This window comes from Cydia splendana, chromosome 6, assembly GCF_910591565.1.
Source record: "Cydia splendana chromosome 6, ilCydSple1.2, whole genome shotgun sequence".
NCBI classification, from domain to species: domain Eukaryota; kingdom Metazoa; phylum Arthropoda; class Insecta; order Lepidoptera; family Tortricidae; genus Cydia; species Cydia splendana.
In genome coordinates, this window is record NC_085965.1 from 10,441,545 (window position 1) to 10,671,594 (window position 230,050).

Here is a 230,050-nt window from a genome sequence, read left to right on the forward strand (position 1 = left end):
ATCATTAGGAATGTGTAAAAAGTCGACGCTAATTTTACCTTGGTTCCCTTCTCACTACAATAGGTATCCTAAGCATTTGTATTTTAATAAAATGTCATTCAAGCGCCTGTGAATTCTGACGTTGAAACATAGAACATTGCGGCAACAGTAACCACAGGTGTCTGCTATAAATATGGAGGCATCCATTAATTGCGTAAAAGGTGTTTTTTTTTGGCTCTAGTAAAATGTGAGATTTGCCTCGTCCCCCTCACCCTTAATTTCAAGTCAGACTTTCAAAATTTGAATTTTATGTATATACACCCTACATTATTAACGTTTTATTTATTTAAAATATAAGCATATTTATTTAAACGAAAGGTTAATGGTATATAAACAATCATACAAAAATAACTTAAATATATCTAAATATTATAATATTTTAATAACCCTACATTAGATTTATTTAAAATACACAATTTGCATTATTTTATTAGGTATTTTCGTTAAGAGTAGTATTTTAGTATTTCGAGGGTTGTGCCAATTTCCTCATTCTAGAAACATATTTTAATTTAATGAAATGCAATTTTCTTGCGTTTCTAAATTGATTTTTGCCAGAAAACGTGATATTTGGTGATATTCGGCGTGACTATTTCGTTTTGGGTGGTATTGCAAAATACTGCTATTTATAATATAAGTAGTATATTTTCTTATATCCTGTGGATTATAGTCAAATTTTACTAGAGATCTCATAGGCCTAACTAAACCAAAATATAAGGTACGTAACTAGGTTTGAAAACCGTTGTTCCGCCGCCGGCAGCACAGCGAGCGAAGTGCGACGTTCAAAAACAATCCCGCGCTTCAATACACATTAATAATTTGGCTCCGATCTCTCCGGGTCACTTCACGGGCAGATTACCTAGGTTACCTGGACTTTCATAGGTACACGAGACATGTACTTAATCCAGGTATCCCTACATTACCTATCAATCGAGGAAATAGTAGGATATTAATTTTCCGCTTTCTTAATTTTGATTTGATATGTAAATTTTGCACACATTCAGAATCTGTTCACATAAGTATTTTTTCTCATTTCGATGAGAAAGCGGCCACATTAGGTTTTAGACGCTTCCAACTCCAGCGATGTCAGAAAGCGCGTATAATTATTAGTAGAAGCTAGATGTTGACAGGTCAGGCAGGATCATACTGGCAACGCATCCGGAAACCGCATAATTGGCCATCAGGCCCAATGTGTGATAACCGCCATAAGGGACAGAGTTAAAATGTCCTAGCGCTCAACATGTCCAATAGATAACACCGTGCTGTCACCCCTATTGGCAATAACGTAATACGTAACGTAATCATCCTTTATTTCAGACAGTAAACTTCATTTTTTTTTCTACAGTTCTTGCGTATTTATTTTTTTCCCTGTCTGTGTGCCATTTATTGGCAAAAGGCCTCCTCCAACCTTCTCCTTCCTCTCTATCCTTGGCAACTCTCGTCCATGTGCTTCCTGCTGTGGCTTTGATGTCGTCCACCCATCTTCTAAATGGTCTACCTCTTTTCCTTTTCTTATGGCCTGTGAATTGGCAATAACTGAAGTTTAAATATGGCAGTAACAAACACTAGATTGTAACTTAATTAAAATTAAAACGCTTATCAAAAACCCTGAAATTCGTGTGACGTAATTAATGGATGACCCCTAACACCGTACTGCTGTCACCCGTATTGGCAATAACTTAAGTTTAAATATGACAGTAACAAACACAAGATTGTAATTTAATTAAAATTAAAACTCTTATAGCCGGAAGCATTGCTCTAAATGGCTGTAATCATAAAGCATTATATATAGTAAAAGTATTGCTCTGGAGCTATAGCCCTATTGTTGCACTATGAAAGCATATTTCATCTGGTTTTGCAGCGTTTTGTACAAAGGCCAATTATGGTTAGGATTTAAGGCACGACTCGTGCAGTTATATTTGCACCGACTGCGATACAGCCAACTAATGGCTCGAGTCCAGCCCAGTCGAGCACAGAGAAGTATTTTAGTAGATTGGCAAGCACTCGCTTGTGGCGAGCCAATGTGACTGATCTACCTTACCATTTCGCTCTGGAGACAAAAACCGCCTAGAAAACCTAATGTTGCTTGTATGAAGTACCTACCTAGCATAAATAAAGGCTCTGACAGTTAATGAAAAACTTACGCTGTGATATTTAGTAGATTGGAAAATTTCGTAGGTAACATTCATTAATCTAAATCAGGCCCATGTTCTTTCGGGTTTTATTGATGATTTAACTATGTATCTACATACCTACAAGTATGTATGAGATTACAATAGATGGCGTAGCGTGAACTAATCTAGACATAGGCGAAGATACATCTGCGAGGCCCTTTTCTTTAATTGTGTATTCCCAAGGTAGTAAATAGGGTTGTTGGCTCCCACGGGGCCCCCTTAAGTGCGAGGCCGTGAGTGAGGGGCCACTTCGCCCACGCCTAGCTACGCCACTGGTTACAATGATTACTTTCATATTAACCCTTTTCCAGGCATAGTACGATTTATCGACCACATACGCGCCACTAAAATTTCAACTTTAGCATTCCGATTTAAGATTCAAATTTGATTGCACTTTCGGGAAATTTTAGTTGTGTTCAAATGAACCATCAAAGCTGGATTAATTTGAATATATTTGGATTTTTCGGGAAAACCTTGTAGATTGGTGCGGCCTGGAAAAGGGTTAAGTAAGACATAAGAAAATAATTTAAAGAATTTTTTTAATTACGTAGATATTTACTAAAAACGTATTATTTAAAAAGCTATACGCCATCTGTACGCTTAAATTAGAAGCATAGTTGGTGTAAATCTATGTCTAATCTTATCTTATACCGGTACGTTTGAGGCCATCCCTCGCCTACGTTCAGTTAAGTATAGCAATAACAGCCCTGAGCTTGGCACTTATCGCTTACTTCAATGGAATTTAGTAGAGATAATTATACATCAGCTCATTGTGCTTTAGCATCTGCATAAGGCACGTAAGTACTCGTATTCCAAATAAAACGTAAGTATGTTAATTAAGGATAAAATTGTTGTAGAATATTACTATTATTAGATTTATTAGAATATAAAGCTTAAAATTATAGACCGACAAGAAATTGTAGAAATTAAAAAGTGGCAACATCGTAGTGTCGTCCCGTTTTCTTAGATTGATTTGAAAGAGCCGACACTACGATGTTACCACTTTTTAATTTCTACAATTTCTTGTCGGTCTATTTTTTTAGGTTTTACTACGATCAAATTTTAATTATAAAAAAAAAACATAAAATTTCCAAGATGTAAAAAGTGAAAAGTGTATTTTAACTATCTGTTTCTATATGCGATGTGTTTTTCAAAATAATACGTTGTCAATATGATGGAGGTATAGAAAAAAATTGTAAATTCGTATGCGCCGTTGCGGAAACGAATATATTCCTAATGATATTATATTATATTTTCACAAATAACGAGATTTTATGATGGATAGGTACATTCAACCCTCAAAAGTCATGCTTTATTCATACTGACGTAATAAATCACATTCGGGCGTCCCCGCTGGGTTTGTGATTATCCGCTGAAAACCTGAAACCAGGTCGTGTATTCCCATTGTTTTTCGATACCAGTGTAACGAGACCCGAGATACGTAACAAATAAAAGCGTTACCTAAAGGCGTTCTTATACTGGCTATCTCTAGCGATCAGCTCGCACACCCCATAGCAGAAAGTTCAGAGGAAAACGAAATCACGTTACTGATGGATAGTAATTTCGAAATAACAGATAGCTTCTGTATCAATCCGCTGTCTAATTTATTAGGTACGTATTTATTTGAAGACAAAAGTGGGTAATAGTACATTACGATACAAGTGCGAAAAATAGGAAATTCGCAACAAGTAGCCATCTAGCCATAAATTAAATCGAGACGAGTTGCGAATTACCTATTCACACTTGTGTCGTACCCGCGGTAAAGTAGCACAATCAGTACCGTCTTTACCGTAAGGGCACACGGGGCCCGTGCCCAGGCCCCATCAGGGCCCCCATCCTCAGGGGGGCCCCATGGACAGACAGTAGCAGTATATTTGATTACCCATAATAAATAGAAGATCATAGTAGAAAAATGTTAGTTTAATTAGCTTTCTTTACTTTCCAAAAGGGCCCCAAATTCTTATGTGCCCAGGGGCCCCAACATAGTTTAAGACGGCCCTGAGCACAATATGTACTGTAAAATACATTTTGTTTAAAAAGTTAGGAAACTAGGTCTGGCCCCTATTCCACCAATTTTGTACCAAATTGTAGTTATTTATCAACCCAGCAATGTACGGAAACCCAGTGCCAGTGCCAGTGCCAGATGATAAATGTTATTTAGTAACTTAAAACCGAGAATACCTTATGTACTTATTGAAAGGAAACTACGAACGAATATTTTTGAATAACAACTTGCATTTGGCAACTATTTCATAACATGCACGGTTCCCTGGACGCGAGTCATTTTAATGCGAATCGTTTATGTTCAAAAGATAGGTTCGCTACAGCTACGCTAATAAAGCCACGTGAGATAAATTAGATTTTTATCTCTATGCGCGCCACCCGCGCTATCACTACATATGAAAAAGATCAAATGTAACCATTAGCTAGTTTTCTCTCTAAAACAAAGAGTGTAAGTAATATCTGATCGGGGTTACAATGTCTCACCAGCTACTTTGAAACTGCGACTTTCAAGATAAATGCCCGCCCGATCGCTAAGTTCGTTCAAGCGGTCGCGTGAACACACAAGTTTGTAGAACCACAGGAGGGGAAACAATAAAATTCACAGATCTCTACACCGTAGCACGTCGTGTAGCATTAGATGTGCGAGTGCGGGCACGTCGTCGAGTTCTTGCATGAACCAGTATATTGAGAGCTCAAGACTTGTAATAAGTGTATACAGGTGACCTTATAGCCATTGGACAAACCCTGAAATCCCACGTTCTCAGAAATGCTTTAACGGTTATATTTTTTTAAGTAGAACAAAAGATAAAAAAATAAATTATCAAACAAAAGTTATTTCCAATAATCGACAACAAAAAGAAACATACTGTATTAATCATTGGCAGTGCTTTTGACAATGTGTTTGAAAATGTCCGGCAATGATGACATTTGTCAAAAGTCAGAATCTTATTAATGTCATAAATAAAAAAGATCGGTCGAAGAAGGTTTCATACTATTTATTACCTCAGGAGTCAGGAGCTACTAACACATACAGGCTGCTCCAAAGTAAAAAAATCGTAATTTGTTAATTTCTTCGTAACCGCTACACCGATTGTTATGATACTTTGTATACTGGTTCTAAATACCCTAATGCATATCTACAAATCGGCTTTGTCCTATGTCTAGGGACACCCTGTATAATAACTGAGTACCTAGTTTAGAAACAAACTGGATATTTCGTGAATAACATTAATCGTGAATAATTTGAGGAGAGAAAATATATTATCTTGAATCACGACATGCATTGGTCTGTAACTTTCTTCAGGGTCCCTTGCCTCAGGGTTTCCTGGACCCTTCAACAAGCCCATGCTCCGATTAGGTCAAAGAGAATATCATTCAAATCTCCAGTAGCGGGCGAGATAATCGCTAGGGAGAACCATTATAGATAGTTTTTATGTTGTGTAATGTATTACACATGGTTTTTACAAATCTTGAAGCCATGTTAACCGAGAACTCGACTCGCGAAGCCAGGAAGATATTATCACGAAATGTTCAGAGCCCAGCTACGCCGATAAATCTGATCGCGAGCCAAGCAATCCCAATACCTCTGAAATTGCACCGCTGGTTACATTGTTTTTGAGTTGTGGCTGGTACTGTGAAATGCTCGTTTTTGAGAGCATCCTAGTACTCGAAAGTATTATAAAAATCAATTAATACAACCAAAATTGTCTGATATAGGTACATATTATGTAGGTATGCGCGTTTCGTCGTATAAGATATAAGAAAAACTTTCAGTTGGCCATCTCTCCATCATCTCAACTTTTACTCGTAGCAAAATGCTTATAATGTTTTTGAATGTGAGCGTACGTTTTACACCCTGGCGTAATCCCTAGAGCAACTCTAGTCGTTTAGTACTTTATTTATTACCTGCAATAACTTCTATCCCTCTAAGGTGTATTTTGTATTTTTCAGCCACGACGCAAGGAAATAGTAGATGGAAACCGTACCTGCAAATTTAAAGATCACACTTTGAAATATAAAACGTGCACTTTGCGATGGCTACGTCAAGCGAATGTAGGTAAGTACAAAAACTATTTGTAGGAACGTTCCACCTAAAGTTAGACCAAGACAAGTCTGCAACGATTTTGATAGCACACGCAGTGCCAGTGTTATTTATACGTCATAATTTCATAGAAGTTTGACGTTTAAAATAACACTTCCACTGCGCGTGCTATCAAAATCTCTGCAGACTTGTCTTGGTCTAACTCTACAAGTCTAGACAAATAACGATCACATAGGATAGGAAGCTACATGCCATTTTAGTTTGGAAATTGAAACTACTGCACTATCAAAACAGCTTCAAAACATTCATTTTTGATTTTGTGTAACTGCAATTTATCGAATTTATTTACTTAATAAAGTTCCTGAATATTTTAGCCCACATTTACCGTGTTTGAAGTTGAATACGTAGCCACATTAGCATTGCGAAATTGCCTGGACATCCGAGCATACTCCGAAACTAGCGTATACTCTCGGGCAATGCATTTAAATTTTCCATTTTCATTGTTTCCGTTCCCGTTAATAATTAAATTAAATTCATAACAAAATAATATATCTAGGCCTCTATAGTTTGTAGTATAAACGAATAGATATTTACTAAAGATTTTAAATAATAAAGTAAGTAAAGTTTTCAGATAAAACCATAAATTTAACTTTATGTAGAACGCCATCTACTAGTAAAAAAAAAGTATTTACCTTTTTTTGGACGAATTGACCTTTATCAATTTTATCACTTAAGGACTGTGAGCTAGCCTCGGAAAATGCTACACGATAAAGATAGCAACGAAACTTGATCCACGCATCTGGCAGCTGTTCTTCGGTGGTAGCCAGAATGACAGACCAGCAATAAACTTTAAAATTTAAAAGAAGGAACGCTAGAGTATGAGAACAATATACCTAGTTATATCATTTAGAGACGGTCAGTTCTATATTTTATCATTACCTACAATAAGACATAACCTGGCACTTATTTCCATCAACAGAAACGTCTGGCAGTGTTATATTTTAATTAATACTACACCACTCCTAAAATGGCTAGAACTCTAAAAATTTGCATTCTTCAAGTAATTCCGGAAATTGAGCAATCCCGAAAACCATTTAAAAATTACTCTATATAATTCGTTTGTAATAAGAGTCCCTTTTACGAACTATAGGTATCTACTCCACTTTTTAGTGTTTTTTTTTCATTCGGGATTACCCAAACCTATATAAGTAGGTATATACCTACTATATATTCGATTCGTTTATCATCAGAAGCACTTACCTTGGTTTGGAAAATGTACAATCATCATATTTAAGTGAACCACAAGAATCAGCCAATCTCGGCGTTCGCTAAAACGGGTCGCTTTCCATCCGACATTTGATGATAAATGATTTTCATTACCTACTTGATTTACTGGGCCCCATTTCTCGAACGGTATTAGTCTAATAATATTAGCGTGTTGCCATGGTAACCCATAAGATTTGACAGTTCGTGGCCTAAATAATATATTATTAGTCTAATACCGTTTGTGAAATAGGCCCCTGGAGGCTGATTCGGATTGTAATAACCGGTTATGAATTTGATCTGCACGGATATGATGGTCGTGTTTGTCTACGTGATATGACATGATAATGAAAGTGTCTGCCTCTTTCAATCATGTGATGTTAAAAAGTGACACTTATTTCATTACGTGGATAAAGACATCCATAATATGAGAAGAGCGGGGTCTCCTGTCACAAGTATTGATATACTCACTAGGAGGTCCCACCCTTTCTCAATTTGTAACACAATGATTGTGACCAATAAATAATTTTTCATTCATTATATGCCTGCTGGATTTGTTATGGATATGATCCGTCAGTGTTAAAAGTGACGATCCTGGTTGAAGAAATGTCACTAACTTGTAGTCTGTAATTATTACTATTTATTCTTACTTTGTCTAAACGAGGACGCTCCTAGCTTATGTAGTTTAATTTGAGTTTACCTTAACATCAATATCAGGTCCTATCGCGAACCACTTCGTCCGTTCCTCTATTTGCCTCATATGCAAGAGTTAGAGAGGCAAATAACAAAAAAATCGATTATTGTTTTTTACAGTAGGATCTCTCTGATAACCAAATAACTGTATCGCACTCTCACATAGGTAATTAACCATGCGCAAAAACGATTAATCGTGTGAAATCAATTATGTCTTATATTATATCCAATGAATATATATATCTATATCGTGTTAGAGAATAGACCCACTGGAATAAAACGCTCTTGCGATGCTTATTGAATTGATTCAGGCTACAAAGACCCAATTACGGACACGAATTACAAGGTCAATTGGCAGGACGTTCTCTTGAATGGATGTAGCACTTAACACATAGGACTGCCTTTTCGAAAATTACCCAAGTAGCATGGAAGTGTCGGCAACATCAATATAGCAGCCAATTAAGAACTTAGAGTGATTTAAGGGGTGTATAAGAGTGTCAGAAAAGATTTAAGCTGTATAAAAGGTACTTTACAGACATTATACAGCTCAAGCTGTATAAAATCATTATAAAGGATTCTGCGGAAGCATGGGGTGCTTTATCAGAATATAAAAAATCTACTATAAAACTAAAAGTGTTGTGAGAGACTACAAGCTAATTCTATCGTAAAAGCTGTATACAGGCTGTATTGTAGTAACACTTGGCACTTTTAGCTGTACAAAAGTATCTGTCAACTCCGTTTTAAAACATTAAGTGTTGTGACACTACAAGCTAATTTTATCGTAAAAGCTGTATACAGGCTGTATTGTAGTATCACTTTGCACTTGTAGCTGTACAAATGTATCTGTCAACCCCGTTTTAAAGCTATTTCTTATGGCGTAGTCTTACTCTCCTATAAGAATAGTAGTTGTATAACTTCTGTCTGTAAGGGTATTATAAAACCAAATGAATAAATGGCAGCTATAGTACAGCTTTTTTCTGTATTACTGACAGAGTCGCTTATAACAATCTTTTGGCGTAATTTTACACTCGTATAAGTATAGTAGTGTAATGATTTCTGAAAATAAGTGTATTATAAATCTAAAGGAATATATGACAGTTACAGTACAGGTTTTTTTAATTTTTTATACGGATATCTAAAGAGAATTATAACTTATGTACGGAGAACCGAAATACAGCCAAACGAATACAAATATTCTATTAAAAAGCTGTAAAAGACACTCCATTTATTACACAGCACAGCTACTAAGATTATAATGCTCTCCAACTATCCTGTAGGTTGTTTAAAAATTGTCGCCATTTTACAATAAAAAAAAACGTATTTGTAAATATAATTAAAGAAATACTTGCAAATATTTAGCAGACTAACGCCGTGTTATGATTACCAGCTAAAATAAATTGTTTAGCCTTAGAATTAATATTTATAAATATTTTTGATACTCTAACCTTAAAAACAAACAGTAACTTTACCGATTTTTGATATTTTCCTTATGGTTTCTCTTTGTTATTTTGCAGGCGCGTAAATATTTTGCCAGAAAAGATACACAGGTTCACAATAAATAATAATCCGCACTTACCAATAATGTAATGTTTCTTAAATGATTATTATTCTCTTGTAATTCTTTCTTATAACTCATTTAAAACTTATATTCTTATATCGTACTTATTAGAGATTATCTGTAGTGTTAAGGTTTCCTGTTACACCGAAATATAGCTGTAATGCAGCTATTATGCAGCTTATGTATTGCTTATACAGCTACTCTACACCTCTAATAACGCCAAAGGCTGTATAATTTGGGCCCTTTTTTTACTTATAAGGGCTGTATAAGCGCTTATACAGCCTTTGTACAGCCTAACTGTACAGCTTATAGTATACAAATATACTTTAATACAGCTTATTTACAGCTTGCAATGCTACTTGGGTATGCATGGGTGACTATAAATTTATGTTAGGTTAGATTGATTGGGTCAGTGGCTTTATGCCAAGAGGTGCATGTATTCGTAACATCAACGACTCTTCAGCTCTTCATTCATCGACACATCTGACAGTGTTAAAAACACAGTAACGAGACATCGGGGTTTAGGGGGCAAAATTGAAGTCAGGAGTTCCTATATCGATTAACTGAACATTAATAACATTATCGATACTTTTCCCGTGTACTACCGAGTGATAGAATCTAATATCTGCACATAACTGAGAGCTTGTGACATAGCGGTTAATATGGGGAAAACAGGTAATATCCATAGAAACGTGAACAAGGTAATATTTGAGTTGTGGAAACTTTCATAATAACTATACATGTATATTATCTCCATGAAAATCTGCATACTTACATGGTCCTACCTACAAAGCTACACCACAAAATACGGCTTTGTTACGGCAGGTTACTTCGTTGTTACGCTCTTATATGATAACGTTTTTTACACTTGCTTAGTGCTAAATTAAATTTAAAATATACTGAGGTTTTATCATATTTTTGCATCGCTGACTTTTAGCGAAAAGAAAATGCACAAGCATTTTTTACAAAACTTTAAAGGTGATGTAAAATCTTATGAGAAGAAAGGTGGTTGAACCACAATGTTTACGACTAAACAATTTTTCATTAGGTTGTCTGGGTAGCTCAGAAATGCTCATGAAAATGTTTTACTTTGTTTACTCTAACCTCAACTAACCTTTTCGGTATTTCTGGCGATGGTCGCGAGGAAAGCACTGAGGTAAGGAGCAAAAATGTTTTTTCTCGTAACGTTATTTGGCTTCGTTCGTTGAACTGTACGGTTACCATCAGTTTGTCACTGACATAAACGCCGTCGAGAACGTAATTTACTTTCTATGCATCTCGCTCGCACTCGCATATTAGTGCAAACGGGATGTATAGAAAATAAATTACGTTCTCGACGGCGTTTATGTCAGTGACAAACTGATGGTAACCGTACTGAAGGTGGCTTACTTACTCGTACCGTACCGTACATACCGTGTATCGTGTTTCATAATAGAAAAAGATATACGCCACATACATTGCCAAAGAATATTTACTGCTGCATGTAAGTATTGTTAAAATAGTTGCAGACTTTTGTGTATCAAAGCTAAAGGAGGACAATTTGAAATTAATTGGCTTTTTTATTTATTTAATATAATTTTATAGCAGTTTAAAATTTTAATGCCATTTTGTAAAAGACATTTAAACCCGACAAAAATCATAAAAATTCTTCATTTGTCAACGTTTTTTTGGGCCATTCTGAATACAAACTTCAATTACTTTATTTATCCTATACTAGGAGTTAGCCTGTATCAGAATGACAGATTCAAACCACATAAGTAACCCAACATGCGCCTAAAGTGATTAAATGAGCAATATTGTCGGAATCAATTTATGCTGCAAATTCACTTCGTGCCTTGTTATTGGGATTTGTCCATACGGCCCAAACATTGATGTTGCACTTTGTATGGCAAACGAAATAATGCAACTGTCGGCACCGCACTAGGTAATGTACTCAAACCACGAGATAAATCGCTTCTAATCCACATTAGCTACCTATAGAGGTTAAAAGCGAAACATTAATTTAATTATTTAATTAATTACGTCTTGTTTTGGGAAATATTATGTTTAGTTTAGTAATATTCTTATTATTAGCGTCTAGTCCTCCCTATTACCTACCTATTACCTATCAATTACCTGTTACCTATTAATTACCTATTCCCTAAAGTCTGTTATTGTTTGTAGCTGTGTTTATACATATTTTCCACGTGGCTGATTGGCTATATCATAATAATAATAAAACCTAAACAACCCCGATACAATAATTCTCACAATCAATATCAACAAAGAAAACGCAATAATTTAACCAACACTACTGAGTAAAAATAAACCTGTGATAATTTGTGCTTCACAATCGGAGGTAAAAATAAAAATACAATAACTTGGCTTATTTCATTTCATGTTGGCTTCAGATCGTTATATTAGATATAGATGGTCAAGCAAATCTTGTCAGTAGAAAAAGGCGCGAAATTCAAATTTTCTATGAGACGATATCCCTTCGCACCTACATTTTTCAAATTTGCCGCCTTTTTCTACTTACAAGATCTGCTTGACCATCTATATAAATAACTTTAGCTAGGTAGTTACTGTAACGTAGTTTGTGAACGTCAAACTAGTATGTAGTTAGTCGGTATTTAAAGCTGAGTGGGTAAATCTAATTTGTGTTAATTGTGTACAATGTTAAATGATACAAACAAAATAACAGTCCAATCGCCTCTTTTAATGACGTACTAATCCAATTGCACTTAATTAATCTAGTGATTGGATTCGCAATGATTTCGGATCAAGTGCTATCGCTTGCAAAATTAGACAACAATAATTTGTAATTATTGTTCGTTAATCCAGCTTTAGTAAATAGATGTATGAAACTCTAGTAATGAGTTGAGTACCGGGACTTTAGTTCTACGGTGTTAAAATGGTGTATCTCCGACCTCCGTTGATCTTAAATGTGATGAGAATTAAAACTAGAGGAAGTCGTCAAAAATAAGGTAAACGTACTAGTGCTCGACATGCTAATGCCCAATAGATGACACCTTGCTGTCACCTCTATTGACAATTACTTAAGTTTCAAGATGACCTGTACTGGGACCGCGTCGAGCATCAGTACGTTTACCTTACCGTCTGGCTACTTGGAGTAACACACGTAACACAAAAAATACCACGCAATAGGTACTAATAACCGACAGATAATGAAATTATTTATTACCAATACCCTTCCCAATCCCTTATTAGGTTCCACAGAGCACAGAGTAGAGGTACCGGTCAACAGAACTGACTTTTCCGCGCCTCAGATAAGTGATATTCATAACAAATAGCATAATTCTCTGCAAGTAGACACGGCCGCAGTCGCAAGGCCAGCCGGGTCAATTGGTAATCAACTCAAGGAACGATCTTTCCGACCGTTTAACGATAATGACCAATTAAGCCGGTTGATTCTTAACCACAATTATACGCTTGCCTGCGTTTGGTCAACCCTTTAATGTTTGCTAATTGTTCTTAATTTATATTGCACGCGATTTAGACACACTTGTTCTAAGTATAAATTCCAACGGAGTGTTAGGTGCTTTTTTTAAATAAGTTTATTGTAGAAAAACTGGCTTCTGCCAAATGAAAACGGACTAACCGTTTGTAAACGCCGGGCTGTAGTTTATGAAACAAGTAGGTAAATACCTACATGAAAATTTTAAAATGTTTTTTTCTTGCGGCTATAGGCGAACCCTACACGCAAGATCCATATTGTGACCCGTCAATTATATTGACGGATTACGATATTTATTGACCGGTAGGGTAGTGTATTGACGGATAACAAGATTTCTGTAAATGCTTGAGATCTGATCCTAGATCCTGGATCGTGATATTTATCTTGCGTATAGTGTCGCGTTTGATATTTATCGCGTCAGTACGCAGCGTAATTTTTCTCTGTCTAGAGTCCATCACGTCTGCCTCGTACAATGAACGCTTCGTACTGACGCGATCCGTATTGATGATGTAGGGTGTGCTGTGATCCCGCCCAAGATACATATACTTAATAAATATCATGATAATTATCACAATATTTATTGACGTGTAGGGTTCGCCATACAACTAAAGCTATAAAATTCCTCATATTACCAGAAAAGTGATTCCAGTGCCGAAATACTAATTATGTAAATGTTCACTTACAATCACAGGAAATAATGATTTTGCTAACATTTGCACACGTCACGTTACGAGTACGACTTCAATCTGGATAAGGAAAAGAAGAGGATTATATCTCTTTCCGTGTTGAATATTTTTGCACTTTTCAAAACAGTTATATGTAATTGTTTCAACAGAAGTTGTCGCCGAACTTAAGTCTCAGGTAGACGGAATAGCGGTGCATAGTGTCGTCAAGCGGCATGTCTTTGAAAAATTAAGGGTTATTGACTACAAATGATTAGATAAAGATAAATATACCTGTGTAATACCTGTGACATCACTGATAGGAATTATTAGAGTTAATTTAATTTGGCCTTTACCTATACTTTAAGTATTACAAGCACGGGTTATTAAATGCAATACTTAACATCCAATGCCATTGACATTATTTTTTCATGCCTGCGATGAAAATGTATCTACTTATTTAGGACCCACATTACATACGAACCTTGAAAAGATCCCTTGGTTTGATATTGCATTGAGATTAATTATAAGACCAGTATTAAAGTCGGCGTACAATATAACTAAAGGTAATACATATATATAAATTAGGGGAACCTTAAACAAACCCGTGGGTTGCACTGTACAGTACCTTACTTACAACCTGCTGCATTCCATTCATAAGAATAGCGGATTAAAAGATACATTTAACCTAGTGCATTATGCTGTGAAATTAGCTAGGTATTTAATAATTAGCCTCACGTCCTGTGGCCTCGGTTTATGTGGAATGGAAGTAAGTCACCCAGGAACTTCATTCCCATTGCTAGCCAAGTTTATATGTGTTATTGAAACTAGGATAACAGTGTTCCCAGTGACGCAAAGTTTTGCCGTATTCCGAAATTTTTATTTATTGTATTGTAGTACTATTTTAGCCCATACACTCAATTGTTGCGACTCGGTATTGCTTCCCTCCATAAGTCCATAGTGATAAAATCGCAAATCTTTATTCCGTGATCGCAAACCACTTCGTCCGTTCGTCTATTTGCCTCGCTATCGCTAGAATATGCAAGAGCGGCAGAAAGGCAGATAATGAAATTTCTATTTGCGATTTTAAAGCCCTCGGATACGTGCGGATGTTCCAATCACCTCAAGTAAAAGTAAATCGGTAGCATCTCTTGTGATTGTTAACCGAAAGTTAAGGCGAAGGGAATAACAGCATATCTGATTCCGCCTCGTCGTGACTGCGACATTACTACTGTCCCACATAGTAAGTAGAGACAGGTAATGATGAAGACTGTTCATCGTCACACAAAGGCGCGTTCAGGATATCATCGTTGAGAATGTCACGCACGTGTACACAGCTGAGATATCAGATCAGACTCATGACCATGGTTAGGCTGGTTTACCTTTATGAACACGCTTAGGAACCTTTAATTACATTACATTTATTTTTAGTTACATTGGAAAACCAGATCGAAATTTCACTTTTATTTCCCGAATAGGTTAATACTGAGAATATAACTAAACAACGAGTTTTCGAATACTGTAACGTCATTTATGGGTGTAAAATGTCCTTTTTGTCATCTATCTGCTGAAAGAAACAGCGAAAAACATATAGGTACTTCTCTCTGTTCGTCCCTCTCAGCAGAATGTGTCCGACAAAAGGTATAGTAAACTGTCGAGAAAAGTCTTAAAAGTTAAGTAAAAAGAGGTCATGACGCATTTCAGGGTGTTTCAAGTTTCAATACATTCACGTGATCATCAACAACAGACCAGTCTATAATATTTTCTTGTCTTTGTTACTGCCCCACATAGTAAGTAAGCTTTTCCCTCTGCAAAACATTCACAATTGCACTTAAACGCGTAGTTTTACCGGCTTTAATGATACGGCTACATTTGTTCACTCGTTAAGGTGGTAAAAATAAAGTAAATGTTAACTTTAATGGTAATGGTGACACCGTTTTAGTTTTATAGGTGCCTAACTTAGTTTCTCATTCCGCCAACAAACTGTCTCACAGTTTGGCGAAACATTAGATTAAGGTAGTAAATGTTGTAGTTTTTTTTAAAAACAATTAAAAAAAAAAAGGGTGATTGTTGTCGCAAATAAATTAATTATAGTCTCTACTCCAATACTCCATAAAAAAACGCCAAGTGTTAAGTCACGTTCATAATCAAATTCTTAGTAATGTTTTACATTTGTTTTACAGATCTTACAGGTAATTTTGGTAAAAAATAGTAAGTTTTTAATAAAATGGATCGCAAATCGCAATGCGTGCGCGACGCCATTAAAGAAAAAATAGAAAAATGAAGTAGTTATCCGTTTGCTAGTGATATTTTGTTTGTAACAATATTTGAGAGAGAGTTTATCGCGACAATCTAAACAGTATTAGGTGATGGCTAACATGCATTTTTAACCGACTTCAATCTCATAGAAGGAGAAGGTTCTGTATTCGGTTGTGGCTATGTTTTTTTTTATTTTTTTTTATGTATGTTCACTGATTACTCCGAGACCCGTGGGTCGATTAGAGTAATTATTTTTTGTTCGAAAGAAGGTACTTCCAAGGTGGTCCCACATTAATCTGGTGCTGTTCTGATGATGGGATCCATGAGGAATTGAGGGAACTCCTCAAGTTTTCAAAGCACACGTATGGTGATTTGGGTGTTTTCTTAAGCAACTCGAGCATTTTCTCTCGAGTAGCACCAATTTGATGAAGTGGACCTGATGATGATGATTGTTTTGATGATAATCATGACGATTTCTTAAAGTGTAGGACGTTCAGCGATTACTCCGAGACACGTGGTCCGATTTGAGCAATTCTTTTTTTGTTCGAAAGAAGGTACTACCGAGGTGGTCCCACATTAACCTGGTGCTGTTCTGATGATGGGATCCATGAAGAATTGAGGGAACTCCTCAATTGTTAAAGGCACATGTATGGTAATTTGGGTATTGTCTTAAGCAAATCAAGCATTTCCTCTTGAAAATCACTAATTTGATAGAGTGGACCTGATGATGATGATTGTTGATGATAATGATGATGATTTTATAAATGTAGATTACTCCGAAACCCGTGGTCCGATTTGAGTAATTCTTTTTTCGTTTGAACGAAGTTACCTCTAAGGTGTTCCCATAATATTGTTGGTTCTAATCTGATGACGGAATTCATAAGGAAATGAGGCAACTCCTCAATTTTTAAAGGCACGAGTATGGCGACATCGTTGTTTTCTATAGTAAATTAAGCATTTCCCTCCGAAAATCACCAACTTGATGAAGTACAACTGTAGCCCTACCACGAGTTTGACACTACTACATATTCGCTATCGTCTTCGTAACTTACTTTCTATACATCTCGTTCGCACTAATAGGATGCCAGCACGACGCATAGAAAGTAAGTTACGCACACGCTAGCGAATATGTCAGTGTAAGACTTATGGTAAGGCTACTGAGGATGAGGAGTCGGGAAATGGCGGTTGAAAGGTTGGTGGTTCAGGGTCGAAGGGTTCCGTGATCAGGGGTTGATGTGCTGTGAGGTTGCGTGATCGGGAGGTTGAGGTATTGGGTCAGTGGCGCGGAGGATGGATTTTGTGTTTGTGTAGTGACAGGAATGATTTCGAATTTAGTGATACGCATTATTATGCTTTTCATTCATGTGTCAAACGTCACTCATAAGCTTTTAACAATGCCTTAAAACTAAAAATTGAAAAATAAAAACTTTTACAAAAAAAAAGAAAACCGACTTCAAAAAGGATGAAATAAAATATTATCCGTTTTTAAGTATATGCGTTACCAACTGATATGTTTGAAGGCGGTGCCAAGACAAATAGTAACAATACCGGTCAAAAATAATCAGGTTTATGTCTATAAATCACATTACAACTTTACTAATATTATAATGGTGAAAGTAATTCTGTCTGTCTCTTTGTCACCTTTTCGGCTAAACAACTGCCATGTAAACTGGTGAAATTTGCCATGCAGGTAAAAAGTTAAAGCCCTGTAGATGGTCCTTGGATTGTTTTATATTTTGAAATCAAGTTCTCTGGATAAGAGGCGGGAAATAACTCAGTCCCAATCCCACACCAGAGTACTATGGAGAGTTCGAAAATTTGTAAAAATTGCTCTTTAAAAAACATATCAGCAATCGCATTGGTTTTATACTTGTACCGACAAACATGGTACGGACTGCGCCAAGGTGGATTGACGGTGTGTTCTTAGGTATCTACAGAAAGAATGATCGTTGCTGTCGTGTGGTGTAAGGTAGGTAATCCAACGTTCAAATAGCCACATTCTTATCGAATCACCCTAAAATCAAATTTGGCTTGGCACCGACTTCAAACATATCAGTTGGTAACGCATATACTTAAAAACGGATAATATTTTATTTCATCCTTTTTGAAGTCGGTTTTCTTTTTTTTTGTAAAAGTTTTTATTATACTTGTTATGGTGTTATGATTCGAAAGCAGTTAGGTTAGGTTACCCACTAATTTTATTCATAGTACTACTACACATTTGTATAAAATTAGTAGGCAACACTTTTAATTAAGTAGGTACTTAACTTTACCAAATATTTGTCTTTTACTCTTATACATTTTTCATTTATTTATGGAAATTATCTATAGTATCCTCCTATTTTATTACTAGTTCTATGAGTTGTAGACCCCGCGAAGCCCCATGGTTCTCCCACTTTGATGTATTTTCTAATCCAGCCTAAAAAATATTTGACATTTTTTTTTATAAAACATGATTTTTCAAAATTATTATAGATGTTTAAGGGTCGACTAGTTTTCAAACATTAATCAAGTTATCGATTTGTTGATGTTTATGGTTTCGCGCAAACCTAACGAGTCAGAGTCACAGTTCGCGGTACTACAACCTGGTACATACTTTGCTGTTCACAACCAAAAGCTTGTCAACCATTTTATGTTTGATCTCCGCTTAACCATACTCGATACCAGTCTTGAGGTCAAGTTAAACCCAGTACCCAAGCTACTTGCCCTTTGAAAGGGATCTAGAACGATTGGCGTTTACGCTATTGTTAACGAATCCCCAATATAAATGCGACGCTGCATAGCGCAAGCGCCAAACATTCTAAGGCCCCTTTTTGTTCAGAACGACATAAATGTTTGTGAATTAAGTAACTTCTCTTTCTATCGCACGGGGCGTACAGTCCAGTCACCAACCAGTCGCTTGCGCCGTCGCGCGCGACGCATGCCCGTGCGCGCGCAACTTTCCCGATTTCTAAACATAAAACAATAGTGCCGTGTTATTTATGATTATGACAGTTTTTGTGACATGTTGCTAATCGTGTAATGAGTGTGTCATGTGAGCGTGGATTGCGGATTCGCGAATTGCTACTGTTTACCTTTTTATGGTTAGGAACAAAGTAAGTTTTCGCTATTTTATGGGTTCGATGGCATTGCAATAGTGCAATATGCAGTTCTGTGTATTTCATTGTTCCGATATTGTTGTCAAATTATATAAGGAAAGTGTTTGGTTTAATTAAAATAACAATTTACCGGTTTGAATACTCATTATTCGCAAATTAGGAAAGACCTTATCAAGTTAATTAGTAGGTAGATATTTTAGGTACCTACCTATAACTACCTACTTTTACTCGGCCACGGCTTAAGTTACTCTAGATGCCTGTCTGTCTGTTAGCTCTTCACGCTTAAACCGATGAAATTTGAAGGTAGGTAGTTTCACGGCTTTCAAGCTCTGTGAAGGAAAAAGAATAGGTTTATCAGTCATCATCATCGTTCCACTTCCACGCAGACGAAGTCGCGGGCAGAAGCTAGTTCTATACTTTATATATCAAAATACTCTATACTAATTTTATTTATCTGGATCAATGATATCTTTATGTGCTAAATTAGGTTTATTTTATCTACTACCTAATAATATTTAAATAAGCATTTATTTAATTTGCTTGATTAATAAATTAATTCGATAACTTAATCATATATCCAATCCAATAAAGCCTTTTCAGGCCTAACCAGTCAGCCATTTGAGCTAATAAAACATAGTATGTGCCTGTCTAAGCTCCAACCTTTATCAAGCAGCAGTTACCTACCTAAATAACTACACTCGTTCGTTACCGTGACCAGTGGGTCACGGTAACGATTTGAATCTCACAAAAAAAATAAGTAGATAAATAGGTATGTCGATTAAAATAATAAATAAGGTGCTAATTTCTGTTCTTTTAGGTTGCAACGTACCACATACCTAACTTACTTTTTCCCGTCCCGTCCTAATTCCTTTTCCAATACTTACCTTATAAATAAGCCGTTCTATTATGGATGGAATTCTTTATCTCTAGAAATTATGCGCGCTCAATTTCTAGTTGTTCCTTGCGCAACGAGGCTTCCATATACCACCACGTCCATCACACAATTCGCAAATTTGTTACATATAACGTTTAGATTTATTTAAGTCCGATTTCCGCTGGACCGACTTTTAATTTTGCGAGGATGCATCCACATAGTGATCCAAAAGACTCGAGCCTTTTAGCTCTTTTTTTAGGGCTCGCCTCATCTCTTGACGCCTAAAAGGCTAAAAGCCTACTATTTAATTATAAATATATAATTTTAGTTTTTAATTTTAGTTTTAATTTTAGTTTTTAATTTTAGATACTGTACAAAATAAGTACTAATCAATTAGTTTGTTCAAAAATAAAATTTTATTACATAAATAATAAAAATAAGAACTGTTATAATATAAATAATCCATTAAATATTTTAATAACAAAACTTCCGTGAGAGATATTAAATATATTAAAAACAGGTCACTCACGTATTTTAAGTCGAAAAACGCTCAACTTGTTTCACTCCGTACCGGTCCGTCACCGTAAACGCAAGCTCCTGATGAAACTACTCGGTACGGAGTGAAACATGTCGAGCGTTTTTCGACTTAAAATACGTGAGTGACCCGTTTTTAATATATTTAAAATCCATTAAATAAATTTTGTGCGCGGTTTGTTTCGATCAACGACATAAATTGCAACATTAATACGGTTATATTTAAGTAGGTACCCAGTTGAAGTACTTTATACATATAACTTAACCTTTGATAACACTCATAAAGGCCTAGTATAAAGTGTCGCACGCCGAACCATCAGGAACAAGCAATATGGAGCAACCAAATTTAGGGCTCGCCTCATCTCTTGACGCCTAAAAGGCTAAAAGCCTATTTCTATTTAATGAGTAAAATAGGCTTTTAGCCTTTTAGGCGTCAAGAGATGAAGCGAGCCCTAAAAAAAGAGCTAAAAGGCTCGAGTCTTTTGGATCACTACATTCACATCGAATTTAAGGAATTTCATTTTAGTATCCATTTGTATTCATTCCTATTGATACCATGCATAGACAGGGATTGCTATTTCGCCGGCGACTTTGTCTGCGAAGAGTGATGATGTCCGTGATAAAATCTATCCTAATAGTATCCTTTCTCGGGACTCGTAGTCTATCTCCTTACCAAATTTCATGAATGGGTTCAGCAGAAAGTAACATACTGACAGACAGGAGTTACTTTCGCATTTTTAACATTAGTATGGATATACAATACAATATATTTATCCTGACAAACTTAAGATAGGGCAAAAAAAAAAAATTTTTTTTTTAAATATCAATCTGTAGATGCACAGACGAAGTGTAACCTACAACGAATGTCAGTCCTCGCATATGTATGTGTTCTCAATGCATATTAAAAGCAGCGCGTAACAACATAATAATACCAAAGTAACCTATAATACAGGAGTAGGTGTTCTACAATACCGCCACGATTATAAACACACGTCACTAATGATGGTCTACGTTGCAATATGTGACGTCCCACGGTCAAAGGTACCTTATGGCGGGTATGGAGTTATGCATACCCCAGTAATCTACAATAAATAAGCTATCGATAACACAAAAGATCAACCTTCTAGGTTGCGTAGTTACAGAGATATGATTTTTTGAAAATAATGTTGTGAAATGAGCAACTTTACGATAGAGAAGTTTTAAGTTTAGCCGCCTAAAAAACTATGTTCCTGAAGTAAGTTACATAGTTGACTACAAATAATAATACCTTATATATCTGAGATTAAAAAAATATTGCGACTTGTTCTGTAATGCAAATAGAAACTTTTGATATCGACTGATTTATGTGTATACTAACCAATCTCTTGAAAATAAAGTTTTATTTCATTTTCACGATTGATTGCAATGAGCTCTCAAGATTTAAATTTTATCTATTAGAAAACGACACTGACAGACAGTTTAAGCAAAAAACAATACCGATTTAGAGGTGAAAATGTATTTTCTGACTTTTTCATATAAAATCACAAAATTGAATATTTTTACTTTTAATGTGACACACAATCAATTTTTCTGAGCACATATGAAAGAAATTCTGTCATTCAAATGAAATAAATCCTAAAACCCCAACTAAATACTATATTTAACCCCTTATGCCACTTTAAACTTACATAACAATAACAGTATTGGCTCCATACATTTACGAAAAGGTACCTTATGGAAATAAATCTAATAATACATCACTACAAAATATCAATCATATTACAGTTTATCTTTTATGAATAGAAAATATTAATTTACATTAAACTGCCCCAAATTTAATTAGTTCTTCGTCATAATAATCTTAAAAAAGACCAATAATTTGTATGTAATGAAAAGGTACCTTGTGATTAAGTTACATGATGAGGCATGATGATGATGATGATGGAACAGTTAGGATAAACTAATAATATTTTGGTAATGGTATAAATCGTCTATTTCTTATCAATAATATATTTCGGTTGCTATTGAAGATAAGCGGCATTGAGGTTCAATGACCTCAGATATTCCATAAGGTAATCGTCGGGTATTGGCATTTTTCAGCAAACCAATGGCTGATTTACTGCATGCGACCAAACCAAATGAAGATTATTCTAGTTAAGAAAGACTTGACGAGAGTAACTTTGGTATAATAGCAGGCTACTTGGATTTGTGATGTCGGTCGATGTACGGTTATAATATTTGCGAGGCGCCCCAACCAGAACTGAAATTATCAAATTAGTTTTGCAGAATGCTAATACAGTTCTCTACCAAACTTCTTTTCCCGTATTGACTAGTTTTTTTGGGAATTTTCAATCTTTTTTCCATAAGGTACCTTTTCTACTAAACTCTGAGACGACATTACTAGGCTTATAACTAACTTATAACAAAAATAAAAACAGGTAAACAAACGTTACGCATTAAGGTTTCAGATCACACAATAAAAAAAAATTGAGCATTTTTTCACCTCTTTACAAAACATTTCATATCTCCGAAACTAGAAACCCTCATAAGGTACCTTTTCCCGTGGAACGTCACATATTAGTACGTAGACTACGTAGACAAACCGTGGGATTCTAAAATTTTCGGTGTGCAATACCTGTTTAATTATTATAAACAAGGCATAATCACGTTCATAAACATGGCATAAAAAATCATCTTATGTCATTGCATTACATAAGTAAAAAATGTTAGGTACGTATACCTACCCGCCACCTTTGCATATAGGTACCTAGGCAATTAGGAACCTGATATGTATTTAGGCAAGTACTGGCTTGAGAACAGGAATCTAATAGAAAAGTATTTAAATGAAAAGTGCACGCACTAATTACGTTGTTTAATTGTACCTGTTGTTGAAGTTATTGTCATTGCCGCCATCCTCAACCGAGGACACATATGGCAACTATGACGTGATGGGACGTCACTGCATTCAGTGTAAGCAAACTATTTCATGGCCTTGCTGATTTTATTATTAATCAAATCGTTTGACTTATGTAAGATCCGATTAAGTGATTATAATGAAAATATTCAAGATTTAGTTCAGAATTTTCAACGCCTGCGTAAGATTTCAGTATGCCTTTCCGTTACTTCAAATCTAGTTATGAATACACGAAGAAAAGGAAGGATTTTGGACGGCAGCCACTGTTCACATCAGTTCCAGGACACTTACTAGACTCGATTAACCCTGACAGAGCCCAGCAAAAGTTATACTGCCTTCGCAATCCCGTCCATGTATCCGTTCAGGCGACACTCCCTCAATCCCACCATGATGCGAACACCCCGCAAGTTCTTTTTGACGATCAAGGCATGAATCACACTGAAGGAGGCTGGCCACGTGAGGTGCATCCAGAACACGAGGAACTAGTATTACGACATTGCCGTCGCGTACAACACGAGGAAAACTATATCCATGCAGTAAACTCCCTGTCTACACAGATGGTGCACTGCATTAACCAAAATAACGCTGTTAATTTATACGAATCATACTTTTCCGATATGCTGGCTCAAGAACCTGTGGAGACGTATCATATACGAGAGCAAAATGTTTTCAGAGACTCCTGGAAACGTCCAGTCTCTTGCATCTGCTGGACACATGAGCAAGAACCAAAATTAGCTGTCGCCTACGCTTATAAAGTATGGGCCTCAGATACAATACCAAATGTTGAAACTGTTTGCTATATATGGAATATTTCAAACCAAAGTACTCCCGAGCACGAAATAATACCAGATGTGCCCTGTTGTCAATTACTGTGCTCACCCGTTGATCCGCAGGTATTAGTAGGGGGGCTAAACAATGGAACTGTGAATGTCTTTGATATCCGCAGCGGCAAAATATCAGTTTCTAGCAGCTCCGTTTTCAATTCTCACTTTGCTCCGATTTCAGCCATGCGTTACACGACTTCAAGAACAAACACTGAATTCTTTACTGGCTCGCCAGATGGATGTTGCTATTGGTGGGATTTGCGAGATCTTTCAAAACCATTAGACAAGCTGATTATGACACTTAATTTGGCACCGGGGGAGCAACCGCAATCGATTACAGCTGAAGCCGTTAGTTCTTTAGATTTTAACGCCGGGCTCCCTACGAAGTTTCTTTGTGGAACCGATTCCGGTCTTGTCGTCAGCGTGAATCGCATGGGTAGATCACATGGAGAAATTATGGCAGCACTTTTTAAAGCTCATCTGGGAGCAGTTCGCACCGTCCAGCGAAGTCCTTGCACGGCGAGGATGTTTGTCACATGCGGGGACTACTCTGTCCAAGTGTGGAGTGAGGAAGTCCGATCAGCTCCCATAATAATAACCAAACCTTATCGCTACCAAGTTTCCGATGTTGCTTGGGCTCCTTTCAGATATTCCAGTTATATGTCCGTCTGTCAAGGAGGTTACATGTATTACTGGGACTTTCTTCGTAAATATAAAGAGCCCGTAGCTTCATTAAAATTGTCGAAATATGGACTTACAAAGGTATGTCCACATGAAAGTGGCCACCTCATAGCAGCTGGGGACACCAATGGTTCTACTTATTTAACTACAATCCCCGAAAATATGGTTGTGCCGGGTAAAGATGACAAACATCTTATGGGTATATTGTATGAGAGAGAGACTAGGCGTGAACATAACTTAGAAGCTCGTCAAAGGGAAATAAATTTGAAACTAAAAATGCATGAACAGCATGACCAGGCTACATCGTCACCGAAGCCAGAAGATCAGGAGGATGAAGAGGCGGAGACGGTTGCTGAAGAAGAATACTTCAGAATTGTTAATGCAGAGTTAATCAAGATGGAAGACGCGGCTCCTGACACTTTACTGTAATATATGTATCTAATATTGCATTACATCAATATAAATATCATGCATTTCAATTAAAATAGCCAATATAACATATTTCAAATAATATATTATTAACTACTATAGCAACTCAGAAATGCAAATCAAATCAGACAAGAGGTCCGGATGTAATAGTGCCGACCATTGATTTTATTGAATATGTATTGTATGTATGTTTAACAATTTCACATTAGTAGATTTTAAAGTACTCAAAAATTAGAAACACAGTGGGGGTATTTTTTGTGGAGTTTGCAGAAAGATATTCTATTCCTGGAATAATTAACACTCGCCAGGAGTTACCTACCGTGCTACATATGGGCCACGCGGTAAAAAAAAGATAAATAGCCCATATGGGCTAAAAATATATACCTACTTAGCTGTTTTTTAGCTGGTCAAAATGTTTGGAATTTTTTGTTGATACCAGTGCAGTATTAGCAACGAATATTTTTGAAAGGAGATCATAATTATATTAAGTCATTCTGTTTGTAATATTAGTGGTCAGGCAGGTCAGGTCTGCTAGCGATCGCCTCAAAATAAATGTCTTGAAGCGTTGAGTCACCTATAAAGTATAAAGGGACTCGAAAACGTACAGTTAAGTAAACAAGTTAAATTATGACACGTTTGTATAAAGTTACCAGTCATCGACTCCCTTCCATATCGTCTAGAAGCAACATTCGACTGGGTTTAGTTGTAGTTCGTGACATATCGGCTACACGATCACGGTGTGAAAAGTAGCGATATCACCGGCGAAATGTCAAGTTTTGTAATTCAAAAAGCAGTTAGTCACAGAAAGTTGGAGTGGAGATGCAAATTTCGTGATGTCATGTGACTTGTGATTAATAAATATGTGAAATAGCATCCCTGGATCAAGGTTAAACTTACATTGGTCCCGGATGTTTTGAGCGTCGAGAAGCCCGCATGTTTCCCGGCAGATCCGGCGAGCCGAGGCCCTTGACCGCCGATTTATGTTTCAAACGACCACTCTCACCTGACCCGTCAAACTCCATATGACGCACCATTCATAACCTAAGTATAAAAGACGCGGAAGGGACGTGGGGGGTCCGCATTGAATGGTAGCGTAAATTGCTCGTGCCCACGAGTTGCGTGAATAGTACGTCACAAATGCGTTGTGGGCAACTTTCACCGGGCCTTACCTACTCCGTCGCATCGCGCGAGCGACCGTGTTTGCAGTAGCCCCGTTTCCATATTGCTTGTTCCTGGTTCGACGTGCGACACTTTATACTAGCTAGGCCCTGAGTGTTAACAAAGGTTAAGCTTATATTATATGTACAAGTACTTCAATTAGGTACATAAATATAAACGTATTATATAATGTTGTAATAACTACTTGTAATTTATTTCGTTAATCGAAACAAACCGCGGACAGAAATTAATGGATTATTTATAGGTAGTGTAGGAAAACCGGAGATACGATAGTACTCTTGATTCGCATCATATTTTATTTAGCAAAAATACACATGGAAAAATACTCTTTCAAAACAGCTGTCGATTTAGTTAAACTTACTCTCCTATAGATTATCTCTGGTTACAAGGTTAAGACGCATGCCTATTGTATTTAAAGACTTTGTCGACATCCGACTAAGAGCAAATTCCATTGTTATTATTTGAAATGTCAGAAGACTAATCTGAACATTTAGATGCCTGGGATTTTATTATGTCTTCGACCATAATTATTTTTATATGCCTTTTCTAGAATGCTTTAACAAAGTACTGGTTTTTTTTTTATTAGATTATTTAAAGAATAGACCTATGTTGCTTAGCTTTAGCTGGAAACTTAACTTATTTTACTGCAAGCTGCGGTATGCTCGTGAAGTTGACCACCCCATATCGTTTGCCCGCAAATGGCATAGCTATATCGTTTGTTCATCGTTAGTTCACGTTTGTTCAGTAGGTAAAATCGTAAGGACCCGATTCTAACATCATTTTTTTTTAAAAACAAAAGGGGGTGGCTGTCTTCACGCTAGCCACCCCAAACCACTTTTTGTAATTTTTTTTGGTCTAGATAGCAAGATATTCGTTAGTTCACGTTTGTTCAGGCATTAAAATCGTTAGGACCCGATTCCTTCATTTTTTTTTATTTTTTCAAAGTGGGGTGGCTGTCTTCACGCTAGCCACCCCACCCCGAAATCAGCCAAACTAACCATGTGAACTCATCGAGCGACGTTAGTTCACGTTTGTTCAGGCATTAAAATCGTTAGGATCTCATTAGATTTGCCATAAAAAAATAAAATCGAAAAATTCATATATATGGGACAGCGGAGCCAAGTAATGTGGTCTAGCAAGCAATCGACGCGGATACTAACGATTCTTTAGCTTGAATAAACTTATATGGACGATATTTAAGCGATAAATTATAGTGCCTTGCGGGCGTTCAAAACATAATAAGAGATATCCGTCGTTTTATATTTTTTTATACTATGGGGGTGGCTGTCTTCACGCTCGCCACCCCAAATCACTTTTTGTAATTTTTTTTGGTCTAGATAGCAAGACATTCGTTAGTTCACGTTTGTTCAGGCATTTAAATCGTTAGGACCCGATTCCTTCATTTTTTTTTATTTTTTCAAAGTGGGGTGGCTGTCTTCACGCTAGCCACCCCAACCCGAAATCAGCCAAACTAACCATGTGAAGTCATCGAGCGACGTTAGTTCACGTTTGTTCAGGCATTAAAATCGTTAGGATCTCATTAGATTTGCCATAAAAAAATAAAATCGAAAAAATCATATATATGGGCCAGCCGAGGCAAGTAATGTGCCTAAGTCGACGGCTGAAAAAAATACTCAGAATCGGGTCCTTACAATCCCACTTGCAGGACAACGTCAGCAGACTATACTGATTCAAGATAGATAGGTCATTTGCGGGCGATCAAAACAGATTTAACGGAAAAAAATAAAACTTGAAAATCTGGATTACTCAACTTACGCTCCTAAGTCGAACGCTGAAAAAAATACTCAGAATCGGGTCCTTACGATGCCACTTTCAGCACAACGTCAGCAGACTATACTGATTCAAGATAGATAGGTCATTTGCGGGCGATCAAAACAGATTTAACGGAAAAAAATAAAACTTGAAAATCTGGATTACTCAACTTACGCTCCTAAGTCCAACGCTGAAAAAAATACTCAGATTCGGGTCCTTACGATGCCACTTGCAGGACAATGTCAGCAGACCATACCAATTCAAGATAGTTAGGTCATTTACGGGCGTTCGAAACAGATTTACCAGAAAAAAATAAAACTTGAAAATCTGAATTACTCAAATTATGCTACTAAGTCGCAGGCTGAAAAAAATATTCAGAATCGGGTCCTTACGATGCCACTTGCAGGACAATGTCAGCAGACCATACTGATTCAAGATAGATAGGTCATTTGCGGGCGTTCGAAACAGATTTACCGGAAAAAATTAAAACTTGAAAATCGGAATTACTCAAATTATGCTACTAAGTCGCTGGCTGAAAAAAATACTCAGAATCGTGTCCTTACGATGCCACTTGCAGGACAACGTCAGCAGACTATACTGATTCAAGATAGATAGGTCATTTGCGGGCGATCAAAACAGATTTACCAGAAAAAATTAAAACTTGTAAATCGGAATTACTCAAATTATGCTCCTAAGTTGACGGCCGAAAAAATACTCAGAATCGGGTCCTTACGATGCCCTTTGCAGGACGACGTCAGATGATTATGCTGATTCAAGATAGATAGGTCATTTGCGGGCGATCAAAACAGATTTACCGGAAAAAAATAAAACTTGTAAATCGGAATTACTCAAATTATGCTCCTAAGTTGACGGCCGAAAAAAATACTCAGAATCGGGTCCTTACGATGCCCTTTGCAGGACAACGTCAGCAGACTATACTGATTCAAGATAGATAGGTCATTTGAGGGCATTCGAAACAGATTTACCAGAAAAAAATAAAACTAGAAAATCTGAATTACTCAAATTATGCTCCTAAGTCGCACGCTGAAAAAAATACTCAGAATCGGGTCCTTACGATGCCACTTGCAGAACAATCTCAGCAGACCATACTGATTCAAGATAGATAGGTCATTTGCGGGCGTTCGAAACAGATTTACCGGAAAAAATTAAAACTTGAAAATCGGAATTACTCAAATTATGCTACTAAGTCGCAGGCTGAAAAAAATACTCAGAATCGGGTCCTTACGATGCCCTTTGCAGGACAACGTCAACAGACTATACTGATTCAAGATAGATAGGTCATTTGCGGGCGTTCGAAACAGATTTACCAGAAAAAAATAAAACTAGAAAATCTGAATTACTCAAATTATGCTCCTAAGTTGACGGACGAAAAAAATACTCAGAATCGGGTCCTCACGATGCCACTTGCAGGACAACGTCAGCAGACCATACTGATTCAAGATAGATAGGTCATTTGCGGGCGTTCGAAACAGATTTGCCGGAAAAAATTAAAACTTGAAAACCTGAATAACTCAACTTACGCTCCTAAGTCGAGGGCTGAAAAAAATAGTCAGAATCGGGTCCTTACGATGCCACTTGCAGGACAATCTCAGCAGACCATACTGATTCAAGATAGATAGGTCATTTGCGGGCGTTCGAAACAGATTTGCTGGAAAAAATTAAAACTTGAAAATCTGAATAACTCAACTTACGCTCCTAAGTCGACGGCTGAAAAAAATAGTCAGAATCGGGTCCTTACGATGCCACTTGCAGGACAACGTCAGTAGACCAACCTGATTGAAGATAGATAGGTCATTTGCGGGCGTTCAAAACAGATTTGCCGGAAAAAATTAAAACATGAAAATCTGAATAACTCAACTTACGCTCCTAAGTCGACGGCCGAAAAAAATAGTCATAATCGGGTCCTTACGATGCCACTTGCAGGACAATCTCAGCAGACCATACTGATTCAAGATAGATAGGTCATTTGCGGGCGTTCGAAACAGATTTGCTGGAAAAAATTAAAACTTGAAAATCTGAATAACTCAACTTACGCTCCTAAGTCGTCGGCTGAAAAAAATAGTCAGAATCGGGTCCTTACGATGCCACTTGCAGGACAATCTCACCAGACCATACTGATTCAAGATAGATAGGTCATTTGCGGGCGTTCGAAACAGATTTGCTGGAAAAAATTAAAACTTGAAAATCTGAATAACTCAACTTACGCTCCTAAGTCGACGGCTGAAAAAAATATTCAAAATCGGGTCCTTACGATGCTACTTGCAGGACAATCTCAGCAGACCATACTGATTCAAGATAGATAGGTCATTTGCAGGCGTTTGAAATAGATTTGCTGGAAAAAATTAAATCTTGAAAATCTGAATAACTCAAATTATGCTACTAAGTCGCAGGCTGAAAAAAATATTCAGAATCGGGTCCTTACGATGCCACTTGCAGGACAATGTCAGCAGACCATACTGATTCAAGATAGATAGGTCATTTGCGGGCGTTCGAAACAGATTTACCGGAAAAAATTAAAACTTGAAAATCGGAATTACTCAAATTATGCTACTAAGTCGCTGGCTGAAAAAAATACTCAGAATCGTGTCCTTACGATGCCACTTGCAGGACAACGTCAGCAGACTATACTGATTCAAGATAGATAGGTCATTTGCGGGCGATCAAAACAGATTTACCGGAAAAAATTAAAACTTGTAAATCGGAATTACTCAAATTATGCTCCTAAGTTGACGGCCGAAAAAATACTCAGAATCGGGTCCTTACGATGCCCTTTGCAGGACGACGTCAGATGATTATGCTGATTCAAGATAGATAGGTCATTTGCGGGCGATCAAAACAGATTTACCGGAAAAAAATAAAACTTGTAAATCGGAATTACTCAAATTATGCTCCTAAGTTGACGGCCGAAAAAAATACTCAGAATCGGGTCCTTACGATGCCCTTTGCAGGACAACGTCAGCAGACTATACTGATTCAAGATAGATAGGTCATTTGAGGGCATTCGAAACAGATTTACCAGAAAAAAATAAAACTAGAAAATCTGAATTACTCAAATTATGCTCCTAAGTCGCACGCTGAAAAAAATACTCAGAATCGGGTCCTTACGATGCCACTTGCAGGACAACGTCAGCAGACCATACTGATTCAAGATAGATAGGTCATTTGCGGGCGTTCGAAACAGATTTGCCGGAAAAAATTAAAACTTGAAAACCTGAATAACTCAACTTACGCTCCTAAGTCGACGGCTGAAAAAAATAGTCAGAATCGGGTCCTTACGATGCCACTTGCAGGACAATCTCAGCAGACCATACTGATTCAAGATAGATAGGTCATTTGCGGGCGTTCGAAACAGATTTGCCGGAAAAAATTAAAACTAGAAAACCTGAATAACTCAACTTACGCTCCTAAGTCGACGGCTGAAAAAAATAGTCAGAATCGGGTCCTTACGATGCCACTTGCAGGACAATCTCAGCAGACCATACTGATTCAAGATAGATAGGTCATTTGCAGGCGTTCGAAACAGATTTGCTGGAAAAAATTAAAACTTGAAAATCTGAATAACTCAACTTACGCTCCTAAGTCGACGGCTGAAAAAAATAGTCAGAATCGGGTCCTTACGATGCCACTTGCAAGGCAACGTCAGTAGACCAACCTGATTGAAGATAGATAGGTCATTTGCGGGCATTCAAAACAGATTTGACGGAAAAAATTAAAACATGAAAATCTGAATAACTCAACTTACGCTCCTAAGTCGACGGCTGAAAAAAATAGTCAGAATCGGGTCCTTACGATGCCACTTGCAGGACAACGTCAGTAGACCAACCTGATTCAAGATAGATAGGTCATTTGCGGGCGATAAAAACAGATTTACCGGAAAAAAATAAAACTTGAAATTCTGAATTACTCAAATTATGCTCCTAGGTCGACGGCTGAAAAAAATACTTACAATCGGGTCCTTCCGATGCCACTTGCAGAACAATCTCAGCAGACCATACTGATTCAAGATAGATAGGTCATTTGCGGGCGTTCGAAACAGATTTACCGGAAAAAATTAAAACTTGAAAATTGGAATTACTCAAATTATGCTACTAAGTCGCAGGCTGAAAAAAATACTCAGAATCGGGTCCTTACGATGCCCTTTGCAGGACAACGTCAGCAGACTATACTGATTCAAGATAGATAGGTCATTTGCGGGCGTTCGAAACAGATTTACCAGAAAAAAATAAAACTAGAAAATCTGAATTACTCAAATTATGCTCCTAAGTTGACGGACGAAAAAAATACTCAGAATCGGGTCCTTACGATGCCACTTGCAGGACAACGTCAGCAGACCATACTGATTCAAGATAGATAGGTCATTTGCGGGCGTTCGAAACAGATTTGCCGGAAAAAATTAAAACTTGAAAACCTGAATAACTCAACTTACGCTCCTAAGTCGACGGCTGAAAAAAATAGTCAGAATCGGGTCCTTACGATGCCACTTGCAGGACAATCTCAGCAGACCATACTGATTCAAGATAGATAGGTCATTGGCGGGCGTTCGAAACAGATTTCCCGGAAAAAATTAAAACTTGAAAACCTGAATAACTCAACTTACGCTCCTAAGTCGAGGGCTGAAAAAAATAGTCAGAATCGGGTCCTTACGATGCCACTTGCAGGACAATCTCAGCAGACCATACTGATTCAAGATAGATAGGTCATTTGCGGGCGTTCGAAACAGGTTTGCTGGAAAAAATTAAAACTTGAAAATCTGAATAACTCAACTTACGCTCCTAAGTCGACGGCTGAAAAAAATAGTCAGAATCGGGTCCTTACGATGCCACTTGCAGGACAACGTCAGTAGACCAACCTGATTGAAGATAGATAGGTCATTTGCGGGCGTTCAAAACAGATTTGCCGGAAAAAATTAAAACATGAAAATCTGAATAACTCAACTTACGCTCCTAAGTCGTCGGCTGAAAAAAATAGTCAGAATCGGGTCCTTACGATGCCACTTGCAGGACAACGTCAGCAGACCATACTGATTCAAGATAGATAGGTCATTTGCGGGCGTTCGAAACAGATTTACCGGAAAAAATTAAAACTTGAAAATCGGAATTACTCAAATTATGCTACTAAGTCGCTGGCTGAAAAAAATACTCAGAATCGTGTCCTTACGATGCCACTTGCAGGACAACGTCAGCAGACTATACTGATTCAAGATAGATAGGTCATTTGCGGGCGATCAAAACAGATTTACCGGAAAAAATTAAAACTTGTAAATCGGAATTACTCAAATTATGCTCCTAAGTTGACGGCCGAAAAAATACTCAGAATCGGGTCCTTACGATGCCCTTTGCAGGACGACGTCAGATGATTATGCTGATTCAAGATGGATAGGTCATTTGCGGGCGATCAAAACAGATTTACCGGAAAAAAATAAAACTTGTAAATCGGAATTACTCAAATTATGCTCCTAAGTTGACGGCCGAAAAAAATACTCAGAATCGGGTCCTTACGATGCCCTTTGCAGGACAACGTCAGCAGACTATACTGATTCAAGATAGATAGGTCATTTGAGGGCATTCGAAACAGATTTACCAGAAAAAAATAAAACTAGAAAATCTGAATTACTCAAATTATGCTCCTAAGTCGCACGCTGAAAAAAATACTCAGAATCGGGTCCTTACGATGCCACTTGCAGGACAACGTCAGCAGACCATACTGATTCAAGATAGATAGGTCATTTGCGGGCGTTCAAAACAGATTTGCCGGAAAAAATTAAAACTTGAAAACCTGAATAACTCAACTTACGCTCCTAAGTCGACGGCTGAAAAAAATAGTCAGAATCGGGTCCTTACGATGCCACTTGCAGGACAATCTCAGCAGACCATACTGATTCAAGATAGATAGGTCATTTGCGGGCGTTCGAAACAGATTTGCCGGAAAAAATTAAAATTTGAAAACCTGAATAACTCAACTTACGCTCCTAAGTCGACGGCTGAAAAAAATAGTCAGAATCGGGTCCTTACGATGCCACTTGCAGGACAATCTCAGCAGACCATACTGATTCAAGATAGATAGGTCATTTGCAGGCGTTCGAAACAGATTTGCTGGAAAAAATTAAAACTTGAAAATCTGAATAACTCAACTTACGCTCCTAAGTCGACGGCTGAAAAAAATAGTCAGAATCGGGTCCTTACGATGCCACTTGCAAGGCAACGTCAGTAGACCAACCTGATTGAAGATAGATAGGTCATTTGCGGGCATTCAAAACAGATTTGACGGAAAAAATTAAAACATGAAAATCTGAATAACTCAACTTACGCTCCTAAGTCGACGGCTGAAAAAAATAGTCAGAATCGGGTCCTTACGATGCCACTTGCAGGACAACGTAAGTAGACCAACCTGATTCAAGATAGATAGGTCATTTGCGGGCGATAAAAACAGATTTACCGGAAAAAAATAAAACTTGAAATTCTGAATTACTCAAATTATGCTCCTAGGTCGACGGCTGAAAAAAATACTTACAATCGGGTCCTTCCGATGCCACTTGCAGAACAATCTCAGCAGACCATACTGATTCAAGATAGATAGGTCATTTGCGGGCGTTCGAAACAGATTTACCGGAAAAAATTAAAACTTGAAAATCGGAATTACTCAAATTATGCTACTAAGTCGCAGGCTGAAAAAAATACTCAGAATCGGGTCCTTACGATGCCCTTTGCAGGACAACGTCAGCAGACTATACTGATTCAAGATAGATAGGTCATTTGCGGGCGTTCGAAACAGATTTACCAGAAAAAAATAAAACTAGAAAATCTGAATTACTCAAATTATGCTCCTAAGTTGACGGACGAAAAAAATACTCAGAAAAATTAAAACTTGAAAACCTGAATAACTCAACTTACGCTCCTAAGTCGACGGCTGAAAAAAATAGTCAGAATCGGGTCCTTACGATGCCACTTGCAGGACAATCTCAGCAGACCATACTGATTCAAGATAGATAGGTCATTTGCGGGCGTTCGAAACAGATTTCCCGGAAAAAATTAAAACTTGAAAACCTGAATAACTCAACTTACGCTCCTAAGTCGAGGGCTGAAAAAAATAGTCAGAATCGGGTCCTTACGATGCCACTTGCAGGACAATCTCAGCAGACCATACTGATTCAAGATAGATAGGTCATTTGCGGGCGTTCGAAACAGATTTGCTGGAAAAAATTAAAACTTGAAAATCTGAATAACTCAACTTACGCTCCTAAGTCGACGGCTGAAAAAAATAGTCAGAATCGGGTCCTTACGATGCCACTTGCAGGACAACGTCAGTAGACCAACCTGATTGAAGATAGATAGGTCATTTGCGGGCGTTCAAAACAGATTTACCGGAAAAAATTAAAACTTGAAAATCGGAATTACTCAAATTATGCTACTAAGTCGCAGGCTGAAAAAAATACTCAGAATCGGGTCCTTACGATGCCCTTTGCAGGACAACGTCAGCAGACTATACTGATTCAAGATAGATAGGTCATTTGCGGGCGTTCGAAACAGATTTACCAGAAAAAAATAAAACTAGAAAATCTGAATTACTCAAATTATGCTCCTAAGTTGACGGACGAAAAAAATACTCAGAATCGGGTCCTCACGATGCCACTTGCAGGACAACGTCAGCAGACCATACTGATTCAAGATAGATAGGTCATTTGCGGGCGTTCGAAACAGATTTGCCGGAAAAAATTAAAACTTGAAAACCTGAATAACTCAACTTACGCTCCTAAGTCGAGGGCTGAAAAAAATAGTCAGAATCGGGTCCTTACGATGCCACTTGCAGGACAATCTCAGCAGACCATACTGATTCAAGATAGATAGGTCATTTGCGGGCGTTCGAAACAGATTTGCTGGAAAAAATTAAAACTTGAAAATCTGAATAACTCAACTTACGCTCCTAAGTCGACGGCTGAAAAAAATACTCAGAATCGGGTCCTTACGATGCCACTTGCAGGACAACGTCAGTAGACCAACCTGATTGAAGATAGATAGGTCATTTGCGGGCGTTCAAAACAGATTTGCCGGAAAAAATTAAAACATGAAAATCTGAATAACTCAACTTACGCTCCTAAGTCGACGGCCGAAAAAAATAGTCATAATCGGGTCCTTACGATGCCACTTGCAGGACAATCTCAGCAGACCATACTGATTCAAGATAGATAGGTCATTTGCGGGCGTTCGAAACAGATTTGCTGGAAAAAATTAAAACTTGAAAATCTGAATAACTCAACTTACGCTCCTAAGTCGTCGGCTGAAAAAAATAGTCAGAATCGGGTCCTTACGATGCCACTTGCAGGACAATCTCACCAGACCATACTGATTCAAGATAGATAGGTCATTTGCGGGCGTTCGAAACAGATTTGCTGGAAAAAATTAAAACTTGAAAATCTGAATAACTCAACTTACGCTCCTAAGTCGACGGCTGAAAAAAATATTCAAAATCGGGTCCTTACGATGCTACTTGCAGGACAATCTCAGCAGACCATACTGATTCAAGATAGATAGGTCATTTGCAGGCGTTTGAAATAGATTTGCTGGAAAAAATTAAATCTTGAAAATCTGAATAACTCAAATTATGCTACTAAGTCGCAGGCTGAAAAAAATATTCAGAATCGGGTCCTTACGATGCCACTTGCAGGACAATGTCAGCAGACCATACTGATTCAAGATAGATAGGTCATTTGCGGGCGTTCGAAACAGATTTACCGGAAAAAATTAAAACTTGAAAATCGGAATTACTCAAATTATGCTACTAAGTCGCTGGCTGAAAAAAATACTCAGAATCGTGTCCTTACGATGCCACTTGCAGGACAACGTCAGCAGACTATACTGATTCAAGATAGATAGGTCATTTGCGGGCGATCAAAACAGATTTACCGGAAAAAATTAAAACTTGTAAATCGGAATTACTCAAATTATGCTCCTAAGTTGACGGCCGAAAAAATACTCAGAATCGGGTCCTTACGATGCCCTTTGCAGGACGACGTCAGATGATTATGCTGATTCAAGATAGATAGGTCATTTGCGGGCGATCAAAACAGATTTACCGGAAAAAAATAAAACTTGTAAATCGGAATTACTCAAATTATGCTCCTAAGTTGACGGCCGAAAAAAATACTCAGAATCGGGTCCTTACGATGCCCTTTGCAGGACAACGTCAGCAGACTATACTGATTCAAGATAGATAGGTCATTTGAGGGCATTCGAAACAGATTTACCAGAAAAAAATAAAACTAGAAAATCTGAATTACTCAAATTATGCTCCTAAGTCGCACGCTGAAAAAAATACTCAGAATCGGGTCCTTACGATGCCACTTGCAGGACAACGTCAGCAGACCATACTGATTCAAGATAGATAGGTCATTTGCGGGCGTTCGAAACAGATTTGCCGGAAAAAATTAAAACTTGAAAACCTGAATAACTCAACTTACGCTCCTAAGTCGACGGCTGAAAAAAATAGTCAGAATCGGGTCCTTACGATGCCACTTGCAGGACAATCTCAGCAGACCATACTGATTCAAGATAGATAGGTCATTTGCGGGCGTTCGAAACAGATTTGCCGGAAAAAATTAAAACTTGAAAACCTGAATAACTCAACTTACGCTCCTAAGTCGACGGCTGAAAAAAATAGTCAGAATCGGGTCCTTACGATGCCACTTGCAGGACAATCTCAGCAGACCATACTGATTCAAGATAGATAGGTCATTTGCAGGCGTTCGAAACAGATTTGCTGGAAAAAATTAAAACTTGAAAATCTGAATAACTCAACTTACGCTCCTAAGTCGACGGCTGAAAAAAATAGTCAGAATCGGGTCCTTACGATGCCACTTGCAAGGCAACGTCAGTAGACCAACCTGATTGAAGATAGATAGGTCATTTGCGGGCATTCAAAACAGATTTGACGGAAAAAATTAAAACATGAAAATCTGAATAACTCAACTTACGCTCCTAAGTCGACGGCTGAAAAAAATAGTCAGAATCGGGTCCTTACGATGCCACTTGCAGGACAACGTCAGTAGACCAACCTGATTCAAGATAGATAGGTCATTTGCGGGCGATAAAAACAGATTTACCGGAAAAAAATAAAACTTGAAATTCTGAATTACTCAAATTATGCTCCTAGGTCGACGGCTGAAAAAAATACTTACAATCGGGTCCTTCCGATGCCACTTGCAGAACAATCTCAGCAGACCATACTGATTCAAGATAGATAGGTCATTTGCGGGCGTTCGAAACAGATTTACCGGAAAAAATTAAAACTTGAAAATTGGAATTACTCAAATTATGCTACTAAGTCGCAGGCTGAAAAAAATACTCAGAATCGGGTCCTTACGATGCCCTTTGCAGGACAACGTCAGCAGACTATACTGATTCAAGATAGATAGGTCATTTGCGGGCGTTCGAAACAGATTTACCAGAAAAAAATAAAACTAGAAAATCTGAATTACTCAAATTATGCTCCTAAGTTGACGGACGAAAAAAATACTCAGAATCGGGTCCTTACGATGCCACTTGCAGGACAACGTCAGCAGACCATACTGATTCAAGATAGATAGGTCATTTGCGGGCGTTCGAAACAGATTTGCCGGAAAAAATTAAAACTTGAAAACCTGAATAACTCAACTTACGCTCCTAAGTCGACGGCTGAAAAAAATAGTCAGAATCGGGTCCTTACGATGCCACTTGCAGGACAATCTCAGCAGACCATACTGATTCAAGATAGATAGGTCATTGGCGGGCGTTCGAAACAGATTTCCCGGAAAAAATTAAAACTTGAAAACCTGAATAACTCAACTTACGCTCCTAAGTCGAGGGCTGAAAAAAATAGTCAGAATCGGGTCCTTACGATGCCACTTGCAGGACAATCTCAGCAGACCATACTGATTCAAGATAGATAGGTCATTTGCGGGCGTTCGAAACAGGTTTGCTGGAAAAAATTAAAACTTGAAAATCTGAATAACTCAACTTACGCTCCTAAGTCGACGGCTGAAAAAAATAGTCAGAATCGGGTCCTTACGATGCCACTTGCAGGACAACGTCAGTAGACCAACCTGATTGAAGATAGATAGGTCATTTGTGGGCGTTCAAAACAGATTTGCCGGAAAAAATTAAAACATGAAAATCTGAATAACTCAACTTACGCTCCTAAGTCGTCGGCTGAAAAAAATAGTCAGAATCGGGTCCTTACGATGCCACTTGCAGGACAACGTCAGCAGACCATACTGATTCAAGATAGATAGGTCATTTGCGGGCGTTCGAAACAGATTTACCGGAAAAAATTAAAACTTGAAAATCGGAATTACTCAAATTATGCTACTAAGTCGCTGGCTGAAAAAAATACTCAGAATCGTGTCCTTACGATGCCACTTGCAGGACAACGTCAGCAGACTATACTGATTCAAGATAGATAGGTCATTTGCGGGCGATCAAAACAGATTTACCGGAAAAAATTAAAACTTGTAAATCGGAATTACTCAAATTATGCTCCTAAGTTGACGGCCGAAAAAATACTCAGAATCGGGTCCTTACGATGCCCTTTGCAGGACGACGTCAGATGATTATGCTGATTCAAGATGGATAGGTCATTTGCGGGCGATCAAAACAGATTTACCGGAAAAAAATAAAACTTGTAAATCGGAATTACTCAAATTATGCTCCTAAGTTGACGGCCGAAAAAAATACTCAGAATCGGGTCCTTACGATGCCCTTTGCAGGACAACGTCAGCAGACTATACTGATTCAAGATAGATAGGTCATTTGAGGGCATTCGAAACAGATTTACCAGAAAAAAATAAAACTAGAAAATCTGAATTACTCAAATTATGCTCCTAAGTCGCACGCTGAAAAAAATACTCAGAATCGGGTCCTTACGATGCCACTTGCAGGACAACGTCAGCAGACCATACTGATTCAAGATAGATAGGTCATTTGCGGGCGTTCAAAACAGATTTGCCGGAAAAAATTAAAACTTGAAAACCTGAATAACTCAACTTACGCTCCTAAGTCGACGGCTGAAAAAAATAGTCAGAATCGGGTCCTTACGATGCCACTTGCAGGACAATCTCAGCAGACCATACTGATTCAAGATAGATAGGTCATTTGCGGGCGTTCGAAACAGATTTGCCGGAAAAAATTAAAATTTGAAAACCTGAATAACTCAACTTACGCTCCTAAGTCGACGGCTGAAAAAAATAGTCAGAATCGGGTCCTTACGATGCCACTTGCAGGACAATCTCAGCAGACCATACTGATTCAAGATAGATAGGTCATTTGCAGGCGTTCGAAACAGATTTGCTGGAAAAAATTAAAATTTGAAAATCTGAATAACTCAACTTACGCTCCTAAGTCGACGGCTGAAAAAAATAGTCAGAATCGGGTCCTTACGATGCCACTTGCAAGGCAACGTCAGTAGACCAACCTGATTGAAGATAGATAGGTCATTTGCGGGCATTCAAATCAGATTTGACGGAAAAAATTAAAACATGAAAATCTGAATAACTCAACTTACGCTCCTAAGTCGACGGCTGAAAAAAATAGTCAGAATCGGGTCCTTACGATGCCACTTGCAGGACAACGTAAGTAGACCAACCTGATTCAAGATAGATAGGTCATTTGCGGGCGATAAAAACAGATTTACCGGAAAAAAATAAAACTTGAAATTCTGAATTACTCAAATTATGCTCCTAGGTCGACGGCTGAAAAAAATACTTACAATCGGGTCCTTCCGATGCCACTTGCAGAACAATCTCAGCAGACCATACTGATTCAAGATAGATAGGTCATTTGCGGGCGTTCGAAACAGATTTACCGGAAAAAATTAAAACTTGAAAATCGGAATTACTCAAATTATGCTACTAAGTCGCAGGCTGAAAAAAATACTCAGAATCGGGTCCTTACGATGCCCTTTGCAGGACAACGTCAGCAGACTATACTGATTCAAGATAGATAGGTCATTTGCGGGCGTTCGAAACAGATTTACCAGAAAAAAATAAAACTAGAAAATCTGAATTACTCAAATTATGCTCCTAAGTTGACGGACGAAAAAAATACTCAGAAAAATTAAAACTTGAAAACCTGAATAACTCAACTTACGCTCCTAAGTCGACGGCTGAAAAAAATAGTCAGAATCGGGTCCTTACGATGCCACTTGCAGGACAATCTCAGCAGACCATACTGATTCAAGATAGATAGGTCATTGGCGGGCGTTCGAAACAGATTTCCCGGAAAAAATTAAAACTTGAAAACCTGAATAACTCAACTTACGCTCCTAAGTCGAGGGCTGAAAAAAATAGTCAGAATCGGGTCCTTACGATGCCACTTGCAGGACAATCTCAGCAGACCATACTGATTCAAGATAGATAGGTCATTTGCGGGCGTTCGAAACAGATTTGCTGGAAAAAATTAAAACTTGAAAATCTGAATAACTCAACTTACGCTCCTAAGTCGACGGCTGAAAAAAATAGTCAGAATCGGGTCCTTACGATGCCACTTGCAGGACAACGTCAGTAGACCAACCTGATTGAAGATAGATAGGTCATTTGCGGGCGTTCAAAACAGATTTGCCGGAAAAAATTAAAACATGAAAATCTGAATAACTCAACTTACGCTCCTAAGTCGACGGCCGAAAAAAATAGTCATAATCGGGTCCTTACGATGCCACTTCCAGGACAATCTCAGCAGACCATACTGATTCAAGATAGATAGGTCATTTGCGGGCGTTCGAAACAGATTTGCTGGAAAAAATTAAAACTTGAAAATCTGAATAACTCAACTTACGCTCCTAAGTCGTCGGCTGAAAAAAATAGTCAGAATCGGGTCCTTACGATGCCACTTGCAGGACAATCTCACCAGACCATACTGATTCAAGATAGATAGGTCATTTGCGGGCGTTCGAAACAGATTTGCTGGAAAAAATTAAAACTTGAAAATCTGAATAACTCAACTTACGCTCCTAAGTCGACGGCTGAAAAAAATATTCAAAATCGGGTCCTTACGATGCTACTTGCAGGACAATCTCAGCAGACCATACTGATTCAAGATAGATAGGTCATTTGCAGGCGTTCGAAATAGATTTGCTGGAAAAAATTAAATCTTGAAAATCTGAATAACTCAAATTATGCTACTAAGTCGCAGGCTGAAAAAAATATTCAGAATCGGGTCCTTACGATGCCACTTGCAGGACAATGTCAGCAGACCATACTGATTCAAGATAGATAGGTCATTTGCGGGCGTTCGAAACAGATTTACCGGAAAAAATTAAAACTTGAAAATCGGAATTACTCAAATTATGCTACTAAGTCGCTGGCTGAAAAAAATACTCAGAATCGTGTCCTTACGATGCCACTTGCAGGACAACGTCAGCAGACTATACTGATTCAAGATAGATAGGTCATTTGCGGGCGATCAAAACAGATTTACCGGAAAAAATTAAAACTTGTAAATCGGAATTACTCAAATTATGCTCCTAAGTTGACGGCCGAAAAAATACTCAGAATCGGGTCCTTACGATGCCCTTTGCAGGACGACGTCAGATGATTATGCTGATTCAAGATAGATAGGTCATTTGCGGGCGATCAAAACAGATTTACCGGAAAAAAATAAAACTTGTAAATCGGAATTACTCAAATTATGCTCCTAAGTTGACGGCCGAAAAAAATACTCAGAATCGGGTCCTTACGATGCCCTTTGCAGGACAACGTCAGCAGACTATACTGATTCAAGATAGATAGGTCATTTGAGGGCATTCGAAACAGATTTACCAGAAAAAAATAAAACTAGAAAATCTGAATTACTCAAATTATGCTCCTAAGTCGCACGCTGAAAAAAATACTCAGAATCGGGTCCTTACGATGCCACTTGCAGGACAACGTCAGCAGACCATACTGATTCAAGATAGATAGGTCATTTGCGGGCGTTCGAAACAGATTTGCCGGAAAAAATTAAAACTTGAAAACCTGAATAACTCAACTTACGCTCCTAAGTCGACGGCTGAAAAAAATAGTCAGAATCGGGTCCTTACGATGCCACTTGCAGGACAATCTCAGCAGACCATACTGATTCAAGATAGATAGGTCATTTGCGGGCGTTTGAAACAGATTTGCCGGAAAAAATTAAAACTTGAAAACCTGAATAACTCAACTTACGCTCCTAAGTCGACGGCTGAAAAAAATAGTCAGAATCGGGTCCTTACGATGCCACTTGCAGGACAACGTAAGTAGACCAACCTGATTCAAGATAGATAGGTCATTTGCGGGCGATAAAAACAGATTTACCGGAAAAAAATAAAACTTGAAATTCTGAATTACTCAAATTATGCTCCTAGGTCGACGGCTGAAAAAAATACTTACAATCGGGTCCTTCCGATGCCACTTGCAGAACAATCTCAGCAGACCATACTGATTCAAGATAGATAGGTCATTTGCGGGCGTTCGAAACAGATTTACCGGAAAAAATTAAAACTTGAAAATCGGAATTACTCAAATTATGCTACTAAGTCGCAGGCTGAAAAAAATACTCAGAATCGGGTCCTTACGATGCCCTTTGCAGGACAACGTCAGCAGACTATACTGATTCAAGATAGATAGGTCATTTGCGGGCGTTCGAAACAGATTTACCAGAAAAAAATAAAACTAGAAAATCTGAATTACTCAAATTATGCTCCTAAGTTGACGGACGAAAAAAATACTCAGAAAAATTAAAACTTGAAAACCTGAATAACTCAACTTACGCTCCTAAGTCGACGGCTGAAAAATATAGTCAGAATCGGGTCCTTACGATGCCACTTGCAGGACAATCTCAGCAGACCATACTGATTCAAGATAGATAGGTCATTGGCGGGCGTTCGAAACAGATTTCCCGGAAAAAATTAAAACTTGAAAACCTGAATAACTCAACTTACGCTCCTAAGTCGAGGGCTGAAAAAAATAGTCAGAATCGGGTCCTTACGATGCCACTTGCAGGACAATCTCAGCAGACCATACTGATTCAAGATAGATAGGTCATTTGCGGGCGTTCGAAACAGATTTGCTGGAAAAAATTAAAACTTGAAAATCTGAATAACTCAACTTACGCTCCTAAGTCGACGGCTGAAAAAAATAGTCAGAATCGGGTCCTTACGATGCCACTTGCAGGACAACGTCAGTAGACCAACCTGATTGAAGATAGATAGGTCATTTGCGGGCGTTCAAAACAGATTTGCCGGAAAAAATTAAAACATGAAAATCTGAATAACTCAACTTACGCTCCTAAGTCGACGGCCGAAAAAAATAGTCATAATCGGGTCCTTACGATGCCACTTCCAGGACAATCTCAGCAGACCATACTGATTCAAGATAGATAGGTCATTTGCGGGCGTTCGAAACAGATTTGCTGGAAAAAATTAAAACTTGAAAATCTGAATAACTCAACTTACGCTCCTAAGTCGTCGGCTGAAAAAAATAGTCAGAATCGGGTCCTTACGATGCCACTTGCAGGACAATCTCACCAGACCATTCTGATTCAAGATAGATAGGTCATTTGCGGGCGTTCGAAACAGATTTGCTGGAAAAAATTAAAACTTGAAAATCTGAATAACTCAACTTACGCTCCTAAGTCGACGGCTGAAAAAAATATTCAAAATCGGGTCCTTACGATGCTACTTGCAGGACAATCTCAGCAGACCATACTGATTCAAGATAGATAGGTCATTTGCAGGCGTTCGAAATAGATTTGCTGGAAAAAATTAAATCTTGAAAATCTGAATAACTCAAATTATGCTACTAAGTCGCAGGCTGAAAAAAATATTCAGAATCGGGTCCTTACGATGCCACTTGCAGGACAATCTCACCAGACCATACTGATTCAAGATAGATAGGTCATTTGCGGGCGTTCGAAACAGATTTACCGGAAAAAATTAAAACTTGAAAATCGGAATTACTCAAATTATGCTACTAAGTCGCTGGCTGAAAAAAATACTCAGAATCGTGTCCTTACGATGCCACTTGCAGGACAACGTCAGCAGACTATACTGATTCAAGATAGATAGGTCATTTGCGGGCGATCAAAACAGATTTACCGGAAAAAATTAAAACTTGTAAATCGGAATTACTCAAATTATGCTCCTAAGTTGACGGCCGAAAAAATACTCAGAATCGGGTCCTTACGATGCCCTTTGCAGGACGACGTCAGATGATTATGCTGATTCAAGATAGATAGGTCATTTGCGGGCGATCAAAACAGATTTACCGGAAAAAAATAAAACTTGTAAATCGGAATTACTCAAATTATGCTCCTAAGTTGACGGCCGAAAAAAATACTCAGAATCGGGTCCTTACGATGCCCTTTGCAGGACAACGTCAGCAGACTATACTGATTCAAGATAGATAGGTCATTTGAGGGCATTCGAAACAGATTTACCAGAAAAAAATAAAACTAGAAAATCTGAATTACTCAAATTATGCTCCTAAGTCGCACGCTGAAAAAAATACTCAGAATCGGGTCCTTACGATGCCACTTGCAGGACAACGTCAGCAGACCATACTGATTCAAGATAGATAGGTCATTTGCGGGCGTTCGAAACAGATTTGCCGGAAAAAATTAAAACTTGAAAACCTGAATAACTCAACTTACGCTCCTAAGTCGACGGCTGAAAAAAATAGTCAGAATCGGGTCCTTACGATGCCACTTGCAGGACAATCTCAGCAGACCATACTGATTCAAGATAGATAGGTCATTTGCGGGCGTTCGAAACAGATTTGCCGGAAAAAATTAAAACTTGAAAACCTGAATAACTCAACTTACGCTCCTAAGTCGACGGCTGAAAAAAATAGTCAGAATCGGGTCCTTACGATGCCACTTGCAAGGCAACGTCAGTAGACCAACCTGATTGAAGATAGATAGGTCATTTGCGGGCATTCAAAACAGATTTGACGGAAAAAATTAAAACATGAAAATCTGAATAACTCAACTTACGCTCCTAAGTCGACGGCTGAAAAAAATAGTCAGAATCGGGTCCTTACGATGCCACTTGCAGGACAACGTCAGTAGACCAACGTGATTCAAGATAGATAGGTCATTTGCGGGCGATAAAAACAGATTTACCGGAAAAAAATAAAACTTGAAATTCTGAATTACTCAAATTATGCTCCTAGGTCGACGGCTGAAAAAAATACTTACAATCGGGTCCTTCCGATGCCACTTGCAGAACAATCTCAGCAGACCATACTGATTCAAGATAGATAGGTCATTTGCGGGCGTTCGAAACAGATTTACCGGAAAAAATTAAAACTTGAAAATCGGAATTACTCAAATTATGCTACTAAGTCGCAGGCTGAAAAAAATACTCAGAATCGGGTCCTTACGATGCCCTTTGCAGGACAACGTCAGCAGACTATACTGATTCAAGATAGATAGGTCATTTGCGGGCGTTCGAAACAGATTTACCAGAAAAAAATAAAACTAGAAAATCTGAATTACTCAAATTATGCTCCTAAGTTGACGGACGAAAAAAATACTCAGAAAAATTAAAACTTGAAAACCTGAATAACTCAACTTACGCTCCTAAGTCGACGGCTGAAAAAAATAGTCAGAATCGGGTCCTTACGATGCCACTTGCAGGACAATCTCAGCAGACCATACTGATTCAAGATAGATAGGTCATTGGCGGGCGTTCGAAACAGATTTCCCGGAAAAAATTAAAACTTGAAAACCTGAATAACTCAACTTACGCTCCTAAGTCGAGGGCTGAAAAAAATAGTCAGAATCGGGTCCTTACGATGCCACTTGCAGGACAATCTCAGCAGACCATACTGATTCAAGATAGATAGGTCATTTGCGGGCGTTCGAAACAGATTTGCTGGAAAAAATTAAAACTTGAAAATCTGAATAACTCAACTTACGCTCCTAAGTCGACGGCTGAAAAAAATAGTCAGAATCGGGTCCTTACGATGCCACTTGCAGGACAACGTCAGTAGACCAACCTGATTGAAGATAGATAGGTCATTTGCGGGCGTTCAAAACAGATTTGCCGGAAAAAATTAAAACATGAAAATCTGAATAACTCAACTTACGCTCCTAAGTCGACGGCCGAAAAAAATAGTCATAATCGGGTCCTTACGATGCCACTTGCAGGACAATCTCAGCAGACCATACTGATTCAAGATAGATAGGTCATTTGCGGGCGTTCGAAACAGATTTGCTGGAAAAAATTAAAACTTGAAAATCTGAATAACTCAACTTACGCTCCTAAGTCGTCGGCTGAAAAAAATAGTCAGAATCGGGTCCTTACGATGCCACTTGCAGGACAATCTCACCAGACCATACTGATTCAAGATAGATAGGTCATTTGCGGGCGTTCGAAACAGATTTGCTGGAAAAAATTAAAACTTGAAAATCTGAATAACTCAACTTACGCTCCTAAGTCGACGGCTGAAAAAAATATTCAAAATCGGGTCCTTACGATGCTACTTGCAGGACAATCTCAGCAGACCATACTGATTCAAGATAGATAGGTCATTTGCAGGCGTTCGAAATAGATTTGCTGGAAAAAATTAAATCTTGAAAATCTGAATAACTCAAATTATGCTACTAAGTCGCAGGCTGAAAAAAATATTCAGAATCGGGTCCTTACGATGCCACTTGCAGGACAATGTCAGCAGACCATACTGATTCAAGATAGATAGGTCATTTGCGGGCGTTCGAAACAGATTTACCGGAAAAAATTAAAACTTGAAAATCGGAATTACTCAAATTATGCTACTAAGTCGCTGGCTGAAAAAAATACTCAGAATCGTGTCCTTACGATGCCACTTGCAGGACAACGTCAGCAGACTATACTGATTCAAGATAGATAGGTCATTTGCGGGCGATCAAAACAGATTTACCGGAAAAAATTAAAACTTGTAAATCGGAATTACTCAAATTATGCTCCTAAGTTGACGGCCGAAAAAATACTCAGAATCGGGTCCTTACGATGCCCTTTGCAGGACGACGTCAGATGATTATGCTGATTCAAGATAGATAGGTCATTTGCGGGCGATCAAAACAGATTTACCGGAAAAAAATAAAACTTGTAAATCGGAATTACTCAAATTATGCTCCTAAGTTGACGGCCGAAAAAAATACTCAGAATCGGGTCCTTACGATGCCCTTTGCAGGACAACGTCAGCAGACTATACTGATTCAAGATAGATAGGTCATTTGAGGGCGTTCGAAACAGATTTGCTGGAAAAAAATAAAACTTGAAATTCTGAATTACTCAAATTATGCTCCTAGGTCGACGGCTGAAAAAAATACTTAGAATCGGGTCCTTACGATGCCACTTGCAGGACAATGTCAGCAGACCATACTGATTCAAGACAGATAGGTCATTTGCGGGCGTTCGAAACAGATTTACCAGAAAAAAATAAAACTTGAAAATCTGAATAACTCAACTTACGATCCTAAATCGACGGCTGAAAAAAATATTCACAATCGGGTCCTTACGATGCTACTTGCAAGACAACGTCAGCAGACTATACTGATTCAGGACAGATAGGTCATTTGCGGGCGTTCGAAACAGATTTACCAGAAAAAATAAAACTTGAAAATCTGAATTACTCAAATTATGCTACTAAGTCGACGGCTGAAAAAAATACACAGAATCGGGTCCTTACGATGCCACTTGCAGGACAACGTCAGCAGACTATACTGATTCAAGATAGTTAGGTCACTTGCGGGCGTTCGAAACAGATTTGCCGGAAAAAAGTAAAACTTGAAAATCTGAATAACTCAACTTACGATCCTAAGTCGACGGCTGAAAAAAATATTCACAATCGGGTCCATACGATGCTACTAGCAAGACAACGTCAGCAGACTATACTGATTCAGGACAGATAGGTCATTTGCGGGCGTTCGAAACAGATTTACCAGAAAAAATAAAACTTGAAAATCTGAATTACTCAAATTATGCTACTAAGTCGACGGCTGAAAAAAATACACAGAATCGGGTCCTTACGATGCCACTTGCAGGAAAACGTCAGCAGACTATACTGATTCAAGATAGATAGGTCATTTGCGGGCGTTCAAAACAGATTTGCCGGAAATTATTAAAACATGAAAATCTGAATAACTCAACTTACGCTCCTAAGTCGACGGCTGACAAAAATACTCAGAATCGGGTCCTTACGATGCCACTTGCAGGATAATATCAGCAAACCATACTGATTCAAGATAGATAGGCCATTTGCGGGCGTTCGAAACAGATTTGCTGGAAAAAATTAAAACTTGAAAATCTGAACAACTCAACTTACGCTCCTACGTCGACGGCTGAAAAAAATAGTCAGAATCGGGTCCTTACGATGCCACTTGCAGGACAATCTCACCAGACCATACTGATTCAAGATAGATAGGTCATTTGCGGGCGATCAAAACAAATTTATCGGAAAAAAATAAACTTGTAAATCGGAATTACATACTCAAATTATGCTCCTAAGTTGACGGCCGAAAAAAATACTCAGAATCGGGTCCTTACGATGCCCTTTGCAGGACGACGTCAGATGATTATGCTGATTCAAGATAGACAGGTCATTTGCGGGCGATCAAAACAGATTTAACGTAAAAAAATAAAACTTGAAAATCTTCCACTTGCAGGACAATCTCACCAGACCATACTGATTCAAGATAGATAGGTCATTTGCGGGCGATCAAAACAGATTTATCGGAAAAAAATAAACTTGTAAATCGGAATTACATACTCAAATTATGCTCCTAAGTCGCAGGCTGAAAAAAATACTCAGAATCGGGTCCTTACGATGCCACTTGCAGGACAATATCAGCAAACCATACTGATTCAAGATAGATAGGTCATTTGCGGGCGTTCGAAACAGATTTACCAGAAAAAATAAAACTTGAAAATCTGAATTACTCAAATTATGCTACTAAGTCGACGGCTGAAAAAAATACACAGAATCGGGTCCTTACGATGCCACTTGCAGGACAACGTCAGCAGACTATACTGATTCAAGATAGATAGGCCATTTGCGGGCGTTCGAAACAGATTTGCTGGAAAAAATTAAAACTTGAAAATCTGAATAACTCAACTTACGCTCCTAAGTCGACGGCTGAAAAAAATAGTCAGAATCGGGTCCTTACGATGCCACTTGCAGGACAATCTCAGCAGACCATACTGATTCAAGATAGATAGGTCATTTGCGGGCGTTCGAAACAGATTTGCCGGAAAAAAGTAAAACTTGAAAATCTGAATAACTCAACTTACGATCCTAAGTCGACGGCTGAAAAAAATATTCACAATCGGGTCCTTACGATGCTACTTGCAAGACAACGTCAGCAGACTATACTGATTCAGGACAGATAGGTCATTTGCGGGCGTTCGAAACAGATTTACCGGAAAAAATTAAAACTTGAAAATCGGAATTACTCAAATTATGCTACTAAGTCGCAGGCTGAAAAATATACTCAGAATCGGGTCCTTACGATGCCACTTGCAGGACAACGTCAGTAGACTATACTGATTCAAGATAGATAGGTCATTTGCGGGCGATCAAAACAGATTTACCGGAAAAAATTAAAACTTGTAAATCGGAATTACTCAAAATATGCTCCTAAGTTGACGGCCGAAAAAAATACTCAGAATCGGGTCCTTACGATGCCCTTTGCAGGACAACGTCAGATGATTATGCTGATTCAAGATAGATAGGTCATTTGCGGGCGATCAAAACAGATTTACCGGAAAAAAATAAAACTTGTAAATCGGAATTACTCAAATTATGCTCCTAAGTTGACGGCCGAAAAATATACTCAGAATCGGGTCCTTACGATGCCCTTTGCAGAACAACGTCAGCAGACCAACCTGATTGAAGATAGATAGGTCATTTGCGGGCGTTCAAAACAGATTTGCCGGAAAAAATTAAAACATGAAAATCTGAATAACTCAACTTACGCTCCTAAGTCGACGGCTGAAAAAAATACTCAGAATCGGGTCCTTACGATGCCACTTGCAGAACAATCTCAGCAGACCATACTGATTCAAGAAAGATAGGTCATTTGCGGGCGTTCTAAACAGATTTGCTGGATAAAATTAAAACTTGAAAATCTGAATAACTCAACTTACGCTCCTAAGTCGACGGCTGAAAAAAATATTCAGAATCGGGTCCTTACGATGCCACTTGCAGGACGACGTCAGTAGACCAACCTGATTCAAGATAGATAGGTCATTTGCGGGCGATCAAAACAGATTTCCTCCTCCTCCTCCTCCTCGCGTCGGTCTCCTCAATGCTGAGGGTCGTGACCATCTCGTCGAAATAGTTTTGTGTGGACCACTCAAATGAGAAAGAAAACAGATTTACCGGAAAAAAATAAAACTTGAATTTCTGAATTACTCAAATTATGCTCCTAGGTCGACGGCTGAAAAAAAAACTTAGAATCGGGTCCTTACGATGCCACTTGCAGGACAATGTCAGCAGACCATACTGATTCAAGACAGATAGGTCATTTGCGGGCGTTCGAAACAGATTTACCTGAAAAAAATAAAACTTGAAAATCTGAATTACTCAAATTATGCTTCTAAGTCGCAGGCTGAAAAAAATACTCAGAATCGGGTCCTTACGATGCCACTTGCAGGACAACGTCAACAGTCTATACTGATTTAAGTTAGATAGGTCAGTTGCGGGCGTGCATCCAGGCTGTATATGTGTGCGTAATAACGTGTATGTGTGCTCATTTAGGGATGTGAAAAGTCGATTTTTTATTCATGTTATATATGTTGAAGCTTCAATATCTTCGTTAAACATAAACATAATTGAAATGCTAATGGATAATGAATATATTAGTATATAATAAAATAAGTTGATTATTCCGGAACTCATATTTTAGTAGGTATTTATGTTTTTTCATTAAATATCTGGGGGCCTACCGCGAACCACGTTCGACGTGTTGCCTCCTTGTCAAACTTACATACCAATTTACAAGTGCGGCAGAGAGGCAACACATCGAACGTGGTTCGTGGTAAGCCCTTTGAACTTTCCCTTCGTTTCCTGCTGGGGTGTGACGATAAAATTGTCATCTGATAACCACAATAAAGAATAAAGCGTTTTAGTTCATTTTAGGTATCAATAAACATTACAAAAAAAACACAAATTTAAAATTGCAAGAAATGTCGATAGTTTATCGATATGACTTTATCGACATGGCTATAGCAAGGTGGTGTAACATTGTTAATCGTACACTACACAAAAGTGGTTACAGTGACAGCTCGCTTAGACGTAATCTTTAAGTATATTATGTCTATGAAAATTACCGTATTGGGGTATCCAGACGGGACTGACGAAATCAGTCGATTTGTTTAGGAAAATAATTAGTCAATCTCATTTAGCGTCCACACGCACACAAATTAAATCACCAATTTGCATTTTACTATGAAAATTGGCATTTTTGTGTCCGCACCTGCTGATGTGATGGGCGAATTGAATTGGTATTTGCATCCGCACGGCCCTGTGCGATCAGAGAATTTCATCAGATTGCCGAAAAATTGTCTCATCTGGATACAACTTATGCGTGGCAGAGGGGGTAAACTATGCTCAGTCTGGAGGATGTTTTGCGTGCACGATCACAGATTAAGATAATGACTTGGAATTTTCACAACCCTAAATGGCTGAAAGGAATAGTGCCATACATTAGAAAGGGACAGAAAGATTCGTCCGGTAGTGACCCTGCCTATGAAGCCGATGGTCCCGGGTTCGAATCCTGGTAAGGGCATTTATTTGTATGATTGATGATACAGATATTTGTTCCTGAGTCATGGTTGTATTCTATGTATTTAAGTATTTATACATTATATATATCGTTGTCTGAGTACTCACAACACAAGCTTTCATGAGCTTACCGTGGGGCTTAGTCAATTTTAATTTTTTCCGGTAAATCTGTTTTGATCGCCCGCAAATGACCTATCTATCTTGAATCAGTATAGTCTGCTGACGTTGTCCTGCAAGTGGCATCGTAAGGACCCGATTCTGAGTATTTTTTTCAGCCTGCGACTTAGGAGCGTAAGTTGAGTTATTCATATTTTCAAGTTTTATTTTTTTCCGTTAAATCTGTTTCGAACGCCCGCAAATGACCTATCTGTCTTGAATCAGTATGGTCTGCTGACATTGTCCTGCAAGTGGCATCGTAAGGACCCGATTCTAAGTATTTTTTTCAGCTGTCGACCGAGGAGCATAATTTGAGTAATTCAGAATTTCAAGTTTTAAATTTTTCCGGTAAATCTGTTTTGATCGCCCGCAAATGACCTATCTATCTTTAATCAGTATAGTTTGCTGACGTTGTCCTGCAAGTGGCATCGTAAGGACCCGATTCTGAGTATTTTTTTCAGCCTGCGACTTAGTAGCATAATTTGAGTAATTCTGATTTTCAAGTTTTATTTTTTTCCGGCAAATCTGTTTCGAACGCCCGCAAATGACCTATCTGTCTTGAATCAGTATGGTCTGCTGACATTGTCCTGCAAGTGGCATCGTAAGAACCCGATTCTAAGTATTTTTTTCAGCTGTCGACCTAGGAGCATAATTTGAGTAATTCAGAATTTCAATTTTTATTTTTTTCCGGCAAATCTGTTTTGATCGCCCGCAAATGACCTATCTATCTTGAATCAGTATGGTCTGCTGAGATTGTTCTGCAAGTGGCATCGTAAGGACCCGATTCTGAGTATTTTTGTCAGCAGTCGACTTAGGAGCATAATTTGAGTGATTCAGATTTTCATGTTTTATTTTTTTCCGGTAAATCTGTTTTGATCGCCCGCAAATGACCTATCTATCTTGAATCAGGTTGGTCTACTGACGTTGTCCTGCAAGTGGCATCGTAAGGACCCGATTCTGACTATTTTTTTCAGCCGTCGACTTAGGAGCGTAAGTTATTCAGATTTTCAAGTTTTAATTTTTTCCAGCAAATCTGTTTTGAACGCCCGCAAATGACCTATCTATCTTCAATCAGGTTGGTCTACTGACGTTGTCCTGCAAGTGGCATCGTAAGGACCCGATTCTGACTATTTTTTTCAGCCGTCGACTTAGGAGCGTAAGTTGAGTTATTCAGGTTTTCAAGTTTTAATTTTTTCCGGCAAATCTGTTTCGAACGCCCGCAAATGACCTATCTATCTTGAATCAGTATGGTCTGCTGAGATTGTCCTGCAAGTGGCATCGTAAGGACCCGATTCTGACTATTTTTTTCAGCCGTCGACCTAGGAGCATAATTTGAGTAATTCAGAGTTTCAAGTTTTATTTTTTTCCGGTAAATCTGTTTTGATCGCCCGCAAATGACCTATCTATCTTGAATCAGGTTGGTCTACTGACGTTGTCCTGCAAGTGGCATCGTAAGGACCCGATTCTGAGTATTTTTTTCAGCGTTCGACTTAGGAGCTTAAGTTGAGTAATCCAGATTTTCAAGTTTTAATTTTTTCCGGCAAATCTGTTTCGAACACCCGCAAATGACCTATCTATCTTGAATCAGTATAGTTTGCTGACGTTGTCCTGCAAGTGGCATCGTAAGGACCCGATTCTGAGTATTTTTTTCAGCCTGCGACTTAGTAGCATAATTTGAGTAATTCTGATTTTCAAGTTTTATTTTTTTCCGGCAAATCTGTTTCGAACGCCCGCAAAGGACCTATCTATCTTGAATCAGTATAGTCCGCTGACGTTGTCCTGCAAGTGGCATCGTAAGGACCCGATTCTGAGTATTTTTTTCAGCCGTCGACCTAGGAGCATAATTTGAGTAATTCAGAGTTTCAAGTTTTATTTTTTTCCGGTAAATCTGTTTTGATCGCCCGCAAATGACCTATCTATCTTGAAACAGGTTGGTCTACTGAACTTGTCCTGCAAGTGGCATCGTAAGGACCCGATTCTGAGTATTTTTTTCAGCGTTCGACTTAGGAGCTTAAGTTGAGTAATCCAGATTTTCAAGTTTTACTTTTTCCCGGCAAATCTGTTTAGAACGCCCGCAAATGACCTATCTGTCTTGAATCAGTATGGTCTGCTGACATTGTCCTGCAAGTGGCATCGTAAGGACCCGATTCTGAGTATTTTTTTCAGCCGTCGACCTAGGAGCATAATTTGGGTAATTCAGAATTTCAAGTTTTACTTTTTTCCGGCAAATCTGTTTTGAACGCCCGCAAATGACATATCTGTCTTGAATCAGGTTGGTCTACTGACGTTGTCCTGCAAGTGGCATCGTAAGGACCCGATTCTGAGTATTTTTTTCTGCGTTCGACTTAGGAGCTTAAGTTGAGTAATCCAGATTTTCAAGTTTTAATTTTTTCCGGCAAATCTGTTTCGAACGCCCGCAAATGACCTATCTATCTTGAATCAGTATGGTCTGCTGAGATTGTCCTGCAAGTGGCATCGTAAGGACCCGATTCTGAGTATTTTTTTCAGCCGTCGACTTAGGAGCATAATTTGAGTAATTCTGATTTTCAAGTTTTATTTTTTTCCGGCAAATCTGTTTCGAACGCCCGCAAATGACCTATCTGTCTTGAATCAGTATGGTCTGCTGACATTGTCCTGCAAGTGGCATCGTAAGGACCCGATTCTAAGTATTTTTTTCAGCTGTCGACCGAGGAGCATAATTTGAGTAATTCAGAATTTCAAGTTTTATTTTTTTCCGGTAAATCTGTTTTGATCGCCCGCAAATGACCTATCTATCTTGAATCAGTATAGTTTGCTGACGTTGTCCTGCAAGTGGCATCGTAAGGACCCGATTCTGAGTATTTTTTTCAGCCTGCGACTTAGTAGCATAATTTGAGTAATTCTGATTTTCAAGTTTTATTTTTTTCCGGCAAATCTGTTTCGAACGCCCGCAAATGACCTATCTGTCTTGAATCAGTATGGTCTGCTGACATTGTCCTGCAAGTGGCATCGTAAGAACCCGATTCTAAGTATTTTTTTCAGCTGTCGACCTAGGAGCATAATTTGAGTAATTCAGAATTTCAAGTTTTATTTTTTTCCGGCAAATCTGTTTTGATCGCCCGCAAATGACCTATCTATCTTGAATCAGTATGGTCTGCTGAGATTGTTCTGCAAGTGGCATCGTAAGGACCCGATTCTGAGTATTTTTGTCAGCAGTCGACTTAGGAGCGTAAGTTGAGTGATTCAGATTTTCATGTTTTATTTTTTTCCGGTAAATCTGTTTTGATCGCCCGCAAATGACCTATCTATCTTGAATCAGGTTGGTCTACTGATGTTGTCCTGCAAGTGGCATCGTAAGGACCCGATTCTGACTATTTTTTTCAGCCGTCGACTTAGGAGCGTAAGTTATTCAGATTTTCAAGTTTTAATTTTTTCCAGCAAATCTGTTTTGAACGCCCGCAAATGACCTATCTATCTTCAATCAGGTTGGTCTACTAACGTTGTCCTGCAAGTGGCATCGTAAGGACCCGATTCTGACTATTTTTTTCAGCCGTCGACTTAGGAGCGTAAGTTATTCAGATTTTCAAGTTTTAATTTTTTCCGGCAAATCTGTTTCGAACGCCCGCAAATGACCTATCTATCTTGAATCAGTATGGTCTGCTGAGATTGTCCTGCAAGTGGCATCGTAAGGACCCGATTCTGACTATTTTTTTCAGCCGTCGACCTAGGAGCATAATTTGAGTAATTCAGAGTTTCAAGTTTTATTTTTTTCCGGTAAATCTGTTTTGATCGCCCGCAAATGACCTATCTATCTTGAATCAGGTTGGTCTACTGACGTTGTCCTGCAAGTGGCATCGTAAGGACCCGATTCTGAGTATTTTTTTCAGCGTTCGACTTAGGAGCTTAAGTTGAGTAATCCAGATTTTCAAGTTTTAATTTTTTCCGGCAAATCTGTTTCGAACGCCCGCAAATGACCTATCTATCTTGAATCAGTATGGTCTGCTGAGATTGTCCTGCGAGTGGCATCGTAAGGACCCGATTCTGAGTATTTTTTTCAGCGTGCGACTTAGTAGCATAATTAGAGTAATTCAGATTTTCAAGTTTTATTTTATTCTGGTAAATCTGTTTCGAACGCCCGCAAAGGACCTATCTATCTTGAATCAGTATAGTCCGCTGACGTTGTCCTGCAAGTGGCATCGTAAGGACCCGATTCTGAGTATTTTTTTCAGCCGTCGACCTAGGAGCATAATTTGAGTAATTCAGAGTTTCAAGTTTTATTTTTTTCCGGTAAATCTGTTTTGATCGCCCGCAAATGACCTATCTATCTTGAAACAGGTTGGTCTACTGACGTTGTCCTGCAAGTGGCATCGTAAGGACCCGATTCTGAGTATTTTTTTCAGCGTTCGACTTAGGAGCTTAAGTTGAGTAATCCAGATTTTCAAGTTTTACTTTTTTCCGGCAAATCTGTTTAGAACGCCCGCAAATGACCTATCTGTCTTGAATCAGTATGGTCTGCTGACATTGTCCTGCAAGTGGCATCGTAAGGACACGATTCTGAGTATTTTTTTCAGCCGTCGACCTAGGAGCATAATTTGGGTAATTCAGAATTTCAAGTTTTACTTTTTTCCGGCAAATCTGTTTTGAACGCCCGCAAATGACATATCTGTCTTGAATGAGGTTGGTCTACTGACGTTGTCCTGCAAGTGGCATCGTAAGGACCCGATTCTGAGTATATTTTTCAGCGTTCGACTTAGGAGCTTAAGTTGAGTAATCCAGATTTTCAAGTTTTAATTTTTTCCGGCAAATCTGTTTCGAACGCCCGCAAATGACCTATCTATCTTGAATCAGTATGGTCTGCTGAGATTGTCCTGCAAGTGGCATCGTAAGGACCCGATTCTGAGTATTTTTTTCAGCCGTCGACTTAGGAGCGTAAGTTGAGTTATTCAGATTTTCATGTTTTAATTTTTTCCGGCAAATCTGTTTTGAACGCCCGCAAATGACCTATCTATCTTGAATTAGTAAAGTCTGCTGACATTGTTCTGCAAGTGGCATCGTAAGGACCCGATTCTGAGTATTTTTTTCAGCCGTCGACTTAGTAGCATAATTAGAGTAATTCAGATTTTCAAGTTTTATTTTTTTCTGGTAAATCTGTTTCGAACGCCCGCAAATGACCTATCTGTCTTGAATCAGTATAGTCTGGTGACGTTGTGTTTCAAGTGGCATCGTAAGGACCCGATTCTGAATATTTTTTTCAGCTGTCGACTTAGGATCGTAAGTTGAGTTATTTAGATTTTCAAGTTTTACTTTTTTCCGGCAAATCTGTTTCGAACGCCCGCAAATGACCTATCTATCTTGAATCAGGTTGGTCTACTGACGTTGTCCTGCAAGTGGCATCGTAAGGACCCGATTCTGAGTATTTTTTTTCAGCGTTCGACTTAGGAGCTTAAGTTGAGTAATCCAGATTTTCAAGTTTTAATTTTTTCCGGCAAATCTGTTTCGAACGCCCGCAAATGACCTATCTATCTTGAATCAGTATGGTCTGCTGAGATTATCCTGCGAGTGGCATCGTAAGGACCCGATTCTGAGTATTTTTTTCAGCGTGCGACTTAGTAGCATAATTAGAGTAATTCAGATTTTCAAGTTTTATTTTTTTCTGGTAAATCTGTTTCGAACGCCCGCAAAGGACCTATCTATCTTGAATCAGTATAGTCCGCTGACGTTGTCCTGCAAGTGGCATCGTAAGGACCCGATTCTGAGTATTTTTTTCAGCCGTCGACCTAGGAGCATAATTTGAGTAATTCAGAGTTTCAAGTTTTATTTTTTTCCGGTAAATCTGTTTTGATCGCCCGCAAATGACCTATCTATCTTGAAACAGGTTGGTCTACTGACCTCTTAGAGGATATAACCAACGGAGACGCCATGTCTAAAATTTTCGGTACAAAATAGTCTGTCGTTTTTTGCGGGGGAGGGGCACATCAAATGTATAGGTACGTCATGTCAGATAAACATCAGTCCATACATATGGTTGACAAGTTGTTGACCATTGGCCGCCTATTTTCGACAGAGGGGAACGCCTGTTAATGGCGGCTCCATTGTTAATTACTCCGAGACTGACGTTGTCCTGCAAGTGGCATCGTAAGGACCCGATTCTGACTATTTTTTTCAGCCGTCGACCTAGGAGCATAATTTGAGTAATTCAGAGTTTCAAGTTTTATTTTTTTCCGGTAAATCTGTTTTGATCGCCCGCAAATGACCTATCTATCTTGAATCAGGTTGGTCTACTGACGTTGTCCTGCAAGTGGCATCGTAAGGACCCGATTCTGAGTATTTTTTTCAGCGTTCGACTTAGGAGCTTAAGTTGAGTAATCCAGATTTTCAAGTTTTAATTTTTTCCGGCAAATCTGTTTCGAACGCCCGCAAATGACCTATCTATCTTGAATCAGTATGGTCTGCTGAGATTGTCCTGCGAGTGGCATCGTAAGGACCCGATTCTGAGTATTTTTTTCAGCGTGCGACTTAGTAGCATAATTAGAAAAATTCAGATTTTCAAGTTTTATTTTTTTCTGGTAAATCTGTTTCGAACGCCCGCAAAGGACCTATCTATCTTGAATCAGTATAGTCCGCTGACGTTGTCCTGCAAATGGCATCGTAAGGACCCGATTCTGAGTATTTTTTTCAGCCGTCGACCTAGGAGCATAATTTGGGTAATTCAGAATTTCAAGTTTTATTTTTTTCCGGCAAATCTGTTTCGAACGCCCGCAAATGACCTATCTATCTTGAATCAGTATAGTCTGCTGACGTTGTCCTGCAAGTGGCATCGTAAGGACTCGATTCTGAGTATTTTTTGCAGCCGTCGACTTAGTAGCATAATTAGAGTAATTCAGGTTTTCAAGTTTTAATTTTTTCCGGCAAATCTGTATCGAACGCCCGCAAATAACCTATCTGTCTGGAATCAGTATAGTCTGCTGAGATTGTCCTGCAAGTGGCATCGTAAGGACCCGATTCTGAGTATTTTTTTCAGCCGTCGACTTAGGAGCGTAAGTTGAGTTATTCAGATTTTCATGTTTTAATTTTTTCCGGTAAATCTGTTTTGATCGCCCGCAAATGACCTATGTGACTTGAATCAAAATAGTCTGCTGACGTTGTCCTGCAAGTGGTATCGTAAGGACCCGATTCTGAGTATTTTTTTCAGCGTGCGACTTAGTAGCATAATTAGAGTAATTCAGACTTTCAAGTTTTATTTTTTTCCGGCAAATCTGTTTCGAACGCCCGCAAATGACCTATCTGTCTTGAATCAGTATGGTCTGTCGATATTGTCCTGCAAGTGGCATCGTAAGGACCCGATTCTAAGTATTTTTTTCAGCCGTCGACCTAGGAGCATAATTTGGGTAATTCAGAATTTCAAGTTTAATTTTTTTCCGGTAAATCTGTTTTGATCGCCCGCAAATGACCTATCTATCTTGAATCAGTATGGTCTGCTGAGATTGTCCTGCGAGTGGCATCGTAAGGACCCGATTCTGAGTATTTTTTTCAGCCGTCGACTTAGGAGCGTAAGTTGAGTTATTCAGATTTTCAAGTTTTAATTTATTCCGGCAAATCTGTTTCGAACGCCCGCAAATGACCTATGTGTCTTGAATCAGTATGGTCTGCTGACGTTGTCCTGCAAGTGGCATCGTAAGGACCCGATTCTGAGTATTATTTTCAGCCGTCGACTTAGGAGCGTAAGTTGAGTTATTCAGATTTTCATGTTTTAATTTTTTCCGGCAAATCTGTTTTGATCGCCCGCAAATGACCTATGTGACTTGAATCAAAATGGTCTGCTGACGTTGTCCTGCAAGTGGTATCGTAAGGACCCGATTCTGAGTATTTTTTTCAGCGTGCGACTTAGTAGCATAATTAGAGTAATTCAGACTTTCAAGTTTTATTTTTTTCCGGCAAATCTGTTTCGAACGCCCGCAAATGACCTATCTGTCTTGAATCAGTATGGTCTGTCGACATTGTCCTGCAAGTGGCATCGTAAGGACCCGATTCTAAGTATTTTTTTCAGCCGTCGACCTAGGAGCATAATTTGGGTAATTCAGAATTTCAAGTTTAATTTTTTTCCGGTAAATCTGTTTTGATCGCCCGCAAATGACCTATCTATCTTGAATCAGTATGGTCTGCTGAGATTGTCCTGCGAGTGGCATCGTAAGGACCCGATTCTGAGTATTTTTTTCAGCCGTCGACTTAGGAGCGTAAGTTGAGTTATTCAGATTTTCAAGTTTTAATTTATTCCGGCAAATCTGTTTCGAACGCCCGCAAATGACCTATGTGTCTTGAATCAGTATGGTCTGCTGACGTTGTCCTGCAAGTGGCATCGTAAGGACCCGATTCTGAGTATTATTTTCAGCCGTCGACTTAGGAGCGTAAGTTGAGTTATTCAGATTTTCAAGTTTTAATTTTTTCCGGCAAATCTGTTTTGAACGCCCGCAAATGACCTATCTATCCTGAATCACGTTGGTCTACTGACGTTGTCCTGTAAGTGGCATCGTAAGGACCCGATTTTGAGTATTTTTTTCAGCGTTCGACTTAGGAGCTTAAGTTGAGTAATCCAGATTTTCAAGTTTAATTTTTTGTGTTAAATCTGTTATGATCGCCCGCAAATGACCTATCTATCTTGAATCAGCATGGTCAGCTGACATCGTCCTGCAAGTGGCATCGTAAGGACCCGATTCTGAGTATTTTTTTCAGCGTGCGTCTTAGTAGCATAATTAGAGTAATTCAGACTTTCAAGTTTTCTTTTTTTCTGGTAAATCTGTTTCGAACGCCCGCAAAGGACCCATCTATCTTGAATCAGTGTGGTCTGTTGACATTGTCCTGCAAGTGGCATCGTAAGGACCCGATTCTAAGTATTTTTTTCAGCCGTCGACCTAGGAGCATAATTTGGGTAATTCAGAATTTCAAGTTTAATTTTTTTCCGGTAAATCTGTTTTGATCGCCCGCAAATGACCTATCTATCTTGAATCAGGTTGGTCTACTGACGTTGTCCTGCAAGTGGCATCGTAAGGACCCGATTCTGAGTATTTTTTTAGCCGTCGACTTAGGAGCGTAAGTTGAGTTATTAAGATTTTCAAGTTTTAATTTTTTCCGGCAAATCTGTTTCGAACGCCCGCAAATGACCTATCTATCTTGAATCAGTATAGTCTGCTGACGTTGTTCTGCAAGTGGCATCGTAAGGACCCGATTCTGAGTATTTTTTTCAGCCGTCGACCTAGGAGCATAATTTGAGTAATTCAGAATTTCAAGTTTTATTTTTTTTCGGTAAATCTGTTTTGATCGCCCGCAAATGACCTATCTATCTTGAATCAGGTTAGTCTACTGACGTTGTCCTGCAAGTGGCATCGTAAGGACCTGATTCTGAGTATTTTTTTCAGCGTTCGACTTAGGAGCTTAAGTTGAGTAATCCAGATTTTCAAGTTTTATTTTTTCTGTTAAATCTGTTATGATCGCCCGCAAATGACCGATCTATCTTGAATCAGCATGGTCAGCTGACATCGTCCTGTAAAGGGTATCGTAAGGACCCAATTCTGGCTATTTTTTTCAGCCGTCGACTTAGGAGCGTAAAATGAGTTATTCAGGTTTTCAAGTTTAAATTTTTTCCGGCAAATCTGTATCGAACGCCCGCAAATGACCTATCTGTCTGGAATTAGTATGGTATGCTGAGATTGTCCTGCAAGTGGCATCGTAAGGACCCGATTCTGAGTATTTTTTTCAGCCGTCGACTTAGGAGCGTAAGTTGAGTTATTCAGATTTTCATGTTTTAATTTTTTCCGGCAAATCTGTGTTGATCGCCCGCAAATGACCTATCTATCTTGAATCAGTATGGTCTACTGACGTTATCCTGCAAGTGGCATCGTAAGGACCCGATTCTGAGTATTTTTTAGCCGTCGACTTAGGAGCGTAAATTGAGTTATTCAGATTTTCAAGTTTTAATTTTTTCCGGCAAATCTGTTTCGAACGCCCGCAAATGACCTATCTATCTTGAATCAGTATAGTCTGCTGACGTTGTTCTGCAAGTGGCATCGTAAGGACCCGATTCTGAGTATTTTTTTCAGCCGTCGACCTAGGAGCATAATTTGGGTAATTCAGAATTTCAAGTTTTATTTTTTTCCGGCAAATCTGTTTCGAACGCCCGCAAATGACCTATCTATCTTGAATCAGTATAGTCTGCTGACGTTGTCCTGCAAGTGGCATCGTAAGGACTCGATTCTGAGTATTTTTTGCAGCCGTCGACTTAGTAGCATAATTAGAGTAATTCAGGTTTTCAAGTTTTAATTTTTTCCGGCAAATCTGTATCGAACTCCCGCAAATAACCTATCTGTCTGGAATCAGTATAGTCTGCTGAGATTGTCCTGCAAGTGGCATCGTAAGGACCCGATTCTGAGTATTTTTTTCAGCCGTCGACTTAGGAGCGTAAGTTGAGTTATTCAGATTTTCATGTTTTAATTTTTTTCGGCAAATCTGTTTTGATCGCCCGCAAATGACCTATGTGACTTGAATCAAAATGGTCTGCTGACGTTGTCCTGCAAGTGGTATCGTAAGGACCCGATTCTGAGTATTTTTTTCAGCGTGCGACTTAGTAGCATAATTAGAGTAATTCAGACTTTCAAGTTTTATTTTTTTCCGGCAAATCTGTTTCGAACGCCCGCAAATGACCTATCTGTCTTGAATCAGTATGGTCTGTCGACATTGTCCTGCAAGATGCATCGTAAGGACCCGATTCTAAGTATTTTTTTCAGCCGTCGACCTAGGAGCATAATTTGGGTAATTCAGAATTTCAAGTTTAATTTTTTTCCGGTAAATCTGTTTTGATCGCCCGCAAATGACCTATCTATCTTGAATCAGTATGGTCTGCTGACATTGTCCTGCGAGTGGCATCGTAAGGACCCGATTCTGAGTATTTTTTTCAGCCGTCGACTTAGGAGCGTAAGTTGAGTTATTCAGATTTTCAAGTTTTAATTTATTCCGGCAAATCTGTTTCGAACGCCCGCAAATGACCTATGTGTCTTGAATCAGTATGGTCTGCTGACGTTGTCCTGCAAGTGGCATCGTAAGGACCCGATTCTGAGTATTATTTTCAGCCGTCGACTTAGGAGCGTAAGTTGAGTTATTCAGATTTTCAAGTTTTAATTTTTTCCGGCAAATCTGTTTTGAACGCCCGCAAATGACCTATCTATCTTGAATCAGGTTGGTTTACTGACGTTTTCCTGTAAGTGGCATCGTAAGGACCCGATTTTGAGTATTTTTTTCAGCGTTCGACTTAGGAGCTTAAGTTGAGTAATCCAGATTTTCAAGTTTTATTTTTTCTGTTAAATCTGTTATGATCGCCCGCAAATGACCTATCTATCTTGAATCAGCATGGTCAGCTGACATCGTCCTGCAAGTGGCATCGTAAGGACCCGATTCTGAGTATTTTTTTCAGCGTGCGTCTTAGTAGCATAATTAGAGTAATTCAGACTTTCAAGTTTTCTTTTTTTCTGGTAAATCTGTTTCGAACGCCCGCAAAGGACCTCTCTATCTTGAATCAGTGTGGTCTGTTGACATTGTCCTGCAAGTGGCATCGTAAGGACCCGATTCTAAGTATTTTTTTCAGCCGTAACCTAGGAGCATAATTTGGGTAATTCAGAATTTCAAGTTTAATTTTTTTCCGGTAAATCTGTTTTGATCGCCCGCAAATGACCTATCTATCTTGAATCAGGTTGGTCTACTGACGTTGTCCTGCAAGTGGCATCGTAAGGACCCGATTCTGAGTATTTTTTTCAGCCGTCGACTTAGGAGCGTAAGTTGAGTTATTCAGATTTTCATGTTTTAATTTTTTCCGGCAAATCTGTGTTGATCGCCCGCAAATGACCTATCTATCTTGAATCAGTATGGTCTACTGACGTTATCCTGCAAGTGGCATCGTAAGGACCCGATTCTGAGTATTTTTTAGCCGTCGACTTAGGAGCGTAAATTGAGTTATTCAGATTTTCAAGTTTTAATTTTTTCCGGCAAATCTGTTTCGAACGCCCGCAAATGACCTATGTGTCTTGAATCGTTATGGTCTCCTGACGTTGTCCTGCAAGTGGCATCGTAAGGACTCGATTCTGAGTATTTTTTGCAGCCGTCGACTTAGTAGCATAATTAGAGTAATTCAGGTTTTCAAGTTTTAATTTTTTCCGGCAAATCTGTATCGAACGCCCGCAAATAACCTATCTGTCTGGAATCAGTATAGTCTGCTGAGATTGTCCTGCAAGTGGCATCGTAAGGACCCGATTCTGAGTATTTTTTTCAGCCGTCGACTTAGGAGCGTAAGTTGAGTAATCCAGATTTTCAAGTTTTAATTTTTTCCGGCAAATCTGTTTCGAACGCCCGCAAATGACCTATCTATCTTGAATCAGTATGGTCTGCTGAGATCGTCCTGCGAGTGGCATCGTAAGGACCCGATTCTGAGTATTTTTTTCAGCGTGCGACTTAGTAGCATAATTAGAGTAATTCAGATTTTCAAGTTTTATTTTTTTCTGGTAAATCTGTTTCGAACGCCCGCAAAGGACCTATCTATCTTGAATCAGTATAGTCTGCTGACGTTGTCCTGCAAGTGGCATCGTAAGGACCCGATTCTGAGTATTTTTTTCAGCCGTCGACCTAGGAGCATAATTTGAGTAATTCAGAGTTTCAAGTTTTATTTTTTTCCGGTAAATCTGTTTTGATCGCCCGCAAATGACCTATCTATCTTGAATCAGGTTGGTCTACTGACGTTGTCCTGCAAGTGGCATCGTAACGCCCCGATTCTGAGTATTTTTTTCAGCGTTCGACTTAGGAGCTTAAGTTGAGTAATCCAGATTTTCAAGTTTTACTTTTTTCCGGCAAATCTGTTTCGAACGCCCGCAAATGACCTATCTGTCTTAAATCAGTATGGTCTGCTGACATTGTCCTGCAAGTGGTATCGTAAGGACCCGATTCTAAGTATTTTTTTCAGCCGTCGACCTAGGAGCATAATTTGGGTAATTCAGAATTTCATGTTTTAATTTTTTCCGGCAAATCTGTTTTGTTCGCCCGCAAATGACCTATCTATCTTGAATCAGTATGGTCTACTGACGTTATCCTGCAAGTGGCATCGTAAGGACCCGATTCTGAGTATTTTTTTCAGCCGTCGACTTAGGAGCGTAACTTGAGTTATTCAGATTTTCATTCTTTAATTTTTTCCGGCAAATCTGTTTTGAACGCCCGCAAATGACCTATCTATCTTGAATTGGTAAAGTCTGCTGACATTGTCCTGCAAGTGGTATCGTAAGGACCCGATTCTGATAATTTTTTTCAGCCGTCGACTTAGGAGCGTAAGTTGAGTTATTCAGATTTTCAAGTTTTACTTTTTTCCGGCAAATCTGTTTCGAACGCCCGCAAATGACATATCTGTCTTGAATCAGTATGGCCTGCTGACATTGTCCTGCAAGTGGCATCGTAAGGACCCGTTTCTAAGTATTTTTTTCAGCCGTCGACCTAGGAGCATAATTTGGGTAATTCAGAATTTCAAGTTTTATTTTTTTCCGGCAAATCTGTTTCGAACGCCCGCAAATGACCTACCTATCTTGAATCAGTATGGTCTGCTGAGATTGTCCTGCAAGTGGCATCGTAAGGACCCGATTCTGAGTATTTTTTTCAGCGTTCGACTTAGGAGCGTCAGTTGAGTAATCCAGATTTTCAAGTTTTATTTTTTTCCGTTAAATCTGTTTTGATCGCCCGCAAATGACCTATCTATCTTGAATCAGTATAGTCTGCTGACGTTGTCCTGCAAGTGGCATCGTAAGGACCCGATTCTGAGTATTTTTTTCAGCCGTCGACTTAGGCACATTACATGCCTCGGCTGGCCCATATATATGAATTTTTCGAATTTATTTTTTTATGGCAAATCTAATGAGATCCTAACGATTTTAATGCCTGAACAAACGTGAACTAACGTCGCTCGATGAGTTCACATGGTTAGTTTGGCTGATTTCGGGGTGGGGTGGCTAGCGTGAAGACAGCCACCCCACTTTGAAAAAATAAAAAAAAATGAAGGAATCGGGTCCTAACGATTTAAATGCCTGAACAAACGTGAACTAACGAATGTCTTGCTATCTAGACCAAAAAAAATTACAAAAAGTGATTTGGGGTGGCGAGCGTGAAGACAGCCACCCCCATAGTATAAAAAAATATAAAACGACGGATATCTCTTATTATGTTTTGAACGCCCGCAAGGCACTATAATTTATCGCTTAAATATCGTCCATATAAGTTTATTCAAGCTAAAGAATCGTTAGTATCCGCGTCGATTGCTTGCTAGACCACATTACTTGGCTCCGCTGTCCCATATATATGAATTTTTCGATTTTATTTTTTTATGGCAAATCTAATGAGATCCTAACGATTTTAATGCCTGAACAAACGTGAACTAACGTCGCTCGATGAGTTCACATGGTTAGTTTGGCTGATTTCGGGGTGGGGTGGCTAGCGTGAAGACAGCCACCCCACTTTGAAAAAATAAAAAAAAATGAAGGAATCGGGTCCTAACGATTTAAATGCCTGAACAAACGTGAACTAACGAATGTCTTGCTATCTAGACCAAAAAAAATTACAAAAAGTGATTTGGGGTGGCGAGCGTGAAGACAGCCACCCCCATAGTATAAAAAAATATAAAACGACGGATATCTCTTATTATGTTTTGAACGCCCGCAAGGCACTATAATTTATCGCTTAAATATCGTCCATATAAGTTTATTCAAGCTAAAGAATCGTTAGTATCCGCGTCGATTGCTTGCTAGACCACATTACTTGGCTCCGCTGTCCCATATATATGAATTTTTCGATTTTATTTTTTTATGGCAAATCTAATGAGATCCTAACGATTTTAATGCCTGAACAAACGTGAACTAACGTCGCTCGATGAGTTCACATGGTTAGTTTGGCTGATTTCGGGGTGGGGTGGCTAGCGTGAAGACAGCCACCCCACTTTGAAAAAATAAAAAAAAATGAAGGAATCGGGTCCTAACGATTTTAATGCCTGAACAAACGTGAACTAACGAATATCTTGCTATCTAGACCAAAAAAAATTACAAAAAGTGGTTTGGGGTGGCTAGCGTGAAGACAGCCACCCCCTTTTGTTTTTTAAAAAAAATGATGTTAGAATCGGGTCCTTACGATTTTACCTACTGAACAAACGTGAACTAACGATGAACAAACGATATAGCTATGCCATTTGCGGGCAAACGATATGGGGTGGTCAACTTCACGAGCATAGCTGCGGTGACTAAGTGATCGTTTATAATGTAGGTAATATGTATACTTACTTAATTTTATTGCAATTGCGGTATCATTGAGTACGCTATGCCTTTCAAATCACATCATAAATCATATAACGAATATTGCATAAGTAGTGCAAACTGCATTACTCATTCGTCATTAGAATGACTACCAACAAATGTCGTATGAGGACGTACGCAAGTAATCGCCTCGATAAAAATACAAAGCAGACATTTATGTCGACCTCCGGTACGTGTACCACTTCATGTGATGTCAATACAGTAATAAGATCCAATTAAAGATCGTCCTTATTGATAGCCTACTGAGTGGTCATTTTTGACTGATAATGTCACATTCACTTGTATATCAAGACACACGAGCGATACGCACACGATAGCGGTCACATGAGACGTTTATCGAATGCCAATGTCAACTAATTTGCAAACCCGTCCGTACTGTTATAGACAGACCGTCTGACCCACATCAATAGGTACAATAATTGGCTAAAATCTCACTAAACTGGATGTCTTTATCATAAATTCCAATATAATTGTGTCGCCAAACCTTGTTAACGGAGTCTATAAAAGTTGTAGTCGTTGTTGAGTAAAAGGCGTGGGTTAATTTGATTATGATGATGATACATTGGGCAGATTTTAGTTTGTAGTACAAACTAAAATCTGCCCAATGGTAATTGGTAGCAGAAAGCAGAGATTTCTGCTACCAAAACGACAAAGTTTGAAACGGGAACCTCTAGCATTTTGTCTTCACTTATCGAACCATGTGTATCAATTTTATCATACCTGTGTAAGATTAAGGGCCACTTGTACCATCCCACTAATGCGGTGTTAAGCTGTTAAACCTTTAACTCAGTGTCAAATTGTACTGGTAACCATGGGAACTCCAGGTTTAACCGGTTAACCGGTTCAATGGTGCAAGTGGCGCTAAGAATCACAGCTTTACGAGTGTATTAAAAGCTCTACTATAACTGTCGTAAGTAAATAAATTGTAGCTGCTTTTACAAACATTTAGTTTAGACATTCAATTACCTATTATGTATCTAGTAGTACCTATTCGGAACACAAAAGTAGTAACATTTTACGTTGGACACCTATTTGAAAATGACATTATGCTTCCGCTTTTAACGAGTAATTAATTAATCATTGTCATAAACTACCTAATTGGTACATAAATTACTGGCCTTCAAACAATTGAAACAAAAGCGCAACGCACCTTTTACAAACAATAGAATACCTGTACAGAGTGTAAAGCACTCTTATATCTTGTGAATTCCCACATGTGTCAAAATGCGAAATTCATTTGCTATGCATGTGCTATTTTTACGACCGACCCCGTCGTAAACACGGCGTGTGAATATACCTCCTATAGGTACAAGATCATTGGCATATTATGTGTGACGTGTAGCGTGTAATAACTTAATAACACTATCACGGGTAGGTTTGCATGTATGCATGTTTAATAATTGTTCTTCAAAGTTATTCTCTTAACTAAACTTCATTTTTGAGATTACTTTGCTATATGCAAATGGTAGCATGAATTTAATTGATTTTCTCACCCGTCATAATTTGAAAATTCTTGATGATATAATTTCAAATAAACAGCATAAATACTATGTTAATTTTTAACGCATGATTAATTACAATTATTCCAATATACCGTGAATATAGCCAACTTTGCCACCAGGGGAAACTTTGCGCAAAACGACAATTTCAAGCAAATTCGTTAATGTAGAAAAATTTAAAATACTTATGGCCACCCTGCTATTTTTAGCAGAAAATAGGTTAAATTTGTGACAAAACTATACACCAAACATGTGCACAACTTCACTTGGGAATTTTCAGCGAGTTGTCAAATATAGGGTAGGTATATATCGGCGGGCAAAAAATTGTTAAAAAATGAATGCATGTAGAAAAAAATTGAGAACCCTTTGACTAATATTTCCGGGTTTTAGTTATAAAACATGAAGCATAGATTATGTCCATTGAGGTTTAATCTAAAAAGGCCTAAACACACAAAAGTTTTGGCGGTGGGCAATGTAATCCGGTAATTTACAGACCTATGGATGCCAACATTGCCCACCACCAAAAACGGCTTAGGGTTGTCACTTTTGACAAATTTACCCAACTTCGCAAGTAAAAGAAGGTTATGTTTGTACACTAAAGTAAGTTTATAAATATATACTGTATTTGATTGGTCTTATTATCCTTTATTTAGATGTTTTATCCCTTTTACGCATGAAAAATACAGCAAAACTCATATTTTAGGCCATTAAACTATTGTAACAAGTTTTCTCTAAAGTGACAACCCTAGCCTTTGTAAAATGCTTAGGTTTACATACTTATCGATAAGTTATTAACAGGGAATGGTAGGATTTCCCAAAAACTTTTTGTGATTCTTAGACATCATCATCATAAGAGCTGTATTTCAGCACCAAATTGACGTGGGTAATGTTGGCCACAACCCCGGATATCTTTGCCCGCCCTCTAAAACACCAAAAAAATGGGTAAAAACAGGATTTAAAAAATTTTTCTTCAAGTAAACTGACGCGGTTGATTACAATGGATGTGCTGAGCAAAAAAAAGTCACACGATGTCATTTTTTTTTGAGAAATTCGTGTTTTTTCGAAAAAAGCGGGCAAAGTTGGCTATATTCACGTAAATGGTATTGAACACGTTGTTTAATATTCTCTGACACGGTCATCCTGACATTGTGCGCGTCCCTGTATTAATTCAATTTTCAAAAGTTTTCTAATTTGTCTTATGTACCTACCTATATTGTTCTAGTGTCGCAATGGACAGGTCGGTGCGATGAGATCGGCGCTGGCGCTGGCGCTGCTGGTGATGGCGACCGCGGCCGCTGCGCAACTGCCTCCTGCCGACGCACCCCTCAACGACACACGTGCGTGAGTCATATACATACAGAGAATAAAGTTCATAAATTAGCAGTTAAAGCCCTCATACACAGAAAGCTCTAATAAGCTAAGACGCATAACTTACACGCTTGTGTCAAAAGAGATGTGTACAGAAAAGTGGCATTATTGCGTTATGTGGGCATCACTTCGCGTGTTTTTTTTTAATGGGCGTAAGTAATTCACACGTAAACACCGCTCGGTCGCGCTTCCGTTTTACGCTTTATGTCGTTGTTTGATCTTTGCGTCAAAATCAATAAATCAGATATGATTTCTATCGTAATTTTCTCTCGTGACGTCATTGCATGTAAAAATACCATGCGTCAAGGCGTAAAAACACTATTGTATCGCAATTCAATATTAGCAAGCGTATCGTGGTCTCGTGGCATTGCATGTTTGTAATGTGCATGACGTTATCGGCTGTCGACATGTTTTAAATCGTGTGTTTCCTGCTTAAATCCAGGAATTTAGTCAAAAACAAAAAATGTGACATTTGACAATAATTTGTATTAAAGTGCATTGGGGTAATTTCGAAAGCGGGGTAATTTAGAAAATGGCAAATATTTACTACTGCAATGCTTTCCACGTCATCTTGCGTACTGTTACTACAGTAGTACCTAGTTCCTACATTGATTACTACGAGTACCATAAATAATTGCAGTTGAATGACTCTCCCTGACGATTGACGACATAGGGTCGCGTAACAAGGAAATGCCCCTGTGGGCCTGCACGGCCGCGGCCCCTCTTTTTGGCACAAGCCCACATGCAACAATTACCAACCCAATAAATCGAGCGTAAAGATAAATAATCTACCACGGATGGATTACAATTGTAAGTGATATTCAAAAACTCTTATCAGCTTTATACTAGGGCTCCCGATATCCGTGCTACACGCCAACCCGTGCGTCCGTGTTCTTAGCCCCGGCGGTGCTAATGCTAAGCGTCCGAACTACACGAACCCGTCAAAGTCCGTGTCCGTGTAGTGCGTTCGGCTCCGGATTTGTGTTCGGCTCCGGATCTAGTTGTTGTCCTGTTTTTTTTTCGTATTGATTGTTATTGGTAATGTGTTATTGTTCGTTATAAACTTTTCATTCTTCGCTCTTATAAAGAACGCGTCCGATCGTCACTATACGTCGAGAACGGGCCGGATCCTTGTATCCGTGGATCCGGACACAGGGGACCCAGGGGTACACGGATCTTAATTACATGGATCCTAATTACCCGTTCCGAACGGGCCACAAATCCGGTTTCGTGTAACACGAGAACGGGGCGCCGGAGACGGGTACACGAAACCCGGACGCTACCGCGAGCCCTACTTTATACCGTATCCTTATGCATTAAACTCTAGATTTATCATCAACCAATCCCTCTTCCATGACTAAAATACGTATAGGTGTAAAGCTTAATTTCCTCCGATTATTAATACTGGTTTAATTAACATTAATGCAATCCATCGAAATGTAATTCAAATTTGGGAGTTTCGTGGGCCGGCATAATGCGCTCAATTACAATGAACACAATAGAATTACAATCTGATCCGATCGAACCGGCTAATTACCCGCTGGCACCAATGCGTGAGCGCTTTCCTTTGGAAAGTAACTGAAACTGAGCACTGTAGATAGGTATTGTAAATTCAACATTAATTTTATTAATTAAAAAAAAGTTTTTTTTTAAATCTAATGTGGAACACCCAATGAAGCATTTTTCTCGTTGCCAAACACATTGTTATATTTCGTTAATAAAGGTTTGTACTGCTCAGTTTTATTAAATTATATATTTTGTATAAAATATCAATGATCAATCTTTTGATTCTTTTGTCTCTCTCGTCTTGCATTTACGCTTTTGGGTACTTACCTACTTTTTTAAAGATAGGGAAGTCGTAACTTAGGTCTAAAAGTTCGCTCTGCGTGCAGCAGTGCACATCGGTTATAAAATAATATTAGTTATTGCTGTGACAATGTTAACTATCGTGCTGTTCGTGCCTTGTATGATACAACCTAGTCTGAAACTAAAAAAAAATCTTAAATAATTGACTATACTAAAACTTAACAAAGGCTTTCCTTTTAAAGGGTTACCTACATTTTACATATTGTCATAGACTATATGTTTAGTGGTTCTTTAAAGGTTAAGTTTAGTAAGTATTCAAAAAAACTTGCAATGTAATTGATCACACTGATTATGCACTACGTACTCACAAATGCGTGCGCTTTCCCTTTGGAAAGTGATTGAACGACGGCACTGTTCTGCGGTTTTAACACTAATTGATTTACTAGTCATCATGCAAAGTGACGAGTCATTGGGTAAATTTCCAATTATACTTCCCCTTATTATTGGGCATTTCACAAAAATAATTATGTTACAAAACAAAACATATAAGTATGTAGTAGCTAATATAGTCAGTGCATCGCTGTCAATCATTATTGGTGCCGAGGGACGCATGAAGTTACTATTAACTTTGCCCTGACACTGACACTTTTGCACTTACAGCGCCCGCGCTGGTCAAAAGATAAGTGCATTCCCGTTGCCACGGAGGTTTTAAGATTATACTGAGCAACTTTTGCTATGTGCCCAACCCCGAAATCGCGAAAAAAAAAAATTTGGCTGTTTCATAGGTACATTTCATTGGCTGGTCCATTTTCTATGGGAGGGTAAATTTTTTTTTCGCGATTTCTGGTTGATTCCATAGTAAAAGTTGCTCAGTATAATCCCAAAACCACCCTGGCAGCGGGAATGCACTTATTAGTGCAAGCTGCATGGGGTGAAGCAGCAGTAAAGCAGCATGCAGCTGCAGTTGCCATCCGAATGTCACCTTTAAGCGTTATGGATATTTAATGGCCTCTTGTTAACTGTAACTAGGATAGGAATAGATTTCACAAAATATGTATATACTTATCTAATCTACCAATATCGTGTTTCGTTATAAAACTATCTTCCCACGAGCCATCTTCTCCAAAATCACAACAGCGGCCAGTAAAATTTAGATAACTGTCAATTTTGTTATATGGCAAAGTGTAGGTGTAGTGGAACTATGAAATTCAGAGCCGCCATTTCACCAAACACGATTGTCCGTATTGCTGGCTTGGTCTAAACACGAAGCGAAAGCTCAAAGAAAATATGCTTATTGAGTTAACAAGAAATACAATTTTGTCTAAAAGGTAACAAGTAGGTAAATAGGTATATACTTATTAAAAATAATCGCAATGAAAGTAAACAAAATCATTAAGTATAAAGAAAGATGTTGTTATTATCTTTTAAAGCAACGGAGTCAAGTTTCATGTTAAATAATCACGCATCGCATTCGCATCTCGGACTAGATACAGCAGCAAGAAAACAATGCTATTAACATATGGACTGATACAAATACAATCGAACCTGTTCATTTTCATAGTTTGTACAAGAAAATGCACACTTTTCGACTCTGTAGTTTATTAAATAAGGGTCAAATTGTAAGCCCTCCTTACAGTACCTACTACGAAATCCATAACATAGGCGCTAATAATGCCTCTTGCAAAAGGTAAATAAAAATCGGCCAAAAGTTAGGCCGCTAACTGCTCATTCTAGAGTTCCTTCGGCCACTAGGTATTATTTCAGAAAATTTGCAGTGCCCATCACCCATTTAGGACACATTATTCTTTAATATTACCTAATTTTGAAACCATGATTATTTATACTTATTTACATTTTTTAAACGTTTGACTGGGCAGTCACTTATTAGTTAGACAAGAATTTGATTCCTGAATCGAAAAATGGTTGTCAAAGGCCATTACTATATTTGAAACCCTATCCATCGTGTCGTGGGATGAAAACTAGAAAACTCATGCCCATTTTTATATGTAAAAAGGGTTTTCTTGGATATGTGAATATACCAAATTACAGCTTTGTACTTCTAATGGTCACTTAGCCTGAGCTGCGGACCAACAGAAGAACAATACGAAACTGTAAAGAGTGTAAAGGCCCCTGTACACATTGGGCCATTGCCGGCCAGTCCAAGGGACGCAGCCATGCGGTAGAATGAGATAGCAATATCACTTGCTCCCTCTAACGCATAAATGCGTCCCCCAGACTGGCCCACGATGGCCCATTGTGTACAGGGGCCTTAAGGGTTCACGTAAACTCCCATTGACGCTATGCGCTGCATACATTGTCACATGTATATCTACCATCTACCTACCTAATATAGAACGTGGCGGCATCCATCCACGGGAAACCCAGGACTTTAGGTAGGTCCAGCTAATGCATAGGTATATATACCTATTCGGCCAAAACCTTCTTTAAATTCGTAATATGTAAGTATCTTTCAACAAAAAATATTCACAACGCTACTGTCTTCCACTTACACCTACAAGAACCGAATGAGCGTCGACCGTGCATCGCCATGCATTCCATTACGCCCAAACATGCCACATTAGCATAGAAATACCGGCGCCGTACGAATGACAAATTGAAGAAATCAAATTAGTATTGAGTCCGATTCGGTTTAACCCAATATTTATTTAAGTATTGCTGCAATCCGGAGCATTGCAGACTTTTGAGCATGAAATTTGTAAAGTAATATGAGTGCATATGTAACGAGACTAACGAACAAGTAACGTGGCATGACGATTTTGAATTTTGCATGGTCAATCAATTTGTGATTTCGTGGAATGGTATTACTGACTTGAGAATGCAGTTGCCTGTCTTGCGTATACAATTTTTTTCAGCTTGTTGACTCTCAAACTTTATTAGAAATCGTTTATTTAAAAATGTGTAGTTAATAAACAACAAAGACATCTAGAAAGTGATTTGTTATTTGTTATAAAAAGATTGAATGAATAAATGGCCAAAAGAGGACTTGTATTTTTTAATGTTCATAGAGGGTTGTTAACTTGTAAAAGCCTGCCTTTTGTTAAAATATCCACCCTATTTAAGTATTTACGATAGCACTCGAATATCCTTTAGGGACGTTATTAATGAGTTTCGAAATTTGGCACAAATATTATTAACCTTCCTTTTTAAAACAAGATTAATGATTAAGGAAGTTCGCAAGAGGATATTGAGGATAATTTCACAAAAATATCTGGTTTCGAATCTGTTTTGTTGTGGTCGTAACGATAAAATAACCTAGAATTAATGGGCTTATCACGTTTTTTTATCACTTTACTTTGGTGCGTTCCTACACTAAGAAATAAGAATAGTCTTACTTGATTATTAGAGTACCTAAAGTAAGTAGGAGGACTTATTTAATAAAGGTCACAAACATTAACAAATCACAGCTGGCAAGATTAATTTACATAATTTACATTACAACCTTCGATTATAATATCGTTATCATATCAACCAGTGTATCAAAACATTGTAGTAAGAACTCAATAAAAAAAATACTTTAATATTACATACATAGACGTAGCAAGCGAGACTCTATGAATTAGGCGGCCGAGTACCAGACGCTGCCACGTAGGTACTGTTTCTGTGTAATGTCCGTCCGATTTCGAATGAGCCCATAATCCTATCTTATTTCCCACGGTTACGGCTACATAGAACTTTAAAATCATTGTTTCAGGCTGCGGCACAGAGTGTGTGAGGTGCGCAGCGGACGGTTGCATCAAATGCGCCCGGCTGCTGGTCTGGCCTGGCGGCACTTGTTCGCATACCTGTCCCGCCGGATCACGCGAGGCCTGGGCGCATGATGACCACCTCATGGGCCGCGTCTGCTACCCCGCCAATACTTATAACGAGGTATGTATCAAATGCGCCCGGCTGCTGGTCTGGCCGGGCGGCACTTGTGCGCATATCTGTCCCGCCGGCTCACGCGAGGCCTGGACGCATGATGACCACCTCATGGGCCGCGTCTGCTACCCCGCCAATACTTATAACGAGGTATGTATCAAATGCGCCCGACTGCTGGTCTGGCCGGGCGGCACTTGTGCCCATATCTGTCCCGCCGGCTCACGCGAGGCCTAGACGCATGATGACCACCTCATGGGCCGCGTCTGCTACCCCGCCGATACTTATAACGAGGTATGTATCAAATGCGCCCGGCTGCTGGTCTGGCGGGGCGGCACTTGTGCGCATATCTGTCCCGCCGGCTCACGCGAGGCCTGGGCGCATGATGAACACCTCATGGGCCGCGTCTGCTACCCCGCCAATACTTATAACGAGGTATGTATCAAATGCGCCCGGCTGCTGGTCTGGCCGGGCGGCACTTGTGCGCATATCTGTCCCGCCGGCTCACGCGAGGCCTAGACGCATGATGACCACCTCATGGGCCGCGTCTGCTACCCCGCCGATACTTATAACGAGGTATGTATCAAATGCGCCCGGCTGCTGGTCTGGCCGGGCGGCACTTGTGCGCATATCTGTCCCGCCGGCTCACGCGAGGCCTGGGCGCATGATGACCACCTCATGGGCCGCGTCTGCTACCCCGCCAATACTTATAACGAGGTATGTATCAAATGCGCCCGGCTGCTGGTCTGGCCGGGCGGCACTTGTGCGCATATCTGTCCCGCCGGCTCACGCGAGGCCTGGGCGCATGATGACCACCTCATGGGCCGCGTCTGCTACCCCGCCAATACTTATAACGAGGTATGTATCAAATGCGCCCGGCTGCTGGTCTGGCCGGGCGGCACTTGTGCGCATATCTGTCCCGCCGGCTCACGCGAGGCCTAGACGCATGATGACCACCTCATGGGCCGCGTCTGCTACCCCGCCGATACTTATAACGAGGTATGTATCAAATGCGCCCGGCTGCTGGTCTGGCCGGGCGGCACTTGTGCGCATATCTGTCCCGCCGGCTCACGCGAGGCCTAGACGCATGATGACCACCTCATGGGCCGCGTCTGCTACCCCGCCGATACTTATAACGAGGTATGTATCAAATGCGCCCGGCTGCAGAAATTAAATCGAAATTAAACTCTTGCCGTTGAACTACGCAACATTACATTGAAACCAACTCTACTCAAGTCACAATCTCACTAGTAGAAGTGGTCTGAAGAACATCTAGATCGTTGTCAAAGCCTGTTCGCACTAGGTCGTGACGCCGACATGTCCCGGTAAAAGAGTCGTGGCTTGTAACCATACTTTAATGACACTGTTAACACTACGCGCTTGGCAATGTAAGCATCGCGATTTAATTATACAAGGCACGAACCTTTCTGGGACAATGTGTCGTCACGAGCTAAGAGCTGGCTTAAGCTCAACTTTATCAGAGACACTTAAGTAATAAGACTGCCAACCTCAATATAGAGTCGCGTTCCTTATCTTGTAGACGGCATATACTTATTGGGAATTTTCCGGTTACGGATATGCCGTAGGACTCACGCTAGAATTATCAAAGCCAAAATATGAGTGATGAGTCTAACTGCATTGCCACCTGTTTTAACTCACAAAAGGAACTGTTACATTACTACATTACGGTGTTAAAGTCAAAATTATACAAACTAATTATAGGAAAATAAAAAAGCGTTAAACTTCGTTAAGTGGCGCCTAGAAGCCGCCTCTATACTATAGTAACAGAAAGGCGACTTTGTATACTTACCTAAAAATGTAGCGTTTTTATTATTTACTAGTCTCTGCCTATATGCATGACTCTCTCTTGAGAACGTGCTAGCTGAAATACCATTATGTGTTAAAGAATACGGAGCTCCTCTAGGTATAACTCTTACACATTACATTTTTTTACATTACATTATTTTAAATATACAGAGCCACCAATTTATAATTATAAAGATGATTTGTGGAATTAAATCGAGCGCAAGTGATAAGCAACAGCAGGATCTTTATACCATAATGAGGTCAAATATAGAGCACAATCGCATGCAGTGTGAAGCAACATGATGAGCGACACAGATGAAGTAACGTAAGTAATCCAAGCGTGCAATTACGTGTTTACATTACACTACACTTGTAACATCAATAAAGATTCACTCACTGTTTCGGGTAATACGACTTTCGATTTGCTTGAAGCAGCTCTCAGCCTCAGCGCGCTTGAATGGCACTTCTTTTCAGGCGCTGTGGTTATTATTGGTGTGACAACGAAGAGCTATATATGTATATTAGCATCACTTTTTAGCACCAGTCGAAAGACAAAAACAGATGCTTTTTATCCTGTCATTATCATGTCGATAACTGTGTCCATTATACGTCCGCTGGATGACACGAATGACGCGCAAACTTGACAACCGTAACTAATCTACATAAGAACACGTATTACTTAACCCTACAGAGTGAACACTATCTTTGTCATTATCACGTCGATAACCTCATCCACCATAACCCCGCTAAATAACACGTATGATATGATACGATTTGACAACCGCAGTTAAGAGGATACGCATTGTGCGGCAAAGAGTGAAAGCTACATTAGTTTTTTTAAACTTTCTGCATGTTATCTACATAATAGTTAAGTATCTATTCATGTGGGGCAAGTTGATGAGTTCCACATATGAAGTAACGAAAGTAATTCAAGCGTGCGTGTACTAACATGTGTTTCTAGACACACGCGAGCCACTTTCAACGTTTAACGCTTCCGTCTTGTTCGTGACACGGAACTGTATCATGGAAATTAGCAAATACTTACTTTGCCTACTTGCGTGTGCCAAGTGAGTACTGAACTGGTGGAACTACGATGACGACGCCCTTTATTGTTTCATAAAAGGTGAACTTTCGTGGACCTAAACTTTCAAACTATGTGCGACAATTGTGTAATAGCCATTTCACTCGGACGATACTTAAAGAACTTATCTACCTAAGAGATTCTTGAGCTTGATCAATTAATTCCACATTAGGTTACTCGAATGCACACATTGTTACAGATATTGCATGTACAGTCAGCAGCAGAAGCTGCTAAGCGGACCAGGTGTTCAAAATTATCTTGACGCGACTTTATTGTTAAGAGAATAAGAGCGTGTCAAGGTAATTTGAACACCTCGCCCGCTTAGCAACTTCTGCTGCTGGCTGTACCTATTGTGTACCTTAAATTTTTCATTTGTATTTAAGTCATCTAGCAATCGTAGGAGACAGTTGTGCTCAGACTTGAAGATATTATTTTATGCATCACTTGGCTTTATATGAATACAATTTTTATGTATGTGATCTCATATGATATGATGACTCAGATTCCCTTCTGAACTTGGTTAATTAAATACGGTGCGGGGTGCGGCGTGCCCGGGTTGTTGTTAAGTTAGCAAAGATATTAAACACCGTGCTGTCTTACAGCTATAAAAACTTAGATTACCTACCTAAGTTAGATAATCAAATATAAGTACGGTCTTGACAATATATGCTAGTCTACTTTTTGCATAAAAACATCGTCCTAACTCGTAAAACGCCTAATGCAACATAATAACAGGCGCGTTAAATACTATAGATAAGACTTCGTCTTTAAGAGCGCTATTACATTTCGGCGTTGAGCGAGTTTAGGTATTTTACGCGCTGCGGGCCGTGCGAGCTCAGTATGCCGATCCCTTCTACCACACTCGCACTACAATGATGGATTAAACATTCTTGATCCTTCGCGAAGCATATTGAAATCAACCATAACAACACTAACTGTACTTAACTTTTAAAGTTCTAAAACTGTTATTTGGTAAGTACGAAAATACTAAATGCAGTGCAAATGTACATAGGGGCTGTTCATAAATTACGTCATCTATTTTTGACGATTTTTGACCCCCCCCCCCCCTCAAATCATCCAAAAATCAAGCTTCGGATGAATCTGTTTCCTCCTACGTCATGTTACCATCATCCGATGTCCAGACCCCCCCCCCCCCCCCCCACTCCTCCCATTTGAAACGACGTAATTTATGAATAGCCCCATACTCGTACTTATGAAGGTATATTACTCGAAAGAAATTATAGGTACCTACTCGCTTATTTACATGTTTCGTCATTGCATTTGGTACCTATACGTTGTAAAGTTTGTATCAACGAGGGTTTAAAAACGAACTGGTACTGAGGATCTGATGATGATTAAGGTGGTCACGGATACCAATCAACCATGTAGTAACATGATTAGGCTCGTTTGATTCGTCTCAACAAGATCTTTGACACTGAAGATACACAGGGTCTGATGATGGAGCGCGAAGGTGGCGACGGGTACCTGTCTATCATCATCAGCTCCATCATCAGACCCTGAGTAGTATCTTGTGTCAAACATCTTATTGCGACGAATCAAACGAGCCCAAACACGAAGTGGTTCAGTTACATGGTAGACTGGTACCCGTGGCCACAGTCCAGCTCCATCATCAGACCCTGAGTACTAACTTGTGTCAAAGATCTTGTTGCGACGAATCGAACGAAGCCAAACACGAAGTGGTGTAGTTTCATGGTTGATTGGTACCGGTGACCACCTTCCGGATCCATCATCATACCCTCAGTACTACCTTGTGTCAAAGATCTTGTTGCGACAAATCAAACGAGCCCAAACACGAAGTGGTTCAGTTACATGGTAGACTGGTACCCGTGGCCACAGTCCAGCTCCATCATCAGACACTGAGTACTAACTTGTGTCAAAGATCTTGTTGCGACGAATCGAACGAAGCCAAACACGAAGTGGTTTAGTTGCATGGTTGATTGGTACCGGTCACCACCTTCCGGATCCATCATCAGACCCTCAGTACTACCTTGTGTCAAAGATCTTGTTGCGACAAATCAAACGAGCCCAAACACGAAGTGGTTCAGTTACATGGTAGACTGGTACCCGTGGCCACCTTCCAGCTCCATCATCAGATCCTGAGTACTATCTTGTGTCCAAGGTCTTGTTGAGACGAATCAAACGAGCCTAAACACGAAGTGGGTTAGTTGCATGGTTGATTGGTACCGGTGACCACCTTCCGGCTCCAATATCAGACCCTGAGTACTATCTTGTGTCAAAGATCTTATAGAAACGAATAAAACGAGCCTAAACACGAAGTGGTTTAGTGGCATGGTTGATTGGTACCGGTGACCACCTGCCGGCTCCATCATCAGACCCTGAGTACTATCTTGTGTCAAAGATCTTGTTGAGACGAATCAAACGAGCCTAAACACGAAGTGGTTTAGTTGCATGGTTGATTGGTACCGGTGACCACCTTCCGGCTCCATCATCAGACCCTGAGTAGTATCTTGTGCCAAAGATCTTGTTGAGACGAATCAAACGAGCCCAAACACGAAGTGGTTTAGTTGCATGGTTGATTGGTACCGGTGACCACCTTCCGGCTCCATCATCAGACCCTGAGTACTATCTTAAGTCAAAGATCTTGTTGAGACGAATAAAACGAGCCTAAACACGAAGTGGTTTAGTTGCATTGTTGATTGGTACTGGTGACCACCTTCCGGCTCCATCATCAGACCCTGAGTACTATCTTAAGTCAAAGATCTTGTTGAGCCGAATCAAACGAGCTCAAACACGAAGTGGTTTAGTTGCATGGTTGATTGGTACCGGTGACCACCTTCCGGCTCCATCATCAGACCCTGAGTACTATCTTGTGTCAAAGATCTTGTTGAGATGAATAAAACGAGCCTAAACACGAAGTGGTTTAGTTGCATGGTTGATTGGTACCGGTGACCACCTTCCGGCTCCATCATCAGACCCTGAGTACTATCTTGAGTCAAATAAATACATATAGAATGTCAGGTCGTTTCAAATATTTTCAATCCTGTCCGGTAGTTTATTAAACTGTACCATTATAAATTATAATACTATAAAAACAGTGCTAGGATCAAAGTCTCTCGTTGCGGTTTACACGCACACAGTATAGCGTTTTACACGGCGCCCGCCGCACACAATGATAAAAAACCTCGTCGTCGCCGTTGAAAATGTGCGGAGCCGACCGACACACGTCCTGCCTCTACAAGCTCTGCCGCGGCACTGAGCTGGCGCAGCGCGCGTCATCGGTAATATAGATAGTTTTCAAAAAATTGCCAAAAAATTATAGTAGAATTTCATAAACACTAATGTATACCAACAGTATAAGCAAACGTTGCAGATTGCTTGAGTATGAATATGACTTCGATATTAAGTAGATTTTCGTAGGAATTGACACTTCTTTCGGAGAGAAAATCAAGTTCGTTTTACTTTGATTTTCTCTTTCTCAAAGGTATGTAGGAAAAATATAGTTTGATATGCCTAAAGTACAGGGTATTAGTAATACAAAATAGCCAGGTTTAGCAGAGTAAAATTCTCAACATTTCCAAATAAGAGCTCGCCATTCAGTGCTTCACGGGGTTTTTCGGAAAGGACCATCAGAAAAAAAATCATTACTAATTTAATAAGTCCTTTTTCTAATATTTACAACGATATTTATAAAGATAAGAAGACGCTTTTACTGGAACAAGTACTCATTGTTTCTAATAATGAGCGCAAAGTCCTGAATTTCGTCGCCTAGTATCATCAATTTTGCATTATTTCGACTTTTCTTGTAAGAGCGCTCTTAAAACTTTCTCATGGATAAGCGCGAGACGAGAGTTATGGATGCAATGTGCAGCGAGCGATAAATACAAATATTTAGACTAATATACGAGTAATTAATGTGGCATGAAAGACGATAATGATTTAGGTTCAGAATAAGCGTCTGATGTGGGTAATCCCCTTATCCGCAGCAGTATTTTAAAATTAACTAAGTACATATATAATTCAATTTCAGACATTTCAGTTACCGTATGGGTCCAACCAACACGATAAGACATGTGATGGCTAGCTTGAAGTTAGTATGTATTAGGTACATGGATAAATAGGTACTACCGCCCGGCAAAGTTTCTATTCTACAAAAAAAATCACACGTTTTTTTATCTTTTTTAAAGTTTTTGTTGACATTTTAATACGTTTTTTTTGCAGGTATTAGTTGGTGGCGCGTGTGGTGTAGTTGTCTGCGTGCTGCTAGTCGTCGCCGGAGCCACGTACGCGCGTTGCCGGAGCGGCGCACGGGCGCGCTCGCAACCGCTACCACAACCTGGGCTGGACGACGACACGCGGCTTAGAGAGTTCCACAAACAGCTGGACTGCTTGCGAGTAAGTACCCTCATGAAGGCACGAGTGATTGTAGTTGCGTTTTGCTAGTAATGCTAGTCGTCGCCGGCGCGACATACGTGCGCGCACGGGCGCGCTCGTAAACGCTGACGTAGCCCGGCTTGGACGACGACACGCGACTTAGAGAGTTCTACAAACAGCTGGATTGCTTGAGAGTAAGTACCTAGCTTTTACGTTCATTCTGCTGATCTGATAACTAGAGGCAGTGGAGCGGAAAACGCTAGCATATCGTTTTTTTTTATTCGCCGGTAGTAACTACCACTAACTCCACAAGGACAGCTACGGAGCTCGTAGGCTTAAGGCTTAGGCTTTAAAAACTGCAGTTTTTTTTTATCTGAGCATTAATTTGTACACATTAATTAATTTGTTTTTGTAACCTACTTACCTGCTTCACACCTGACTGTTGGTTTCGTTAGCAGTAAATTAATGTTAATATGATTAGTCAGATTTTTTCCGGTAGTTTCTTATTTTCATTTCTCAACACTTCACGCTACCTTGTCATGGTTTACGTGTCCGTTACTTTTCTCGCCAGTCTCAAAGTTAACGACCGATTAGATTACTGGATACATAAAACCTCTTACTTAACAAGTTTAATCGTTAAATCTCGCATTTACAGTACTCGCAGTCTAGTCAACAGGAACTGCATATATGCATTAGCTAAGGTAGAGTAACTGTTCGATGTTACTTCACTAAGTGACATTGATAAAGTATCTAACAAAGAAAGGTGCGGATGTGTCTGGTTAGCAGTGGATTTGACACGTCGTCTGTTCAAGCACTTGCTATTGACAAAGAAAATGCTACAGGCACCGGGAAATGAATACTAGTCAAACATTACCTGTACTAGAACGTTTGAGTCATTGCGTAGATCTGTGTGTGATTATAGCGTACCTATTAATACCAGGTACTTAGTAAGTATAATCATGGTTTATAATATACATAAATACATGATACACATGTCATAAGTAACTGGTTACTTAGAATAAATTCTCAGTAAATTGGTCAGGAAACCTAAACAAAGCATTTTAAATACCGGTAGGTACCTACTTATGATATTTTACCTTAATTAATCGGAAGGTGTAATACAGAAGTGCTGAGCTAATAGTTTTCCTAATTGTGGGTTTACGATATACTTACACCCATAAATTTTATGTTAAGCTCAAAACAGCTTAAGTTGAGAACTGAGAACGAATCGATTTGTATAAGATTGTTCCAAGTCAACAGTTTTCGCTATACCTATGTAAGATGCCAAGCTGCAACTCTACTTATTAATTCAAATACTAGCGACCGGCCCCGGCTTCGCACGCGTTAACAAATTATACACTTAAACCTTCCTCAAGAATCACTCTATCGATAGGTAAAAATAAAAACCGCATGAAAATCCGTTCAGTAGTTTTAGAGTTTATCGCGAAAACAAACACACAAGAAGAGCAGAGCAGAGGTGTAGTGATGAGTTAATCTGGCTTTTCATTTATCTCGGTTTCTAATTATCATCAAAAATGTACTTTATCTTGGGACTAAGTAGAGATTTTGGAGACAGCTGGGCTATTCGAAATAAATAAAATAGAATAATGAGAAATACTAAGATGTAGAATTCAAGTAGGTACCTACTTAATTAAGGTATCTAAGAATAAGACAATAAGAAGTATAAGACATTTTTTCTAATATATTTTTTAACAGTGTAGGTAGGTAAATATTTCTTAACGTTTTAGTAAATGTAAATTCCATAAGATTCCATAGCATAATGTACTTGCAGTCTCGGCGTTGTTAGAAACGATTACGATGCCAGATACGGTAAAAGAATGTTGGTAAAGCGTGCATAACATTGAGCTTGTGCCTTACTTGTAGGTAATTCATTATGTAACGTTATATTATGTCTATGTTCTTTTATCTGCGCTACTGAATCAGTAGGAAACAATTTTTAAACATTTCTTATACTTGTTTAAACTTCTCATTAGTCACGATTCATAAACTTTAAAATATACCTATTATTGTACTAAGATGAAAGCAAGCACCCGCATCATCAAGCTTGAATGACAAACTTGTACAAAATGTACAAATTCCAATAATATTAATTACACTCTTTTATTTATTAATGATTTGCTTTTGCTTTGCAGCCACACGCCTACACGTTGCTAGCAATATTAAACCACACGCGGCACCAGGTCCGGGAACTGTACCAGCTGGGCAACAACGATGCCGCAATGGCTTACAGGTAAGTAATTACGTAAATAATTGCTTTGATTATTACGTCTAAATATCACATTATAAATAGTTTACGATGCCACTCTCGAACACACGCCACGGAAATACCTATTATAAAATCGCGATCTTTCACGACCAAAGCAATGTTCTGTGGGTAGGTGCCCGTCACGCATAACGGCCATTGGAAGTTTGAATTTGAATTTTATTGCACGGGGAATACGGTTGACAATTAAATGAGTTTCCAATGGCTGAGGGCTGCTATGTTTGGTGGGGCGAAGACCCTATACGGCGAATAACGAAAGTCGAATTTTCTATACAATTTGCCTCTCTATCGCTCAAATATCCCGTCGAGCGTCCACCATACAACAAATTGATTCAAAGTAATTTTACAACTAATTCACTCCTTTGAAGTCTATCTATAGTAAAGGCAGGGTTAGCGTTACGACTTTACTAGAGCTTTGTATCAAAGATTTGGACTTTTCCTTACTTCTTATCTTTCTATTTAACTATAAGCTTTATTACCACATAGTAAGGTTGCTTTCTAATTCGTGTTTGAGAAAATTACCGGATTTAAATAGTAAAAAATTTCAAAAGTAAACAATTCTTCTTTTAACGCAGTGAATTTACGCCCTAATGAGTTTTTATATGTTTACACTAGGAAGTTAACAGTTTATTACACCGGTTATATTTTGGTAGGTTAAAACAATACCTACCTACATAGATAGTAGTGGCAGGGCCCTTACGGTTTCTACAAGCGCCATGGTAAGCGAACACTGAAGCTTATGAGTGACGAGGTGACACATGCCTGATGGTGTGCAAAGTGCGAGATAGGGGTAATTTGCAACGCCCGCACGGCGAGGGGAAAAATCGTATTTGACAGATTTCAATTGTCAGATAATAAATGTGTCCAATCACTCGCCACGCCAGGTTAGGAGGAACAATTAATGTTTAGGAAACAAAACGAAGTTGTTTACGACTATGAGGATGCACCAAATTCTAGATTAAAGCTTGTTTTTTTTTTGTTGTATCTAACATAAGGATTTCTTACAGTTGCGTGATGAGCGACCTGGCGAAGCTGCTTATTTTGTTGAATAAGCAGCAAGTGCCCGTCGTGCCGGAGGAGTGGCCACGGCTCGCCAGCTGGGCTGAAAGGTACTCCTTATTTCCTATAAAATTAAGCACAATCACCATATGTACCTATTATAATAGCCTTTCTTTTAAAATTCTTCACAATATGTTATTTCAGTACAGAAATAACAGCCTACATTTAGTTCTTCTTTCAGAAATTCTAAATCGGGGATGATCAACTTTAAACATATTTTAAATCTCGTACTTAGTTTGAAAGTTTTTTGTTTTGTTTCTGTTGTTAATTGGTTAAGTTAATCAATTGATTTGAAAAGGAAACTATTAGATACTCCAATGATTAGCGGCTTCAACATTATAATTAAAGGCCAACCCTACCCTAATTTACCCTACTTTTAACGGCCAAGATTTTAATTTGACGTCTTTTAATTTTCAGAATACTAAAACGCTACAGCCGCAACCCCCTGCCGCCGCAGTCGCAAGAGCATCAACTAGTGAATTTCCTCTCACCCCCACCGAGCCAAAGCTCCGACTCCGAGATCACTCAGCAATCCTTTTCTACTTTTAAACCCCCCTCATACTCTCCAACGTCATACGACAGCACTTTGGATAAAGAATTAGAGAGCCAATGGGCGGACGTCCGGCCGCCTAGCTACTCGCAAATAGAGAAAGAGAAAGAGACAATAGTCCTCTCCGATCCCTGGGAGAGGAGACCGATTGTTAGAAGAGAGAGTGTGTGGCTCGAGGACGAGCTGTTTGAAATGACAAGAAGACCACAGGACGAACTGACCACAGAACTATAACAAAGAATAGAATAGGAATAAGTAGCATTTCTTCCAACATTCCAATGTTTTCAATAAACCTACGTGACGATTTTAGGTATAAGTGAAACATGTATACAACGTGTAACAAAAATAACTGACAGCTAACACTAAGATCTCTTTTGTTATAACCGAATTCCGAAATGTATAATGATTACCATTAGCACTGGTGTGATGATTAAACCTATTTGTCTACGATATTCATTTTATGAGTAGGTACCTATATTCAATAGAGTTTATTCCAATGGTTTCATAATTAGATGTGGGATTTGTTTGTATAAATTTTAGATGTAATGCCTAGTTATATTGTTTTTAATTAATTTGGTTTATATATATGTTTTATATATTCGTATGTTTTTCTGTCTTAATAATTCTAGTCAATACGTAACTTTACACTAATTACCTATGTAGCATTTCTTACTTTACCTTGGGAAAAAAATCCTGTATCTATTAAAGATTACATTATGCCAGATTGTCAGTTGTTACCGTTACACGTTGATGTTAATGACCGTTAAAAATGTGTTTCGAGATCCAATTTTGGATCGCAACACAAATTGAACCAACGAATTAGGTAATTAGAGTAACACTAAAGCAGACACGAAAAATAATTATTGCAGACAAATTTTGGTTTTATACCTGTTATGAACTAACCAAGTTTATCGTCGATCGAATTTCTATTATACTTATCTGCTTAGTTGGAATCTTTTGAAGACGTTGGCCCAGTCGCTACGAAAGAGTTTGTGGCATAAGATTATCTTCAGTAGGTACCTATGTTTGCTCTAGTGATAGCATTACAATTTACACTACGATTCTTCGTTTCACGCCAGTGTGCTAGTGAAAACAGGACGGCTACCGTGAAAGTTTGAAATCTAAGAAAGTATGTGTCTCTTCTCTATCGATCTTGCAAATTGTAATAATCGATTAACAGGAAAGCAGATATTTAGCAAATATTTTAATTTATATATTCACGGTAGCCCAAAAAGTTGTAACTTTCACCCAAAACCATTTTCTAAGCTTGACCCAAGTCTTTGAAGTACAAAAAAATCCAACTTTATGCAACGTTAATTTAGAAAATTTGTGTATAGTTGTATAGTATTTGTGTTATCATATTGTACAGGGTGTCCAGTGGCAGATTTCCGATTTCAAAATTTGATATAAAAAAACTAAAATATTTAAACCAAAACTGTATACTTTTATAAAAAGGTGACGAATGCGGATTTAAGTTTTTGAAACTCACATTTTCTACCGAGCTTCCAATAAGATTAGCCGACGGTGCATCACAGTACTGGCGTATATTAAAATTATTAATATGGCAACTTACGCCTAGGGGGCCGATTCTGATTTTAATTTAACGTTCTGAAATTTTTGGACCAGAAAAATGACTGTTGTCAGCTAACAGATTAAATCCGTAACAGTTTTATAAGAAAAAATTAAAATCAAAGTCAGGGTCTTGCAGTACTGAATAAAAAGCCGTTTTTTAGACAAGCCTCAATAGCACGTGCACGCTGCTCTGCTGGCCAGCGATCCATTGTCACTAATTAATCCGCAACACTCACGAAACTAAAAAAAACCCTGCGTCTCCTTGGCACTACGCGTTCGAAAATTATTTGGATTTGAAATCGGAAATTTGCCACTGGACACCCTGTAGTAACTAAATATTATTTTTATAAGTAATTAGTGCTTATTGATGCATAGTTTATTAGTTATATTACTTTAATACATTATATACCGTGTCGTACCTGTAACTTATCGAAATGAATAAAAGAATAAAGTTGACGGATAACCTTTTATTTGCATTTTATTTAAACTCGACCAATTAACATGTACCTAGATTGAACATTGAAGCAATTCACAACAAGTGCCGTACAAAATGTAGGTAGGTACAGGTACACCTACACTTTGTACGGCACTCGTTGTGAATTACTTAGTTTCTACGCTTAATAATTATGTAATTTCATACGATTTGCCTATTTTGAATGAGTGACGACACTACTATGCCACCGACTTACAATAAAACAAAGTTGTTCTTGCTTAAGTCTACTACTACAAATAGTACACTGTACAATGCTGCGGAAACTTAAAATCTGAGGGCCTACCACGAAAAATCGAAATTTCTGTATCTGCTCTGCTTCTCTATCGCTCTAATATGCATGAGCGATAGAGAGGCAGATAAAGAGATTCGTTTTTCGCGGTAGAGCCTCTGACGCCCACTCCCCACAGCGGCGCACGCCCACGTCACGCGTTTAACAACAAAGGTAGGGTGGCCAGATGGTCGGGATTTGGCGGGATTCTCCCGATTTCTAGCATGCGTTCCCGATTCCCGACAAAGTGAAAATTGTCCCGAAAAACAGCTTCACGTTATAAAACAATAATTTCATGTTCCGAACTGTCGTCGAGCGAGCGAGCGACCCGCGTCGAGCGCGTCAGCGCGCTCGTGGCGAAGAGCAGCTGACGTAGTGCCAATAATGTAAAATATCGTTATTTTTAATACAATTACTTTAATTTGAATGTTTTTTGTTTACCCGACTTAAGTCCCAAAATCCCGCTAAAAATATATTTTTTCCCGATAATAGCGCCTTTCGATCTGGCAACCCTAAACAAAGGCCGATCTTTAGCCCCCTCCAGAGGGCCTACCGCGAACCACGTGTGACGTGTTGCCTCCTTGTCACACATACGTACGAATTTACAAGTGCGAAAGAGAGGCAAGACTTCGAACGTGGTTCGCGGTAGGCACTCAGACTATGCGCGTGAATCGCGGGCGAAGCCGCGAACGCGAGTGTGGAGTCGATTTCGCTGTCTGCGAATATCGACTCCACACTCGCGTTCGCGGCTTCGCCCGCGATTCACGCGGATAGTCTGGAGGGGGCTTTTGATTTTGTGAATTTCGAGGTAAATACCACAGATTATATAATAGTTCTTACGAACAGATACTTATCTCTCAAAGAAAACGCAAATACCTACCGGTTTGATACCTACACAAAAATACAATGGAGTGACCTTCGGCGCGCCGTTCCCCGCACCGCGCGCACCGGCACAACGCTAGGGTTGCCGACGCGACGCTTAGAAAATTTTATACGTGTGGAGACCGGTCTCTAATTCGATTGATCAAACTATCAAATTGACATTAGAACTTGCCATAAAGTATACAACAGCATAGCGTTAAATAACTACATTTAAGCAAGTTAAGTTGCAATAATTTATAGTATTCCGTTTATGCGTTAGGTTAGGGTAGTGTTTGCGAAATACTAATTTTAAAAGGTTATATGTACCTGCAGTGACCGCAGTGTTTACGCCGTCTTATAAACCAGGCAATGAACCCAGAAAGAATTAGTTTTAAAACTTCGTGTAATTTAAAATCAGATATAGATTAATGTTACGCAATGAAGAAAAATAATAGAGAACCCATGATTACAGGCAATTTATTATAAGATAACCAGAGCATAATAAATGAGTACCTATTTTCCGGTGTAAAATTAAGATCTTACTGTCGATAAAATGAATATTTTACCAAGTTAGCTACTTATTTCAAATAGATATCTAACTAACTATAGGTACATTTGTCGTAATAAACACTACATGTTTAATTAAAGTAATTCAATAGTACCTACGTAGCTTGCATGGTCTAATAAAACATGGTCTTCTATTCCCAGAGTGACACGGGCCTACGTCACAATAACATTGCCACTTTATTTCAACATAACATGTTACATGGGTACATTATACCTATGGTTAATAAGTTAAAATATTTCTTTATAATTTTATAATTTTCATTTATATGTATTTTATCTTAAATTTTACAATAACACGTCATTTTTAATTATTCGTTAGCAATATCTTCCGATTCACGAAAGAAATTTCAGACGTTCGGGTAATTCTGTTTACATTACTGGCAACACAGGATAGCGCTGTCACATTGGACAATTCGGATCTAGATAACTTCATGCCCTGACCGTCATCCTTGTCGAACGCATGTTAATTGTTATTTCCTTCTCGCTCAGTGTCAGCAGTCGCAGTGTTTTCCAAACTTTTCACGTCGTAAGCTTGGTAATTAATGTGTAACTGTGAATTAGTTTTTCAAACGTTTGTCTTGTATAGATAAATAAAGTTTAATTTAATACATTAGATTTGTTTTATTTTACTATGTTTCTACATGAAGAACTTAAAATTAATGCCGTTAAAATAATTTTCACCGCTGGTTAAAATTCTCCCACATTTTCAAGTTTGAGAACCTGGAAACAGCATGATGACGTAGGCCCGTGTCAGTTAGGTCATACGCGAATCTCGGAATAGAGTAGGCGGAGTATATTATTATACCATGGTAACTATCGTAAAAATTGTCAGTGCGGCGCACGGTGACGTACGTGCGTGATCGCGTGTGGCAGGCAACCAACTGGCTTGCTTTTCTACCGTGAACGGCATGGTATAATAAGTTATTCATGTAGAAACATAGTAAATTAAAACAAATCTAATGTATTAAATTAAACTTTATTTATCTATACAAGAGAAACGTTTGAAAAACGAATTCACAGTTACACATTAATTACCAAGCTTACGACGTGAAAAGTTTGGAAATCACTGCGACTGCTGACACTGAGCGAGAAGGAAATAACAATTAACACGCGTTCGACAAGGATGACGGTCAGGGCATGAAGTTATCTAGATCCGAATTGTCAAATGTGACAGCGCTATCCTGTGTTGCCAGTAATGTAAACAGAATTACCCGAACGTCTGAAATTTCTTTCGTGAATCGGAAGATATTGCTAACGAATAATTAAAAATGACGTGTTATTGTAAAATTTAAGATAAAATACATATAAATGAAAATTATAAAATTATAAAGAAATATTTTAACTTATTAACCATAGGTATAATGTACCCATGTAACATGTTATGCTGAAATAAAGTGGCAATGTTATTGTGACGTAGGCCCGTGTCACTCTGGGAATAGAAGACCATGTTTTATTAGACCATGGTGAACGGGAGCAGAATCGTAGGTATAAATCCGAGCTCGCGCGGAGAGTTCCATAGGCCTGTAAATACTAAAATCTGCTAGTACAGCGCAATTTGTGCTAAAATTGCTAGAATTTACGACATTTCGATTATCGCGGTAGGCCCTCGCCCTCAGTATTTAAGGCCCACTTGCACCATTCAACTAACCTGGGGTTAACCGGTTAAACCTGGAGCTACCCATCAATTTGACACTAGGTTAACGGTTTAACCGCTTAACCCCGGGTTATTGGGATGGTGCAAGTGGGCCTTAGAAAATAAAATGAAAAAACATGGTCTTCTATTCCCAGAGTGACACAGGTCTACGTCACAATAACATGACCGCTATATATAGCGCTATCGCATATTATCATATAGCGCTGTCGCATGATGACGTAGCTTGTGTCAGTTAGGTGACCTAGAAAAGACGGGAATAGAGTACCAGGCGGAGTATATTATTATACCATGAGCACACCGATAGAAAATTTGAATTTCTCGCTTTTTAATTTATTTCATGACCATGGATACAAGTCCTTCAGTCGAGCTCTCGCTTTTTTCTACTGTGGGTTTGCCAGAGTAAAAAAATCTCGTCAAAAATGTGTTCGAGACACATCGAAAACCGTCGAAGGAATGGATAACAGAAAGAACTATCAACACGCCATTGACAGTTTCCTGATATGTCAGTTGTGTCAGTGTCAGATTCATTCAACTCTGTGTAGGTGTATTGTAATTTGTATTGTTAAGTTTATTGCAAGTGCAGTATTATATTTTCTGCGAAATTGCTGATAAAACTGCAATAACAATGCGGCAGAACAAAACATAATGATACGGGCAGTGCAGGTGAATAACTTTTACAATAACATATCGCTATAAAAGTGTATTAGTGATAATAAATGCTTTTCGTAAGCCTTTGATCTGCACAAGCACAATGACCGAACATAACGGTTATTTTGTTATACACATTGTAGAGCAGGCTATATATAAAACAAATTTATTTTTATGTGACCTTATGCGATATTTTGCGTATAACCTTGAACTTTTTGTAATGCCATTTAAATTTCAATGGAATACTTATACGAAACCACTTACCGCTGGCTAGGGCCAGTGAAATCATGTTATGAATTTTAAATCTTCCGGTTTCAGTTATCGCATTGAACCGGCTGCTGAGTGTGGGAAAGTTTCTCAGATAAACTGCCATCACAATAAGCCAAATGGTGAGCAATGTTCCTGTAATCATAACTATGGTTTTATTATGTTTTATTTGCCGAATAAGATTCGATCTCTTCATGCGCATTGGAAGTACATAAGTGCCTATGCTTCTTACTATATAACCCTGTGTGAATGGCCTGTGTTAAAATATTTAATTTAGTTCTTCCGTTGGAGCTGTTTAATGTAAGATAGTAACAAAAGAGGGAATTCATACTAATAAAGGGCTAGTAACTAACACACAATGGGCTCCTGAATCTGTCTGTAGGTAATGAAATTTCACAAGTGAATTGGTGAATATTTTACAGTGTTTTAGTTATCTAAAAATAACTGGAAATTATCTTTTAACAGTACATAGTAAAAGAACCAACCTTAAAATTTGTTGAATTCAATCAAGTTTATTGTGGCCAAATCCATTTGCAGAAAATTTCATATACATGGTTATTTTCAAATTTTTGTACAACCGTCAGTCACGAATGACCATATATTATTGGTACCTACCTATTGGATATAATGGTATATTATTTTATTTCAGCTTTCAAACTCAACTGAAGTTAAATTATTGGCTACAACAAACTTCATACATTCTGCTAATCATGATGCAACTGGCGGCATGGTAAGTATCAGGACAATTTGTAGAACACTTTAATACATAAGCTATTCTGTTAACACTTTAATACATAAACTATTATAGTTAATATTGGCTTAGCTATGTAAGTTCTTGACTTGTACTTCACTATTCTCCCGAAATAAAAAATACTAAAACACACTTAGTTTGAGTTACAGCAAAAAAAATTTATGCTATGTATGTACTTCTAGCCACAAACAATAAAATGGCATGAAAATTAAAAATTAAGTTCATAATTAATTACCTTCATGCCCAGCATTGCATAAAAACAAAAGCAAGACAGTGAAATTGCCTATCCACGCGTTCTTAGCCATAATACTGTACAGGTATCAGAAGAAGATCAGCTCGTACGACAAGGAAGAATGGGAGACGATGGTGGAACAGCTGCTGATGCGCGGCACGTACCGCCGCCGCATAGTCGACTTCTCCTCGCACTCGCGCTCGTACCTCATTGACGTGGACCTGGTCAGAGGTAACATCAGATTAGCTCGACAAGGAAATAAAAAAAAAATGTTTGAAAGAGTTTCTTGACTTGAATCTGGCTTCAATACGTAATAATACGTATAAACGGGGCATAGGGCGCAGGGATGGGTATATAAGGTCAAATCTATTATTGTTTAATTTCAATGTTTCTTGTAGAAAACCCAACCCACTTTAAAGCGCATAAATTATCATGATAATCATGTTAGTAAACCATTTGCGCTTTAAAAGTCATAACTTTTAAATATTCATGAATATTAGAAATATATATTTCCATATTTTGCATATAATATTGTCATTGGTTGTGTTTACCGCAGGGTCATCATTCCCCAAAGCAAAGCCGACTCTATCCATGCGCCGGGTAGTATGGTTCGCACTCGCCCGTCTTCTCTTCCTACCGGCTTTATACGCGTGGTGGGCGCAGCAGACGTCGCCGAGCTGCGCGCGTGTGCTGCTCGCGCTGTGGACCGTGCAGCTTGCCAACATAGTGCTGTACTTCATGGCGCCCACGGACACTGTCGACGTAAGACACTCTTCCTGCTCTGTACGCGTGGCGCAGCAGATGTCGCCGAGCTGTTCGCGCTATGGACTGTGCAGCTTGCCAACATAGTGCTGTACTTCATGGCGCCCACGGACACTGTCGACGTAAGACACTCTTCCTGCTCTGTACGCGTGGCGCAGCAGATGTCGCCGAGCTGTTCGCGCTGTAGACCGTGCAGCTCGCCAACATGGTGCTGTACTTCATGGCGCCCACGGACACTGTCGACGTAAGACACTCTTCCTGCTCTGTACGCGTGGCGCAGCAGATGTCGCCGAGCTGTTCGCGCTATGGACTGTGCAGCTTGCCAACATAGTGCTGTACTTCATGGCGCCCACGGACACTGTCGACGTAAGACACTCTTCCTGCTCTGTACGCGTGGCGCAGCAGATGTCGCCGAGCTGTTCGCGCTGTGGACCGTGCAGCTCGCCAACATAGTGCTGTACTTCGTGGCGCCCACGGACACTGTCGACGTAAGACACTCTTCCTGCTCTGTACGCGTGGCGCAGCAGATGTCGCCGAGCTGTTCGCGCTGTGGACCGTGCAGCTCGCCAACATAGTGGTGTACTTCATGGCACCCACGGACACTGTCGACGTAAGACTCTCTTCCTGCTCTGTACGCGTGGCGCAGCAGACGTCGCCGAGCTGTTTCCGCTGTGGACCGTGCAGCTTGCCAACATAGTGCTGTACTTCATGGCGCCCACGGACACTGTCGACGTAAGACACTCTTCCTGCTCTGTACCTGCCAAGCTGTTTCCGCTGTGGACCGTGTCGCTTGCCAACATAGTGGTGTACTTCATGGCGCCCACGGACACTGGCGACGTAAGACTCTCTTCCTGCTCTGTACAGTCTGTACGCGTGGCGCAGCAGACCGTGCAGCTCTCCAACATCGTGCTGTACCTACTTCACGGCGCCCACGGACATTGTTGGCATAATAAGACTGTCTCTTCCTGCTCTGTGTGCGTGCCTAGGTCCACTGGTCCATAAGTGGGTTTGTGGGACTAGGTCGATTTGTGTATGATATTTCTTTATTAATTTATGATAGGCAATAAAAAGAACTATGCATCCATGAATACTACATGAGCTATAAATGCTATAATTAATAATGTAAACCGATATTAATACATGGTTATCATACTATTCAATGTCATTGTTTTTTACGTGATGGCCATGTTAATGCTTGAATTATGATAGCCATAAGGATAGCATGCTTATTGATTCATTTACAACACCATATTCCATATAAAGTAACCGACTAGTATGGGTATGGGCTGATATACGATAAGCGTACTTACACCAACTCTTGTTTTGTTTAATTTTAATTATTTATTACTACATGAATATAAATTTTACTACAACGCGTACATAGCCAATTTCGGTAAAATCAATATGTAAAACTTATGTTTTTTTTTTAATTGGACTATTCAGAATTCAATAATTTATTGAAATAAAGGAAGATTTCATCCTATGTAAATAATTGCGATTCGTTTTATCACCAATAAAGATATTAACAAATTTGGGACTTCACTTGCTTGGGTTCCTATGAACACGAGAGACAGATAATAAATTTACAGCATAAGTGACTATTAATTTTGAAAATCTCCAAAAATCTGGAATATCTGTTAAAATTATTTATGCGTTAAGTTTTTTACAGCCCAACTGCTGGATGGTGCCGGCGGGCCTCATGGTCGTCCTGAGCGTCGTGCACTCGCAGATCGTGAGCACCACCGAGATGGAGCTCGCGCGCGTCCGCCCGCGCGCCACGTACCGCCGCAAGCTGCCGCGATACTTCCGGTACTAATCTAACTGAAGATGCCGTTCGGTCTCATGGTATAGAGCTTCACTCACAGATCATGAGGACCACCTAGATGGAGCTGGAGCTATAGTAAGCTACCGCGATCTTTCCGGTACTCACCTAACTGCTGGTGCCATACGGCGTCATGGTCCTGAGCAACACTCGCAGATCGTGAGCACCACCGAAATGGGATAAGCGCGCGCCCGCCCGCGCGCCACGTACCGCCGCACGCTGCGTCGATACTTTCGGTAGACTAAGGGCCAGTTGCACCAACCACATTTGACAGACTGATCAACGTCAGCCGGCGCGCCCCAGCACTTTACTATGAAACTTCCCATACATAAAAAATTTGCGAACTCTTTAACGATACGAACAGTTTGGTGCAACCGACCCTAAGTGGTCCCTAGATACGAACCCCATAAATGGGCACTAAAACTGAAAAAGACTCCTAAATATTCGAACGTTTATTTCGACGTCCGAATGCTTCAATATTTTCATTCGAGACCTAAATTGTTCGGAAAATCCATACTAACTGACCAGCAGTGGATGGTTATACGAATTAGGTTAATTAATTGTGTGGCCGATGATACTCAATACCTACTTGAATCCTATGATAAACCATGCTGAACATAACTGTCATTTTTTGTGTTTACTGTTCTTATTTCTCTGGTGACACTCGTAAAATGGCGGTTATACCTAAATACTTGTTTGACATTGAAGTATATTTACAATTGTATATTACATTGTAGGAGAGCGCGTTCGGAATGCGACGGCGGCAGCGCGGGCGGGTCAGGAGAGAGCGGCGCCACGTCCACGCAGAGCAAGCCGAGCGCCAAGCCGCCCAAGTACCGGCGCCGCCAGTCCCGCGCCGACGTCTCCAACACGGTACTCAGGTATGTAGCTCGATGTCACTGAATAGGGTATTATACTGTATTTAAAATAAATTATTTTACACCATGCATGAAATAAAGCACCAGATAATTATTAGAAGAACGCAGATAGGAGTTATTTTTAAACACAAGTTCTATTTAATAAATCGGATACCTAGAAGTATAAAAAGTAGGTGAGTTGACCGTGACGTCACGATGTAATGTTTCATATAATTTCCATATTAGCAAATCGTTTTGACAGCTCTAAAAAAGTAACTGATTTGACTAGTAGGAAAATACCCTATTGCTGTAGGAATAATAAAATTTAAACCTATAAACTGGATGTTCTCTTAGTAGTTCCAAGCTGCATCTTGGGTAATTTTTTGTCTCCAGTCAATAATATGGGACTTGTCCTGAAATAAATATTATTCATTCATTCATTCATTCATTCAATAACATCTTGCACAACAAATATCTTAACGTTACTCGTAACTTCGCTTAAAAATTATAGGTATCTATATTGCAGACAACGTAAAAACAAAGAATTGACGAAGGAAAATCTCATCAAAAACATGGAGCCTATCGTCAAAAAAGCCATGAAAGCCAAAGATTCCGACGACGAAGATTACATGGCGTGGTCAAAACCTGACGTCTCCACCCCCATAGTCACATTCACCCCACCGCCGGACGAGGTGGCACAACCCTCGTTCTCTTACAAGAATGTATTAACTAAGAAAAGGCTCGAAAGTTTCAATGTGCAGGGCCACATGAATCTAGCAAGAGCCATGTTTGCTGAGGGTGACGATGGCTTCGAAAGCCTGAACGGATATTACTCCAACGGCAGCGACGACCGACCAAAGGAAAAACTAGTCAACGAACAAAAACCAGTGATCGAACCAAGTATTAAACCAGTTCCTAATCTACTTAGAAATCTTGAAAGGCTGAAGAAGGAAGATGATGAGAAATCGGAGAAGAGTCTAGAGTCTGATGGGTCCGCGCCAGCTCCTGAGGGCAAGAGGATTGGAGTGCGGTTCAAGAAGTGGGCCGCGGACACTATACCACGGGAGACTAGCGATGAAGAGTATCCTATTAAGAAGAAAAATAAGGTAGGAATCGATGTGATGATCATTTGTACTCACAGCCAACAGATGTCTAAAGTAATCATAATCATTTATTTGTCATAATCATAATCATGGTTACATAGTTTACGACAAATGATTATGGTTACAGTACAGATGTTCTCAAAATTAAGTTCTTTATTATTTGAGCTAACGAAATTTTTACATCTATTGATTCTGAGAGTCTGTAATACGGATATGTCGATAAATTCTCTGATTACGTTTTTTATTTGTGATTTTATAAAGTTTGCTTTATATTATAAAAAAATATTAACATCCTTATTTTTATCATAATAGGCGATAGATGGCATCAATTTTCAGCCTAAGAATCCAGGTAGCTATATATACAGGTAAATTCACGAAGAGTGGCGCGAATGGAATGAACAAATAAAAAGAATTATCATCTAACATCGTGTGCCCTGTCATATCAACCTGTAATTACGTTTCGAACATTTTCATTATCACACATTCAATTTTATTTATATATATAATTTAATTTTATTTATGTAATTCTTGCCTGTATTTGTGAATCTACCTGTATTTTATTGACAGCATGATTTATTCACCACATTGGTGTATATTACCTTATATAACAGTCATTTTTCTATTCTTCACATTCAGACAAGTTTCAAAAAAAGAGCTTATCTTTGTTGCACAAATAGGTACTAATAAAATCCCACTGTGATAGGTACACTACATTACTTAGCAAGAGTTTCTTTTAAACATTAATAATTAATAATATCACCCACATCCTTTTTTTATACGTATATTTATATAAAAAATACAACCTAGTTAATGAAATTCATTATTAATGCAATCAGTATATCAATAATTTAGAACAAGTGTAAATAAACTCCGATATTAAAAAAAAATATATAAAGTTTTTGTTTAGCAGTAATCCACATTCATTTGTGTCACAACTGTCACTAGGTACATCTAAGGTACCTGCGCCAAAGAAGGCTCATCGTTATTTTTTATTTTTCTGATGTTTAATATTAACTTGCAGTTTTGTCTATTGTACTATGGAACATGGCCGCAAAATTTGAACCCATTCACACTTATAAAAGTATAACATTTTGAAAGCAGGCAAGCTTAAAAACCGGGTCTTATTTGGTGCAAGTACCTCATTAGTAATGCAATCATTCGTTTTGTATAGAAATTAGAGAATTACCAGTCATCGTCGTCCGACGGCGAATGCTCGGCGTCGGCGCCCTCCATCGCACTGCCGTCGCACCATACCATGTCGGACTGGGTTGGCCAAACTACTAACAGTAAGCATTACTACATTACATACTACATTAACATACTAAATCGGAGACGCTTACCACAAGGATTTTCGTACGGGTCTCTATTGTTTCCCAAAAAGTTTTAAGTCATAATGTATTGTGTCTCCGCATTTTCGTTAGTCATAATTTGTTTTTCTCAGAAACACGTAAGTTTTCAGGATTGCCATAAAACAATCCTAACCTAATCTATCTATAGAATAAACCTTACGAAAATCCTGAAAAGTTAACGGTTTCAGAATTATGACTAATCATAATATGACAAACAATACATTATGACGACCTGTCTGGCCTAATGGGTAGTGACCCTGCCTGTGAAGCCGATGCTCGTGAGTTAGAATCCCGGTAAGGGCATTTATTTGTGTGATTAGTACAGATATTTGTTCGTGAGTCATGGGTGTTTTCTATGTATTTAAGTATTTATAAATATGTATATATCATATATATCTTTGTCTAAGTACCCACAACACAAGCCTTATTGAGCTTACTGTGGGACTTGGTCAATTTGTGTAATAATGTGGTATAATATATATTTATGTGACTTAAAACTTTATGTCAAACAAAGGGACCCCTTTTCGTACACTGACCCTGTTGCTATCTCTATTGCACGCACATAATTATATTGCAGTCCCGCCCATGATGCCGGCTGTCAATGTTACTGTGCAAGCGTGATAGCAATAAGCGGGTCAATATACGAAAATCCTTGTGGTAAGCGTCTTCTCTTTAGTGAAAGTTCAGTTCTGTATATCTGTTTAACGATGTTGGTTTTTGTCGCAACCTCATACTTTGATTTGGCAATTGCAGTAAGTGAACGATCTAGTATGATTGCACCCTAACGGCCTGGCCACGACATTGCGCGACTGGCTTCGGCTAAGGCGACAACCATAGGTTGGAGCGACACACAGCGATCGAGATCGAGACCTTTCGTTCCCACTTATGGTTGTCGCCTTAGCCGAAGCCAGTCGTGCAATGTCGTGGGCAGGCCGTAACACTAAGTCATTCAGCACCATTACTAATTGTACTCACTGTATTGTGATTTAGTGTAAAAGTAGATTGGGGAAGCCAAAAACTGCACAAAAGTTTGTAGACATTTCATTTCTACGCTAACTTAATTTAGGTATACAAAATTATACTCCCTATTCGATATATCGATATCTCATCATGGGTCACGCACACATCAACATGTCGCTTAAAGTTGACGAATTATAAAGAGGCCGATCTCTCGAACAAGTCTGAACAAGATCGGCTCACTTTATATTTCGTCAACTTTAGGTATTGACATACTGCCAGCTCCATTTTAAGTTAAAAATGTTGTCTCCACACTAAACAACATTACGTCAACATGAACCGACGACTATCAGACTCGAGCTATATATTTTGTCAGGTGAGGAAAGCAGCTACGGATCTCAGTCGGAGGGCGCTCATTCGGACGTGGGGTTCCACTGTGCCGACAGCTCGTGGGACCCCTTCGCTCTACTTGACCCTACTAGTGATACAGGTATGACTTAAAAAACCAGAGATAGGGTTCCTAACTTCTACAGGCACAATTGAAGATTAGATTTGTGTAGCATTTCGTACCTTGTTATACTGAAAGCCGCTAGGGATCTTATTTTTATTTTATTTTTCATTATCTTGACTTTACATTCGTTGCTCGGATCTACTAGGGTTGAAACATGCAGATTTTTGCACTAAAGTTTAACAAACTGTATCTCACAAACTGTTAGAAATATTAACGTGATTAATAATTGAAAAATAAAGTACGTAGCCTAAACAATTCCCCGTTTGCATAAAAGTCCTATGTTCTGTTCCACCCGATATGGAACTTACTGATCACAAATTTCGTATTCCTCTTTTCCAGTTTCCCAATCCAAAACTTTAAACTTGAAAATAAATTATCTAAAAATTTATATCTTTATCTTTCACGTAAAAAGTAAAAGTCATAAAATGTTGGTAATTTCACAGTGAAATGCACTATGTGGGAGCGCGGCTCAACATTGCGCGCAGAGCTGTCCGCTGTAGACATCAGCTGGTACGTGGTGGCGCGGGCCGAGCGCGCCATGGCGGCCCACGGCGGGCTGTGGGCCGGCCTGCTCATGGCCGCCAGCGTGGCGCTAGTGGCGCCCGCCGCCAGGCTCATCCAGGTATCTATCACATCGCCTGAAAATTTCTAAATCCTAACTTTATTGCGACACGATATCGGGCTTGCAAAGAGAATCAAAATGCGATACTAAATTTATAACTTCAAGGTGTTTTTTGGCTGGAAAATTGGGAATGTTAGACCCCTGAAGTTGAATTCTTATGGTTGGCAGCTAAGCGAACTTCATGCGTGCTCTTACACGTTCACTGAGTTACGCGGCTGTATAGTTGGTTAACCTTTTGACCGCCACAGACAGCTTTCGATGTCATCGGAAAGTCTTGCCAAGGACGGCAACGACCAGCGCAGCCGTCAGCTTCGCCAATGCAATAGAGACTTACGCGGGACTCTGTAAAGTTCAATTTCGCATAAATAATCGCAATCGCCTGGCGTCCGGGGCATGGCATATTAATTCGCCGTCTGGCGTCCAAAGGGTTAATTGTCAGTATTGCAGGCATAGCAGCACAGGTATAATCGACAACGCGTTAAGTTGAAAACAAATATATATAAATAATATATAATAAGACGTTAAGTTAAAAACAGGCAAAGCCAACAATTTTATTTTGTTTGCAGGTTGCCATAGAACAGGACACTAGAAGTGAGGAGGAGCTGCAATCGCTGTCGCTACTCACTTACATTCCCTCGTTGATCTGCAACTATAGTCAGGGGTCTCTGATCTCGACATTAAATGGTGCTTTTGGTGATAATATATGGTAAGTGCGTCTTCCCCTAGATTGTATGTAGGATATTTAGGTTGGATTGATAATGCACTTTAATTCAAATGTTCGACGCTTTAGATGTAGATCGAAACAAGTCGGTTCGATAAAAAAACCGGACAAGTGCGAGTCGGACTCGCCCACCGATGGTTCCGTACTTTTTAGTACCTATTTGTTGTTATAGCGGCAACAGAAATACATCATGTGTGAAAATTTCAACTGTCTAGCTATCACGGTTCATGAGATACAGCCTGGTGACAGACAGGCGGACAGACGGACGGACGGACGGACAGTGGAGTCTTAGTAATACGGTCCCGTTTTTACCCTTTGGGCACGGAACCCTAAAAACTACCCATAAAATTTTAAGCTCTTAAATGACACAAAATAAGGTAGCGTTTACGTTAACGCCTTGAAATTCTCGAGTATTCAAAATAATATATGATTTTGTGCACTCAAAAGATTGTATATGTTTCATATTAGCGTGCAATTCTAAGTAATATTAACATGCATTTTATTTTAATTGAATATTTTATACCTTTTATGTAAATTATTAGTAATAGGTACTGTAGACCTTATCCTTTAAAAGGTGGCACTCACTGTTACGTTGAATTGATTTATAAAATGGTTCATTAAAATTGGACCTTATTTCCAGGGCAATAACGACGAATATAATATCATGCGCACTCCGCTTCGCGCTCAGCGGTGTCGTATTTTTCCTACTGGCCGTAGCAGAGAGGGCCTTCAAGCAGCGGTTTCTTTATGCGAAACTATTCTCCCATCTTACTTCGGCGAGACGGGCGCGGAAGAGCGAGTTGCCACATTTTAGACTGAATACCGTGAGGAATATCAAGACTTGGCTCTCCACTCGGTCATATTTACGGGTATGTTCAAACTTATGTAATGTATAGAGGTAATAGAGGTACCCATTTTATCCTTACTAACCTTAACCCTCGACTTAGACCAAGCTATGTTGGCAGAGATTTTGATAGCGTAGACTGTGCAAGTGTTATTTAAACGTCATAGAAGTTTGGTTTAACTCTAGCCAACGCCTGAATCGATAAATTGACTCGGATAGCAGGCTCACTCTCTCCTGTGCTACGAGCGCCGCGACAGAATCTCGCCCGCGAGATAGACTGCCCGTCTTTCTAGCTGTATTAATTAGAGAGGGACGGGTAGTCTATCCCGCTCCTGTGCTAAGCCTGCTGAATGGGTCGTTTTATATTTTCGTTGTGTAATCTTGAATCTATTATTCCTTGTTCGCAGCGCCGCGGGCCTCAGCGCTCAGTAGATGTGATTGTGTCGGCCGCCTTCATGCTCACAATAATATTGCTCGCCTGCGTCAGCGCTCATCTACTCAGGGTAAGGATCAAGATCTGACATCGGCACCTGAATGTGACTTGTTTGCTTGGAGATGGGCGACTGTGTGCCGTGAATGCCTAAAGTTCTGCGAGTTGATGGATGATGGACAGCCTGTCCAGCATTTATGTTTAATGTTACCTTATATATTTCCTGTGTTTGTATACTGTGTACTTTGCAATGTTTAATTTCTCGGTGTATTGGCTTGTCAGTAATGCCGTGTAAATATATTGTTAATAAATAAATAAATAAAGATAAGCGCTACTCTATGCGTACAGTTATCGAACAATCAGATTTGTGGTGGCTTGAAAATATTAACACTTAGGTAGACAAATTTTTATGAACAGCCGGCCTAGCTGTCCACTGTCCAAGATGTTCCATCCATTTATAATTGTAAAAAAAAAAACGAGTTAGAGGGATCAAATTGTATGTTCCACGAGGGCTGTTCGGGGCGAACTACTAGGTATTTTTATTTTCAGGACTCCATAACCCTCGAATCAAGCTGGCTCCTCGAAGCTCTCGTGTGGAGCAGCTGCCTCGGCATCTACCTCCTCCGCCTCCTAACCCTGGGCAGCAACGTGAACCGCAAGTACCGCGGCTGCCTGTCCGCCATACTGACGGAGCAGATCAACCTGCACCTGGCCATCGAGCAGCGCCCGGAGAGCAAGGAGCAACTCACGGTCGCCAACAACGTGCTCAAACTCGCCGCCGACTTGCTCAAGGTATTGTACTAGTCTGTACCTATCTAGGCGACAACCTGTTGAATTGATGCTAGGCAGCAACGTGTACCGCAAGTACCGCGGCTGCTTGTCCGCCATACTGACGGAGCAGATCAACCTGCACTTGGCCATCGAGCATGGCATCGAGATCAATTAGCTTCTCATACAATCAATGGATCTTAGTTAAGCCTTTATAAGTTAGAGGGAATATATTTCATACCTGATTTTGAACTTTATTTCAAAGTGTTCGGGTTATAGGGTTCAATTTTGCACAATTTATGACACCCTCATGCCTTATAAAGGGTTAATAGTAATGTTTTTGTTCCAGGAACTGGATTCGCCATTCAAGATATCCGGAATATGTGCCAATCATTACTTATACACTATAACAAAGGTAGTCATACTGTCTGCCCTCTCTGGGGTGTTATCAGAAATGCTGGGCTTCAAGTTAAAACTGCACAAAATCAAAATCAAATAATATAAATGAAATATTTTACAGTTGTGAAATGCACGTTATTCAAAGTAGGTCACAAGAAAAATATATGAACTAAGCTAGTAATTTTCTTATCAAGGTTGTTTACAATTCTAGTTGATGTTGTTAGTTACAATATCAAACCGCTACCTACTTTTTAGCAGGTTTTTAGCGAATTACAAACAACTTTCGAATACATATTATCTAGCAAGAACATAACTGAAGGCTTCTACAAACGTTGCAAGAAATGGCATGCGATTTTAGATTGCTGGTTAAATTGGTGCACCGAATTCAATCGATCAACCAAATACCGCAATGTATTGCAAATCGCATGCGATTAACGTGATGTTTGGATAGGCCAAGCCATAGATGGAGCATTTATAACGACTCACGCCACCGATCAGTTCAGAAGGCCTACCGCGAAACCCGAAAATCGAATTTTTGTTATCTGCCTCTATCGCTCGAATATGTAAGGGCGATAGTGAGGCAGATAAAGAAATTTCGATATTCGTTTTTCGCTGTAGGCACTCAGAACGTATAAATATAGGTATAAATACAAATATACGGGCGTGAAAAAGGGTATTGGTACATAAATTCAATTTCATGCCTTAAATGTTAATCAAAATGTAGAAAGAATCTGTGGAAGATTCGCTATGCTTTATTATCTTGTGTCTACTTCAAAATTCTAATATATTATAATTACTCAACGTGTATGTACTATGTATTGTAGCCAAAATAGTGCACAAAATTGTTGCATATAGTTCAGTGTTCCTCCCTTTTTTGCTGTTCAACAATGTGCAGTCTTTAGGAAATGTCTAGATAACAAGAAATAGTTTTAAGTTAAGTTTAAAATCAATATTTCACGATTATCAAAATTAATCTACAGCAGAAAGCAGTTATGAAAGCAAAAATGAGAGAAGCCTTGTTCTCTTAGAGTACATAATTTACCGATTTAATTATATTGTTCACATAGCTATTTCTGCTGTGACAAGATATATATTATAGTTAACGAAATATAGTTTGCACCGATTGGCATAAAACTTTATCTTCGCGTATACAAAAAGAGCGAGCAGTCTCGGCAAAGCACATGCCATCCATATGTGTTACCTATTGTTTTTAATATCCTATTGTTAAATAATATTGAAGTCATTTCGAGCAATAACATTTCGCTGCCCCAATATTACAGGGTTCTATGTTTCACTTTTATCGAACTGAAATTTGAACATTGTCATAGTGACATTAAGTCGAATTTCAACTATCTTGAAAATGTAACATAGAACCCTGTAATATTGGGGCAGCGATTTATCGGGGCAAATAATATTTCCTCAACTATACCATATTTCACACATTTGACAATTTGTAAACCTTATTCTAATGGCATAAGGTTCACCGATGCTCAGTTGCTTTTCAATATAACTGACCATGAATGCGAGACTCTGATTTATTTTGTAGGTATGTAATAAACTAAAATATGAACTTATAGAAGCATAATAGCAGAAAAATACCTTTGATATTTGACTATCGTTTTGATCTCAATTTACCACTATGATTATATGTTGACTTCAGTTAATATTGATATCGAAAACCTGTGTAACCTCTGCCTTGTTATAATAGTAAAATAATTTTGAGTTTATCAAGGTTTTTGAACTAAATATAATTGTAATTCCGAGTTTTCCGCCATTAGTTATCTGGGTGCTAGGATTAACAAATTAAGACGTTATTAATAAATCAAAGCTACCACTTTTTCGGTTGTCAATAAGTCGCTAAGAAAGATTTGGAAATCACCCTTATCGCCAACTGACAAATTGTATATTTTGCCTGATAAGTGATAACGTCCCAAATATTATCTTGGGAGCCCAATTAGATTTTCTCGGTACCTAACTCGTGGCGAAAATGTTCATTTTCTTAATTAGTAGATGTAGGATTGTAGGTGTGTTAGTAGTTTAAATAATTCTTGTTACAATGTGAAAATTGTGATATTTTTATGGACTGGGTTAAGATGGGACAGATGTGGGGTAAAAATAAATCCGTAAAAAATCCCAAAATTGTAGCAACAAGTTGGTAGGATTCCGGTTCGTTACAGCCAAATATCATAATAACATGTTCCTAGAAGTTCCTAGGTCTTATCCGATATCCGACCGTTTGGACGATATTTTAAGTTAAACATTTTAACGGATTGCTGTGTTAAAAATCAACGGAACAAATTTTTAGTCCCGCGACAAAACGGTGGCTACCTGTCAAACGAAGTCGCTCGGAATCGCTTTTCGCTTGACATTTTGTAAGATTCTCATATTCATTCAATTAGCAAAAATAGTAATAAGTACCTACCTAAGTAAATTACCGCTTTTCCAAGCATAGCACGATTCATCGACCAGATAGGTACGTGTCAATTTAATTTTAAAGCATTCCGATTTATGGTTCAAATTAGTTGGGTATTTCGGGAAATGTGACTTGTCTTCAAATTAATCAGCATAATTTAACGAGGCGCAGATTCGCCACCATGAAAAATCCATTGATCATTTCAAATATTGCATTGATATGAGCACATTAAAATTGCACCGTACGCTGTCATAAAAAATAATTGAAATGTCAATAGATTTTTGAGTCTGATCCGATTTGCCCTGTTTACTATATTTGGATTTGTTGGGATAATCTTTTAGGTACGATCTGGGAAAGGGTTAACAAACTCTTGCCAAACTCCCCGAGTCCACCTTTTTAAAGACTATTCGTGCAGTGGCAGTTATCTACTGGCACGACGGTATTTTTTATGGCTTCGACGTGTTTTCTCGTATTTTAGGACTGAATACGAGTTCTACTTAACTCGAATAATTTAGGTAGGTAGGTACCTACGTATGAAAACATATAGGTATGTGTCCAGTCTAGCTAGGTCAATCACGCTTATGTCAGACACATCACGCGCCTATCAGGTGCGAGTTCTACGACCCTGCCATAGGTACCTACCTTGCTCGTCAGGGATCAGGGATGAATGAATGCTTAATTCTTTATTATACAACGAGCAAAATTTATGTTATATTCATTTTCTAACGACAATTGGTCAACCATATACAGGGTCATTTTTGGACTGTTAGCCATATTGTGCGAGGTGATTAGGTAGGTCATACTGAACCACTTTTTCTATGGGACCAACCCCAAAACCCAAAAAAAATGTTGGCCTTCCCATAGAAAACGTCGACATCCACTCCACCAAAATGTATGAAACGGTCAAAACAATTTTTGTGATTTCGGATTTGGTCCCATAGAAAAAGTTGTTCAGTATGGCCTACCTAATCACCTCGCACAATATGGCTAAAGGTCCAAAAATGACCCTGTATTGTCTAATGTCTTGCATAAACGTGATGTTGCAAATGTAAACATTTCTCAGTGATCTTTCACAATCATTAGTATAGCTGCATAGGTGCTTACTATTTTGTTTGTGGCTGCACATTAATGTGTAAAAAGAACTTTTTAAATGTAGTATGACGATAATCTAGCTAGAGTAAGTTGCATGAAATGCGAAAATAAATAAATTTTATCCACCTACTCACCATTTTTTATTTATCAACTTGTGCAATTTTAAACATACAAGAAACAAATTTGCCAGTGAAATTTTATACCTACAGTGTAGGAAATAGAGTTGACTTTGGTTTGGGCGAAAATTGAACGAAACGAAACAAATGCAGCTCTGATTTAAACTTCATCGAACTAAATAACGTACTATAGGTAGGACCATGAGCCTTACGAGGATAAAGGTAAGTTATGCCAAAACACCCATGAAACTGCACATAATCAGGGGTGCGAAACTCCTGACTTCGGCCAAACTCGGCTCAGCATTGCTCCGAGCAATTATTAGGGTTGACACAACTTGACGTCCCTTTGCGTGCACGACCACAGATAAGATATGGCTTGAATTTTGACAACCCTAAATAGCCGAAAGGGATAGCGCCATATATTAGAAAGGGACAGCATGATTCGACCCTGAACCGCTGTCAAACTTCGGTTCTGTAGGAAGTTTCCTTTCTGTACGGCAGTACTATTATTTATTCTGTGACATAATGTCAAACATATGCATATCAACTGACGATTCGTAAACCTTATTGCAACGATATAAGGTCTAGCGTTGGTCAATTAACGCAATCACTGCCGACGTTTTCGTAGCGCTACACGCGACGCGTAGCCTAGCGTTTTCCCGCTTTGTAGAGAAAAGCAACTAAGAAAAGACAACGAGTTAAGTTTGCAGCAGTAGATAAGCGGTCGTAGTCGAAAATTGACTGAACACAACCTAGTGTCGATAATTTGCAGAGCACATAACTGTGTATTTCTGAGACCATATACCTACGTAAAGGGGCCCTCAGATTACCAGTTCGCCGGACGATATCAGCCTATCCGTTTTTTTTTTCTTATTAGGGGACATCTTACACAGATCAACCTAGCCCCAAACTAAGCAAAGCTTGTACTATGGGTGCTAGGCGACGATATACATACTTATATACATAGAAAACACTCATGACTCAGGAACAAATATTAGTGTTCATCACACAAATAAATGCCCTTACTGGGATTCGAACCCAGGACCATCGGCTTCGCAGACAGGGTCACTATCCACTAGGCCAGACCGGTCGTCTAAGTTGTTCAGAACTGTCACCTTTTATCGTCCGGCGAACTGGTAATCTGTCGGCCCCTTTACAGATGTCTGCGACAAAATGTAAATTTTTCTTAACTGTCCACCTAATAGTTATTAACCTTTTGAACACCAAACGGCGCATCCATTTGCCGTGCCACTGACGCCACGGGGGTAAAATTTAGTTTTGTGAATAAATAATGCAAACCTAAGTGGGGTGTTTTTCAGTAGATTTTCATCAAAAAACCGGGCAAGTGCGAGTCGGACTCGCGCACGAAAGGTTCCGTACCATAATGAAAAAAAAAACGGGAAAAAATGCAAAAAAAAAAACGGTCACCCCTCCAAGTACTGACCACGCCCGACGTTGCTTAACTTTGGTCAAAAATCACGTTTGTTGTATGGGAGCCCCATTTAAATCTTTATTTTATTCTGTTTTTAGTATTTGTTGTTATAGCGGCAACAGAAATACATCTTCTGTGAAAATTTCAACTGTCTAGCTATCACGGTTCGTGAGATACAGCCTGGTGACAGACAGACGGACGGACGGACGGACAGCGAAGTCTTAGTAATAGGGTCCCGTTTTACCTTTTGGGTACGGAACCCTAAAAACGATCGACGTCAAATGCCGCCTTTGGCGTCGTTGTCACGATTTTGCGTTGACGTCAATTGCTTTCTGTGGCGTTCAAAAGGTTAACACTTTTGAGTGCCAAGCGCCTCATTTACAATACAAAATGAACACACAAATCGTGTTTTTGGCAGTGAATGTGTGAAGTGGCGATTTTATATCATGCCCAATAATTAGAACTGACCGTACGATTCAGTTCTCACCATAATGATGTAATAAACTAAATCAAAACTCAATTTAATGGGTAAAAATTTATTAAATCAACGAGTGCAAAGCAGAAATCTTTGTACAAATTGCTACCTACTCCCGATCCGATTTTAACACAAACATGTGAGCTGATACATAAAACCTTTTACACTTACTTATTGGTAAACCTATTACAAATAAAAGTTTTGTATGAAATACTAACAAAACATTAAACAAAAATAGTGCGTGTCCTTATTGCTTTATTTAATTTTTGCTATATTTTCTATTTTAAAACAAAACAACTAACCTAAACATTAATAACACTAAAGTTCCTATTCTTTAAACAGTCGCGCAAGAACCGGCTTCGAATTATTTTACTTCAAATTAAATTAACCATTTAAACACCGTAGTCTGATATATAAGACGTAACATATCGAGCTCATTTCGTCGCAGTCTGATAAACTATATACACCTCTGTAACTTCGTACCGGCGGCGACACGAGCACGCTCGATGCAAAAATTTAAGCGGTTAAAGGGTTAAGAAAGATGGAAATAGTTAGATATGACGAAACTGAACCTGCTAAAACCTAAATCAGAATTTTTTTCGTAATAGATGGCAATACTGAAGGTTCAAGAGGCTACCCACGGATAATTTTAGACCCGGAGTGTTACATTTAGCTATTGATCCTTATCACCGAGCAAGACAGGTTAGACAGGTGATCTGAGGAGACTAGAGAACACTATCCGAAAGAGAGTACTAAACCAGAGGACTGTCACACACAAGTCAGTTATATTGGCATATATTATTGTTGTTCGTCACGTCATTATTGTCAAATTCCGTTAATTCCGTAATCAAAACGAGATGCAATCCTTTAGTTTGACTTTTCTTTCGGTCACACCTTTTAGCCGTAGTATTCACTCCGGGATAAATATACCTAACGTGGGGCTACCTCGTACATAAAAAATCAAGTTTCGATTCACCGGCTACAACGTTAATTTTGCCAAAAACCCTAATTTGTTAATTGGAAAAAATAAATAACTAAGTTTTGCCGCGTAGTTATACGTGAAAACTGTTAATTATTTCATTCTAATCACCATGACAGCACTTGAGACAGCTACTTATATTCGTCTCAGACAAATGAATGAATTTTACGCCTGTAAACCATATTTTTCTTTGAACTCGGCTGGACACGCTACCGCGTGTCTAGATAAACGCCGAAAAAGGCGAAAAATTGAATAATTTCTTTAAAAATCATTTACAATAATTTTCGTCATTCAACCCACTATATATTAAATCTACTCTACTTTTTTCTTCCCAATGTGATTTTGACGCATTCTTTACATTCATCATTATTCAACAAAAGTATTGAAGCAACTAAAACAAGCTTGAATAATCATAGACAGCTGAGCAACCAGGCTAATGCAACTAAATAAGATCAAGTCATCTTGCTAGCTGCGCTCATCTAATGTTTTGTTTTGTCTGTGATTTCTATGATACTCCAGTTGCCCCTAGTATAAATATGTTGTACCAAAAAAAAGGTACCACATTTTCGCTTGCCATAAGGACGCCCTGACAGGTTATTCGTATAGAAATACAAGCAAATTTCGTTCTTATGATACCTTTCCTTGAAAACGTCACAAATAATCACTAGTATTCTTTTAATTCGTAGGTCAAAATCAAACAGGTTAACCCTCAGGTTACAGATTCGTATGGCGCGTCAATAATATTGTCCCGTATTGAATATCCTAGGAGCGTGGTGCTAGTCCCGCCGGTGGTCGCGCGACGACGACAGATGCGAGCGGCTGCGGCGCGAGTCGCGCTCGCGGTTGCGGTCGCGGTCGCGGTCGCGCGACCGCTCCTGGGAACCTTCCCGCTTGCTTTTGCTGCGTGATCGACTCCTCCTGTTGATAAAGTCTCACTTAGTAGTCTCAGTAGTAATACGAGAATTTACGATACTTTCGTTAATGTAAAACATTGTGACTTGACAGTTAGGAGTTTCTAGGTCCCAGAACGTTTTTATTGAAAACAAAATCATAGTACTCTTTTATTTTTATGCAGGTAGGGAAAATCAAGAAAATGTACGCGTTCGTTTTATTTATAAGGTATTCCGCGACGCTCTGCCCTCTCGCAATGCCACTGAAACCCAGCCACAGCTTAGGGCTTGTGCACAAATCACGCGGGGGTGAGAGGAGGGGGTGGGGGTCACGAAAAAATCACGACAGACCACATTGGGGGAGGGGGGTATAAGGAGACCTCACGTGTATTTTTTTACAGTGAACGAAACTAAGAAAAAATACCTACCACATGAGTAGATACTTTGTCTCGGTTTCGTTAAACATAAATCTCCACTCCAAACTGGTCTGGCGTGGCCTTGACCGGTCAAAGAAAAAATTCAAAAAAATACACGTGAGGTTATGTGGGCGAGGGGGGGTAGCCAAAAACCTCACCAAATATCTGGCCAAAAAGTAGCCGAAAACACCTCGCGGATTTGTGGACAACCCTTTAGTATGTCTACTATATCCAGTATTGATGAAACGCAACTTCGAAAACAGGTCGATTAGGTTTGTTCAAACTTTCGCTTCTGTTACATCGACTGCGATACGTTGTCGCACTCTAAATTATCGTTCTATTGCTCTCTGTAGTGCTGATAAATCGCAAAGATCTGTAGAGCCCTTTACCGTTGCAATATATGATCCTGCTTTTCAACGCGGTAGCAGCCTTTATGGGCACAATCACGAAATGATAGTGTCGACTTACTTGCGCTCTCGGTCTCGCTCGCCCCGCTCTCGGTCTCGCTCGCCCCGCTCTCGGTCTCGCTCGCCCCGCTCTCGGTCTCGCTCGCCCCGCTCTCGGTCCCGCTCGCCCCGCTCCCGGTCGCGCTTGTCGTCCTTGCGGTCGTCGCGGCGCTCTCGCGCAGTCTCGCGGTGGCGGCGCGCGCGGCGGTCGAGCTCGCGGCCGCCGACGTAGTGGCGCCGCCCGCCGCCCCCGCCGCGCTCGCGCTCCGACGCGCCGCGCTCTTCCCGCCGCGTATCTACGTTTTTCTTAAGAAAACAAAACATATTACACGATGTTTTACTCAAATTCACAAAATATTGGACATCCGCCGGAAAATGTAAAATGTAGTCGTACTATTAAATTGGCGAATCATTTTCGGCGCCTATGATTTCAGTTAGTTTTTATAACGTGTGCGTTGGAGGCAGTTTGCAGGCCAAGGAGGAGGTCCTTGTGGCTTAATAGAGAATGTTAAACTTCACTTTGACACTTCGCGCCAATAGATAGGGAACTTCTGTGCTACCCGCTGCGTTTCATTTTATTTTATCGATCCCTATTTTGTCCTATTGATAGAAAAAAAACACTTAAAAACACATATGTAATTATGTAGGGTACGAATGACTGACATGCCGTCTTTTTACTTACCTTCAAGTCAGCCAGCTTTTCACGAATAGTGATAAATCCGAGATGCAATTTTCCTCCAAAATGATCGGCGAGCCGCCTGTCGTTGTCGTGTATGCCAAGGTAGGCGGAGCACACCTCGCAGACGCGCAACTTCTGTTGCTGGTAGGACGACGCGGGCATTGAGTTGCGGTATTCCTGTTCCGCAACTGCTTTCTTTTTACGCAATTCGTCTATCTGTAATTTCACGAAATTATTTGTATAGATAGTCCCACTACTTCTAATGATTCTTCTTTTCCAGGCCGCATTAACATATATAATACATGGTATACCGAAAAATCTAAATATATTCCAAATACTTAATCAGTTTTGATGATACATTTGAATAATGACTTAAGTCCAATCAAATTTGAAAATTCAATCAGAATGCATTAAGGTTGAAATTCTGTTGACACATAATTGGCCAATAAATTTTACTATAGAAAAGGGTTAGGTTAGACCAAATGTAAGAGTATTATTTTTATAAATTACGGTTACCAGCGTTTCAATGTCAGACAGAGAAATCACGTCATAGTAATTACGATAAGTGACTACGAATTAATGAGGTCAGTCTCACCTTCTCATTTACGCGCACATCATAAATTATCACATGCAAAAATAATTGTACACAGATAATGAAACGATTTCTCTCAAAATTTAACTCTGTTAATTTTAAAGTGTTATTATTTTGATTAGTTTAAAAACCATACTAATATTTACGATAACAGCACAGTAAGCCACACCTCTCCCATCAGTTTGACGCTCTCTTCCACCATACCCTCCTCTCCAAGCGCCTCGGCCCTCGCCAGTTTCTGGCCGATCTGCTCCGCGAGCTCATGGACAGAGTTAGCTTTCTCGGTCACTTCTGCGGACAGCTCCTCTTGGGTTTCGGCCAGGCGCTGCTTGGCGGCGTTAGTCCGACGGTCACAGTCCGCTATGAATGCCTCTAAGTGCTCCGTTGCCTTTGTGAGTACACAAAACCGATTAGAAAATCATGGAAAAATATCTTTGAGTAGATATCAGATTATGTCATATATAAAAGTCAATGTAGGTACGTATTTTTCTATTTGTACTCACATAATTGTACCGCGATCTTATAACTTGCGAGTGTAGAATGTGGTATAATTGACTATATTCTTCTAAAAGTATATGGAAAAGATTTTGACACAACCATGTTATCTCAGAAATGATGATTAAAATATAAGACTAAGTTTATTTTTTGTAAATTAAGCTAGTACTTACGTCAATGTCGTAGAAATAATCTTTGGTCTTTGACGCTAACTCATAATCCGCCCGCAGCGCCAGATCATGTATTTTTGGACACTCACCTAGATCCATTCGCTGCAAACGAAACAAGTCAAGCCACGTAAATTAATTAATTCAATAATATGATCATCCCGGTTATAGAGGGCACATTGAATATTTCAAATAATTACCTATAATCACATACAATAATAATCAATATAGAGATCTAAAGTTTAGCCCCCTTATTCATAAAACTTTACGAACCTGAATTAGTCAAATTATGTTTTGTCCCTTTCTTACAAATATATAAGTCAAAATGACAGATAAAGACAAACGACTCACAGCTGATTCAGGCTTGTAATGCGTTCATGAATAACGTCATAGATCCTGTACTCAAATGTTTACAAAAACAATATATTTCACTACACTGGTTGACACCTACAGTGTCCTACAGTTGTAAATAGTATATTACGATACAAGTGCGAAAAGTAGGAAATATTTTTACGGTACATATGGTGCTACTTTACCGCCCTAGGGCGGGATTAAGGACAATACGTGCCTATGTCAAATATTTAAAGGTCCATATGTACTGTAAAACGTTGTACAATACACTTGCGAAAAGGTAATTCGCAACTCGTGTCGATTTACCTTTGCGATGCGAATTACCGTAAAAATTAATTAATGTAAAAATATTTTTCTGTAAAGTGTCAAACAATGTAGTCATATAAGTGGCCATATATTTAGGTACATCTTTTTTCAAAAGCGACTAATTCTATGGCAGTATTTATCAAAAAGACAAATACCGAAACTTCGCAAAGTGCGAGGAAGCTAAATGAATGTGATGCACACCCTCCCGATGGCTCAGCCCCAGAATCAATGGAATTGTTAAGTATTTATTAAGATCAAGTTGTAAAGTCAGATATAATTTTAATGAATTGGAAAAAGATGCCCACTACAATTACATATTCACCGAGAAAAAAGTAAGATAGAACAAGTAGTATACTGTCAATCTCTTTTGAGCTTGATAGTTCTTAAGAGTTTGATGCAGCATTAAATGTTGAGAATTAATTAGTATTTATTTTGATTCTTTTTTTCATCAAAGTTGTAGGACTTATTCTCAGTGAATAAATATTTTATGGTCAAAATCATAAACAACATATCAAGATTGTCACTGGATATAAAAAAGAAAAATACAAACACCCACTGCCAGTAAGAGGGATTCTATCAAATCATTATTTTATTATAAACCATAGACAAAATAGTATCAATATGCACTTAAGAAAAAAAATACAAAATATATGAGCCAAGATTTTTAAAGCTAAAGTAGGTTGCATATGATGCAATTAACAATTACTCCAGTCAGACTATGGCACCCAACAGCACCATGTACTTTAGCTACAGTCTGTCAGTAGCAATGTACAGCAAAGTGAAGTAAGGCAACACTCAATGAGCAGTATTGCGCTAAGAAAAGCAGCACTGTACATCAAACAAAAACATGTAATTATCATAACCTCAAATTTTACAAATATTTACGATCAATGAGCGTGATTGTACATTGTAGGCACCTTGACTTTGCTTCAGTTGATGCACAATCTTATTTAATATATTGGTATTTGATGGTGACAACAGAAATTTCTCTTGAAATAGCATCGATTCAGAATGTAAACAAACAAGATGATGGCTGTAATTCACGATCCACATCACGTTTCACAGATCAAAACAAATGACACGCGATTTTGGAATTATTCGAAAACAGTGTTGCAAACCCGCGATATTTCAAATTTGCCGCTTTTGCTACTGACAAGATTTGCTTGACCAAGTAAGTATATATTGTCTGTTTTATGTTTGATACAAAAACTACTGGCAGTGAATGTCAAATTTTACATCACATAGAAAACCCCTCCAGCACATTTTATAAACCAGTTGGTAAGTTATTGTTGGAATAAAATACATACAATCCACACCATCAGCTCGCGCCTGGCACACCCGACGGAAAATTACAAATAATATGTACTTACAAATCATAGTGGATACACCCAGCCATTACAACTTAGATCCTAATTTGATGACAAAACTGACTGAATATATAAATATAATATGTTAACACTGGTAATATCAAGATATATTATATTAGGTTCATTACAATGTTATTGTAAAAGTTTAATAACCATAGGAAAATTTACATAAAATAGAACAATGTAGGAAAATGATGTGATTAATATAATTGTTTTATTGTAGGGTAACCTAGCTGTCTATTTTACATTGAAATATTTTAATTACAATTTTTGTAGTTTTTTCATGCAATCATGTTTTCTTTTTCTAGCCATGTATATAGCTCAGTACGTACCCAATGTAGTTAGAATATCACCAAATTGCTCTCACCCGGCTTTACAATTTGTTCCTAAAATTTACATGTACTCACCAAAGCAGCATATGAACCGTTGATTTTTAATCAATTTTATGTAAAGCCCAGGAAACTTATTAAAATAAACCTGCTTAGCAGTAAGTGTACAATCAGCTAACTATAAATGTTTATACGTACATCTTGGTACTTACAGAACAGCCTAACTCATACAATCTATCCCTCATCTGTTAAGTATTGTGATGAGCAATAAAGACTAGTGTTGGGCATTTTCTGAAAAGCATATTTCACCACAGTTAATGCCACTCCAATAGATGTTTCCAGAGGTACTACAGAATCATGGCAACAGACGAAATAGGAAGGGATGAAACTTGGCAGTATACACATTGGGATGATTAAAACAAATACTACATAATAGTGAATAATACAAGCTGGCCAGTCAACGAAGTTGATAAAAAAGCAGCTACAATATATACTCATCCCTTTCTTTGGACTGATAATGGTAAGGAATGCATCCAGATAAGTCTCATAGCTGTTTTCTAGTGACTAAGTTGGTTGACTCAACTATAATAACACCACAAAATTGTGTCTACATCGCATAAATAATCCCATTGCATATTAAAATAGAACACTTCAATCCCATACAGCTATTACATCCTGAATTCCTGAATTATCTTTAGCTTGGGAAACAAAATAATAAAACATGTAATAATTAAATTAATTAACATAATCTTGTGACAATATCAGAGATTCAGTATGTGCAGCTTTCCCTTGGAACACAAATAAAGCATATTATAAAACTTACCGTTGAAGATAGAATTTCATGTGGGCAACATTGTAGTAAAAATGATTTGCACACAGAGTCATCAAAAAACTTGACCCCATGCCTGTCAGCTTCACCTGGAAGTAATGAAAGTTCAATGGATTTAACATAGTCAATTGCAAATAACTAGAGATACATATATATAATTATATCAGCGGTCTGCAAACTATGGCTGAAGCCTGCTGATCTGGCCCTCAAAGACGAAGCAGAGGCTTGAGCATGGTGAATAAATAAACAACTTACTGTTCCATCGTATACAGTACGACAAACCATCCTAATGCAAAATGCTCAACGCGGCTTCACCATTCCCCGAGGCCGGCTGGATGTGGCCGACATACTACCAACTCCCGAATATTCAACATATAAATTAAATTATTGTGCTAGTCAGACTAAGTATAACTATTACTTACGGACTGAAAAACAATTAAAACTAATATAATTACCATTGCGAGCTGTGCCCATCAATTGATCCAACATCGCCCTCATTTGCTCGTGTGCAGACATTCTGAATGCTTGTCGCGGTATGAGCTATTCAAAAGTGTGAACTAGACTATAAAGTCTAGTGAGTTACGAGGCACTCCTCTTAAAGATATCGTCAGGCTTTTCACGCTTATAACTAAATAAAATTATTTTAAAAACATTCCTCGCAATACAGCCAAATTAATATTGAATAGTTAAACAAGATGGCGAAACGCGACGTCACATCAACACAGATAACACAAAAATAGGGATGTAGCCCAGCAACAGAACTTGGCAGTGTCAAGTTTACAGCTTGGCAAAAAAGAGTAGAATTAAAAAGTGGCAACACTGTAGTGTCGTCCCGCTTTCATTAAATTGGTTTGAAAGGGACGACAGTACAGTGCTGCCACTTTTTAATTTCTACTCTTTTTTGCCAAGCTTTAAAATGCCGCAATGTATCAAATATTTAATGCGATATCGGTGAAGTTTGTAGATCCCGTAGCGGTCAATAACGTTATTTAGAATACGTTCTCGCCAAGCTATGTAGACAAGCGTGTAGATACATTGCGGCATTTTAAATCGATGAATCAAATTAATAATGCAAAATACCAAAGAATATAATACTCACTAGGAGAAGAACGGTAACTCCATACAAAAAAATGTCCCCAACCGTTTATACGTTTATACTAGTGGCGCCGTCTTTGTGTACCAATGGAACTAAAGTTGACAACCGGTTTAGCCTGGCGGGTATTGGTAGGTAGTAATTCTGTTGATAAACATATTTGTTATCTTCATATCACGAAATATATGCAAGATGCAAATATTACCCCTTGTTTGTGGTATTATCAATTGATTTAAATAAAAGGCATGTTTATGTTTATAACATTATATATATTATTTATTAAAAAATGTTTTACATATAAAAATATACACTGAAAACTGGCAACTGGCAACTTAATAAAAAAATAGACATTAATAAAGCGCATTCACAAAGTTTTCAGTACCTTTTATACAAATAACATTAGGCATGCCTACCTATTACACTTTACACACAGATACACTACACTTTACATACGGCATTTTACACAGATTTCCAACTTGTATTCATACATTTCTTCACGGTTAATTAATATGCTTTCCAGATGCGTTATGACTCGGTTCCTTCTGAACCCACTAAAGTTGTAAATTTCACTCTGGCTGCTTCAACAGCCGTTGCCCCGCATTTAGCACATTTTCTATGTGCATTGCTGTAATCCATGTAGGTACAGACTTACAGTCTTAAGTGGTACGTAGCGGTACACGTTGTATGTATTATTTAAAGAGTTATTAAACAACTGTACCGATATTCGAAACCTAAGAATAATATTGAGAATGGCAACATTGTGTTGTCGGTCGTATTGTCCTTTTCTAGCATATACGTCCCTCTCTCTCTCTCACATTCCCACCACAGAGCAGTTGGTTTTGACAGGTGTTTGACAGTTACCGCCAAAACAAATTTCCAAGTCATTGGCTTGCTGTTTTTCCATCTGGAAGGTCGTGAAGCTAAACTGCTGGTGAGTTTTTGAATTTGTACCCCAGTTTAGCTGACTATATTGAAAAACAGTTTCTAACGGCTTTTGCCGTTCGAAATAAATATTTAAATTTAGTTGTCCGTTAAACTATCTAGCAAATAAAAACGATCCGGAATAGTGATGTGCAAGTGTTTTCAAAGGCTGCCTGCGCGCACCGTGGCTATGCCAATGAAAATACTAAAACACATGTTAGAAAACATATCGAGCTGGTAAAGCGTGCACGTGTCACCATTATAATTTAATTTTATACCTACATTAAGTCTCTTCAGAGTCTTGTTAGTTTAAATCTTTGTGTGTGTGTGTGTGTATAATAACTAATAACGGTTGAAATTATAATACTTAAATGGTGATCTGTGGAGGCATACCCTTCAGTTTTCAAGTGATTTGTGTTTTCGAATACGAAAGGATCGGATAGTTAATACGTGTTACGTAGAACCTACGTATGAAGGTAGAAGCTTATAGACGTGTGTGTAGGTTTTATCTGTCCAAGTATCTATCAGCAATTTGTCTTTTTATCCCGTTCCGGGTTAATATAATATTTATTGCAAAATTTATTTTTTGGTAATAAACTTGCTGATAAATAATGTGTACCCGCTATAGGAGTCGACGAAGCCCCGCTTCGCGGGGCTTCTATTTCCGCTCTGAGGGACACAAGGTAACGAACAAACCTACATCGCAAACATTGCATTTATTTTTGTGGAAAGTGAGTACTTCGGCAGTACAATAAACTTAAATCTGACTAGACATAGAGAGAGATTAGCATGGCTCTGCGCAAGAATGACATGCGAAATCGTGAAGTATTTCACTCTTTATCTACCAACTTATATCTCTCCAACTAGATCTTTGATAAAAAAAAAAAAAAATGGTTAAAATGTAGGTAGGTACCTACTTAAATAAATAACTTAGCAGGTACTTACAGCCTAAAAAGGTTAAGGAAAGAACTATTGCATGTAGTTGCTATATGTGCTTGTGTTATTTTGGATTTGAATAATTTGATTATTAATTCTATACGTAACTACATACAAGATGGTCAATTCTTAAGCCTACCTACCTACCTACATAAATAGTACACTTGTAAACGTTTCAAATAAAATCGGAAGCCTGTGATTTAGAAGGGCATTAACGATACGGGAATCTTTAGATTGATTCATTGACGAAGAGGCATGGTTTGGTTCATATTGTCAAATTATATTAGTTAACTGTAGAGTTAAAGTTTAGTTTTGGCAAATCTGCGCGTCACCGTGAATGACACTCTCTAAAAGTGCCTGTTAAAGCCTGCTTAAAGCCTTTCACCTTGTCGAGCAAGGAACCCGCAACTAAGGGAATATTACCCACAGGGTATTTGATTTGAATGATATTCTTAAACCTACGTCTGTTATGGTTCCACCTGCGTGAGGTGTGCCTAAGAGAATCTTTTATTCGTTCACAAACTAACGTCATGTTATTTGTGATAAAACCAATATATTATGTACCTATCTAAGCCTGCGCAAGGCTGCCATGTTTCCACCTGCGTAAGGTGTGCCAAAGAATCTTTGATTCGTTCACAAACTGACGTCAAGTTATTGATAATGATATTATAACCTATGTAAGCCTGCGCAAGGCATGTCAGACATATTCACAGAAATATAAATGATATGGTTATAACACAATTAAGCGAGCGAGTAGGCCACAATCAGAAAAATATTACAAAGATGAATTTGTAAATATCTCCTCTTAGAGAAAGTAAAAAGGGTTTAAAATAATTTATTGGGTAAAAATCAGTCGAAATAGGCAAGGCTTCGTTATTAGAGTTTTCATTTCTGTTTACCAATCTATTCTAAGGGTCCCGAACACCCTGTTGGCTAAACCCAAAATTGGGCTAATTAACTGTGGTAAAAGTGAAAACTACTTACTATTTACAATAACATTTCTAAAATTATAAAAGGTAAAAAATAACCTAAGATTCCAGGCCTATCTCGACTCATTTTTATTTTAAAGATGATAAAATCTTTGCAACCTAATATATAAATAAAATTGTGGTCTGGAGACGCTAAGCCTCATAACTTGGGCGGCATAGATAATACTAAGAAATTTAGTCGCTGAATTTCGACTATAAGCCCAGGCAGAATATTGATAATTAGAATAAGGAGTGGTCAATCCTCCAAGGTCCAGATAATCTGTGGACTCTAATTAAATCAGGCTCGGTAAGCTCACGACACGACAGAGCTTACGATTCCATTCTGAACTAAGCTATGTTTACAATATATATTACTCATAGTGTGAAACAAACAGCCTGCTCAAGGTGTACAAAAGGTCCGTTTAACGGCCCTATGAATATCTAAAAACCTTTGAAGTCTAGGCCTGCTAAGGCAGACTAGAAATAAATACATATGATCCCAATGTAAGAGCAGCTCACAGTTGCATAAATTATATTTGCCTCGAGAGCACTAGTCTTTCAGTTAACATGTTTACGAGTACCTACCTATGTACACGATATGACCAAGGTTACCTACCTATTTAATTATTATATCTCTGACTGCCATGGTATGGGAAATTATTATGTGCTGGCGGTGCTGCACAAGCATGTTTGAAATAAAATATAAAAAACTGGCCTAACGGGCGTTTATGAATTATGTATTTTACACCCTTATGTCTGTATTGTGACCCTGGAAGTTTTAAACCACCTGTATCGTAAGTGCTCCCATACACGGATTAAGTTTATTATAAACTACCCATGCCCTAACCTCAAGGGCAAGTGCTTCTATGCACGGACCAGATACTGTTACCACTTAATTCACTTATCATGACTTGTCATAGTTTGATACTACACGTTTAACAAATTTAAGAACGTGGAATGTACCCACTACAAAAGGTTTTTAAAAACAGTGACTGAATGGTTTGCACGAAAGGTTCTAGCACAACTTCTGGGCGGTCACGCCTAGGGCATGACCCTCTAGTTCTCAATTTATACAAAATTATAGCATTGTGATACTGTTCGCTTGCACAATAAAATAGAGAAACAGGAGCACGCCTTGCGAAAAGGCGAAGCTATTTTGAAACGCCAAACTTTCAAAAATGGATTGAAATATATAAATATGTCTTTGGTGTGGAACATGTACACCCAAACAAATGCAGTCATTTATTATATGTTGGCAAAACTCTGCCAAAGTGTTAGTCTGTCTGTACAGCGTAACCTGAAGGCATCAATGCACATGAATCTCTTGAAACATGGTGGATTAATTAATTTACACCCCGCCTGTGTCTTGCTCTTACCAAATCCACAAGTTAAGGACCTCAACCTATCTAGGTACCCTTCTTGCCCGAGACCTGAAAAAATGTTCAGTATAATCTCATGCAGTCAAGTGTCGGAAAACTAGGTCCACACACTTAGCGCTACTGTGAATATATATCTAAAAAGTCTGTAGACTGCCTTCCAGGAGGCGGGATGCTAATAGACTAGCCTATATAGTAGGCCAGAGATATAGTATTCAAAAGCACACTGGTCCAAATCCAGTTATATTATATGTATTTCAAAATATAAAATAATTGGCAATTCGGCGTATATCTGATATCAAAAAGTTACAATTATCCTTAGTTCATAAGGAGGATAAGTATACATAAATATCAAATAGATTCGACAAAGTGTTGACTCTAGCATTGGATGAAATAGGTCCCTCTTAAAGGGCCTCTGCGCTGTTGGCTTTGGGCCCACGGGTGCCCGGCAAAAGGTCGGGGACCCCATGGTCCGCACAGTTATTGCAAATAATGTATGATCACTAAATAAACACACAAATTTGCATTTTGGTTAAAAACACATATGCGATGAGCTAAGGTTTCGAATTAAGTACCTTATTCTTAATAATTTACACACTGGAAAGAGGAAACTGAATATTCAGAATTAAGCAATGCTATGAATGGTTTACAACAATTAAACCACTTTAGCGTTCAGAACCAATCAAGCTTATGCCTACTAGTAGGCACCAGATAAGGTAAACTACTCTTACTGCATATATAGAAATTAATGAGTACAATTAAGGTCACTTGATGATAGCTAAACATGAATATAAGCAGAATGAGCCTGCACCTTTACAAATATCATTGATAAGGTTCTGTGGCATTTCTATATTAACCATTTGAACGCCAAGAGCACCAAAAAGCGTCATAACTAGGCGTTTTATGAGTGTTTAAGCTCTCAAAGTAACCTTCACAATTTTAAGTAAGGTTTGTTTGGGTACATTAGCTCGCGTTCGCGTTAGTAAAGCGTACAAAGGATTAAATGCATTTTATAGCTATAACCAAGTATATAGCTCACACTGACTCACGGTCATTAAAGGAATTCAGTAATTCCCTATGACATTTTAGTAAGTAGGTACCCAATATTAACTTTGTGGGTAGTGATAGTGAATTATAACGAATATTTAAAATATTCGTCTACTTAATCCCGAGGGATTCTGGAAATAAGAAAGGTCTTGTCCTTGTTATATTCCTGCAACTGCTTACTTTACTAGATAATTATTATCAAATTTGTTAATAATTGGGAGTTATAAATAAAAACTACTCGAGTACTTTATGATTTTATTCTTTTCATACTTGAATTCCATCACTCCTTATCACAGATGTTGTATGCTCCTTGAAGAGTAGACTGACTTATGTCATCTTCTTTTACCTAGTTTTCATATGCATATAATTAAGTAAGTATAGCACCATTGTGGTGACTCATTTTTTCTCTTTGAACATTTACATTACATTAAGTACGTATATGAAATGTAAAGTTAGTAACATAATATAATGGTATATCAAATTGTATGCTTTACATAATACCTCTCTCCTCACAGGTGTTAAAATAAAGGGTGTACTACATAATTAATTAAACACTCGTAATATAATAATATTACATATACATAATAAGTACATGTATAATCACATTGGCTTGGCGTCTTCCCACCACCAGGCGATAACAAACACGTCTCAATATTATTCTTAGGTTTCGAATATCGGTACAGTTGTTTAATGACAGCGTTTTACACAAAAATAAAACGCTAATTAAATAACTTACCATATTCGAAACCTAAAGTTTTAATCCTGCCTGGTGTAAATATGTATAATTTTGAGACAATGACTTGGAAATTTGTTTTGGCGGTAACTGTCAAACACCTGTCAAAACCAACTGCTCTGTGGTGGGAATGTGAGAGAGAGAGAGGGACGTATATGCTAGAAAAGGACAATACGACCGACAACACAATGTTGCCATTCTCAATATTATTCTTAGGTTTCGAATATGGTAAGTTATTTAATTAGCGTTTTATTTTTGTGTAAAACGCTGTCAATAAATAAAATGTTCGTTATGAACTTTAACCACAGCAGTTGGACAGAGTCATTGACAAATATATTTTTTATTATGGTGGGTAGACGTACCTACCCTCCATATATTTTATGAACATTGATAAATACAGTTGGAAGCAAATATTCATTATAAAACTTAATCGCATGTAATTAAGTTTTAAGCGTTTTAAGTCCCGTTTTATGATAAATATTGTATAAAATTCGTGATAATTTAAATCAGAGTTGGGAGCAATGTTGCTGTAGAAAAATGTTTTTATTTTTATTACTCGCAACTTTTTCCCGGAGGCCAACGCACACATAGAAGATTAAGGCGCACACATGCGCAATTATTTGGGGACATAACTTTCTTCGGAAGTGAACAGGCCTTGCAAAATACTCTCAGTAGTTCCAGTAGTTGCTTTGATAGTTGCTCAGAGCGCCTACCGCGAACCACGTTCGACGTGTTGCCTCCCTGTCACACTTATGTACGAATTTACAAGCGCAACAAAGAGCCAACACGACGAGCGTGGTTCGCGGTAGGCCCTCAGTAGTGGCATGCAATTTCGGTGATTTCTGTAGAGTCCATTATAGCCGGTTTAGACTCTCGGCTCGCGGCTCGTCTCGCGGCGTGTCTCGTGGCTCGCCTCGAGTGGCCTTGAGCGCATGAGCCCGTCGAGCTAATGATTACACTCTCGCCTCGTGGCTCGGCTCGAGGCTCGTCTCATGGAGCGTAAGCTCGTCGAGCTAATATATTTTAAACACTAACGGCACGGCATAAGGTTTATAATCGAATGACAAGTCGAACGCGAGTGTGAACGCAAGCGCGCGTCCCGCGCGAGCCCCTTTGACTCGTGCCCAAAAAACCGCTCCTCCACGAGTCCACGCGAGCCAGGCGAGCGCGAGCCGAGCCGCGAGACGAGTCACGAGCCTACCGTTCACACTCGCGTCTCGTGGCGCGGCCCGCGGCTCGTCTCGTGGCTCGCGCGAAAGTCTAAACCGAGTATTGAGTTTTTTTTTTCAATGGCAATATTAGTTTTCTGTCACTGTCATCTATACGTCAAGTCGAGTCGACAAACATTTGTAAACAACCAAAGAATTATAAACTAAATATCTAAAAAAGAGTACATTAAATAATTATAATTTAATTGGTGAACGGCGTGTCTTACTGGTTAGTTACAGATAACTATGTGACAACAATGTTACAAAGAACTGTACGAATATTTCTTCCAGCATTTCTCTCGAATCTGAAAGATACCGTTTATCTTAAAGGTTATTATAGTTTTTCGGAGAATACTGTTGTAGTTTATTTTGTGGAATATTCTTACATAGAGTTGAAGTATAGTGGAAACCAGGAAGATGTTATTTACGGATTCTGGAACCTAACAAAAAAAGAGAAGAATCTAGATATTTTAAAAAACATTATTGTTTTTACCTATCAAAGTCATAATCCAATAAAACACATTACAATACATGGGCGCGCAATGGACTTAACAAATAACTGTATATTGATGCTGTATGAATACGATAAAATTAAACACACAGAAATTAAGTTTAAATCAAATGAAGAGTTAATGCATCTACAAAGTTTGATACAAAAACATAGGACTCAAATTGAAATCTATGAGGAATCATATGAGCCACTTTTTGTACCTCCCTTCTGGTTATCATACTCCATGGTTGGTCAGCATGTTTGTAATTATTTCAATTTGGCTCACTGGTTCCTGATAAGTGTATGGAGAAACAAGAAGGTAAGCGAGGTTCTGAAATCTAAATATAATTATAAGAAGTAGAGTAACCCACTTCACAGAAAAAATACATAGATTTCAAAGTTATTTGAACTTTATCTTAAATATTCTAAGTTTAAATTATATTAAGTATGCTGGGATAGGAAGAGTTAACACCTGAATTTTTAAATGTTGGTATGTTTTCACTATGTTGTTTCAGATATCAATAAAACAAGGCAATCTGATATTAGCAGTCCTTGTTGATATTCTTCTAGGGTATCTTGCCCTCCAATTTGTTATGATAAATGAAAAAGAACTTAGTGACATGTTGATGAACATGCTTGAGGTATGTACAAACAGCAACACTCCTAACTGTACATCAGTGGACCTTATTACAAAAGGCATAAGGCCCACCAATGTACAGTTAACAGTGTGGGTGATGGTACCCATATAATTTAGGTTTACGTCCAATATTTCTTCTGGACTTACACTATGTATGTTGGACATTATAACTGCACATATGTTCTATGCATGTGACAAAATATCAATGTAATTTGACAAAGGAACCTGCAATCTAAATTTTCGGGTCATTCCCACTAGCCACCATCAAGTTGCACAGAAAATGGGTTGGTCTGTGCCAAGTTGTTACCAGTGGTAACAAATGATATCTTTTTCTCACCTATTACCTGAATTTTTTTTCCAGTAGTTATCACAACTCACTTTGATGGTAAAGAAGATAATTCTCTAAGATGGAAAAAATAATTCTCATACAGGGTGTCCCAGAAATCAACGTCAAGCCGTAAACGGATGATAGACCAAGTCATTACAGTTATCATAAAAATACAAAAAAAATCCAACTCATGTTCTTTAAAAATTATGGTCACTTTAAAAATTCACTAAAATATCCACACCCTGTAATGGTTCTTTAACTCTTGTTACTACAAATTCCATAATTTATTCTAATTTTTTTATTATTATGTATTCCTGAATAATTACAGGCTGTGGATTTTTAAGTGAATTTTTAAAGTGACCATAATTTTTAAAGAACATGAGTTGGATTTTTTTTTTGTATTTTTATGATAACTGTTGTGACTTGGTCTATCATCCGTTTACGGCTTGACGTCGATTTCTGGGACACCCTGTATGTTAAATACCACTGGTAACAAGTGGTAAGTAGTGAGAATAACACAATTTTTCAAACTGACCCACTTCTATTCCGGCTAACAGAGAAGTCTGTGTATTGTTTAATAACAAAATTTACTTATGAGAGAAATTGTGTTTCAGAACTTAGTCAACTCCTTGTACACATTATTAAAATGGTTGATGGGTGTTCCTGCAGGTCTAAAATTAAACACTGCATTCAATAAAATGCTTGGAAAGTATTTCTCGTACCATATACAACTTTGGTGGCTATTTCTAGGTAAGCTGTAATCAATTCATTCTACTAGTAAGGCAAGTGTGATTCATGGTTAGAGGCAACACCGTTGGTGACATCCTTATAGTTGGAGTATGATTTTCGACAGTTATGAGCTGACCATGATACATATGAAACTAAGATTATAATTATGTAAGTTAAATGGTAGGTCTTATCTTCTTATATATACGGGTCAATTTGTAACAGTCAAAAGTCAATTTTTATGTTACTCTGGCTACATTCTGGTAGGTAATGTCAAATTTTTGTGTCCACAGTTGAAGTTTATCTTACCTTTACTTTTTCGTTTGTAGAACTCCTAACTGACCTTACTCTGCATAAGAATTATTGAAAAGTACAATCAAGATTTCTCTTTTTTTTTCAGAGGTGACTGGTGAAAAACTGGAAGTCATATTACAGTTATTTCACTATATTGGATATGCTGGGATTACGTTTCAAGCTGCTATAATTTCAGATATGCTATGCATTGCAACATTTCATTCATACTGTATCTATGTATATGCTGCAAGGTAATTATAGTTAACTGTACTTACTACAAACAAAAAATAAGAATTTACAGATGTAGTGCATAATTGTTTTCCATCGTATATTCTCGGAAACGTTCGTAATTATCATGCTACTTCAGTCAACCTCAGTACTTTTTGGGCGAAACTGACTTCATAGCAAGACACGTTCGTACGTTTCCGTGAAAATACGAAGGAAAATAATTATGCATTACATCTGTACCATTTTGTACGTATATGTATTTTACACTAAAATTATATTTGAATGGATTTTATTAAAAACTTATACCATCGCCCACACTGTTAACTGTAGGTTAAGGTTACATTGGTGGACCTTATGCCTTTTGTAATAAGGTCTAGTGATGTACAGTTAGGAGTGTTGCTGTTTGTACATGGCTTTAAGATGGACAAAGTTAGCTAGTTCACTGTATGGAACAAACAAATTACTACTTTATGTCTTTTGCAAAAGGTTGAAAATCTATTGTTACAATTTTTCCACAGGCTATTCAACATACAAGTGTCTGGACTCATTGCTCTATTGAGGTTATTTGTTGGCCGCAAATATAATCCTCTCCGAGGTGGCATAGATTCCTGTGAATACACTAATCAAGAGCTATTTGTTGGAACAGTTGCGTTTACCATACTGTTGCTTTTGTTGCCAACTACTGCTATGTATTATGCTGTGTTTACACTGGTATGTATATAAACAGCTGTCAAATTATTTTCGAGACAATAAATGATTAATAAATTATTTAAGTATTATGAAATTTATATGACCATATCGTTCGGTCTTCTCCCCCCTTTCTCTATAATATTGTTCTCCTGCGTTTTCTCTGGTTTACAATTTCATAATTACTTCTCACAGCAACACAATTGGTGGACCTTATTCCATTGCAATATGGTTCATGACCAGTTAGTTGACCCTATCAATAATGGTACTTACTATTCTTTCAGTTCCGGCTGCTGTCATTGGTGCTGCAACATGCCCTTGCCAAATTAATTTACTTGATGCATACGCTGTCAATTTACGTAGTCGCACTGTGGCTTACGAACTCATCTAAAGTAGCGGGTGAGTGTACTTATTTGATAATTCAGTGGTATTTATTCAGAATTGCAATAACTGTCGTTACTAATATACGTTTATTACTAATATATATTTCGATTTTCGATTCGATTTGATTTCTTCGAAAACCTGTAACTTTTAGTCAACCAATCGTGGCAGTAACAGCCGAAAGCTGAAAATTTTATTCCTCTTTTGGGTTTAGTTGTAACCTCTGCTACTTTGCTACAGGCACAATTCGCTCGCAGGCCGTACATTGCATTCCACCTGTCCTGTTTAAAAACAGCAAAATGCCGTCGCGCAACGATACTATCCTCGCCAGGGTAATACTAACAATATAAAGTGCTTACAATTTTTTACAGGGAATATCCTGTTGGAGATGATTAGCAATGAAGACTCTTCACCAATGATACTCAAACTTAAGCTGTTTAAGAAATCTATACACGATTTAGTGAAAAGTTTTACACCTCCTGTTGAAATCCCCAAGCAAATAGAATGGACCAACTTATTTTCGAATTTGTTGATGGGAAACCAAATCATTTGATTGTTATTAAACTGGTTGAAATTATTGAAGATGTAAATTTGTAACGTAACAATCCGTTCAAATCTCGCCCTTACGGTTTTAGTAAGAAGATATAATGCTGTAAAGGTGTAAAAAACCGTTTCAAATAATTTCAACTGTATGTACATATAAGAAAGGAAGAATAAATACAAATTAAAAACAATCTTAAGTTTTGACTTATGGTTTAATATTGTTCAATATTAAATTGCGCACAAAATAACTGTTTCACCTCCATCACATGGAATAAATGCTTAAAAATTTAACAAAACATCAGAACTGAATTGAAGTATCTGGTTGTAAAAATAATTCTCACTTCACGCCTAGCATTAGCAATAACGTGTTACAGACAGCTACGATGTAAGTCAAAGATAAGTAAATAATAAAGACTGCTAAACATTTCTAAAAGTTGTGCCTTCTTAATAATGTCGTCAGCATCACTTTAGTAAGTCTCTTTCCCATTATTTTTTTACAGCGTTTTAAAACTTAACACATTCATTGCCACTAAGTGCTACGGGTTACGCTCGTAGCGCGTAGCCACGTCTTTGCCGTATGGAGCGAGTAGTCGCTACGAACAGTGTACCCGACAGTCGGGTTCTTGGCGCTGATGCTTAAATAGATGAAGTTATAATTTTATAACAGGAGCGACGGCCAAACACCATAATTATTAATTACGCAAATATATAGGACTGAGAGCTTGTTAAAGTAAAGCATACAATTAACACTTCATTTTAGAAAATCAATTTTTGTTTTTTACACGATTTAGAAGTCTTCTTTACTTACCTTTTTATCTCAATAGAATCTACTTAAAACTTGTGTCAACAGGCGTGGCAGTAAGACAGCGTGGAAACTAATACACTTACAGTAAATTCATATCATTCGATATCGTTACCACACAAATTTAAAAAACTAGTTGGTTCTATTAGAGCTAAAGAGAGAGGCTAAATCTCTTGTCATATAAATGAAATCTATACTGACGTAGTACAATAAGGCAAGACTATGTGTAACAAGAGTATATGCATTATTTTATCTATCATTTAATATAAACTTGATCATTTCATCAGTTAATAGTGTGAGCACAAATTACGATGCTTACAACAGTAATTATATCTATTAGAAATTATTTTATTGCTATAATCGAAACTGAGGAACATTGTTGTTTATGTTAGAAAGGCTGCTTATAGATTAGAACGACAGACATACCATGCTTACAAAATGGAGTATGGGGGTCGAAATGGATTAACAATGAAGATGACCAATAATTATAGAAATTAAATATTAAAAATATGTATAATAGATATTATTTTAGATGACAATGGTTAATTACGATGTTAAATAAAATACGTCTTATCGACATTGCCCATTCGTTATTTTATAATAAGTCAGGAGATCATTAAAGTAAAGAATTGAAATTTAAGTCTAATTAAATATTGCTAATATTCATGAACACAGACTGAAACGACCTACTTATATAAAAGTCTGACAGCTGCATGAAAAAGACACGGCAAAAAACATATAAGGCAGCATGTAAGTCAATGCTACCAACTGCCTTTACACATGCTGCAGTTGTCTTCACCTAGCTAGCTAAATTTTGTCACATGAGAATAACAAAGATAACTGAATCACTGAAAATGTTTGCGCCGTTCCAATGCTTTATAGTTATTGGCGCCGCAAATTAGTGTTAGACTTTTTGCTGTTGTAACTCAAAAATTCCTTCCAAAAATGCCTCTCATTTGTTATTGTGCAATATGTCGCCTTCTTTTGGCATACTGAGGACAGATGCGAATAGCGTAAACCATAAATTAAATACCACGAACTAAATTATGGGGCGATAATCGACTTGTCTGCGTTGGACACGATATTTCAATTCTTTACATGAATGACTCAAGGTTTTGTTAAAAACAAACACGTATATAGGGTATTAACTGCAAGAAAATGTAACATTAACTTTTTTTTGTAAACTGCCAATATTTTGTCTTACTATTTTTGTTATTATCTGCATCTATTAGTTCTTTTATTATTTTATCCATTAACGAAAACAGCTTAAGATATCAAAATCAGTCCGGTGAGTATAAGATTCTACAGATTTGATTGTATATTCCAGAAATTAATTAAATTAATATTATAAAAATTTTAACAATTTCATATGTATTCTAATTATTTACATAAATTATCACTCCAAAATATTTTGTCCACCAATTTAAGCTAGCGATAGCTTACACGCGCGCAGACAGATAACCATATCAAGATTTGATTCGGGCGCCAATGCAATATAGTTCATTAATAAAGAATACATATCTGATAGAATTAACGATTTTATTATATTACGGTAAATTAAATTATATTTTTATTTATATCGTTCAGATCTTAGACGGACGGCACACTTTTTTACAAGTACTTAAATGATGGTCCATTATAGACACTATGTGGTCGCGAAGCCCTAAAACTCATAATCCAATGGTATCTACAGATCTATAGAAGCCTTTGTGTGCCGCAAATAACGTGTTTTTTCGCCGGTGGGTAGGCCAAAATTAGATAATTAGTACTACATTTACCAATCCTTACAATATCTTCATTTATCATCACAGTTTTTTAGCAAATTATAGGAAAAGTGATGTTAATTCTAGTACACAAGTTAGTTTATATTTAAGTATGAAGCAGATTTAAAGCTTCTTTGATATTACTTAAGTGCTTAACTCAGACAATTTTACGAAAATATACATCCAATCTACATTATTTTACTTGTGTACCAATATCACACTAAGTGCTAAGTCTGCAACTAAGTTTTGCAGTGCAGTGGCGATGAGTTGCCGATGACAAACAGCGTATTAGTTCTTGAGTACACACCTGTAGTCCTTATTCACATCTGAGCTTGAATTTGGTGAATGCTCTTTAGGTCTAACCGTACCACGACACGATGCTAACTTTGATTCCAAAGCCTACAATGAAGAAAAGTACAATATATGAATGATACTAATATTAGTAGGTGATGGGAAATAATGTGCGGTTAAAGCCTTCACCGTGACTAATTACGCACACATAAAATATTACTGGGGAAATATAACTCAATACATAGTATAATAAATTCACGTATAATAAATGCATCTAAAATCTAAAAATATCATTTTCAATAATGAAAAACAGTACTAAATAGCACTTTTTATACATCATGTTATGTACACTGCAATTAAGTAAACACCGTAATCTAAGTAAGTCATATCCAACAGATTTTAACCATTTATTCCCGACCATGTTGAGATACTAAAATGTCACATTGAATTTGGGTGTAGAAAATATTAACATTTTATAATTGTTGTGCTATAACTCGATAACTACAAACATTTTTTATCGAATTAAAACTTGACTAGTTCAATCTAAAGGATTGCTTTTAGTATCAAAGAAACGTATGATTGCCAGTTACGGACCTATTTTTTTAATTTATGGTCACAGGAATGCGTGATTACATTCTCTCCAGTCAAGTTTACAAGATTACGGCTACAAACTCCTACTAACAACAACTACTAACTGAAGAATTAAAGCATAAAATTACCAAACACAATGTTGGTATGTTTGTGTGCTACTGCCCTGTAAACCACCTTAGCTTTGAGTAATATAAATATATAGGAAAAAACTATAATCAGAACTATATCAACAATTTTTCCATCTATTTAATATTCTTAGAAGCAGAGGTGACCCTTTTGGGTGGTATTATACAGGTATTTGTGTACGAGCCACTAGACAATTCACTACTACAGGTATATGTTATCGTGCTAAAGTCTGCTTTGGATTCGCTCTCGGCTGTCCTTTCCGAATAGAACCGAAGCTCAACAGATTTTCAAGCCCCTCCCTAGACCTCACAGCGAAAGATCGTCTCAATTTCCCATTCTCCCCCACGCCGGGCCTAGAAAATCCTTCCTCGGAGGATCTGTGCTTTAACTGGTGTTTTTGTGTTATTGGATCAGGCCCAGAAGATTGTCGTATGAACACTTTAGGGTTTCTATATTCTATGGAAGCGTCTATGCTGTTATCGGTGTTATCACAGGCATGGGAGATCTCGGTTGACTTGGCGGCTTCACTCAAGTCTGGAGGTTGACCATCACACGAGCATTTGATCTTACCACATTCACGGCAAAGAAACCTTTCAAGCTGGAAGCAATAAATATCATGCACACTACATACAATTTAAGCACAACTAAAATTAACATGCAAATGCAAATATGTATTGTTTCATAATGTGTACGTGTGTCGCAGTCAAAAGTGTGAACTGGTCAAAAGAACTTTTAACCGACATAAACAGGCAAAACTGCTTTTGACTGAGCATGTTGGTCAAAAGTAGTTTTACCTGAAAATCATTGGTATAATAGTAATTGTGACTGTTACTATCAGCCAAAAGTACTCGCAGAAATAGGTAGGTTAGGGTTATTTTTTTTTGCTACGCCCTAAAAACTAAACTGTTCCCAGAGATAGGTAGGTTAGGGTTATTTTTTTTTTGCTACGCCCTAAAAACGAAACTGCTGCCAGAAATAGGTATGATTTTCAGGTAAAACTACTTTTGACCAACATGCTCAGACAAAAGCAGTTTTGCCTGTTTTTGTCGGTTAAAAGTTCTTTTCAACCGACGAAAAAAACGGAGGAGGTTCTCAAGTCGACGCGTATATATATATATATATATATATATATATATATATATATATATATATATTTATGTATGACCACGCATAACTTTTTACAGAGATGTTCGATTTTGATAATTATTTTTTTATTGGAAAGGGTATACCCCGAAGTTGGTCCCATATAAATTTGGAAAAAAAATCCAACTTTAAGGGTAGGAAAATAGGGGATGATTGATTTTTTCACTCACCGATTGTAACGTATGACCACGCATAACCTTTTACAGAGTAGTCGTAATAATAATGAAAATTTGGAAAAAAATCCTACCCTAAGGGTGGGAAAATAGGGGTAATTTATTTATATTACAGAACAAAATAATAGTTAAAGTAGGATTATTAATATAACAGTTAATAGCTAAAGCAAGGTAGGTAGCTATTTTAAAAGTAATCAAAAATTAAGCATGTAATAATTTGTATAAATTATAGCCACAGAAAATTATAAAATAAAAACTTTTTAACAAAAAAAATAACAGCCGAAAAAAACTAAAAGGAAATAAAAAAACCGGCACTAACACGAAACGAGTCGACCAACAAAAACAATAGCACACTGAAAAGAAAAAAATAATTATTTTGTCTTCAATAACGCAAGTGAATACCTATGAACTATGTATATACATACTTCTGAAATCAATCACACAAATCTGCGTATTTATATATTTACAATCTGTTATTTTTGGAGTCGGTGCCAGCCTCAAACAAACTTGGGCACCTTAGTGAAGCACCTGCACCAACTTGTTTTGTTGGTCGACTCGTTTCGTGTTAGTGCCGGTTTTTTTTATTTCCTTTTAGTTTTTTTTCGGCGGTTATTTTTTTTGTTAAAAAGTTTTTGACCACTTCACACTTTTGACTGCAACACATACATTTCTACTTGGTGCTCTGTGAAACTAACTATGTATATAACACTATTTATGAGTTATTGTTATAATGCACAGATAAAATATGGTAAAACTATTGTGCATAAAAAACAATGTGATATATACAATGTTTTTATTTAAAAGTATCAGTATATATTATGTAACTAGTCTATTCCATTGGAATCTTAAATAATATGAGAAACTCATGACTTATTTGTTCAACCAATCATAAAAAACACGTGTTTTTTTATTTACTTTTAGAATGAAATAGACTAGAGATACAATGACATGAATAAGCCCTCATGTAACTTTATTTAGTCAACTGCTGTGTGATGACACAAAATAAATAAATAAAATATCAACAATAAAATAGTAATTAGTCATCCTTAAAGATTGTGTTGTAGACAGTTGAAAATACTTACGAATGCATTTGAATTTAAATAAATAAGCAAAATAAAGTGCAAATATAACAATGTTTTTATTTGGTGTTATACAATATATACATATAACAATATCAAAATATCATGTGACAATAACTCAATTAAAAAAAATACATAATATACATATAACATAAATATACATAAAATAAAGATTTACATATATTAATATAATATCACACATTTTCATAAGTTACATAAGTTATGTTATTCTTGGCAAAGATACTTTACTTAAAAACTTAAAGTAATTTCAAAATGTTTCACTAAAGTATTGAAAAGTAAGTAGCACCACAACAGCAACTAAGAAAGCTTTAACTAATGTTTGCATAATTTGGTTATTACTTACCCCAACTTTACGGAGCAAATCACCCACAATGTTGATGGCGGATACTCTGGCTGACGGTGTCATGGCATTGCCATTAATTTCGCCTGTAAAAAAACATGACCTTAGAGCTTATAACTATAAAACAACAACTAAGCAATGATAAAAATAAATCTGATGGGTTTCCGAAAGAACGTAAATAATAATAATTGGGGAGTAACGACCCCACGGACCCGAGTGCTCCCGAGAGTCGATCAGGGTCTCCGTCTCCGGCGTGTCTTCGTCGGTAGGACTCTCAGCTCTGGCTTGCCTTTATTGGCCGTCCAGAGAGGAGTCGCTAGAGCTATATGCTCCAGGGGTGGAAGTGTTAAAGGGCATAACGCCGCGAGTAACTTCGGAGAAAGCGCAGCACCACCTCTCGACACCCCTGAGCCGCTCACGCCAGTGTTGCGCCTGGCCGTCTTTACGATGGCGCATCAGGTGCCCATCTAACGAGTGGCGAGTCACCGCCTGCCTCGATAACACTATATAACACAATGTTATGGCAGGTGTCCGGACTTCTTTGCAATAGCCCAGTCTTTTTTCCACCCAAACCATGGTCTAATAAAACATGGTCTTCCATTCCCAGAGTGACACGGGCCTACGTCACAATAACATTGCCACTTTATTTCAACATAACATGTTACATGGGTACATTATACCTATGGTTAATAAGTTAAAATATTTCTTTATAATTTTATAATTTTCATTTATATGTATTTTAGCTTAAATTTTACAATAACACGTCATTTTTAATTACTCGTTAGCAATATCTTCCGATTCACGAAAGAAATTTCAGACTTTCGGGTAATTCTGTTTATACTACTGGCAACACAGGATAGCGCTGTGCACATTTGACAATTCAGATCTAGATAACTTCATGCCCTGACCGTCATCCTTGTCGAACGCGTGTTAATTGTTATTTCCTTCTCGCTCAGTGTCAGCAGTCGCAGTGTTTTCCAAACTTTTCACGTCGTAAGCTTGGTAATTAATGTGTAACTGTGAATTAGTTTTTTAAACGTTTGTCTTGTATAGATAAATAAAGTTGAATTTAATACATTAGATTTGTTTTATTTTACTATGTTTCTACATGAATAACTTAAAATTAATGCCGTTAAAATAATTTTCACCGTTGGTTAAAATTCTCCCACATTTCAAAGTTTGAGAACCTGTAAACAGCATGATGACGTAGGCGCGTGTCAGTTAGGTCATACGCGAATCTCGGAATGGAGTACCAGGCGGAGTATATTATTTTACCATGACCCAAACTTAAACCATAGACCAGTACTCTGTCCATATTCTTTACAATAGCTTCCAATGCCTGCTGAAACCGGTTCACGGGTATCTGTTGATGTACCCGTGAATGGGTTCCAGCAGGTGTTCTACATGACATCAAATCTCTCCAAACGGCCTCTACGTGTTGGATCCATATCCCCACGCACGCCTTATAAATGACCGGGCTCGAAAGACCCGAGAGTTTTAAAAAACGGAGATACAAATAATAATAATAGTGCTCACGATTAGCTCCCATTTAGTGAAATGAATGTATGAAATCGTGAATGTAAATTACTAATTGTTATGTCTAAATAACATAATAATGACAATAAGTACATGTGGTAGTTACAATCCTATATTTCGAATTAACTAACTTTGTAATTATTATATTCTTATTTAATGACCAAATAAAATATATAGGACCAACACAAATAATGGAATATAGTTTGTGTAATTCACGATGACGGGCAGATTTGTCAAATCTAACCTTTAATAACATGATAATACGAGTCGACGCGTCTTTGTGAATGACACATCTATCAGTAAAATTTCACAACTTACGTTTTTGTGGTGAAGGTAAAAGTGTTTGGGTTTCTGTTTCAACTGCTCTGGAGGAAGTGTGGTGCCCATTGACCATTGCATTTTCATTTGTACTATCATCTTCCTTTCTGTGCACTGGGAGTTTTTCCACTACTTTCAGTTCCTGCTTCAGATCTGTAAATGCACAACAATAAGTATTCCAGTATTACTGGCTTCAAAATGAAAATATAATTACATATTAGATATTATAAAACTGACTTCCCACAAACCGATTTGGACCATTGGCCACTTGGAGTATCTTTTTGGAAATGAAAATCAACCTTGTTTCAGTGTTAGTATGGTTCACTATGGTTATGAACTTGTGGTGGTAATTACTAATTAGTAAGTTTTGTAATTAGAACCTTTCATAAACTAACATTTCTTTTATTTCATTGCTTTCTCAGACATGAAGATAAATCTTTAAAAATTGCTTTTAGAAAAACTTAAGTTGATATAAATACATAAATATTCTAATGTATATACAAATACAGAACCCAATTATTTTTATATTAAATAGTGGCAATAATTCAGATACTCAGTTAAAATAAATATAGTTACATACCTCTAGCTTCATCTGTAGCTCGTTGTAATCTCACTTTTAGTGTTTCTATTTCATCAACTTCACTTTCTAAAACAGCATTTCTTTCATATGCCTGATTTAACAATGCCTCTATGCAAGACACTGATTCAGAGACAACCCTGTAATCATTGTGAAATAAATTAGTATGTGTATATGTAAAGGCCCGTCTCCATATTGCGCGGCAAGCTATCGAACATTGGCTCGCGCGGCAGCCGCGCGCAATGGATACCGGGCTGCCGCGCGAGCCAACTCGATCATTGGCGCGCTCGAACGCGCCGCGCGACGAACCATTCATTGTCGGTGTTTCGACGCGCGGCAAAGGAATGTTCGCGCGCAGTTGGGACGGATGTGTATATATTTCAGTTGGCTCGCGCGGCCGCATACATGGATAATGAAAAGTGTCTTACTTTAATTGAATTATACGGCACTAAACAGTTTCTATGGAACAGTAAATGTAGTGATTATCACAACAGATCATTTCTCTATTGGCTATACTTCGTTCCGAATAATTAATTTTTGGGATATAATGTGGTAGATCGTCGGATCGCCTGCCGCGCATAAGTTCAAGATGGTGGCGAAATTGGCTCGCGAGCCAAAATACAGGTTTGCCGCAGTCGAACATTGCACGCGCGGCCGCCGCGCAATATCGAGAAGCGCCTTAACACTTTCGCAACCAGGCAAAATTTCAAACAATACCCCAGAAACCGACAGTACTCGCTAGTCGGGCAACGACGTGCAACTCAATGCCGCACGCCGCGAACCCGCTAGTCGGGCAAGCGGCGGACGCTCAGGGCTGTGCCAAGTGACTTTCGTATAAGTACGTGGATAAAATTAAATCTGCTGTCTCATCTGTTTAGGCTCCCCGTTTTGTTCTTCTCCTAATTCTAACTCCTATTGATACATACCCGTGTATGCAATTTCACGTAACCAACTAATAAGATTTTTTATTTTGTAATCGCATTAGGTAAAGTAAATAAAAATACAAAGTGAAGTAATAAAATATAATAATCAACTGTACCAACTTTTCGACCACATAATAATCAGAAGACTTACAATTTTTTCTGTTAGTGGCAGTGGCAGCCCTGAGGTAGTGAAGATGCAATGCTTGCCCGCCTGTCGGGCACTTCGGCGTCGCGTGTAGGTTTATAGCTCTTGCCCGACTAGCGGGTATGCCGGCATCTGAGTAAAGTTTACGAGTGCCCGAGAGTCGGGTACGCGGTGTCGAATGTGTTAATATGAATAAAATAAAGTTAGTTATCCAGGTGACAATCAACTCCTAAAAATCCTGATTTTATGTTTAAATTTACCAAGTTAAACATGCATTTTCATGGTACTCTTAATATGCCATCTAGGCATGTTGTTACTAGAATGTTATACAACATTTCTTCTAATAAACTGTACCACTACAAATATGTATTATCATTTGGACAACCCAGAATAACAAAACAAAAAGGTTGATCCACCTAAATGTATTTCTGCAACTACTTTCCACACTCACGGGATTATTAAGGGGATACTACTTTTATCTTTAAATTAGTCTACAGAACATTATTACAACACTGACTGACTGTTTTTTATATCAAGACTAGTTCCAAAGCACTGCAAATACTGTTATTTAGAAAAATCTACATCATACCTTTGCCCTCTTTCCAAATCATCATTTTTTTGCTCCAACTCTCTGATGTATTCAGCTTTTTTGTCCTGTTCTATTTTGAGTGATTGCACTTCATTTTCCAATGCATTTGTTTCATGTTGACTTCTTTCTAATTTATTCTAAAATGTCAATGTACATATGAAAAACAATGAAGCCATAACAAAACACCTAAAGTTTAATTCCCATAGATTGACAAATACACTAATCAAAACCATATGAAACCAGGTGGTTTACTTTTGTAGACAAAAGATGCAAAATTCTATCTCAAAGAGAGTAGTTATTTCTTTTACATCATTTGTTTACTGTACTTATTGTGCTATTGAGGCAATGATAGAGCCCGCAAAGTATGACCTAAGTATAATAACAATGTGGGTGTGAGTCATCATTATACACTATGACAGATTATGACCTACCTTAAGTGATTCTATTTCATTTTTTAGCCGCTGATTTTGATGTTCTAGATCTCTGTTCTGTTTCTCAACTTGTAAAAGTGAAGCTTCAAGTTCCTTTTCCAACTGTGCTGAATTTTCCGTGTACTCATCCAACTCTTGTTGCATATCAATTGCCCTTGAAATATAACAAAGTTACACCAATGAAATTATACAGGCAGGGAGTTTATATTATGATTATGACATTAAAGGTGAATTAGAATATCCATAAACAGATACGGAAGTTAATGCAAGGGTAAAAAGATATGGGAGTTTAAGATGTTCGTGTTCTAGTTCATTTATTATTAACAAGTGGCGAAAGTACTATGTCGAAGTTGATCACAATCATAAGCAAACTTACTTTTGCTCATAGTGTTTAGCTTGTTTCTTCCAGTATTCCACAGTATCTGATTCTGAATGTCGCAGAGGTTCCATGTTTTCTACGTTCCAAAAAATACTCAAGGATAAACCTTTATCATAACAAAAGTATGTTATGGGATTTACACCACACTCATGTAGCTAATATTAATAAAAATATGTACTATTTTAAAATAAGTATCTAAATAAAATACTAAATTGTTTCTAAGACTGTTAGAAGCCGTTAAAACGCAAAATGTGACACAGTTTTTGCTCATCCAAAAACAAGTAAAATGCCAATTGCAACAAGATGGCGCTTGGCAAAATATTGCCAGCAGTAAAAAAATACATAGGTACGGTGCGTTCAAAGAATATTTCACCACGAGATTACAAATAAATAAAATACAATACTCACTTTGCATTGAATAGTATGCTTTATATTTTCGTTCCAATTCACGCTAAAGAGTGTAGTATTTTAGCGATACTCAAGTTTCTCTTGGAATAAACAGGTACTATAGCAAGGCCTATTGACTTCCTTGAAACGATGTGACCCTTCAAAATTGTACATGTGTTGTCCGTTCCCAGACGAGATTGCCAGTAATTAACATCAAAATATTTTACTACAGCAACATTGCTAGAACTGGCTTTGTCTATAGATACGATTTCTAGGAACAAATCAAATTATTTTGATTTGTATTTTATGAAGTAGTCATATGTAAATTATTATTTATTTTTTGATATATGAATATTATTATCTATTATATTTCAGTTTGTCTTTGTCTATGTTCATAAAATCTACGAAGGGTAGACGTGCCTCTACCCTCCTTGATAAAATAAAAAAAAATCTTTGTCAATTGGCCTCTTTGATAGGCCTTGATTTGGGTCTGGCCGGTAAGAACATAGACAAGATAAAAGTCTGTAATGTCAATGCTGTCATTTAAGTCATTTAATGCAAAAATATCAATTTTCATATAAAACGATTTATTCACTTGAAATATATTTATTTACCTATTAACTATTAAAAATAAAAACTATTCATATGTACGAGCAACATATCTAAATGCGTCTTCGCACAGACTTAGTTAAATTTAAACCGTTGTCTCTCTTCCTTCCTTGCTGTATGTATCCGGCAATGGCGACTTTATCAACAATTCTTATCCGGATTATGGAAAGCCCTAATGTGTGTGTGGAAACCGTTGTAGTAAATCAGAAACAGCGATAATTTCAAGGTAAGATATAATAATATATTAATCTTTAAATAAAAATGAGCGTGCTAATTACCAAATTCAAATATAATAATTTAATCTTACTATCCCCGTAAGTCCCGCGGACGCTATATCGCGTCCGAAATTATAATCAAAATCCAACATAGATGTAAAACCCCACATTGTTTAAGCTGGTAACCCTAGGAATTAGCGACGTTAGTAATTAGGAAGATAGATTATATTGTTTAATTTTTTGACTATTTTGTTTTAGAAAGTGCATCAGCAGATGGCTTGAGCGTGAGATAATAATATAATCCTGGGCCGTCATATGATTTCTTGGAAAAAGCTCAGAAGGGCACGTATCTGCCGCATATCCAAACTAGTTTCCCGGTGACCAAGAACGCTGCGCGGAGCTGTGAAGCAGAAAATGTCCGATAACCGGATAGATGTAATAACAACTTGTAACCATTTGCCATATCAGTGTATGTATTCATATGTATTATGAAAATATTTATATCTTAATAATACGTAACTTTTTGTTACCTTTTATATTTCACGAATTTCTGAATATAGTACCTAATCATTATCTTTTAACGTATTTTTTTACTTATTTGTGAAATGCTAATTTAAGAGCCCAACAACGTGCACACTAGCGCTACTGCTAAATAATCGTGATTATTTAAATTTAACGACATGTATTTAAAAGAGGGGCCGCTACGGACTGTATTGTGTATTTAGGTACCTTTTGAATACATCAAACTAGATTTTATGTTGCTGTATTCGTCGATCTATGAGCTCAAAACAAAAACGGCCGTTTTAACTTTGGACGGGTAGATTGACGAATCCAATAACATAAAAACTAGTTCAATGTATTCAGCAGTGGCGCTAGTGTGCACGTTGATGGGCTCTTAAAAACCTGACCCCAACAAAAAAGAAAAAAATACAAAAAGAAATTCTCTCTCTGGGATTCGAACCCAGGACCATTAGCTTCCTGAACTGGATTACTGCCAATACCCGCTAGGCTAAACGGGTTGTCAATTCTAATTACAATGGTATCCTACCAGAGCGCTAGTAGTATAAACGAACTTTTGAAAGGGACATTTTTTTGTATGGAGTTATCGTTCTTCTCCTAGTGAGTATTATATTCTTTGTACTATAGTCGCACCAATAAAAGTCTGCAGCGGATTTGATAGCCCACGCAGTGTAAGTGTTATTTATACGTCATAAGTTCATAGAAGTTTGACGTTTAAAATGACACTTGCACTGCGTGGGCTATCAAAATCGCTGCAGACTTTTTACGGTCTAACTCTAGCAATTTAATTTATTGATAAAGTGTCAACTCAAATTGGTTTAGTGTTAATGATAAAGATTTTAATTAGTTTTACCAATTTATTTACCAATAATAATATTATGGAACTATGTTAAATATTAACGTAGATCCGACCGTAACCTAAGAGGTTGACGTGTATTTGTCAATGTCAAATGATTGGCTGACTTGACCTGTTATCAAAATAATATGAAATTGTTCTCTTTTTATAATGAAATAAATTAGGTTGGAAAACAATATATGAACAAGTATATGATCAACGGAATCTGTGAATGTTTATTATGATTTCCCAGTTCAATCGTATCTCCTTTTGCTTTGAACGGTTACCTTTTAACAAGGAGCAATTGCAATGCAAATATACTGCTTTTCAAGTTTAGGTTCTTACTTATTTGTTTTTGAATGACGTGTAAATGTTTCCGACGGTAGACACTGAAGAAAACATTGTCCAAGTAGCACCGCAGAGTAACACATCTAGTCCATCCAAACATGCCCAAAGACCAGATAGTTCTGAAGGGTCCAAACGGCATAATAATAAAGAATCAGTGACAATGTTGATTAAAGAAATGGTATTTTTCGCCGCTTTAGCGTTAACGACATATGGTGCTCTTCATAATTCGTAAGTGTTATTCTTTGTTTATAAATATTTTATTTTTATTAATTAGATGTTGTAATATTTTCGTATTTACAGGCCTTCTAAGATTTCTAAGCATCCCAAAGCTACAAAGTTCTTCAGTTCAGATTCACTAGTAACAGATTGGCATAAAGGGCAGCTAACTAATGCCCATGCCACCATTAACCATGTTGACTTGTCCTTTGTCATGTACTATGCTCCTTGGGATGCGGAGTCTCAGTATGTTAGAGGGCAATTTGAAGAGGCTGCAATGGTATTAAGTGATCGCGTAAGTATTCATTTATATGTCAAAATCATTTCTTTTTAAGGTCTTATGAACTGTAATTTGGTGACATAATTTTACATGCTCACTTTATTTGATCAAAATTGGGCTTAGTTGTGTACAGTCACCGGCAATAATATGTTACTCTTCGAAGGCCGCAAAAATATGTGCCACACTCTTCTACAAATAAGACTGTGACAGATATTTTTGTGGCCTTCATTGTGTTACATATTATTGCAGGTGACTACACTGTTATTTTTCCTAATGTTGTTTCATTCCTTAGGAAGATATGTATTTTTTTAAATTCATGTACTTATACATATAGTTTAGCTGGTTCAATATTATTATAATTAATCAAATATAATTTACAGGTGCACTTCTCAGCCATCAACTGTTGGAATCCGGGGAGTGAATGTAGGATGCAGCACAACAAAATTCCTTCATGGCCAATTTTGATTGCTTACACTAGTACTTCGAGAGGTGTTCTTTATAAAGGTATGTTGTATGTTTATGTTTTTATAAAAAAAATGTCTTAACTACTCTAATAATGTTTAACATACAATGATAAATAAAAGACGTCTCTCCTGCTCCTTTAAGTTAAAAATTGAGAGTCAAATGTGACGTTTTCTATGAACCTTATTGTCAATGGCGCTTACGCCATTATTAACGATGCTCCGATATAAATACAATGCCACGCACCGCTGTGCGGCGTAAGCACCATCGACAATACGGTCCCTTTTCATAGATATTGCCCCAAATGTTTTGAGTATACCTTAAGGTCCGTAGGTTGACAATGGGTTGACAAACTTTGATGTAAGGTTGCCATAGTAAGTCTACATTATTAAGAAATTTTATAAGCCATTCAATTTGATTTCATCTGTAAGTAAACTAAATAAAACACAATGGTGTTTATATAAAGCTATTATGCAGGCTAGCCTAAAAACAATATCTTCAATGTTTGTAAATCACTGGCTGTTTTATTGGAAGGAAAGACAGCATTAAGGCGCGTCTCGATATCGCGCGGCGGCCGCGCGAGCAATGTTCGACCGCGGCACACCTGCATTTTGGCGCGCGAGCCAATTTCGACACCATCTAGAACTTATGCGCGGCGGCCGCGCGCGGCAGGCGATCCGACGATCGACCACATTATATCACAAAAAATTATTATTCGGAACGAAGTATAGCCAAATAGAAAAATGAGCTGTTGCGATAATCACTACATTTACTGTTCAATAGAAACTGTTTAGTGCCATATAATTTAATTAAAGTACGACACTTTTCATTATCCATGTATGCTGCCGCGCGAGCCAACTGAAATATATACACACCCGTCCCAACTGCGCGCGAACATTCCTTTGCCGCGCGTCGAAACACCGACAGTGAATTGGTTCGTCGCGCGGCGCGTTCGAGCGCGCCAATGATCGAGTTGGCGCGCGCGGCGGCCCGGTATCCATTGCGCGCGGCTGCCGCGCGCGCCAATGTTCGATAGCTTGTCGCGCAATATGGCGACGCGGTTTAACATTGCATATACTCGTAACTTACCCATTATTTTAAGTTGACTAATTATAAAATATATGTCCAATGAGCATCCTGTAAAATAGCCGGACCCACACAGAGCGAGAATACGCGCGAGGCAAGTTCCTCACGCATAAAACGGCCGGTGTAGACGTGCCTCGCGCGCGCTGCCTCGGCCGAGGCACATCTACACTGGCCGTTTTGTGCGCGAGGAAATTGCTTCGCGCGTATACTCCCTCTGTGTGGACCCGGCTAATGAAATACAGTAGCCTGCAAAACGTAATTCAAGACCAAAAAAAACTAAGCAATGTTGCCACTTTTTACTAGCGCGTCTTGTATTTATGTAAAAATAAGTAAATAAAAGTACTTTTTTAAAATCGTAGCAGTAAAATTACTAATAAATAAATTATCTAAGCGTGATTATTTATCAAAAGGAATTTACTATTTTACAAACAAATTATTGCAGTGGCAACATTGTCTCACTTTTTTTGGTCTTGAATTACGTTTTGCAGTTTAGTATGAACATTATTGTTTCAGGTCCAAGAGATGCTCATAGTATGGTTAGGTTCCTGGAATTAGTAATGAAACCTTTAGAGAGGATCTCAACAACTGAGGACCTTGTTCAACTGTTGTCTATCTGTGATGTAAGTGATCATTCTTTCAGATTATAAATTGCAAGAGTATTGAAAAAAATTGATGTGTCATACTCATACTCATACTGTATGATAAACTGATACTGATACATACTAGAGATGTGCGCCGATGGCAAAATCATCGGCGGCGGCGTCCGATGATTTTTTGATCGGCGGCGGCGGCGTGATCGGCGTGAAATCGGCGTGGCATAATTTTTGATACTGCATGAGAACGTGGCTGTACAAGCTCTAGATTAAAGCCTTCTGAGTATTTACTAGGCTATCCAAAACATATTATGTATGTTTTCTAAATTATTGCCGAAAATTATACCCCATCATGACACTTGGCAACTATTTATTACCAACGTTATGTTTAAATATTAAAATAAAAATGATACTTTAAAACGCCACATTTTAGGCAGTATTTTTACTTACTTTGTAAGTGGAATACAAATAAAACACAAAAAAAAACTTTATAAGTTAAGTCTTAAATCTACATCGTCAGGTGACAAGCAAAACTCACTAAGTACCACCACAATTTAATAGCCATAGTGAGCCATATTAGTACAAAAAGAAGGTAGATTTTTATAATTTTGATTGAAATATATATTGTTAAGTAAAAGAAGCTGATAATCACGAGCTTCTTTTACTTAATATAATATATATAAAATGACTAAAAATTGATCGTGTGTAATTTTAAATGAAATTGTATATTATGTGATAAATAAATAAATCATATCTATCATATGATGACCCTTATGCGTGTCACCAGCATTATACGAGAAATCATAAAAAATACATACGCATTTATAATCGTGGTGGCAGCTTGCTGGAGATTCTAAGAAGAAAATAGCATGTTTATGTCCTAGGAAATGAACCTGCTATTTTCTTGACTTTAGTTCACTGATTAAATTGACAATCAAGAGACTATTGATGTAAAACAAAATGCGTCCTACAAAAAAGATGTGCGAAAAAATATCAAATAATAACCTGAGATCCAGAAACTAGATCTTGTATAAATTAACGCTAAATCGTTATCACAGCTAACACCGCAACGATAAAAATGATGCTAATTTGGTTCACCGGTAAATAATAAGCGAAAAAGCATAGGGATCTTTAAATTATACCTCTGACACTATCTACTCACTACGCAACATGGAATAAGACATGATAGGTATCAAAATTTCCCACGCCGATTATACGCCGGTCAAATTTATCGGCGGCGGCGGCGTGGAAAAATCGTCGGCGGCGGCGGCGCGGCGGCGCGGCGCACATGTCTAATACATACTGATACATATGGTTGAGTTGAGATGATAAGAGATAAACTTTTGACAAAATAATTGAAATTTAAAATTCAAATTTAAATGACAGTTTTCGTAATGAGAAATTTACGAAAACTCTATTTTTCATTTTGGTATAGGCAACGCAATTAGAGGGCCTACTACGAACTCCTAAAATCGAAATTTCGTTTTTTGCCTTTCTACATCTGTACCTATAGCCCTCAAATATTCAAATGATAAACAAAAAATAATGACAAATAGACGCACGAACGAAAAACGAAGTGGTTTGCGGTAGCCCTCTGACATTGTCCTGTTTATTTTATAAATAGATGAAATATGCAATTATGCAGCATCTACATCAGGGTGCCCGTAAATGCGGTGACACCCCATATGATAAAAAATGCTTTTTCCAAATGTTTACAGGCTGTAGCTGTAGGATATACGCCAATAACCGATACCTCGCGCCACTACAACACTTGGTACCACGCCGCTGTCAAAATACGAGAGTTTGACTTTATCGGCGAAGTCTGCTTTGGGGTTGTGACATCTGAGGATTTGGCGGTTGATCTCGGAGTTAACAGTGTGCCAAGTGCTAGGCTGATGTTATGGAATGATACAAAGGTATGGCATTGACATATAATATTTGGAGTTGTTTAGTTTAGCCTCGATTTTGTTTAGACATACCACATCGCAGCATTATCGCATTCAAACACGCATTTAGCATTGAGTCACTATGAAAAAATGTCATAGTAAAACAACCAGACAAGTGCGAGTTGGACTCACCCACCGAGGCTTCCGTACTTTTTAGTATTTGACTATTTGTTGTTATGAAAAGCGCTGGTGGCCTAGCGGTAAGAGCGTGCGACTTGCAATCCGGAGGTCGCGGGTTCGAACCCCGGCTCGTACCAATGAGTTTTTCGGAACTTATGTACGAAATATCATTTGATATTTACCAGTCGCTTTTCGGTGAAGGAAAACATCGTGAGGAAACCGGACTAATCCCAATAAGGCCTAGTTTCCCCTCTGGGTTGGAAGGTCTGATGGCAGTCGCTTTCGTAAAAACTAGTGCCTACGTCAAATCATGGGATTAGTTGTCAAGCGGACCCCAGGCTCTCATGAGCCGTGGCGAAATGCCGGGATAACGCGAGGAAGAAGAGAAGACTATTTGTTGTTATAGCGGCAACAGAAATACATCATCTGTGAAAACTGTCTAGCTAAGCTATTACGGTTCCTGAGATACAGCCTGGTGACAAACAGACATAGGAGTCTTAGTGATAGGGTCCCGTTTTTACCCTTTGGGTACGGAAACCTCAAAAATTACCTACAGTATTTTTTAAACCAATCCAAATTCAGTAAAGTTATTAATCTATTTTAGTGTCTAGATATGATCAGTCCTTATGGCATTAAGTCCGCCTTTTACTGTTAGGGTTTTTCTTTTGTGCAATAACGAGTAAATACCTTAATAAATAAATCAGCAATAGGTACATACCTACAATATTAATAACTTTCGTTTTCCACCCAAACACGCTTATGTGCAGGATAATTGTATTGTTTTCCTTACGATGGTTTAGGTATTTGAGTAAATGAAGTTAACGAAGTTTACTAAATCGCGTTTTAATACTTCAATTAAAGCTATAAAAATCAGATCCTCTAATGAGATCTCGCATTAATGACACCATTAGGTCGTCCACTCTGTTTAGTGGCAATTCGTGAACCTTATTTCAAAGACTTAAGGGCCACCCATGGACAATTCAGTGTCCCTGTTAAAACCTACGATAAACTTTATTTCAAAACGCAACTTTGTTTAGTCATTAGGCGGGTCCACACAGAAAGAGATACCTCGCGAGGAAATTGCCGCGCGAAGCAGCTCGGTCTGTGTAGACGTGCCTCGAACACTCGAACACGACTCGAACACACGCATTGCCTCGGGCGAGCCACGTTTCCACCAGCCGAGCTGTTTCGCGCGGCAATTTCCTCGCGAGGTATCTCTTTCTGTGTGGACCCGCCTATTAGGTTAGCTAGCTCCCCTCTAAACAAATGTTAGTATTTTTTCATCACACTCGCTCAGTAAATGTGGAATTGCACGCAGGTTTAGCGGGAGTTATAGAAAAAGCGTTCTCCCTAGGGAGTTATGAAGTTTCTAGTGCCATAATTAACAGTTTTTTGTCTTTATACTTAATTTTTGTATCGCAAGTGTGATGAAAAACATTGTGTGTAACTCGGGGCGTAATAATATTGCAAACTCGAGTCTATAAATCGCTCCGGCAAGCCGTCGCGATTTAACTTACTCTCGTTTGCAATATTCAACTTACGCCCCATGTTGCACAATGTACTATTATTGTCTATACGTTTTTGAAAACAGGAATATGTACTGGACGAGAGTGAAAACACCTGGAACGAATCTTCCCTAATCAACTGGGTTTTAGAGAATTTCTCGCAGCCCGTGGGGAGAATCGTGCCTATGTGGAGAAAAGCCTTCACCTTCGAGAGATACGTGGACGGCAGCCCGCTGCTCATACTCTTTACTCCACTTAACCCGTTATATGAACAACTGCCATCTTATTCATTGGTAAGAACATGTTTTTACGCAATTAGAAATTAATCAATATTTTTGGTTTATATCAGCAGTACCTTCTGCATGAACAAACCGGCCAAGTGCGAGTCAGACTCGCGTTTCTAGGGTTCCGTACATAAGTCCGACTCACGCTTGACTACACATTTCTAATCGGTTTTCCTGTCATCTATAGGTAAAAAAATATTTAGACCCAATAGTTTCTGAGATAAAGGGGGGGGGGGGGGGTCATTTTGTGGCTATTTTCTTAAATAACTTCGAACCTATGTATTTTAAAATTATAAAAAAACATTCCATCTTTGGGTCACTAATTTACATATGTGTACCAAATTTCAACTTAATTGGTCCAGTAGTTTCCGAGAAAATAGGCTGTGACAGACGGACAGACAGACAGACGCACGAGTGATCCTATAAGGGTTCCGTTTTTTCCTTTTGAGGTACGGAACCCTAAAAATAACTTAAGCATATAAAGGTACCTATATCAAGGTAGAAAATAATTTGTCTCGATTTAACATAGTTCCAGCTGAAAATGTAACATGTGTACCTTAGCCAAAGCCTTAGGTACAGACGTTCCTCAACTAAGCTATATTTACAGTACATATGGTGCTACTTTACCGCCCTAGTGCAGTAATTAGCACTATACGTGCCTATGTTCAATTTAAAGGGCCATATGCATGCCATAGGTAGTGTAAAACGTTGTAAGATACACGTGCGATTTGTAATGTACTATTACCGCTCGAGAGATCCACAATACTCTCGATATCTTTTACCCAACCGTTAATGAAAACACAAGTTATAACTCAAAAGGAACAAGTGTGTGACCTAATATAAAAACTGTATGTTTTAGCTAAGGGAAGTAGCGATGGAATATTATAACTGCAAACACAACGAGACTCTAAACTGGACCTCCGAGCTCGTAAAACTTCAACAAGTCCAACGCCTCATGTACCAACAAAAGGACTTCCTCAAATACTGCGAAAACTTCAAATTCAAGCAACCTATAAGGAAAACTAATCCCTTATACAGAAAAGAAGTAGTATCTCACAACAATAAGTATCCTTGGAACAACAATACCCAACAACAGAAAAACCAGAGAGGAGGAATGTTCAGTTACTTGTTTAAAGGAGGTTTTGATATATCTAAAGTAGTGGGCAGTGGTGAGAAGTCTTACCTTATGTCTACGCTAGGCTTGGTGGAGGAATGTTCGGCGCCTGTGATGCCGGCGGAGAAGAGCTTCTATGATAGTTATGAGCAGTGCCAGTTTACGGAAAACGAGAAGCATGAAAATGAACCCTTATTGGAAGAGGAAGAGTAAGTTTCTAGACACCACACTTTCGTGTAACTAATTAATTTTATAACGATTTTTAAACTCAAAAGTTATGTGTTACATAAAAGCACATAGATACTTTTAAAAGCATATCGCTTAGGGCCACCCCACACTAGCGTCTCCCGAGCGTCGGCGTCTGGCTGCCGCTAGACGCAACGTTGACGTAACTGCGCAGAGACGACTAGTTGCCCACCGACGCTCAAAAGTCGCTAGTGTGGGGTGGCCCTTAAATCTAAACATGTGAAGTTTCCAGACAAAAGGTTATCAGTAAGGTCGATTTCTAATTGAATATTTATGGCAATACCAGCATTTTATCGTCTTCTGATATTTGGCTATGAAGATAATGTTTTAATAACATCACACTTGAAATATATGTATAAAATAATTACAGATTGAGAACCACAATGTTACCGTTCGAAGACGACCCGCTTTCCCCCGAAAACCTCATCCAAGATAACGTGCAACATTTCTGCAAACTCATGAGATTCGCCAACACGTGGGGGCCACCGGTGTACCCACAGCGCGTGACCACCAATGTTTCGCACATACACGGTCTCGCGTGTGCTCAGAACTCTAGTCTGAACATGTTAGCGGTTGACAGCGTGAGGAATCATCACTTTGCGGAGTTCCTTGGAATAGACATAACTAGCAAGAAGGATAAAACGGCGGTTGTCATATTAGACAGCAAGGTAGGTTCCAATTTTAAAACTAACACGGGACTTAATCGCGTAAAACTTTCGTTTATTTTTGGCCTGACGTTTCGAACGTGACGTTACTTTCGTGATCACAAGCAGACTGGCGAGGAATTGTATCAACATCTTGCTGCGGGGGATTTTGCAAATTACCCACACTTGATCTTGTACGCTAGGGTTGTCACTTTGCCTACACACAACACTCACGACATCCGATGGTATGTGATGGGATGTTTAAATCAGTATAAGCTAGGTTCTATTTAAAGCCGATTTACGTTTATTATAATGCGTTACTCAGCAATTACTTTTTTATAAGCGTTCAGTTCCCTATTTTATTCTAAATGAAACCTAATTCTAAATTAATTGATTATATATATTCGAAGTAGTATCTAGTCTATCCTAGATATAATATATATATATATACAGTGGAATCCGTTTATTATGACTCCGCTTATACTGACCAACTGCTTACTATGACGTAATTACTGTGCGAAGTTTGGTTTTCATATAAAATTCTTTGTGACAAAGTCGGATAAGATGACTTCGCTTATAGTGACAAACCGCTTACTATGACCTATAAATCCTGTTTTCATTTAATTATGTCCGGTTATACTGACACATTCGCTGGTTTTCGTGACCGTCCCCGCGTCTTTCCCTGCGAGAACGTTTGGTGCGTACGTGGCAACGTGGCATGTAAGTTGTTTTAATTTTTGATGCTCAATGACAAGTTGATAATTGGTACAAGCTTAATAAAACTCATCTCTCACAAAGGAATTTCAGATTAATTTGAAAAAAATAACAAAAATAAGAAGTTAATCAACTACGCTTTATTATGACATCCGCTTAGTATGACGTATTTGTCATTTCCCTTTGATGTCATTATAAGCGGATTCTACTGTATTTATATATATATCCTACTATCCCATCCTATTCATACAGGTACATTAATAATTGCTTTTGTTCAGGCATGCAGTATAAACAATTGTATCTGATTGACTCATAGTCTGAACAATTGGAGTCGTGATATTGCTTAACAATCCTGCGCATAGCTTCATTTTATTACGCTTGTTATCGACATATGTTTATAGTTTTTCCTTATATTGGCGCACTAAGGTCATTCCGCGCTTTTGTTTTATTTTTAATAAATAGTGAAAAACATTGATAAAAATGTATAGTAATGTTGATAACGGCAGGCTTGGCTCACTCCGCAATTTCGTCGCTTTGCTACAGGTAGCTAAAAGTACATCCGTTCCACACCAATTTTGGTGGCTAGCCATAAGCCGCGCGTGGCGCTGTCGCCACCTAGCGGCCATATCTGTCCTGATCGTAACAGAAGCGTTTTGTTAGAGAGTGAGTATTCTGTACCTAGTACTATTATTTATTCTGTGATAACGGTACGATATTCAACCGTATACCTACCGTGTATGGTTCGCCACCACATAATGCAAAATTATAAAGTTTGCAATTCAAACCAAAATAAACTTACAATGGTTTTACGAAATAGATTTACCTAAGGCTTACGGCACTTATGGCTGCGAGACCCCTACATTTAAGAGCATTGAAAACGGATCAGTTTTTAAGTAATAATATATATTCATATTTGTTTGCAAGTTGGTCCGAGGGTGGACTCTGACGCCAGTTGAAGCCAACCTCTGTAGCCATATAAACACTCATAGAGTTTGAGGTCGTTAGAACCCTTTTGATAAATAATTGGCAATTGAAGAAGAAAAAGTAGTTGCTATAAAATCTAGTAGGTACATAAAATTATTTTTTGACAGAAACTTGTTGAATACACTTCATATTTTTTATTGCTTTAAATTTCTAGCAATATTTTTGCTTCCATTACGGGACATATGCTAAAAAAAAACAATATTATTTTGCAGCACGAAAGTCAGTACCTGTTGTCAGAAGAATACTCAGCCAAATCCCTAAGAGATTTCATCCACAACTTCACCTACAAGAACTTGAAGCGTTCCCTCCGTACATTGGTGGACGATGCGGAGCGCACCCACTATTTCGGGTCGGATGGAGAAGTGGAACAGATGGGCATAGATGAGCAAACTATACATGTGGTGGACCTTACAACGCATAGTTTTAGGCGGCTTGTGAGGAAACCGGACATGGTAAGTTTATGCCTCGCTCAGCTATCAAATCCCTAAGAGATTTTATTGCTTTAAAGGTCCATAATAATATTTGGTAGTTTACTGTGACGAGTCAAAGGAAAACAACCTATCTGTGCTGTGATTATTGACTAACGAGAAATATCAATAACATGCTACTCATATAATATCTCGATAGTGCTAGTGTTTTCGCGAGTTTTCCGCGAAGTACCTATTATCAACCTTATTAAAAAGTGCAATAATCTGTTATACTCGTATCACTACACCTTATAAAACAAAGTCCCCCACCGCGTCTGTCTGTTTGTATGTTCGCGTTAAAACTACTGAACGGATTTTCATGTGGTTTTCGCCTATGAATAGTGATCCTTGAGGAAGGTTTAGTTGTATAATTTGCTAACCCGTCCGAAGCCGAGGCGGTCGCTAGTTCCTCTATATGTGTTGACTACAGGCACAGAATAAATAATAGTACTAGGTACAGAAGATTCACTCTCTAACAAAACGCGTCTGTTACGATTAGGACAGCTATGACCGCTAGGTGGCGCCAGCGCCACGCGCGGCTTATGGCTAGCCATCAAAATTGGTGTGGGACGGATGTACTTGTAGCTACTTGTTGCGACGCGACGAAATCGCGGAGTGAGCCACGCCTGCTACAGGTCATAATGTAATGTTTAGACGACCGGTCTGGCCTAGTGGGTAGCCCTGTCCTGCCTGTGAAGCCGATGGTCCTGGGTTCGAATCCCAGTAAGGGCATTTATTGATCATTGACACAGATATTTGTTCCTGAGTCATGGTTGTTTTCCTATGTATTTAAGTATTCATATATATCGCTGTCTGAGTACCCACAACACCTTCTTGAGCTTACTGTGGGACTTAGTCAATCTGTGTATGAATGTCCTATAATATTTATTATTATTATAATGTTACAGTTAACGATAGTGGCGGTATGCGGCGGGCTGTGCAGCGCGTCGACGACGCGCGCGGCGCTGGAGGCGGCGCGGCTGCTGGCGGCGTGCGGCGTGCCGGCGCGGCCGGCGCGGCTCGACGCGCTGCGCCACGACCTGGCCTGGCACTACACCGCCGTCACCTACCCCTCCATCTTCGTGTTCTCCCCGCACAGGTAATAATGAGATTAATGAGCCACATAAACACTACCTCCTATCTTATTAACTGAGGCATATTTTAATAATACAAAGGTACCTCTGCCTGTAGTTAAACCAAGAAAAGTCTGCAGCGATTTTGATAGCATATTATGTCGATTATTACGTCATAATTTCATAGAACTTTGACGTTTAAAATAACACTTGCACTGCATGTGCTACGAAAATCGTTGCAGACTTTTCTTGGTCTAACTCTACCTCCTTCCACTATGCGTGACCGCCATCTTGAAAATATAATCCCCCTGAAAATCTGTAATCGTTCCATCTTCTATAAGTCTGTATCTTTAGGTATTAAAAAAAGTAAACAAAATCTACCCTCAAATGGCTTCTTAAGTTAGTTGAGGGTAGATGAAAACATTACATGATCAAATAATGTAGGTTAAAGTCAGGTCGTTCAGTAACAGATCCAGGTGGATTTGTATTTGGTTGGTTAATCAATGAATATTATAACTTAACTACCCGAAAATGTACAAATTATTTGTTTACTTTTATTTAAGTACCTAAAGATACAGAGTATATATAGTACTCGAAAACCCTGTCCATCTGTCGCATTGTATTCACAAACAAAATTGATATCCGGATTTCCAAAACTTCATTTGCATTTGCAAAAGTGAAAGAGAAAGTAATATGAGCCCGATTGACAGTTTGGTTTCCGGAGGCAGTGTGTATGAACTGTATGAGGCAGAGGCAGCACAGGAGCTCGCTGTTTATTCGCGCGAAGTATTATGACATGTTCAACTTTTAAATTTAACCCTTTTCCAGGCATAGTACGATTTATCGACCACATACGCGCCACTAGAATTTCAACTTTAGCATTCGGATTTAAGATTCAAATTTGATTGCACTTTCGGGAAATTTGACTTGTCTTCAAATGAATCATCAAAGCTGGATTAATTGGAATATATTTCATATGTCAGTGCGTCTCACTCTCTCAAGCAAAATGTGAGACGCAATACACATTGGACAAAGAAATTGGATAGGTGGAATACCACCCTAAGCCACTAGTTGGCAGACCTTACAACGCGTAATAGAGTAGCACCTGCTTATAGGCGTTAATTGTTCGTGTCGCAATGTGTGTGTCTATAACAGTGGACTGTTTCCCTACAGCGAGGAGGGTGAGATGAGGTACCCGCCGACGGCGCGCGTGTCTGGTAGCGGACTGTTGGCACTGGCCCTGCGCGGGTTGCGTGCACCGCAGCGCATGCGCGTGCGGCTTGCACTCTGCGCAAGACACCAGGTACTAAACATTTTAACATCACTGTCGAATAAAATTGTAACATGTTCAATTTCATCCTAATTCTATCCATAAACTAATTTAACGGTTTAACTCGCGTATTTTTGTCACTCGCGCCGCAGTTAACGTTGCGCCAAAGTTAGTTTTAGTTAGTATGACTCACGGCAGTTTAAATGAGACTAATTTTATCCCTCTAGTCCTTTTTCATTATTGTAAATTGACCCGTGGCTCTCCGTAACATCTAAATTATGAATAGGAACCTACCTATGTATCTTATCTTAAGCAATGAATTTTTTTTTAGTCCACGAAAGAAAAGAAGACTTGCCTGAGAGATATAAGAGAACACATCACAACAGTTATCGGCAGAAACCTAAAATATTGGCGTAGGACAGAAAACCGAGAACTAAAAGACGCACTCTTGAAAAGACTACAATACCTTCACAGAGTGTCTTTAGAACTAAGCCTACTCCACACGACTGACCTGGGAAATGACCAAAAGGAACTGTCATTACTCGACTCACTTAGTAAATTGTCTAAACACTGGGACATTGACGTATCGATGTTAAGAAACAATATTGCATCGCCGCAGAAATTAACTAGTTGATATTAGATTTATTTTGTATATATTGTACATTTAACGATTTGTATCTATGTTGTTTATTTATAGTGACTGAAAGAGCTGAATAAAAATGTTACGATAAAATGTTGTAATTTTTTTATATGGTCAATATTTATTTTCCCTGATTGTTCTTGTTACTCAAAAATTATTAACTTCTGTGGGAACTTAGAATATTTCATGCGCTAATGAGTTATTAAATTTCTCTTCATACACTTAACAATAGTGACAACCTGACAACTAATATATCGTACTATTATACCAGTGTATCTTGAGCTGTAGACCTCGTAAACCCCCAAGGCTCCGCCATTTTTTTTAATGTCCAAAAACTGAATACTTAGAAAAAAATCCATATATAACCTTCTCACAAAATAGGTTGAGAAATGCATGCTCTGTTTTGTTTAAGCTGAATAGACGACCTTCGCTCCGCTCGATCAATGACCAATGACCGATTACATAGCGGGGAACAATAACTACTTATCTACAGATTCAAATTGATTATCACAAACACGAAAAATAAGAACATACAAAGAAACGAAAGTATGATTTATTATAATAACAGGATTTTAGTCTAGAACTCGACATCGACGCCGAAGAAGGTGAGCGTGTTTAGTTTGGTGCTCCTGCGCCAGCCGCGGACCAGGCTCAGGATTGCCGACGTCGACTTGTCCACGTAGGCTTCTGTGGAAACAGCAATGATAGGTAGCAATTACTGGTTACCAGTTCGCCGGACGATATCAACCTGTCAGTTAAACGCAAAATTTGACAGCTCCGAACAACTGACAGGCTGATATCGTCCGGCGAACTGGTAATCTGTAGGCCCCTTTAGCGCTTGTAATACGCAGATAAGCAATACCTATTGCCGTAGAAAGAGTGCTTTATTGAAATGAAACTTTTCAGTTTCTTGCGATATGCCTAGGAATTTCACGATATGGCGGATTTAACGATCAGCCGCCGACATATTTTGAATTGTGAATTATATGGCGCCCAACGTGGGGCCATAGAGAAAACTGAACACAAACTTACTGAGGTGATTTGTAACGTCATAGTCTGGAAACTTCTTGTGATAAGGCTTGAGTAGGTACACTAGATCGGTCCCCACCACGCCACACAGGTAGTCTATCACTGAGCCCGCCACGCGTCCGTCGTTGCTACTTTGGTGCACCTGGTTACAACATCGCAAAGTTGGTTAGAAATATTTCGTCGCATCTGAGTAAGAGCATTATAGAATAGGAATGAACTTAGCAATAGAGTCCACAACCCCCAACCCAATCGTTACCACTCGCTACGCAGTTTCCAATAAACAATGTTTTGAAGTTAGTCGTTGACATGACCGGCACTGACATTTTATTTGACTATATATGACTTATGCTATAAGCTGCTTTTGATCTTGTCAGGCTTTTACCTACGATAAATAAACCTTATAATTTTATTTTTGTTTTCCTTGCAATTGAACGTAGATCAGATTTTTATATATTGAATCATAAAAATACCCATTTATCCACGACTTGCCTCAGAGAAAATGGGTTGTTTACGGCTTTGTTGTACAATCTACAATTTCGGCATTAAATTGCATCCATATTGCATCCTTTGATACAGCTTTATAATATGGCGCCCAACGTGGGGCCATCGAGAAAACAGGCATTAAAATACACAGAACAATTAACGATTGAAATTAAGACATTATCCCAATATACGACCTCATATACTCTTCCATCGGGCTGACGCGATAACCTGGCTGCATATTCTCCGATATCTTGCAAAGTGTAATGGTTGCTTGGCATCCGTGGCGAATACCGCCATGGATATACCATGAACTCCTAGAAATGAAAAGGAATTGTGTTCATTTTGAATATCTAAGTACCTGAAGATACTTCTGCTTCTTCTAGCTATACTCTAAAAGCGGATAAAATTATCAAGTAGCTGTAGCTTTTGAGGGCTTTTAAGATTTTTGTCCATCCACATCTTGTTCATCAACAGACACCATTTTTGTATCTAAATAGAATTTCCCCGTTCTTTGGAACTCAGATCACAGGATTCCCGGGAATGTTAAAACCTTTGAAAACCGCGTGTAGGAATAGGATCCGGGTTGGCCAATAAGCATAAGCATGGGTGTCAAAATTCCTTGAAATATATGTAAGGGTGCGTGTAACGAAGCGTTACACTATCGACCTTCATACTATTTCTGGCACCATACAAATTCTAAATTCCCTTTTGAAATTCAAATCCTATTCCAAATTCCATTCAATGATTTTTATTTTCAGTTCGATCACATACTCTGATCGATAAACATCATTTAATCTAACAGACTGTACTTCCCAAGTTTCTAAACACGACCGTTTAAGTGTGATTTTTATTAGTAAACGTAATAATTCATAAGTGCGTGCAGTTCAGTATAGTGCTCGTTTTGTGGCCCTGCACACCTTCCAGATATATATCTACATCATCACCAAGGCACATATTGTAAGTTATTTGATTTGTAACCTTCTGAATTACGAAAGTGTTTTTATACATACCTATCTGTTAACACGTAACCTGTATTGTTACAGGTGCCTTTTTATTTAAATAATAAATACCCCTCATCGCTCTGGATCCTGCCTTTTCATTCCCATCATCCCCGTGAGGCTCCTCCATCTCCCCCCCTCACAATATAAATAAAATATTTCTTTTCCTCGAAATATGTACCTTCTTCGGGGCAAAACTTGCGTGTAAATGTACAGCAAGCTGAATGGTTTCACCAAGTTTATCTACATATTTCCGTATAGCTTGTGCTTCGTTTGTAGAGAATGGCCGAACGCCTGGAAACCATTGCGAGCAACGATCGGGAGGTTTGCTGACATCATCTGAATGTTTAAAAATGTAAATATACTATTAAAACATTTGCAAGAAGCTATATCTATGTCGGCGGCCGATCGTAATATCCGCCGGATCATGAAATTTCTAGGCATATCGTGAAATGTGAAAATCATCGTCTCGTTCCCTGAGTCGACGCAGCCCCGTCCTATTTCTGGAGAGTTGTGCATCTGAAGCGACCTAACGAACCTATCCTACATATCTATTGGTTTAATGTGACTACTGTCAAAACATTACACAGGAATTTTACGTCCGCCGACATCTGCGACATCTGCACCTGTTAACCACCATATAATTTTTCATCGAGCGTGCTCGTGGCGCCGACGGTGCGAAGTTACACGAAGTTTAGTCTTATTTATCAGACCGCGGTGAAATGAGCCCGATTTTGTATGTCTTATATATAAGACTACGGCGGTTAAAAGGTTAAATTTAACCATGACAATTATGCGCTGTATGAGGTGAGGTCGGGCAAGAAGGATGCCGAAGAAAGAGGAACACTTATTTGGAATAGTCATACCTATACCACTGTACGAGTATAATAAAGAGTTCTAATGTACAGTATGGACACTCCCTGCCTCCCGTTGAAAGTGCCGCCCACCCGCTCTCGGTTACCTCACAGTTACCGGCTGGCAAGGACGCGACGACGCGGTGCACAGAGCGGAGGCCACGTAAAATATTCAAATATTAAACAAATATTTACAAAACCTACACACTGAAAACAACACAATATCTAATGTTTTCAACTTACGTAATATTTTGGTGGCTTTAATTTCCTTACAATTTCTTTTCAACTTCGTTAAATTCAAAATAGGAAACTATCGTATAAATCGAGCTTAGATACCCACCTTACAGCATAATATGATTGTTATTTCTTCCTAATTCGCGCAATGAGTTTTGAGTAATTGAGTTCATCGAACTTGACAACAAAATGGCGGGAACCCTAGCACGTCTTATCTCACTCACACAAGCATGTACGCGATCACCTACACGAGCTTAGAGCCTTAGACTGTGTGCGTAGGAACGCGTTTGTTTCATACATTTGATCGCCAGTGTCCGAGGTGTGCCTATACTGTTCCTTTTGTTATCCGATAACACGAAATACGAAAGTTGACGCTATGCGTGATTCAGACGATCAGTGAAGATTAGGATGACTATCTAATCAATTCAAAAATGATTTTTAAAATGATAAGATTGAATATAGTTAATGATATTTAGGGTCCGAAGTTTTTTACGATAAAATAATTACAATGTACCTAAATAAACTGTTTAGACGACTGTCGCTATTGTACCTAAATACTTTCGAGACTTGATTGCATGCCTACATATAATAATAACGTAGGCACATATATCTTAGAAATGTGATTTTACAGTACAAGTAGCAAAATACTTAGGTGACCGTGAGCGACCTCTATTAAATTGTCAGTTTTGTGTGGTGTGGACGTACTAATGATATCATATAAATCAGGGGGTCTGTGCCAATTTTCGACTCTAGTACCTACCTATGTGCGTTTGCGGGCAATTTTAAATTTTAGATTGCTCGACTGTCACCATGAATCTAAAATTGGTAATTAAATTCTGTACGTGTGAACGCCAGATGAGACCCAATTTGACGCCAATTAAATTTCTGATAAAATAACTTAAAAGTTATCCACTTGTCGTTCTAATTCGCTCTAATTACAACTGAGAAGGAAAGCGATACCTTGAGACAAGCTTACTTACGAGCTATAAGTACTTATAATGTATTTGGACTGTTAAAGTGGAGCCGTTAACCAATGCATGTACTACACACAGAGGTAGGTAGGTACATGTAGGGGAGATGTGGGTATAATGATCCCCTTAAGGGAGAAACTTTACTGTGTTCACAGTTGAAGACAAAAACACAAGATTTAGGTCGTTATGAATAGTCCATTTACTTAATTAAGTAACAGCATTCTTATTTCTCGTGTTTTTTATATATTTAAACAATTATGTTATGTTTTCTAAAGGTTTAGTAAAGGATCATTTTATACATAGGTATGTATAAAACGATCCCTAGGGTAGAGTTAAAATAATCACAGATGATTCCTTTGTAATATCAAGATTTCTTCATCTTAATCATTTAAGTCAGTCGATTCCAGCTTTTCTTTATTTTCAGAAGATGAGTGCTATTTTTTTTCTATTTTGGCCTTATTTTTAACGCCGTCAGGGGCACAGATTTTGCTTGCTATTGCTTAAAAGGCAATCCATAATTTAATCGCATTAAGAGCCCTTAAATAGCATTTCTTCCTAAGGTCATTTGTTCGGAAGTAAGTGGCTTCCCATATAACCATTCCAGTCGCAGAATCACAAAGTGGTAACTAAATGTCAGATGTGTCGTAACAGAGTCCACACAATGTGTCTAGAATTGTTTCGAAACAAAGTGTCGTCGCCGTGTCTACACTTTTCCGTAACAAGGTGTCGACACATTTGTGTGCACTTTGCGTGCGGTTTGCGACTAAATCTGACAGCAAATTTGTGACAGCAAATGTCAATATAAAATACCTCTTGAAAACCAAGGTTTGTCAAACTACTATTAGTGTCTCGTGTGCTCGTAATTCTAGTAAGTCATCATGGGCAATGCAAATGATAATAATCGACCGAAACCATATAAACACCCAACACCCGTCAACCTTTTACAGAAAAGTTTTTAAAGAAATTCAATAAGCTACTTAGGTCAGGCAACGAATGCTCCAAAACTTGTAGAGGGAAATGCTCGGAACACAATTTTTGACTCCGTAACTCGGTTTGACAAGTTAGGAGGTGAACATATCAAAAGTCCCCGGCCGTAGCCCTTGAGCGGGGGGGGAGAGAGGGGGCTTTGAAGGTCCCATTTTCCCGTTTTTCGATTATATCTCGGAAACTATGCATCTCAGCGACATGGCCACTTGGCTCATGGCTCACAAAATGAAAGTTTATTTAATTTGTTACAAGTTTATTCAGTCAATTTTTTCGATATGTTGAATAGTTTTTGAGATATCCGCTCTTGAAAGTTTATTTAGGGCTCTCAATTTTATCTTGATATATCTATATCAGTGAAGGTGCTAGGCCGTGTTTGGTATCGTTTTCGTATAAATCTGGGGTGCTGAATCCATTTAAGATATCACATTGACACCATTCCACAAAATAAAAATAAATCTTTTTAGGGTTCCGTACCTCAAAAGGAAAAAACGGAACCCTTATAGGATCACTCGTGCGTCTGTATGTATGTCCGTCTGAATACACAAAATAGTTCTTTACATATAGATGACAGGAAAACCTATTAGAAATGTGCAGTCAAGCGCGAGTCGGACTTAATGTAAGGAACCCTTAATACGCGAGTCCGACTCGCACTTGGCCGGTTTTTTTGAAACTCTTCTTGACGCTTAACCGCTGAACCGATTTCGTTGAAATTTGGTATAGAAATAGTTTGCGTCCCGGAACAGGACATAGGATAGATCTTATAACCAAAATCATCTTTTGAAGGTGTGAAAAGTGGCGTGGAAATTTGTACGGGAAATCAATAACCGCTGAACCGATTTATATGAAATTTGGGATGGTCTACATCTTTGATTTAGTTAAAAATGATGAAAAAACATGACTTCAAACCTAAACTTAAACAGTATTCTTCAAGAAGTCAATTCTGAATTCCCCCCTATACCTCATGTCACACCTTTAAAGGATTATTTTTGAGGTAACTTATTATATCCTGTCTCGGGACTCAAAATATATGTGTACCAAATTTAAATTAAAACTGTTCAGCAGTTTAAGCGTGAAGAGGAGTTTAAAAGAAAGTATTTTAATAAGTTTATATGTTTTTACTTCGGAATGGTGTCAATGTGATACCTTAACTAAATTTGGTACTGCGAATTTATACGAAAACGATACCAAACATGGCCTCGTAGCTTTTCTGTTGTAGAAGTCAAAATAAAATTGAGAGCCCTAAATTCTTATTACTTGGCCAAACTTGTGTAGAAGGAAAAGGTAAAATAAAAGTCTTCGGCAGGAATATAAGACACAAATATAATTTTTTTTGCGTTACTATTTCATTCATCAAATATAAACATACCTTGATTATACTATTCTAGTGAGATCCTCATAGATAAACAAAAACATTTACTTAAAAAATTACAAGGTCGAAATGTCACGGAACTTGTGAGAGTAATATGTGAAAAATATAAACTTTTATGACAAAAAAAATCTGGACACAATTTAAGAATCACCCAATTGCGTCGAGGAATCATCTGTATTTTTGCTTGTTTCATTACCTCCTCGCTTCTTTTTTGTCCTTTGTATTCTGTAGCAATTTGTTAGATCTGAAAATAAAGATAACTTGCGTCGTCACGGATGTCGATTTATAGGTTTTAGGGAGTGCAGAATTCGAAAACGATGATCATTTTATAATCCAAGATGGCGGCTACGTATTTTGTCATTAAAGTGGAATCCAAAATAGTCATCATTTTCGAAATCTGCGCCCCCAGAAACCTATAAAACGACATTCATGACGACTTTTATGACATAGTGCATGGCCGCCATCTTGGAATCCAAAATAGTCATCATTTTCGAAAGCGGGGCCCCCTAAAACCTATAAAACGACATACATGACGACTTTTATGACATAGTGCATGGCCGCCATCTTGGAATCCAAAATGGTCATCATTTTCGAAATCTGCGTCCTCTAAAACCTATAAAACGACACCCATGACGACTTTTATGACATAGTGCATGGCCGCCATTTTGGAATCCAAAATGGTTATCATTTTCTAAATCTGCGCCCCCCAAAACCTATAAAACGACACCCATGACGACTTTTATGACATAGTGCATGGCCGCCATTTTGGAATCCAAAATGGTTATCATTTTCTAAATCTGCGCCCCCCAAAACCTATAAAACGACACCCATGACGACTTTTATGACATAGTGCATGGCCGCCATTTTGGATTCCAAAATGGTCATCATTTTCGAAAGCGGGGCCCCCTAAAACCTATAAAACGACATACATGACGACTTTTATGACATAGTGCATGGCCGCCATCTTGGAATCCAAAATGGTCATCATTTTCGAAATCTGCGCCCTCTAAAACCTATAAAACGACACCCATGACGACTTTTATGACATAGTGCATGGCCGCCATTTTGGAATCCAAAATGGTTATCATTTTCTAAATCTGCGCCCCCCAAAACCTATAAAACGACACCCATGACGACTTTTATGACATAGTGCATGGCCGCCATTTTGGATTCCAAAATGGTCATCATTTTCAAAATTGGGGCCCCCTAAAACGTATAAAACGACATCCATGACGACTTTTATGACACAGTGCATGGCCGCCATTTCGGATTCCAAAATGATCATTATTTTCGAAATCGGCACTCCCTAAAACCTATATATCGACACCCATCTCGACTTTTATGACAAAGTGTTTTGCTACCATCTGCATGCAAGACATTTCTATTATTTTTACGTACAAAAATGGCCCCCTGTCAACTTTCAATCGAGATTTAATCGATAATTTATTCGATTAATATTCAGATTAATTCAATTTCAATCTATGTTAGGTCGACTAAACTAATCGCGATTAAAATTTGAGAATTAACTTTTTTTATTCCATTAATTAGTCGAATAAACAGTTAATCGATTAATGCCCATCTCTGACCACGGCATTTTTACACTTTGAGAATATCTGAAAACAAATCAACACAAGGAGCCATTTTGCAAATCGAGTAACTTTGTTATTACTTTTGACAGCGCGTGTCATGTGTCAACACAGAGTCGACACAAAGTCGAAACATTGCAACTACTTTGTGACTGCAATATTTCTCAGCCTTAAACCATATTTATACATCATAATTAACAAGTTTGGTAGTATGTAAAGCGTTATTTCTGTTATTTAAGTATAGTATACGCATCGAAGTACTAAAAATGCTTCAAATAATATAGTTATGAACACAGGCACTGAGAAGTAAACAATTTCATTTCCGGCTAAACTACAACAATGTGGTGGCGCGTTGATTATATTACACTTAGTTTATCAAATCACTCGAGCAGTTTAATTCCCCATAATAATTTAAGTCATATTGTAATATAAATGCAAACAATATATAATTACGTCTTGTAATCCGTTTAAGAGATGGCGTATTAATGTCACTTATTTTTATTTAAGTATTTTTCCATCTGACAGTTTCCATTTGACAGGAACAAAATGAACGAATGAACGAATGATTTTGGCATAAAGTAGTCGCAAACCCGAAACAATGTGTGCACACGGCGACCACACTTTATGTCACTTTGTGTCATGTGTCGACCCTTCCCCATTTCTGGTAACTGTGTCGACACGGCGACGACTCTGCGACTGGAATTGTGACCGAAACAGACGGTGTCGACACAAGATGTGTCAACACCGCGTCGTAACGGCGACTGGAAATGGTTGTATGGGTTTGCGCACATAAATTCGTGACATGATATATGTTATAGCCTGTAGGTACAGGAAATGCTCATAGCAAAATTACTTAGTGGGTAAAATGATACCAGGGATCATTTTACGCCTACGAATAGGGATCATTTTACCTCAAACACCAAATTAGAAAACATCGATAAAAATATAACTTTCAAAAAACTTGCGTCACTATAAACATCGTTAAAGTATAGCTAAACATCATTAAGATCCGGCAGTGAAACACAATTTGAATAAAACGTAACATGCTAAAAGTAATGGAATTCGGAAAATAGGCATACCGTAGATTAGACATATATTTTTTAATTATTTCCTAATAAAATCTCGCTGCATGCTGGTACCGTCATGACACTTTAAGAGGCAACTGGCGGGGTCACGGGGCATACGTTTATTGCATATTTAGATAGATGGCACCAGTAGTTGCTCAGATACGATGGGGAATCATTTTGCTCCGAGGGATCATTATACCCACATCTCCCCTACACTATTATGGTTTGAACAGCTCCAGCTCCACTATATAGCTGTTCAACACATTGTAGTTATATCAGAGGGCCTACCGCGAAAAACTAAAATCGAAATTTTGCTCTAACGCACGAATTTGGAAGAGCGATATAGAGGTTGATAACGAAATTTCATGTTTCGCGGTAGACCCTCAGCACAAGCATTAATTATTAGTGACGCAATGTTGAAATGCTATCTCACCTTGCCAATGAAATGCGAAATTTCGATTGATATTAGTGCCAAAACATGTGTCCGGCCCCTCTCCGGTGTCCACATTCTTGTGCCATTCGTCTGCGCGGGTCTTGGCTCTGGCTGTTAGATTAACAGCCCATTCGGTAGCGTTTAGAGGCGGTAGATGGCGTTGGCTTTGCGTGAAATTTATACCATCGGGATTTGCCATTGGGATTAAATACCTAGAGAGAAACGACAAGTGACTTCGATATATGTAACATTGTTCGATAATTTAGCGAATCAATTATTTGCGTACATCTGCATTAGAAGGCTACAGGTACCTACTGAGATATATATAGATATATGTAGGAGTAAATCTTACCAATCGTAGTCATTGAAGAAGGGTGTCTGATAATTAGTATCGTACAGAAGCTTTTTTGCTAGCTCAAGAACTGCATTTGGCGCTCCCCATGCCATTCCATTTAGTGCTAGAATTTACATAATCGAATAAGCATATAAGTCTACATAAAAAAAAACTTTACAAAATAAAAGTTTGTAATCATATTTCACAATAATTTAAAACAATTCTTGTATGGTATCTGATAGTATTGATAAATAATCTGTTGTAAAGTTAAGATGTGCTTGCATTAATCCAAAATGCTAATTTTACGGTGCCCTTCGGTGTTTAAAACAGGAGGCCCAGGAGGGTATGTTCGAGACAGGTTCTAGATTTGATTACGTACCAGCTATAACAAGAATTCCAGGTTTACTGCTCTGTCTATCACTTTGCAACTCCAAAGCGACCAGGCTGCGATTCTGCTTTGTTTTTGGTTGAAGGTACAGCAGGCGAGACACGTCCGGCGCCTCGCGGACCATGCGTTCGGCCGCTAACACTACATCATTGCTATCGAGGTATTTCTTGTATGTGAGCTCTGGTCCAATGCGCCTTATCATGCGCATTTTTGCTCCTGATCTATATTTATTGGCAATAATTTATTGCTTTATCTTATATAAGTAAGACCTACTTTCCTGATTGAGCAGTTGAGCAGCAAATTTCAAACCCCATTTTAGAATCTGACATTTTAAAATCACGATTTCCTTTTGTAAAAGAACGGCACTTCAAACATTTAAGAATTACTTACTAAAAATTAGCTAGGTACCTAATGATAACAATCAACAATACTAAATCAATCACCTTTTGAAATTACGAGGCGGAAAAAATAACATATACATAGCACCAAGGAAATACAGTATTGTAATTTGGTAGAGTTTGAACTGCAAACGCATGGCTATAAAAGTAAAGAGGAAACTAAAAATATAACTTATTTTCGTAAGAACACAAACTTCACAACGAAAGTCAAAAAATAACTTCAAACATGCTTCAAACAGATTTCGCTCAGATTTCCTGTCAAGTGCAAAAAATAGGTAGAAAATAAATATAATATTCTTTGGTATTAGTAAATATTTTTTTAAACCAAGGTAACAGTCAGTAAAATATTTTATGAGAAGAGAACGAAAGTCCTCCTCTGTAACTATGTAAATATTGAATGTATCCAAAGAGTAAAGTTAATACAGATGTATCACTGGCGGCATCAGAAAAAGTGATTACCTAGAAGAAGAAAACGTAATTGTCTAAACCACGTCTAAACTTGTATTGATATATGTCAAAGGATGATGGATAGAAATTTATCATGATATTACACATATTTTTGATAGTTTTAGATTTTACACAGATATGTGTCAGCATACAAACCAATATTAGCATTCAAGGCCAATATGATCCAAGGGATCATGTTGCGTGTAAGTACTCGTACATTTATTTTGATAATGTTCAATGGAAAATGCAGGTTAGGTAAGTACCTAGGTACCTACCTAATGTTTACCTCATTGTTTTGTAGTATTACGCGGTAAAAGACAATTGCCAGATTACACAAGGTGGCAGTCGAATTTAGTGACGTCGAAGCAAGAGTTCATCGTAAAAGTAGATGACGAAGTCTTCAGTCCAACTTATTCCACTCCGGTCGTCGGTATTAATATACAGCCGGGGACCAAGGCAGGGGAACGGATAATAATTGGTGGAGCCATTGTACCGCCTGTGCCGACGTCAGGGGCGTCAGATTTTGATACGACACCCGTTGAATACACCCGGTTTGTTCCCCCGACTACTGTCAGGACAACAGGAGACAATGACATCATATATCCCCCAATAAAAGAAGTTCAAGGTAATTACTTTAATTAACAATTACAAAAATGTTAACCTACCTTACCTTTAATTAATTAATTAAAACATTATAATTAATGCGTGGCGCTTTTGGATGATAATTCGTTAAGGTTTTTTGTCGGGATTTGTTTGGGTGCTGATATAGTTGTTCCCCCCCCCGTTGCTCTTGTGGTTGAGGTGGATTCTCGGGGTAATAGAACGATCTCTCCTGTCGCTGTCGTGAGAGCGCAGACCGTTTGTCCGGCCACGCCGGCCTGAATGATGTTATTCCACAGTAGCGTGCACAGAGATTTGGGACTGGGTAGGCAAAATTATATCAGAAAACCGGGCAAGTGCGAGTCGGACTCGCGCACGAAGGGTTCCGTACCATAATGCAAAAAAAGGCAAAAAAAAAACGGTCACCCATCCAAGTACTGACACCGCCCTACGTTGCTTAACTTCGGTCAAAAATCACGTTTGTTGTATGGGAGCCCCACTTAAATCTTTATTTTATTCTGTTTTTAGTGTTTGTTGTTATAGCGGCAACAGAAATACATCTGTGAAAATTTCAACTGTCTAGCTATCACGGTTCGTGAGATACAGCCTGATGACAGACGGACGGACGGAAGGACAGCAGAGTCTTAGTAATAGAGTCCCGTTTTACCCTTTGGGTACGGAACCTTAAAAAATGAGAGCTACTAACTCACCAAAAAAATTGCGTGATGGTTTTCATTTTGTTGTCAAGTCTTTTCAATTACTTCTTTTTTTGGCTAAACGAAAGCTTCGAAAACGCATCATTTTTAATAGTTTGCACACACACACCCACACCCACAACTTTCACAGATAAAATTATCCATTTTTTCACTAATCGCACTTTATAATTTCCGGCAACTGTTAACTGTTATCTCATAAACTCACCAAAACAAACAAACAATGGCGACCGAATAAAAAATGTAAATAAACTTAACCAAATACTGTAAACGAATAAAAAAATAGTCTCGTTTTTGCACTAAATTACCATAGCAAATGCTACTTTTTAAAATAGTCACGTAAACATCGGAACTATTCGGAAACTTTCGGGCGTCATTCGTTTATGTTTGGTACGAAAGACACTGCCTATTGCGTCTAAATGTGTGCGTTACTTGTATAATTGTGTGCTCGTACTTATAGGAAGGCCCACTACACTGTAACCGCGTAACGACGACTCACGGGGAGGCACACATAGAAAGATTTAGACGGAAATGTTTTCTGTCTTTGCCGTGCAAGGCACGTAGCGGCGCTAGTGCCGCGTGGTGTAAACTTCGTCGCGTAGAATTATTATAGATGATGACTTGATGACAAAGCTTAACCGGTAGATGGAGCGCTTATTAATTTTTAGAATGTTTTAAGTTATATCGATTACTGATAGTACGATCAGGTATAAATTAAATTAAGTAGTTTAAGAGGATAGACATCGGAATTATAGTAGGGTAGGCAGTGCCTTTTTGCCTTTATGAAGTGCACGCCACTGAATCCACGTGCCGGCGGCATCAGAGCTACTGATATGCTATCAGAAAGTTTCTAACCTTGCAAAATTTCCACATAAAAAAAAATTCGGAATCTTCTCATATTTTTGTAAGGGAATCGATTTTTTTTATTTCCAAATTGAAAGTTTCCTTTGCTTGGGTACCTACTGTTAAATTTTCCTGAAATTTCCGAGAACTTTTTGGAAGCTCTCCATAAAATACGTGTAACTTTTTCTTATGTTGTACTTAATTGTTTAGAATTCATCATTTGTCCACCTGCTTCCTAGAGAACCTAACGTAAAAATTGTAAACTTATACTAACTTAGACTACGGATAGTATCAATCTCACTAGTTACTAAGCTTGTTTTCTGTATTCTACTGCCTAATTTCAGCATTACCTTGATTTATCTTTAGTACTTAGGATAAAAAAAACATGTGTAAGTAACACCTGTTAAATGCAATCTGTGTTTGCCTGATAACAACCTGACAATCTGAATTGGGTGAATACTTAAGCAATCTTATTTTACAACTTGTCATTTATAAGTATTTTTTGTATTGCACCTGTTTCGCAAACCTAAATAAATAAATAATCATTTCACGCAGACGACGTCGCGGGCACAACACAAGTATGTTTTAAAATATATTGGTATCACGATAATTTTGTTGATTACAGGACACGTACTGCCACCATTTTCTTTGCAAAAGCATTCTAACAGGGATGAAAGTCCTCCAGCTGGTCCACATTTCATAACTAGAACTCCAGCTCTTGCTCAACAGTTCGCACCAATCACTCCTGTTGCTTTCTATCCAAGACTGACATCACTGGCATCACCGGTTACTTCATCTAGTGTAAATACCACAATTACTTAGCACCAACCTTCATTTACGGTCATATTATGCAGCGATACTCTCATGGATCTCCTTCAATGCAGTTATTTTGCAACACACACAATAATAGCCCGAAACATTCGAGGAACACTATCGAATCAGCATTTAGACTGTAGTGCTTCGTGTATCCTATTATTCCTATTGCTGTGTCGCTGCAAAATGATGTCGTGTGCATTTTTCTCGTCATTAAATTTAATATCAGTTGAAATTTTACGTGACTAACCAGTTATATAATGTTGAAATAGGTAACGAAAAGGATTCTTCCATTTACTCCTTCACGAGCTCCGCCTTCGACGGATATTGATCATGTTACGCGAACAAGCTTGGATGTGCAAGATTTTAATATGTTACAGTCGGAAGATGCAAGAGAATTAAAAGCTTTTCTATCACCTTTAACAAGGTATGAAATACAAACTGATACAAAGGCGACTCCAACAAATTCACCAGAATTTGTTACCAATTTTCCTACTTTAACTGAGGAAACAGAAAATATTCCCACGCGGCAGACGACGGATCTCGATATGGACACTTATCATATTACGTTGTATAAAGATGATGATAGTGACGTTGATGACGGTAAAAAGAAAACAGAAGATTTACCAGACGATGACGCACAAATAGATAAACGAGGAAATAAAGTTGTGGATACGGAGTCAGATGAAGAAATTGACAGTCTTGATATTGATTTGAATTATAGTAATAGAAGAAATGAGGTTACAAAGTCTACAACAGTCTGTCTGTCTACTGACAGTATTTCTAGTGTCGCTCAGATATCGCCTAACATCCCACTAAAATCGAAAACAATAAAGGCTGTAGAGGCCCAAAGGCAATCCACATGCAGTTTGCTAAATTATAGGCCATTGAGATTTAATACGCCTCAAACACTTCCAGAGGTATGTGCACTTTTTAAATTGTAGATTACCAATTAGTGTTAGGGCCGTTACGGGAAATAGCTAGCAAAATCTTGAATTGAATATACAATGTTTTACATTGAGGAAGCACCAAGCTGGAGTACCTTTAAAATTAGGGAGGATACCGTTCAAAAATAAACTATTAGGTATGCAAGGTAAACTGAATCGATTTTTGTTACAGATAGTACGGCAGTTAAAGCAATGGGAAGCGAAAAGCCCCATAGTAAAGTTGATTGACATAACTGCAAATAATTTAACCACCATGGATAATCCGATATACATGATGATAGTAGACGACCCAAGCAGCGGCCAGGTCGCATCAGCCAAAGACATCGTAATGATAGTTGCAGGTACAGCCCAACTGCTTAATTAGGTTTAAACTTTATTCGATGTGATAAGCTTAAGGTAATTCTTAATTCTCTTCAGATATATGTCAGTCTAAGAGGATGTCTAACATAAGCTCATCTCTTCTGCTCTTCTTATCCAATTGTCTTTGTAACAATTAATCTGCCAACTATTAAGTGAGTGTAAGGTGTGAAGTAAAAATAGTAGAGTTTTATCAAAAAATTGGATAGAGCATGTTTGAGGGCTGAATGGATTAAGGATGTAGCGTGGGTAGCACAAAAGTGAATGGAATATAGTAAAGGGACTTATATGTTCCTCACAACTAAAAAGTATCAAAACTAACCATTTTTAAGGTCAGGTCTTCTTGTCCTCGCATATTGACTGACTATGACAGAATACATATTCACAACACATCAGAAAGTTTGACTTTCACGCTTTCATAAATGCGAGTAGGTCTACACTGAGAGAAAAATCATTAGTAAACTAAACCAGGAAAAAATGAAGTTTAGTAATAATTATAGACGTTTCACTATTTCTGTAAATTTTATTTATTTCTACAAACAGCTCAGTAATCCTAAATCTAATTTCAACAAACAGATAATAGAAATTGCAAGAACTAATAGAAATTGCAAAAGTCAATTTATTCCTATTAGTTGACTCTCCTTGTCCCCGGATTAAGTTTATTTTTGTAATTCTAAGTGTGTTTTTGTTATCCTTTTCTCTCAGTGTAGGTATAACGCCTCCAAAATATAGACAGATGAGGAGATTGGCATTCGGATTGCTTTGTTGATTTTTTTTGGCAGGTATTCAAGGTCGGGACCATCATGCTGTGTCAGCAGCCATGTACCTCCTGTATCAGCTGATTGATCATACTGACACTCAAATTGACTTGCTCAAAAAATTCAGACTTTGGGTCATTCCTGTGTTCAACCCGGATGGATATGACTACTCCATGACTTTTACGCAAGTATGTCATCATCATCATCATCATCATCTCAGCCATAAGACGTCCACTGCTGAACATAGGCCTCCCCCTTGTAAAGTATGTCTTTCAGGTGAAGTCTGAATTAGGCACACATTTTGTTTCCCTCAATGAATATGGGAGTATTTTTTTAATTTCTTTCAGTTCCTGATTTTAATCCCCATTTTTATTTTGAAAACTTAAATAAAAATGAATAAGGTTTTCCTATCCGTCTATATCGATTACGTATTCAATTACGTATGTAGTTATCTTAGTTAGTAACACAATCTAATCACTAATTAACATTGAATCACTAATTAACATGATTAAATTACTCAGCGTCGTGAATGGAAGAAGAATCTTCAACAATCTTGGGAGATGTGCGATGGGCGCAGGTCGTGCAAGGCCTGCGAGTTTCATGGTTTTCGATGCATCGTGCAGCCTTGTTATGGCGTGAATCTTGACCGCAACTTTGAATACCAATGGATACCAGGTTTGTGCCTGCTGTTAATTTGCCTGTACATTCCAGACATTAAAACCAGCATATAGCAGCGTATCTTTCATCTTTACCGCACCAAAGAACCATATATAGGTATTATATACCTATATTTTACGTACTAATGTAATAGGCACCTACAAAAGGCGTGTAGAAGACGTTTTTGTATTATCGTCAATAATCATTATCTTTATGATTTACATATATAAGAATAAGAATAAGAATAAGAATAAGAATATATTTATTTGAAAGAACCTTGTTTACAAATTGTTTACGTATCCTGTGGCCCCACACTAGGCAAGCCTGTAACGTGGCAGCCGACTTCGCAGTTCGTAGGCTAAGGTTAAGAAAAACTAAAAGTAATCTAATAGGTGGTTAATGAAATTATGAAATTCAAATAAAGAAAAAGGAATGAGAAAGTGTGCGTGTACGCGTGTGTGTGTATGTATAGGTATATATCTTATATCTAATTTATAAAGAAAGGCCTCACGTTTATTAAGGAGATAGTGTTTTTTCTTCTTTAAAGGAACCGATAATAACTGTTATCTATTTAATCCTGATACTTTTATCGTATTTTATATCTACCTCTACCTGCTTAATACTGTCTAAGGAAGTGTATTGTTTCAGGTCCATATTTGTATAAGCTCGTATGTTATATACGAGCTTCCCTATTTATGTTTTGATTATGAATTTTGTGCATAGCGGAGGAGCTTCGCGCAGAGCACCCGTGCGGAGACCTGTACGCGGGGCCGCGACAACTCAGCGAGCGAGAGACACGTGCCCTCACCACCTTCCTTCACGAGCAGAAGATGCTTATATCCATGTTCATTGCCTTCAAGGAGGGCGACGTACTGGTTAGCACATCTACCATTATTTATAGTTTGACTGCGGAGCTGAAATTAGCGAAATAGTTTGAGTCCCGGGGAAAGACATATATAGAATAGTTTTTATGTCGGGGAGGCCTTTACCTACTTGCATAATCAAAGAAGAAAACCTAAAATAAGTTATTTACCTAGTTTTAAATAATATTTTGAATAATATTATTGATTCACACTAAACTTCATTTGTAAAATTTATGCAAGAAATAAAAGGGTTTTTTATTTTATATTTTTATATTTTCGGGTCATCCCTAAAGAGGGTGAGAAGGGGGGTGGAAATGTGAAAATTAATGAATTGCCTGCTAATTGGTGTAAGCAATAAAGCATATATTATGCTCAAAATTGTTGCCATTAGATTTTATCCAGGCGCTATACTTACTCTAACTGCTGGAAATAATTCCACGCAGACGAAGTCGCGGGCAAAAGCTAGTAAATAATAAATAAATAAATATTATATTTATAAGACAATCTTACGCAGATCGACCTAGTCCCATAGTAAGCTCAGTGCGGCTTGTACCTATACCCAAAAAATGTGAAAGGCCTGCGCAAACCGGCGGAGCGCAGCGCAGATCACTTTAAATTTGTCAATGTATATTCTCTCCTATTTCAATTACAATAAGGTATACATTTTAATGGTCTGAGACCGACCTCGGAGCATCACGGAGGATTGTTACTCCGCGGCATCGAGGAGCATGTTAGAGGATACCGCGGTAGGTGGCGGTAGGTGGCGGCATGTGGCGGCATGCCGCGGCATCCCCCGGTATGCGCCGAGGCCTTCCGAGTGCGCTGGGGTAGCGCCGGGACGACGGGGGAGAACTCGTGCACACTAGTCACTATTCCTTTTGATAGAGTACATGCGGCGGCATGCCGCGGCATCCCCCGGCCTGCGCCGAAGTGCTCCATGGTGTGCCGGCCTCCAGCGCCGGATGCCCGCCAATCCGGCGGTATCGCGGGGGATTTTACCTCGTCGGTGTGCGCTGCGCGGTGTAAATCCTCCTCGGTGATCTGCGCTGCGCTTCACTGATTTGGGCAGGCCTGGCTTGTAATGGTTTAAGAACTCATCTCTTATTTCAGGGAGTCATGTATCCTTACTCGCACACGAGAAAGAAGCGTGCCTTCGATGCTAATTATGTAAGAATGCCTGTCACATACATTTATTTAGAGTTAAAAAGCCTGGGTAGGTAAAATATCAGGTTAACCTTCCTTTTTTAATGTCTCTAGGCCCCATAAAAGAAATGAAACTCCTTCTTTCCTTCGGAAGATGAACTACATGTTGTCTTGTCGGTGGGGTAACGTCCATTCAGCTTACCTGTGTTGTAGCAGGTGACCCAACATACTTATTGCTTCATTAGAAATTTACGCACGTACGCTAACACAAACAAAAATGGAACGCACGAACATTATTTGCACGCCGTGCGTATACCTATATATTGCGTGTATATTCAAGCCTTCAGTGGTCTGTAGAACGCGGAACTCGACTGCTCGGCTGTGGTTCGGCTCTAACATTATAAAAATTACATATACCTATTTCAGCAGGTACCCGTAACATATCTCACATCACAGGGCACAGAGCGACAAGCAATGTGGCGGATATTATAATTATCTACGTACTTACTTAGCATGAGCATGCGCATCTTTCAATTCGAGCTTTAAGCTCTGCAGAAGTTCACATTTTGTGGTTTTCCCGTTCTTTAGTAACGTTTAACCTGTTTTTTTAGTTTTTATTATATCTACCGTCTGTGTGTCCAACCATAGAAAAATATGTATAAATAAGTGCGTAGTCGACATCTAGCGTCAAGTAGCGGAATTTATCCACTTACTGCTAGTCGACAATATCTAGATATCGCGATGAACGAAAAGTCTAGGTAATGCTCAACAATTTTCAGCTAATATATTATAACCGGATTAACTGCAACTCTATTTTCAACTCCTTCTGCTTGTAATATTAGTTGTAAATTGTTTTAGCAGTACATTTTTCGTCAGTAGCGGCACTTGTGAGATCTGGTGTCAAGTAGCGATACTGATAAATCCACTACTTGACGCTAGATGTTGACTACGAAATAACTCGTGTTTTGGTAAAAACACAGATAGCCACGTCAAATTAAGCCGAATTTGGGCAAACTGCGGAAATAATTCGTGTAGTTTTGAAAATTGGTTCAGGCATACCTTGTGGTGTCCAGATAAACATAGGTACTAAAAGTCCTCGAGGGTAGGGGGTGTGCTGGGGGTGTAGAGGGGGGTTGTAGGTATTTTTTTTTCATATTTTTGCTCATATCTCGAATATTTGTACGAACAGCATTATAATTACTTCGGACAAAAGTTTTAACATAAAATTTACTACAAATTTGGTTATTTTTATTTTTATTCTGCGATCAATACTTTAGAAGCTACAGGCTGTTAAAGTTAAATAAGAGATAAAAAATAGACGGATTAAGAAAACGTAGTTTTTTCGTAATTGTTCATAATAAATAAAAAATTTAGTTTAGAATAAAATAAAAAAATAAAATAAAAATAAAAATCGTTTATTTCAGATCATTGATCCACAGCGTTATTAGTAGGTATAAACTTAAAAACTATGTTAATTACTAAAAATAAAAGAACGAATGAAAACTATAATATAAAAATAAAAACTAATGACTAAAAACTAGTATTTGGCAGATGTGTGGCCATTGCGAGACGAGGAGCGCAGGTTGCCATGCTCTATTTAGCTCTCCCAATTGCCACCTCCACCCAAAACTTTGTAATCGGGCAGTCGAGGCGCTCGGCCAATACCCTGAGAAGACTGTTGCTGCTGCCGCGCACCCGCCTCAGCATGGAGGCGATTCTTTTCCGCCTAATGGCGAAAAAGTCATCTACTCGCGCCTCGGCGAACATGCCGGACGCACTACAGTGCTTCGGCAGCCGCAACAGCATCCTCAAGATGTTATTATATTGAACGCGCAATGCGTTATAGGCTCATTGTGTAAACTTCACCCACAGGCTGCACGTGTAGAAATTCTGACAGTAAGCTCAAAAATTATTCAAAATAAAAATTAAAAATTAATTAAAAATAAATATTAAAAATTAAATATTAAATATCTTTCCCATCACGGAACAATGGTGTTCCGGACCTTTGGGAGGCGTGCGCGGAGCCGTAGCCAACACGTAGAGGCCCTTTTGACACTTTAATGAAATGTAAGGGGTACACCGAGCGGAGGCTGCCCTTGCCCGTGTCATGGGACGCACGCAGAGGCAGCACCCGCCAGGGTGTAAGGACTATTGAGAGTTGATGGAATCTAAAATGAACTAGGTTATTGGGTGAAAGCGATGGACTAAGAACTGAGCTATGGGGTAAAAAACCGGACGCCTGCCTAATAAAACGGTATGCAATTTTATTTCCGGCAGACGGTGACTCGCCCTCACAAGATGGGCCCTCACAAAAAGCGACATCTAGGATGGCTCAAGGGCAACACCGGTGTGAGCGGCTCAGGGGTGTCGAGAGGTGTGCGCCGCTTTCTACCCAGTGGCTGTTACTGTGCCAACTCGCGTCTTATGCATATTTCACTTCCACCCCTGGAGCTTATAGCTCTAACGACTCCACTCTGGCCGGCCGGCTAAGGCAAGCCAGAGGCAGAGAATCCTTAAATATTATTATTAATTAATTAATATTAAATTAAAAATTAATTATTAAAAATTATTTTCTAATAAGCAAGCTAAGCAATCTGCTGATAAAATATAAAAAACCGGCCAAGAGCATGTCGGGCCATGCTCAGTGTAGGGTTCCGTAGTTACCCATTCATCAAAATAGACTATTTCCAAAAACTCAAAAACTGCTAGACCGATTAGGTTCGCTATATTTTTCCTTGACAGTATTTACTAAGCTTTACTTTCACGATTTTTTTCATATTTTTTGGACCCATGGTTCAAATGTTAGGGGAACTAAAGTGCAAAACACAACTTTTTAGAAAAAATATTTTTTATGGTGGCTGCCCTACATTAAAGTGGGGATGAAATTTTTTTTCGCTTCCACCCTATAGTGTGGGGTGTCGTTGGATAGGTCTTTTAAAACGAATACGGGTCTACACGAACCATTTTTTGATCAACTTAATATTTTCGGAAATAATCGATCTGAAAGAAAAAAAGTTGTGTTTTACCCTTTAGTTCCCCTAATTTTTGAACCATGGGTCCAAAAAATATGACAAAAATCCTGAAAACATAACTTAGTAAAGACTTTCAAAGAAAAATATAGCGATCCTAATCGTTATCATTAAGGGATTTTTGTGTGCTTGATTGAGCACTACAGTCAAAAACTACCCGCAATTTTGTAGTTTCACTGTCACGAATAATTGCGTGGTGGGGAGCGTAATAACCGAAGTCGGGTTTATCAATTTTACTCAAGTGACCTAGTTCTTCGTACTCCTTGATAAAGTCGCAATATTGTTTTTTCAGAACTTGATTTTTATCCAATCTAGTTTCTAAGTTCAAGAATCGTTTTTGTGTGTGAGATCTTGTGGGATTTGTTTCGTAAAGCAACAACGCACAATCTCGTCCTCATCCGACTCAACGTCACCCGTGGGCCCCGCGACCAACCAGCCTAGTTTTGAAGATTGAAGAATAGGCTTGTTTGGTCCAAGTTCTATTTTCTCCGACGTCGTGATATTGAAGAAAAATTCAGCACTAAGTAGCAAATCGATTTCAGAAGGACGATAAAACCCAGGATCCGCCAGCTGAATGTCCGCAGGTATGTTCAATTCTGAGATATCTACATAATTGTTAGGTAGGCTGTCTACAAGATGCTCCACGACGAAACAACGAATATTAATTTCATAAGGACTCGTTAACGAACTTACAGTGAGCTCACATCGATCGACGGCTCTTGATGGAAGGCGAACACCTACGTCTACTACATGCTGGCCCTCAGTTGCTCCTTAGCTCCATACGCGACGAATTCTGGACAGTAGGCGGCCGGGCTTTAGCGCATAGTGTCGTTCATAAATGCGTAACATGCGTACGACTTCGAGGTGAGGCTATGAAGCCACTAATGGGCAATCTACCTGCAGATAGGGTTACTTCGTTTTACCCCTTCCAGGTTGTGTGGCCTAGATTTTGCGGGACCCTTCATGATTTCCAGCAAAAAGGGAAAGGGTAATCGCATAACAAAATGCTATTTAAACATTTTTGTCTGCTTTGCAACTAAGGCCGTCCACCTGGAAGCAGTCAGCGATCTTAGCACTAATGCCTTCATCCTAAGCTTACGTCGTTTTGTGGCTCGTAGATGCGTGCGAATCAAGGGCAAATAAACAATTAGATAGAATAATTTGTGCACTCGAACCCAATTAAAAGTCTTGACAACTGGTCCACTGGCTCGTTGACTTGCAGCGAAGTAGGTGACGTGACGTGACGTGCACGACAACACGCACTGCTTGGCACAGGAATGTGGGCAGAACTCCCGTAATCACTGGAATGCACGGTTAGGACCGTATGAGTTTAAAGAATACACTATATTGCAGCTGATTTAGGGAATAATCTTAAAGTTTGAATCGAAATTCCTAACGGAGTTCTTGTTATTCTGGTTTTAAGTTACTGAAATTGTATTAAAGCAATAATTTGTTATAATTTTATTAACTAAATAAAAATAGCTTAATGCAAGATATGAAGTGAAGAAGAAAGATTAGATTTTATAAGAATTAAGCCGAATAAATGCTGTTGCTATGCAAAGCTGATGCAACACAAAATGGACGCCGCTTATCGCACTGAGTAGATACACCTATTTAATGCTAGCAATTTACGTAGTTCATGAATGCAAGTAGGCTATCCTTAACTTTATGCACAGGAACGGATAAGCAGCGATTTTAATAGCTATAGCACTGATTAATTAATAATTTATCACGAATTATGAGCACTTCAAGGTCTAGACAAAGCTGAGGGCTGAGCACTATATTCACACAAATTAAGGGGAATGGATGCATGGATTACAGGTGTTAAGGAAAATATAGGATGGGCTACTTTCCTGAATAATTGCGATGACGATCACTGGATGCAGGTGCAATTGTTGCAATCCGTATGGAATATTCCGCTCGCCCGTCGATGTCCCGTTAGATTGGAATGTGGACTTTGGTACCAGGTCCTGTCACGGTCGCCACTTGTCGGAGCTGATATTGACGAACAGCTCAGCTGAGGGGTTGACTCTTCAAGAAAACTCCTGCTTCACGTTAACTTATTTTAATTTGTTTAATACGAAGGTTTAGGTATGTGTAGGTACATATGAGACGGTAGTCGAGAGCCGTGTGTGGTATGCGCAGTGAGTGCTCGCCGCGGTCGTGACGTCATCATCCTCCGCGGCCCTCACCCCTCCGGGACTGGTTTGACCGCTGGTGCGTTAACAGTATCTACGGAATCCTACACTGAGCATGGCCCGACATGCTCATGGCCTATTTTTTTTTATTTTATCAGCAGGTCACTTAGCTTGCTTTCTCTAAACTATTTTTTTTATTTATGATGAACAATTACAAAAAACAATGTTTTCTTAAATCGTCTATTTTTTATCACTTATTTAACTTTAACAGCCTGTAGCTCCTAAAGTATTGATTGTAGAGTAAAAATAAACATAACCAAATTTGTAGTAAATCTTATATTAAAAATTTTGTCCGAAGTAATTACTTATAACGCTATTCGTATTCGAGATATGAGCAAAAATATGAAAAAAGGTACCTTCAACCCCCCCTCTACACCCCCAGGACACCCCCTACCCTCGAGGACTTTTAGTATGTTTATCTGGACACCACAAGGTATACCTGTACCAATTTTCAAAACTACACGAATTAAATCCGCAGTTTTTTCTAATTTGCTTAGGCTAGATGAATGGAGTTACCACTCTTTCCTTACTTGTAGTAGGAGATCCCACATAAATATGGTCGACCTTCACCAATCTGTCTGACGGATGACTATGAAAATATGAAAGAAAATATGTTCCAGAACATAAATAAATAGGGCTGCCTCAAGAAATATAGTCAAGGCTATTATTAATACATTTTTGAAAAAAATTTTTTTGGCAAATTTCACCGATTTGTCTGACGAACGAAATAAGTTTCAATGGAAAGTATACAACTTGTACAACATAAATCAGCTAGGTTGCCTATCTTTTTCCGGTCACTATTATGTGGTTGCTGTGTTTAAAGAGGTGATTTTATATCGATAATTGCACTCATTTGTCTGACGCTTGAATTATACATCAAAATGATGGTAACTTTATTGCAAGTACAATGGTATAGGGTTGCTTGCGAAAATCCGGTCACAAAAAAGGGTTGCCAGGCTTTTAATTAAAATAAGAAGGGAAGACTTTTAGCGATAACTCATAAATGGCTTAACTGATCAAGTTTGTTTTAATTTTATTTGATTAAGTTTTTTAAGTACTATTTTTATGATTTTTTTTCATATTTTTTGGACACATGGTTCAAAGGTTAGAAGGAAAAACCTTTTTTTTTCTTTCTAAACGATTATTTCCGAAATAATTCACTTTATCAAGAAATGTTGTTTACATACCCTTATTTATTTTAAAAGACTTATTCAACGACATCCCATACTATAAGGTTGAAACGATAAAAAAATTGTCGCACACATTTTGTATCTTTCAAAGCGATTATTTCCGAAAATATTCAATTTATCAAAAAATGTTCATCTAAAACCCCTATTCATTTTGAAAGACCTTTCCAACAACATCCCACACCATAGGGTTGACACGAAAAAAAAATCCTCACGTACATTTTACTTCTTTCGAGGCGATTATTTCCTAAAATAATTACTTTATGAAAAAATGTTTTCTATAAAACCGTATTTATTTCAAAAAGACTTATCCAACGACATGTCATACTGTAGTGTTGAAGCAAAAAAAATGGTCACATACATTTATTTTCTTTTTTTTCGTTTGATATCTATGTTGTAATTTGTCATTTGATATGAGTTTTAAAGTAAATAGGGTTCTTCAAAGAAACATTTTTTGATAAAGTGAATATTTTAGGAAATAATCGCCTCGAAAGAAACGAATTGTACGTAAGAATTTTTTTTTGTGTCTACCCTATGGTGTGGGATGTTGTTGGAAAGGTCTTTCAAAATTAATAGGGGTTTTAGAAGAACATTTTTTGATAAAGTGAATATTTTCGGAAATAATCGCTTTGAAAGAAACAAAATGTGTGTGACAATTTTTTTATCGTTTCAACCTTATTGTGTGGGGTGTCGTTGGATAGGCCTTTTAAAATACATAGCGGTCTTTAAACAACATTTCTTGATAAAGTAAATCATTTCGGAAATAATCGTTTAAAAAAAAAGATGGTTTTTCCTTCTAACTTTTGAACCATCTGTCCAAAAAATATGATAAAAAAAAATCATTAAAATAGTGCTTAAAAACTCAATCAAATAAAATTAAAACAAACTTGATCAGTTAAGCCGTTTATGAGTTATCGCTAAAAGTCTTCCCTTCTTATTTTAATTAAAAGCCTGGCAACCCTTATTTGTAACCGGATTTTCGCAGGCAACCCTATACCATTGTACTTGCAATAAAATTACCATCATTTTGATGTATAATTCAAGCGTCAGACAGATGAGTACAATTATCGATATAAAATCACCTCTTTAAACACGGCAACCACATAATAGTGACCGGAAAAAGATAGGCAACCTAGTTGATTTATGTTGTACAAGTTGTATACTTTCCATTGAAACTTATTTCGTTCGTCAGACAAATCGGTGAAATTTGGCGAAAAAATTTTTTTTTCAAAAATGTATTAAAAATAGCCTTGACTATATTTCTTGAGGCAACCCTATTTATTTATGTTCTGGGACATATTTTCATACTTTTATCCGTCAGACAGATTGATGAAGGTCGACCATATATGGGATCTCCTACTATTATATTTCTCTATGGTACAACAGAGAAAGAGGGCGTCTCGGGCGGCTGCGGCTGCCTTCGGTATCAGCGGCCGACCGTACGTCGCCGGACAAACTTCAGAATTCCTACGTAAGGATGCATGTATATTATATTTCCATAATATTATATTACAGTAGTCTATTGTACCTACCTTATAGGGTGTGCTTTTTATAGTTCATTATTACAGTGTAAGTATGTGTAGGTACTTGTAGATCCCAAAAGTGAAAAATGCATTTAACACATTACATGTGTATAAAAAAGTAAGAAATATAATTAAGAGTATTTACCTATACGAGCTCAAAAAGGCCATCAGTTCACAGTTCATCATAGCATCCATGAGTTCTGTCATATATTTTGTCACGCTATAAGAATCTCTAGTTAGAGGTAACTATTGATTATACCTACCTATACTTATTTAGGTACGTACACATTGTTGCGACTATTTACTTTAGTGATTCACGAAGTCATAAAACTACCTACATCATCTGTTGTAGCCAGATCGTATAATTGGCCATATTATGATCTGTCCGGCATTGTTATGCTACGATAATATACGCACAAATTTGACGGATAGGATTAGGTTTGATCAGATGATTCAGGTTGTTTGGAACTGATACATGCATGGTTTTCCAGTAGTACAATACGTGATTGACGCTCAAAAACCTTCTAAGCCAAGCGGTGCAGTTCTCAAGCAATGCGCCTCCCGTCCGTCAAGCCTGAAAATTTTCTGAGCTCTATATTATATTAGTTCGCCCTTCGTTCGCCCACAAACATATCGGTTTTAGAGGAGAGTCACAAGAACATAACCGCTGCAGTTATGCTTTCATTTTAACTTGCTGTATGGGGTTGGGGGTGGGCACTTGATTGTTATGGGGTCGACTTTTTGGCGGCGGGTTCTTGTGACTGTGGTATGTGGTGGTAAAAATCGTGGGTTCAAATCTCGGTTGTATAGAGGTGCTGCCATCTCTAAATTCGCCGAACCCGGACAAAGACTAAATAAAAAAAACCCTGACATTTGGCGTAAATCGCATTTTTCCCCGGACGTGTAGGTATTTATTAGGTTTTTACCTACTTTGTATACAATAATGCCGGTAAATAATTAAATTCAATAAGGTGTTTCCTCACAATAATAGTGTCCGGGTTTTCCCCGGACACTTTTTGAAAATCCCCCCGGACGGCCCGCGGACAGCTTCCAAACAAGGACAAATCTGGAGAAACCCAGACGGACGGCAGCCCTATATAGAGCAGAAAAACTAGTTCTCGAAATACAAAAGAATGACTAAGATTCCTTATCATACACAGACAAGAGGTTAATCTACGTACTTAAATCTTTTATTACAGCGCTGTACGCTGGCGGGATTGAAGACTGGATCGACGGCCACTTAGGCATTGACAATACCTACACCATCATGATGTTCCGAGCCACTGACTCCCACAACTCGAAACTAATGTCGGAAGTGAGTTATTATTGCGCACATTTTGTATAATCATAATGACGATACGAGTAAATGGTTGCTTATGCGTAGGTATTGCATATTATGCTAGTAATGCATTTAAGTTAAGTCAAATATCGCTTTAAAGCTACTTACTTAATTGTATTGTAACAAGTGGGCATGGAACGTAGTAAAGTTACATACAGTGGTATATATATATGTAGTTGTTATAAGCAGAGGGGTAGTCATAGTTGTGTTCTTTGTGAAAACAAACTCTAAAAACCTAGCCTAAAAGTACTTACTTAGATCGTCCAAGTATAGGTACTGTTAGTACTACAGCGGGCCGATTTTTGAATTTCAATCGCTCGATTTCGTCACTCGAAAATCGGTGGAAAACGGCGAAATGCTAATTTTTGAAATACGAGCGATCGAAATTGGGAATTAGTGGTATTGACCACTCGATTTTAATTCTATTAGTAGAATTTAAACGCCTATCATTTAACGAAATACACGAAATCGAGTGGTCGAATTTCTAAAATCGGCCCCCAGTTCTCGAAACTCAATATTGTCAAAAACTAAAAAATAAAACGATTGATCTTTAAATTTTTAACCCTTGTTTAACAGCACGTCGTTCACGAAGCGTATGCAGCGATGGACACTCTACTGTTGGAGAATAATATGGGACCAATGGAAATAAAAGCGCTCCACCCGGCCTCCCCTATCCAGTCAGGCGCCGAGAACATTTTCCCAAACCTATTCATTCTTTCTGCTGCAATACTCATCTTTAACAGTTGAACCAAAGGTAGACTGATGAAGACACGCCTCAATTAAAGTTACAGAGGAGTTTAGTGCGTCAAAAATATAAGGGCCTGCAAGGTCACTCTAAGTGAAAGCTTCATATCCATGTTTCATTTAACTAGAACGTAAAAGGATAAATGTTTTCTCGGTAAGTAAACATCCAATTACCACAAAGATAAACTTATGAGGGTATGTGCCCACAGTGCCCACATGACGAACGATTTAACCAATGATGCATTTGTGCAGGCTTGATTGGCATTTCGGAAATGACGAATGATGGCATAAAAATATTTTTTAAGAAAAAAAAACCGACTTCTATATGGGCCGATGAAAGATTATTGTAGATTGTGCACTATGTAGAAAAGGAGTTAAAACCACCCACTTTTCTACTAGCATTTCGCTTCTGTAAGGGTCGTAGTTCTAGCCTAACCTAACCCACTTCTCTGATAGCAGTTCGGTTCTGTGAGGATCGCAGTTCGAACATAATCAAACCCACTTTCCAAGTAGCATTTCGTTTCTGTAAGGCTCGCAGTTCTAACCCAACCTAACCCTTGTTCGGTTCTGTGAGGATCGCAGTTCAAACCTAACCTAACCCACTTAACGGCGCATGCGGTGCGGTGTACGGGGGTTTGAGCGGGAGGGGCTAGTAAGATTGGCATCATCATACTTTATACCTACATTTTATGGTAGGTAATCATAGTGGTTTATTTAGTTAAGGTATCATAGTGGTTTTCCGGGTCAAGGTCCGGGTCCGAGTCCGGGTCCAGACCGGGTCCGAGTCCGGGTCCGAGTCCGGGTCCGAATCCGGGTCCGAATCCAGGTCCGAGTCCAGGTCCGGCTCCGGGTCCGAACCGGATCCGGGTATGAGTCCGGTTCTGGGTCCGAGTCCGGGTCCCAGTCCAAATCAAAATCGAAATTCGAAATCACCAAACGTGTTCTATGCGTCGTTGAAGAGTTCTGTTCTGGTCATCATCAGCAGTTCCACTTCATCAAATGCGACAGTTTTTAATGTAAAGGCTTGATTTTATGATGAAAATACAAAAAAATCTATACGCATGCCTTTAAGATTTGAGGAGTTCCCTCGATTCCTCATGGATCCCATCATCAGAACTCGAGCTTGACAGAAATGTGGCTTAAAAACTTAACTTGCTTAACAAACATAACGAAGAGGACAAATCGCCAAACGTGAACGTCGTTGAAGAGTTTCGTTCTGATCATCATCAGCAGTTCCACTTCATCAAATGTCACTTTTTTGGATGTATATGCTTGATTTGTTGATAAAAACCTAAAAATCACTATATGTATGCCTTTAAGATTTGAGGAGTTTCCTCAATTCCTCATGGATCCCATCGTCAGAACTGGGTTTTGAAAAAAACGGGACTAATCTGTATGCATATACATACAATCAAAAAAATAATTTTCAAAATCGGTCCAGTAATGACGGAGATATGGAGTAACAAACATAAAAAAAAAATAAAAAAAAAAAAAGGCCGATATCGTCCGTCCGGCGGATTAATCTAAAATTCTAAACTATCGCACGCGCATCGCGGTTTCTTTGGAGGATAAAGTTGTTTAAGAGACTTGTTATCATTTTATAATTATGTAGCTAAAACTATTATTTGTACTTAGTTTGTCTAATAATTTTTTTGTCTTATGACTAATTTGTATATCAGTGGTATTTTATTGTCTCCATTGTCATTGTTTAGGTACTATAATAGGGTATTTTCCTAATACTAGTCAAACCAGTTACTTTTTTAGAACTGTCAAAACGATTTGCTAATATGGAATTTATATGAAACATTACATCGTGACGTCACGGTCAACTCACCTACTTTTTATATTTCTATCCGATTTATTAAATAGAACTTGTGTTTAAAAATAACTCCTATCTGTGTTTTTCTAATAATTATCTGGTGCTTTATTTCATGCATGGTGTAAAATAATTTATTTTAAATACAGTATAATAGCCTATTCAGTGACATCGAGCTACATACCTGAGTACCGTGTTGGAGACGTCGGCGCGGGACTGGCGGCGCCGGTACTTGGGCGGCTTGGCGCTCGGCTTGCTCTGCGTGGACGTGGCGCCGCTCTCTCCTGACCCGCCCGCGCTGCCGCCGTCGCATTCCGAACGCGCTCTACTACAATGTATATACACTTGTAAATATACTTATGATTGTGAAATAACACAGACAAACATAACTTAATCAATAAACCGAAATAAATGTCATAAGTCATAAGTAAGAAGAAAAATAATTACCGCGGCCCGATTCGTACTTTAAGATACGTCAGTTAATAGATCTGAAGAAACGACACATTTGACACTGACATATCTAACCCATATCGTTTCTAGATCTATTAATTGACGTACCTTAAAGTTCGAATCGGGCTGCAGGCCTCCAGTGTCTAGCTGAATGAGTCTGAATGAGCAGTGAAAGAGTCTAAATTTCTGATACCTAAATCAGCTCGTGTGAGGCTCGATCGCCAGCGTTGGCAATGAAGGTGGTGTCACATGCGCGCAGTTTTCATTAAGAAGGATTTGCTGTGATGCTAGTTTAACCCTTTACCAGGCCCCTAAGAACTAGCGTGTCTTCATACGTACTGTATATACTGTTACAACCGTATTGAACGCCTTGTAAAAAATGTATTTACGAAAGTCGGAGATGTTCCTTTAAACCAGAAATAAAAATGTGGGTTACGGTTATCCCATCGCCTGTCTAAGTAATTAACTGTCATTCTCGATTTTGTCTTATTATATTCTTGATCAGGCGAAGGGATATATTCCTCCCACATCTTATATCGGTTATCATAGTCAAGGTTTAACTCCAAATCTACTACGAAACATTATATCAATCACTGAATCGCTCTAGGTTGAACACAAAAACAGTTTTATTACTTACGTGATTTTTTATGACATGACAAGACAATTTACCGGGCCATGGGAAGAATAGCTCCCGCGCACAGTTAAACTCTAATAAGGCCATGGGATAATGTCAACCCATGCACATCCTAATTCTGGTCATACACAATAATGCATGAATATTTAGCAATGTTTACGATTACATTACCTTTCAACACTCAAAATCTACAAAATATCAAAAAATTGTTCGACCTAAGTATGTACTTCTGTTTCATAGAAATTAAGGAAAGTGTTCGAATTTCTCCGTAGTTTACTGAAATTAGAGTTCAAGTGAATTTAAACGTCTGGCAAAGATATATTACGCGATTTAGAAGCGTGTTGTGAATGAAGATCATAAAATACAATTTTCAGGGATTAACAAAATATATTGTAGGAGGTTTGGAGTTAAAACCTGACTACGGTAACCGATATAAGATGTGGGAGGAATATATCCCTTCCCCCTGTAAAGGGTTAAGGGCTAAATAAGAACGTTTCGCTGTTAACATATTGTACGTAACGTAACTCACAGCCAGGAAAACTCTACAGATAGTACTTACTTAAGTATAACTATATAAATAGGTAGGTAGTGTTTTATGTTATTGTGGTTTTTTGATCACCTATCTATAGGTATGTAAGAGGTATTACCACAAGTGGCCTGCTATAATTAGGACATAGATGACTTAACGCTGCGCGCTGTTCCCCGACACTTGCAAGAATGATCAAAGCGTGATCGAAAAAGCTATTTATTTAAGGAGTGGTACATTTATTTTTATTTCTATTAAAGTTAAGCTGAGGTACATAGAAAGTAGGTACAATATTTCGGCCATATCATGACGGCCAGGGAAATTACTCGTTTCGAAGTTGGATCAACGCTTATTATTTGTTAATATAAGTTAAAAGTACCTACACCTATCTACCACTGCACACTTGCATAGCGCAGTTAGGTAAAGAATAAGTATGTAAGTACATTATTGGTGGTGGACAAAACAAATTTGAAATGATAAGGATAACATCAGCACATAGCGGAGAATAGTGTTGAAATTATACTATAGGTATCCAATGTCAACGTGTGTAGGTGTTTATTTTTAAATCTTAAGTAAAAATCTTTAGATACCAACTGCCATTTTTTTGCTAACTTCAAAACAACAGGAAAACACACAAATAACCTTTTGCTCGCATGATATAATTTTAAGAGGTGTATATTCGGGTTATTATTAAAAAAAAATAAAGCGCTTGGAAGCGAGCCATTATTATGATGCGCCGCGAGTGCACACGTAATGTTTGCTTCAGATTGCACGTCTATTTAGCGCAACTGAAGCGGTTCGTGTAAAGCGCGCAATCTAAACTTACTACAGCAAACATGTTGCGCAGACTGGCTTAATGCTTTTGGCTATACAAAAAAAAAAAACAACTGGACGTGGGTGACATATTATTTATTGAAGATGTTTGCTGGTCATACGTAGCTGACCAACTAGGTCAACCACAAAATCACGAAAAAAATATAATGGTTACCTTAAGGGCCCGAACTAGACGAATCGTAAACTTTTTCACGATTTTCATATCGGTTCCATGGTGCATGGGAAACCTTGGTATGTAGTAGGTATGTAGGTACATAGTAAGACTAGGGTTGCAAATAGAAAAAAAAACCAAATGTTTTTTTTTCAAATTTATGAAAAAAAAACATGAAAAAAAACCTGGCACCATGGTTTTTTTTCTAAATTAGGTTTTTTTTCAGATGAACAAAAATATGCCACAATAACGGTTTTTCGTGATTTATTGATATAAGTAACTTAACACTAAGTAATTTTTGGGGAATCCCTGAATTCCCCGATGCGGCGACGAGAGACGTTGGTGTTGCCAACAATAAATTGAAAGATTTCATTTATGTTGTTATTAATCAAAGTTGTTAAATTAAATTGGTTTAATGGTTAACATAAAGTCTAAAACAAGTAAAACAACCGTATAAAAGTATTAACTGCCTTGCAAATTTTGAGTTTTCATACTTTTGAAAAAAAACGTACTCCAGAAAACAAACGGTTTTTTTCACGGTTTTTTTTCATGTTTTTTTTTTAAGTCAGAAAAAAAACCGTTTTTTTACAACCCTAAGTAAGACCATTTTAATACATTTTTGACATTCAGGATCACGACTCCAAAAATGTATTAATAACTGATGAAATGATACCTATATACGATTGTATAAGTTGGTCAAGCAGATCTTGTCAGTAGAAAAAGGCGGAAAATTTGAAAAATGTACGCGCGAACGGATATCATCTCATAGAAAATTAGAATTTCGCGCCTTTTTCTACTGACAAGATTTGCTTGACCATCTTTTATATTTTGCTATGCTTTGTGATTGCTATATACAGGTTGTTTTTTTTTTACCCGTAAACGTCATAAAGGCCAATACAGCACAACTTTCACTAGGTACCTACGATCCGAGAACAACCCCGAAATTGTGAAACAAATGGTCCCATAGTAAAAATGCCGAATCCGACACAATCCGAGCAGACGATTCAACCGAGCCAAGCCGTTCTGTTGCCAAACTAATGTTAGTTTTGATTAAAGTTGTATGAAATATATTATAATAGTATTTGTAACTGGGCTATTTAATTGCACGATTCAAATAAATAAGTTTTTGGCAAAAATTTCATTTTTGGTACAAGCTTTTATCGCTGACTGTACTTTTCATACGACAGACAACTAATACTCATCGAGACAATTCTAAAAACCCCTAACACAATTAGGTTGCGTTACTTGCGTTGTTTCATCACAGAGTTCCTATGGCCACCTCATGTCTCCATCATCAGATCAGTTCGACAGTATCATATTATTGTATTGTCATCAGAACTACATACAGCTGCCAATTTTCATGACGCTACGATCCTCGGAAAATGGTTAAATTAGGTACCTTAGATTCCATTACAAATTAGTTACATACAGGTCGACCTAATAAAAGCTTGTTAATAAGTTTTTGGCAAAAATTTCATTTTTGGTACAAGCTTTTATCGCTGACTGTACTTTTCTTACGACAGACAATTAATACTCATCGAGACAATTCTAAAAACCCCTAACACAATTAGGTTGCGTTGTTTCATCACAGAGTTCCTATGGCCACATCATGTCTCCATCATCAGATCAGCTCGATGGTACCATAATATTGCATTGTCATCCGATTTATACATGCGTGCAAAATTTCAGCTCGATCGGAAACTGGATCAACTTTAACTTGCAAGATTTGATTACAGACCGACAGACAGACAGACAACGGTCAGGTGAAACTAAATAAAAGCTTGTAAAAACAGTTAAATTTATATTATAGCAGAGCATCGCTAATCGCCTTCCACTGCGCAGTAGGTAGTTTTTTGCCACTGTATTTTTGGGTAAACCATAGAGTTAAAAAACACTGTAGGTATATGTTATTGTTTAACATCTTCAAGACACTGAAAACCGCTCCTCGCCCTTATTTTTCAGATTAGATTACCTCAAGTCAATACACTTTAAGTGTGTAATACATACAAAATGTGTCATCCCCATCAGTTACCTTGGTGAGACAAGGGTTCTCTTCCATTATTCACTGTATAAACATATTAAAGGCACCTTGTTGCGATGGAGACCGTATAGCACGTGATCGTCCATACAAAAAGAGAAAACGTTTTTCCACTTCGAAATATTTTCCATTCTCCATGATTTTTTAGTATATGAAAAACTAGGTTTATAGGTTTTCCTTTCAAAATTTGCAATACATAAAAAAATAGTACATTTCAATGCAAGTGTGGAAAGTGTGTTATTATTTACGAGACAAGTAAATAATAACACTTCCACACGTACATTGAACGACGTTTTTTAATACATTTGCCAAAAAATCAAAATAAAACAAATATTGGTTGCATGAGTATTATACACTTACAGTTACGAATTTTCCCTTCAACTTAAATGATATTGTATAATGTATATTATACAACACTATAAAATACGTGCAGCGTTGATTTACATTGCAAAAATTAATCACATTAACTCATTTCATACAAGAGCATTTGTCAAAAAGTTTGTACATTTCGATCACATCTTAGATTTCTATAAAAAATGGTATGCTGGTAAAGTACATGAAGCTGAACAACTTCCACCATATTTCCCAAAATGTCCCAGATTTCCTTACACATTTGGTAACAAAAAAGGAATGTTTCATACAAACTTTTGCAATAACTCAAAAACGACTGGAGCGATCATGTTCGCTATACTTTTCTTTGAAAGTATTTATTAAGCTTTTGTTTTACGATTTTTTCCATATTTTTGGACCCATGGTTCAAAAGTTAGAGGGGGGGACACATATTTTTTTTCTTTCGGAGCGATTATTTCCGAAAATATTAACTTTATCAAAAAAAGTTTGTTGAAGACCCTTATTCGTTTTGTAAGACCTTTCTAACGATACCCCACACTGTAGGGTTGAAGCGAAAAAAAAATTACACCCCCACTTTATCCCCTACCCTACCCTAAAAAAAATGTGTTTTTACATTTTATTATACGACTTTGTCGGATTTATTGATTTATATAACCATGCCAAATTGCAGCTTTCTAGCACTAACGACCACGGAGCAAAGCCTCGGACAGACAGACAGACAGACAGACATGGCGAAACTATAACTACTTCTAGTTGACTACGAAACCCTAAAAAACATGGACAATAGAAAATATTTAGAAGTGGAAAAACGTTTTCTCATCAAAGTGATATGTTAAGATTTTGTTAGTGGAAAACGTTTTCTCCCGAAATGGAAATTGTATGAAAAAAATACCTTTTATCAGTAGCTATACCTAATACTTCCCTCTTAATGCATCAACACGGGTGATTAGTACGAGCGGTATTCGGATAGATTACAAGGAGCCATCCTTCAATGCTTGGCGCTCGATATATTTAATATAAAACTGAGACAGACCACGCGCACGAATTCATTTGCGTCCGACAGGCGCGCGTTGCATTTGCTCGCAAAAAAAGTTAAAAACATTGCTAAATAAGTGACAGTGAATCACAATGGTGAGAAGTTGTGTATGTCAAACGTGTTGTGGTGTCTCCATGTTTGTGTTTTGCAAGAAGTTGCAGGCGTGTTTTGGTGTGGTTTTACCATTGTTTACAAACAGTTTTTGTTATAATCATTATATGTTATAATTAAGTTTATCAGAATTATAGTTAAGCTGATACTAGACGTGAGTAAGATAAAAGCGTAAGCGCCTATATTATAGAAATCTTCCATTTCGTGAAAAAGTGAGGGTATATTAGAAAGTTTTGAAGTTACTTGACTGACCACAGATTCTGAAAGATCGAAGTCGATCGAAATAATTACTTGATTAGTTTTAAGGCTATCGTTAGATAAATTACCTACAAATATCTTTAAATAGGTAACTGATAAGTTTTATATCCGACTAGCAGTAGTAAAAAAATATTCGTAAAAAAATTATCTGCTCCATAAAAACCATTATAATTAATTTCGTGCTGGTTTATCGTTTGTAGTACCTACGTTATACACCGGTGTAATAATCGATAGATAATCATTATTATTTTGATTAGATTCCGTATTATCTCGCGCATTCCACGTGATGTGGTGCGCCACGATTTAATTTGGTAGGTATACCTACTCTGGCAATAATAAAATAGGACGTGACTATATTTTTCCGTAATCCTTCCGTAACGTAAAACCTGGCCTTAATATTTAGTCGTTTATTTATAAATACTCGTAGGTATCTATTGCTTAACTATACTTAAGCATTTTGTTACTTATTCCTTTTGTAGCTGTAATAGTCACTTCACTACTAATAGTTAGGTATTTGTTTTACAAGGAGGCAAAGTTGTTGTTTAACCGCTCGTGCTAATATTGATACCCGAACAAGCGAAAGATTCCAAAATTGAACCACGAGCGTAGCGAGTGGTTCGAAAAATGGAATCTTGAGCGTTGCGAGCTCGGAGTAATTAACAATGGAGCCGCCATTAACAGGCGTTCCCCTCTGTCGAAAATAGGCGGCCAATGGTCAACCACATGTCAACCATATGTATGGACTGACGTTTATCTGACATGACGTACCTATACATTTGATGTGCCCCTCCCCCGCAAAAAACGGCAGACTATTTTGTACCGAAAATTTTAGACATGGCGTCTCCGTTGGTTATATCATATCCTCTAAGGTTGCGAGGGTTTCAAATAAATAAATAAATAAATAATTTCTTTATTCAGACAAATACAGTCCACATTTGTTAATCTGCTACTTATAAACTAGGTTAATTGTACTTACATAGGTACTTATACTAAAATTATACAGGTATTTTATTTAACCCCTTACCGCACACGAAGCCATTTATGACGGATATAATATTCAACTCTATTGACAGCTATTAAAGTTCACATTTAGAACAACAAAATTTTCAAAATTTTATTTTTTTATGTGCAGTACTGGGTTAGTTTATATAATATACATCCCCAATATGGGGGTTTATTAGTGCGGACATCCAGTGTCTTTGCAAAAGACTGTCTGGCCTATCCGCTAACATATTTAGAATGCTGTTGGGACTACCCTGGATTCTGCTTCTAATAGACACAATCTTTTTGCGCATTACGGCGTGGAAGTCCTCTACGTGGGCGTCAGCGAACATTCCAGATGCGCTGCAGAATCTAGGGAGTCCCATCAGGACCCTAAACATGTTATTAAAAAAAACACGCACGCACGAGCAAAGCACGAGGGTAAAAAAAATTTGCCCCCGAGTGAAACACAAAATTTTTCACCACACCAAACCAAACCGAAGCGTAATTAAAAACTATACCTAGTCTTACAAATTACCGGTGTACTCGTACCTACATAAAACCTAGGTTGGAATAATAATTATATGTATGCTTCAGATATACAGATGTAAGTACTGCATAATTAAATTTCCTTCCTATTTTCACGGAAACGTACGAACGTGTCTTGCTATTTCAGACAGTCTCGGTACAAAAAGCACAGGTTGACTGAAGGAGCATGACAAATACGAACGTTTCCGAGAAACTACGATGGAAAAACAATTATGCACCACATAAACGATATACAACACTAAATGACCATATGATAACGTAGGCCGGTAAATACTAACCATAATTTCTTCAACGCGAAGTAATTACCTAGGACTGAACTTCCTCTATCGTAGTTCACACGCCTTTTGAATGGGTGTTTATAATAATTACTAAGGCATAAGCAAGTAAGTATGTAGATATTTTTATCTCCCATCCATATTACTAGTTTTTGTCTTTTAGCCGAATTGTTTATGAAGTGTTTGTTTGACTCTTGTTACTTAGGTACATCACCTAATTATTATATAGGCGTCTACCTATTACAATATTTTTCAAGACCTTTGTTAGGTATAATTCCGTATTATGCATTAACCCCCTTATTAATAAACGCGCTACTAACCTCATTTAGCAGATAATCGTTTCTCTTTATCTGTCATTTTGACTTATGTATTTGAAAGAAAGGGATAAAACATAAGGGTTTAAGAATCTACTTCCATAGGTAGTTACATGTAGGTATTGTCTTCTTGTCTAGACATATTAAGTCAGTTTAGCTGAGAACTAAACTAATAGATTCATGAAAAGTTGCAGCATTGCCGCTTTAGGCCAAGCGCGCACTACGATTTGAATTATTGCGACACCATTTTAATCTCTAAATCATAATTAGATTCCAAAAAATGTTGCCACTGCAATAATTAGTTTGTAAAATTGTAAATTCCTTTTTATAAATAAATAAGCTAAGATAATTTATTTATTGGTAATTTTACGCCTACGATTAGAAAAAGTACTTTTATTTACTTATTTTTACATAAATACAAGACGCGCTAGTAAAAAGTGGCAACATTGTCTTACTTTTTTTGGAATCTAATTATGATTTAGAGATTAGAATCGCGCTGTGATACATATTTTTTGTGGTATATGCGCGCACTGAGATATAAACACATACGTTGCATTTCTGCGACAAAATTATCGCACGACATAAAAGGCGCTTGGCTTGCTCATGAACACGATTTTACGTTTTTAGTAGGATTATCAGATTCTTGTATCAAAAGTTCAGGCATAATCCTCAATTATCTTTTGATATACCGATGATTAACTAGAACGTTAATATTAGTAATCAATCAATGACACAATAAGCCCATTTGATGATGGAGACAGAAGGTGGCCATAGGAACTCTGTGATAAAAAACGCAACTTATAATTGTGTTGGGGTTTGTTAGAATTTTCTTGATGAGCACAAACAGCAATACTCCTAACTGTACCTACATCGGTGGACCTTATTAAGTACATGCCTTTTGTAATAAGGTCCACCGATGTACACAGTTAACTGTTGCCTGTACTGGTACTATATAGTTGCCTGTTGAAAGAAAAGTACAGTCGGCGATAAAAGCTTGTATATAAAACTAAATTTTATCAAAAAACTTATTGTATTGATAGGTACTACTTACACAGACCAGCAGCAAATCTGAAACTATTACCAAAATTTTTCTCGCGTTAGGATTGCAAATATCCATTCAAGTGCATTTTGTACGCCTTCAGAGAATCTAAGAATATATTCTACGACATACTAAATATAGCGTTGCTTACACTAACACTTTTTTATTGTCCGTCGTGTTTTGTTTTACGTACCTACTAACCAATCCAATATTTGTCATGTTGATGTTATCTTTGTTTGCGATGTTTCCCAAGAAAAATTATTGCAGTGCTCGTGACAAACCTCTATTTTATAGTTTAGTAATTTTATTAACACACCAGTCTGATAAAGAAGGAAAGAAAATCCAAACAGCATTCGCATACACAGCACACACATCAGTTTAGACGACCCTAGCATCGGACAAAAACGCATACACAAACATTCATCAACAAGATTCACAAGCCTCGCACCGGTTGGCTATGATATGACTTAGGTCCCGTACTTATACTGCTTCGGACTTGCGTCCGAATTTGATGTTGCGTTTCGATAGCTCGTGAGGTTGCCAAATGGATTTTGGAAAAAAATCCAGTTAAGTGATAAGTTTGCCTCGGATATAGGGTGCAATAAAAAAACGTCTGAACAGTAATCCTAGAGAGGAACAACGAAACGATTTAAAAAACCAGAAGGGACTTAATGATTAGTAAGAAAAACAGATATTTTTTTAAACGCAATACAGGAGGGGTACCTACGTACGACTCCTACGAGTACCAGTGACGGCCATACATAAAACTCTATTCCCAGCGGGTTTCCTAATTGTCAGACAGTTGAAATTTTTTTCTACTGTTCATGAATGATAGGAGAGCCAAATTAGATTTGTTTTGCCTAAGAATATTTTTGACGCACCCCGCCACTGGTCCTATCTCCTATCAGCCACACCACCACACATTTCTCCCGCACCTTTTGCGAAGCGATCTTCCCTATGAAATTACTAAGTAGCCCTTTGGTGATTACGGATTACTAGTTGCATAGCTTTAGGTGTAGGTATATAAACTGTGGACCTAGATATAATTTATCTATATAATAAACATCGGAGCGATAACTGCATAGTACTTTTGAAATTTCCTTATGTCTCGTGCAATTTACTGAATACATCGCGAGCGTTAAACCATCGGCCTTTGTTTAAACGACCTTCTGTTGTACTTTGCGTACAAGGTTCCAATTATAACTGATACAAGATCACGGTTATCGACACACTAATAATATATTTAAGAACGATATTAGACTTGTTTTAATGTGGTTTCGTGACATGGCATTTGTACCATTCGTACTTTTATGAGAAATGTCGGCAAAATGTCAAACATAGCCTTTCAGGATAATTAGGTAGTGCACCTACATTACTAAATAACGAAGTACCTACCTAATAGGAAATTGAATATTGCCAGAGTAAATAGCATCAAGACAATATAACAAACTTACTCGTACTTTTTTAAATAAATAAAAATGGCACGTATTTAACCGGTCAACTAATTAATCGAATTTGAGTAGTTTAAAAAAATAGAAATGGGTACTAAAACTAATACATTGGCAACAAAAACAGAGCCTATAAATATATCAATATGAGACAACATTTTAATGTCGTTACAGCTTTTGTTTATTTTTAGGCAGGTACCAACTATTTATTTGGCAACTGAATTATTATATTGGAGACCATTTATGAAGCACATTTTAAAAAGAAAACGGCTATGTATTTATTCAAAAATTAAGTTCTTTGAAAATATTTTGTTTGGTCACTACACGGTCAACCTAACACGCTCCTCCTCACTTCGCTCGTCGTCGCACCTTTTGGCTCTTGCAGGACACCGTGATAAACTATTGAAATTAGTAATTAAAAATTTAAAGACCTAACGGTATAATGGCCATTTGGTGTTTCATGATTAGGAATTTCGACTATAAGTTAGGTACTGACCTTTGGTAAATAAATTGGTGGTGTTTTGTGGATTAGGAAATTTGACAATTTAAAGCACTATTAAGTATGCATTATGCTTAAATTATTTAAAAATGGAGTATTTAAAGCATAAGTATATAGGTACGTATATTAGGTATTCTGTATATGTAAATATATAAACAACCAAATTTTATGATCGCTTTACAATAATTAGTTGCCAACTTATTATTTTAGACGCCAGCCTACCAATTCAAGTTCCCTATATTTTTGGGTGGCTTGATTTTGCTGCCAGTTTTTTAATAATATGATGCTTAAATTTGAGGCTAATATAAATGTATTGGCGCTAAAATATTAATGCACAGCCAAATAATATTATTATATGCCCCAGTGAAAGTTCCTGTTTAATATTTTAGTTGCCTGGTTAATAATAAGCCAATAAAAATAAGTTGAAGAAAAATATTGCTTCACATTTGAAGAGCCTTCTAAATTAAATCGAAATAATAATTAACTTACTTGTTTTGCCCAAATGCCCAATTAGTTATTCTAAATTAGAATAATGATTTAAAATAAGATTTAATGCAAAATAAATGTGTATCTTGGTAGAGTGGTCTTGCAATAGTCTATATTGACCGAGTTGACATCATAATGACCCTTTATTGAATACCTAAATACTTACACCTACATGTTGCATTGAATTAATTCGAATTGCCAAATTCTCACATGACCGCACATCAAGTATTTCGTAAGATCTTCTCATAGATGGAATGCGCAAAAAATCTAGTTTCCTTTCTATTATGACCATGAATAACGTGGAATCAAACTTTACTAGTGGTATAATTAAAATAATTTTATGTAATAAATACCACATGGAACCAGTACATTGCGAATACACGCTACGTACTGTATTTTGTATTTAAGTACCTTTTGAATACATCAGACTAGTTTTTATGTTGCTGGATTCGTCAATCTATGCGTCCAAAGTTATTTAGGGTCAAACAGATCACTGTGTTATGTCTTTCCTGTAGACATACACAAGAGTTAAGGGCTATAAAGGTTAATTTTCTTATTTAACCCTTATCCACGTGAAAAGGTCCTCCTTTTATTTAAAGAACTATGATAAAATCATTACTTACATGCCCACAAGCTGTTAACTATTGCCCACAGGAGAGAAAAATGTACTGTTCGCGCGAACACACTAGTTTTATGTCTACAGGAAAGACATAACACAGTGATCTGTTTGACCCTAAAACGGCCGTTTTTGTTTTGAGTTCATAGATCGACGAATCCAGCAACATAAAAACTAGTCTAATGTATTCAAAAGGTATATAGCAAGCTATGGCTACTGGTGTATCAGAAGGTTTGTAGTAGTAGAAGTGAAACACTTGTTGGTATGTACAAAAATGATAATTTATTTACAAAACTCACGGTATTTATACACAATTTGAGAAAAGCAAGAAAGAGACGTATTTACAATAGAGTGAGATGGAGATATACGGTGCGCGGGCGCGTGCCAGAGCGAGAGCGCGCGCGTGCCACTGCGCAGGCGCGGCGCGTGCCGCGCTGGAATAAAACTGAGTTGGCCGCCGGCGCCAGCCCTTTCGCTCGCCGGCCGCCGTGGAGTAAACATCGCGTCGTCGGATCGCCGTGCCTCGCTTCGCTGCTACGCGCTCGCTGATTGGAAGACACGACGAGATCGACGAGGATGCTGCAGGCTCCGGATATTAAACTGTCCTTCTCGGGACAATATAAAACTGCTCTTCTCAGAGCACGCAAACTGCCCTTATCAGGGCGACGTAAAATGTTCTTCTCAGAGCAACATAAAACTGCCCTTGTCAGGGCACGTCCTGTTTCTCTGTTTAATCGCAGAGTGTCAGTCGATCGCAACTGTTCTTATCAGAACAATTCTGTGTTTCTGTTAAAACACATGATGTCAATCGAGTGTTCCCACAGGGTTCCCCCTCAAGCGAAGCGTACCGGCAGGCGAATAGTGCGGCCTCGGCGTGTTGTGCTCGTGCTTGTAGGTACTTGCGTGGTCGTGGTTGCGTCTGGTTCATCTCTTCGTTTCAGGATGCCTTTTTTCTGTTGTTGGTTGTTGTTGTTTTGTTGTGATGTCGGTAAACTCGGTGGTACAGTCGGTTGCGAAGTTTTGTTCGATGTTGTAGCTGTAGGCATTTTCGTTGCGATCGTTGTGCTCGTCGTTGTAGGTATGTTAGGCGTTTTCGTTGAACTCGTAGCTGTAGGTATATTTGTTGCGGTCGTTAAGGTTGTAGGTATGTCCGTTGTACTCGTAGGTGTTTCTTGCTCGGTGTCTGCGATGATGAATGCGGGTTTTAAGCGGTCGATCGAAATATTCATCTGGCGATTAGGTAGCTGCAGAGTGAATATTTTGTCGTTGCGTTTTAGTACTCGGTAGGGTCCGTCGTAAGGTGCTTGTAGCGGCTTCTTTACGGCGTCAACTCGTACGAATACTTGTTCGCAGGTTTGAAGGTCACGATGCACGAAGATAGGTTTCTTGTTGCCATGCGGGATCATTGCTGTCGGTGTTAGGCTGTGTATGGTCGCTCGTAGTTTTTCCACGAAGTCGGAGTCCATGGTGACGTCATCGCGCGTAGGTAGTAACAGTTCGCCGGGTAGTCGTACACTGCAGCCGTAAGTGAGTAGGGCTGGGCTTACACCGGTGTCTGTGCGTAGTGCGGCTCGTAGTCCAAGTAGAACGCTAGGTATTGTGTCGATCCATGACTTGTCGTTCTGTAGCCTGGCCTTGAGTGCGGCCTTGAGACTTCTGTGGAACCTTTCAATCATACCGTTCGCTTGGGCATGGTACGGCGTAGTTCGGGTTCTTTCGATGCCGAGTAAGCGGGTGAGTGACGCAAATACTCGACTCTCGAATTGCCGTCCTTGGTCGGTCGTGATGGTAGCGGGGCAGCCGAAGCGGGAGATCCAGCCTTCGTATAGAGCTTTAGCGACGTCTTCGGCGGTGATCTCGCATAAAGGTATCGCTTCGGGCCATCTGGTTGCGCGGTCAATCATAGTGAGTAGGTATCTGTGTCCGCTGGCGGCAGTAGGTAGCGGTCCTACAAGGTCGACGTGTATATGCTCGAACCTTGTAGTTGGCGGGAAACTTGAAATAGGGCTTGCAGTGTGTCGCTGGATTTTCGCACGTTGGCAGTGAACGCAGACTTTTGCCCATTTGCCTACATCGGCATTTAATCCGGGCCAAAAGTAGCGTTGAGCGACGAGTTTGCGTGACGTTCTAATTCCAGGATGACTTATGTTGTGTACTGCGTTGAAAGCGGCACGGCGATGCTCTTCGGGTACGTAAGGTCGTAAGTGCGGCGTAGATGTTTCGCAGTAGAGTTTGACTGTAGTTCCGGGAATTGTGACTTGTTTCATCGATAGGTTGTCTTGCTGTGCGAGTGATCGGATGGTGTCGCTATCTCGCTCTTGCGCTCTTGCTAGTTGTTCGTAGTCGATAGGAGATGGACATGCGATGGCTTCTATGCGAGATAGGGCGTCTGCAGCGGCGTTTTGCGTTCCGGGTATGTGTCGTATATCAGTAGTGAATTCACTGATATACAACAGCTGACGGGTGCGGCGCGGTGATTCGTTGTTATTGCTTGTTTTGGTGAATGCGTAGGTGAGCGGCTTGTGGTCGGTGAAAATTATAAGTTCACGTCCTTCGAACATCTTCCGGAAGTGCTTCGTACTGAGGTATATTGCTAGTAGTTCACGGTCGAATGTGCTGTAGCGGGTCTGGGCATCGGAGAACTTTTTAGAAAAGTAGCCAAGTGGTTGCCAAGCTTCGTTCACGAATTGGTTTAGCGATGCTCCCGCGGCTCTGTCGCTCGCATCGCTAAATATTGCTAGCGGGGCGTGGTGGGAGGGGTGCGCGAGCAAAGCGGCGTTTTGGATGCTCGCTTTGCACGCGTCGAAAGCTTCGTCAGCTTCGCCGTCCCAGCTGATTTCGGTCTTGTCGCGCTTCTTCGCATTGTGTAGGTATTTGCAGAGTGGTGCTTGAATTTGCGCGGCGTTTTTAATGTTTTCGCGGTAAAAATTCAGCATGCCGAGGAATCTTCGCAGCTCATCGATGTTTTTCGGCTTAGGGTAGTCGATGATTGCTTGCACTTTCTCGGTAGGTGGTCGTATGCCGTCTTTGCTGACTTCGTAGCCCAGGAACTTGACCGATGGCTGTCCGAATACGCATTTCGACGGGTTGATAGTTATACCGTAGTCTTCGAGTCTGCTTAGTACGGCGCGTAGGTGCTTCTCGTGCGTAGCTTTGTCGGCTGACGCGATAAGTAGGTCGTCAACGAACGGGAACACGAAGTCGAGGTCGCGCAGTACTTCATGTATGAAGCGTTGGAATGTCTGTCCGCAGTTTTTTAGGCCGGGGCACATTCTTGGAAACTCGAATAAGCCGAATGGAGTTATGATAGCGCTCTTCTCGACGTCTTGCTCTGCTATTGGTAGTTGTTGGTAGGCGCGGTTGAGGTCCAAGGTGGAGAATGTTTGTTTGCCGGCGAGTTGGTAGGTAAAATCACGTATGCGTGGGATTGGGTAGCGGTCGGGCTTAGTAATTGCGTTAAGCCGTCGGTAATCGCCACACACACGTAATTCGCCATTTTTCTTCGGTACGACGTGAAGAGGTGATGCCCAAGGGCTTTTGCTTGGTCTGCATAGGCCCTGTTCCATCATGTTGGCAAATTCTTTCTTCACGAGTTCGTAGCGGTGCGGTGCAATCGGACGTGGTCTGCAGTGAAGTGGTGGTCCGGTTGTTTCGATGAAATGCTCGACGTTGTGTTTCGGGCTGAGCTTCATGGAGGTGAGACGAGTTGTACCAGGGTAGTCGGCAAGTATGTTGTGGTACGACTGTTGCACGTCTATACTGCGCACGGTAGGTATGTTTGCGGTACAGAGTTGTGCGTTCGTATATAGTAGGGTTTTGCCGTCGATCAGTCGTCTCCTGGTGATGTCGACTATGATGTGGTGGTAGTCCAGGAAGTCTGCACCGATGATTGGCTTCGATACTGCAGCGATGATGAACTTCCACCGGAATGGTCTGCGTAGGTTGAGATCGAGCTCCAGCGTCTTCTCGCCGTAGGTGGGAATAACTGTATTATTGGCGGCGTACAGTTGAAAGGGTAGGGGTTGCGCCTTCGTGCCGGGTGTTCTTGGCAGGACGGAGATGTTGGCTCCCGTGTCAACCAAGAAAACGAGCTTGCTGGTTCGGTCACGTACGAAGAGGCGGTGAGATCTTGTTGTAACGCTGGTTTCCGCCGCATCCAGCGTTACGTCTAGTTTTCCGCTGTTGATGGTGTTGCCGGTATCGGTTTGAAGCTGCACGGCTGTGCGCATTTCTGAGCGTCCATCCCGAAACGGCGGTGGTAATGGCAATACGGCATCGGCGAGCTTCTGCGGCTGCGTGGGCTTCGGTCTTGCGATTGGTTTCGTGGGCGCGATGGGAAACGGCGGTGCGAGCGGCTGTAGCGTTGATTATAGTTTTCGCGCGGTCTCGAACGGAGCTCGGCGACTTCGAGCGATAGCCGTCTAATCTCGCCGATGAGGTACTGTGCGTCGAGAGCTGATGTAGACGGTGGAGGTGTTGGTAGTGAAGGTGGTAAGACTGCGGGAGTAGAAACTGCGGCGATTTGGTGCGACGCTGATGTTGGCGTGTGCTCCAACATTTTGTCGGCGAGCAGCGCGAGGTCCTCTAACGTCGTTTTAATTTTGAATGCTTCGCTGACGGTGAGCACGGAGCGTACGTGTGGCGGGAGATGATCAAGCCACATCATCTGTATCGTTGTCTCAGGAAACTTCTCCTTGTTCAGCGTCTTCATCCGTCGTAACAGCTGACTGGGTTTCTGCTCCCCGAGCTCGACTTGGGATAACAGCTTCTTGGTCTGCGCGCTGTTGCTCTCCTCGTACACCGAGATGAGTCTGTTTTTGATGGCGGTGTAGTAATTCTCTTCGGGCGGGGAGTAGATGAGGTCGCTGATATTTTGAATATCTTGTTTTTCTAGCTGCGCGATAACCATCTGAGCGAGCTGCGCCTGGCTTCTCTTCAGCTCTGCCGTTGCCGCCTCGAAACTGCAGAACCAGAGTATTGGCTGGTCTCGCCAGAACGGTGGGACGCGCAGGGAGAGTGATATCGCCGCCACATCGTGAGATAGAAGTGCTGCTGCCGGAGATGGGCTGGTGAGGCTGCTGGCTTCTTCCGGGGCGTCGCTTTTTTTTTCATCGTTGGGAGGCATCTTCTTGATTGTGATTCTTCTTGTCCAGAGTCGGTGGTCACCACTATAGCAAGCTATGGCTACTGGTGTATCAGAAGGTTTGTAGTAGTAGAAGTGAAACACTTGTTGGTATGTACAAGAATGATAATTTATTTACAAAACTCACGGTATTTATACACAATTTGAGAAAAGCAAGAAAGAGACGTATTTACAATAGAGTGAGATGGAGATATACGGTGCGCGGGCGCGTGCCAGAGCGAGAGCGCGCGCGTGCCACTGCGCAGGCGCGGCGCGTGCCGCGCTGGAATAAAACTGAGTTGGCCGCCGGCGCCAGCCCTTTCGCTCGCCAGCCGCCGTGGAGTAAACATCGCGTCGTCGGATCGCCGTGCCTCGCTTCGCTGCTACGCGCTCGCTGATTGGAAGACACGACGAGATCGACGAGGATGCTGCAGGCTCCGGATAATAAACTGTCCTTCTCGGGACAATATAAAACTGCTCTTCTCAGAGCACGCAAACTGCCCTTATCAGGGCGACGTAAAATGTTCTTCTCAGAGCAACATAAAACTGCCCTTGTCAGGGCACGTCCTGTTTCTCTGTTTAATCGCAGAGTGTCAGTCGATCGCAACTGTTCTTATCAGAACAATTCTGTGTTTCTGTTAAAACACATGATGTCAATCGAGTGTTCCCACAGGTACTTAAATACAAAATACAGTACGTAGCGGCCCCCTCTTTTAAATATCTTTCGTTAAATTTAAATAATCGCGATTATTTAGCAGTGGCGCTAGTGTGCACGTTGATGGGCTCTTAATTACAAATACCTACCTACATAATACAATATGTAATTTGGAATCTACTCACTGTGCAATGCGACTACGCTACGCGATGAAAATATAGTTAGGGCAATATTAAAGCTTATTAATTTGGACACAAAATGTAGGTACATACCTTTGTGAAAAAAATGATCCTTCAAAGAAAAAACACTTGAACAGGCGAGATTTTTGGTAAACCCTTACCAGGGCAGATTCTTTTAATAGTGGGGATAGTATCTACGAAACCAGCTGCTACTCCAATGTCAACATTTTACTGCGGTTAAACCAAAAAGTAGGTTAATGGTTTTAAGAACTGATGATTTAGAACAACCTATAGCTAAGGGATACAGGACGGATTTCTACAAATGACGTATCATTAGTTTTCTCCTCTGCTTGCCAAATAAAATCAAAATGGTGGCCGTGAGAGGACACCGTATATGAAACCAAAATGTTTCTTCTGCTGCTTATAAGTTATTGAAAGGGTTTCAATAACAACGTACAACTTTTTTTTCTTTTTTCAGAGCAAAGAGCAAGACAATGCCGCCTTCGATGCATTCCCAGAGGGTCCCCCTCGTGGCCTCCCGCCCCCTGGGCCCCCTCCCCCGGGAGGGCCTCCTGGGCCTCCACCGGGATTCAAACCACCACCACCTCTAGAAGTTAACGATGAAAAGAAAGTACGTGTGTGTTTGCTTTTTAAAAGGGTCCCTCGGAATGTGCGTTTATTTAAGGTTTTATTTTGAGATATTACGGAGTTAAAATGCTAAGTAAGCTCAAGAAGGCTTGTGTTATGAAGTACCTACTCAGACGACTCAGGGCCATCGGCTGCATAGGGCTGGACGGTCGCTACCGACTAGGCTAGGAGGGCGTTAAATAATTGCCCTTTACGCGGATTCGAACCCTATCTGAGGGCCATCGGCTTCATAGGCACGGTCACACCCACAAAGCCAGACCGGTCGTTATATGTGCACCCTTAATTTATGTCTCTCGTTTCCCGTAACACCATTTCTCTATTTTTACCATAAAACATTACTTAGGTAGGTACTTGATTTTCTATGTAATAATATCATTTCGACTGCTGCGCTTCATTTGAAGACATATTTTTGCAAAACAAACATAGTTAGCATATTATTATCGGATATTTAGACGAAATTAAAGACGTGGAATCTATTTATGGAACAAAAATAATGCACATTAGGACAAAAAATAAAGTTGAAATACTTAAATAAAGTAAAACAAAAAAAAAATATAACAAATCTACCGTGAGGCACAGACATAATTAAATAAATATATTAAAACCAGTCACTTACGTATTTTAAGTTGATTATTGCTCGACATGTTTCGCTCCATTACGAGGAGCATCAACGGGATCACGCGTTGGCCGGCCGACGCAGACTGCGGGCTGCAGCTCTCCGCGACCGATTGCTCGGCGCGGACCACTTCAACGGCAACCTGGCATCCTTTCGGATAGTTTTAATTGTTAATTTGATATTATTCTGGCTTTTATTACAATTAAAAACAAAAAAACACCATAAGTACTAATATAAAAAAAACCTTAGGTATTTTTTTTATGGGTGTTTCCTGTTATCGAAGAAGATAGGTAATACTTATCTAGTGTAGTAGATAATAAACATAAAGTAGTTAATACAAGATAATATTAAATTTTTATGACGTAGGTATATCTATTATATCCTTAAATTCTTTAGATACGAGTAAAACTATAGATAAGTACAAGTACTATTATTTAACAAAAGTCCGATACCTATTATTTTAAGATCGCTAAACGCGTGTTTCATAGAATCTCGGATACCTACTCTTTAGATTTAGAAACTACCCTTGCATTCTATATAAAACAGTCAAATATGTGTACGTGGGCGTATTATATTTGAAGAGCTTCCTCAATTTCTACAGAAACATCTTGAATTTAAAATATGTTAATATGACTACAAACAAAAAAAATATTACATCCCGGCGAAAAAAGGCTCTACTCCTTTTTAAGTCGTTTACCTTAATGTAATTAAACCTCCTAACTCTTGTAATAGTTAGAAAATAAAAAAAAAAGATACGAAGGGACACAAGGGTTAATATAAGAATATTTTCTATAAGTAGGTAATGTTAATATCCAAAGAGAAAAAAAATGTATGTGGTAGCGGTCGTCCCCTTTCGTCTTAATTGGCTATTTTTTCCATTTTACGAAACCGTCATGTCACGAGTTTGCTTTACAAAAACACGTAAATTTATTTAATGGGACTGATTTTGTGAGCTGAAAACGCCTTTTGAATGTCTATTTTCTGCTTACACATAATTTTTAATTAAAATAAAATTAAACATGTGAAGGTTCTACTTCTGCTGTTCCTGCTAAGTACTAAATCCTGTCGCTTTGCGGCCTATTTATATAAGTATCTGGATATATATAATTTCAGGAGGACCCAGAAGCAGATGTGCCCCAACGAGCAACATGGGGAAACCAGATCGAATTCCTCATGTCCTGTATAGCCACATCTGTGGGCCTTGGCAATGTATGGCGGTTCCCCTTCGTGGCGTACAATAACGGCGGTGGTGCCTTCCTCATACCTTACATTATAGTACTTTTCGTAATTGGTAAACCCATGTACTACCTTGAATGTGCTATGGGCCAGTTTAGTACTAGAAATTCTGTGAAGATTTGGGCACTGTCACCTGCAATGAAAGGTTAGTAATTTTAATAGTATCTATGCTTGGGTATTCAAAGAAGCACTTATATACTACTACTACTAACTAATTTGAAACCGTTGAATCGTAATCAGCATAAACAAATGAAAAAAAAATGTTAAGAAAAGTATATGATACTCTGGCAATGTGAACCTGATGGAGTCAAAAACTTGAAAAGAATGATTCTACAGCATCATATTAAAGTGAACTATCGGCTATTATCATATCATAGACTTTCCTGACTGGCTAGATTCAATTAACTGAGTTAACTGTGATAAGTAACTTTATAATTTTATTTGTACAAGTAGTATTAGTAGTACCTACGTAGTAATAGTAGTAGTAAAACACAATTAGTACAAAAACGAAAAACAAGACAGGAAAAAACACTTCATTAGTACAAAGGCGAACTAGTCCCTAAGGGATCTCTTCCTGTTAACCTTAAGTAGGTATACCTCTACCTTTATCTGCATGATCATGTTATCTTTCCAGGAACGGGCTACGCACAGGCCCTGGGCACGAGCCTCATCTTGTCGTACTACGTGTCGATCATCGCACTGTGCCTGTACTACCTGGTGTTCAGCTTCCAAGCGACCCTGCCGTGGGCGGTGTGCGACGAGGCCTGGACCGACGTGCTGTGCGTGCCGTCCGGCCACGCTGGTGAAGGCGTCCATGTTGAAAACGGCACGAGCAGTGCCGAGCTATTCTTTTTGTAAGTTTTTTTCTAGATGTATTTACTTAAGTACAAACAGCAACACTCTTAACTGTACATCGGTGGACCTTATTACAAAAGGCATAAGATCCACCGATCGACAGTTAACAGTGTGGGCGATGGTACCTAACTTGTCAAATGCTAATAAAAACAATTGATTCAATGAGTCTTGTATAAATATTCCTTACGTAGGTAGTAGTAAAAATACTACTAAAATTAAATAAATTACTCTTACCAGCTTATTGCTTACATAGTCAATGTCATGGTCTAATAAAACATGGTCTTCTATTCCCAGAGTGACACAGGCCTACGTCACAATAACATGGCCGCTATATATAGCGCTATCGCATATTATCATATAGCGCTGTCGTATGATGACGTAGGCTTGTGTCAGTTAGGTGACCTAGAAAAGACGGGAATAGAGTACCAGGCGGAGTATATTATTATACCATGGTCAATGTAAAGGACATTCTTTATATTAAATTAGCTGTTAATTTTCTTTTACAGGAGGACAGTGATTCAGCAGAAGGACACCCTTGCTGGTGGTCTTGGTTAGTATATGAATTGGCAACAATATGTGACGATATCTATGAAAAGGGACCTTATTGTCGATGGCGCTTGCGCCATTATTAACGATGCTCCGATATAAATACAATGCCGCGCGACGCTGTGCGGCGTAAGCGCCATCGATATTAAGGTCCCTTTTCATAGATAATGCCCGATATTAGTATTTTTTAACAAAAATATTGTTAATCCATTAAAAACGTTACCCTTAGATCGATTATTGTTAAAAGAGCTAACAAAAAGGTGAGAATTATGAGGAATAATGGAATAATCACTCTTATCTCTGCGAGGACTGATTAGATTATTGTAATTCCCATTTACCTATGCCAACCAGAATTAGATGGATTAAAAATATATATATATATATATATATATATATATATATATATATATATATATATATATATATATATATATATATATATCAATGTAAATAAATTATTCATAAGACAAACACAGACGAGAAATTATTCATTTTAATTTTTAACAAGCAGAAACGTCTGCGAACGATGCTATTACATCCCCCTATTATATTATACTATACTAGGTCCCCTTGACCTATAATATGGTGGAAAGATTTGCTGGCTATGGATGAGGTCTTGGTGGCTCAGATGGCAGAGCGCTGGAGTATGGATCCAGAGGCCGTGAGTTCAAGTCTCACCCAAGACAGTAATTTTTCCACTTTTAAATTTATTCTAAGAGAAATTATTGGTCTGATATATCTTAATTACTGTGTCAATAAATCCCTTTCATGCTTTTTCCTGGTAATTGTTTATGGCGTCAAACGTTAGGCCTAGCTAACACGATTGTGTACTTTATATCAGGTCTTTCGGTCCAGTGAAAGTGTCAACCATGGTTAACCATAAGTCCTTGCAACAGAATTTAATTTAAAATCACCAAGACGAGACCAGGCTGTGATGGGATTCTTTAAACTAATTTGAAGTTGAATGTGGTTGCAGGCCTCCCGATTTGGTACCTAGTGCTGTTTCTGCTGCTATCCTGGGTGATCATCTTCTTGATCGTCGCACGAGGAGTCAAGAGCTCCGGCAAGGCCGCGTACTTCCTCGCCATCTTCCCCTACATCGTCATGATTATTTTGTTGATTAGGTACCAACTATTTTTTAAGTGAAAGTTATACAGTAAACTGGATATTTTATGGGTGGATTTTCAAAGTGCGATATTTAGGTGTCATATGCGTGTTATTACCAGTGATCGTTAATTTTCCAGCAATTTTGGTGCAGCATAGTAAAAATAAATGGATTTTCTTTTTTTTTTTTCTAGGGAGAGGATTGGTTAAGGTTAATATTACTGTTATTAACCCTAATTATCTATTCCATCTAGAGTAGGGCATACAGATGCCTTTAACCAACAATGCTGCACCAAAATTGCTGGAAAATTAACGATCACTGGTTATTACTAAACCGGTTACAAAAGTACCTAATGCACACAAGTTTTTTGCACATAAAAATACACAGAGGCATATTACTAGAGATACAATTAACGCTGTGGTATACACAATACAAGATGCTAAAAAAAAAATGTTGGTGGTGGTGTTTGACAAAGGTGTTTTTTATTTACCATTTTACGATATCATTATATTATCAAATTAAAAGCAATTTATATCATTTTCAGTACCTGCCTCTTGGATGGAGCCGGGACGGGAATTTTGTTCTTCTTGACTCCCCAGTGGGATAAACTCATCGAACTTGATGTAAGGTTCAACCCCTACTATTTATCTAAACTTTACTGGCTGAGCAATCCTTTCTATACAAACAAAACAGTAGGAAGAAATTTGAAACTATTCAATAATGATTGACATTAAAAGGAAAATTGGTTACCTATCCATACAAAACATAGTCCCCATTTTCCTGTATTGGGTAAGTTAGCCTGCTAAGTTAAAAACTGAAAAAAGTTGAAAGTGCCTACAGGCAACCGAAGATAAGTCAAGTCATCGTAAATATATAACAGTAAGATTATTCTAAGTTAATTAGCACGCACAATTTTGCCAATGTCTACTCCGGCCTTTAAGATGTGATGTGGGATCAACCCATAAGCGTCAAATGTTGGCAACAAGTTTTCATTACCAAATGTGCTGTCAACTACACCTGATACCTAGCGCCTATTCTATTTCACCAACTTGACAATTGACACCTGAGACTGACAATTCCCTATACATTTCTTGGTCGGTTTTAAGTACCTAACAATGGCACATAGCGTCAATGTTTGCTTGTCCGACCAGAAACGTACGAAGTGTTAGTGTCAGGTGTCAATTGGCAGCGTGGTGAAATAGGCGCCTGATAGTGTGTGTTTGATTTTAGGTGTGGTACGCAGCCGTAACGCAGGTGTTCTTCTCTCTCTCCGTGTGCACAGGATGTATGATTATGTTCTCTTCATACAACGGCTTCAGACAAAACGTTTACCGGTAAGTGTAATTCCACGATTAGTTTAAGACAGTTCAACATTTCGTACTGTTTTATATTGTCCAAAATTGATGTTATTATCGTTATAGAGAAACAACAAAGTAAAAATTAAGGTTTGAGGACTCTCTTTACTGACAACTCCGAGAGAATCATCATTGTTATTGTCTTCTTCTTCTAAGGCTATTTATAATATGATGTAACTGTAAATTTTGTATTGACTTGCGAAAGAGCCCTTAAGGCCTAACAACTTCAATTTTTTATTGTGATTTTGTGCCATCTTAAAAATGAGTCGCTTAACTTAACTTCAAACTCGGGTAAATCCATCTGTCAGATTATGCGACTTTGGTATTAATTAAGAAATAATAGCCAACAGGGTAAATATTTGCTGAGAGGGTCGAATGGATTTACCTTAGTTTGAAGTTAAGCGACACAAATTTAATATCGTCATCATGATAAGCACAAAATGAATAGCAATAATTGCGACCATAAGTCAAAGTTTTAAGCTTTCTCATCTTCTACAGAGACGCCATGATCGTTACAACCCTGGACACCTTCACGAGTCTGCTGTCCGGTATCACCATCTTCGGCATCCTGGGGAACCTGGCGCACGTGCTGGGCCGCGAAGTGAACGACGTGGTTGGTGATGGCGGCACGGGCCTGGCGTTCATATCCTACCCTGACGCTATTGCGAAAACACCCCTGCCTCAGGTACAATAGAAAAAATGTTTGAAGTGAATACGAATGAAGCTGGAAAGCGCCGCCATTTTGAATTAGTTTTCGAATTTTTCCTCAACGCTACGGTTGTACATCAGTCACGTGCAATAGAATGTTACTCTTCTGACACGTTCTTATGGCTCTACAAATAAATTCCTGTCAGATATTTTTGCAGCCTTCGTTGTGTGACATATGTATTATTGCAAGTGACTGTACTAGTTCAAATAGAATATGTACCTACCTACTGCTAATAGCGTACCTTCTCGTAAATATCCAGAATATATACAAACTGCATTCATAACTCTTTTTCTATTACCCGGGGCTATTTGGAACAAGGACCTCAAAAGCTCTTAATCATTAATCCGAATATTTTCTACCATAAGTATTAATAGCAAGTTTTTTATACCATCATAAATTACTTATCTTAACATTTAAGAAGATGGTATAAAGTATGTGGACTTAACCCTTTAAACCCTTTTCCAGGCATTGTATGATTTATCGACCACATAATACGCGCCAATAATAGAATTTCAACGTTAGCATTCCGATATAATTAGATTGCACTTCCGGGAAAGGTGACTTATTTTCAAATGAATCATCAAAGCTGGATTAATTGGAATATATTAGGATTTTTTGGGAAAACCTTGAAGACTGGTGCGGCCTGGAAAAGGGTTAAAGCATTTAGTTCTCAAAATTCCAAATAGCCTAATGGGGTCTGAATACCCCACTTTATTATAAGATTTGTCATATGTGATGTATGTACAGTCACCACACGGGATTGTTATACCATTTAGGGATCTTGCTAAATTGGAAATTCTATAGCGCAAATATTGAACAACCAATTTAGCTAGGACCCTAAATGGCGCAACAATCGCGGAGCGTGATGGTACTATGCATGTAATTTGCAGTTGTTCTCCGTACTGTTCTTCCTGATGATGGCGGTGCTGGGCGTGGGCTCGGCCGTTGCCATGCTGTCGGCCGTCAACACGGTGCTGCTGGATACCTTCCCGCGCGTGCCCACCATCATCATATCCGCATGCTGCTGCACGGCCGGCTTTGCCGTCGGCATCATCTACGTCACCCCTGTAAGTTGTGTTTGCGTTGCCATGCTGTCTGCCGTCAACACGGTGCTGCTTGACACCTTCCCGCGCGTGCCCACCATCATCATATCCGCATGCTGCTGCACGGCCGGCTTCGCCGTCGGCATCATCTACGTCACCCCTGTAAGTTACGTTTGCGTTGCCATGCTGTCTGCCGTCAACACGGTGCTGCTTGACACCTTCCCGCGCGTGCCCACCATCATCATATCCGCATGCTGCTGCACGGCCGGCTTCGCCGTCGGCATCATCTACGTCACCCCTGTAAGTTGCGTTTTACGTCGTAAATCGAGAACATTGATACTTCACGGGGCATTCCAGAAAAGTGTCGGGTACAGTCACCTTCAGATATATCAGAGCGGCCAAGGCGCTCGCAAATATCTGAACACGCCCCTATGGTCAAGGCGTTAGAGTGCTTGTTCAGATATTTTTGAGCATCTTGGCCGCTCCGATATATCTGATGGCGACTGTACGTGACGCTATTTTTTATCCCTTTGATAAAGCTAAGAACCCGTTATTTGGCATGATAACTAGTAGATATTGCCCGTAAGGCCAGTCCTGAGATATACGTCAATGCTGTAAGCTTATTTTGTTGTTTCAAGACTTGCAAGAGTTTCATAAGAAAATTATTTTCAGGGCGGTCAATGGGTGTTGGAGCTTATAGATCACTTTGGCGGGACTTTCTTGATATTGTTCACTGGTATTGTTGAAGTCGTCGGAATTATCTGGCTGTACGGTAAGTACTGTTTCAACGTTATTGTTTAACTCATCATTACTAATTAATTAATTACTAATTAATTAAGTTTAGGTATTACTAATTAATTATAGGCACCTGCTTTTATCGCAGCGCTACGACGACGCAGTGCATTAAATAAGTACGCATGCACTAATCAACGCGCAGGATTGTATCATATCCATATCAAATGTATTACAGATTTTGAAATAATTAATGTTTTGGGTCATTGGGTCATGCGCACTTAATGGGGGGCAATGCGGTGTAGCAGAGAGTACCTAATTGTAGTAGGTTTTTTACCATATTTTATCATTAGGTATAATATGTGTTGGATGCGCGTGTAAAGTGATAATAATGATATTAACATCTAGGTACTAGCCACCCGCCCCGGCTACGGACGGGATTCACAAAACTTTAAAAAATTATACACTTATAAACCTTTCTCAAAAATCACTCTATTGATAAATGAAAATCCGTTCAGTAGCTTTTGAGTTTATCGCGAATATACAAACACACAGACAGACTGGGGGACTTTGTTTTATAAGGTGTAGTGACTATTTAGCATTTTGTTATGATTATGGTAAATTGCTCATTTTCTATCAATTTATCAAGAATGTTATAATATACAAAACGACAAGTGACGTACGTGACACCTGACACCAAGTCACCAACCCAATTTCTATTCCACAGGTCTAGAGAATGTGTGCCTGGACATCGAGTTTATGTTGGGCCTCAAGACCGGCTTCTACTGGCGGTGGTGTTGGGGCATCCTTACTCCTGCCATGATGATCGTGGTCTTTATATACGCCTTAGTAAATAATACTTTTGGCGGCGCGGCTTTCCCGGATGTTTCGATCAGTAAGTTAAAGCCTTCACTGTTGTTAATTTCCGTAATGCGTTATTTAATTATCTATGTATGGCCATATGGCCTATACATTGACGTATATCTAAGGGCTGGCCTTACCGGCAATAAGAATGGGGCATGAATGGGATCAGTACAGCGGTGTGACACCGCTACAACGCGATTGGTTGATGAGTTCGCATCACGCGCGCGATTGATAGTTGCGTTAGACTGCTAGATTGGCTCGAATTCGGGAATGACACCGCTGACCTAGTACCATTTTTAGTGCCCGTAAGGCCCGTCCTTAGATATTATACGTCAATGGGCCTATTGTTACAATTTACAAGGCAAAACATTACCTAATTATACTAAAAAATAACAATTTTAACTGTCATTGTTTTTCAGCAATGGGATATGTCATTCTTTTCATCGGCATTGCTCTGGTACCCCTCTTCATCGGTACAACAATGTACAAATACAGAACTGGAAACTTTATTAAGGTACGTAGAGTTTATTATTAAGGAGTTTTGAAAGTAAAATGGCAAGGCCTGAAATAAATATATATATTTCCTTAAATATACATAATTGGTCTACAACCGGCTGCAAGTACATAAGTTACCTGACTAGCAACATACTCTATATATTAGAATTATTTATATCAAACAGATTTTGAAAAACTGATAGACAAAATTATGGCATTAGATCCCTCTGTTTCTGTTACGGTAAACCGCGTATCTTTTTACATACATATTTCGAATCCTATCTAGATACGCTGTTTTATCATAACACTGCCCATGGTAAAACAGATTAAGGCATATACCTACTTGCAGAATAAATTGCGTTCCTCTCTATCGTTCTTGCTTATGTATTAGAACGATAAAGGGACAGGTAACGAATGTTCTATGTTCGCGATGGGCCCTCTGTTCAAAGAAAAGAACAGTCGGCAACAAAATATTATACAGAAAATAAAATTGACACTAACATTTTCCATTTACAGACGGTCAAAGTAGCCTTTACCAAAAAGCCATCATGGGGCCCCAGCGACAAGGCCACGAGGCAGGAGTGGGCCCTCTTCAAGGCAGAGGCCAAAGAAGCGAGGAAGAAACGTACCACGAACAAGGTCAAACACATAGGCCTCAGCTTAATAGGCGCCTACAGAAGAGGAGTTTAACTTACGATAAAATTAATGTACTTAGTTCATAATTTATTTATTGTACATATTTTCAAAGACAATGACTAATTTTTAAATATACGTGTTTTGATATTATTTCGTTATGATACCTGTCCTTTAGCGTCCAATCTTTTGGTTGTGGGATTTTGCCCTTAATACGGGCACAGTAGAAGAAACCTAGTGCTACTCATAATACGCAAATATTAGTGCTACTCATAATACGCAAATAATATTTTAACTAAAAATAAAATTGACAACCCTAAGCGTCAACGCAAGAGTTGGCAAATAACTTGGCGAGCGGACTCAGATTCACTACTGTTCTTAGTGTACTGTGATACGGGTATCCTTGTTAGACTAGTAGTTAATTTTGTATCAAGTAGAAACGTCTGCGAACGATACTTTAAACTTAGAAACAAATTAAAAGTGGATAAATTCACTGGATTGGGTGGGACGTGAACCCCCGACCACCGGATCGCTAGCCCGGTCAGATGGAAGCATGTCTACCAAGACCTTACACAATACAGCGAATATTTCCACCATATATGGTATGAGCCTCAGGGAGGCCCAAGCGACATCTCTCGTAAGAGTGTTATACTTCTTAAACGGATACCGGAGTCCCAGAAGGGAACTCCCTTGGTCTTGAAAAATTCTGGCAAAAGATTAATATTTTCGAAATCTTTAAAATACTTACGTAGATCTGAGTGAATACGTAAGTATAGGTAGTTTATAAAACAAGGGTTCCGTACATTACCCAATTTTTCACAATGAATTTTTTATATGTGAAACGCGAGTGAATTGCCTTTAAAAAACCCGTAGGGGTCGGATCAAAAACTAAGTAATTAGTCCGACTCACGCATGACTGCTTATTTCTAATAGGTTTTCCTGTCATCTCTAGGTGAAGACCTATTTTGTATATTTTTTTCAAAATTTTAGACTCAGTAGTTTCGGAGATAAAGGGGGGAATGGTCATTTTTGGCTGTTTTCTTAAATAACTTCTAAACTATTTATTTTAAATTTACAAAAAATATATATTTGAAATTCTCAAAATGAGTTCTTTCATTTGATATGTAACATGATATAGTTTAAAAAACATTATTTTTTAATTTTCTCATTTAGCCCCCAAAAGTGCCCTTCATGTTTAAAATTCATTTGTTTACGTAAGATGTCCGTCTTTCGGTCACGAATTTAAACATATGTCTGCCAAATTTCAACTTAACTGACCCAGTACTTTTGGAGAAAATGGGCTGTGACAGACGGACACACAGACAGACAGACAGACGCACGAGTGATCCTATAAGGGTTTCGTTTTTTCCTTTTGAGGTACGGAACCCTAAAAATATCCGGGAGACCGAGTTTTGCTCGGGAAATATATAACTGGAGGCCTTGGTCACTTTTTCTTAGTATATGACAGTTATTTCAGTTTATAATTTATATAGTAGTGTTTCTACGTGAAATTAAAACAAATTAAAATATTTTCTGAAAATAATTTAATTTGTTCTAATACTTCTAAGAGTAAACATATAACAACTCTGAAATGCTTGTTTCCCAGAGATAATGCCTACCTATTTCTAAGTTAGTGCCGTTTCCGAGATCCCCGAAATATATACCTGGTGTATTGCTCGTTTAAAAGTTTAAGAGATCGAAGCCATGTTTGGAAAATCGAATTGAATCTGGAATTCAAGTCTGAGGTTTGAACGATATGGCTGGTGGTCGCTAATCAGATCATGAAATGGCAGCTTTAAATGATACGCCTAATAGGAATTTCATGATCTGCGGATTTTATGATCGGACCCCGACATCTACACTGATGTGATTGTGTTTATCTGCAGACACCCAATCAATTATTATCATAATTATATTCATTATGTTAATAATCCATAGAATAATCTGCGATATTTAGGACCTGAGTTGTAATAATTATTGCGCTGTCATCGTTAATGAGGTCATGTGCACCTTCATACTTAATTAATTAATGAAAACATAACGATCACTTGAACAAATCGTGATCGCATTTTTTAAAATTACATTGTTAATGCCGCGTCGAATTTCTGAGAGAGCACAGATAATACAGTAAAATTATACATTTAGCGTTTGCGTCAAATCCGGTAAGTAGTTCATGGTATAATAATATACTCCGCCTGGTACTCTATTCCGAGATTCGCGTATGACATAACTGACACGGGCCTACGTCATCATGCTGTTTACAGGTTCTCAAACTTTAAAATGTGGGAGAATTTTAACCAACGGTGAAAATTATTTTAACGGCATTAATTTTAAGTTATTCATGTAGAAACATAGTAAAATAAAACAAATCTAATGTATTAAATTAAACTTTATTTATCTATACAAGACAAACGTTTAAAAAACTAATTCACAGTTACACATTAATTACCAAGCTTACGACGTGAAAAGTTTGGAAAACACTGCGACTGCTGACACTGAGCGAGAAGGAAATAACAATTAACACGCGTTCGACAAGGATGACGGTCAGGGCATGAAGTTATCTAGATCCGAATTGTCAAATGTGACAGCGCTATCCTGTGTTGCCAGTAATGTAAACAGAATTACCCGAACGTCTGAAATTTCTTTCGTGAATCGGAAGATATTGCTAACGAATAATTAAAAATGACGTGTTATTGTAAAATTTAAGATAAAATACATTATAAATAAAAATTATAAAATTATAAAGAAATATTTTAACTTATTAACCATAGCTATAACCCATATAACCATTCCAGTCGCAGAATCACAAAGTGGTAACTAAATGTCAGATGTGTCGTAACAGAGTCCACACAATGTGTCTAGAATTGTTTCGAAACAAAGTGTCGTCGCCGTGTCTACACTTTTCCGTAACAAGGTGTCGACACATTTGTGTGCACTTTGCGTGCGGTTTGCTACTAAATCTGACAGCAAATTTGTGACAGCAAATGTCAATATAAAATACCTCTTGAAAACCAAGGTTTGTCAAACTACTATTAGTGTCTCGTGTGCTCGTAATTCTAGTAAGTCATCATGGGCAATGCAAATGATAATAATCGACCGAAACCATATAAACACCCAACACCCGTCAACCTTTTACAGAAAAGTTTTTAAAGAAATGCAATAAGCTACTTAGGTCAGGCAACGAATGCTCCAAAAGTTGTAGAGGGAAATGCTCGGAACGCAATTTTTGACTCCGTAACTCGGTTTGACAAGTTAGGAGGTGAACATATCAAAAGTCCCCGGCCGTAGCCCTTGAGCGGGGGGGAGAGAGGGGGCTTTGAAGGTCCCATTTTCCCGTTTTTCGATTATATCTCGGAAACTATGCATCTCAGCGACATGGCCCCTTATACAAAATGAAAGTTAATTTAATTTGTTACAAGTTTATTCAGTCAATTTTTTCGATATGTTGAATAGTTTTTGAGATATCCGCTCTTGAAAGTTTATTTAGGGCTCTCAATTTTATCTTGATATATCTATATCAGTGAAGGTGCTAGGCCGTGTTTGGTATCGTTTTCGTATAAATCTGGGGTGCTGAATCCATTTAAGATATCACATTGACACCATTCCACAAAATAAAAATAAATCTTTTTAGGGTTCCGTACCTCAAAAGGAAAAAACGGAACCCTTATAGGATCACTCGTGCGTCTGTATGTATGTCCGTCTGAATACACAAAATAGTTCTTTACCTATAGATGACAGGAAAACCTATTAGAAATGTGCAGTCAAGCGCGCGTCGGACTTAATGTACGGAACCCTTAATACGCGAGTCCGACTCGCACTTGGCCGGTTTTTTTGAAACTCTTCTTGACGCTTAACCGCTACACCGATTTCGTTGAAATTTGGTATAGAAATAGTTTGCGTCCCGGAACAGGACATAGGATAGATCTTATAACCAAAATCATCTTTTGAAGGTGTGAAAAGTGGCGTGGAAATTTGTACGGGAAATCAATAACCGCTGAACCGATTTATATGAAATTTGGGATGGTCTACATCTTTGATTTAGTTAAAAATGATAAAAAACCTGACTTCAAACCTAAACTTAAACAGTATTAACTTCAAGAAGTCAATTCTGAATTCCCCCCAACACCTAATTTCACACCTTTAAAGGATGATTTTTGAGATAACTTATTATATCCTGTCTCGGGACTCAAAATATATGTGTACCAAATTTAAATTAAAACTGTTCAGCAGTTTAAGCGTGAAGAGGAGTTTAAAAGAAAGTATTTTAATAAGTTTATGTGTTTTTACTTCGGAATGGTGTCAATGTGATACCTTAACTAAATTTGGTACTGCGAATTTATACGAAAACGATACCAAACATGGCCTCGTAGCTTTACTGTTGTAGAAGTCAAAATAAAATTGAGAGCCCTAAATTCTTATTACTTGGCCAAACTTGTGTAGAAGGAAAAGGTAAAATAAAAGTCTTCGGCAGGAATATAAGACACAAATATTTTTTTTTTGCGTTACTATTTCAATCATCAAATATAAACATACCTTGATTATATTATTCTAGTGAGATCCTCATAGATAAACAAAAACATTTACTTAAAAAATTACAAGGTCGAAATGTCACGGAACTTGTGAGAGTAATATGTGAAAAATATAAACTTTTATGACAAAAAAATCTGGACACAATTTAAGAATCACCCAATTGCGTCGAGGAATCATCTGTATTTTTGCTTGTTTCATTACCTCCTCGCTTCTTTTTTGTCCTTTGTATTCTGTAGCAATTTGTTAGATCTGAAAATAAAGATAACTTGCGTCGTCACGGATGTCGATTTATAGGTTTTAGGGAGTGCAGAATTCGAAAGCGATTATCATTTTATAATCCAAGATGGCGGCTACGTATTTTGTCATAAAAGTGGAATCCAAAATAGTCATCATTTTCGAAATCTGCGCCCCCTAAAACCTATAAAACGACATCCATGACGACTTTTATGACATAGTGCATGGCCGCCATCTTAGAATCCAAAATAGTCATCATTTTCGAAATCTGCGCCCCCTAAAACCTATAAAACGATATCCATGACGACTTTTATGACATAGTGCATTGCCGCCATTTTTAAATTGAAAATGTTATCATTTTCGAAATCTGCGCCCCCCAAAACCTATAAAACGACACCCATGACGACTTTTATGACATAGTGCATGGCCGCCATTTTGGATTCCAAAATGGTCATCATTTTCGAAAGCGGGGCCCCCTAAAACCTATAAAACGACATACATGACGACTTTTATGACATAGTGCATGGCCGCCATCTTGGAATCCAAAATGGTTATCATTTTCGAAATCTGCGCCCCCTAAAACCTATAAAACGACACCCATGACGACTTTTATGGCATAGTGCATGGCCGCCATTTTGGATTCCAAAATGGTCATCATTTTCAAAATTGGGGCCCCCTAAAACGTATAAAACGACATCCATGACGACTTTTATGACACAGTGCATGGCCGCCATTTCGGATTCCAAAATGGTCATCATTTTCGAAAGCGGGGCCCCCTAAAACCTATAAAACGACATACATGACGACTTTTATGACATAGTGCATGGCCGCCATCTTGGAATCCAAAATGGTTATCATTTTCGAAATCTGCGCCCCCTAAAACCTATAAAACGACACCCATGACGACTTTTATGGCATAGTGCATGGCCGCCATTTTGGATTCCAAAATGGTCATCATTTTCAAAATTGGGGCCCCCTAAAACGTATAAAACGACATCCATGACGACTTTTATGACACAGTGCATGGCCGCCATTTCGGATTCCAAAATGGTCATTATTTTCGAAATCGGCACTCCCTAAAACCTATATATCGACACCCATCTCGACTTTTATGACAAAGTGTTTTGCTACCATCTGCATGCAAGACATTTCTATTATTTTTACGTACAAAAATGGCCCCCTGTCAACTTTCAATCGAGATTTAATCGATAATTTATTCGATTAATATTCAGATTAATTCAATTTCAATCTATGTTAGGTCGACTAAACTAATCGCGATTAAAATTTGAGAATTAACTTTTTTTATTCCATTAATTAGTCGAATAAACAGTTAATCGATTAATGCCCATCTCTGACCACGGCATTTTTACACTTTGAGAATATCTGAAAACAAATCAACACAAGGAGCCATTTTGCAAATCCAGTAACATACCAGTAACTTTGTTATTACTTTTGACAGCGCGTGTCATGTGTCAACACAGAGTCGACACAAAGTCGAAACATTGCAACTACTTTGTGACTGCAATATTTCTCAGCCTGAAACCATATTTATACATCATAATTAACAAGTTTCGTAGTATGTAAAGCGTTATTTCTGTTATTTAAGTATAGTATACGCATCGAAGTACTAAAAATGCTTCAAATAATATAGTTATGAACACAGGCACTGAGAAGTAAACAATTTCATTTCCGGCTAAACTAAAACAATGTGGTGGCGCGTTGATTATATTACACTTAGTTTATCAAATCACTCGAGCAGTTTAATTCCCCATAATAATTTAAGTCATATTGTAATATAAATGCAAACAATATATAATTACGTCTTGTAATCCGTTTTAGAGATGGCGTATTAATGTCACTTATTTTTATTTAAGTATTTTTCCATCTGACAGTTTCCATTTGACAGGAACAAAATGAACGAATGAACGAATGATTTTGGCATAAAGTAGTCGCAAACCCGAAACAATGTGTGCACACGGCGACCACACTTTATGTCACTTTGTGTCATGTGTCGACCCTTCCCCATTTCTGGTAACTGTGTCGACACGGCGACGACTCTGCGACTGGAATTGTGACCGAAACAGACGGTGTCGACACAAGATGTGTCAACACGGCGTCGTAACGGCGACTGGAAATGGTTGTATGGGAATGTACCCATGTAACATGTTATGTTGAAATAAAGTGGCAATGTTATTGTGACGTAGGCCCGTGTCACTCTGGGAATAGAAGACCATGTTTTATTAGACCATGCGGTAGTTCTGATTTTTTGCAGACTTATTTATGATGTTGGTCCAATGAATAATCCAAGTTGGTGACCTCGAGCGCCGAACGCAACTTTGTCAAAAATCGAAAAACCTGCGAAAATTTCGGTTTTTGTTTAGTTTTGGTCGATTTTAACCCTAAAGGACTAGTTTTTGATAGTACCTTCCTTGGACGTTTTTAAAGAAGACTAAATTTGCCACAAACGAGATTAGAACTGTCTCTGTAGATTGACTAGTTTCCGAGATAAAGGCTTTCAAATTTTAGATTTTTTTGAAATTGAGCTCGTAAGCTGAGTGCAGTGAGTATGCACTTTTGACTCAGGCGATGCCGCTTGGCACGATTGTTCCTAGGGTCAAACAAAGCTGATTTGGCGCGGTAGCCTCGATATCGTACCGTGCCTACCCCCCAAAAAGGGAGGGGAAAGGGTCGGATCCCCAGGTCCAATCTAAGCTATATTTCTTCCTGCTCTTAGCAACTAGGGCAAGTTATATATGATTTTCATATAATTTAGGGCTTCCTTATTCTATAAAGTATCGTTTCAAAGCAGGCAATCATACATTTTTTTGTAAAAATATGAAGCGGATTGAGTGACGATTTCCATAGAAATTTAATTATGGCCAAAGTCAAAAGTTAAAAATCTTTAAAAATACACTTAACTAGGCGTTTCAAAAGTACGAATATAATGTTTTCATCCCTAAATTATATGAAAATGATAACGTGCCCTAGCTCCTAAGAGTAGGAAGAAATATAGCAAAAATTGGACCTGGGAATCCGACCTTTCCCCTCCCTTTTTGGAGGGTATGCACGGTACGATCTCGTAGCTACTGGGCCAAATCAGCTTTGTTTGACCTTAGGAACAATCGTGCCAAGCTGCATCGCCTGAGTCAAAAGTGCATACTCACTGCACTCACTTAGCTTACGAGCTCAATTTCAAGAAAATCTAAATTTTGAAAGCCTTTATCTCGGAAACTATTCAATCTATAGAGATCTCGTATTGTAGCAAATTTAGTCTTCTTTAAAAACATCTAAGGAAGGTTTTATCAAAAACTAGTCCTTTAGGGTTAGAATCGCCCAAAACTAAATAAAAACCGAAATTTTCGCAGGTTTTTCGATTTTTGACAAAGTTGCGTTCGGCGCTCAAGGTCACAAACTTGGATTATTAATTGGGCCAACATCATAAATAAGTCTGCAAAAAATCAGAACTACCGGATTTCACGCAGAAGAGCCACGTTACAAAATTCTACAATTTCACTGGATTAAGAGACCTATGCCAGTGGCTTCTGAGACCGAAAGCAATAAAAGTGTCTCGCATTGCCTACCTATATATATGTAGGTATGTATGTGTAATATATGTTGCGGATTTTATATTAATTTCAAGGAAAATCATCCACTCTAAATCAATGTTCATACGTCGCATGGACTTTTAAGACATTTATTGAAAAACAGTGCCTAAAAGTTAAAGTGGAGGGGGCAATTCGATTGATTGTAAATTATCTATATCGAGTGAGGCTTAGGGAATGAGAAAGGCAAATATTTAGTATGAGAAATTTTCAACAAAGGCCAATTTCCACCAAATGTAATAAAGTCAACCATTTTGATTCCTAGGCCACTATAGAACCATGTCACATTGAATCAATTTGTTTATAATCTACGACAGTCAAGTGCTTATTGATTGAGTGATCTAGTACATAGTTAAAGCGACAAGCATCTATACTGGCCTATGAATGAAATTGGTGCGTGCATTGTGCAGGCAGTTTCACACAAGTGTGATCAACCCTTTTCGTGAAGCTAAAAATTATATTTTTACAGATTTTGAAAGTAGCATTTCATACGTCGCCGTCATGGGGCCCCAAAGACGAAACCACGAAAGAGCAATCTTGGAAGCGTTTCAAGGCGCAGGCCAAAGCGGACCTAGTTAGT

At 38.4% G+C, this 230,050-nt stretch overlaps 10 protein-coding genes, 2 long non-coding RNA genes and 2 other non-coding genes across 17 annotated transcripts; 9 read left to right on the plus strand and 5 right to left on the minus strand.

The window, feature by feature from the left end:
- Positions 1-19,051: 19,051 nt before the first annotated feature.
- On the plus strand, positions 19,052-88,668 carry LOC134791380 (uncharacterized). Its single transcript, XM_063762391.1, has 7 exons — positions 19,052-19,242; positions 71,435-71,549; positions 77,099-77,274; positions 84,350-84,523; positions 86,656-86,753; positions 87,794-87,895; positions 88,263-88,668. Exons 1-7 carry the CDS (start codon positions 19,228-19,230, stop codon positions 88,627-88,629), a joined length of 1,047 nt encoding a protein of 348 aa, XP_063618461.1. The 5' UTR covers positions 19,052-19,227; the 3' UTR covers positions 88,630-88,668.
- LOC134791379 (dynein intermediate chain 3, ciliary-like) lies at positions 23,528-25,517 on the plus strand. Its single transcript, XM_063762390.1, has one exon. The coding sequence runs from the start codon at positions 23,741-23,743 to the stop codon at positions 25,478-25,480; it is 1,740 nt and encodes a 579-aa protein (XP_063618460.1). The 5' UTR covers positions 23,528-23,740; the 3' UTR covers positions 25,481-25,517.
- Positions 88,669-94,332: 5,664 nt separating the features above from the next.
- Positions 94,333-107,042, plus strand: LOC134791398 (protein PHTF1). Of its 2 annotated transcripts, XM_063762413.1 has the most exons (16): positions 94,333-94,473; positions 94,777-94,847; positions 95,375-95,455; positions 95,794-95,939; positions 96,265-96,470; positions 98,140-98,279; positions 99,030-99,173; positions 99,676-100,255; positions 101,424-101,538; positions 102,935-103,048; positions 103,513-103,691; positions 104,258-104,397; positions 105,053-105,281; positions 105,664-105,759; positions 106,236-106,478; positions 106,804-107,042. In XM_063762413.1, exons 3-16 carry the CDS (start codon positions 95,436-95,438, stop codon positions 106,951-106,953), a joined length of 2,502 nt encoding a protein of 833 aa, XP_063618483.1. In that variant the 5' UTR covers positions 94,333-94,473; positions 94,777-94,847; positions 95,375-95,435; the 3' UTR covers positions 106,954-107,042. The 2 variants fall into 2 exon arrangements, with proteins under 2 accessions (XP_063618483.1, XP_063618484.1); XM_063762414.1 differs by lacking the exons at positions 94,333-94,473; positions 94,777-94,847; positions 95,375-95,455; positions 95,794-95,939; positions 96,265-96,470 and adding an exon at positions 96,664-96,714.
- Positions 107,043-112,426: 5,384 nt separating this feature from the next.
- LOC134791405 (putative RNA-binding protein Luc7-like 2) lies at positions 112,427-120,937 on the minus strand. Of its 3 annotated transcripts, none has more exons than XM_063762424.1 (7): positions 120,683-120,937; positions 120,222-120,316; positions 117,052-117,150; positions 116,553-116,771; positions 115,795-116,007; positions 115,135-115,418; positions 112,427-114,278 (listed from the first exon to the last, which is right to left on the minus strand). In XM_063762424.1, exons 1-7 carry the CDS (start codon positions 120,741-120,743, stop codon positions 114,137-114,139), a joined length of 1,113 nt encoding a protein of 370 aa, XP_063618494.1. In that variant the 5' UTR covers positions 120,744-120,937; the 3' UTR covers positions 112,427-114,136. The 3 variants fall into 3 exon arrangements, with proteins under 3 accessions (XP_063618494.1, XP_063618495.1, XP_063618496.1); XM_063762425.1 differs by lacking the exon at positions 120,683-120,937 and adding an exon at positions 119,611-119,689; XM_063762426.1 differs by lacking the exon at positions 120,683-120,937 and adding an exon at positions 119,597-119,689 and having other exon boundaries at positions 120,222-120,238.
- Positions 120,938-122,976: 2,039 nt separating this feature from the next.
- LOC134791925 (U6 spliceosomal RNA) lies at positions 122,977-123,081 on the plus strand. The gene has a single exon (XR_010144371.1). It is a non-coding gene; the product is annotated as a U6 spliceosomal RNA (small nuclear RNA).
- A 1,000-nt stretch (positions 123,082-124,081) lies between these two features.
- Positions 124,082-124,726, minus strand: LOC134791853 (uncharacterized). The gene is made up of 2 exons (XR_010144347.1): positions 124,169-124,726; positions 124,082-124,135 (listed from the first exon to the last, which is right to left on the minus strand). It is a non-coding gene; the product is annotated as an uncharacterized LOC134791853 (long non-coding RNA).
- A 4,002-nt stretch (positions 124,727-128,728) lies between these two features.
- Positions 128,729-132,972, plus strand: LOC134791381 (phosphatidylinositol N-acetylglucosaminyltransferase subunit Q). Its single transcript, XM_063762392.1, has 7 exons — positions 128,729-129,318; positions 129,515-129,640; positions 130,579-130,714; positions 131,091-131,235; positions 131,731-131,923; positions 132,184-132,298; positions 132,652-132,972. The coding sequence occupies exons 1-7, from the start codon at positions 128,767-128,769 to the stop codon at positions 132,831-132,833; spliced, it is 1,449 nt and encodes a 482-aa protein (XP_063618462.1). The 5' UTR covers positions 128,729-128,766; the 3' UTR covers positions 132,834-132,972.
- Positions 132,973-133,016: 44 nt separating this feature from the next.
- LOC134791382 (nuclear distribution protein nudE-like 1) lies at positions 133,017-144,348 on the minus strand. Its single transcript, XM_063762393.1, has 7 exons — positions 144,048-144,348; positions 143,672-143,825; positions 143,241-143,377; positions 141,587-141,723; positions 141,007-141,159; positions 139,156-139,238; positions 133,017-136,994 (listed from the first exon to the last, which is right to left on the minus strand). The coding sequence occupies exons 1-7, from the start codon at positions 144,119-144,121 to the stop codon at positions 136,611-136,613; spliced, it is 1,122 nt and encodes a 373-aa protein (XP_063618463.1). The 5' UTR covers positions 144,122-144,348; the 3' UTR covers positions 133,017-136,610.
- A 2,385-nt stretch (positions 144,349-146,733) lies between these two features.
- Positions 146,734-160,700, plus strand: LOC134791383 (uncharacterized). Its single transcript, XM_063762394.1, has 12 exons — positions 146,734-147,191; positions 147,264-147,474; positions 147,840-147,963; positions 149,521-149,627; positions 151,319-151,516; positions 153,258-153,464; positions 154,315-154,778; positions 155,186-155,483; positions 157,370-157,609; positions 158,533-158,723; positions 159,871-160,000; positions 160,299-160,700. Exons 1-12 carry the CDS (start codon positions 146,986-146,988, stop codon positions 160,599-160,601), a joined length of 2,679 nt encoding a protein of 892 aa, XP_063618464.1. The 5' UTR covers positions 146,734-146,985; the 3' UTR covers positions 160,602-160,700.
- Positions 160,701-161,141: 441 nt separating this feature from the next.
- Positions 161,142-211,603, minus strand: LOC134791406 (zinc carboxypeptidase A 1-like). The gene is made up of 8 exons (XM_063762427.1): positions 211,532-211,603; positions 171,332-171,561; positions 170,971-171,076; positions 170,619-170,830; positions 163,299-163,456; positions 162,314-162,433; positions 161,640-161,778; positions 161,142-161,294 (listed from the first exon to the last, which is right to left on the minus strand). The coding sequence occupies exons 2-8, from the start codon at positions 171,546-171,548 to the stop codon at positions 161,185-161,187; spliced, it is 1,062 nt and encodes a 353-aa protein (XP_063618497.1). The 5' UTR covers positions 171,549-171,561; positions 211,532-211,603; the 3' UTR covers positions 161,142-161,184.
- LOC134791609 (uncharacterized) lies at positions 172,468-190,179 on the plus strand (the record flags this gene model as incomplete). The annotated part of the gene is made up of 12 exons (XM_063762658.1): positions 172,468-172,803; positions 174,897-175,162; positions 175,226-175,293; positions 175,464-176,074; positions 176,274-176,442; positions 177,241-177,404; positions 177,738-177,891; positions 178,597-178,748; positions 179,847-179,903; positions 187,680-187,764; positions 189,016-189,131; positions 189,732-190,179. Coding segments are annotated over 12 exons (2,349 nt in total), but the record flags the coding sequence as incomplete, so codon positions are not given.
- LOC134791854 (uncharacterized) lies at positions 192,516-193,249 on the minus strand. The gene is made up of 2 exons (XR_010144348.1): positions 192,799-193,249; positions 192,516-192,766 (listed from the first exon to the last, which is right to left on the minus strand). It is a non-coding gene; the product is annotated as an uncharacterized LOC134791854 (long non-coding RNA).
- On the plus strand, positions 197,743-221,232 carry LOC134791412 (sodium-dependent nutrient amino acid transporter 1-like). The gene is made up of 14 exons (XM_063762433.1): positions 197,743-197,842; positions 210,746-210,898; positions 212,645-212,912; positions 213,402-213,621; positions 214,129-214,172; positions 215,145-215,292; positions 215,818-215,896; positions 216,504-216,607; positions 217,127-217,313; positions 218,228-218,404; positions 219,053-219,152; positions 219,840-220,007; positions 220,396-220,490; positions 220,988-221,232. The coding sequence occupies exons 1-14, from the start codon at positions 197,828-197,830 to the stop codon at positions 221,159-221,161; spliced, it is 1,932 nt and encodes a 643-aa protein (XP_063618503.1). The 5' UTR covers positions 197,743-197,827; the 3' UTR covers positions 221,162-221,232.
- Trnah-aug (transfer RNA histidin (anticodon AUG)) lies at positions 214,782-214,854 on the plus strand. Its single transcript has one exon. It is a non-coding gene; the product is annotated as a tRNA-His (tRNA).
- Positions 221,233-230,050: the final 8,818 nt, after the last annotated feature.

Bases quoted from the DNA above. Each gene is read 5' to 3' on its own strand.
- LOC134791380 (XM_063762391.1), top strand. The intron at 71,550-77,098 runs GTGCGTGAGTCA...TCATTGTTTCAG, and splicing joins CGCACCCCTCAACGACACAC to GCTGCGGCACAGAGTGTGTG. The intron at 87,896-88,262 runs GTACTCCTTATT...TTTAATTTTCAG, and splicing joins CTCGCCAGCTGGGCTGAAAG to AATACTAAAACGCTACAGCC.
- LOC134791379 (XM_063762390.1), top strand. From the start codon at position 23,741: ATGCCTTTCCGTTACTTCAAATCTAGTTATGAATACACGAAGAAAAGG.
- LOC134791398 (XM_063762413.1), top strand. From the start codon at position 95,436: ATGATGCAACTGGCGGCATG. The intron at 95,940-96,264 runs GTAACATCAGAT...TGTTTACCGCAG, and splicing joins TGACGTGGACCTGGTCAGAG to GGTCATCATTCCCCAAAGCA. The intron at 106,479-106,803 runs GTATTGTACTAG...TTTTTGTTCCAG, and splicing joins TCGCCGCCGACTTGCTCAAG to GAACTGGATTCGCCATTCAA.
- LOC134791405 (XM_063762424.1), bottom strand. From the start codon at position 120,743: ATGTCTGCACACGAGCAAATGAGGGCGATGTTGGATCAATTGATGGGC. The intron at 117,151-120,221 runs GTAAGTTTTATA...TTTCGTTTGCAG, and splicing joins ATGAAATTCTATCTTCAACG to CGAATGGATCTAGGTGAGTG. The intron at 116,772-117,051 runs GTAAGTACTAGC...GTACTCACAAAG, and splicing joins ATTATTTCTACGACATTGAC to GCAACGGAGCACTTAGAGGC.
- LOC134791381 (XM_063762392.1), top strand. From the start codon at position 128,767: ATGTTACAAAGAACTGTACGAATATTTCTTCCAGCATTTCTCTCGAAT. The intron at 129,641-130,578 runs GTATGTACAAAC...ATTGTGTTTCAG, and splicing joins TGTTGATGAACATGCTTGAG to AACTTAGTCAACTCCTTGTA. The intron at 131,236-131,730 runs GTAATTATAGTT...ATTTTTCCACAG, and splicing joins ATCTATGTATATGCTGCAAG to GCTATTCAACATACAAGTGT.
- LOC134791382 (XM_063762393.1), bottom strand. From the start codon at position 144,121: ATGGAACCTCTGCGACATTCAGAATCAGATACTGTGGAATACTGGAAG. The intron at 143,826-144,047 runs GTAAGTTTGCTT...TTATATTTCAAG, and splicing joins GCTAAACACTATGAGCAAAA to GGCAATTGATATGCAACAAG. The intron at 136,995-139,155 runs GTAAGTAATAAC...TATTGCTTCCAG, and splicing joins ATTTGCTCCGTAAAGTTGGG to CTTGAAAGGTTTCTTTGCCG.
- LOC134791383 (XM_063762394.1), top strand. From the start codon at position 146,986: ATGTTTCCGACGGTAGACACTGAAGAAAACATTGTCCAAGTAGCACCG. The intron at 147,475-147,839 runs GTAAGTATTCAT...TATAATTTACAG, and splicing joins CAATGGTATTAAGTGATCGC to GTGCACTTCTCAGCCATCAA. The intron at 160,001-160,298 runs GTACTAAACATT...ATTTTTTTTTAG, and splicing joins CACTCTGCGCAAGACACCAG to TCCACGAAAGAAAAGAAGAC.
- LOC134791406 (XM_063762427.1), bottom strand. From the start codon at position 171,548: ATGCGCATGATAAGGCGCATTGGACCAGAGCTCACATACAAGAAATAC. The intron at 171,077-171,331 runs GTACGTAATCAA...TGTAAATTCTAG, and splicing joins TGGAATTCTTGTTATAGCTG to CACTAAATGGAATGGCATGG. The intron at 161,295-161,639 runs GTAAGTTTGTGT...CTGTTTCCACAG, and splicing joins TGACGTTACAAATCACCTCA to AAGCCTACGTGGACAAGTCG.
- LOC134791412 (XM_063762433.1), top strand. The intron at 212,913-213,401 runs GTTAGTAATTTT...TTATCTTTCCAG, and splicing joins ACTGTCACCTGCAATGAAAG to GAACGGGCTACGCACAGGCC. The intron at 213,622-214,128 runs GTAAGTTTTTTT...TTTCTTTTACAG, and splicing joins AGTGCCGAGCTATTCTTTTT to GAGGACAGTGATTCAGCAGA.